Source organism: Macrosteles quadrilineatus, unplaced genomic scaffold (assembly GCF_028750875.1).
Source record: "Macrosteles quadrilineatus isolate MER2022 unplaced genomic scaffold, UCM_ALF_1.0 Scaffold_1__1_contigs__length_201487025, whole genome shotgun sequence".
NCBI lineage: Eukaryota > Metazoa > Arthropoda > Insecta > Hemiptera > Cicadellidae > Macrosteles > Macrosteles quadrilineatus.
Genome location: NW_026542594.1, coordinates 184,073,497 through 184,361,854, shown reverse-complemented (window position 1 = coordinate 184,361,854; position 288,358 = coordinate 184,073,497). Strand labels below are relative to the sequence as shown.

At 32.3% G+C, this 288,358-nt stretch overlaps 2 protein-coding genes and 1 long non-coding RNA gene across 10 annotated transcripts; 2 read left to right on the top strand and 1 right to left on the bottom strand.

Annotated features, from left to right (window-relative positions):
* The first annotated feature begins 51,231 nt into the window (after window positions 1-51,231).
* On the top strand, window positions 51,232-248,771 carry LOC128991514 (TOX high mobility group box family member 4). Of its 2 annotated transcripts, none has more exons than XR_008490659.1 (12): window positions 51,232-51,432; window positions 191,920-191,991; window positions 211,580-211,681; window positions 213,055-213,170; window positions 215,102-215,309; window positions 216,594-216,709; window positions 235,999-236,134; window positions 238,560-238,640; window positions 240,041-240,268; window positions 246,226-246,339; window positions 247,036-247,201; window positions 248,166-248,771. XR_008490659.1 is itself a non-coding variant. In XM_054414461.1 (12 exons), exons 1-12 carry the CDS (start codon window positions 51,364-51,366, stop codon window positions 248,224-248,226), a joined length of 1,452 nt encoding a protein of 483 aa, XP_054270436.1. In that variant the 5' UTR covers window positions 51,232-51,363; the 3' UTR covers window positions 248,227-248,771. The 2 variants fall into 2 exon arrangements, 1 of the variants encoding a protein (XP_054270436.1); XM_054414461.1 differs by having other exon boundaries at window positions 247,053-247,201.
* An 8,579-nt stretch (window positions 248,772-257,350) lies between these two features.
* LOC128991475 (uncharacterized) lies at window positions 257,351-284,495 on the top strand. Of its 7 annotated transcripts, none has more exons than XM_054414406.1 (4): window positions 257,351-257,429; window positions 272,595-272,666; window positions 281,543-281,614; window positions 282,634-284,495. In XM_054414406.1, the coding sequence occupies exons 3-4, from the start codon at window positions 281,603-281,605 to the stop codon at window positions 283,426-283,428; spliced, it is 807 nt and encodes a 268-aa protein (XP_054270381.1). In that variant the 5' UTR covers window positions 257,351-257,429; window positions 272,595-272,666; window positions 281,543-281,602; the 3' UTR covers window positions 283,429-284,495. The 7 variants fall into 7 exon arrangements, with proteins under 7 accessions (XP_054270381.1, XP_054270406.1, XP_054270365.1 ...); XM_054414390.1 differs by having other exon boundaries at window positions 257,355-257,532; XM_054414398.1 differs by having other exon boundaries at window positions 257,355-257,536.
* LOC128991510 (uncharacterized) lies at window positions 263,149-265,970 on the bottom strand. The gene is made up of 3 exons (XR_008490657.1): window positions 265,635-265,970; window positions 264,903-265,071; window positions 263,149-263,838 (listed from the first exon to the last, which is right to left on the bottom strand). It is a non-coding gene; the product is annotated as an uncharacterized LOC128991510 (long non-coding RNA).
* Window positions 284,496-288,358: the final 3,863 nt, after the last annotated feature.

The following is a 288,358-nucleotide window of genomic DNA, read 5'->3' as shown; positions in this document are numbered from 1 at the left end:
ATCTAAATCCCAAAGTACCCATGAATTTTTAGAAAACTACAAGTCACACCCTTACTTAAAATATTCGTCATGACGAGAAACCTTGCGCAAAACTATCCATAAATCATTATTTCATAAATGTTCCTTTAAGGTCGTAATTCCTTTCTAAAGGGAACTTTCCATATACCTAATGATAAAAATGCCTCAGCTGTTCTTATTTTTGTATGTTATTCTTTCAGGTGTGATCATTTGTTTGTATTACTGTATTCTGTTTTTCTTTATTTCACCTTAAACCAATCAATAGTTTTATTTGAAGTCAAACGGGGTGAAACCCTTGGGTAACAGCTAGTAAAAAAATTCTTAATGAGATTATATCATTATCTTCAGCAAACTGAGGTTAAATTTTGAAAGGATTTGAATAAATATTTAAAATCAAAGACTGTTAAATAAACGTTTTCCTGAAACAGTTAATACATTCATAAAATACTCAGAATGGTTTACCATGAAATATCTTGATATTTAAAGCACTAAATAAGTAAACAAGTAATGAAGTATATTTTAAGAAACATTTGCAACAACTATCCGTTTTTGATTCGTTTACAATATTGTCTGCATCAAATAAACAAATATCCCCCAACATCTCTTCCCTTCCCTTCTTACAATATCGATCGTTTTCCTTCAGCATGATATATTACCCAACTTTATTTACTGGCCTTAAATATATTTCTCTTCCAGCTTCCTCCAAGTTCTATTAGTTGGGAATGTTTCTGGTAATAATTCAAGATAACGTCCCTGATACTTTGTAATGACTTGTCAGAAGAAAATTGTTTTGTAATTATGGCGTGGTTACAACTTTCCAACTTCTTTTAAACATATTTCATTATGGAAACGTATAATCTTTTGATGCGTTGAACATGAAACGGGAAAGATGTCTTCGATACTAAAACGATATATTGTTGGAAATTATTTATTTTGAAACTTAAATATTTTAAGTTTCCAAGTTCTATTAGTTGGGAATGTTTCTGGTAATAATTCAAGATAACGTCCCTGATACTTTGTAATGACTTGTCAGAAGAAAATTGTTTTGTAATTATGGCATGGTTAAAACTTTCTAACTTCTTTTAAACATGTTTCATTATGAAAACGTATAATCTTTTGATGCGTTGAAAGGGAAAATAAACAAAATTAAAACGGGAAATTGTTTTTTGATATTAAAACGTTATATTGTTGGAAATAATTTCTTTTAACGCTTTAATACTAAAATACTTTATTCTGAAGTGGTGACCATAGTAATGTAGGTATTTTGCCAAGTATGAATGGAGATGAGTGTAGGATGAGTGGTGCAATCTTATAGGCTTGCTAGTGACTAAGGCTGACATGTTCTTTAGACACAGCTGTTAATTAATAGCCAATAATTAATATGCGAAATACATACACCAATTTCTAGTGATGTAGGCTTGTTTCATACACTGGTTCAGTTATTTTCTTTAAGCTGTTTTTTTCTTTTAGTCTGTACATAAATAATATTAACAACAGCTGATCTTTGTAAAAAACAATTATTATTATTTGAACAAATAAATATACATTTCTTCCTAGTTCTTCTTGTTTACATGGATTATTAATTTTTCTGTCATAATTTTTATTGATTGAACACTGTGCAACACTAGCAAAGGATTTTTTGTTTCAACTCTTTGTACACTTATTTGCAGATTTTAAAGATTGCGTCATATCATTAATTTTAAAATATATATTAAGTTACGATAGTTTATATATTAAGTTGTAGCAAGTTTGAATGAACGAGAAGAGAAGAAGAATCTACCCTTGAAAACTCTAAATATTTGTTATTTGAAAAAGAAAATCAAAAACAAATGTAACAGCATTTTGTTAATCATTTAAATTAACTGTTATCCTACTCCGTTCAAATCATTAGCTCAAAATTTAGTTCTACTGAAACCGAATACCTTTGCAGCAAAACAATTTAGGACCGACAATCTTTAGCTACATTTTGAATGGTGAGGTTAACAATGTATAATCTTGGATTGTCTGGATTCTTGGACGGATTACCAAACTGGAATGTTTACAAATTTCCCCTTCGGTCATTTTGGTTCCGCCGAAATTATCGACATAACTAGCATATCTACATTGTTCGTGTACAGAAATTATTAGGATAAAGTATGATCGAGGGGGTTCTCAAGTTAACTTTTTACCTTATTTTTCTTATAAGCCTTCATTACAGACTATTGATCTGCACAGAGATCTTCATCCAAGGACAGGTAGTAAATCGGTCCCGGGTCCAGGTCTTACGATGAGACCTACGGTAATAGCTTATTCCCTATATGGGAAATTTGCTAATATGAGATTAATGATTTAAACTGTGTTCAGTAGGTAATAAAGTATATTTTTTATGTCCAACCTTCGTATCGTAGGATTCAATGATCAAGCCTGGAACCGTTTACACTTCAGCCTGGGCCTAGAGCGTTACGGCATTATTACTTAATTACTTAGAACAAATCCATGATTGGCGGGATTAGAACCCGGGGCGTCAGTGTCCGAAGCCCCAAGCTCTACCAGACTCGCTTCCCGAGTAGATATTGGAGTAAACAGAATCAAATCAACAACAACATTCAAGCAATCAAACAATCTTTATAACATATCAAAACATACGAATCTCTTGTGGTTTGAAAAAATAAATTTTATAGGAAAATACTTTTATATACTTCGTTTAAAGATAACGTAGATCAATTTCTCAGGCAAACATATCTGAATCTGAATTTCTTTCCCTAATCTGGTCTTTAGTGTACAGATTCTGTAATTGGTTGAATACTAACTCTCTGCTTTTCCTTTTTTATTTAAATAATATATCGACAGACAGTTAGCATCTACTACGTTTAACCATTGACTATTATTTTTTTAGAAAGATCTGTATTGTTTCAGTATCATACAAATGTACTTATAGCTAACAAGGGTAATCAACCTGATTTGGTGGAATTAACCCAAAGAGTAACTTGTATTTCAGTGATAACATGTTAATTGAAGAGAAAAAGCAGATTAAGTTAAAAAGTATTAAGTATTCTTGTCTAAATATTACAATGTTACATCAATGTTATGGCATATTTATGAAAGTTGAACACGCACAACATACTTCGAACAGTGACAGCAAAAACTATGGAGTTGTCTCTTTGTATTTCTTCGCAAGTGAAAGCTACATGGCCATAAGTTGATGCATTGTTTATGACACTGGTTATGCTTACAATGACACTGTTGACAGAAATGTATACTACTATATTTCCTAACAAAATAGCTACTGCATATTCAATTGATCAAATTTGTATAAATCTTATCTTACTAATATTATAAATCTGAAAGTTTGGAGTGCGTGCGTTTGTGTGTGTGTTGCTCAATCAAGCTTTAACTACTGGACGGATTGGGCTGAAATTTGGCATAATGATAGCTCACCAAGATTAACATATAGGCATATTCTTATCTCAAAAATCCTTCCTGGCTCCACCCCAGTGGCTCTGTAGTTCCCCATGTTAACCTTATGAGTATTCTTATTTAAAGGGAATTGAAGAATTTAGTCAGCTGTTTCAACTAAGAAGTTTGTTCTAGGCCTATGATATGCAAATGCATTAAAAGTTATAAAACTTACCAACAGGGTGCAGCACTACTGTTTTTTTTTTCATTTATGAAATCAGCTAATTTAAACTAAGCAGCAACAAAAAACTGTGATACGCAAAGGGAACTGTCAAATTAGGATGGTTTGCAGTTATGTTTATGTTTTTAATTTAATCAATAATTTGTGATATTTTGCGAATTCAATAATTTATTTTTATCTATTGTTTAGGTGAAGTAGCAGAGCATTATTGCTATGGTAGTGTAAATTTAGATGTGTGCTATATACTGTAAATTTAAAGAAATTTGATCAAACGCAAAGCTTGAGTATAACTGCAATAAGCATTTATATTTATTTGCCAACCCCGTACGAAGAACGGGTACTCTGCTAGTAATATACATAAATTACAATATTATTGTAACACCATACGTATGGTAAACTTTAAAACTAAAACACTGATGCCAAACTAAATAACTTGGAACTACTTCAGAAATTATCCTATTACTTCAGAAACTATGTTACAAAATAATCATCTTACAATATTTCACAATAATAATATCAATATTCCCATCAGTCTCCCCCGTTCCAAGATGGCGGCGTGTCACATGATGAATTATTATGGAAGACAACACAATATTTCAGATATATCGCATCATCCACAATATCGAAAGGCATTGACAAACTGTACAATAACGTTGGAATTTCCACTGTCTCTTTGACTTATTGTGGCAACCTTTCAAATCTTTGTATTCAATACACTGTTTACCTTCGGAACAATACAGATTTCCTCGTTGTTTCTTTGTCTTAAGGAGTGTTAAGAAATATTTATAGTGAAATATTTTTGTTGTTGTTTTAAATATTGTTTTTGTGAATTGGTCGTCCAAAAATGTTGAATTTGTATTGTCGTCTGTAAGAATTATTAAAAAACTAATCATAGTTATGATGTATTTCGTCATGAAGAAAACAATTTAACCTATAAATATTTATAAAACGACACTGAACTGTGTGACAAAATTTTTATAAAATTAATTATTTTTTATAATAATTTTATATTTGTAATATAAATTTAAAATCAATTCACAACACCACAAACTTCGTGACATGTCTCCATCTTTGAAATAGAGAGACTGATTGAAAAATAAATATAATTGCGAAATATTGTTGGATTATTATTTTGTAATATAAACGATTTCTGATATAATGATAGGTTTATCTATGAAGTAGTTTCAAGACCATTTTTGTGTTATGGAACGTTTAGTTTTTTGTTCAAAAAACAAGATTTTACATAAGTAAGATTAAACTACATAACCCAACAAAAATTTCGTGTCTCCCACTACAACTTTTACGCACACATCACAGCAACACACAATTCCAACATTTGGGACTAGAAAAGTATTTTTAACATATTACACTAAATACCTGTTTGTAAAATTCCACACCAATTACATTATTTTTGACTTAAAACTTAAATTAAATTCTTTCAAACATATGACATCAATCCCATAACTTTTGACTTATCACACCTACATTATATTCAACATTAGACATATACATTCTTTAACATATGTCATCAATCCCATACTTTTGAAACGCTATCACACCAATTAAATCATTTACAAATACTGTAACACCAATCATCATCCTATTGACCAAAACACCAACTTTAGTCCAAAATCAACACCAAACTTTATTCGATTGTTTCCATTAAAGCACGATTCATTGAGCTGGCAAAAAGTTAAATGAAATCAACAAACTAAATGCTTCATCCAACAAAGCACACCAGCTGTCTGCACTTCCGGAATGCTTTACTACTTCCGGTGTGACTGAGCGCCAACTAATTAATGTTTAAACGGAATTCAACCAATGCATCGCGTTAACAAGCAAACAAGCAATATTACGTTGTTTGTTTAAACTGTTAATATATTTGTATCAGTGATATACATAAGGTTTTCTATCAAAGGCTTAACAGGTTTTTAATGGGTAATGCAGGCATTACATACGTTAATATTTTAATTTGGATTGCATTGTAAGAAATACTGCAGTGACCAGTGTCTGGACGTGGGGACCCCTTTCACAAATTACCTATGACATAAACGGTATCAGCTATCTGATACATACTTTCTCCCATTAGCTTGTCAACAACCTTTATCATAGGTAAACTATGGAAGTAATTATGATATTTTATAGGGAAAGATCACAAATTTGCAATAGCTTATAAACCGTAATTGTTACAGCAATGGGGGATTGTACTATTTTGTTTATTGCACTATTTTGTTTAGAGTTATAAGAACTATAACACATTAGTTTTAATCAAAACCGGTTTTTCCTCAAATAAATTTTTTTGTTATTTTATGGGATTTTTATAGGAAAATAACATAATTTACAATAACTTTTGAACTGTAATTTTTACGTAAATGGGAGTTATACCATTTTGTTCAGAATTTAAGGGGCTACAACATAGTTCGTGCCATTTTTGAGAAAATTCAATTTTTCCATTATTTTATGGGGTTTTATGGAAAAATAACCATTAAAAATATAAATTTAAAAAAATTAAAAACACCTGGAGGTACAATGGATTAGTACCTACATACCAAATTTCATCAAAATCGGACCACAGGTGTAGTATGTAGCTCTGCACACATCCACACATACAGTTCTAACTAACTAGTTTTGGTTAAATATTAGAGTAGTAATATTTAAAGGACTTGATGAACTGTAATGGACTTAGCATTACAGTTCTGATTATTGCAATAAATGAAGGAAGGTTACATTACATTCTAATTAAGGCATACAGAACAAATGCTCCATAAAAGAAACTTGACTTGTCCCTTCTTCCATGTCGGTCATTATTCGATAACCATTTATTCTCCTGAAACCTAAGCAATTTTATTTTTTTGAGTGGCTAGTGTCATCATAAGTTCTTGGTCTACAAGAAGCAGGCTGCATTAATAGTTTTGTGTGTGTTTGTGGGGAGGAGGGGGGGGGTCGCTTAGTTCGAATAAAGTAATGTCAAGAAACTACATATTTTTTGGTACTCTGTACTTTTAGTTTTACACACCCCCAAAATTAGATAAATAAACTGGACGAAGCTTGAGTAAACTTACTCAAGATTTTTACTTTATTAAACCAGTTAACACATTAATGTCTTTATTTGGGAGGGGTAGTTTTTCATTCAACACAAACACCAATAACATTCAAAAACTTCACTCCGATTTGTAAAAACAAACACAATAAGAAACAGCACTGTAAGTTGAATGAACCCACGCAAGAAGCTGGTGAATGGAACGTGTTTGTAAAGGGTGTGTAAGGTGGTTTAGTGACGACAGACGGTTATTTATAAAGTGTGTCCGGCCGCGGACCCTTGGGGCGGTTAGGGGGATCTGAGGGGTAGTCTGGGGGGGGTACCACCTGTTGACTGACCCTTTGTCACCCCCCCCCCCCCCCCGTGGCCTCGGGGTCACCCTTGTTATCTCAAGACCCACTTTGTTGAGAAAGGTTTTGGTTGCACTTTCTTTGATTTTCCAAACTTTCTTAGATCGTTTATTGCGGTGAAAATCGGTGAGTTTGTGTACACCAATTTGATATCACCTATTGTAAAATATGAAAAATACATGTAATAATTCTCATTATATTATAATTATTTAGAAACTTTCTGACACACAAAAATTGTACATATAGGTTACTTTTTTAATGAAATGATTTTTTCCCAGGCAAAGTTCTTACACTTAACCTTAACTTACAAATTACTAGCCTTTACATTTTTGATTCTCCGTATAAATGAAGTTCATCCAAATAAATAAGAATTAAAGCTAAATGGTTTATGTTACCTGGCTTCGTCAAGTGATCCTGCTTCAGTAGTACACTACTATAGTTTCGGACTTAAAAAGTCCATCTTCAAGTTGAACAACGTCAATAAGTCATCTAACCAATTTGGTTAGATTCGTCGTTACACTTATAATCTATTTATAATATTGTATTATTGTATTGTTGTATTAATTTTAGTGATCCAGAGGTTACCTCACCATGAAAAATTAAAAGAACGAAACAGTCATCAATCCCCAAAACGTGAAGTAAATACTTAATTTTTATGTACCGCCTTCACATCCTAGGACGCTAGGTTCTAGCTAGCCTGCGCTGTCTACAATACTTCAGGCTAGTCCAGAGTATTATCACAAGATGAAATCCATTGGTGATTGGCGGGACTTGAACCCGGGTTGGACTGAACGATTAACTCTAGTTTTATGGTGTTCGTAATTGATTATTTATTTTACAACTTATTTTAAATTAATTATTTTAACTTGATTAACTATAACACACAAACGAAACAATAGTTAGCTAATTCTGTCCCTGTGTTGGACCAAATTTAATGTTTAGGAACAATAATCGAGCAGTGAAAGGACCCGTTGAAGCGAAAACTCAATTCCAGTTTGTATTTTACTAAACAACATTCCCCACCGCTGTATCAGTTTGAACACCTTTACACAGTAAATACTTGTTTATCTTAGTTTTTAAATGTTTGGTTGTAGTATTTTTAGTTTTATTTTATCTTTTCACGAGTGTCGTTTAAGAGAAGGTGACACGATTTGAAGCTACGCCAGTCTAATGATGAAAAGAATATTTTATTCATACTCATATTCATATTTACTTATGGGGACCCCACTTATGTGCGTGTTTTAATCCAAATATGAGTGAAGCTGTAGAATGGAATGAGATGATCTGTGTAGCTTTGTTACTGACTAAGATCAGCTGTTTTATTAGTCAGGATCATTTATTTAAAGCCCATTGATCAGGAACAGCTGGGTCCAGTTTCGAACCATCGAAAAGCTACACACTTTTCTCAGGATCGAGCATGCGACCTTTTAAAAAGATTAAGTTGGCCCAATTTAAAAATTGTATAACCAAAACTACTGAGAAATGGCCAATTTTATGAAAATTTTCAAGAAGGAACTTTTATTTAGCCTTTAATATTTTCTATTAAACGACTCCAAGTTCTTAAAATGATCAAATAACAAATAGCTGAAATATCACGTTTCTTAGGTCTATGATATTACTACTAAATAATAATTTATGTAAACAGCTTTTTAATATTTTCTTACTAGAATTTAATTTTATCGTAAACGATAACATCTACTACGTACGATCCATGTACGATATTAGTATGAAAACACAAAAATAATGTTGTTTTATACAGTTTAAGTAGCGCAAACTATGGGTAGCATATTGAAACATGTTCTAACTAAGAAAACAACCGGCTTCATCTAGTTTATATGATGTACTGTAATATGTATATTGTAGATAAAACGTTAATCTATGATATTATACAGAAAGTTACTAAAATTAATGTTAAATGGAATTACCTTTGTGGTTGTTGTTAAGGAAATTGACAGGAAAGTAGGCTTAGCTTTAGATAAGTCCATAGAGACACATTTAAACAACACAAAAGTAATTTTCGTGGTCACTGACCACTTTTTCAACCGCTAGAAAAATGGCAATGACAGTTGCAATTTGAATCTAATACACTTCAATTGCAGTGTAATAGATTCAAATTGCAACTGTCTTTGCAATATCTCTAGTGATGTACAAATAACTTTTCTGTTGTTTATATGTGTCTCTATGGACTTATTTAAAGGTAAGCTTTATTTCCTGTCAATTACCTAGTACCTGGAAAAATCTTTAAATTGGTTAGTTTGACACTTAAACAAATCTTACATTGTCCAAAAGTTTATAATTTTAACAAGATTTATATAACAAGATTTAGTTTCACTGATAATAATATTGAATTAATAAAATGCATTAGAAATAGGATCAACGATATTAAATGAAATTTGTGTATCGTACTAAACTAAATTCAACAGACACAATTAAAGAAAACAGGACTTTATGGAACATATACCTAACATTTTTGACATTTTCACCGACACATGAGACATAAAAGTAAAACTGGGCTCAACATTAAAACCTAAAATATCGGATGTTCGTAAAAATGAAAACTGATATTCTATGTAAAATGAGGAGTGAGGTGAATGGAGTATCAAAATTCAGAACGCATTGGCTGAAAGGAAATAAACATGAAGGTTCAGAAGGTTCAAACTGCGTGCTTTTTGAGTTTTCTGTTAAAATTAAGGGTTAAAACTTTAATAAAATTCATTTCAAGCGTTTGTATTATGGTTGCGTTCTATAAAACATTGTTATGATGATGTCTTATCATTATTTTCGATGTAATATTATTCTAATGTAATGTTAGCCATCAACTTAGAATTTTTAAATAACTACCTAGAATTTACTGCAGTCATTTAATTGGTAAAAACCTGTAACAATTTTTTCTTTGAACGTAAAATAAACTAATGTTTAAAATGTTCATACTTCTCTTAACTATAATTATATTATATCCCAGTTTGTAGCATTATTTAAACTAAATAACATTATTAAAAAAAAAACATTTTTCATTGAGCTTTTTCGTTTTCAAATGACCTTTTACCATTTTAACCATTAATTGGCTAGTAAAAAGTTCATACTATTACTATGGAGAATCCTTATTGTTGGAACTCAAAAATTTACTGTACAGCTTGTAAAATGACACAATGTTAAAACTCAACCAACAGAATAGATGGTGTTTCTGTAATTCGGTTGTTAAAAGTAGAAAGTTGTAACTTTACGTATAGGTTTGGTTTTCAAATACAGAATTAGTGCCTTTCACTTGGAGTGATGCAGAATAATAGGGAAAAAAGAAGTTCCCTCCAACAATTAAGGAACCTAAGAAAAATAATAACCCTGATTAACTAGATGTTTAAATACACAAGTTTACAAACTTCACAGAAAACCTTTATTATAAAAACTGTATAGTAAGGATTTTGGTGCAAAAGTGCTACAATATAAAATTTTAAATGATTTTTAAATCTAGCTTTGGGGCTGAGTGTTGGAAATAAAGTAAACGGTTATGCTTTAATAGCACCACCAAGTTAGTAGTTAGCTCTAATCTTGAAGAGTGGATGTACCATCTATATCTATATACCAAATGAAGTGTTTACTTAAGTTCGAAAGATTTATTTGAATTATGCTAATAGAATCGATGTTTAAAAAAGTTTTATTTTGACACATCAATAATTTCATCGTATACATATTATGGATTTTACTCAGATGTTGTCCATACATATATAATGAGTTTTTTCTACAATAGGTCCTCAAAGTTATTAGATGTGACTTTTGGAATTAATTTTGACTTGTGTCTTCTATATATAATGATAAGTTGTAGATGATTAGTAATCAATACTTTTACCTAACTAGTATTGTTGAAAAACAACTCTTCTAGTACCTATGTACTAGAAGAGTATAACTGTTCTTACTATAGAAGTGTGCACATCTTCATTTTTGTTTTATGGTATAAAATAAAGAGTCCTTTAAAGGTCTCTCACTATTCCATCCATGGGGGAGCGAGCTGGTCTATTTATAGGTTAGAGCGCGGGACTTCAGTCTCTGAGGTCCCGGGTTCAAATTCCGCCAAATCACCAATGGATTTTATCTAAGTGATATTACCGCAACCCCTAGGTCTAGCCTGAAGTAATGTGAAAAACAATCCCGGGCTCCTGCCTAGCGTCCTAGAAAAAATCCCATCCAGACACATTCACCTTATCTTAGAATATAAAAATCTACTGAATGACACATTTCGTAATAACAATCACCAAAAGAAGAACATTATTTCAAAAACAAAACTTTACATCGTCCACTTTGTCCCCGGCAATATTTGAGAAAAGGAGGTAGACTTTTCAAAACACATTATCTCAAAAAGCAAGAATCGCTGGCAAGTCATAGAAAGAGAAAACATTTGTCGAATGAGGGAGAGATATGAAAGGGAGAGTATAACAACGGGTTTAAAAGTGGGGGGAGGGAAATGGATTGTTAGGGGGAGGGGGGTATAATACAGACACTTACTACGATTGGGAGGGATGACGATCGTTATGAATCCAACTTCTATTGAATTTCATTCCAAGTTTTCTATAACAGTATAATTCATTAATCTAAATAATAAACTAAATATTTCAGTTTTGCTTCCAATGTATTTGTACCATTGATTTTGGGACAAGTAGATTTCCAACCCCATTGTAATCTTTGGGGGTGGTTTAGTGTAGGGCCTATACGATGAGGTTTATGGGGAAACGGACAGAGGAGCGCAAGTCGTAAAACTGTCAACCCCTTGGCTGAAGAATTCGTCGGGGGTAGGACCAAGGAGCGCAGAGGTGCTCGCGCTCCTTGGTCCTACCCGGGCAAGAAACTAATCCCCTACTTACGAGGATTGAACAAGACAATGCTTAGGTCGACCCTGTGAGTAAATCCCATTAGTCACGCCTCACTGACTACGCCATTGATTCCAGAATATTTTTACAGTGCAACTTATTACCAAACTAATGTTGTATCAACAAATTACCAGGCCACTTTCGAATTTAAATTGCAATATAAAACCTGATCCTTCAGTTGAATATTGAACCACATTTAGATTTTGTTTATAAAGCAGTTAATAAAAATAAGGTAGGTGACTTTAGTCTTCATGGTGTGGATCTAAAATAAATCAATGGAATTGATTGAAAATTAGTAGGTGTATTCACTTTTAATGACTGCTTTAAACAAACATAATATTTAAAAATAAAGGGGTATTGCATCGTTAGTTTTACCAAAGATTACATGTTTTACCTTCGAAAATGTGTTGAACCCTATTAAAATGTGCAAGTTTGCAATGGGCCCCCTGGTTATTAAATACACATTTTTATAATATATATCCATTTGAATACAATTAACTGCTTTCAACATTTACCCATCATTGATAGAAAACAAACCTGAATTTTACATCTTAGTTTTATAGGTAATTTAAACGGGCAGAAACCATATCTTCTTTATGATACAAATCCTATCTTATCCATTGAAAGTATACTTTTAATATACATTGAAAGTATATTAAATGGCAATGGGATAACCTTAAGGAAAACAATTTTTAGAGGAAGGGGTAGGAGGGGGATGAATCATAGATATATTCTCAGAGTTTTGGCTAGTTCGGTTACGTGACCCCCCCCCACCCTTTCCATGCGCCCTTGTACGCGCTTTTCATGCCAATACCTGTACCATAACAATACAATTATAAATAGATTACAAAAAAGCAAGTAGTAACTTGATATTTCATAAATATCATATTGACTAGCATAAACAAACTATACCCGTGCAGCGCCTATTTTATCCTAATTAACAATATAAGTTACTTTGTAGTTTTTCAGACACGACGGCAAGAGTCGAATTTGACTATGTTTATTGTATTTGTGTCAAAATGGTGTTTTTATGAGGAAAATTGTGTACTATTTGGAATCATATATATCTTTTTACAAAAATACAAAATGGACCATTCTCAATTCAATTCATATTTCTTAGGAGGTAAACTTTACTTTTGTTATGCCAACAGTGATAAAATCAAATCACAAAAGGGAAAATTTTAAATATTTACACAGCCAACACTTTATATGGTAGCATATATCATATTCCATATAATTTTAAGGGTATTCCAACTCGAATCAACCCCCTAATTTAAACTCAATTTGTATTACTTTCTTTTAGTTTTCGAATCATCATTGGTGTTTTTCACCATGTAAAACACGTTTGTTGAATTGCTAAACATTGTCCGCCACAATGTCTAAATAGGAACATGTCACAACGTCAAACAACTTAATTCATTGTTACTAATGTTTGTAGGGCTAAAAAATGTCTAAACTTTAGGCCTACGGTTCGATGTTTTTTTCAAAAATAACTTTTTTCTGGCTGGATATATAAGTTTGATAATTTTACCCCGAAATCATCTGTTCGCATTATTTAGATTAAACAGTGATTGTTACTTTGCCGAAAAAAATCGCAATAGCCAATATTACATTGTTGAGGCTGATTAATAGTGCACTCTGATTCGGATTTCTTGGCCACAATTAATTATTTTTACCCTTGAGTCTGTGACATGAGCTAGTTAATGTACCAATTAATTGTACTGTTACCATTAACAGACAATAGCACTTTCTTTAGGAACCTCCACTGGTAACGAATTTGTAAAGTCCATCGCCACTGATTGTAAGTTACTTATAACGTAAAGATGTAAGTGAAAGTTTGCTTGAAGAACATTTCACTAATTCGATCAGAATTTGTTTTCATACGACGTATTATTTCGTCACATTATTGGTACCTAGTGACGTTTGCCAAAGACGGTATAAGCTTTGAAGAAAACTTGTCCAATATCATTTCAAAACGTGCAGAGGTAGAAAACATGTGAAAAAATCTAAACGAACTATCTCTTTTCGATTGCACCAGAAGTTATGCATTTTACTCGTCCAACATATTTTTATTTGTAAGGTTTTGAGATAGATCTTTAACCGGAGCGTAAACAGAGAAAGTGTAATTCCTAATTATCCTTACAGTGCATGAAGCTTTGAAGATAAATAATATATCAAATCACCCAAAGTAAATAGGTACACAATCTTTTCGTCATTTATATCAATACTTGGGTCCTAAACTTTACAACCAACTTCCGCTTCAAATTGAAAATACAAGAAATTTAAAATATTTTTGTTAAAGAACAGCTGGCAGATACAATATTTGTTATTTGATTCTAGAATCATCAGTGTATTAGCGAATTTCCCTATAGGGAAGTAGCTATTACCGTAGGTCTCATGGTAAGACCTAGGCCCGGGACCGATTTACTTTTTCATTTTGATGTCCCCAGAGGCCAAAAACACCATTCGTTCAAATTTTTATATATCTATATATAGAGATATATATATATATATATGTGTGTCCATCCGCACGATAACTTGAGTAATTTTTGTCCGATTTTGATAAAATTTGGTTTGAAGGTGTAAGGCGGGATAAACTCGAACGAGTTCGCGAACCAGCATGATCGGACTATGGGAACGGGGGTTTACGGGGGGTTTTATGGGGTAAAAATAGGTTTTTCCCATTTTTGACCCAAAAAAAATAAAATTTTGCAAAATCTTTTCAAACCATTTTGTAGAGCTTAAAAAAACAAATAATTTAGTATATTGAAGTGTTACTATGCGCCTAATGGTTACGGAGAAAATTCCAAAAAAATGTAAATTTTAAATTCCCATGTTATTCTTATGGAGAATGAGTAAACTGTTGTAGTTTGCTTGTTTATGAACATATTTTGATCAAATTTGGAAAATGTTTTTATTTCTTACTAACTATTAACATTTTACAAAAAAAGTTTTACCCTCCCTGATGCAGCAAACCTAAGTACCTGTTAAAATAATTATATTTAAATAGGAAATAAATGTTAAATTTTTAAGTAGACATTTTAGTGTAAATCCAATCAGACATATGGAAATTCGCTTAGTCTGCAGGTTTGCTGCGGCGGGGGTATTTTTTATTATAAATCAATTTACTTTGCAACTAGTAACAGTACTTGAATAAAGACCAGTTTTAATGTTTCAACAAATATTATAATTGTAGGCCTATACAGTGTTCTGTAATATAGGAAATAAATTAATTGATTTAATATTTTTTAATTTGTTAAAACTAATCAACACGTTTAGTATTATGATTGTCTTGTATAAAAATATTTCATACGCCTAAGTCTAAAGCGACGACTAACTAAGTGAAATAAATTAAAACCACTTTTGTGATTTCGGAAAAATAGTCTAATCATTAGTAGTACCCTAGTTTTATGTGTGTTAAAGAATTTCTATTTTGCGATTGCCACATAAAATAAAAGCAAAATTTAAGTTGAAATTGAAGGTCAATTACTCGGGTGAACTGACCCGAGTGACCCGACACCCCAAAAACTGGAATGGGCTGTCGTGAAAGGGAAATCTAAGAAATTGCAAATGAAATCCATTCGGAGTAACGTAGGGGATTAACGGGACCTCCATGTACGCTGTTCACTCATAATTCCTTTACATTTCCAAGTATTGACTGTTTATGTTTTGGACCAAACAATAGGTCGAATAGTTTGTACCAGATGCCTACGACTACAATTTACAACAGGTAGTACGTTCACCTTTCCTAGTAATAAATTCATAGTTTGTTCCTCAATTAACAATGAGACATATTGTGTTATTGTTCTAATACAAGTGAGAAAAAATCACCAATTTGTACTGTCGAAACGACAATTTAAATATCAACCCATGAGTGATCAATACACAGTCTAAAGCCGCGTTTACGCGAGGCAAGTAGAGCAGGCAGGTTACTTACCTCTAATGTATTTCAACCTACAGCACAGAAAAAACTACGATAATTTAAGATTTATAATTCTCTTATTTGATTCTAGTCTCAAAAGTATTATTATAATTATTTTCTTCATAAATTATTCAATTATATCTTTCATTAATAATTTACTTCGTAACTGGTAACACTACTTGAATTAAAACCAGTCTTAATTTGTATTATAGTTTACTCTTTTTTATCCGTCCAGAGTACGTGCTGGTTATTGTTATTTGAATTTATCATTAAAATATATGTAGTAATTATGAGTCTATAACATCTACCTAAAGTATTCTTAAACCATTACTTTGGAAATAGCCTAGTAAATTCTGATTATTTGTGCTTGACTAATAAGTTAGGAATAAATCATTATAGGAACTTAAGGGTAAAGGTTTTCATTAGATAACATTTTATGTCGGCAATATTACGGTTAAAAACTAATCGAAACAAAACAATCGATTTACTTTCAGATATTTCCAATAATATACTACTACGACAATATACTTTCAGAAAAACCTAAGTTATTCTTATACAAAAAGTATTTTTAAATTTAAACAAAGCCTATGTAAAAATACACTACTTTTTGAAGTAAATTTAGCCCAGGCACATTGTCATTTGGCAAAAATATCACTTTCAGCAATAAGCTCCTCACCCATCTAAGCCGGAAATGCACAACATAATATGTTGTTCTTAAGAATAAGTTTCAAGAATGGTATGCATTGCTCCTAAATAGTACGAACGTCCGGTACTGGAATTGAGTCATTCAATATCATAACTCAACCACGAGAGAAAATTCCACGTGTTTCCGTAGGACGAAGGGTGAATCACCGGTAGAGAGAGGATCAAGACAAATTACGTAGAACCATGCATGTTTTAAGCAATAGTCGTCATGCCTTCAAAGCTATTTTAAAATTATACAAACTATACCTGCAAAACAAAATACTGTACATCATTTGATAATAATTCTCAGAGAGCAAGTTTAACCGTCTCACATAATCTAATATGATTTTAATCATAATAAAATAATGCATATTTAGTTCCGCACTACTTAGTACTAAACATTTAATTTGTATTAAACTGCACTTAAAATATGCAGTGTGTCTGTATTTAAAATGGGCTGATTAACGTCGGACAAAAACAAATTGTTTTTAAGATAACTACTTTGAATACTTAATACAGTATCTTAATGTTAATGTTTCAAAATTACTCATTACACTTTAATTTTTAAGTGGTGTATTCAGTGAGGCGTGACTAATGGGATTTACTCGCAGGGTCGACCAGCCATTGTCTCTTTTAATCCGTATAAGTAGGGGATTAGTTCTTTGCTCGCGTAGGACCGAGGAGCGCAAGGTACCTCTGCGCTCCTCGGTCCTACCCCTACGGTTTTTATTTATGACCTCCCATTAGAGGAGGTATTGTGCGCTCCTTGGTCCGCGAATCGAGGTTTATGTGATTAACTAGATGTTTCTATTTGTTAAGAGTATTTTATTTTATTTTTTTATTTTTTAAAGAGGTTGGCGGCCTCTTTCAACCTTGCATTTGCCCGTCCACATAGACTACAGATCTGTCCGTGGAACGTATCTAGCAAAGCAAGGGGTGAGCCGGTACAGTACAAAGGTGAACTGTACTGATAAAAGTTAGTGGCAGTGACCAGGATCCGAACCCACGACACTACTGCCTTGGGCCCGAAGTCCGCGACACTACCGACTGAGCCACCGACCAAACCTACTCACAGCTCATTATTAACTTCAAACTATTCCGATCATCAAGTAAGCCATATCGTAAACCCTTGATTGTCTCCCGGTATCAAAACCAAGAAAACAACGGAAAGATTTCTTTAAAATGAGAGATTGGGTACAAGGAAGAAATTTGAAGAAACATGAAATGCCAAACTCATATATTGTTGAAACCGCCGATTATGTTAATAATAATAATATTAAAAAGTAGTGGGTTCAAAGTAGTTTTTTGAGTAGTTTCTTCTCTTAACCTTTCATTTTGTCAACTTCACATTCTTAGTTGGTGACGGTCTCATTATTTTTATTCTCCTATACTTTGTTGGCCAAAATCTTGTATGAACCACACAATATTGAAGCTTTTGCTAAAATCATTCGGAGAAACTCAGTAAAAAATACACCAAGAATCAATGGATCGATCGAAAGACAAGGATCGCCAAGAGCAAACAGCTGTTCAACAGCTGATCGTAAGGAATCACCTTGTAACAAGACGTAGTGACACGGCCAGTGAGGTTGTAAGGGTGTTAAGGTTGGGGGGGGGGAGAACCCTGACCTACCCCACAGCTGACCCTTATACAGGACACTTCCCTCACACCTTACCCTACATAACAGATCCTTTCTATATTGAGGGTGAACGATCTATTGTTGACATCAATAGCTCTGAAAATAGTTAGAATTTTAGCAAAACGAATGTGAGTGATTATCAACGTCTTGAATTGTGATAGATTGTTACTGCATTTTAAAATAAATAAAACTAGGATTACTAAAACAATAACGTATTTTAATGTTGACTATGACCACAACCCCCAAACGTTTTACAGTTGTATATCGGATTTTTAAATGTGTCTTACCTTCGATGTAACTTGGTCTGCAATAAAATTTGGCCATGTTTATATTATTCTGGTAAAATCAAAAGTTGGTCAGTACCAAAGATTTTTAAAAACTAAAATCTAATTCGTTTGGCATAACATTTTCACGGGGCACAACAAATTCCTCTTATGTAAATTAAAAATGTACACAAAACCAATGCAAATATATTAATTTAAATTTGAATACTCAGTTTTATTCCTAAAAAATCTAGAAAATGTAGAAATATTTCAGAATTACTCATAAATTCAGAGCGTTTACATAAAGGCGCATATGAGAAGCTATTACTGAAAGAAAACAGACATATAAAGAGCTAGAGCGAGAGGGTAGAGGGGTGGGAGAGAGAAAGAGAGAGAGGGCTAAAATCAATATCTTGAATCTAAATCACTCTTATCCCCCAAGTTTTACGTTTTACATTGCTTTGCTTGCGGAATTTATGGATTAATATTTCATATTTATGTTTTTGTTGTTTAGAGTTTGTGATTGGAATTTATTATATTTGTTCATTTTTCAACATTAACAGTTAAAATTCGGAGTGCATATAAATGACTAACCATAAATTCAGTTGGTTTGTATACTTGAATCAGTAAGGTGGGTTTTCGAGGGTGATGTTTACGTAATTGTAAAAGTTCTTGGGAAAGATTGTTTACGTGAATGAAATGAATTTCATAATATATATTAGTACTACCACTAATTAATTATTCCCGTGGTGCTACAGACCTTAAAACAGAAGAAGCTATAAAGCGGTGCATTCCCAATTTAGCTCTCTGTTTGCATTAAGTAATTTTAAACTGAATTAATTTAATTTATGTTAATTGAATGTTAATTGAAATGGAAATTTGTTTACTTTGTTAAGTTTTACACTTTATTTTTCTGAGATAAAAGATAAATTATAGCATTGATTATAGGAAGCAAAAAGCTTATTCACGCAGCTATTTACATAAGATTCGTAATAGTAAATGTTGATTCCTACTACCATTTTTTTATATAGTTGTTTCACAACCAATTTAACCGTTTTACACGGAACTTCATATTGAATTAAGCATAAATTGGGTAAGAAATACACTAAAGGCCATAATAGGCCTACTCTCTATACAGTATATCTAAAACGAATTACATTTGTTTCTAAATATTTAACTATATATTTAAATTGGCCAAAGTAAATTTTTGGAAAGGTGAGTTTGGAAAACGAGTACTATACATATTATTCTAGCAACTTTAATGTTTTATTTGCAATTGACATATAAAGACAAAAATAAACTTCGTAAATTAATTTGGTTAACCAATATATTTTTCAGAAGTCTGGCATTTAATTCATTGGGGAGCGAGCTAGTCTAGTGGTTAGAGCGCAAGACTTCGGACTTTGAGGTCCCGGGTTCGAATCCTGCCAAATCACATATGGGGCTTATCTAAGTGATAATGCCTCATTCCTAGGTCTAGCCATGTATAGCCTGAAGTAATGTATAAACAAACCCCTGGCTCGTGCCTAGCGTCTTGGGACAAAAACAATTCTAGTATTTAATTCAACGTGTAGTAGCATTTACATTTATTGACAAAACATTTACTTTATAGTAAATTTTTATGAGAAGAGGAACCACTTAAGTTGTACATACACGATGTGTAATATTACACTCTCAAAGTTGCACTAAGTGCTGTCAAGTGTGCAAGAATTTAATATCCCACTTTCAGTTCAATATAAGTACCTGCCATGCATACTTTGTCAATATACATTCTTCGCGAGCTATTCTTTCAGTCATTTTAGCTTGTTTCAACTTTTATATTGAAACATTTATTATAAAAACTTCGGAGGTATTAACTTGATGTACGTATTAAATGTTTAATTGAAATTTTTAGTTCATTGGTGATCAGTTTCATTTTAATGAAATTAAACATAGGTATAACAAGTGTTTTTCAATGTTCATAGGATTGAAAATATAGTAAAAATAGTCAGTAGCCACATAAGGAAATCATACCTACATTAGTAATAAAAAGTCACGTTCAAAACTCCTCATTTAAGTAGCTACAAATACGTATATAACAGATTACAAATACAATTTATAAGCCCTAAATCCATATAAAATTGCCGAAGATCCACTCTCTGGTCTGAAGTAAATTTAGATAAAAATATTATTTCTATTCACCATCTTAAAGTAAGTAGTTGTTAAATAAATTTTACTTTTCTTTTTCAATTTGGGGTAATCCATGTAAACATTTTTAGATACCTTAAAATGCATAGAATGTCAAGTAATTTAATCAAGGAACAACTTGCTTCAAACATTGTGGGCAATGTTGTTTCTTACTCTCTTTTTATACTTAAATATGTAAGGTTGTTCTCCTTTTTTGTCCTTGGACGCTAGGCATGAGCCCGGAATTGTTTTTCACATTTCGGGCTAGACCTAGGGGTTACGGCATTATAACTTAGATAAAATCCATTAGTGATATGGCGGGATTTGAACCCGGGACCCCAGGTCCATTTACGCAAAAACGACAACTATGTAAAAATAGAGCACAAAATTCCTTTGTGAATTTTCGAGAAACTCTAAAAATTTGTCTACCCAATTGGGAAGACAGTTATTTATTAGTTTTGATAACATACGCAAATCCTTCAATAAAAGCCTTCGATGTTTATCATTATAAACGAAACTTTCTAAAACATAAGTCTTTAAGTAATTGTTATTTTGACTCTAAGTTGAACGTAGAACCTGCTCAAGCATTTGAATTCCAGGTTAACATATTGCTTTGGCTCTTTCGTCATGGAGAAAGCTCTCCCGCCCATTTAAACATCGGTAATTTAGTAAGCGGGAACAGATAGTTAATGAATAATACCTATGATAGTTTTACGAAATATAGAAACTCTAATTATGTAATATTTTGCATCATTCTAATGCAATAATCTTGATGTCTAATAAGAAATCCCAGTTTAAGTCTGTGTCTAATTAAAATGAAAAGATGAAACGGATTTAGACTCATCCTGACGTTTGTGTAATCTATAGCTTGTATGCAGTATAATTATATGGATTAAGTAACAGCAGTTTTATTGATCTAATAGAAATCAAAGGACTTTAACATAACGACAGCCTGTTCAGGCCACGATTTTTTAACTTGATGTAGGTATAAGTACACATTAAACTCAAGAATTTGATTGGATTAATAACTAAAAATTGAATACAACAGTTCCATATTTTCTCCTTTTTACTTCTATGACTTTGACAAAACATCCTAAAGAGTGTTTTAATAGGACCTGTTGTCTTTGTGGCACCGAGGTATAATAAGAAATTGGCACTTTAGTCATATTTGTATTTTTTTAATTCCATTTAATAACTGTAATATGCTTGATTTAAACCTATTTGATATTTTACGATTTAACCTATACTTTGAAATCCAAAACCTTAACTAATATTGATAATAGCACATTAAATAAATTTATCGATACGTTACCCTATATTATTTTTTGCAATGAATTGTAGAGGTGAATACATTGAATACATTTCTAATATGAAAACTGAAAGCATATACCATACAGTTAAATATCTATTGGTTTATAAAAAAGTAACCTAGACTTAAAATTTATTAAAGCGAACGAGTTAAAACAGTTAAATATCAATGTTGTGGTTATTTTTAAAAACGTTACTGTGCAGTTAGAAAGAAAATACTAAATTACTTAGGCAAATACATACAACGTAAAGATAACCTTATTATCCACTAATACAATATTAATATAATATTATGCTACAATACAACTACAATAATCTTCGAGTACTAAGCTGTTCCGATTTACAAGGTTTTCCTATTAGTCGTAGGTGTTGTTTGTGTAATATTTTATTTAATAAATTACTAAAGGGGCCTTCATGATATGATTTCTTCTCAATTTTGTTTTTGAAACCAAATAACTAAGTAAATAACCAATAAACGCAAGTAAAAAACTTTTAAGTAAAGTTATTAAGGAGTAAAATGTGTAAAGACATCACATAAACGTTAATACAGAGCCGTAACACATTCATATTTGGGGGGGGGGGGAGGGGGAGGGGGGCTTTGGAGCCTACATTTGAATATAAATGGAATATTTAAAGTTTCTATTTGACCGACAAAACTTAGTCTTATGGCAGTTTGGTGACTATTAAATTTATGCTCGAGTAAATTTATCAATTATCATAACAGCCTACAATACTTTTAAAAGTTTTATGTTTATCAAAGTGTTTATTTTTATGTTTAGGAACAAATTCTTGTGATGATATACAAAGAAATGTTGGTGCTCGTCTTCAAGATAAACAAAATCAAAATCTCAGGATACAAAACCACAATATGTTGGTGTTTTGGAATGTATATTTAAGTAAAAAAATTAGTATAAATACTTCACAGAACTTTTAATAAGAATGATATATATATATAATCTCAAAATTTATATAAACTGTCATCAAACATGTCACCTACCCCATTCACCATAGTTGCTTCCTATCTCTGAAATGGGATTTAAGCTATTCTATTAGCATAGTCAGTGATTCGTTGACTATTGCAAGATAAATATGGCCAGGCTGTAGTTTATTGCAACATGATTGCTATTAAAATTGGAAAATACATTATGGTCAAATTAATATGTGTCAAAATTATATGTGGCGAGTCGGTTGCTCAGTCGGTAGCGCGCGGACTTCTGGTCCTTGGGTTCGGATCCTGGTCACTGCCACAAACATTTTATCAGTACAGTTCACCTTTGCACTGTACAGGCTCACTCCTTGCTTTGATGGATACGTTTCACGCACAGATCTGTAGTTTATGTGGACGGGCAAATGCAAGGTTAAAAGAGGCCGACAACCTCTTAAAAACATATATTTGGGTAAAATCTTATGTCCACTACTTTTTATCAGTACAATTCACCCTTGTACCGTCTCACCTCTTGCGCTGGATGCATTTCTCGCACAGGCCCGAAATCTATGTGAACCGGATAGTGCAAGGTTAAAAGATGCCTCTAACTTCCTAAAAAATATATACATAACAAATAAACACCAACTTTTAACCCATGAGAATTTGTTCTGTGGCGCGTCGCCATAGCTACCAATATATTTTTCAATTACGAAGTTGGCACACCCTGTACACTAATCAATGTGTGTGTCCAATTAAACAGAGCAACTTGCCGTGAATCTGTGGATAAAAACGTACTCATTAATGAGGTAAATATGACGTCTTGAGACAAGAATGTACACAACTCCGAATGGAGGGATATTTCGTCTGAAGGGCCCTTTATCGTCACAGTTGGTAGACCTGATTAATTACAAGTCCCCCACTAATTGGTCGAGACTGTCCTGTATTTTTCCATGTGGGGTTGGGAATATGTTATTCGGTTTGATTTTTATATCGTCGTGGAAAACAGTGATCACTATTTTACGCTAAAGTAATTGTGTAAAAGTTTGTTTAGGCTACTTGATATTTTCTAAAGTAACTTTATTGATGACACAGATGTAACTAATATTTTAAGCAATTTTAAATATATATACCCATACATTCATTTCAGTAAACACATTTACCTTTACTGTACCCTAACATAAACTTTCATATTTGACGAAAATCCTTTATGCCATACAACTCTAGAACACTGAAAAGATTACAATTTAACTTTTTTATGTTAATTATTGCAACGTGGACACGTTTTTTTTATACAGTTGTCATATTAAATTTGTGGTTGCGTTTACTGTTAGAGATTTAGGTAAAACTGAACTTATACTACTTATGTTATATTGAACTTTTTTTGCCTTATCTACCTAAATTAGACTATTTTAAGCACTTTTTACAATTGGCACTTTTGGGGGAAACGCCTATTTCACCCTGAAAATCACATTTGAAAGTCAAGAGAAATGCTAGAAATCAATGATTTTTGGGGCTTGATAATTTTCTTTTTAACTTAGAGTGGGTTTTTTTTATGAAGTTATTAGTCCATTTTAAACACTTTTTTGCAAACGCCGTTTTTACCCAGGAAACCAGGTTTGAAAAATCGTAAAAAATAGTAAAGTACCAAAAATTTCCCAATTTTTGGGTAAACCAAATTAAATATATAATAAACTAACTTAACCTAACCTAACCTAACCCAACCCAACCTAACCCATGCTTAGGTTAACAATGTGCCAAAATGACCGATTTTTGGTAAACCCTGGTTATGCTAGGTTAGGTTAGTATTAAGTTATTGACACGTAGTAAAAAGAAGTTGGGTACCTATCTACAGTTTCTTAACTTAGCTAAGTATGATAATACCGATTATTAGTAAACCTTCATTCGATGTTTTCACTATCAGCAAGTTTGGTTGGTTAGGTTAGGTTATGATAGTTTAATTTTATAACTGATCCTAGCTGGTAAATATAGGCTATCGATTAATTAACAATAACTTATTTTAAATTTGATAGTTTCAATAGATATTAGCATAAGTTAGTCCAGTTAAGAAATTGTACCCAAAAAGTTTTACATGCGTCTAAAATCATTGATTTCTAACATTTTTCTTGATTTTCAAACACGATTTTCAGGGTGAAATAGGCGTTTCCCCCAAAAGTGCCAATGGTAAAAAGTGCTTAAAATAGTCTAATTTAGGCAGATAAGGCAAAAAAGTTCAATATAACATAAGTAGTATAAGTTCAGTTTTACCAAGATTTATCATAATTAAGTTATGCCATTAATGATTTAGAAGAAGGTAATCTAGTATAACTGTTCCGCGAACAAGGAATAATTCCATCATTTTGTTTATTATCTATCTTATACGATTTGCCCACTTCCAACACCATTTGACAAGAAATAAACAAATTTGAGGGACATTTTTCTTATACCTGCAAAATTTTTTTGCTCCTTTTTGTTGCTGTTTTTACAATATAGACATTTTACAGCTTACGAACACGTAACGTTGTTTTGTTAAGAAGTAATTTCTCAAATAAAAAGCCTGCATTTTACGAGCTGGCAAGCAAGTTAACTTCAGCATATATTGAATCCTTTGTCAAGGCAAAGTTGTGTAAAGCTTAGCTTATTACTTTTTAAAAGCCGGTGAAGGAAAGGGGAATTTGAGAGAACCGGAATGAGATTAGAGGGAGAAACAAGAAAGTTGTATTTGTTTTCGCTCAAAATATTCTGGAAATAGCTTCACTTCGTTTTAAAGCCTATAAAATATAAATTACTTATTAAATATCGTATATATTTGGCAAATGGTAATGGCTGTCCACTACATAGATATATTTTAAAATACCCTCACCGCATGAAACCTGCAGATTAAATGAATTTCCATTTATCTGGTTGAATTTTCACTAAAATATTACCTTATTGCCAGATTTATTTACTACATAAGAGCAATTTTAATGAGTATTTAAGTTTGCTGCTACTGGGAAGGGAATAAAGTTTTTTTCTAGAAATGGTAATTGCTTGGTGTGTAAGAAAGAAATTTGCGAAATCTTATCCAAATTTATTCCTAAACAAGAAAACTACGTTTGATTTATTCTTCGTAAGAACAACATGTGAATTTCAAATTTACATTTCATTGGAAATGTCTTCATAGCCATTAGCCGTACAACAACGCTTTAAAATACAAAGTTATTTGCCTTTAAAAGCTCTACAAAATAATTAAGTTAGAAACTGCAAAATTTAGTTTTTAGGATCAAAAATAAAAAAAACCGAATATTTTACCATTCCCATATTAAACATAGTTTGCATAGTCCGATCATGCTGGTTCATGAACTCCTTCGAATAAATATAAGTCTACACGTTTTTTACCAAATTTAATCAAAATTGGAACATTTTTACTCGAGTCATCGTGCTAACCGATACATACATGATTCTGAGCGGAATGTGTTTTTGATCTCTTGGAACATCAAAACGAGAAAGTAAATCGGTCCCGGGTTTAGGTCTTACCTTGAGTCATAGCTAACCCTATATGAGAAATTCTTCAATAAACATTCAAAGTGTGAAACAGTTATTGAAAATAAAAAATATTTGCAAAAACAGAATTAAAGCAAAATGTAGCTTCCAAATAATTCAATAGCACTGCATCTTTTATATTATTTGAGTTATAAAATGAATTGAACATTGTATTATACAATAAAATGAATATTAAACTACTGTAAAATATACAAATTCAAAAGTACAGTTGTATATCAGCTACGAATATTACACAAACATTACCGATAAGAATGATCGAGAATTGAATCGAATATCACACTACATTAAATGTGACGAAGCTACATAGAGCTTCTACGAAAATGGCGGCCATCACGATGGTAATATTATTTACATTGACTTAAGAGAAAGAGTATACATTTCTCTTATCCTTTTTCAAGTAGACACCGAATATTGTGTTTTTGAAAAAAAAAATGATGAATGCAAAAGTGGTAGAGAGTCATCAAAGAATCAAAGAAATAACTGTTGAAAACAGTTCGATATAAATTAATCTAGATTTTTAATGTGTGTAACTTTTTAAAATTTGTTGCATCTGTTATAACAAAATACCTAAATGTTTAAAAACGCATCATTGCTAGGCATGTAACAAATCTTGAAACATTTGTTTCCAAGACAACACCGAACTGAATCTCTGGAATTTAATATCAGTTTAAATTGAAGAATTTACTTAGTTGGTTGCAACAAACATTTCTAACTATGTGAATCATATGTACAGTACCTTAGGAATAAAACCTGATGTGTTTTATAATTTGTATGGTTGTGCTAAATAATTGTTATATAATTTATCGGTTTTCAAGCAAATTAGTTCAAAGGTAGTTTTGCAGTATTGCATTTTATAGTACTGTAGTTGTATTGCTATGGACTAATTTATATTTTGATACTAGTTGCCATCCCTATAGCAGCAATCGTTCATAGACAGTAAATTTATTGGTTTAAGTGGTTCCAGAGATTCAAAAACCAAATACTTGTTTTTACTCACATTGGAACTTGTATGCTTAATGCATTCAAATATATATTAATTAAATATAGGAAATATAGGTGAGTCGGTGGCTCAGTCGGTAGCGCCACGCACTTGGGCCCAAGACAGCGATGTCGTGAGTTCGGATCCTGGTCACTGCCACTAACATTTTATCAGTACAGTTCACCTTAGTACTGTACCGGCTCACCCCTTGCTTATACGTTCCACGCACGGGCAGTTGATCTATGTGGACGGGCAATTGCAAGGTTAAAAGAGGCAGCCAACCTCTTAAAAATACATAATGCATAAGCAAGTAAAAAAATCTAAGAATATGCACATACAAACTAATTAAATACCGTTCTAACTATTTTACAAGCATACTTAGGTCTTCATCATCTTTGATAAAGAACGACCTAAATTACTTGAATGAAGAAGACAGCTTCACAGTCTTAAATGTTTTTACTGAATGTCAAAGGGTTAAAAGTGAAAACATCTTTTGCAGAGGTGTTAGGCATTGAATTTCAGGTTATTTACAGGCTGAAAGCGATAAATTAAATAGCTGCCCTTAAGTAAATATTAGAACAAAAGGTTTGACACCTTTTAAGAACTTCTAAAAACACTTTGACGTTTGAGAATGAATCCACACCTTGAATAATTAGTGAATGAAACCAAGCTGTGTTTTAATTTCATTGCAGTAATGTTTAGCAGAACCAATTCTTTTTGGAAAGTTTAATAAAATCTCATTCCGATGTTAAAGAATTTGAGACAGTCAAAAGATTTCATTTTGTAAATTTCCCATAGACAAATATACGCTATTGTCGTAGGTATCGTGGCAAGACATTGATCCAAGACTTACATTTTCGTTTTGATATTCTCACAGGTTAAAATACTATCTGTTCAAATTAACAATCCACATATTTATAGGTTACCAAATTTATTTAAATCTGGTCGTGATCTAGCATAATCGGACTATAGAAAGTTTTTTAAAGGGCTTTTATGGGTTAAAAATTAGTTTTCCCATTTTTGACCTCCAAAAGTTTTTTATTTATTTATTAACTATTTTTTAGATCTTAATAAATAAATTATTTAGTATATTAAAGCGTTTTTGAATGCCTAATAGTTAAGGGGGGACTGTATATTTAAACTTCTTGTGTTGTTGTTTATGGATAATAAATGAACACCTGTTGTTTGCTTATTTAGGTTAGGTTAGGTAAGGTTAGGCTAGGTTAGGTTAGGTTAACACACTTCATTACCTCTCCTGTAGCAGCGTGTGTCATTAAGTTCAACAACAATAATGTTTAAAATAGACAAAAATCTATCAATTTTAAGGGAAAATTGGAATGAAAATCCAACTAGATAACTTTGCTTAGTCTGAAGGTTTGGTGTGGGTGTATTTTAAATTTAAATTGTTTCATTTAACGGATCATGTAAAATGTCATAATCCTTAAGGTTGCTTAGAGAGATCTCACTTCCGCTTTCCTAAACTAGCCTAACTATTACGCATTTGGGTCATCAAACAAATTGTATTTATAGGAAGAAGAAAACTACAGAGTACAGTAATTTCCTTGAATACTGGTTAACGAATAATTTAATCTGTAAAAGTTAAGTTTGACACGAAAACAAACTTCAAGACCGATTCTCACATCCAAACAGAAGTTATTGTGAGTAAGAATGCGTGACAACAATGTATTGTAATTGGAAACAACGGTTGAAAAACGGTAACTAAATATTCATTTTGTGAGTTTAAACAGCTGCTATTTCATGATTATAAAGTAAAACACCAGTATGGATCATCGTGTTCAATTATTACAAGAGTCGAAAGAAGAGTCACACACGCAAAGAGCTATTCGGTTTGTTACAATCAATTTTTTCAATTCGTTGTAATTTTAAAACCTTAAATTTAAAATTTTATTTCCGATTTGTAATAGATTGAATTCTTCTTAATCAAAATAAAATTATTCTTTTTCGTGAAACAATGTAATTGGTGAGCTGTTGGCTCAGTCGGTAACGTCACGGACTTCGGGTCCAAGGCAGTGATGTCGTGGTTTCGAATCCTGGTCACTGTCACTTTTTTATAAGTACAGTTCACCCTTGTACTCCATTTCCATTTCCATTTCCATTTTGTTTTGTCATGAGAGCATGAAGCTCCCTGACTGCAAGCCCGGTACCTATAATTAAACATACCCGGGCCCCATGATGTAGGCCGAAGCTAATGCACCAACCTTTGGCACATCATGGGAGGATGACTTAAGGTCATCAGGCTCACCGGCTGCCGAAGCAACCCTTCGGAGAGAGGGTTTCCCCTCAATCCTAACCAGGGATACCGGCTACTTGTTTAAGCGTCACTCCACCTGGGTTCCCCCAGGTACAAAAACCCAGAAGGACCATAATGGAATGCCCTGACGCATTTAGGGCAAGCAACAATCGGGACCTATCCAATCCCTGACAGGCAGAGCCCGCCATCAAAGCCAGGAGGAAGGGGACCACCAGCAAGCTGATGGGGGGAACCCCAACCACCAATTTACACCACTACCCGATCGAGGCCTTACCCAGTTGCTGGGAAACCAGAAACACCCTTGTACTGTACCTGCTCACCCATTGCTTTGTTGGATACGCTGCATGGACAGGCACAAAACCTATATGAACGAGATGCAAGGCAAAAGTGGCCACCAACTTAAAATAAGTATGCCAAATCGTTTTTATGTCCTGTAAAATATGTATTAGATAAAATTGAGTACTGAAATTTGTAAAAAGGAAAGAGTGACACCTTATATACGAGACGAAAGAGTGATGACGATTATTTTTTTGTCTACACATTTATTTATGACCTTTAAACAGAAGTTAAATCATTCATCAATTGAAATTGGGGTTTAAACTGTAAAAGAAAAATAAACTTTACAATATTGAATTTTCACCGCCTTAAAATTGTTAGCATAGCCTATACTAATACTTCTCAAAAAAAAAAAATATAAATTAAAAATAATACAAATAAAGTTGTATTTATTTTACATAAAATGTTAAACAAATATGAAATAAACGGCCAAATCTACTGTTTTTTGTTAACATATCTATTGTTTGAATAACGACGACTGATCAAGAAGAACTTTTAAATGTTGGATGCAGATGATACAATGAATAGAATGCCAATGGAATGCAACGATTACAATTTATCTAAAAATCAATTTAAAACACCTTGTTAAAAAACATTCTTTTTATATTTTTAAAATCTGTGACATAGTCTATGGTTAACATTTTCATTCTGAAATTCAACTTAAGGTTGACATTTATAGCAACTTAGAGGCGTTTTAAGGGGGATGCAAGAGAATTCAATTTCAGGTAGTGTTTTATTCAACAATGTGTTCTAGTAAAAGACCTTCTGAGAGGCTTGGTCTTCAATGTATCGCACCTCTACACAACAATAAAGTTGTTCATTAAAATATACAATAAGCTCATTAAAGTTCAATGAGAAGAAGAAAGTTCATTAAAACTAGTCATAGATTGATTTATCTTGAATCTGCGCATTTAAGTTATCGATATTCTCACAACGTTACTTTGAAATAAACTATTACAACTAAGATTAAATTTAAGAATTATTCAAAACTTTGTACTTTTTTAAAACGGTGATATCTTGATAGATTTTTCGGTATAATGCTTAATTATAATTAATTGGTCACACTCATTCACATTACAGCGTGCATTTGTTCTGTCAACATTATTACTTTTTTTATTGGTTGGTTTTTTACGAGGTTGGTGGCCTCTTTTAACCTTGCATTTGCCCGTCCACGTAGACCACAGATCTGTGCGTGGGACGTATCCAGCAAAGCAAGGGGTGAGCCGGTACAGTACGAAGATGAACTGTACTGATAAAATGTGTGTGACAGCGACCAGAATCCGAACCCACGACATCGCTCCCTTGGGCCCGAAGTCCGCGACGCTACCCACTTAGCCACCGACTCACCAAAAAAACTTAAATGATTCCTCATATTATGTTTCAATTTTTTGTCGTCTTGGATGAAATTAAATTATTCTTAATAAAAAGTAGAAAATTTAATTAATTTACTTTAGCCATAAGTTTGATCCCATTTGATGGATGCTTCTGTAAGAAAAAAATTTTTTTTATAGTTTTATTTATTACAAAATTTAATCAACATTCAACAATTATGATTGTCAAATATACGATAATTATTATATTGCATTAAACTTACAGCAGGAGTGGTACGCCCAAATTCACCTTTATGTTAGATTATTTTTAAAGGAGAATTTGCATTGTAAAGAAGGATTAAAAATCTATATTAAAAGGTAATAATCCCATGTTTTATATACACGACACATACAAGTATTTACAACCATATAGAAGAATTTTTACACAAGGTAAGTTTAGCATTTTGAAATACATTACAATTTTCGTTATTCCAAAAATATTTAGGAAGTTTGGAAATATTCCAAAAATATGATCATCAAAACATTTTAGAAAGTAAAATTCTTGTAACAAGTTTAAAGTAAAAATGTTACCATATTTATCGAAAAACTAAATGGAACTGGAGAAAAGTAATACAGAATTGTAGGACAGCAGTGAAGTATATTGTTGAATAAATTATTAAACGGAATTGGGTTTCCACTTGAATCGCCTCTCGGTTTGTCATTACTGATTCCGTTTATTCATTTCTATTTCGGTGAGAAAATTAATCATCCTGGCATGAAAATAGTAAAAAACCTTGTGAACACAGCTTAAACATAACAACTCGTTTGATTTATACCTACATTTATTAATAAAAAAATTACTGTTCAATATATTAAAAGATGTTATCTTTTAGTCGGTCAGTTTCTTAAACATTTTGTTAGTAAATACTAAGAATTATTAACCGTAGATATAAAGGTTACAAATTTATAAAATGCATCTGTTAGGACGTACAATAATGATTTTAGTGTGTGAAAAATTATAAATTTTCCTACTAAGTTTGTAAAGTATTGAAAAATTAAAATAGCTTTAAATACTTTAACATGATTTATTTCCATGATTTATTTATAAAACCATAAATCTACATGGCAGGCCTTTAACCTTATTTTTAATTTCCATTACCCTTATTAATTGTTTTTCTAACCTAACATAATATAACTTAAACATATTTTTTATGTATTATAGTTATGGCATTAACAATGTTCAAAGGTTATGGTTTTGAGAATCATGGATCTTCACAACAAAATATTATTTTATTTCAGAGGTTATAGCCATGGTTTTAAGTTTATAAGTGTGATTTATTTTTTTGGAAATATTTCGTATAAGAAAAGATGTATAAAAATATTATTGTGATCCCAATTCTTTAATTAAACAACAAAATAAAGTAAGTTAAAGCACTTACTTTCCACACGCAAATTAGAATCCTCAAAATTAAGGTGGTACACAAAACGAGGTATACGGCTAAATAAAAATTAATTTAAATACAAATTTTTCTAAAAGACCTTTATTACTTCTATTATGTCAGCATTAATTAGGAACCCGTTGCTTCTTTTATCTACCTGTAACGAGTAGAAGGACCTTTGACAAATCAAACCGCGGTTTTTAATTAATAATTTCCACCAAGATGATTATTTTGAGACCTCTTAAAAGGTGTTTTTTTACATCAAGGATTTTCTCCTTTGTAAGAATAAGACGGTGTTGTTATGAATACTTTCTTGCTTTTCTTGATGAAAGGGAAGATTCGAATCACCTCGCACCCTTGAGAGAAATTTAAAAATGAAACCTTAGAAATCTTTATGATGGAAAATACATTGAAAGTATTTTCTTAATTGCTGTAATTAAATATTTGGGTTATAATTTTTTAAAGATATTACTAGACTGCGAAAGATTGTTCATAAAAATATTGCTACATGATTCAAATAAGTAACTTAAACCGTTCCTATTTATGAGCTTCCTTTTATTATACAAATTTCCACAAAGTTATATAATTTATTACTAAAACCAAATCTAGGACATATTTTCTGAAAAATAACAACACCAACACAAATTAAAATTTAACAAATTTAAAATTAGGGGTGTATGTGTTTTTTAATTTACAATAAATATATGCATTAAATATTAAAATATCTTGATGCCACTTTTCAAAGATGTTTTGCAAGAGGATTGAAATACCAAGATTATTATTCAACAGTTTATGTATTTTTTAGGTGTATTAACAGTAATTTTGAGCATTTTCACGTATTGAACCGGCAAACACTTTAATTGTAAAACCCATTCTTTAAGGTAGTGTATTTTTGTGCCTAATTCAATATTACTAAAAAATATACTGTTAAATTGTATAAATTCACGAAATAAAATTTATATAATTGATAATGAATAAAAATTGTTTTTTCGAAAATAGACAAAAAATGTACTGAAATTACTTAAATTTCCAGGATGATTTTCAAAGGTCACTAAACCCAGGAACGCAGCTTATCTGGTAGCCTAGGTGCGTAAGTCTAGGATTCAAATCCAGCCAAATAACAATTCCATAAATAACAATAGTTATGTGAAATGACATCGACCAGTGGATTGGAGACCATATAAATCAAAAGCTGTAAAAACACATATAAACAATAGCATTTCGGTAGAGGAGATATGTTATTGAATTCTAAAACACGTTAAACAATTAATTTTTACTTTAAAATTCACAATTAATATTATTTACAATTTTTAAAGTATTATATTGCAGTACTTACAACTTAAAAATTTAAATATTTATGTCTTAAACTTACTGAAAACTATAATAATAAATAAACTAAACTATGCTACAATTTATTACCAAATACTTTTATATGCATATTCAATCATCTTAAATATATAAGTTTTAAGGTAAAATTTACTGTTACAATTTAACAGTTTACACTCGGCTATAAGACTGAATTCTGTCGGTCAAATACAAACTCTAAATATTCCATTTATATTCAAATTGAAGCTCCACCCCTACTGTATATGAATGTGTAACGGCAGTTTGGATTAGCTTGTATGTGTCGTCTTTAACATTAGCTTCCTTTATCAAATACTTTATAATTAAATCACATTTGAAATATATTAGATGCAAATCATGATGTGAGATTAATTTTTTGTTATTACTGCATGAACACTCTCAATATATTATTCCACAATCCATGATGCCTAGTTTAAATCGCAATATAAATTTAATGTTAGCTATTTGTATCTTATTTATTACACTATTAGGCCTACATAATTTAATGCAATAACCTCCTGAACATATGAATGAATGAATGTTTTTTTTATTTCTGAAAAATTACAGTTACAACAATACATAGCACAGTTTTCAATACACTATCATCAACGTAAAGTATAATATATTACGCTATTATAAGTAATCTTACAAAGGTTTTTACATTAATAACTTTTTAGTAATAATAGCTAAATATACAGGTTATGAAAGTCACTATTATATAAACTTAGAATACAAACCATAATTTATACTATAAGCCTCAATGTAAATAAGGGATCCTGTTCATAAGTTGAAAGTGATACTTTACTCTAATAACATAAATTATATTTAATATTTTAAACATCAGGAAAAAGCTTAAAACCTAATTTTAGCTTTTAAGAATAGCTTTATTGCATAATTGGTAGAATAGTAAACGTATAATAAAATCACACTGTGATTGGGGTACTGAACATATTTTTCATTAAACTTTATATTAAAATTCACATCAAATTTTATTTTTTTAGTCTCTAAGACAAGCTTAGGAAAAATTAAACAACAAAATTTAATATGGCCTCTATTTGTGTTGATTGATTAGGATAGTCTCAATTTTTTCTGTGAGCACTAAAGATAGTGATTTTTATTTATTTTATTTTTTAGAATGCCACTGCACCTGGTAGGCTGTTATATAATGGTTAACCCAATAAATATCTCTTTAGTGATTAGTACATAAAGTCCCTGTAATTTCTGTAAATATAGCACGGGGGATGCCTGAGATGTACAATTATATTGTACAGTGAATTTACTATATTTGGTATTAATGAATAAAAGCTTAAGTTTAATTATAATGCTACGTTCTAAGCATATTTATAATATTTTAATCTGAATAAAACTTAATGTTAGTTTTTGTAAAATGTATACAAATTACATGTTGTAAGTTTATGACGATTTAATCGTAAGATATTAAGTGGTACAATTATAAATTTGGAATTAGATATTAAATAAAAATAAACAAATGAGTTTAAATCATAACAGATTTTACAAGTGTAAAGTGTTAAAATGTAATAATAATCATATTCTAATTGTTGATAACTCAGTGCTCTACTACATAGAAGCATATTGTTAAACACTTCAAAAATCCTATACATAACTGTTGAATGTTTAAACATCTCATATCTATTTTTTTTCTATCAATACATATTTAAATACGTTTAAATCATGCAGACATTCTAGATCTTTGAACTTCAGTCTTCTAACAAAATAAAACTGACAGATTCACTGTGCAAACCATTAAATTCATACACATCACTGCAGTGTGCCCTACGTTAATTTGTCTTTGATGACAAACATCAGGTTCAGAAAAAAAGTTCCATCTAAAATATAAAGTCCCTTACGTCCTCCGTTACATTTGTCTATATCATCACGTTCATCGTTTACTTATTGAATTTTAAGCTATCATTGTATATTACAACAGTATACAGTTAAGCAAAAAATACAGGTTAAAATAAATAGTAGGATATTTATATTGAGTAGGAAGCTAACAGGTTGGTGTACGTACCTAAAAGGTTCAACCCTAAAAAGAATCTACAGTTAATTATTCAAAATTGGATTTAGCTGTCTTTACTAATAGGTTTTTAGTAAATGACTCGAAAAAAATAAATTACCGGTCTTACTGACAAAACTATTTAGGTTGTAATAGTCTTACACTATCAAAATAAGCATTGATTTAATCCAAAAAATTTACAAAAAAACAAGTTTTAATCTTGTGTAGTTTGTCAAAAAGTCACAAATACATCAATTTATATGCAAGTCATATTTTTTCTGCGTTAAAAAGTTTATTTTGTAAATATTACCTCATTTGTAAACATAATAAAATAAGTCAAATTAACCTAACTTAATCGATTCTTTAAATTGTTGATTCTAACCACCATAAAAGAGTAACGACTCTTCTTAAATATACCTGATAATAAGTATGGGTCAATTGTTTGGCATTTTCATTTAAATATCCGCGGACCACCCAGATTATTGAACCCTACTGACGAAAAGAAAACATTCTTCTTCCCATAAAATCATCTTAATTTCGAAAGACCAATTATACTATCCAAAACACAAATTTCAACATCCAAAAGTCCAACTTTCCTATCCTAAAGAACAATTGTACTACTCAAAAGACAAACTCTACTACCCAAAGGACTGTCTTATCCAAAAGAACAATTTTACTACTCAACAGACAAATACTACTACCCAAATACCAACTATCTTATCCCAAAGAACAATTGTACTACTGAAAAGATAAACTCTACTACCCAAAAGACCAACTTTCCTACCCCAAATAACAATTGTACTACTCAAAAGACAAACTCTACTACCCAAAAGGACAACTTTTCTATCCCAAAGAACAATTGTACTACTCAAAAGAGGTCCAAATATACTAATACTTAACTTAGTTTGTCATTATCTTAATTTAAACTATAATAGACCCAGCCTAACCGCAGCAGCATGTTGAGCTCCCGTTATATATATTTTGTATTTCAAAATCAAAAACAACATCCACTGGTATCTTAAAAAAATATTAAACCAACACCTTAAACATAATCCTAATCCAGCCTTTTACAAAGTAGCCTGTTAAAACCTCTAAAATGAGGCTTATGAATAAACACGTTGTGTAAAAACCTCAACACCAGTTCTACCAACATTCCAACACCAGATCACAGGACAGTCTTTACCAATTAGCGAGTAACTTGTAATTAATCAGGTCTACCAACTGTGATGAGGAGTCTCCTTCAGCCACGAAATATCCCTCACTTCTCATATTTGTTTACATTTCTTTATTCAAGATGTAAAGTTTATCTCATTAATTATTTTTAGTGAGCCGTGGTAAAAGATTTGAGTGTACTTTGAAATTATTAATTGAAAGTGTAGTAATTTAAGCATTGCTATGTAATATACAGGGTGAATTTTAAATGAGTTCCCCCCCTACTTTTTTCTACATTTCTTAAGATATCAACTCCGGACCACGTCAGATCATTGTAGAGTAGTAAGTACTTCATTTTGACTGGGTATACATTTTTGGCCGCCATCTTGGACCCGCCATATTGGATACAAAGTTTTTTTTTCAAATGTAAAGGTAGGGTTGTGACCCATTATTCCAAACTAGAATTTTACGCTGATTACAATGCCGCAAATAGTTTTTTAAAATCTTTATTCGTTCTTAAGTTATAAGGACTTTTTATAACTTTATTTTTAGCCCATTTTAACATTGTGCATTTACAAACTAAGACCATAATGTCAAAATAGTGCTAGATAAAGATAAGTATACACCACCATTCATTGTCGACCTATTTTCACTTGGTTATGACGGATGTATTTTTTTCAGCCGCCATCTTGGATCCGCCATTTTGAAATGTGACAAATTAATTTAAATGTGAAGGTGGTGTTGTGACCCATAATTTTCAACTACTTTTTTATGCTGAACTCAATGCCGCAATCCGTTTTTGGTTATCAAGCTTTCTTGATGAAATATTAAAATTATCTTATTTAAAATTTTAATAATTCAAAAACAAAACATGCAAATGAAAGACTGATTGCGGCATTGAACTCAGCATAAAAAAGTAGTTGAAAATGATGGGTCACAACACCACCTTCATATTTAAATTAATTTGTCTTATTTCAAAATGGCGGATCCAAGATGGCGGCCGAAAAAATACATTCGTCATAACCAAGTGAAAATAGGTCGACAATGAATGGTGGTGTATACTTATCTTTATCTAGCACTATTTTGACATTATGGTCTTAGTTTGTAAATGCACAATGTTAAAATGGGCTAAAAATAAAGTTATAAAAAGTCCTTATAACTTTAGAACGGATAAAGATTTTTAAAAACTATTTGCGGCATTGTAATCAGCGTAAAATTCTAGTTTGGAATAATGGGTCACAACCCTACCTTTACATTTGAAAAAAAACTTTGTATCCAATATGGCGGATCCAATATGGCGGCCAAAAATGTATACCCAGTCAAAATGAAGTACTTACTACTCTGCAATGATCTGACGTGGTCCGGAGTTGATATCTTAAGAAATGTAGAAAAAAGTAGGGGGGGAACTCATTTAAAATTCACCCTGTATAAATTTAAGATTTAGTCAAAGTAAAACTAATTTCTATGTATTTATATTTGTTCACTATACCCTTAACAACAATTTGTAGGTAACATGGTACGTAGTTAATTTTGCATTATTATGTTGTTAGTCTCAGAATTTTTTTTGTCCTAGGACACTAGGCACGAGCCTGGGATTGTTTTTCACATTACTTCAGGCTAGACCTAGGGGTTGCGGCATTATCACTTAGATAAAATCCATTGGTGATTTGGCGGGATTTGAACCCAGGACCTCTTGGGCCGAAGTCCCGCGCTCTAACCACTATACCAGCTCGCCCACCCAGTCTCCCAATAACTGTAAGTAATGGTCTCCCGGATGTAGAGGTATTTCAACCCCTAAACAATATTTATATATATTTTTTTGTTTTAGATTATTTTTATAATCTAAATCAATGATATAAAGAAAACGTTTAATTAATTAATCAGGTTAATTATGACAAAATATTTCCATTAACCACGAACTATCTCTCTCCCACAACTTATATCATACTACTACATAAAAACTCCAAACATTTTTTAAATATTTTTTTAATAATTAAATAAAGACACCAAAGGAAACTGTAACTACTAATACATGATTAAATGAATAGTAATACTGTGCTTAATATGTACAATATTCCCAATTTTCTTTTCAATTTCAGATATTGTATCTTTAAAAATAAAAGCAGCCGTAAAAACAAAAACCGGGCGAGAAAATATTGGCCTCAATGTTTTATACATTCAGAGTGACATAACAGAGGGTTAAAAAGAGAAACAGGGAGAAATGGAGAGATATGAAGTGATCCGGGGGTTGAAAATGTAAACCGATATTTTGACTAAGAGCAGGGGGATGTAAAAGTCCATAAAAATAACGGAAACATTGACAAGAGGGGATGAAAATATGCAATCGATCAAATAAATGTATAAAAGCAATTAGTTGGGACGAAAGGATTATTTTTTAGTTACGTAGAACCTTGATAACAAGGGATTATAAAATAAGACTAGTTATCAAGGTTGTCTTCTTATCGAGGTTTTCAATAGCAGGTGATTAGGGGTATACTAATTTCAAGGTGATTTGAAAATGACCCTTATTATCTAGGGTGACTTGTTATCGAGGGTCTACTGTACAACCTAATCAGGAAAATGAAGAGTGTACAGTGTGAATGCAATGATAGTACTAAGCTTACCGAAAGATGAGTACTAGTTATTTTGAGAACGTTGGATTAACTACTGAGCTAGAAATACAATTAGAGTTAGCACTGACGAGGCAATTCTGCTTGAAAATCGATACTATTTTTTTTTACCAACTAGGGGAATAAGCGATTTTTTTTTACTTGTCTCATGGATTTATGTATGTACAATCCCACAGCCACCTATTCACCTAGTTAAAATTCACTACAATGTGGGGATCGAGCTGGTTCAGTGGTAGAGCTAAGGGCTTCGGTGCCCGAGGTCCTGGGTTCAATTCCTGCCAATCACCAATTCAGTTTATCAATGTGATAATGCAGCTACCCTCTAGGACTAGCCTGAAGTAATGTGTAAATCAGATCCAGGCTGGAACCTGGCATCCTGGAATGTGAAGGAGGGACAATAAATATATATAATAATTAAAAAATAAGTAGTTTACAATATAATTTAATTTAACTCCCTAGCCAATGTCTCACAATTCTCTTGGTGAAAAATCATAATGATTACTTAAATTTACAGCAGTGTTGTAACTACTGATAATTTATATTATTAATTTCAATTTTTTTTTTAAGTTAGTGGTTACAGTAATATATTAATCAGCTGTTGGGGATAAACAGATTTTATCACAGTTCAAGAAACAAATTTGCCAACCTGTTACTGTTTATTAATCCATGCTGTATAAAAATACTTGAGTGATAGTATTGTGGTGAAGAGATAGAAACTTTACTTAGATATTTGAGTTCATATCATTTTCCAAACTCGTTACGTAAGAGATCAAAACATCACCCTAATAGTTTATGGAAGAATGGTATAAGAAAAAAAATAAATGTTTATTTAAAAAAAAATGTACGTTAACATCATTATCATCACAATAAGCATAATCGATCTCTATCTATTTACTTAATACAATAAGGACATTCTCTGTTACATCCCATTTTTTAACCATACTACGTTAGAGATTATAGTTTTAGAGTTGTAAGGTTTCGACATTTTATTCATATACAAAACATTTACCAAGAAATGGTGGAATTTATATAGCATGTTTTTACTATCCTATTTCGGGGTTTTATTATGATTTATTTTTTAGAAAAAAATGAGTGTACCTACTCTAAATCTTTGTAAAAGTAAATCTTTCTTCATTTTAACAAAAGAAAAAAAAGAAAAATTATTCCACACATATATTGTATACATCTTTCAGCATATTTTTCGTAAGTTGACAACAATGTTCCAGAACTCAGCTGATTGTAGTTTATCCACCAGCTGATTTACAGATTACAGCTGTTGTCGGGGCGGAGTACTTTCTCGACATGTCGGAACATATCAACCCGTCATTAAACTGGGCTGTGACTAAACTGAAATTGTTGCGAGTATATCAATTTGTCAAATTGTCGGTGAAATGGTAATATACGGGTTTGGAACATTTAATCGCATGAAATTAACGTTTTGTTATGTTGTTTAAATCGTGGTTTGACTGCTCTTGGCAACATGTTGCTCGAGAGTGAATAAGAGTAGGATTATGTCTCGCAGTTTTTGAAACAATCTTAAAATTAACCTTTGAAAAATAGATTTCATCTCTGAGGCTTAAAGTGATCTTTTTCAACACGTGCTCAAAGTTAAAGATCCAGGAGAAACGATGGCTGGTTGAAAAAAACACTTTTTTGTTCGTGTTAGGTCTATAATTATAATGTACGTCAAACGGTACCATTCTTAAAGCTTACTAATTCCTAAGGCCGGGGCCACACGACGCGGATCATCCGCGCGGACGGACCACGCGGATGATCCGCGTGGTCCGACAACACATTGAATCAAATGAGAGTGGCCACACGGGGCGATCCTAAGCCGCCTGGGCGGATTGTCCGCGCCATGTCGCGGATTGTCCGCGCGATCATAAGCCGCGTTGGAGGGGATGACACACGTAGTCTTATGAGAGTGGCCACACGATGCGGATTGTCCGCGCGGTTGGAGCTCATTTTCAAGCATTTGTAGTTGTTTTTTTTTTTTTTTTTTTTTTTAGTTTGTGCTTGTGCGTTTCGGTTTATAGGTGACAAATGTTCGATACAGACAAATCAATAGAACTTGTTTTAAACAATGTGGGATTTCTCATTTTGTACATTTCTCATGAGGAAATCTTCCTTAGTTAATATGCGGTCAAAGCAATTGAAGTAGCTCGTCAAACGATGCTATCTACATGCGATAGTAACAATAAAAGACTCCGAATTATGGTTTCGCACGTGCTCGTAAAAGGTTCGGAACACAAATGGTTTATCGGTTATGAAATGATGGACCCAATTTTCGGTTTGCCTTAGGCTCTAGCTCACCACACGCTTCTAATGCACAAACTAACTACGTGTTTTTTCCATGACTTCAACGAGAACGAGTGAATTAAACCATAGAACCTCATTACGTAAGCTGGGAAACCTCAACCGGAAGCGGTTCATCCGCTCCGTGTGGCCGGGACATCGTCGCGCGGCTTATGATCGTACGATCATAAGCCGCGCGGACGATCCGCCACGTGTGGCCCCGGCCTAAAACGGAAATGTTGTATGATCGTTTGGCTCGTAACAATGCTGTAGTTACTCGTATATCCTAAAGTTTTTTAAAGCAAGCAGTTTTTACTATTGTTCTCAACCAATTGGCCTGTTTTAGTCTTTTGGTAAAAACGATTTTTTTATATATACATATACCAACGTAATAAGAACCCGCAAGTTAAATTTACTGAAATATTTTTGAATTGAAATAATCCTAATAATCAACAATGGAGGAGGATTATTTCCGGAACAAAAAAAAAAAACAATTTAACGAGATGATAACCAGAAATAATTTCGAAAAAAGTTTATGGTAATTATTAAAAATGTTTTGATGATACCTGTAAATTTATTTTCGACAGAGTTGGTTTAAAATAATGCACCTGATGTTAACAAAAACTAAAGTATACGTTACTTAAGGGATCTTAGCAATTTATGGATGATTATAACATCCAAATAGGCACATTAAGTTAAATTCAAAGTTAGAAGTAGCGCAATATCACAATATAGATCTTGTACAAAAATTGAGTTACATTTCAATTGTTTTCCTGAAATTTAACTAGTATTACCATAGACTAACCAACACAAGGGAGTATGTTTTATCTATGGTATTACCGTTTCAGTTGCTTGAAAGTTAACATAAACAACAGTGTAACGTTATATATTTACCGTCTTGCTAAAACAGTTTAAGTATACATATATGTTTCAATTACTGTAATTATTGGAAGTTTTTATTTACTTTCCATAAAATTAATATTAAGTAATATGCTGATAAGAAGTTAATTAGAAACTTAACTTCAGAACTAGTTTCAAAACTTACAGCATTACATTTTACGAAGATAAGTTTTAGTAAAAATAAAAAAATGTACAAACTTAAATTAGTTCCGCCAACTAGTTTCGGTCCAAAACAATGCTACCAACATTACAAAACAAAACTTCAGGACAACATTCGTCAATTAATGAGTCACTTGTAATTAATCATGTCTACCAACTGTGGCGATAAGTGCCCTTCAGCCACGAAATATCCCTTACCTCTTCGAATTGTTTACGTTTTCATCCCAAGGCGTCACACTTTCCTCATTAATTTAACGAGACTGTATTCTTTATTTGCAAATTATATTATACAATGTAAATAGATAATCTATCTATATTTTAATAGGCAAGCATGTTTCTTTAAAACCTTTTTTCTCAGCTCGTGTGCATCGTAGGGAAAATCTACGCATACCGTTAGAAAGCTATTTTCCTGTAGGTGTGCAGAATCCCTTTATAAATTTAAATAGGCTCAAAGATAAGCGCAAAAAAATAGTTTAAACATTTGAAAAAATTTACATGGATCTTATGCGTTGCCATGCTGGTGACGAAATAACAACGAAATATAAACAGAAAATCAAAACAAATGGAAGAAACTCCAATCACATGTTTTATTTACAGTGTGGGGTGAAACATTAACATAAGTGAGTAGGCTACATTACATATTTTTGGTCGAGTTTCGACCACTGGACATTACTCGTATAAATTAATGCGTGGTTTCTTTATAGCTTTAGTCCTTGACGAAACTCGTCTTAAGTTCAATAAGTTTTAATTCAAATTTTTAAGTGGAGAAGCAACATTTTGAACCATGAACGGTTTATACAGCTTATTTACATAATATACAGGGTGGGTTTTAAATGAGTTTCCCCCCTGCTTTTTTCTACATTTCTTTAAGAGATCAAACTCCGGACCACATCAGATCATTGCAGAGTAGTACGTACTTCATTTGGTGTGGGTATTCATTTTTGGCCGCCATATTGGATACAAAGTTTTTTTTTCAAATGTAAAGGTTGTGTAAGGGTTGTGACCCATTATTTCAAACAAGAATTTTACGCTGATTACAATGCCGCAATTCGTTTTTAAAAATCTTGATCCATTCTAAAGTTATGAGGACTTTTTATAACTTTATTTTTAGCCCATTTTAACATTGTGCATTTACAAACTAAGGCCATAATCTCAAAATAGTATTAGATAAAGATAAGTATACACCACCATTCATTGTCCGTTTAACCTAATAGTTAGTGATTCTTCATTAAATGTTTTTGTTTATCACAATTCATTGTGACATTTCAATCTATTTTTGATCAGTTTGCCCTTAAATTAGTTTTTCAAAATGTTTTTACTCAGCACCTGGACCTGATTTAAGCGAATTTAAAAGTGTTATATGTTAATAATGCTTGATTTTAATACAGCTCTAATAAAAAAAAAAGGTCAATATAATTGAACACAATGGGTGTTTTGTCTATTGAATGCTATGGGAGCTTCATCAGTTATAGTCTTCGGTCCCCGTCACATAATCGTCAAACCTATCAATGATGAAGTTTTGTCAATATTTACCCTGATAGAATTATATTTACACCGTTGTCGCAGCAAACCTGCAGACTAAGCGAATATCAATTAGTATGATTGGATTTTTATTAAAGACGTGGATTTAATTATTGTTGATAGTATAGGGTAAAATTGATACATTTGCCAAATTTGAACTAATATCCATAAGCAAGTAAACTATGACAGTTTTCTTTTCTCCTGAAGATTAATATAGATAAATCGTAGACGTAATTTTTTTTATTCGTTGGTAACCTTTAATTGTACAGCAATGTTTCAATATTTAACTAAGTTTTTAAGCTATACATGATGGACGTGTGCAAAATTTAGTGTTTTCACGTTTTAAGGAGACAAAAGATTGAAAACCCCATAACACACCATTACCCAATCTTGCCGGGTTGTATTATAACTGTCGTACATTCAGTTTCCAGAAGTATTTCTCAATTACATTTGATTTCATTTTAGTTCCTAAATTTTTTTAAGAGGTAGGTTTCACTTATGCTTTTTAGGAACTATTGAACATAACCGGAATCCATTTTTTCAATAATTTATGAAGGAAAGTGAACACATGTTTTGCAGGACCTACTAATTATACAGGACGGTTTAACTCCTCACGTATGTAATTACAGCTGTCGTTCTCTACAATTAAAATGGTTTATTTAAACGTAACTAACGGTTGTTAGGGCACGGTTTACTTAAAAAATATATAAATTGTCAAGGATATTTTTTAAGGCCTCGAATGAAAGACGTTTTCACATATTTTCCTTAATATAAGTTGGTTTTAGGTGTATTAAGAACATGGATGCTTCACAAAATTCGTATTAATCTTTATTTATTTTATATCCACGGCTATTGTATGCTGGTATCTGCGTAAATAATAAACTAATGCTTGAGAAAATACTTTGAGAAAATAAGGAATTAAATTAATTGGGGAATTTTTAATTGATCTGCAAATCATTTGTGCGTTTAAACATGACTAGCAATTAATAAATTACGTACATTAGAAATATATATTGATTTATAGTTGCATAGATTATGAGTATATTTAAGATTTCTCTCCCAAAGGAAATGTTAAAATAAAAGCCACGTTTTTAAGTATTATGTCATAAGCAGGCACTACCGAATCAATAAACCTTCTTAGTTGTTCATTATGTAAACTTAAGGAATTACTACTGTTTAGGTTAAAACCAAAAAAGTAAATCTATAAAAAACATATATTTGAAATAAAAATTTGCATTTTACTAGTATTTACAAGCACAATGTCCTAGTATTTTCCAATTTTGTTTGCTTGTGTTTTTGACAGTGATGGAAAAAAAACTTTCAGGAAAATCCGAACGAACCTGTAAACGTTTTTAAAGTTTCTGGAATCGGACCCACGTAACGAATTGAAATCCATGACGCTATTCACTAATACTTGTTCTGCTATTCCGAATCTTCACAGGCTTTTAGGGGTGATCTACAGGTAAACACTATTATTTTTGGATTCAGAAAGTAAAATCCTACAATATTTGGAGTGTAAAAAAAAACAGTTGTAATTCGTTAGTAGTTCTTTAGTTCCATGTCAAATGTTATTTAAGTGTCTACCAGGTATACCATTTCACATTATGCTCATGCACAATTCAGAATGTATTATATTTCCGGCTGACAACACTGTAACTATAACAGTAACTATAAAGTCCATGAATTAAATACAGTTACGAGTTTATGAAGTTAATGTTCCGAAAGAAATGATCAGCTGATATTATAATGGCAGACAATAAAGATAGACTTCCAATCGGATATGTTGGAAACTTGCCATTGATATTTATGTTACTGAGTGTACTTTGATTATGAACGATAATTTTCATATTCTTGTTAGGTTTTTGTAGAATGATATTTTTCCTGCATAGGAGTAGCCATTCATATAAATTTGTAATACTAATTACCTTAGAAAAACTATAAATTATAAAATACGTTTTGGAAAAGTTACAAAATTTTAAAAATTTTCTTTCAAGGGAGTTTTGTAATGTTATGATCTGAATTTTAATAATTTTCAGAGGCTTATTTAATATTACTCCGTATGAATACAATAAGTACAATGAATACTCATGAATGCAATAAAAGTGTAATTTTAAAAATTAATCATTATTATTTGTGTGTTGGTAAAGATATCTTTTTAATAATAGATGGAAATTTAAGTAATTACAATTAAATTGTGATTAAATAATTACCTATTCTCATACTTCCTAGATATTGACGATTCTCTGATATTCTCATACATCTTTCTAAAATTATCAACCAATTTCTCATCCACCAATATTAAGCTTTAAGGTAAGGTGCATATATTCACTACATATTTTATTTCTTTGCATTCTTACATGAAGATCATTGTATATATATAACCACACATTTATAACTTTTGTGTGTGTATGGTGTTCAGAAACAGTAATTTAGGATTTTAAATTCTTTAACTAATATTATGAAAAGCTACTTAAAAACTGGGACTGTGAGTCATTTTATCTAAAAAATTTATTCAATTTATATTTACATTTAAATTTTATGTGTCTATTACCTAAATACTAAAACTTTTCTATGAAAACCAATATTTAAAAAACCAAGGCGTGAAATTCCAACACATAAAAATTATTATGGTGAACATAAAACTATTCAAGTTTTATAACACATGTAGACAATCCATTATGGTATTCGATATTGCAGTTAAATTGGGTTTCTAACAAGAAAATATGTTGTTCTGAGCTACTTGCTACATATAATTTGTATTATGCAATAAATCACGTTTAAAGCAATAACCCGCTATAAAATCCGCCATATTGGTAATAAATCAACCTCCCCTTCCAACTTCCGCTAAACAAATCTTTTAGCTTCACTTCCTTTCTGGAAATTTCTCAGTTTGTATTTCCATTTAAGATTTTTGTTAACATTATTGATTTCATTTCGTTATAAAATAACTTGTTTTCACATAACTGTGAAACTTCTCTCGTATGGAATTAGGGTAATTGATGATAAAGTCATTTGATAAAATAAAATAAAACAATAAAAACTGTAAATATGTTTGAGGGTTCAGTGGCTTTAGTTACATTTTGTTACATTTAAAATATCACTATCCATTTTGTATAGTATTTATTGCGCTTTTTTTTTAACTATTCAGGTTTTGAACATCTTAAACTTAATTTCTTTCGTTTCATGACTTAAATTCAACCAAACTATTTAATCTAGCATAAACATAAGTTATATATAGTCATTACGTTACTAGTAAAATATTTTGTTTCAATTTTACTAACAAGTCATTGACGATTGTTATAGTAAAATATTAAGTATATTGGGTTCATGCACCTAACTTGAAAAAATAGTTTAAGTCAAAAGTCATTTATATACAATTTTTTACTCCTAAATGCGTCATTTATTTGTATGACGCAATGTTTTCTAAAAATCTCCAACGCTTCCTAAATTTGACCGCGGTCAATATAGCTTTGGAATCGACGTAAAGAATTAACATCGGCCCACTATAAAAACAGTGCAATATAAACAGAATATTGAAAAACATTCATATTTGTTGACTTTTTATTTGTTTTATGCAATACCTGGTCCACAGTATAAAAACATGCACCGATAACCCAATATGTGTATTGATAAAAAATGTATTTTTACCAGAGCTTCAATGTAAGCCCAAATAAGCCTAAGGCTAAATAATAAATTTTTATATCAGCGTTCTATGAATATTTACACTGTACTGTAGTTATTTTTCTTTTTCGTAATTTTCGAGCATACAATATAGTCTATAATAAAAATTTCTATGTAACTTGTTTTAAGTTTTTCCTCTATATGGAAAAGCAAATTTCTATCAAGAGGCCTATATTTTATTTTGACGAACAACTATTGTTCTAAACTCGTCATTTAATATAATTTAATCAGTCTATATAATTACTTTGAATTATACTTCTGTAAATTACTTTGAACATGGATAATGTAGGTCTTGACAAATCATTTAGAAATTAAATTTGCTGTTTAGTAAAAGGGCTATAAAATAAATAGCAATCCAACGTTCAAACTTCTTAATAGGAACAAATATTTTGTGCTCGGGTGAACTAGAATGTGCATGTCTGTGCGTGAGAGGTCATCACTTAATTGTAAGTTAAATGTATTAAGTTAAAATACATTTTAACCAATTAAGTCACCTGGTTCGATTACGTCAACACCTATATTTTGACAGGACTGTTTGTACCATATTTTATATTAAATTCTCATTTTAGGGGGATGGCCAAAGGGCTTTGAATGCCCTTTTAGTCTACGATGAAACATGACTTTTGATCCTAAGGTTAATTTTTAGATCCGGGCTAATCCTGTAGACGAAGAGTCAGGAGACAGGTTCCATCATACAGACTATAGTCTTATAATCCACTGATGTGTCTATCAAATCGTTGAGATGGGGACTAGGTGCGTATTTTAACCCAAATATGAGTGACGGTGAGTGTAGAATGGTGTGAGATGATCTGTGTAGCATTGTTACGGACTAAGATCGGATGTTTCTTTAGTCAGGGCCATTTTAAAAGCCCAATGATAAGGAACAGCTGGGTCAAGTTTTGAACATCAAAAAGCTGCAGGCTTTTCTCGGGATCGAATTGGAAACCTTTTGATGTTTAGGTGAGTACTTAACCACCCAGCTACCCAGTCCTGATCAGTAAACAAATTGATATAACATCGAAGATATCATATAGAGATTAGAAATCGAATGTTTTAAAATGTTCATATTGCTTACTAGCTATTATTGCAGATTTTTTACTTATGTACCAAAAAGAACTATTGATAAGAAGTTATGGTTGACTAAATTAGACTAGGCCTACTGTTTTTATTACGTCACTTGTAAAAATAACTGGATCTTGTTTGGTTTTATCATTGGTTTTATATAATGTTATGAGCTTGACAAAGGCCTACAAATCGGAACGTGGGTCGTAGGCTACATGCACTGGTGCATCAGAGCGTTTAAGTTCAAGCTATATACTCAACCCGTGTATTACATGTAAAATTATTTAATATGGTACAATATTTAAAGCCTGTTTTTGAATAAAATTATTCATACTAGTTGTTCTGCAAATGCCTCTCATCAGTAAAAGAATACTTAGGAGAATAATGTAGGTTTCTAAATCTATTGTAAAACTAGCTACAAACACTTACCATGCAAATTATATGGGCTAATCTCAATCATATTTATTGCTTAATTTAATGAAAATATCTTGTGTATTTGGATTTAACTGTGTGGCAGAATCAAAACAAATAACTTTATCGTAATGTAAACATCTATGATGAGAATCAAAACTTAACTCGTGGAAAAATTAAACAAAAATAACTATTAAGAGCTGGTGTATTTTCAGTATTTGAATGTGATTAGATATAGCCCTTTAATTGAGGTTCGTACCTTAGGAGAGGGTTTATTGAAAAACTTACTTTACTGAAAGATTTTACACTGGTCCAGAATACCAGCATCTTAAATACTACTGTTGATTCGAGTCTGGAAAGCCAAACTGTTTATTAGAGCTTGTAAAAATGCAGTAAAGTAACCTCAACGTTCTAATGTTGGTTTGTCACAGAAAAGTATAAAGTTCCATAAATATATATTTAACATAACTACAGTTCTTTTCTACGTACAATTCTCTAGTTTCAAATTGCCTTTGGTTATTGTTTAGTTTAAAATATGACCTTCAATTTGTAATATTTTTTTACTGCACTGGTTGGGAAGTTTTACATCAAGACCTTTCATTCCAGTATGCGATTCATAGGTTTGCAGTTTAAGTTGTCTCTAAAGTTCGTGGTCCTTTTTAGCTTTATATAGAGAGTTTGTTGTGTGTGTATTCATTTTATTGCATTTACAATCGGAGTGAATTTTTAAGAAACCTTTTCAAGTAATATAAATATTGTTATACAATTTTTAATTGTAATTTTAGTTTTGGGTAAAGAGTTGTCTGAATAAATTTATTTTGTTATATCCCATTATACCATCTTAGACTTTGCACACCACATTCCTGTATCGGCTAGTAATGAATCAAAATACTTATCTACCTTTACATATTTAATATTATTGTTTAACTCATAACATAATTAATTATCAACTTAAAATCCACTGTCCTTATCACACCCCATACACTAATAGTTTCCAAAGTCTGGAGAACAAATTAGAATCAAAGACCTCACGAAATTTAATTAAAATCATTAATTTCACTGAGGAAACAACGTTTTAATTAATATAAACAAACTGGAACAGTCTCTGCTTCAGGCAGGAGTTTAAAGTTTTAATAATAACTAGATTTAATTTTAAACATCAAATTAATCGTCGCGAAGAGTGAAGAGAGAGGGCTGTAAAACGATTTTCATTCCGTTAAAACAATGTCGGGGTAATTATAATAATAGTGATGTAATGCAAGGAGTTTAATCGACTCGGCGGGAACGAGTTGAGCATTGTTGTGCGCAGATAGCGGGTGGTGGGGGTAAAGGCGCGTGGAGGGGGAAGGAGGCGGAGCTTATTGGCCGCGCGCTTCATTCGCTCGCCAGTCGTCGTAGAGTACACATCAGCCGCGTGCTCCTCGCCGCGACTCTCACACGCGCGTGTTATGAACTGAAAAACAGTGTTTTCGCGTGTGTAAGTGACTCACTACTGTGGAATTGACGATTGGAGGCTTTACGGACGAGATGGAGGCTACTTATTGCATGGGAACTGACGTCGACGTCTGCAGGATGTTCGACCAGTATTTATACAAGGTAAACAATGTTTACATAATTATATTTGTATAATAATTATATAGATTAATGATTAGATGATAAAAAGTAAATTTAATTGTAAATAAGTATTCCTCTTTATACAAAATATCGGGTTAACTCTAAAACAAGGGATTTCAACAACAACATCACAATGTTGAACAATTAATTGGTTCAACATTTTTATAGCGATAGGTAATGGTTATCAAAGTGTTTCCACATATTAACTCAATAAGCGTGTTATGTAAGACCACTTAACCACGTGGAATATATAACTAGGTATACTTAGGCAATAAAATGAACCATGATGCATTGCTGCTGTATGGAATAATTATTTGCTACGAAATATGACTAATGTAATGGTTCCTTAAACTTTATAGTAAGAAATACAATTTTGTGATCACAGAAACGTCAAACACCAATGTAATACTAGATAATTGATTTTCATCTAATATTCTAATAAAAAATAATACACATAGGATTTTAGAGATGGATATTTGTAATTTAGGTACCGGTATGTAAAATTTTAAATCATTCATGCAAAAATTATGTAAATACATTTACCAACAGTAATAATGGTACATAACTATTTTCCATCAATATATAGTAGGCTACTATTTTATACAGAATAAGGTATAATAAAGCATATACAGTATACACACACATATGTATTCATTTTTTTAAATTCCCTCGCAATTTAACAGCCAATGTTACCTAATATTGGCGGGAACAAGAGGTCAAGCGCCTCGAATTTGAGTCTGATATCCCTAGAGGCGTTTATACTGAAAACAACAATCACAAACCAGATTTAACTATTGTGCAATCTAGACTAAATAGCACTGCACGAAATAAGCTAGGATTATGCAGGGCTATTACAGCGTGGTCTAGCTGAACGTATATGCAATTGAGAGTTTCAAATCAAATAATTACTTCTACTTATGTAGCAATGCTATACGACGAGTGTTTATGGTAAATAATGATTAGATATTCTAGTGGCTAAAGATTATTTGAATAAAACAATATTTAGCAGAAAAATTACTAGACTGTTATTTATGGTTATTTGTTTGAGTGGAGGTTACAAAAGTACGTTGTCATGTCAAAATAGAATTATTTGAAACAATTTAAAACAATATCCAGTTAAATAAACCTTTTGATTATTCAGACTGACTTACTTATTGACCGGTACACAGTGTGAGATGGGAGTTCATGTTTACAAACATTGTTTCATTAGCATGTTTCATTTTGTAAGCCTGCATAGTAAAAGAAAACTTCATGACTGGTAGATATGCCTGTGTGCAATAGAATCAAAGCGAGGATAACATCTGGAGGTAAGTATATCAATAAAAAACACTTCTCCAAAATAAGGAAATGACGTAAATGTATTTGGAATGACATTTCAAAACAACAGAAGCATAATTTGTTTAGCAATAAAAATTGAGTGCTTTAAAAGCAAAACATTTTATTAAATTGATAAAATGCATATAACAAAATACAATGTTCAGCTATTGTATTTACATATTTACGGGATTGGGTAATTTCGGACTCTACTAACAACAAAATCAAGTGTAAGCTAAAAACTATTTGAAAACAATCATAATTTGTTATACAAAAAAGTAGAGACTTTAAATAAACCACTTCAACATTGCTTTAAAACAGATTTCCTTACCGTGAGTAAAACTCTAGAAAGACAGAGAGGAGCTCAAAAACGATTCCGACCGTCTTTTGATTTATTGAACACCCTATAAATATTTTGAGTTCTCAATTCTAGTTTTGTATTCGAATTGTTTTACAAACCTGATCGCCATGAATATGGATGAAATTTGTTTAGGAACATGTCAACAATTAGAGAGAACTTCGTGTGTTGCGCAATCGGGGTGTCTAGCAATAAAATGTTTATTGTGTATTTGAATATGTGTTTCATTCGTCAAATAAATACTTATTCCGCAGCGTAATTTCTGCTGTTATAAAATGTACGTAATGAATTCCAATTTGGAATGAGACTGCCGTAGTAACTAGATCCAATGGGCTATAAATCCATTCTAAGTTGTAGGATTAGATAGAAGAGCTATTTCACTTCTAATAAACCGAATGAACAATTCCATACCACAACTCGAATTCATATTGTTGTTAATTAGAACGATTTATAAAGGAATAAATCTTACATATTCCTGATCAATAACAATACCGTTATAATTGTTATCACATAAAGTGACTCAAAAGAGTAGGTAGTAAAGAATTTCAGTAAATTCCATAAAATAAATTTAACAAAGTAGTAGTAGAGTTTCCAATCTCTTAAATTTTAAAGTAGGTACATTTGTATTTTTAATCTTTCTCAAATTCAACTTTATGTTTAAGATGTTTATGAGTTCAAATCCGTTAGATTCCATATAAATTAATAATTCAATAAAAATCGATTTTAATCCAAAATTCAAATTACCAGTACGGTTTTTTAATTTTTCTAAGTATGATTCATAAAAAAAAATTTTACTAACTACGTTTTTCTCAACAGATTTTAAACCGGCATATTTTCTGGTCAATATTCCAGAATAAGTACCATATAAGGTATATTTTCCTCACCAAATGAGTAAAGAAACAAGAGAAATTATATATAATTATTAGTGTCATGTAAATTAAACAAGTTAACTATCATAAATAACTTTATTTTCTACATATTTATTTTCCGAGTCACACACCGACGCAAATTAAATGTTTCCTCAGATTTCCTCGGTAAATAAAATACGAAGAATTCAAGCAAGCTGTGTACCTCATTAAAGTGAAAACTTGAGCAAGAAAAATATTGAGTAAAGTTCTCCGAAGCATGACGAATTGAGTAACGAACCAAAAACAGCCTTCGCCATATAATGAGGCTCACATGTAGTCAAATTTGAAAGAAAATTTCATAATGACGCTGTTTTATGACATTTTATAATTGCCCTAAATTTTTTAAGAGTTTCAATTCTTTGAAAGTTGAAAATAATGTTTCAGTTATAATTTTGTAAGACAGCACTAAGGGGAAATAGGACTATGTGTATGGTAGAGGAGTAAATGTAGACTTTTAAATGTAATAGTTATGAAGAAAATGTTGCATTTTTTTACATGTTTATCAACTACATACTCCCGCATTTACTATTAAATAAATCCTGATATAAGATAAATATCATTGTAAACTGGTGATTAGTCATATACACATTGTATGTGAGATTTAAGTATATTGGTGTTTGATAAGATGTCACCTCCGTGATATCCTCACATAGTGTTTTACAATTGCAAACCATTTAACACTTCACAAGGGTGAATTTAAAAGACTTTCATTATCAAAAACATTATTAAAGCTTAACAAACATGACTCAAATTTAAAATTATTTTGTTTTATCCACATCAAAAGTTGACAAGCCTTGCATTAGCGATAACAATTGAACTATTCTTGATAAATTTATATGTACGTGATCTATCACTTTAGTTTTTTCGGTGTAGCTTACATTTAAGACGAGAAATTATTGAACAAACTTACAAGTATAATGGTTTGAAATTGTTGAAATTAGTTTTCACAAGTGGTTTCACAAATTGCTAATTTCCTAACAGATGAGCCCACCTTCTGGACCCGCCAATAAAGATAAGCACTAACACTAAACTCTGTAGATAATCGACGAAGAACCAAACAGGTTTCTGGGGGCTGACGCGGCAAAAAACGGATCCGAAACCGCCGTCGGGCGCTGCGCTACTGCCCTGACTTTTCATTGTGATACTTAGTTTTGTTTGAAACATTTCGCTTAGGATTAAGCGTTCGGGGGGGTCTTTTTAAGATATTTTAAGGGATAAAGGTGATATTTCGTTTTACAGGCAAGTTTCCTTCTTAGATTCCTTTACAAACAGTTTTTAAATGAGTGATTCTTATTCTTTGTATATTAAACTAAAAGAAATTACATATTGAATAATTAACAATTAAAACTGTTTTTTTTTTCAACGGAAGCTTCTGCAGCCTTATTTTAAAATTGTATCAAATTTTTTTTACCGTATTAAACTATGTACAAAATTAAATGTACATAATAATCTAACTATAAAATAAGGTTGCGTAACAAAGGTCGATTTTATACGCGTAATCTTGTCAAACTAGGAAACTTGTTTGATTTGGATTTTCAACCTCTTCTAACATTAAAATATTGATTTCACTTTTTTTAGCAAAATTTCAAAGAGTGGCTTTAATTAGGGAATTTCTAAGTTCTTTTTGATGGCCTTTGAATCGCTTATTGACTTGATTAGGACATTTATGATTTTTTGGAAACCTTTGAATAGATAAAAATTACTTGATCACACTCTCTCACGTCTTTATGGCAAATTGTCAACATGCGTATGCCATACTGTACTTTGTAATACACGAAGTAGGATCTGTGACCAGTGATTTACAATAGAGTCAACATTGATACCATCAGATAAAGGTTCAGTTCACATTGTATTGACACCAATTATTGCAGCTGATAGTGAAGAATCTTTATACTGTAGAAATATTTATCTATGTTGCATTATTTTCAGGCTGTAGAAATATTTTGTTTCGATGGCTGTCCGTGATATTAAACAGATTTTTAATGGCAGACCTCAGCACAATTGTCAAAAGCATCCCCACAAGCGGCAGGACCTTAATCTCGTCTTCGCCTTGTATCAGGAATCCCTTAGTAAAACCATTGACTATATACCATAGCTATAGTATATAGTCAATGGTAAAACTCGTTGTTATCTATTGTCAAACTTTAAAAGAACACCAAAATATTTACTGTCGTGATTTTTCAAATTTCTTTAAGTCTGGGTTTATCTATAGATTACAATTTAGTGCCGACAAAAATCTTGAAACCGCTCAGATACAAAAATACAAATCGTTTCTCTGTTGTAGTTAATTAATTCGACGAGGTTTAATATTAAACTCGGAATCTTGATTGGCAGTTCCAATCCAAGATGTCGCAATCACAGTAAAGTCTTAATTATAAGCTGACACCCGTCAGGGACGTAAGAATGGTTGCTACTGTAATTATTTGATTCTGTTGGTGCGGGTGGCACCCCTGTTTGAGTAATTAAACGAGATATTGTGATGTTGCCACCCCTGACTTTGGCAACCCCTTTAAGAAAACTCGGATTTCCCTCTTGGGTGTTTTCATTGTTTAAAAAAATTAATAATATTCTTTTATATTTTTATCTTTCTATATTTATGTTAAGGTCAATCAAGATTTCTCTTTGTTTTAATGACGAATCTCTAAATGTAAGGTCTACACTTACATATTCCAACGAAAAGTACAGCCTAACGGAAATACCTTATGAAGTATTTATTTTGTATCAATTGCAGTAATACAATCATTATCTTAAGACAATACAATCACTGAATATATAATAATACAGTTCACATCTTCTGCATTTCTAGGAATTTTCTTAGAATAATCTTTTAAAGAGATGCGTATCACCGAATACCGGCACAACCTACCATAGTACTGTTGCAAAGCTTGTTAAAAACAAGTGTCTATATCTATAAATAAGGCATTTTATCAGTTAACAAACCAATTTAAGTATCCAATTAATACCAATATTATTTAAAACGTGTACGGGAGAATGAGTTTTTCCATCGACTTCAAACGAAATAGCAAATATTGTTTCACACAATCAAATTTTAAAGTTTATCAACACTATCGTGAAAGTGTAATCCTAAACGATCATCACTCGTCAACTAAAAATCCATCACACATTCTAGCAACCATTATCAAACAAGCTCCCTGCACTCCAAACTACCTTAAGCATCAAGCAAAAACAAAACGCACTAAATTTAAACCGCTCTTAATTTAATGCACTGGTTTCATTTAGTGTAATGAGTGTGGAGGAAAAACGATCTGAAAAGTCGTTAAAATTTCAAATTAGCATGACGTGACGTGTGTGTTCAAAGAGGAGAAATCGTGCTGCGGCTGTTTATTAGAGAAAAAGAAGTGGGCCAGGCAGAGCATCTTGGGGCACACCGCACGTGTACTGCGCTTCACATGTACACGCACACACGTGTACACGACATTCCTCTCGTGTTAATCATATGTTTTGGATTTGAAAATTAAAATATGGTTAATTTGCACTGGTACAAAATTCTGAATGCATAGATAATTCCGTTTAAAATACCTTGGATTGGATGCAACTAATGGTGAATCTAAGATTGATAGTTGTTAGTAAAGCGAGTCTTCATAATAATTATCGCATGTTTCTTTGTGGAAGGTGATTTTAAATTTGGAGACGAATGCTGCTGTACTCTGAGGACTTATATTTTTTGTGTCAGTGGCCTTCAAAATGTGGGATTTTGGAATTGTTATATAACTAAAATCTGTTGATTGGTAGGGTGTTGAAGACCAATCCTCCAAAAAGAAGTCCTGCGCCCAAACTTTAAGATCAGCCGCGTTTATCGCTTATGAAGTAAGATGGTTGAAAAAATAAGCAAAAGAGCAACTCAAGAGTAAAAATTACAACCTGTCGGAGTAGTGTATTTGAATCACCCTTAATGTTCTCTTAGAATAGAAGGAATCTTTTGAAATTTCATTTGGAATGATTTTTGCTTAGGCTAAGGCATACGTCGAATTTTTTAATTGGTTTTTCTGGTTTTAAGTGGTAGTTTTGTCTCCTAATCTTATTAGACATACTTACTCCTAATCATATAAAACATACTTACGCATTCGATTTTACGTGTTCACGATTTTTGAAACGCTTTCTAAACCCCCTATGAAAATAAGATAAAAGTATATATCACACAATTTTACTGAGGCACATTCGTTGTTTAAAAGTGTTATTTGTCAGATAGGTTTTAGATATCGAATACCACTCTTTCTCTGTCTCCCTCTCTAGGTTGTAGTCAGAAAACTTATCTAAAGAAATTAATGGAGGTTGCCTTTTTCCCCCAAAATTTATCTAAAATGAATAACAAACGTTAAAAGACTGAAGATGAAATGTCTATGAATATAGTGATTGTTTTAAAATTCCCCTGCTTTAGTTGGGAATTCTGGATGCACTTGTAAAATCTTTAGTAATTAAACTAACTAATTAATGTCTGGAAAGATACAACTTCAAAGTTTCAACAGTTATTGCTTACGATGCTGAGAAAACTCTTTTCCAAAAGGAAACGAGACTACTTTTCAAATGCTGCAACAAGAGGCATTGGGTCAACAAAGACCACTATAAACACTCACAAAGAAATCACAGGTCTTAAAACATTAGGATAGATCCAGACTAAACGTAAACCAAGATTAAGTTTCATCTCTTCATACGGATAACCTAAAACTGGTGAAGATCGGATTGAAGAATGCAGTGGCAGCTCGAGAGCTTGTACCACCAAACTCTTCTCTTTATGCAGAGGAAACCGGTTTGTCCGCCGCGGGGCCTAGGAATACATCTTGTCGATTGGGATCTTTATGTAGCTAATACCATAAAGAAACTACATCATTGCCAGTATTGGAATCTATATCGTTATTCTACCGATATTTATATTCATTTCGCTCACAACGAGCTCGCGACCTTCAGTGTGTTTCAAGGTTGCCAAGTCGATGAACTGAGACAAAGCTCAGTCTTTATCATTACTTGTCATTACTGTCATTGTAGTAATAGTGTTGTTGGGTTAATCTCTTGCTTCTCTCGAGTTGTAAAATTAAACTGCGGTTTAGAGTTTTAGGTTTGTGATGTCTAGAAATTTAGAATTTCGTATATATGAGTATGTGTGTGTTAGTGTGTACAGTGCAGGGTTACCCTACATTAATGCTATAACAGGTTAAAGTTATCATTGCAAGTTTCACTGTTCTTCAAATAATTAGTTTGCAAAAGAGAAATAGATATTAATAATACGCTACATGCAACGTTTAAAACAATAAGGTTTTTTTATTTTAAGATTAAACCCCAAATATTATATACCAAAATGTTCGTTTAGGTGTGTGGCTTTGCAAACTGACCTTACTTTTTTGAAAAAGTCCCTTGGGCTCTGCCACAGTGGCTCTTGAAGTTCCCACCTAATCCTTATGAAGAACATATTTGTCTACATTATGATCAGCTGGATAATTTAATTGCTGGTAATATTTTAGTTGACATTTTTTGGAAACACGTGCGACAAATATTTACTGACTTGGTTGAATTATAATATTTACTATTTGAATTTGGGTTGGCGTAAATATTACAAGGGATAAAGTGAGAAAGCCTGGACAATTTCATATACAAAAAAGTAAACTGAATCAACACTGTGCTGCATTTCTTGAACAAACATTGAAAGAGCCGATTTGAAAACTATGGACACATAGGAAAGTGATAGAACACCATGTAGAAGAAATAGAAATAATGTATTTTTTAAATATATTACCGTTATTATGGACAACCTAATGTGCAGTAACTATGAGTGGGAAACATTTGTAGAAAATACTAAAAAAACAAGCTCAGTTTTAAAAAAACGCAATTTCCACTTTTCGATACTTCAAATTTTAAAAACTACATTTCTTCCTCAAAACGACTACCACCACAACAATAATCGCATTTAACTATAACATTCATACACATTCTAATTCTACTAAACAATTTTAACACGTAGTGTTTCAAACTGACAAAAATCCATTTTAAATTGTATAAACTATCAACAGCTAACCGACAAACACTCGTCTGTGTGAGTAAACGTTTGTGTGTGTGCGAGTTTGCGGTATGCCCTATCAACCATCAGCCCTAATTCCCATTACCCTGATATGGCGAATTCAATTACCCTCCGGTTGTGTTTTGACAGAAAAAACCCTCGCTTTCTCCCATTCCTATTACAACTGACATTATAAAAATGCATTCAAAGTGAAAAAACTAAATTGTTTTGCAGCTAGGCTGCAAACGCCAGCGAATTTCTGTTCGGGATTAGTGTTTTCCAATAAGTCCTGGAAATTAAAACTTTCTATTTTTGTTTTGGCAAAGGGTTCCAATCGACCGTATTCTATCGATGTTTCGTTTTTATGTTTGGTTTGTTTTTCAATTAGATAATACATTTTCATATTAACAAATTCATTTTTGTTTGTTTAAGCATTTATTAAAATATTTTAAACCTTTAGGTGCAAGTGTAAACCGATAATCTATGGTTAAAACATTTCGCGAACTTAAGTATTGAATTTTTTCATAGGACAAGTATTTTGTTATTTTACTGGATTTAATGGCAAGGCTGGAGTAGTGGCTTAACCGCATAAAAACGTAGACAACCATAACAATATTGGGTTTTAATTTCAAACCAGTGGTACAAAATACTAAAAAGAAATCGTTTAAAAACTTTAATGAAAGCCAGACAGTTAGTTGGTTCCACTTTCAAGACAATCCGAAAATAATCGTATATTGAACTTCTTAGGTGGACTATGTTTTAGGTTAGGTTAGGAAGATTTTGTTATTTAAATAATTAAAATCTAATTAAAAGTAGATTAATCGGTGTGGTCAGTATGATACGTACCTAATATTTTTGGGGAGCAAGCTGGTCTAGTGGTTAGAGTGCGGGACTTCGGTCCAAGAGGTCCCGGGTTCAATCCCGCAAAATCACCAATGAATTTTATCTAAGTGATAATGCCGCAACCCCTAGGCCTAGCCTGAAGTAGTGTGAAAAACAATCCTAGGCTCGTGCCTAGCGTCCTAGGACACACCTAATATTTTAAAACCTAAATCACTTTAATTCCGATCTACAATCTTTTACAAAACCGAATCCTCTTTTTCCTCGGCCAAAACGGTCTCCCCGTTTCGCTAAAACACATGACAATGTAGACATTATTTATTCAACATGCTACAAAGACCTTCCCAAGTTTTAATGGGCCCAACTCTTCAACTTCATCAGACCATGTAGAGTTACTCAACTCATAAGAGCAACTCGATAATAACTCTCGGATTTGCACATGTTTAAATGTGTAAGTTTATATGTTGAAATGAGTTCAACCGAGTTTGCAGAAACTCGTGTGCCTCATTACTTTGTGTAATGAATAATTATGGAAAAAGCTAATGGAAATAAAATGAAAGAATAGTTTTTGGTTGTTAAGTAATTTAAAGAATCACATGGTAAAGTGGGTTGTCTAATTTTGTGTGGATTTTTACAGTCAAATGCTACGTATTAGTAACTGCAATTTGGAAACCCAAAAAACTACATTTCAATCTTCCTACGTCCATAAACTAAAACAACATTGTAATCTTAGTAGTATAATTTTTTTCAAATACCCTTTTCACATAAAAATACTCTTGTGTATAATCACATTTTCAATAGACCCTTAATAGCCAGTTATTTTTAGTTACGATAAGCACTGAGTTTATAAAAATTGTTTTTACTTTAGCTTTAGTAAAAAAAACAATTTTTTTTATTTATTTATCTTGTGTGTTCTATTTAACATACGCGAGACGTGATCTGCTAACAAATATTATTTACTAGGATTTAAAATACAAGCAGCGAACTTATCATAACTTCAGCCAAGAAATGCCTCTTTAGTACAATAAATATTTATATATTTTGGAATTATAATCCCATAGTTAATTCTTTAAAACAGGAAACGTAATCTTCACAGATTAGTTACTGTGGTACTTAGGGTACACGAACATAAAATTATGTAAATATAAAACACCTAAAATAATTTTTAAGATTATAAATGGATTCGGACTGATTATTTATTTCGCTTCAAAATTTGTATAAAGACCCAGAATATTTACAAAAATAGTTTCGTCAATTAATCAAACAGTTTTACAAGTAACTGTTAATATCGATATAAACTGAACGTGGCAATGACATCATTGACTGTTTGGATCTTAGTTACGTGCGGTTGTCCTCTACACCGCAACCCCGCTTGTACCATATCACCCCCTCTGACATTTAACCCTTTTAACTCTCTCAAATATTAGAATTTACAATATTTTATGCATTATTATTTTAATAAGGCTTCCCATTGTAATAGTTTTTACAACTTGCTTGAACAATTAAACAGCTGTATTAAAATCCCTACATTGTGCTACAGTGGAACCTCAATAAAAATACCTTCGAAACAAGTGGACCTTGATAAGAAGTGCAATTTTCAAATGCCATTTATTTTGTAGACCCTTAAAGTATTGTAAGTCAGTAGTCTTTAACAAATAATATTTGTTAAACACTATTGACACATTTATTCGATTATACCACTTGTTATCAAGGTTCTACTATATCTGTACTTTAATTACTGATCTTTCCAACAGGTTTTGCACTAAGTACTAAATTTGTTAGTAATTTAATTAAAACGTCTTACGCTTACAGAAGACATACAAATTTGAATATTTTCAATTACTTCGCTTGTTAAAACCTATTTTAATATAACTACTACACAATATAGCAACATAGGAAGCAGTATGTTTTACATTATATACCTACAGTTATTGCACAGTAGATTATATGTTTGCATGTGGGAAGTATATATACTACTTAGGTATGTCTGTACAACAATATCACAATTACTAGTGTAATATCAAAGTATTATGTCAGTATACTATCAGTACTATAATACAATTTAATACTTGATCGGGATTCTGTCCTATTTAAAAAAATATATCTTTAATGGTCAGATAAAAGATAGGACTACCATACTGCTCTTTACAATAATAAACAATATAGAAGCCCTATTAAATTGCGTAGCCGAATGTAAAAGAAAACTGATAACTTGGTTGATTGTCATCCAATTTTGACAAACAAGTTCTCATTTGATTTAGATTGAAATTTTATATTCGAAAAACTTTTTTTATATTTACGGTTTTTATGAAATTTGGCATTAAAGATGTTTAATGGCCACCATATTGAAACTGTTTGAGATATTGAAACGAAACTTTTTAATATCCTTTTACCTACTAAAATACACATTTATACCAATTTTGAATTTTATATCTAGAAAAATGCCCAAGATATAAAATAATTCTTAAAAATCACAAACAGACCGACAAACAGAAATCTAGGCATTTTAGACCCAAACTTGTATGGCATCTTATGTTTGTCTTAGCCCAAGCAACAAGTTCACAAAATATTTCCAGTCAATTTGGAAACACCCTCTATACTAATGCGTAATGTAAATTTACAGTTTTTTTTTTCAAACTGTTTACTAAACTTATCCAATAATAACTGTGAAAATGTAAAACATTTTTGTTTCCTACACAAATCTAGTGTTTTATTTGAGAAAATCATACAAACTAACATTATAAACACATTATAAACATACGTGTTTTCTCAACATTAAGTAATATGAGATGTTCAAGACAAACAGTATAACTACACGAACGTGGGACGTAAATTTAATTAAATCTAACCCATTTATAATGTAAGCCTCTCACACATTCAAACGTATTTGCCTTTTGAATGTGACATAACTGAGAAGTAAGTTACAATGGCGCAAAGTTCCCAGTTTAGCTTAACTTCGCCATAACTTCTCGAAATAATCTGAACTGCTTGATTACGTTCGAACTTTCGCGACTTTAAAGTGCAATTGGATTTAATTATGTTGTTTCATTTTATGTTTATAATTCTAGATTTTTAATGAACTTGATGAGAAATGTTTATAGTTTATGAAACTTATGTTATGCAGTTTTGGTGTTTATATAATAATGTATGTATGTACTTGTAAATGCAGTTTATAAAATAGCATTAAGTTTTTTTTAAGTTTGGTATTGATATCACTTGACAGCTTCATTGTTTTAATGTTTTTGGCATAGTTAATGTTTGGCAAAAACTGTAATTTGTTGTTTAAAACAAAACCTTCTCTAGTACACTGTATCTATTACCTGTGTTTTAGTTATTTGTATCCACTGTAAAAAACAACTTGTAATATTATTTTTAGTTTGATGCCAAAATTATAATTCTGTTTTGGAAAAATGTAGGAATACATTAATTAATTTATGTAATAGTTAAGCCTACTACTTATTAGCAAGACTTCTTCAGTTTTTCCTAATATTCTTTTTGTCATATTTCATAATGTATAATCTTTGAGTGCATTAAATACAATTGAGGAACTTTTTTGTGTTAAGGAAACATTGAATAATTACAGGTTACAGCTATCAATTTAATAGTTTGCTGTGATAAACTGTAGCTGATATGTATTATAGTTACTTTAACTGTAACAAATTCTATTTTCGTTTTAACCTCAAAAAATATTGAACAATTATTGCAGTTTTTTTCATTACACATATTTGTCATTTACAAAATTTTCACAACAATTATCAATAAACTCACCTATAATATATACAATTAAAATTTAATTAGAATACAGTACACAGAACGAGTTGTATAAAAGCATTGTACAACGTTGTTATCTATATAAATAAAATTAGAGTTTTGTCTGTACATTGCTTAGAATAATGAACTTTTTGGTTATTTTTACATTTCATAGGTCAGAGAAACCGAATCAAACCTTATCTCAATTTCTGTCTGTCTGTCTGTCTGTCTGTCTGTCTGTCTATCTGTCATTCTCTTGGTAACGCTAAAATACGCACTTTATTACAACTACTCCTCAATAACTATAGCACTGTCCCGCCTGAAACTTATTTTCCAAATACTATACATATATGAGATGGTTTTAGACGTATTTCATCGAATATGAGACAGTTAGATATTTAACAGTAAACCCTTGAAAATCAAGTTTTTGTCGATTTTTGACGTGGAATTTCTGGAAGCCCATGTTAACCTTATGAGAAATGAAATTATTGAATCTTAACAGCTGTTTCAATTAAACAAGTTGGTTCTGTTCTGTGATGTTCAATAGCATTAAAGTTACAAGGATTACCAACAGGGTGCAGCACTAGCACTATTATTTCTTTTACATTTATGACAACAGCTAATTTGCAACCTGGAGGCGAGTGAGCGTAGCGAACGAGCTAACCTGAAGGCAAGTGAGCGTAGCGAACGAGCTAACCTGAAGGAAAGTGAGCGCAGCGAACGAGCTCCAACATACAGGTGAGTGAGCGTAGCGAACGAACTTCAACCAGGACGTGATTGAGCCATGCAAACGAGATCAGATAGTAAAAATAAAAGTAAGCCTACCGTTATAGGATCGACCGGCAGACACAGAGGTAATTTAACCTTTTATTGATTGTCATACCGATCCGGAACAACAAAAAACAACATAAAATGAAGCTATGTATAATAGTTTGGCCAGCATATCTTAAAATATGCAAACCAACTGCTGTTCTTTATATAAGAAGGTTTCAACTGAATATTATAAGATCCCCGTGCGTAGAACGGGTACACAGCTAGTTTAGTTTATAAAATTCATTGTCGTCGGTCTGCATCCAAGGGCAAAATATGGAAATAAGCGGAAATTGAAAAGTTAAAACAGAGGACAGGGGGTTGATGGGGGGGGGGTGATGGGGGGGGGTAACGCGATTTTGAAAGCTTTGTGCTGTAACATCTAGTTACAAGGAATGGGACTCAAATGAGTTGCAAATCAGACAATTGTGATAAGTCTGAAATATACAATTAAATTGAATTTGTTCTGAACTAAGTAAATATTTGATTAGTTTTGTATATAAGACAGGGTTATGGCATAGTGTTTTGTAATTGCAAAATTTATATGCTGCGAAAGTGAAATTTATTTTTCAACTCATTGATTGATGGAAAGGAATCGATGACAAAAAATTGAGGGTTTATGTAAAACGCAATTTATTATAACGCGAAAAACTTCCTTAAAATGTTGAATTATCTTAGTTGAATGCATCATCTTCATCTTATCCCTGTAACCACTCATATTGTTTCCGTCAGTACACAAAAAATGCAGAGTTTAGGTCACCGTAGATCAAAGTAGCACAATAAAATCGTTTTAAGACAAGTTTTTTAAGTATTCAAAGGACAAATGTGAAGATTTGTTCAAATCGTAAATACAAATTAAATGAAATTGGAAAAATATTGAATTTATTTGATGACACACTTGGAAAAAATTTTACAAATTTTATGCTCGTTAATGTCAATTTTAGTTGAAGAATCGATGAATTAACCTTTTTAATAACTAAATAAATAGATGTTGTCAATGAAATAAAAAATATATTCAAAAGGTAACTTAGGAAAACACATTGATTGAATTTTAAACGTCAATAAATTAAAGTACAAATCTTATCAGCTAATCGGTTAGTATAAGACCAACGGATATACGGTACTATAGGCCTATTCTACACAATATTAATGCATATACGATATGCAATATCCCACGAATGATAGACAAATACCGGCATGGATCATAAACATAAACAAATTACGTTTTTGGCCCGAATCCTATACTAATAGCATTAACATATGGTTTAAACAGTTCCATTTCAACAATGTTAAATAATGTTTACTTTCAGGCCAAAAACGTCATTTGTTTATGTTTATGATCCATACCAGGTCTTTTCGATGGTCTTTTCTAGTATTCGTGCATTATCCTAGACAAGACTAAGATCAATAGATAACCAAACTCTAAAGACGTGTTATTTTAATACTCTATCCAGACTATTGCCTTCACTATAATAATCTTTACTAACTCAGCATAACTTTTAACTCGTTTCCATTCAGTATCACACTACAAGTTTCAATTCTAATAGTTTTAGTTGAATATCAAAACAAAATGTTTTTGTGGTCCAGACAGAAAGTTTATAAAACATATTTCAATTTATTTAAATCAAAATTTGCTACGACCAGTGACAACTTGTTATATTTTTATTTACTGGCTGAATAAAGCGCCTTTATTGTAAAACTTTTAATGGCACCAAACTCTTCTTTTTAAACTTTGAAACTCCATGTAAACTTTATCAGAATATCTATTAGCGTTCTTTACAATATTTTCTTGCTAAACTTCTGCGAGCAATTGTAAAATGTTGCTCTCAACTTTGATAGCTCCAATATTTTGTAAAATTAAGTGAACAAACTTTTAAAAGCGAAGTGGTTGCTTTTAAATTTAGAATTACTAAGGGAAATATTTTTGCAAGTTGTGATGGTAATGCTCTCATTTTATTTTAGGGAAATCAATAATTCTCATTGAATAAATTTAGAGATTGTTTTAATCTTTGCAATGAAACATTTACACCTAAGTTAGATTGTTCAGTTAACTTAAGTATAGGTCTAAAGACAATTAATAATATTTCAACATTTACTTTTAACTATCTCAAATGAATAAAAAATCTAGATGTCTAATACCCACGAGGTCTACCCAGTATTTTCAATCAACCTTCCCAAAAACAGTATTATTTATTTTTCCCAAAGTAATACACCATTTTACAAAAATTACAAAGATCAAGATGACATTCCAAGTTAAACTCATGATAAAAAAACTTAATGTGACTTAATCCACAGTTAACCAATGGTAATAAATAATTCAAATTTCATAACAAACAATAAAATAATCATGAGATGATTTATGGTGGATGACTAAAATTATGGTAAGAAATGCTTGTAAGATGTTGTTCAAGTTTAAAAATCGTCTCTAATAAGCAGTTGCACAAGTATAAGGCAGCAAAACAGTCAAATAATACTAAGAAATCATAAAACCAGGTACACATAAGATTAAGAATAACAGAAATGTTAATACGTGTTTTGTGGACTTGAAGTATGTACCGGGTGTCCCAAAAAAAATGGATCAAAAATACCATGGCATGTTAAATTTATTGTTAAAGATAAAAAGTCAAGCGAGCCAAAGGCGAGTTGACTTTTCTACGACCCTTGGTAGAAAAAAGGATATTAAGCTGCAGATCCTTTTTATGGGAAACCATGTATGTTCTATTTAGCGAATTTCCCTATAGGGAAGTATTTAGCGAATTTCCCTATAGGGAAGTATTTAGCGAATTTCCCTATAGGGAAGTAGCTATTACCGTAGGTCTCATGGTAAGACTTAGGCCCGGGACCGATTTACTTTTTCATTTTGATGTCCCCAGAGGCCAAAAACACCACTCGTTCAAATTTTTATGTATGTGTCCGTGAACACGATAACTTGAGTAATTTTTATCCGATTTTGATGAAATTTGGTTTGAAGGTGTAAGGCGGGATAAACTTGAATGAGTTCGCGATCCAGCATGATCGGACCATGGGAACAGGGTTTTATGGGGGGTTTTATGGGGTAAAAATTGTTTTTTCTCACTTTTTAACCTCAAAACACAAAATTTCCCAATTTTTCTCTAAACCTTCTTAAAGAGCTTAAAAAAACAAACAATTCAGTATATCAAAGTGTTTTTGTACGGTTATTGGTTACGGAGAAAACTAAAAAAATGGTAAATTTAAAATTCCCATGTTATTCTTATGGAGAATATTGTAAAATGTTGTAGTTTGCTTGTTTGTGGATATCTTTTGATCAAACTTGGCAAATATATTCATTTAATACTAAGCAATAATTATTTTACTTAAAACACACACTTTATTAGTTCCCTTGTAGCAGCAAACCTAGGTACTCGTTAAACCTAATGTTATTTAAATAGATCAATTGAAAATCAATTCAGCCAAATGGAAATTCGCTTAGGCGTCAGGTTTGCTGCGGCGGGGGTATTTTTAAAATAACAATCGACGTTATAAATAATAGAAAATAAAGTCCACTCAATATTTTGCTATGAGCATTTTCTGTTTTAGTAGACAAAGTCCACTCAATATCTGAAAACCACCGTCATCAATTTGAGTTAACAAAGTCTAACCAAAACCTAGCCTTGGTAAACGTGTAATTTATTTAAGGAAACAATTCAATCCGAATTATCTGGACACGTGATCATTAGGAGAGATTTGGAGATTGAAAAGTAGAAAGCAGTTTCTTTCTGTTGATGTAAATCAAACATAGCGTGAGGCTGGTGGTTAACAACCACAAACGCGACAAAACATTCACACAAACACACAGACACCATTCACTAACACACACACATACTATACACACACAAACGTTCCAAGTGACCACACTTTTGACCGCAGACGCCCGCCGCATATAAAATCTGTTTCCCTTTTCTACCCTGTTTCTGGTTTAAAGTTGTGTAACAATGTACAATTATTTACAAATTTATTCTATTACAACGACGTTATGTAATTGGTGTTTCTGAAATTGAATGTGTACTTGCAATAAGTTTACAAGGATGCACATCCAAAAACCTCTCTCTGTAAATTACCAATATATATATATATATATTATTTTTAAGTCTTTAATTTTTTCAGGCAAATATAGGGCTACATGACCCTTTTTTAAATTCGACCTGACAAACATAAATACAAAGAAATAAAATTAAATAGATACCTTAATCTGATATATAATTATTTTTTTATAGGAATTATTTTCGTTTTCCTTAATTTCTCCAACTACCAAGCTTGTATACAGAAGAAATGTTATAAATGTTTCCCAGAAAGCAGGTACAATAATAAAATGACTAACCATTTAAATTAATTTAGTTGCAATAACATAGAGGAAGACAATTGTTCGCTTTGGAAAGGTACTGAAGTATGCTACTTAAAAACCATAATGGGTCATGAATTAATAATTATTAAGATTGCCCTTGACCCAATTTAAGAGTCCTTGGAGCCTAGCTGTGCTAGTTCACGAAACTACAAAAAACATTCATTTTCAGTTCCATAGTGCCCTAGATATTTAAATAACAACTAGCTGTGTACCCGTTCTACGCACGGGGATCTTATAATATTCAGTTGAAACCTTCTTATATAACGAACAGCAGTTGGTTTGCATATTTTAAGATATGCTGGCCAAACTATTATACATAGCTTCATTTTATGTTGTTTTTTGTTGTTCCGGATCGGTATGACAATCAATAAAAGGTTAAATTACCTCTGTGTCTGCCGGTCGATCCTATAACGGTAGGCTTACTTTTATTTTTACTATCTGATCTCGTTTGCATGGCTCAATCACGTCCTGGTTGAAGTTCGTTCGCTACGCTCACTCACCTGTATGTTGGAGCTCGTTCGCTGCGCTCACTTTCCTTCAGGTTAGCTCGTTCGCTACGCTCACTTGCCTTCAGGTTAGCTCGTTCGCTACGCTCACTCGCCTCCAGGTTGCAAATTAGCTGTTGTCATAAATGTAAAAGAAATAATAGTGCTAGTGCTGCACCCTGTTGGTAATCCTTGTAACTTTAATGCTATTGAACATCACAGAACAGAACCAACTTGTTTAATTGAAACAGCTGTTAAGATTCAATAATTTCATTTCTCATAAGGTTAACATGGGCTTCCAGAAATTCCACGTCAAAAATCGACAAAAACTTGATTTTCAAGGGTTTACTGTTAAATATCTAACTGTCTCATATTCGATGAAATACGTCTAAAACCATCTCATATATGTATAGTATTTGGAAAATAAGTTTCAGGCGGGACAGTGCTATAGTTATTGAGGAGTAGTTGTAATAAAGTGCGTATTTTAGCGTTACCAAGAGAATGACAGATAGACAGACAGACAGACAGACAGACAGACAGACAGAAATTGAGATAAGGTTTGATTCGGTTTCTCTGACCTATGAAATGTAAAAATAACCAAAAAGTTCATTATTCTAAGCAATGTACAGACAAAACTCTAATTTTATTTATATAGATTACTTTGGTATTTGAAAAATAGTAGTGGCTGTTTGAAATTAACATTGCTCTTATGGTGGGCAAACCAAGATGGCCGTTAGCCTCCAACCTCTCCCTTTGGCAAGAACACATAGTAAATATTTCTGATCACAGAGCGTCCTAGATATTTAAATTACAGTCAAATTAGTATTTTACAAAATATTTTTGGATGGTTAACTCTTCAGCTGTTTGAAATTAAACCAAGATGGCAGCTAGCCTTCAAGGACAACGAGGCCTCTACCGGGCTAAGCAATAATCTATAATAATATATATATAATATATATATATATATACATATATATCGATATAATTTCCACTGGGTAATCCAAAATGTTCATTTACCGCATTTTGTACGTATTGTAAGTATACATAAATATGTGTTTGGAAATAAATAATAATTTGGAATGTATGCAAATGCTTCAAACATCCCAAATGCCTAAAGAATTGGAAAAAAAACCAAACTGTATTTGAATAATTCCAACTCAATAGGAATCCTAAATTTTGCTTATCTTCATCAGGTTCATGAGCCTTCACCACTTTACAACACTAAAATCAGTTTCGCATAAGAGCACTTCCTAGTTAAAAGATTGTTTTGATCCGACCAAGCCAAGGTACAAGGGTGCTGCTGTGATCGCATCATTAGGGCTCCGCCCCGCCAGATGGTGACAGGTGCGCTTGATGATACCATTGTCCTAGAGCTGCAGACAGGAGTCTAGACTACCTGGAGTGCGAGGCTGTAGGAGTGTTGGGCTACTGGTTACTGTGGGGCTACAGCATTACTGGACTTCTGGGCTACTGGTTACTGTGGGGCTACATAATTACTGGGCTACTGGTTACTGCGAGGCTACAGGATTACTGGAATACTGGGCTACTGGTTACTGTGGGACTACAGAATTACTGGACCACTGGGCTATGGAGTACTGGACTACTAGGCTACTAAGCTTCGAGAGTGCAGTAGTCGCTGCGATACTAAGCTAGTTTAGGGTTACTGAGCTAGTCAGGGACTGCTACGCTATTGATGAAATTCTGGGCTATCTGACTTCGGGAATCGGGAGTACTGTGATATAGTGATGGGCGATACGGACGCGTATCGCGATACAGCGATACGATACGTATCGGAAAAAAATATCGTATCGCCGTATCGAATCGGGCGTCTGTATCGCGATACGCGAATCGTATCGTCAAAAATATCGAAAAACGATACGTATCGTATCGTTTCCCCCCTCCCCTACCTAACCTAGAAACGGCAAATTTATATAAGTACCTGGGGACCAAGCTTTGCTCGAGGAAAATCATTAGTTTACTCTGAAAACAGTCTTAGTATTGCAGATACATATTTCCATTTCCACACTCCACACTGCTCGCCTTTACTACTTCCTTCACAACTCCCTACGTCTTGGACCTGTTTCCCTATCCTTCCCATAGCATTTTAGGATTGCAGATACATTAATGTAATTGCCACAGCCACAGACAGTTCCCACATTCTGCAGTCTGCAGTCTGCACTGCTAGTGCCAGACTGCCAGATAGCCATAGCACGCTAGTGGAAATGGACTGGGATGGGATCACTGAGTTATCAATCTAACTGGAGGTAGCACTGAATGTCAAAGATGCGTGTCGCCAGCCGCCATGTTTGCGTGAGGCGGGTGTCATGTCATAAGAAGCCATGTTATTGCTATGACAAGAAAACTCACTGCTATACCAACCTAGTTATAAGAAGCCATGTTATTGCTATGATAAGAAAACCCACTGCTATACCAACCTAACAAAATCAGCGACACGCTTTTGACAGACTTCTGCCTTGGCTGTGCTACCTCCAGTTATAATTTTAGCTCAGTGGATGGGACTGGTACATTATCAAGTAAAAACCAAAAATACAGACATCAAAAACTCCTATTTCAGACTACACATCCACAGAGTACAGATTTTGCAGTTTGCTCGGCCTGCGCAAAAAAGCTTAAAAATATCGTTTTGACATGAATCGTATCGCTCTATGTGCCGATATAAATACAAATATCGTTTTAGGCGATACGATACGTATCGTTTTTCAAATATCGTATCGAAATATCGTATCGTCCCTCGCGTATCGTGATATTCCGATACGATACGATACGTATCGCACATCACTACTGTGATGTGATACTACAGTTTTCGTAATATATTTTACAAAAAAGTATTGGATTACTATATATGAAATCAGTACCGGATAACTTGTTTTACTTGAAGATAACATAGATGCTAATCTAATTGGCCAATGAACTACTGGTGTGTAGATATACTAAAATATTTGGTTGAATGAGTTCTGGACTATGGAGCTACAGGAGGAAGAAAAACTCGGCTACAGCTAAACTACCGTCCTGGTTCACTAGGACTAGTGAATTGCTGAGTAACCGAATTGCATGAATACCCAACTACTGGAGTACTGGACTTAAGGACTGAATTTGAATTGGAAAACATAACTTATATTTCTAAAAAACATGGGCTACTTGGCTTCTGGTGAGATACTCCGAAAGATCCATACTGACTGGAAAGGGCTTAGACTTGGACATTATCCTTGTGGGGCCCAAGGGGGCAAAACCTTTGGTTTTTACCCACCAACCAAATCGATATGAATATAAATATAATTGTTTAAGTTAGTAATTTATACAGTAATTTTATTTAATCCGTTGGTTGCCTACGTAAAGAAATAATTTATTTCATATACGATAAGTATGAAAGTCAAGATTTTAGAACTTGAAAAGATGATATAGAACATCATCAACGTAACATTTACGAGCATAAAATATAAAATTCATCTCCCATTCCACAATACTCAAACTGCTCTCTCAAACACCCACAATTAATAACGACAACTTGGATATTACTGAAGATGTATTCCGGAATGGAGGAAATATAAACATAGGTCCATAAACTTGGGGAATGGCTGTCGTATGGAAATTGCGTCAAAGGAGGAAATGGATTCCATTTGGAGAAACTTTTCTCCGGGACCAATTAAAATTTATTGCAAGTTTATGTTGAGATGGTTAACAAGTTTGTATAAATGTTAACTGTATCGTATTGCGAAATATTTTAAAGATTACGCAAACTATGCAAGTTAAACAAACTTAACTTACAATCACCATTTATGTAATGCACATTTGAGTTTGATTTAAATTTTGTACTAACCTACATGTTTTTAATTAAAATTCAACCTCCAGTACACTATTTGTACAATAAAGTTGATATGATTATACTGTTATAAATAAAACCAATTTTCCATTGCAGTATTTTTTTTATTATTTTGTATTTGAATTTAAAATGAGAATTATTCGTTCTCATACTGCAAATAAAATAGATTATTCAACAAACTCAATTGAAAGTTATATTGCAATAGCTAAGCCAAATGTAGTGCAGTAGACAGTTTTAATGGATGCAAAATGATGATCATATCTATATTTAACAGTCGTTTGAATTCAATGATTGGTTGGAATACATTTTAGAGATTTTCAATCCTCAGTCAGAATCTTTGTTGTGGAGGAGTTAAGATTGAACATAAAGTGGTAAATACATATTATCTTTACGTTTTCCATATTATATGTGTTTTGCCATCGAAATTCTCTTCAAATAATACTTTTGATAAACATTTTATAATTTTCTAAGACCTAAGTTGGCCGTTAATATTTTTTTAGGATCTTTTTGGGTTTTTACATTCGACTTATATAAAAAACTACGGTTTTGTATTTATTTATTGTTTACTTCTAGTGGTAACCCAATGTGCCATTTATTCTGATATGCCAATCACTAAGTGGTAATTCTCAAATGCCATTATTGACTACAATAAATTGTATAGATAAATATTTGTTATGAACTGGCACACAAAATCGATGAAACTATTACAATAAATAGTACAACACATGTAAGAGGTTTACACTGACGACCTTAAAAATTGATTACTGTAACTAAATAATTGTTACAAGCATAAATAGATTAATTATTGACAAGTAAAAGTCGACACTATTAGAAAGTAAGTAAAAAAGAAAGAATCACAACAAAAGGAAGATTCTGTCAAAAAGCACAAGAAATATAAGATGAAACAAAATAATGGAAACACATATCTTTAAAAAATCTTATTAAAAATTCCTGTTTAAAAGCAAAAATATATTAAGTTAGACTAGATAACAATAATTTCATTAAATAATCTTAAACATAAACATTAGATAAGATTGAAATTAGGAAAATAAACACACAATATACATTTATTCTCAACAAAAACAAAATAAAACACGACAAATTCCATTACGTGAACAAAATAACAAACAAGAAAACACTGCAAAGTGGAACACTAATCGTATTTTAAATCAACCGAATGTCACAGAACTAATTCCATATTCATGACAAGCAAAGGAAAGTACAACAAAACAGATGTAACAATACCATGAGAGACTACAATAAAGAGTTGTTTAGGTTAGGAAAATGGCGACGGTTAAAATAAATTGCCCCATTATTGTCACGCAAAAGCTATAAACTCATATAGAGCAGCGTATGCGACTTAAGCTCAGCAAACTTTTTATAAACCATTAGTACAAGTTGTTTGTAATTACTTCCAGAATAAAACACTTAAAAAGTTTGACTTGAAAATTGGGGAAAAAGTTTGGAAGTCGGGTTACACAGTAGATTGTGTTTTGTAAGAAGTCGATGTTAATTTTTTTTTTTTTTTTGTGTTGTGACTGATAAGGATTTTGATATTCTGGTAAATTTGTTGATAAAATACTAGCTGTTATATATGGGCTTTATCCCGTTTGAGTTCATAAGTATCAATAAAATTATTGATTGGTTAAGTTAAGCTGAAAAAAAAACATATTACGGTAATACAAACAAATAATAATCACATCTGATTTGAATAAGGTAAGGAATTGAAAGAATAACATACAAATAAGTACAACTGGGGTATTTTTAACATTAATTAATGTAAAGTTCCCTAAAAAGGAATAACGACCTTAAAGAGCAATCTATGAAATAATAGATAGTTTTTGCGCAAGGTTTCTCGTCTTGACGAACATTTTAAGTATATGGTTTATGGGGGTGTGACTTGTAGTTATCTAAAAAGTTCATGGGTACTTTGGGATTTACATAATGGATTCGGTAAACAAAGCGGGCTTTTTGTACAGTTTTTAGTAGCAAAGAAGGTAATTGCTGCATTCACCTACTTTTGTCACACTCATTTTACTTTTGCCGCACTTATTTTCTTTTTGCCGCACTCCAGTATTCCAACCAAACAACACAAAACGGTGTGCTTTTATTAGGCACCTAATACGTGTACGCTTGAAAATTGGTAGCACCATTGACTTTGGATACTGTCAAAGGTATCACTTAAAGATTCTACGACTACGATCAGCTGGTACAGTGTTTTCCATTTCGTCCAACGCTTGGATTTAACCTATTTAACCTATTTTATTGGATTTAACCTTTTCGTGGTTCCTTAAAACGCATTAAAAGATAAATATTCAATTTTTGGGAGATATTTTTATGGTTTTGAGGGCCGTCATAATGATATCTTGAAAGCAATCGAATGACAAATGTGTTTGATAAAAATATATATTGAAGAGATAATTATTTTTTTATTTTTTTTACAATATAATTTATGTCAAGTTTTAGAGGTTAATTTATACATATAACCAAAATTTTAGGTCAGTAGACGAAATCATTTTCGCGTGAACCACGACAGAAAAACGCGGTCTTTAGTCACTAAAAACCTTGATATCTCGAAAAATATTTGTTTTAAAATTATGCAAAAAATTTTGTAGACATACTCTTAGGTAAAATAATACAAAAAAAATTAAGAAGGGAAAGAAACAAATTTTGACCGCACCACCTTAAACTATAACGTGTTGTTTAGTGTTTGAAAGGCCTTATTATTTCTACGATTTATAACAACCGTAGGAAAAGTAAGTGCCACTTAGCACACTAGTTACACAAATAGCTATTTTCAATAGAAATATTGAAATATTTTTGTAATTTTACTTTAAATAAATAAAGAATTATCTTTAAAACTACCACCGTAGACTAAAGCAATCCTAGATTATCTAATAACAAAACTCCACCGACAACTGTTTCGTGAAAAAAGTCAAATCAAAATAAAATCACCCCTGGGAAAGGTAGACAAAAACGTTTCTGCGAGTCGGAAACGTCCTGTTAAAAGAAAATCAAGTCACAAATTCAATTTCTACAGTGTAAACTGATGATAACCGCCATAAAAAGTGGAATTACCCGCGTGGGGCGGCGGCTTAAGTCAATAAATGTGAGGAAACCATGTTAGCCAAAATACAAGCAATCTCTGTACTGATTTTGCTTTAGGTATTGTTGTTGGTCATTCGATTAAGTTTTGGAAGAATAAAATCCTGAATTCAGCACAATTTCTAGTTTTGTTTGACAAAAAAAAATCCTTTTTTGCCTATAATAAAAAAATAAAAGTAGATATAGTAGTAAAGTTTAAATAATCTATGTATACATTAAAGCTTAAATTGGTAAGGACAATGTGAAAAAACCATAATTTGCTTTAAAATTTGCCTCCTTACATCTTCGACACTTAATGCGGGTTTTAGTTTTATTTCAATATTAAACGTTTTTATTTACTTAACAATTGGCTTGTAATTTGTTAGCAGTATTGGAAACCAAACAAATGCGTTATATTATTCAGATATTATTAAGTCCTTTTGCATATAATTATTTAAAAATTGATCCAAACTTTTTTCATTTTGTAAATAGCGAATGGAAATTCTATATACATCAATTAGTTTTAAGCATACATTTTACAATATCCAAATATAAATCCTGCATAAATCCGCAAGGTTTCTCGTCTTGACGAACATTTTAAGTATATGGTTTATGGGGGTGTGACTTGTAGTTATCTAAAAAGTTCATGGGTACTTTGGGATTTACATAATGGATTCGGTAAACAAAGCGGGCTTTTTGTACAGTTTTTAGTAGCAAAGAAGGTAATTGCTGCATTCACCTACTTTTGTCACACTCATTTTACTTTTGCCGCACTTATTTTCTTTTTGCCGCACTCCAGTATTCCAACCAAACAACACAAAACGGTGTGCTTTTATTAGGCACCTAATACGTGTACGCTTGAAAATTGGTAGCACCATTGACTTTGGATACTGTCAAAGGTATCACTTAAAGATTCTACGACTACGATCAGCTGGTACAGTGTTTTCCATTTCGTCCAACGCTTGGATTTAACCTATTTAACCTATTTTATTGGATTTAACCTTTTCGTGGTTCCTTAAAACGCATTAAAAGATAAATATTCAATTTTTGGGAGATATTTTTATGGTTTTGAGGGCCGTCATAATGATATCTTGAAAGCAATCGAATGACAAATGTGTTTGATAAAAATATATATTGAAGAGATAATTATTTTTTTATTTTTTTTACAATATAATTTATGTCAAGTTTTAGAGGTTAATTTATACATATAACCAAAATTTTAGGTCAGTAGACGAAATCATTTTCGCGTGTTTTAGTTTTATTTCAATATTAAACGTTTTTATTTACTTAACAATTGGCTTGTAATTTGTTAGCAGTATTGGAAACCAAACAAATGCGTTATATTATTCAGATATTATTAAGTCCTTTTGCATATAATTATTTAAAAATTGATCCAAACTTTTTTCATTTTGTAAATAGCGAATGGAAATTCTATATACATCAATTAGTTTTAAGCATACATTTTACAATATCCAAATATAAATCCTGCATATCATTGTTTCAAAGATAAGGTGTATTCCATTGAATACCTAAGTAGCGTAATATATAAAAATCTGTAGGCAATGTGCAGAAATAGTTGGTCATTTTATAGAATGTCTGCATCAACCCTTGGCTACTAAGTTAATAGTTTGTTTAGATTAGAACATATAAAGGGTTCATCAACTAATACTACATTAGCAATATATTGAGTCATAGCATGCATAGCCAATCCTTTAAGTTGTCACAACTAAAATAAACAAAATCTAGCCCAAAAAACCATTTCCCTTCCACGATCAACAACCTGAATCTGAACTTTACTGAAACCCCTAAAACCATTTTCCGTGTAGAATTAAATAAGCTGCTTTAACCTACATAACATACCTTCCTAACCAAATGTCAACCTGTAAATAACCTCAACCAAAACACTTTCAAAACCGATAAAAGAAATTCCTAATCTTTCCAGCGATCGAAATTTCTTCTCCGGCAACCGTTTACTTTCACTTGCATACATCAACATGACATTCTGGTTTATAACTCTACAAGGTTATAAACTATTTCATCTTAACTTATAACCTTTCATCGGAAAAGTAAGCCATTCCACACGACGTTCATAAACAACGACTGTAAACGGTTAAACAGCTACCATCAAACGGTAGTAAAGTTTAATTAAATCATGCAATAAAAATTAACAACTATATAACAAGAAGCGGAGCACAGTAAATACTAGGCAGTCACGAACAGGTGATGTTAATGTGGATGTTAATGACTTGAATATTTTATTAACAATAAATTCACCATGTCATCTAGTTCTTTTATAGCGTAAGTTATAAAAGAATGTTGTTGATTTATTTTATTCGTGTTTTAATTTATGGTGGTTATTTTGTACTGTTTTTTCTTGTAATTACTCCTAAACTATGTAAAGTGTTTTTTTTTTTTTTTTTTTTTTACTGAGGTTTTTGCTATAATTTACTCTTACATACAACAGTCCTTCATTTTTTCAATATGTTTTCGATGATTTTAAGTTAAATTTTTTGACAATTTTAAGTTTGTGTGATTATTAGGAAACACTTAGATAACCAATTTACAAATAAAATGTTAAATATTTTTATTAAAATTTTCATTATAAAATCGTCTTTAATTATTTTTTAAACAAATGAATAATTTAATATTTATAAAAATCCACAATTGTGTCAACCTTTTTCGTGAATTCACATTAACGATCATTTTAATGAATATTCCAACCGGGAACTAACAATAACAACCATCATTTCCCCAGATATTAGGTCTGGAAACATTGCGTTAGGGGTAGTTTAAAGTTAAGTATACATTAAGAAATACGTTCCTTCCTGTTGTAAAGTTTAATTTTAATTTTCAATAGGCCTTGACATTTTAAATATTTCATTTCAGTTACTTTTGGCAGGTCTTAACACACTTTGTAAAGAAAAAAATTATCATACTTTTTGTAATTTAGTATAAACAAATAATAAACAGCTAAGAAAGCGTTCCTAAACATAGGAACTTTTGAAATTTATTTCCTAACAAATGGTAAATTTATTTTAACGAAAACAAGTTGATTAAAAGAAAAATAATATAAATACTAAAAACACCACTGACAAATTAAAATAGTAGCCTAAATTAATTTTAAAATATATAAAATTACGTTATGGATCAAATAATTCTGTAACACTATAACAATATTCTACCCGGTTGGCTCATAAATTGAATTCATGTATATACATTTTATCGTGGAATTCTAATATTCCAGCGGAAAACATAAACATTCATCGTAAATTTCGATATTAACTGGAATATACGACAAGGGTGGAATACTGTTTGAGGGGGTGGGCGGGGCGGGCAAGGAAATGGATTTCATTTTCTCACCATCGACAGAGTGTCTGTAATGACCCAATTAAAATTCATTGCCGCCTCGTACATAATAAATTTCGTAACCTTAGATGGGAAAGGTTAGATTGTTTTCGTTTGTAAACCCAAGTACAATTTGGGTTAATTGATGAAAAAAGTCATTATTGTGTAAGTTTTTTAATGTGTTTAGTTAAATATTATGTTTTGACTCATACATACAGTTTAAATGGGTTAGAAACACGAGGTTAGATCAATGCAGTTTAAAGGTTAAGTTAAGCATTTATCGTTATAGTACTTGTATGTATATGCCGAAACTGTATATGACGTAATATCTGGTTGTGCTACCGTGTTTGGCATACTAAGCCTGATATTTTAAATTTACTATTAATTTAGAGACAGGCCGTCATACTTAGATCCGCCTAATAGTCTATCAATATGTATACTGTAGTAGGTTTTGAACCTCCAAGTTGTGTTTTTAAAAATACCGGTCATTTTAAAACCTTAACTTCATATAACATTGGTTTAAATACCCTTTACTGCGGGAGTGCTTCTTGTTGTTTCTAGGCTACCGGTTTCGACTCTCAAAGGGAGTCTTTATCGGGCTACAAAAATCTTTATATGGGCCAAATGTCTGTGTTTGTCTATTTCCATATTGTGTTATAGTTTGACAAAAAACAGATGTTTTCTAAATGAACAAAAAATGACACTTTTGTGGCTTGATTAAGACTCTCTTTGAGAGTCGAATACGAAAGTCAGACTAGAAGAATCACTCTGGCCGTAAACGGCATTTATATACAATTATATTTATTACAAGTGATTCAAATGCTCAAAAAAAACAAGGACCCATTTTATTAAATTCCGAACTGAACTATTTAAGATTATTTTGACTTGTGTGTAAAGTAAGAACGTAAACAATTATTGACACGTTTGGCAATTTTGCGGACGGCAACATGCCCTTAGGCACGTGTTGGGGACTCCCAGGTACGGTAGAGCACAGGGAGTCGTGTGGGGCCAGGGTGCCAGGGGGGCAGGTGCCTGGGACCACCAGGGCACGGGTCCAGAGCGCACGCGAGGAAATTTGAGAAGCTCCCATCTGGCTTTCAGGGGCTTCGGAATGGGCTTTCCACAAATTTGTAAAGGGGTTGACACTAGTGTTGCCAAAACATCATCTTTTAGAAAGAGCGGTTATAATTTGAATCTATTTATATGGGATTTGCCTTACAAATTTAATACAAAACAGTATATTTTTCAGGGTGTAGATAGGATTTCCAGACTTGAGGTTATGTTTAAAAAAATTGCCGTTTAGTGCGCACAAAAATGTTGTGTGTGTGTTTAGTCAAGTGCTAAAATATTTATAAAAAACGTTAACTCACATTTTTGCATGACCTACCTTGACATTCTGATACGCTTGGCATAAACAGACGGTTATGAAATTAGCTATTGGTAGTTGGCCCGAGGTTCTAGGTTCAAATCCCGCCAATCACAAAAAATATTATGTATGTGATAATGCCACGACACTCAAGGACTAGACTGAAGTAAAACAGTTCCGGGTAATGACAAATTTGGTGATTGGTATGATTTGAGCTCCGAAACCGAACCCTCGTGCTCTACTTCCAAACCAGGTCGCTTCCTATTAAAGCACTAACAATATTTTGAGTACAATTTTAACTCATGGATAGGAGCACTGAATGTAGGATTAAAATACTCAAATTAGCTCTTTCTATTCATCTATACAAGTTTATATCGTTACACCAAAATATAGTTAAACATGAAAACTGTATTTGGTTTTCAATGTCAGGGGTTTAAAAAAAAAAAACAAAAAAAACTACATATTCTTGAAAACTTCTGACAATAGTGTAAAGATCCTTCTAAACTCAAATTTTTCATAAAGTTCAGCCGAAAGGATTTATAAACAAAAGTTGTATATCTACAGTAGTTGTGCTAGAAAAAGTCCTTTTTATGTATAATATAAGCTAGTCTAAACACTATTGGGTTTTATTGCAACAAACTATGTTTATCTTTTTGTCAAATAGGATGACAAACAATGGAATACTACTAATGTTCTAAAAACGTTATGTTAAGATTTCTACGGATGAAATCTGCAATTCTAAGAGGTTTTCCTCACAATTGTGCAAGTCTGTTTGCGACATTTGCCTACGAAGCCACGAACTATTCACCTTACCGTTAACCTTTCTTACATAACAGTTATCAGTAGCTGTAGTAACTTTATTCAATTACTACATGTATTTGCAGTGACCTATTGTTGCTATTAGAGTAGAGAGTTCTCAAATACGTAAAGGTGAGATTTTCCAACCTCAGAAATCTATAATGTTTTGTTTTTAGCTAAGAAATACAGTTAAGTCTCCAAAGCACAGTTTCGATATTGTTATATATTCAAATTTCAGTGGTTGTTGTCTGGATTTGATCCTGGGTACTCCTGTACATACGTACCACGTTCCAACTACAAGACTATTCGCAAAATTAATCTATGATTAATGATCAGATTTGAAACTAAAGTTTGCCCAATAGTAGTTAAGTTATCTAAAAACCCCTAGTAAGCGTTATTAATTATTGTAACACTGTTTTTGTCTTTACTCAATGTTGTTAAATAACATGGTGAATGGTAGATAAAAATTATGTTTCGAACTCTTATGATTACTACAAGTGTGATAGCTGCTGGTTATGTTAAGTCAACTCACAAAAATATTATGAAAGAGTAGGGTCCTTTTCCCAACAAAGCACTAACTAAATACAATACGAAACTATGAATTACATAGATCAGAACATGTTTAGCCTCTGGATCACGTGTAAACAAAAAACATATGTTAAATACCTTTTGTTCTGTCAGTGATCAGTTTTTTACCCTGGCAACCAAAGTTTTGAACCTATAGGTTTCATTTTAAAGCTGTCTACCAAGTAGTTGAAAAAATCCTGGGCTTCTAAATCGGATTTTTAAACTACTTAGAGAGCTTGAAAATTGACCTCTGAATTCGAAACCTTTGTCGTTACACTAAAAAACTATAGTTCTCAGTACAACAGGCTTGTAACTTTTAAATTTAAAAATAACTATCATTGCCAACAATTTTGAAACTTCAGACAACTGTGACAAACTAGACATTAACCAACATCAGCACGTTTGAGACTGTTGCACAGTATTTTAAAAGCTCTACAAACTATTAACGAGCCATCCAGACACGGAACGACAGTAGTATCAAGATGTTGGAATCTGACTAGTGTAAGATCTTTCAGTAAACACCTTATAGGAGCTGGAGGCTATAGAGGCTATTAAACATCAAGTCTCTCCCCCTTCTCTCTCTCCCCCTCTCCTCTCTAGTCTTTTCCCATTACTTTTTAATAACTCCCCTCGAAATCCATTCCCTCTCTTCCCACATTCCAACAACCCTATCTTTTTAGTTTATTTTTCAATTTGTTTGGCCTGTAATATGACGGAACGTGTTATGGGTTTGTAATTCCTTCTTCTTTCCTCTCCTTATTTGAATACGCAAATTGAATGTCTGATGCTCCAACGGTGTTGTGCCCTTTCTTGCATTTACTTCACATTAGTTTTCTAGTTTTACGTGTTTTTGTTAATTTCGTGTTGTTTTATTGTTGTGTTAATGTTTGTGTAGTTTAAATGTTGATAGTTTTAGTTTGTGAGATTTTAAGTGGAAGTGGTTCTATATCTTACACTGTTAATTATTGAAGAGCGGTGATTTAGTGTCTTCCTAGTTTGTAGTATTATGATTGCGTTTATGTTTGCGTGGTTAAAATGACCTTGATTGTTTTATTTTGTGTATTAGATTAAGTGTAAGTGTGATGTTTATTTCGTTAAAACTCTGTTGAATAAAGGTGACTCAAATTTAATGTCTTCCATGCTTACTATTTACAATTTGTATGCAATTTATGATTTCTTCTCTAAGCTATAAGAGTAGGTGTTCCTTGACATAAAATGTAGTGTTTTATTTAGTAGTTAGTATTTCATGCATGTAATTATGTAAAGATCTTATACGTTTTCATCAAAGAGTGAATAAAATAAGTATTTTGATATGTAAATATCAAAATAAATTACTTTGATTGTCTGAGTTTTCGTAGGAGATTTTATGGTGCTCTCTCAAGAACACAGGAATACTAAATTATTTGCCAAAAGACTTTTGAGATAAGAATATGTCTATATGTTAATCGGGAATGTTAGCTATCATCATACCAAATTTCAACCCAATCCGACCAGTAGTTCGTGATTGAACTTCAAATAAACAAACATACTAACTTTCACATTCGTAATATTATTGTCTTTGTTTCTGGTTTGTATTGGCCTGTTTTCAAAACTATGTTTAGTAATGTGTATAATATGCATTGTTACAAAGAACATGGACTATTGTTTACTGAATAAATATTTCGATGGTATACTTTCGGGGAGCGAGCGTGTCTAGTGGTAAAGTGCTGGACTTCAGTCCCCAAGATCCCGGGTTCAAACCCCGCCGATTACCAATGGATTTAATATAAGTGATGGCCTCTTTAGACCTAGCCTGAAGTATGGAAAACAATTATGTTAAGGAACCTGGAGAAAAATAAAAATATGGTATAATTTGTTCCACGGTACATCTCCAGCCAAGGCTTTACTCATTAGAGTATCAGGTTTACCCAAAGCCTATTCAGTGGTCTGTGATTGGGTCTGTGTTTTGACGGATCTTTTTAACAATCACGTTTACGATAAAGTGGTACACGTGCACACAGTGGTCAAAATCCGCTTATCAGTGAGCAATCTTGTTAAAACTCACGTCACTCTTTGACAAATGGCTTCTCTCCCTCGGACTTAGTGAAATCAACATGTAAAACGCTAGTCTTCGCTGCCCCCGTCGCTGCAAACCTGTGGAGTTTGTGTTTGTGAACGATGATTGGTTTCTGTTGGTTGATAGTCGTTTTTGATCATTTCAATGAAGATTTTCAAGGATTTTAGAACAGAAACAGTATAAATTTTATTTTAATCTTAACACTTGGTTTGAATATTATTTTAAAGTTTAAATTTAAATTATAATACATGCAGGTTCACTTTTGGGTCCGTGACGACATTTGTTCATGTTTGTGATCCAGTTTCTGTTCTAGTATCCGTAAAGATTTTTGATATTCACATTCTAGTGAACAAATTTTACTTTTAGTTTCTCTGTGGCATTCGTAATTTTCTAATAAATAAATCATTGTGTTTGTCTTAAACAAAAGCACAGGCAGAAAGTATGCAAATGCAAAAAAATCGAATGTAACAAATGTAACTAAATAATGAATGCCTTCCTAATTCACAATTCAAGGTAATGTATTAGCAAAGATTTAATGGCCTTAAAAATTAAAATACTTCAACAAATACGAAATACGTTTATATTCTTGGCAATATGGGAGTGTCCCTGAACATTTCATGTATTTAACAGGGTCACACCCATAGGGTATAGTGATATTTACAGTTTTTCAATGTTATATGTTGAACTACTCACAATTACCTAAAGATTCAGCATACTTGTTTAAAACCAAGTAAGCCATGAAATACGAGTTTATACTATTCTACAGTTTTATAACACTTTAGAACGATTGAAAACTTTTAAAAGACGATAATATTTTATGACATGCGTTTAAATTGGTGTAAATTACGTGTTTTCAAGAATTATCATACGAAATAAATAAATTCAATTCTTTTTGTAAGCTAGTAATTTTTAAGTGAATCACAATAAACACAGCTAAAAATAAATAAACCATTACTTCTGTCAGACAATTTTTAATGTATGTAGACTTTCTCAACTACATTATAGGTATATTTTATCAACATTACATCCCCATCCGAAGTTTTACTCATTAGAGTAATAGGTTTTCGTTTACAAACGTTACTACAAAACACGTTACGCTTTTTGTATTCCTCCATAGAAACAAACTTATTAAATAAACGTTACATCATTTACCAAATTAACTGCATGATCTGTATCACCTAATTAACTGCAACCCTCTATAAAAGTAACGCTTAAGGACAATATCTCCTGTAAGGACCTGGCGCCGCCGGGGCGAAGACTAGACGAAGGGCGAAGTCCTGACAGGTCTCACCCATCTGGTGTGGTCACGTGACCAGGTATAACAGGTGAGCCGGGGTACAGGGTGTGCCGTTAGTTTGTGTTTGGAGTTTCTCTCTTGCGGACCAACTTTTGGAGGGAACCGTCCTAGTGTATTTGGATTTTATTATGGCTTCTTTAGTTGATAAGGTAATTAGTGATTGGATGATTTAAAATTTATATGAATAGATTTAATTAGTATTTTTTTCTCTTGAGTAGGAGTATTGGGTTTTAGGAAATTTCCCATAGCCTATAGGGGACAAGGTATACTCGAAGTTTTTTCATAATGAGACCAACCCGGGACCTGATTTTCTTTTCGTTTTCTTTAGCATGTATATGCCAAAACACATTTCCGAATTCCTATTCAGATTTGCTGCGTTGGGGGTATTTAATTGATATAGGGGTATTTATTTGTATACATTTTCGTGATATCAGTATATTCTATTAAATTATGGGAATACAAAGCAAAGTTTCAACTGTCCATTGTGAATTCAGTTGACCCTTTTTGCACAACGTTAATAGGAAGATTAGTTGTGGCGATTGCGTAAACATTCACATTGAACTAAGGAATTGCTGTTTAACTCACTGTTAAAACTCTCTAGGGCTTTTGTTTTCCCACCTTTAACTTATTTATCAATTCCGTGATATTACATCATTATATTATCATTATATACAACATAATACATCATTATATTATCATATTACATCAAGTAAAACAATGTCTTTCATGAAACAAGGAAAATGTCTTGAAGTACGATTATAATTAACTATGGTTGATAATTATTAACATTTTACACTATTCTATCAAAAGTTATTGAACAGCTGCTATATTAGAAGAAAAAAAATGCAATTCTCTTCAATTTCAGTTACTCACTCTTTTTCTTTGTTATCTAAATAAATGCATCTTTATTATGCATATTGTACTCATAATTAAGAATTTTAAAATTTTATTGGAAAATTCTGCTGTCAAAATGTTTATGTTTGGGTCTTTTTGGAAAAAAACATTGAAATATGCTTCGTGCAACTTATAATTTTACTCCATTCCTATAATAAATTTTTATTAAGTCTAGGACTAGGATCAAACCCTGATGTGATCTTTCTTTGGATGAGATTACAGTCGCTGTAGCTGTAGCTATGCAGTCAGTTAACAATTTTTAGTATACTTCAAATTACACCCCCAATACAGTAACAAGTAAACTATGAAATAATGTTATCCCATAGACAAAAAGAATTAAATATAGACCTTAAGCTGTGCTGCGATAATCATAGGTTCTGGTGCACACCGCTGGGAGCGACATGTAGTTAGGGCATACACAGGTAACTACACGGTGCTCCCAGCGGTGTACGCCAGAACCTATGGTAACCACAGCACGGCTGACAGTCTATATTTAATTATTTTTGTCTATGGTACCTACAATACTTACTACTACCTAATCAAATACAATGTATAAACCATGAAAAACGACAAATTCTCAATTAGCATTACTTTATCATATTTACAACACAACTAAATCGCCCTGTACACGCTAAAGTGTTGTTTAGATGTTATCGAAACAAACGCACGCACAAGCGCCGACTCGCCCGTTATTCTTGTTTTGATTTCTCGATAACCTTTACATTTCTATCCTTGACTTAAGCCTGATTTATCACCTTATTTATGATTTTTCAAGCCATGATAAATGCTCGCGTTGAAAGTATTTTATCGGAGAAATCTTTCTGATTAATGATTCCAGTGGGTAATTTGTTGTAGTTTTATTACCTAGTGAAATTGTAAATTATCGGATTAATTTGAAAGATATTGTAGTAATTAAACTGTTTGTGGTTGTAAACTATAGAATGTTGAGCTAATATTGATATGACTTTATGTATACTAGATACTGGTTTTAGTGGATTGTCAATTAAAACTACAACGAATCTCTTCCCGTTAAATCGTATGTTGTCAAAATTGTTTCTCACACTTAGAGATGAAAGAATTTTGGTCTATTATTTTGGCAACAGTTGATTGACAGGAGGCTCTTGAAGCCGGTGTCCTTACAGTGTATAGGAGTTATATAAACAAAATTATTTTTCTGAAAACATAATAAATTATCAAAACTATATATTCAGTATATTCTTTGTTCGGCTTAAGTCCTGATCATTTGGTGTTTTTTGGACTTTTAAACAAAATGTTATTGCTATATTAACTACAATCTTGGAAATATAATCCAATTTATAATGTGTATCAACCAATAATAAATTATCTATTTATTTTTTTCCTTTTCGATACGTAAATTTACATGAAAGTTAATTTATTTTGTATTTGAACATCAGAAAATGAAATTTTTATATAGCTACAACTCAAAAACCTATTTTTGGTTAATCGTTTTAGTAAAATATTATATAGAAATTAGGTCATCATAAATGTTTAGAAAAGGTTGTAATTTTGTAATTTGTTTTTAGGTAAGAAGAAGTGAGCTTCATATACTTAACAGTATGACGTAAGTGTTTTACTGTAAGACAACAGATAAGTTTTAATTTTGTAAATAATATTAATAGGTTTATTTAATACCTTCATTCAAATCGAAATAGTATGGATTAATAATTGTAAATTAACGTATTTATGAGCTGCAAACAAGACATAAACTCCTTAAACTGGTTGCACTGCAGTTTCATGACTTTGTCATAAGGGAAATGAAAGAACTATACATTATCCATTACTGTACATAAACAAAAGCAATTTTTAATGTGTGATTTATAATAATTGGCATACAAACATGGAATGCAATTTTGGTGTCCAGTACTTTTTCTATAGTTTCTCAATTTAATACTTTTTAAACAAACTATAACCTTTAATTATTGATACACTAGACTACCCTTATGTCAAAGTTGTTGCAGTTTTTTTTTACAAAACGGACGTAGTTGAAGAGTGCCACCGACAGATTGCGCTGATGTAAGTTACTGATTTGTGTCAAATATGCGGACAGTTAGCCAAGTCAAAATGATAGAACGACTAACTGTAAGCTATAGCATCTTTAATATCAGGTCAGCTCAGAAACAAATTTAAGGTAGGAAATATAATTTTAGAGTGACTAACTAAGGCTAACAGAACATTTGATTTATACTTCATTATCCAAAAACCAATGCTATAACCTTTTAAAATACTTTGAGCAAATTATTTCCTGTTCAACAAGTTTAATCAGCTGTTCATCAGATGACAATGTTTACATAATTAACTGCTGTCATTTCCTTTCTTGTTAATTAGGCTTTTAAATCAGGTATTTAAATCTTAAACAACCCATTGAAGTAGTGTTACATAATCAGAAAATTAACAGAATTGAAATCGTATGTAAATTGCTTTGCGGAAACCATTTAATTAACGTGATATGAAATAAATTATCATAAATTAAAATAATAGCATGATGGACATTGGACAAGTAAACATGTTGTAATAATAGTTATTTGATGTTAAACATTGGAATTGGTTGTGATTTCCTGCAAAAACCATAATTTATTGTTTTCATTGTGTTTACGGATATGCGTCAAAATAATAGGCATAGGTATAACTTAATTTTAGTATACTAATGTATCTTTGTATATTATAGCTAAGTAGTGTCTACATATTGTCCTATTTGTACCGAAAAACAACAAAGGATGACGGAATTACACAGTATATTTATGTACTGTAGAACCTTGATAACAAGACTCACGGGGATTATCAAATAAGGTTGGTTATCAATGTTTGCTTCTTATCGAGGTCTGTGATAACGTGTTATTAAAAGTGTATTATAAATTCAAGTCTATTTTAAAAAGCCCCTTTTGATCAAGGGCCACTTGTTATCAAGGTTCTTGTTATCGAGGTTCCTCTGTACTTACTTTGATTGTTGTTGACTGTAACATGTTTTCACTGTACAAGAGAGTGTGGTTGATTTTAGTAGTTAGAGCGGGATACTCTTTCCTAAGGATTCCGGGTTCAAATCACCCCAATCACCAACATAATTTAGGAATTAATAATATCGTTATTCGAAAGCCACCTAAAGCTGAAAATCTGCCTTTCTAGCAAAATAGAACATGCATAGGTAGTTTAGACCGGAATAAATTTATCAATGTTTTGAACATCCTCCACTGAAAGTTACACAATATTATTTCTTTTACTTTTTGTGCATCAACAAAACATAAAATGGTACAAATTTTTTGAAAAACTAAACAAGGACCTCAACAACTTAAATGTACAGTGTTTTTTGGTCTAATGGTATTTGAGTTCCAAAACATTTTAAGGGTTTCTTTTGTCATTCAGTGGTTCGGTTGAATATAATCTAAGTACCCCTTATATTTCACCTTGTAATTATTTTTAATTTTAGCTTTTACTCTTCATACCCCTTTGCACTATAATTGTTAACCCCTTTGTCAGAGAAAAGGAAATCTCATAGTACATTTTCTTAGATTCTGTGTCAGTCAATGTATTCCTATTTAACATCACGATAATGCCGCAACCCCTAGGTCTAGCCTGAAGTAATGTGAAAAACAATCCCAGGCTCGTGCCTAGCGTCTTAGTACAAAAAATAATTAACATCACTACTTAAAATAGAAAGCTATTAAGTATTTTTTATAAACAAAGCACATTTCACCGCACCGCACTGTAATAAGTAGATCATTACTTGTATTTTGGAAGAGTCTAGAATTAGTCACGACTATGGAGTAAGAGCTGGACACAAATAACCGATTAGTTTCGCTCGACATTCTCTCAAGAGGTTTTTTAGTAAAGAAAAAGTCATAACGTACAGCAAGATTCTTACGAAGTTAGATTCATAATGGCCTGTATTTTCGACCCAAGTAAATAATATTATGTAACGTATAACATTAAATTTATTTAGCACACCTATGAATCAGCCAAGATATTTAAACATACTGAAGTGCCTATTCGCAGTAAGGTCCAGTAATTTCACAGCCCCTGTCATACATGATGTACAGAGAGTTAAAAAACAAATACTTGAAAAAAATCACAGGACCAAAAATACTGCCTTGTGAACCCCTATCACAAAAAAATAGGCTAAAACACATTAAATTATTCTTATTTAATTCCTGGCACTTTGTATGGTTTTGTTGACGACAAACACATATAAAAGACCGATTCTAGTGTCAAGAAGTTTGAGGAAAATTAAGTTGCTAGGTGTAATAAAGTGGCGGGCATTGACATGCCGAATCTAATGCGAAGATTTTCCTGTTCCCTGGACCTTGAATCCTTGTAGGCATTCTGTCTTCACCGTTACTGAAACAATATTAGTCCAAGATGCGTAACTGAGAAAATTATGTTATTAAGATTTTTTTGGTCCAGGTACATAAATAATTTGAGCAGAAAATTAAGAAATAAATGATGATCTGTTAGAGGAAATAAGGTGTTGAAATTAAAAAATTCTGCTATAGTAATATTACCAAGACCAATGTAAAAGGTTTGGCCAAATTTTTGATTTGGATCGTGTATGGCCAGTTGTTCGTTAGCTGGAATCTTAGTGGTTTCATTGACTTAAGAATTCAGATAAACACTTTATTTGGTTGTATAATTGATTCTGGATACTGTAAGTAGTATTCTAATTTCATTGTAAAATCTGAATTTGTTGTTTAATGTTCGGTTAGGGAAACGCTGTTGTTGACGTTGTTGTTTTTGTTGTTGACGTTATTGTTGAGTTTTTTTCTAATTTTATTACCGTATTCTGAATTTTACTCTTTTAATAAAATAGGGCAAGCAGTAGCTTGGAAACATATTGTTCTATCCGTCCATGTTAATATTTAAGATAGTAAAATTTTTAGAACGCATTAACACCAGTGCAGTTTTTCCCCAAAGCATCTTAAAGAAACCTTAAAATTATTCTTACCTGAACAAAAAAAAAATTATTTATCAAGGAGTTTTATTGATTTACAAAGGGGTTTATTCTATTGTTATATGAAATAGTGGTCAAAGGAAAATAATATGCGATCAAGGATTGAGCTCATGTGTTTTTGTGTCTGCTCCTGACCATAAGGCCCAAGGAATAATCACTATTGAAATGCACAGCTTATTTTATTTCAGTCACATATCCACGTAACAGCCATAGCTGAACGATAAAAAATATTACAATAGTCAAATGACCTCTTTCAGTTCTGGTCCACACAAAACCTTTTAAACACATTACAACTACAAAAATTTTACTATTACTTAGTATAAAGTAATTTCTTAACCAAACAATTATTTTAACGACGACGCGACGCCGTGTATTCGTTGCAGAACCCGTCAGGAAAAAGTGAAAGAATCAAACTGGTAGCACACGAAGACGTTTTGGTACAGACTGTACCTCAGTCATTCACCCGAGATAAACTTAATATAATGAGTTTTTTAGCCGAACCATGTATAATTTGTATATAGTACACAATGACCCAGCATTCCACTGTACGGTATAACTTACAAATTATAGGTTAGGATAGTTCCCCTTCTCACCACCACTGGCCGCAGCAGCACCGTCGAACAATGGCTACTACTCTTTTTTATTAGATCGTTATCCACAAATTGACTGGCCTTAATTTGTTTCTAACTGTACCTACATTATAGGGAACCACTAAATTATTTGTCGTGCACTGATTTATCGAGCCATGTGTTGATAATTTGGCTGTTGGAAAATTATAAATCGGTGGAATTATAACGTCAGGATGCCAACAGATGTTTGACGGGTTGTTGGTTTGGTCGTTGATTTTTGTCTCAGACGTATTTTGAGTAACCTCAATGATTTTTTCACCCCTTCGGTCTCCGCTACTGTAATGGAATTATGTGCCTTTGCATGCTTTAGCATAGACTAACTAACACAAGCAGACTTCTCATCCCATCGTAAATTATTAAGCTCGTTTCTTCGTGTCTAGTTCATGTCCGGTGACACTGATCGCTAGTGTCGACGAAATTTAGTTTATATTATTTTAGGGTTGATTGCATGATCTGTGCTTTACTGTTTGGTTGTATAACTTGGAGACGTGTTATTGTTTAAATTAGATTGTTTTATTTGGTTAAACAAGGTTTTAAATGACCAAAATATCAAGAAAAGTTGTAAACAAAACACGACCTCTACAGTGCACCGGACAGAACTAACAATAAAATTGGTTTCAGCTGTTCCATAAGGATGACAAATCTACTGAGGGAGTATGTTTTATCCATGGTTTTAGTGACAAACATAGCTCTGTTTCTGTTTAATATGTGTACTGTTGATCCTAACTGTTGATATAATTCTTCAACGTAGTTAAACCATAAATCATCAAAATCTAATTAATCTCATGACGTTATTTTGTATATCAAAATGCTATAGATAAGTATACTTAACTAATTTAGTACTAACTTATATACATGGAAACAAACATGTTACATCACTTCTGTTGAAGTGTTAAAATAGTCATGTGTATTCAATAATTAATTAATACACTAATAATTTGGGTACTAGGGTGTCAATAGCTACCAACCTATCAGCATATAAACTCAATCAAATAGAAATTAATAACCATAGAATATTTAAAAAGTAGACACCATATACAATATTCTAACAATCTGAAACACATCTAACACATCTGAAACAATGTAACCTTTAGCATTTTAAAATCCATCAGAAACAGCAACAAAATGTTTCAGAAGACAAACGGCCCTGTTGTTCTGTAAGTACCACAAAAAGCCAAGATTACATCTGAAAACAATGGGTCTGACCATAAAATCGGTAGAAAAAGTAGAGAGTTAAAAGTGGAGGGGTCAAAAGGGGGGGGGGTGAGGGGGGAACAACGTTGTCCATGACGGAATCCAGTTTCGGATTGAGATGAAACTGGTCCATAGAGATTTCATCTTGTATATTTAATACTCTATTTAATGTGTAATAAAAAGTCCGGTCGTTTCTATCAGGTTTGTTAAACACCTTCTAATTTATTCGAGGAAATTCGTTTTCTGTTTCATAATATGTTTATAGTACGGGATGTTTCTTAAAAGTTGATTGGGTGATAAATAATGTTTGCGTCGAACGGGAATCTTGTTAAGTGACAATTTGTTAATTATTAGATGTTATTTAGTTGCTCTGTTATTTCCTCGATCAATATTCAAGTGCTTGTGAATAAGGTTTGGTTGATGTTTAGTTGCTAAGTTTCCAACATTTATATATTTTCTATGTATGTTTCACTCATGGTAAAAATAGGAGGGAGAGCGAGCTGGTCTACTGATAGAGTGTATGACTTCGGTCCCTGAGATCACAAGTTCAAATCCCGCCCAATCCCAAACGTTATCTAAGTGATAATGTTTTAACCCATAGGTATAGCTTGAAATAATAAAAAAAAAAAATCCGGGCTCGTGCCAAGTGTATTATGACAAAAAAGTGGGGGAAATAGGGACAGTTTTCCTTGTGTCTACGAAGTCCTGTACGATTAACCCAAACTGTATCCATATCCATACAGTTTTTTTTTTACTGTTTTCTGACTCAGTTATTGATTCTGCAAAAAAATAGATGAATAGTTCATTAAACACAATTTAATTTTATGTGAACAATGACAAAGATGTCACAAAATCATCAACCTTAGTGTTCAACATCAAGGGATAAAGATAATAGTTAATAGTTAAAGAAAACTGCCGGATACCTAATTTTGCGAAATATAAACTGAACCTTTAAGCACTAAGGACTAAGGAGGAACCCCCCAATGATAAGGAAATTAATTTGTTGCCATGTGGATGTAGAAAATTGGGTGCTTTTTGAGGGTACAAGGCTTATCATCTAAAAGAGAGTAAATGGGAAACGAGCTGGTCTAGTGGTTAGAGCGCGGGAATTAAGATCAAGAGGTTCCGGGCTCAAATCCCGCCAAAAAACCAAAGGACTTTTTCTAAGTGACAATGCCACAACCCCTATAGGTCCTGAAGTAATGTGAAAAAACAATCCCGGGCTCGTGCCTAGCGTGCTATAACATAAAAAGGGAGTAAATTTATATATAAGTCTCAGACTTTTATAATCTTTGCCTAAAATTTCGTGATCTTTGATATATACTATGACATATCTGGGAAACAGCCAGTCCAACGCATCATTTTAAAAACAACCTCACAAAAAATTGGGCATTTTAGACTGATTTCTCCCTCTTACAAGATTGCAATGATTTGACGCAGCTCTAGTCATCGACTGTGTCAACACAGCTGATATTGTCCACAGTTTTTCACCAGGAAACGTCGCCAAATTCGCGCAGAAGACGGAAACCGAACGTAACGGAGCGTTTCAGCTCGTTGGCCGCGTTAGGCAATGTATTTACATAACGGAAGTCAAACACGGGTTATCATACGTATTTACATTGCAGGGTAGACACACACACACACACTACCTCTCCACGTGTGCCGACGTGTGATTTAACTAGTGTGGAAATTGTTGCTGTCATGTAAGCTATTTTTTCCTTGTGCGCAAAAACAGATCCTTGAACCCTATAGACTTTATCCTCCTAGAACCGATAGAGTAGACCACCTAGGCCTACGTTTTGTGTACTTCGAACGCATTAGTTACTAGATCATGAAGGCCTACATTCTAACTTCGTTATTTATCAATCTTTAAAAATTTGAAAATATCATCGGTGCGAGAGTACTGCCTTGAAGAACTCCGTTCGATAATCGTGATTTTACTAGCAGCTAGATTTATGTAGAATAATTTGATTGTGCCAATTTTACGGTAAAGGGGCCATTTTTGTATCGATATCTTTTAGAAGAGTAGCACTCTTAAAACATTGTTGATAAAAACCTTGCATGGATTTTAGTATCTCCTAAACAAAGCCAGTCTGGCCTGAGTGTCATGTCCCATTTATTTTGAAAACCGGTGTAAAATGGTATCTACAACAAAGATGGACTAAGTAAGGATTACAAGGGATTGAAGCAAGTCAAGGAATAATCCCATGGTTGATCAAGGGGATTTCTATGGCCACCGCAGACAGAAGTCCCGCGTTGAACTAGACTATATAGGTTTACTCTTTCTGGTTAAAACAAACCCTACAAACTAAATAGAATACAATAAATAGGTTTGATTGTAAGAATATTGTCTTCTAGTGTCCATCTAGATTGTCAACTGACATTTATTGATAAATGTCAAGTATAAGCTTTTAGGTATTGTAATAATATGTCTGAAAACTCAGGTGGTCTAGGTCAGAATCAATTTTACCAAATCATCCATAATCTCCATACTCATATAGGTTATATTTTTGTAAAAATGCCCATTAGTTGCGTCCTCATTCTACAAAATTTATCATATAAAAGTTTTTGTGTGTGATTGGTTTGGTGTAATTAAGTGCTTGTGATACTCCTGAATTTGCATAGCCAAAAAATTAGAAAGATTTGGTATGAGTGGACAAATCATACAAGAACACTATAGAATAGCAATGTAATATCCTTTCCAACCAAGTTTTCCTCAACGCAAGTCGCGGAAACCATTCCAAGCGACATTTGACGTAACAGTAACGTATTTTAAATGACAATAAATTGTGTACAGAGTATAATGACGGTTTCCCAATTTGGGAGATTACTAAAAATCTTGCTCAACTGAAGCACGATCTTGCTCGTTGCCTTGCACAGCTGTTCTGGTCGCTTCTGGCATTTCAGGTTGTTCCGCAATATTGGGAAATCAATCGTTTGAAACAATTTGAATTGTTTCTCTTTGCAAAAATAACTCTCTGTTCTTGATCGTGATGTACAGTTTATATTGTATTTGTAAAATTATTACAGTTCAAAATCATTAAAAATGTCAAATACGTTGACCAACTACTCGTTTAGCTCAATCTCTTTACCTATTTACGTCCTGTGCACGCCGTGTGTTAGAAACCACTAAAATATAAGTTTAATTAGGCCCATTTTTCTTTTGGAGATAAAGATTACGAGTGATTATTGGATTATTGGATAATTATTGGAGAGTAGGTATACGGATATGTATGTGCTATATTAAAAATAAAACCTGATCAAACTCATCATGATATTTCCCTTCATATTTCTCCCGACAAGATGTTCCTACTTTAATGTTGGAACTTTTTACCTACATTACCCAAAACCAGAAAACCTAATGATTTTTCACAAAAACCTCCACAATATCTTGAAAACACAATAAACTTTCTTCTTTGTCCAAAAACCAAAACACCTTTAGCATCACTACTTACTCAAATAAACCCAACACTTGTTGTCACTACGGTCTAAAATTACCTTAACTCACCTTTATCCCTGTGTTACTACTTTATGCTGGTACGTTTTATCTACAGGACCCAAACCTAACGATTCTCTACAAAATTCTTACAATATCTTGGCAACACAATCAGTTAAAAACTTTCTTCGTCCAACACCTCAGAATCACCATTTACTCTAACAAATCTAACCCGCTTTGTCTTCTGGGTCCAAAATTACCCTTAGTGGGATTTCCAGGTGCTACTACTTTTATTCCGGAATGTTTTATCTACAGGACCCAAAACCCAACGATTCTCCACAAAAACCTTACAATATCTTGACAACACAATCAGTTTGTGCTAACCAAACTCCAGCATCTTCCAGCATTTACTTTCTTCGTCCAACACCCCAAAATACCTTAGAATCACCCCTTTACCAAATCCAACTTGCATTGTCTCCAACGTCCAAAATTACCCTCAACTCCCCTTTATCCCGGTGTTACTACTTAAACGTTTTTTCTAAAGTACCGAAAAACTAACGATTCTCCATCAACACGATCAGTTGAACACTTTCTTCTTCCAACACCCCAAACACCCCAGAATCACCCCTTTGCCAAATCCAACCATCTTTGTCTCCATCGTCCAAAATTACCCTTATCTCCCAGTTTTCCCCTATGCCCCCGAAACTCCCCAGACCATGACCACACACGGGCTGACCTTTCCCCCACTTACGCCGCATAAATCCCCTGACACGGGAATATCGTGTGGCCCGGGAAATTATCAACATTACATAGTTATAAACGTCTGCCGTGCTGATTTAGTAGTGTTAATGCATAACGTATGCCAGCCGGTACGAGACAACGACGTATAAATCCAGTTCCAGACTCGGTTTTTCCACGATTATTTACGCATTTGCCGTCGTATATTACGACTGAGGATCGTATTTGCGGGTATACGTTATCCGACGTCTGGTGTTATGTGTAATCGCCTGTGCATCTGGGATCTGGCTTTGTCCTAGGTTGGGGTGTCTGCGGAGAAGAAGTAAAACAAACGTCAAGGTTTCAAAAACACAAAGAACATAAACGTAGGTTCGGTTGTTTGTGAGTAGATGAAAGAAAAAACTGCAAGGTCGTGCTAAACACAAAGTTATTACTCAATTTTCACAATCAATTTGCATTGCAATGTTTTGTGGTCTTGGAGAAAGAAACGAGAATATCAGCGTTTTCTGAAACGTACAGAGCAATTATTTAGAAAGTTCAGTTTTCAGAGAGGAATGGAAAAAAGAAACCAATCAAGGTTTTGCAAACATTTAGATGATAAAATATTTTGTTCTTAGATTTTGTAGACTGCATAGAGGAGGAAGGAAAACTTAAGGAATTGCAAAAAAAAGAGTTAACATTGGCTATGGCATTCGTATTGAGAAAAATGCATATCAGAATAATCAGTATGGCCTCATCATAATATAAAATTCGTGAAATCATGGAGCAATCCATCTGGTGACTTTGGGGTTTTGTAACGGGCATTTAGAATGTAGAGCACTTCGAAATCTGTTAGCTAAACTTGCTCATGTATATAAAAAAATGTAAAAACAAAACAAAAACACTGTAGTGGGAATCACTAGCCTTACGTTGGAAGACAGTAGCTTTCCATAAGGAATGGCGAATCTGGTTAAGAATTTATGACACAATAATGTATAGTTACTGGGTAAATGTGTGATGTAAGTTAAGCTAATTCTTCCAAAGAAAATTACCATAAAATGTTACTAGACGTGGCTTTCCATTTAAAATTTTGAGCTGCACCAATATACACCATGTGTTAGTACAAAGGACAAAGTTGCTATTTTTATTGATTTCTTAGAAAGCTGTATCAAGTTGGGTTTACCAATTGTGGCCTGTTCAGACTATACCTAAAGCTAAGACCATGAACTAGTTTGCATACTCCTGCAAATTTGATTACCTTAATTACCCGAGTTTTCCCTACCAACTTCTTATTTTTCATAGATCTCCTTACCATTTAGTTTCTGGGCTATTGGATTTTAAGAAGACAATTATGATTAATTTTGATGGAAAGATAATAAAATATTTACTAATTAAGTTCACCATAATTAGGGTACTTCAGGAACTTCAGCGCATAAAAACTCCTGGCGCTGTCTTCATGTTTGCATTTTCAAACCTAAACGTGCAGCAGGATCACCTAAGGGAAAGTAAGACAACATTTTCCTTTTGGACAAAAATGACACCAATGATGCATAATCCGTGCAAACATTATACATTGGACGATTTATGGTAACAAAACATAATTTTCCGGACAACCTGTTCCAGATAAGAGGCCGGCACGAATCTTCCAGAGTCTATTGAACCGTTCCATACTCTAATGGCGTTCCGCCTCATATCTTTGTTCTATGATTGCTGACCACCAGGTGACCATCCTCCGCAGAACACACTGTAGAGGCAGACATTGATGTCGGGTTGTTCTGTTTTTATACGGGGAGATTAGAGGTTATGTTTGTTTTGTCATTAAAATGAAATCTAGTCTCACTTTTGTTGCATAGCTGGCTGCGTTTAGATGCTCATTTGATATAGTTGAATCATCTGTAGAGAAACGGATGCCAATTAACTCTTGAAAATGTGTAATTTATTGAGTGAGATGGTAATTACTTGAATGTGTAATTTTTGGAGTACCTCAGGGGTCTATCATTGGACACCTCATATTTTCCCTGCCAAATGAAAGGTTCTTGAATGCAACGAACCTTCTTAAGAAAGTATGCTAGCCTCAACCAGTCTGTGCAGAACACAATGTTGAAGGATTCAAAATATTATAGCTGTATGTTTCTATGTATTTTTGCGAAACGCAAACAAGCATTTTATATTGCTTCCTAATGCATTTGTTTGTCTTTGCTACGGTCTAGCCCGGGATCGTTTTTGACACTGCTTCTTGCTAGACCTATGGGTAGCGGAATTATCACTTTTATAATTTATATTGGTGATTTAGTGGGATTTGAACCCGGAAACTCAGAGACCAAGGGCAATCTACCACTACACCAACTCGCTCCCTCCCTAATTTATCATACGAGTGCATTACTTCAATTTATAAGTAACATAAAAATAAAAGAGTAATGTTCGATCAATAACTCTAGTTTTTAATCCCTTCCTTAGATATATTCCAGCATTTTTATATTTATCAAATGGACTTGACCATGGACAAAACAATTTAATTAAAAGCGGACGCTATAGCACTATAGCTATTAAAAAAATTAGCTTTCAGTCACATTTTCTATTCCACAATCATTTCAATCACCTACCAAAGAACACGAAACCCATTATTACACCAACATGTTCTAATGCCTATCAAGGAAAAAGGAAAACGTTGAATTATTTTAATAGCCTTAAAATACTCAAGAATGTTGTTAACTCAGACGACCTGAAGAGTCCCTGACCTTTACTGGTCCAATAAAAACTATTGGTTCGGAACCCGACGGCCTTCAGCAGCTGCGTTAAGTATTTGCTTTATGGCCAATAAAATCACTTTTTGCATGTCTCAACGACATAGTTGTGTTGTAGGTTCACTTGCCCAGCGTTTGTTCTTAGGCTGTTGCGCGAAATCGATCAGCTTAGTGTACAATTAAGTATTGTTGTCTCTTGGATACATTAACCACTTTACTATTCTCTTGATATATTAGAATGTATCCCAAAAATATTTAAAACCGTTTATTACTTATAGAGGAAACGTAGTGTAAATTTTATGTATGATTGTTTGTTGAAGCCCTTCGCAAAAAATTGAAGGTATAAAAACACTCTATTTTAAATTCAAACGTTTGGCCGATTTATAGACACACATGCACAACTATTGATTATTGACGGTTGTTGGTTAGTACGGTAATTAACCATATCAGAAATAATCAAAATTTTTAATTTGCTCTCACTAGTGTAAAAAACTTGAAGAAATTATTGTTCAAAGAAAAATATATTTGAAACATTGCCTGTACCTTGTTTCAATAATTAGTAAGATCAGGCAGTAACTGCAGATATAAAAACGTAAAAGAGATTTACAATGCTTTTTTGAAATGTAGGGGCAAAATTTTCAAAAATGCTAGGAAAGATTACAAACGTTAATAAGGAAAAGAAAATAAGGAAATCAAGCAGGCAAAAGGAAATGTAAAGCATAAAGGAACTAAAAAACAAGGAAAAGATAAAGTAAATAATTTATTATATATATAGAAATAAGTAAAGGTAAATAGTACATTTTCAAACCTTTTGATTCTCACTTGAGTCACGTTAGAAAGTCTCTCCTTATCATTAATAATTTTCCATCCAATTGACCACAGACATACAATACAGATACTGGTAGGTAACTCGAATGGTGAGTGGTCTACTTACTTCCTTGACTATCTACAGACCGATAGGGAAACTGGGTGACTGAGAATGGTTTAATTAGTTTTACTAACTGGTCCTTTCTCTCGAGGAAGTTGAGGACTCTTGTCTTTACTTCTGAACTGTGTGAGTGTGAGTTATGTAAATTATGTGTATTGTCTGTTTTAAATATTTAACATAAAAAATAACCAGAATCAGCAATATTACCCAAACAATTAGCATGTCAACAACCCTTATCATTGGGTGGGAGTGATTATGATATTTTTACGGGGAAATAACAAAAGTTGTTATTTGGAACCGAAATTTTTCCAGCAATAAGGATCGTACCATTTTGTTTAGAGGTTAAAGGGCATACTACTATAGCATACTATCAATCAAAATCGTTTAGGAAGTTTCTTTTTCGGGTTTACTATAATTTTTTTTAAATTTAATAGAAAAATAACATTTAAAAATAAAATTTAAAATAAAATAGAAAAAACTCCTAGATATCATGGATGAGTATCCAAATATCAAATCTCTTCAAAATATGACCAAAGGTATTATCTCTAGTTATGTACACATCCACACACAGACTTTTTTCGAAAACCATTTTTTTTTTGTTTTCAATGCCTATTTTGTGTTTGATATTGAATCTTCAGATCCACCCAAAACTCAAATTCGAAAATTTTGACGAGAAAATACTCTCTCAGTGCTATGATTATGGGCATAGATTAAGTTCAATCTATGGTGGTAAGAAAGGTATTGAAGAAAAAATTCTGAGATATTTTACAGTTTTTACGTATATTCCCGACGTTCCTTTCTTGTAATAGAACAACGGATTTGAAAAACTTACATTGTTGTTATGTTAAACAATGCTAAACGGTAATTTAACAACTATAGGTAAATAAATTCAATTTAATTTGAATTTTCAAACAATGGTTTTACTTCTTGATCACCTTACCAACCTTGCTATGAGCCCTATTAAAACCTAAGGATTAAGTCGTTATCTACTGCGATTTAAACTGATTTAATTCCAAACAAGAGTCCTTCACAAGCAGAGTTATTACATGTATGTACCAATCGTATAAAACTTCCGATTTATAATCAGGTTAGCCAACTGTATTAACAAAGTTCCAAAACCGCAACCTCAACTCGCAGACCGCAGATGTTGTTGTAAACAATATCTTGATTGACATCATTGTTGCTGTTGTAACCACATTATACTCATTCTACAGTCGTGCGATTGCTTTCTTGCAGTAAAATAGTTTACACAAAGATCGCGTAAAATCTTAAAGGACCAACAATCATTACTCCTAACATCTAAAGGTTATGTTTTCGTTTATAACATCTAATTGTCACTGATTGTGATGCAACGACTCATTGTCTTACTCATTGTATAATTAATTAAATTGGCCTAAACAGCTGATAAGTTGATGTTAGAAGCATAATAATTTTACTTTTTGTCTCTCAATCAATGAACCTTATTGATCCAAAATTGTACAGTAAGGTAAAAAAATGCTGTTAATTAAGTAAACAATACTGTTAAGTGAATCTTTTCAATTCTAAGAATTATATTGAAAAGGCTTATTAAAAAAAACTTTCGTAGGTAAAATATTTTTATTGGCAATATCATTTTTGCAACTACACATATCAGTATTAAAATCAGATCTTCTCAACAGTTAAAGGATAAATAAAAACCAATTGCACATAAAACAATACAATACAGAATTATTTTATCTATTAAAAATTTCAAAACGCAAATTAACTTAAAAAAAGTGTTGTTAACTCAAACTGTTGAAATTAGTTGAAGCATTCAGTTTATAACACGATAAACACAGTTTGACAAACAAGGTACATCAAAGGGCATATTTTATAAGCTCTACGGGATCCATTCTATTGTAACTTTGTACCGTCAATAACCTCCATACATTGTCAAGGTATTTATAATATCCCAAACACTATTTATGCCCCGTAACCTTTAAACTCAATTTATATTCTAATGATGTCTAAAGTTATTGACCCTAAACCTTAGTGGTTGTAACAAAGAGTTCATAAATTGTGTTAATGCATTGTAAGCTTTATTGGTCCTGAGGAATATTATTCATGACAAATTCTTTGTTGCAACTGTTATTATTGTGTTAAATTATGTGCAATTTTAGGGGCAAACTGTTAATTTGGCACTGCAACTAACTACACCTGACGTACAAGTTGGTATGGATCGTTATCATAAAAAATGACGTCACTGACCCGAAATTAACATGTGTTTATTCACATTTAAATGAAACGTAATTACTTGCAATTAGTGGAAACCAAGCTAGCTCAAAGTAAAGAAATTATGCAGGTTTTAGGCGATTAGAACTGTATGTATAATGAACATCCCAGTCAAAAAAATATTATTTTTTTACAATGATGACGTCAATTATGATGATGATGATGATGTGATGTTGACAATGGCGATTATGTTGACGAAGCAGAGTAAGCTTAGTGTTAGCTTACCGTGGCAAGTAGAACAACAACGGTACCTGGCAAGCGATGACAGCTGTTTTACTCTTCTTCATCCAACAGCTGATTAAGAGATCAGCTGTGTAAAGAGATCAGCTGAGTTTCTATAACTTAAAAAAATAGAGTGTTTCGTAATAGTTTATTGCTGAGGATGTTAAAGATTGTGCATAGATACAGACCCCATTTAAATTTATCCTGATGAATTAAGTGAAGACAATTACACGTTATATTTCGGTCCAATATATTTCTGATATACTTTGACGTTCACTAATTGTAAGCTAAATTTCGAAATTAGTATATAGTCCGGCAGCCAAATGAGGATTTTGTCCCTAACCTGGTTTTGTTCTATTAAGTTTTTTTTATTGTTGTTTTGAGTTATATAGGGTATGTAGACCATAAAACCACCGGGTACTTTTTTGGTACCCTTGGGCAATAGCCGCCATCTTGGAAAATGGTGGAAAACGTAATTTAAAGTGTAAGCTTTTACTTAAAACTCTGTTATCAAAATAACATGCTATCTACAGCAGTGCAAATGCTTTTACAATACTCACACTGAAATTCCATGCAGGAAAATATCATATTTTAATTATATATTGTGTGTTTTAAGGCCAGTATTTATTTTTAAAGTTAATAATTTTGATAAAAAATATGTTCTATCCCTACTATTTTCATCTTTGTGCTAAAATCTTTGAAAAAAGGCCATGATACATGTGACAAAAGTTGTAGACCTTAAAATTGTGCATCCAATGCACCTATAGGGATCTTTGTTGGATCAATGATAACTTCACAACAATGTGTAAAAAATAACTTTTATTTATATTTTCTATGACAAATAGGGGTACCTATCTAATAAATGAACATAATTTATATAATCCTTCCTAAGAATTTTTGTAGTTCTTTTCTACTGTTTTTGGTATCAAAATGCTCAATAAACCAACGGCTTTCATTTACGCTAATTAAAATTCAAATCATAGGATGTAGCTAGTTATGGACCCCCCACCAAAAAAAAAAGAGTAATTTTAATTATAAAAAAGTCTCATCAAAGCCCTATATCTTTGGTGATTATTATGATATATTTTATGTATTTATATGAACACAGTCGGTAACGTACTAGCTTTAATGGAAAATATTAATTATTGGGTTTCAAAAAATTTTAGGTATAGATCATTCATCAATAAATCAATAATTTTTCTTGTAATTTGTTGATTTGTAAATTGGGAATAGTCCGGTAACCAAACAGGGAATTTTCCTTGAACCCTGTTTTGTTCTATTACGTTTTTTTACTGATGATATTTTATTTTGGTAGTATATAGATGCAGAAAATAGCGGGTACTTACAACGTACCTTTGGGTAACTTCTAGAATTTGAGATAATAATTGTCCATATTAATAAATAAATCAGTTAATTTAAAACATGGTAATTAAGCTATAAACTATGCGTTTTTAGTTCGAATATCATGAAATTTAGTATGAAACCTCGTTATAATGTTACTCATAAATTTACCAGATATTAGCCATATCAAAGCTGTTTCAAACTGGCGGCGGAAAACGCGGTTTTTATCTTTAGGAATTGAATTTTTTGCCCAATTAAAAAAAACTTGTTATACGACCTTGTTTTTGTGTTACCGGTACCTATAAGCGAACAAAATATAAGTTTTGCCAATTTAAACCTGAGCTTCTATAAGTTACTAGCAAGACACATTCTTTACATCATTATTATGGCATGTAATAATAATACTCGATTATGAAGTTAACTGAATTCCCGTAGCACTTGTGGCTATGCTTTATAGTATTTGCGTTACGTTTAAAAAAGACAATAAGTTAACAAAATTAATAAAATCGATTTCAACATAATTGAGTTTTATTATTTTGTATTGTAACATAAATATTTTATTCATGTAATATTGTAACTTACATAATAGGCCTACATGTAGAAATAACTTGTAAATAACGTTTCGGTAACCTTAGTGACTATTAGCGATTTCTCTATAGGGAAGTAGCAATTACCGTAGGTCTCATGGTAAGACCTAAGCCCGGGACCGATTTACATCATTTTGATGTCCCCAGAGGCCAAACACACTCTTTCGCTCAAATATATATATATATAAAATTTAAAAAATAGTTAACTTAAAATCCCATGTTATTCTTATGGAGGATATTGTAAAATGTTTTAGTTGGCTTGTTTTTGGATATATTTTTAATCAAACTTGGCAGATTTTTTAATTCTATACTAAGCTATAAAAATTAATAAAAATAAAGAAATATTTTAATAAAAAATAGACTTTTTTAGTTTCCCTTTAGCAGCAAACCAGGTAGTCGTTAAACATAAATGTGAATTTAATAGATTAATTGAAAATCAATCCAGGCAAATGGTAATTTGCTCATTCGTCAGGTTTGCTGCAGCGGGGGTATTAACTCATTATTCTACACTGTCATAGTCTTCACCGACGTCTTGAGTTTGTATTTTTCTATTTAAACAGGTATTATATCCACATTGACAAAATACTGTGCAAGGTAAGCCTGAGTTCACGCAACTACATATTTTTCAATTCTGTTCACTGGTGCATATCAAAAGCAACAAAAAAAAACTTGATAGGAATAAACCAGGTTAGGTTCATATCTGAGTTTACCCATAGCTTACTGAGGTTTTCTTCGCCAAAATGAATAACACAGCTCATTTAGATCTTGAGATATAGATCTTTAATAAAAGACAGTCCTTAAAAATTGAAAACCTAACGTTAGTTAGAGGTCTACAACTCACCTAAGACTCTACATATTTAAATGAAAATTGTCTCAAATGAAAGTTCTAAGTTGACCTAGTGTTTTTAGATCAGAACGAATAACATAGTATACATAGCAGCTGAGAAATATGTCTTTAAATACAGAAGAAAGTTAAGAAACAACAACTTTTATTCTACTTTTAAGCTTATAACTCGCCCCAAACACTCCAGATTGCAATAAATAATAGCCGAAAAGAACCGCATTAACTCACTGAGTATTCCTATACCACAACATACAATATCACGTACAAATAACATGAGACACAATCATTAACTAAAGATAAATTGTAAAAAAATATCAAATATTTATTGTTTGAGGTCCGCAACTCATGTTCAACTCAGCCGATTTTAATAGTCAATGGCTTGGATTAAAGCCTGTAACTCACTGAGTATTCATAGTATATAAAATTTCATATAACGTAATTACAACCTGAGATAATATCTCAAAAAACAATCTTAACAAACAACAACAACCAAACAAACAATCTAAAGACAAATCTTGGAAAAACTAAAATGTTATTTGGTTAAAGTTCTATAAATCCCCTCAAACCCGATAGATTTGAATGACCAATGCCCCAAATGAAAGCCAGTAGTTTGCTGAGTATTTTATTATAAAAAAAACATAACATCGCATAATCAGTACGAGAGTAACAATCTTTTTTTCAAAGAAAATTATACAACCATTAAAATCTTTGTTGGTTGAAGTCTTGTAATTCACCTCTGACTCGTTCGTTTTCAGTGATCTACATGTCAAATGGATGCCAATTGTTTACTGAGTGTTTTTATTGCACTACATACAACATCTAATAATAAAAACTCAATGGGTCGGTCAAAACTTAAACTTTTCTTTTTGAAAAAATATTGTTTCTTTGGTGTGAAAATGAATAGATCGGCCTTAAAGTCCTTAAATATAAACAGTTAATAGTTCAAATTAAATTTGGTAATTTTACAAACATTTTAATACCAAAAACAGCCAGAGAGAAGTGGCGGATGGTCTCAGGAAATATGTAACAATTTTATTGAACGTATAAAATATCCTTATTTTACATTGAAAATCAATAAAAAAAATATTTTCTAACGCTTTGTTCTGGTGTTACCCTTGATCCAACAAATATCCAATAGATGTATTCGATGCCAAATTTAAAGCTCTACAAACTTTATAATGTATATTATAGTCATATTTTGAGTAATTAAGGCGCAAGATTGAAATAAAAATAAATATGACATTATTTTTTTATAAATTATAAACTTTGAAAAGTAATACTGACCTTAAAACAAATTATATATATTTAATATATGGTATTTCTGAGTAGGGAATTTAACCATGAACATTTTAAAATAACATGCATTGTTCCATCTTAAATAGTTTTTTAATTACATTGGTTTAAGTAAAAGCTTACACTGTAATTTACGTTTCCCGCCATTTTCCAAGATGGCGGCTGTTGCCCAAGGGTACCAAAAAAGTACCCGGTGGTTTTAGGGTCTACTTACCCTAGATATCACATATCAACAACAAAAAAAACTTAATAGGACAAAACCAGGTTCGGGTCAATTCTGCCGGACTAATATTTTACATAATTAATACGATAAGTCTATGGACAATTTTTTGTGTTAAGATTAGTGACTAAATAGCATACTGTAAATTTAGTACTGAAATTTACACTTAGATTCACGAACAATGTAAAGGAACGTTACATAACCTACCTACATATGCTAATAAAAGAAACACTAAAGTTTGTATTCCTTAAAATTCTCGAGACATAATAACTACTTATAACCAAACAAATTCTTAAACATACAAATTAAGTATTATTATTATTTTTCGAAGCATAATATCCCATTAAGAATCACCTATACTACTAATCAAGCTCAGAACAAGCAACTAGGAATTTTGCTATTTTTGAACATTAAAACTTAGATAATTGACATTTACTTCTGGTTTTAGTTCACTAAAGGTATAAAATATTCTAAGACATTACGGATGTTTAAAGGTTGAAGCCTTAAAATTATCTAATTTTTATCTAAATTTAGTGTCTGAAACATTCCACCTAACCTTAAAAGATGAAGAAAAATAAATTAACCATACAAACTACAAAAAGTAGTACAACAAATTGACAAGAATCACACACCAAACAATTAATAAATTTAAACATAAGGAAAACTTACACAGATAACTGTTTTCTTGTTCACTCGTTCATGAAAATTAGTTTCTACTCTTGATTATAATCATTATACCACTGAACGGTCATAGCTTGATTATGGCCTGCTACCATAGCATTAACATTATCGCTGTCCATAGCCAATTGAACAGCTGTTATCCCATTTGATGGTTTGACATTTAAACTCCATTGCGATGGAATTGTTTCATAATTTCTCCCGGAGTTTCTATATATTAATCAGCTGGGAGAAAGTGAATTGCAACGCAACAGTTGTTTATTTTCCAGTTTAGAAAACAAGGTTGTAAATTCAGTTACTTTTGATCTGTTGTTGCTATTAAGCACAAGTGTGTGGTTTCACATTTGTTTTTGACAAAAATTAAGATTTGCTAAGCTAAGAAAAAGTTTTATTGAAGTGTTTGCGAATTATTTTAACATTGTAAATTTTTCGACGAAAAAACACAAAATACTTGATTTAAAATTTCTTGATTTATGAGCATGGGTAAAATATACTCACGTTGATTTTCCTCATCCTTATGGAACAGCTGAAACAAATTTTATTCTCAATTTTGTTCTATCCGGTTTACTGTAGAGGTAGTTTTGTTTACAATTTATTTCTTGTTATTTCAGTCATTTAAAACCTTGTTTAACCAAACTAAAACGATCTAATCTTCAACAATGATTCGTCCCTATATTTATATAAACAGTAAATCACAAATCATGAAATTAACCCTAAAATAATAGAAACTAAATTTCGTCAACACTAGTGATCATTGTCACCAACAAGAACTTGTCACGAAAAACGAGCTTCAAAATTTACAATGGGATGAGAAGTCTACTTGTGTTGGTTATTCTATGGCCAAACATAAGGCATAGACTAAGTAATTTCAACTGTCAATTACTTAATTTACTGTTACTAATTACTTATTTAAACTCAAAAGACGTAGAATGTACTAACAAATAACGTTTAGATTCCTTTCATAGACACAATTATACATATTGTCCTCGCTTATTCAAAATTTTATGTTAAAATGGTAATGGTGAATGTATATTTTTGCGGAAACACAACAAACTTAAATGAATCAATAAAACGGTATGTTTATTTTAGAGTTGTCTAACATAGTTGTCTAACAAAGTCTCTAACATAGGCGCAACTAGGATGATCCCAAGGGGGGTTACACCTGGGGGGTTTGGAGGGTATGGAATACCCCCTCCCCCGAGGTGTCAAGGGGCACTCTCCTGGAAATTTGGAAAAATTAGACCTGTTAATTCGCGTTTTTAGGCTATTTAGAGACATATAATAGAGATTTTTAACAGCAAAAAAAATTGTGTTGTCAAAAATCACGTTTCAAGGTCAAGGGGGTTCAAACCCCCCTCCATGGATACACTTCTGCTTTCCAAATCAGCATAAATGCTTTTATTTGCCTACAAGAGAAACTACTAAGAAATTGCAATGAACCTTTAGTTTTAACGTTTTAGTTACGTTAGTCATCAAGTGTCTTAAAAAATACCAAATCCATTGGTATTTTAGTTTGTTTTCTGAAACCAATCAGCTAGAAGCTGTAAAAATAACAACCCCACGTTTAAATAGGGCGGATTAATTTTAGTCTCCTCATTTCTCCCCTCGATTCCGCGATTTTACAATTCTGTTCCAGCCATTTAACAGGAGATCGCTCTAAATCACTCAGTCCGCTATCGCGATTCTGCTCCGTTGAAAACTCTTTTAGACTAATCTCGAAAACATTTCACTTTATTATGTCATTTTCACTTTAAAATATTTTTGACTTTTCCACCCATAGTTAAAAAGTGTACTTCAAAGCGCAGAGAAAAAGTAAGTACAGATAAGTATACGGTTACGGATAAGTATAAACGCCTACTTTGAGGCAATAGGTCAGCATGGTTTTATCACATTTTTTCTTGAGGAGAATGATGATTTGATAGTTTAAGTCTGAATTTAAGACTTTTACAGGAGGAAGTCCTACATACAGCATCCTCAAAGTAAATTTTATTACATTATTACAATTCAAAACAAAAATACATTGGTACCTCGATAACAAGTCGTCTTGATATACAAGTTTCATTTTCAAATCCTCTAAAATTCATTTTACCCCTAATCATATGATATTTGCAAACCTCGATAACAATTTAATCTAAGTCTTATTTAGTACCACGAAAGTGTTGTTATCGAGGTTCTACTGTAGTAAGAAAATAGGCTGTGGAAATGATCACAGCAAAGGAAATCAATAACGTATTATGTTTAAGGGTCACGTTTTTTGCTCATCTTGATTGGTTGCGGCAACCTCTTCTATACATTGTAATGATAAATCATGACTTGATTCTCCGACATGCTATACAACATGCGATCATAAACTGTTTAAAATCCTTCAGCGTAGCTATAAACATTCGTAGAGGACAATAATCATTATGATTTACATTGTAATGATCATTAACCCACTAAATGATAAGGAACGAGCTGCTCTAGTTAGAGCGCGAGACTTCGGTTCCTAGGTCCCGGGTTCAAATCCCGACAAATCACGAATGGATTTTATCTAAGTGATAATGCCGCAACCACTAGGTCTAGCCTGAAGTAATGTGAAAAACAATCGCAGTGCCTAACGTCCTAGGACAAAAAACACCCAAAATGATGTTAATTAAAGTATACTATAATTGTTTCCACCTTTAAAACTTCCTTTTAGCTTGGTAAAACTGAATGAACTTATCAAAGTAATAACAAGTACGTGGTTTCCTGATTACTTTAGGTTGCATTGGTTTAGCAATCTCAAAGGTTTCCGTTTGAAGAGTTTTTCCCCGGAGTTTGGGGTAGGTTGAGGGATGAAAAGGGGAATATGTGCCCCAAGTTTGTTCGCTATTATATTAAAGGAAACTTTATAATGGGAAATAATGTTTGTCGAAAACTTGGGTTACGTTTGCAAAGGCCTGAGAAGTCAATGTTTGTGAGGGGTGGAGGGGGGGGGGAATTCCAACTTAGAAGTTAGTTTCATTGCAGGATTACGCGTTTTAATATAACAGTCTCAACTTTCTCGTGTTAAACGGAAAAAAGTGGCAAACGAAATTGAATACGAAACATATTTTATTGTATCTAGACACCAAGATTAAACCAAAGTTTAATTTTGGAACAAACCGAGAATTTCTGATTTCCCACTCGCGTTTGGAAATAAAAAGTTACTCGCCGAGTCTATATCCTGAGGAACTCAAATAACTCTAATTAAATTGTTAATTTTAAAGTTTGCCGAGTTTGTTTTACGAAAGAATAAGAGCAAACAGTTGCTGTTCAGTAATACAGATTGGGAGGGGAAGTTTGTAAGAAGTGCAACTTGTTTTTACATTTTGAGAATATTGGATGTAAAAATAGTTGAGAATATTACAGTATTGTTTGCCTCAAGTTATCTTTGTTTTTGTCTCAAATGTTACTTTTTCATTTTATGTGATGACACTAACAGAATTTTTGATATAAAATATACATTTAACAATAACAATACTGTGATTGTTTTGACAACCTAAGTATTTGTTTTGAAAAGTTCAATTATAATACGAATAACTACCAATTCTTGCTTATATTTGCAATTTTTTATCTATTGACCACACAGACAAAATTTTATCAGCAATTTAAGTAGCTCAAATATCTGTTTGAAGGCAGTTATAGTATGTAATCGAAATTGTTACATTTTTACCACAATTTTGTTTAATCTCTTCTGTATGATCAATCCTAAAATAATATCATACTGAAATATCACTTCGAAAATATGACAAAAACACTATGCAGTCAGCTGATTCAAATGACATCTATCTTAACTAGCTGTTACCCATGGGCTTCACCCCGTTAGACTTCATAAATATTAATGAAACTATTGATTGGTTAAGTTAAGCTGAAATAAACAAGAAAAGAATACAGTAACAGTAATGCAAACAAATAATCACACCTGATTTCAATCAGGTTATAAATTGAAAAAACATACAAATAAGTACAACTGAGGTATGTTTAACATTCGGTATATGGAAAGGCCCCAAAGGAATTACGATCTTAAAGGGCAATTCATGACTGATGGATAGTTTTACGCAAGGTTTCTCGTCATGGCAAACATTTTAAGTATACAGGGTGATTGATATAAGTGTGCCAGCCGTTTTATTCGAAAACTATAAGAGATATCAAAAAAAGTTAAATGGTAAGTGCCTTGGATTTTTTATTTCAAAAATTGTAGTCAAGTCAAAAAAATTATTTTAGCCGCCATTTTCCAATACGGCCGCCAACTTTGATTTTTCTTACGGAACACCCTGTATTTTATGATGTATTCTGGTAGAAAAAGTAATTTTAAGACGATTTTATTCTTGTAATTTTTTTCATAAACCTAACCGTTTTAAAGATAATAATGGTTAAAGTTTTGAAATTTCTGCATGAGAAAGAGTTTTGATAAAGGCCTAAGCAAGCATGCCAGCTGTTTTGCTTGAAAACCATTCAAAATTTCACAACTTAAACCATTATTATCTTTGAAAAGGTTAGGTTTATGAAAAAAAATTACAAGAATAAAATCGTCTTAAAATTACTTTTTCTACCAGAATACATCATAAAATACAGGGTGTTCCATAAGAAAAATCAAAGTTGGCGGCCATATTGGAAAAATGGCAGCTAAAATAATTTTTTTGACTTGACAATAATTTTTTTTATAAAAAATCCAAGGCACTTACCATTTCACTTTCTTTGATATCTTTTTATATATTTTTTGAAGTCTTGCAATGATATAAAAAGATTCCATTTTTTAATCATTGTAACAGTAATTTTTCAAATTTTGACATTTTTCATTGGTTTGTTCTTGTTGGTAAGCTAGAAAACCCAAAGATAACTTGCATTTATTATTTTCCATTACTATATAAACTAACTAACCATACATATATATATTTATATTAATGTTCCTACCATTTTCCCCATGTACGTATTCAAATCCACAAGTTGTTATGCAGAAACCCCATGAATGACGAAGGGATATTAAAGCTAAATCATTTAAAGATTTCTACACATAATTTAAAACCAACTAAACAAAATTAATTTTACGTTCAATTCATTTGTTTTTATGGCTAGAATTATTTTGGATTACTATCGACATTTTTTTAAATGAGAACTGTTTCTTAAAAGCAGCAATAATCTGTCGACTTTAATTTAAAAGTTTTAAGCTTAGAGAAACGATTCAATATGAACGAGTTTGTAAAAGACTTGGATTGTTTTTCTTCTAAACTCAATTTATGAAATTCTTGTTTTATACATTTCAGTGTTTTCTTCTCTGAGATTTTTTTATTAAATATTTCTGGATATTAAATGTTTATCCAAATTTAGCTTAGTGCATTAAATACAACTGAAGTATTTATGTAAAGTTGCTTTTATTATTGAAAGTTTTTGAATTCATTTTTTCGCTGATTATGTTTCAGTTGTTTGAGTCCCAGGCAATAAAATTTCCATATTTCTTAGAGTAATATAATAACTATACTGGTCATTATTACTAAATCTGATTTTAATGTACCACAGTGACTGTAATAGGTTTAATAAAATAATTCTTAAATATTTTTTATGCATAAAAACAGGATTTGTTAGGGATTTACTAGTTCGTATCCTAACCAAAGAAATCTACCCACAATGCATTTCTTTACAATACCCCACTTTGTGATAACAATAAGGTTTATTTATTTTGTAAATTCATAAATCCATTAGCTAAACATGTTATAAATAATATAACAACACACATTCGTAAACAATCAACGCATTTAACAATCTTTATAAACATTCTAAAGTACTTTATAATCCAAGAAGAACAAATGACGAAGTAAATCTACTAAACCCAAATAAACTTATACTATTAATTACCCACCATTCTTCGAGAGTTATATAATACCTTGATCAAACAATGGTCAAGTTCCAGCGAACAAATCTCAGTTCGGTCTAATGGTTGTCGGACAAAGCGGAACATTCCTATTATTTATACGTCTGGAACAATCGGTCCAATAAGTTATCTCGACAACTGTCACAGAAACACTATGTAAATGTATTGATTTTATGCGATATTTCCTTATTTGGGGCCCCATCCGACAGGTTGCATTCATTAGAATCCACAAAGACCGCTGAAATGATTCACCGCTCGGCGGTCTTTGGAGCATCCAGTTTGAGGTTATGTTCGAAAGGTTTTTGAGGTTATGTTATGGTGTTAGTACGGTTGTTGCTTGTGAATTATAATTGTAGTAAAGGTATTTGGATTAATGAAGACTTTGCACTGTCTTCAGCCTTTTCAATTGGAACAGCAATATAGGAACGTCGGATTTGAATGAGATTCCATACTACAGTACTTGATTGAAACCATTTTTCTACTTCAATTCTTTGATTTGATCACATTCTACACCCCTGCAGCAGCCTAAAAAGTGGCCCAAATCAGCTGATCAACAATTACCGTTCCACTTCCGGTTCGAATTCCGTGTCACAGATGCGGAAGTGGGCCAGTTTTCCGAAACTGTTATCAAATAGTGTTTGTAACGGGGACCGTGATGACATGGAAATGTATCATGGCGGAGCAGTGTTGGCAACGTAACAACCGAAGATCCGAATAGCGGATCAGTATGGCTACCTGACAACCTTATATCCGTATAGCGGTATGAGTAAGTTTAGACCAGTAGGCTAATCAATCCTAAAAGTTAAAAATTTAATGACATGTTAAACGTAAACAGTTGAATCTTTGTTTGTAATGTACATCTTTGAGTGAGGACGTTTTGATGTAATGGTAGTTTTTTTTAGTTTAGATATAAAACTAACGTTTCAAACAGGTAAATTAAATCGATAATTTGCAATATTATAAGCATATAAGAAATTTGTAAACAAATTGTTGTGTATTCGGTTGAATTTAAATTCAAGATCAGTGTAGAATATTGTTAAATGTTTGTAGTTTTCTGAAAACGATTAGTTCTATTGTTTAGCGAGGAACATTTATTTATTAAAATCCAATGATCACGAACAAACAATTATGTTTAGAAGCTTCAAAAAGCTCAGACCTTTTGTACCAAACTAAAGACCTAATAATTATTAGTCTAGCACACACTCAGTTTTATGTTTTAATGCTAAACATTAATGACCTATTTGAGAGTGTAAAAAATGTTGAAAACCTTAAAAATAAGTTGACAACCTAAACTGTGTTTCCAAGATATATGTAAAGTTTCACGTATCTCCTCTTGATATATATTAATCCGATGTTAAACACTCTTTTTGGCATACAGCAAAACAAATATCCCTATAAAATATAAATTACTGGAAGTAAACGATTTGAAATTCAATGTAAGAAAACACTTTCAGAATCTCAAATAATATTGTCCCACCATTTTTCAAACTTTTAATTTAAAGTTGACAGAGCATCGGCGCTTTAAACATTCTTCATTAAACACAAATATTGGGTAAACTTTGGGAAAGAATCCGTCAACTTAGAGAGAAAATGAGAGAATTTCTTTTGGCAACAATAATGGTTGTAATGTAGCTTAAATGACCAAGTTTCTGGGCCATATTGTTGTCGCCCATGCATATTTATAAGACAAACTTAATTGAATTTGTTTATTTATTCGGGATTTTACTTCCGCTTAACTTTTTATCCACGTTCTTTTAATAAATTTTGATGGAATTTGTATTTTTGCATCAAATGTTATGTGTTTTGTATGTAAATGTTGTTGTATTTTTTGTGTTTTTGTATGATACTAGTTTATGAGTAGTTAACAATTTTATATTTATTGACAATAGTTTTACTGTAAGTATGATTAATTGAGGTTTAGCTAAACAAAAAGTATTTTATATTGAAACTACCACCTTAATATTGTTTTATTTAAGTATAAGACATAAAATTGTGTGCTTCTCTAACTGTTTGAACTACGCAATATCTATGGAAGCTATGTAAATATAGTATTTATTTAAAAATTTTAAATTCGTAAGATTCAAACTTGTAAAACAGTTTTCTTGGAGTTTATACAAAAACAATACAACTGCATAATGTTTATTGGTAGAAACCAAATAGTATTTTTGAATAAACTTTAATATTGCAACATTTCTACTGTAAAATTTGAATTTTAAAATGATACTAACAATCAACAAAAGGCCAAATTATTATAATACGTAAACCTAATGGTTCAGAGAAATCTCAAAAAATTTCAAACTTGTATTCAGACAAAAAATAAATAAATAAAAACTGGATATTTTCATTGAAAAGTAAAATCATTGAGTATAAACCTATAGACTTTAAGTGTGTTAGCCACAATTCGAAAGCCGTTAGATTCTTTACGACCTATTTCTTACCTTGTAAACCCAATCCAGGCATTAACTAGAATGAGAGCCTTTAAATCTTCTGCCTCAAAAGTCATTCGTTGTCCCCTTCAAAATAAAAGGTGCTAGGGAAACAATATAAACTAAATCTTAAATCATTTGTGCAGAAAACATCTGTTAAGATACAAATATGATCTATTACGATCTGGATCATTGATTTTGCACTCACAAGATTGTAGAACAGCACTGATGGATCCAAACAAAATTAAAACGGCGTCAAGTGAAAAAACATAACAACAATACAAATTGTTTCTTGTTGTGTTATGTTATCGAAGTTATAAGAAAACCTTGTGATAAGAGTTAAATTGTGGTTTACGAATTTCATAACACAAAAAAAGACTGAGATACCGGGCTTATTTAAAATAATGTAGTAATCTGTTGAAATATACTCGTATTTTGACAGTTATAAGTTGTTATGTGAAATTAACAAAATATATAATGGTGTTTACATTTATTCTCACACACCTATTTTCTTAGATGATAATGTCTAATTATTTTACTTATTTTTGGAAACCCTCTATCCCCCCCCCCAAATTTAGAAATAACAGCAAGTGACTACAAAACTCTCCTGAAATATCCTTGTGAAAATATAAAAATGCCATAAGATCATTTTTACTTGCAGTTTCTTCGCAACTCTTGCCCATTATTTTACACCCATACACTATACAAAGATGAAATTTTGTTTACAACATTGGTAACAGTGTTTGGCGGGAAACGATAGCCAATCATACTCCATATACCTGTTTGACGTGTTTACTACTCTATGTCAAATTTATACTTCGCGCCGACACCACATTTCGTCTTATTTATTGTTAGGCTATTTATGTTTTATGAAATTTTAACGCGAGACGGTGCAAATTTATGTGTCAGAAACTATTAAAGTCAATTCTTATTACTGCTTTGGACGCACCATTGGGTCTACATTCTGATGAAATATGGCAAAAATCCTCCCCCTTATGCCACACCCCTCTAGGGTAGTATTGGGCGCTCACTGCCGTTTTTGAGCCGAAGAAATATTCTTGTTTTTCGATAATAAATTATTTTCGGAGACTTGGAGATTCATTTCATATTTATAAACCTTTTGACGAAAGACACTCACTAATTATAATCGTTTACATTGATTGGATCTTTAAAGTTAGATATATCTTAAAATAGTTTTTGGTGTATCTTGGTTATCTAAAGTGCTGATCAAATGCAGGAAGATGCTGATCAAGTAGTTATTTATCTAAAGTCACATTCTTTCAGTAGACCTGTGTTAGGCCTAATGTAAAACATCTAACTTCAAAAGAATACTTTCAAAGATTCTGTCACTGTACTGTCATATTTCTGATTGTATTAGTACCAGTCATAATTCAAAATATAGTAAAAGACACGGCACTTACGCACAAGCATTCACTTAATAGTCAAAGGTACAACAAACTCTTGAAAAATGCAATCTTAATTAAATGGGTTCGTTACATAGATATCAAAGAAAATGGAGTGACGAATATGGGACGGGGATTTTCTTCCTTTTTCCGTAAAACTAGTTGTTAATGTTCCTTTGTAGATATCTTGAACAATAAATTTATTTTTTGTTTTTCGTAACAACCCTGTTACGTATAAACAACGTACACCACAACGTTACGTTTCAAGAGCTGTACACAACACATCATCATGCCTCAAATCAAGACGAAGTATACAACAATCCAAGACAAAACAAAAATTGACAATAAACCAAACCTAAACAAGGCATTCTCGTTCCCACACTAGACTACCCCAGGCTCACAGATGACTTCTTTATTGACGAGATACAATAAATTACAGAGCAATTCCGGTGACGTCACGAAATGTAAGTGCTGAGAGTAATGTACCCTTGTTTGTTGGGGGGGGGGAGAGAGAGAAAATATCTCAAGATATCCACCAGCCTCGTAAAGATGGCGGCACAAGTACAGCTGACAGTAAAACAGCCCTGAATTATATATGCAGCTGTAAAAATGGCCACAAAGAAAACTCACCATTGATTAGCGCACTCTGAGAAATTACGGGATACAAAATGCATTCGTGGCTACTCCGGCTTTTTGTGGGGGATTTCTTAGTCAGGTAACGGCGGGAATCCCGGTGGGCTTGAATTGATTAGGAAATTGGGTGGGAAATGTAGGGGGATAATAGGTTTTTTGGACTGTAATTAATGGAGTTAGTTGTGTAACCTTTTATATAGTTTTTCTCATCATTGAATGTTTCTGAATGCGATGCCACCATGTAAGTCTATGAATAAGGTTTTAACCTCAAAGACAACATCTTCAGCAAGATAATTTACCCTTATGATTTAACTAACTAATTTTTCATATGCATCTAAATATATAAAAGGCAAAGCCCCCACTGATTCACTCACTCACTCACTCACTCATCACTAATTATCCCACTACCCATTTACCTAGGAGGCTGAAATTCGGTACACCGATTCTTTGGGCATTAAATGGGAAAACTAAGTAGTTTTTATTCTGATCGGGCTTTCGGGATCCGCCCCAGTGGCTCTGGAGTTTTCCATGTTAATCTTATGATTTTTCATATTTAAAAGGAATTAATGAATCTTAACAGCTGTTTCAATTAAACAAGTTGGTTCTGTTCTATGATGTTCAATAGCATTAAAGTTACAAGGATTACCAACAGGGTGCAGCACTATTATTTTTTTTAATTTATGACAACAGCTAATTTGCAACCAAAAGGTGAGTGAGCGTAGCGAACGAACTTCAACCAGGACGTGATTGAGCCATGCGAATACTTTTGAAGTTAAACGGATCAAAGCCCGCGGGTACAGCTAGTTTACCAATATTTTAAAAAAGTAATATGTCAAAGAGAATCTAAACTAATTTAGACTAATTAATGTATCTAAATTCTAAATCGACCCAGAGCGTATGTAGCAAATACAAATTTACTTGAGAATATCATTACTCTATGATACAACAACAAACGCCAGAGGAATCCAAAGACTAAAAGCATAAATGCTTCCTAATAAATTAAATCCGACAATCCATCAACGGAATGACACAGACAAACAGACCAAATGTTAATCTTGGTAGCAGTGGCAGGGAAGGGGGAAACTATCAAGGAGGCTTTGACTATATCAACAATGCACGTAATGATCAAATCCATCAGTCATAGAGTTATGAAAACATTGCTTTTAACAGTCCATTAATTATAGGCACTGACATCAGATGACCACGTCAAGGTCGTTGATCTCTCTCAAGGTCATTTATGATCACGTGGTAGGAATTTGTACTTAGTTTAGTTTTGGAAACAGATGTTGGAAGTCAATTCGTGATTGGTAGAAGATTGTCTTTAACATTTTGTGCATTTTTAATTGTTATAATTTTCCAGATGATGATCAATTAGGTTCATCTTTTATGAGAAGAATATGGAAATAAACGTAGATTTATTTCATATAATTTATACATGTTTTCGAGTGGTTGTCGATGATCCTTGATGGTTTAATCCCATTTTTTTTTTTTTAAATAGCCTATGTCAAATGCTGAAAATCGTACATTTTTGAAGTGCAAAATCTATGAAACGATACACATTCTCTTGGATTCGATTGCTTAACCAATTTTATGTACTCTGACTGTTTATGTCCTTACATATTTTTGTGATACATGTAACTTCTTTAGAAAATAGCATGTGGTTGCATCTACAAATTACAGTTATAACTCACAAACCTTTCAGAATCTATTATACTTTCTTAGTCGTCGATACTAGAACCTATTCCGTCCGTTTAATAAATTATTAACCATGTTGTCGATTAATTAAGTATATGTAATCATGTACAGGTTTGTATGGTAGACCGGTTACAGTGGTTATAAATCGCATCATGAGATACAGTACAAGTCTTTAAATAGGCCGTTAATTATCAAATGTTTTCCATAAACAAATTCAAGCAAATTCATTGAACCATCACTTGTTAATATGCCATTTTAAATCTAGATTCATAGCTATCAATTATTGAACCAAACATCATTAATGTACTTCTTGAATATTCTTGATCAAATTAGTATTAAACGATGTATTCCATCTACTTCTATTTTTCAAATGGTTTGATAACGGATTCTGAAGTAGGTAACTCTTCCATATAGTATGGACTTGCTGTACCCAGTATTTTACTGAGAAAAAACTTTGTTGTACAAGCCTTTCAGAGCGTGTGCTACCCTTACATTTTTAATTTCTCCCCCTATACTTAATATGTGTGGAAAGTATTGTTTACGTGAAAATTTGGTATTTCAAGTTTTATGTGTTGGGTGAAATATACGTTTTAGGTCCCCCTGAACCTAAATAGGGGGTTTCGACTTAATGTGTGTGTGCACTAATCCATTGTGTCTCCAAGCGGTAAAAATTTTTTGTTGTTGTTGAATCCTCATAAAAAGTCATAAAATTACAGAAATATCAGATTTTCAGCAGAAACAGCTCAAACAAGAGACTAAAATTTAGTATGTAATGGCCCTTTTTACCTTGAAACCAAATTATACAAGCTCCAATTCTGTAAATCAATGGTTCAAAGGTTATTGCATTTTCCATGATTTTACCCATAGAATACCATAGTAGTCCTACCGATTACCCATTCATTATAAGGGTTGTTGACAAGCTTATGGCACATAGTATAAATTTGCTGATACCGGTTATTTAAGCTTTCCAATCTACGATTATGGTTAAAAATGCAAACAAGATTTTGTAGTGTAAGGTATATAAGTTGTCCTTTTATTTTGGATTAATCACAAAGCTGGCGTGCCAGAAATAAAACTACCTTTTACAGCTAAAACCTGTGTCAACGGATCTACTAAACTAACTTATTATTTACATTTGAAAACCTTAACATGGAAATCGATGTCTCAGCATTTTTTATTTGTAGTTTGAGGCTAAATTTAACATAACATCTTTGAAAATTTACCTATAGGAAAATTCTAAACCCTTTAACTATCTCCCTTGACAAATCCACAGCAAAACAGTTCCAAAGTAAACCAGCAAACAGACTAATTATACGGATAATGTCGAGAATCTACGATTGAATAAATAACAGCCGTTTTGCGATATTTCTTAATTTCAAAACTTTCCACATTTCAAAGTTAAATCATCAAAGCCCAAATACTTACAGTTAAAAACAATCCGATCTCAGCCCCCGACCACAGTGAAACTTTTAATTGACTTTTTAATGACTTAAGGAAAGTCTAACTCTTCGTTATAACTTGTCTGTTGTATTTTGATAAAGTTTATTGTTTTCATAATTAATGATTAGGTGCAGTTTTCGTCGAGTTTAAGTGGTTTGTTTTGTTCTAGGTGAGGTGTGCGTCAGTCCCTGGGGGTAAGAGGATTTTATATTTTTAAAAATGAGAGGTTTATTTTTAGAAGGAGTATTAGTGTGATAATTTAGTCAAAAGGTATTTAATTAAAATTTACCTTTCAAAAGGTTGAATTTGTGACTGTATGAGGTTGAGGTTTCTTTTGCAACACAAAAAAATAAGTGCACCAGTTTGTAGGTGTTACATCGCACTTATTTACCAATAAAATCTGTTTTGAAACTCACCGTGTCCCTTGCAGAGTTTCATCACATTTCCTTAAACTTTAAAAGCTGTAATTGTGTCAAAATTTGTCAAATGTAACAATAGTACGACTATGTTTGGTTATTAACTGAATTATCGTAACAAAATAAAATTATACGTTGAATACCAGTAGTTCAGAATTTGTTAGTTAACTGTATTATTTGCCGTTTTAAGATAATTTCGATTCCAGTTAGATGTAGCTTCGTTAAGGTTTGGTATGTTAAAATATGCTTTGAAATGGCTATTGTATCTCATCAACTTCATTGGACAAAAATTTTGCCAGTCTCTGACATAGTAAAAAGTAAAATAAATGCGGAAAAGGCTGAAAAATTCAAGTTTTCCAACAAATCGCTGCACTTAAACTGACTTAAAACCAACCAACTAACGGTTTGAAATATATTTACCTAAAACATGAGTTATACCATTTAAAATGAAATATTAAAATGCAAATTATACACACATCCGTCCGGTTAAATATTTTTATTTATTTTTTTTTAGACTGAACCATTAAACTAACCAAAACACCTTTTTAGATTAAATATACTCTACGTAACTACGTAATTACTTGTACCTTTACAAAAAAAAAAAAAAAAAAAAAACAATCAAGAAACACTCAAACTAGTACAATAAGTAAAGTTTTAAATTTTATCAGTACAGTTCACCTTTGTACTGTACCGGCTCACCCCTTGCGTTGCTGTAAACTATCCACGCACGGGCGCTTAGTCTATGTGGACGGGCAAATGCAAGGTTAAAAGAGGCCGCCAACCTCTTAAAAAAAAGTAGATACGATTATAGTATAGTACCTAGATATTGTAGTAGTAGTAGTATAGCGATTGTAGTAGTAGTAGTCGAGTATTAGTAGATGCGATTTCTACCGGCAATCGCAACACTAATTTGATTACTACCAAAAGCTGAACGTGAATTAAAAGTCGAGACAAACAATTTTGTACAATCTGACTTGTAATTCCAATAATTACAACTTTGCTGTCCTCACCTCTCCAACAGTTGAGATCAGTGACGTTGATTCCCTGCGATTCTTCAATCCCAAATTTGGGGTTTTTTGTTTCAAGGGGAGGCGCAACAGTCCGTTATTTACACCTAACTACCGGATGTCAAGAGATCAATTCCCGCCAAGGCCACCGGAAGTACTTCTTACGGTGTATAATCAAAAACCTTGCGCCTTACCTGAGTCGAGTTAGGTTAGGTGTGAACGAACAGTTAGGCTTAGGTTAAACATATATGTGGGATTAGATATGTGGTGAATTTTGGGTTGGAACAGTTTTTGTCAAGATGAACTGTTGAATTAGTGGGATTAATACTTGAACAGTATATATTTGAGTAGCCAAATACGAATACCTTTTATTTTTCTCAAAACATGAAGTAGGTACTGTAATGAAATGTAAAAATAAACAAAAGACATAGGTTAAAAAACACACAGAGATTTGTACCATGATATTTTCAGTTTTAAGAAATATCTTTTAAAATATTTTGGATACAGTTTACTTTTTTATGTCCCACCTTCACATCCTAGGACGCTAGTTCTAGCCCGGGACCGTTTTACACATTACTTCAGACTAGTCCTAGCGGGGTGTGGCATTATCATATAGATGAAATCCATCGGTGATTGGCTGGATTTGAACCCGGGACCTTGAGCTAAGAAGCCCCATGTTTTAACACTAGATCAGCTCGCCTCCTGGCTACAGTATATACTTTGCAAGAATTACAGCTTATCTGTAGTATATTGTTGGTGATTCTTTCCCCCTAAGACAATAGGTTCTAGTCCGGGGCCGGTTTTCACATTAGTTCCTAGGGGGTTGCGACATTATAAGTAAGATGCATAGATTAGATGTATCGTTCATGTTTGGCGTGATTTGAACCCGGAACCTCAGGAACCAAAGTACCACTCTAACGCTACACCAGCGCGCTCCATCGATTATTTATGAAGTTAAAATCGCGTAATGTTCACAAACATTTGTATTTATTTGTTGATTTACCTTTATGAAACAAAATTTATATTTTGTATATATAGTTTTATTTTATTTTATATTTCGCACGGGGAATGTTATACAATTGATCAGATTATATGCTTAAATCAAAAGTTTCTGTTTATTTTTTTATATATCCAGAGTCTGTATATTGGTTAAACGGTTACTTGTTTCAAAATCCATACAACTTCTACTATATTTTAGGAATAATAAGGGGAGCGAGCTGGTGTAGTGGTTAGAGCTTGGAACTTCTGCCTTCTGTCCCTGAGGTACCGGGTTCAAATCCTGCCATATCATCAATGGATTTTATCTAAGTTATAACGCCGCAACCCCTAGGTCTAGCCTGAAGTAATGTGAAAAAACTATTCCAGGCTCGTGCCTAGCGTCTTACGAAAAAAAACTAAATTTTAGGAAATATGTAGTAAGTAATATGCTTGCCTAACATAAACTATTTACACTACTTTACTCTTTACTACTTCAAAACCATTTTAAAAATCCCACTCACCCACACGATCCAAATCAATCCAAAGAGAAAGGACTGTGGAGCAAGAACAAGTGCAATGCGCTGCAAGTTTCTACTTTCTACCTTGCATTTTTACCAACCGGTCACGACCGAGTATTTACACGGCGAATTGCGCAACCCGAACCTATTTACGTTATATACAACGGACATACGTTACGTACTAACTTACAGACTTATCAACGCTAAATGGAGGCATTTCGTAAACCACTTGGGTCACCGTAGTTTCGAAAGTCTTGCATTTCTGAGTTATAGTGTTTGTTAAGTAAACGGTGTTGCGAAGTAGTGGGGAGTTATAAGGTGTTTTGTTAATTTTATGCAAACGTTTGTATTGTAATCAAATGTCATATGTTAGGTTTGAAAGTTATAACTTTGAATTGTGTTTCTTAGGTAAAACTAGTTGATGTAGATAATGTTATCGATTTAGGGTGGCTGGTGTATTAGGAACGCTAGAATCCTTTCCTAGAGGCTTGTACAGCTTGCAGCCAATCACTGATAAGCCCCAATTAATTTCGTAATTTGCTAATACCCTAATCCAATGTATCGGTGGCATCTTACATCTTACATCTTACAACGTTTGACCATCAACTAAGGAAATCAAAATTATTTATGGGTTTCGTACATGAGAAAGGATGTAGTTGAATTGTGGACCATAAAAACACACAATTACCAATACTTGAAGTTGTAATCATACTTACATTTTAAGACAATAAAAAATAATATACTTTTTAACCACATACAAGCTTAAAACTTTAATATTATTCTTGGCTTATATTTAGTTTTCGGTCAACCATCTGACTGTGGTTTTTATCTAATGATTTTGCTATTGAAACGTAAGCCCTCTACAAATCTTAAAACATGCAAGTATCATTTAACTATTTTTACTTAGGTTTTAACTAGTGAAATGTTAACATAATAACATATACAGTGGGACCTCGATAAGAAGAACCTAAAAAATTGGCCCTTGATAGAGAGAAGTGTAGTTTTCAAATACATTCGATTTTATGTTGCCCTTGATCAAATGTTACTGCAATCATCTATAATGAGTAAACCTTGATATTAAGTCATATTTTATCATTTCTAAAAGAGACTTGTTATCAAGGTACGACCTTAAATCATAGGGATGCCATACCAGATACCTTGATAGCAAGTCTCTCATTTAATTATCAAATAAGTCTTAATATCAAGGTTGATTCTCTTATCAAGGTTTGCAATAACATTTAATTAAGGTAAATTCAGAGGTATTTAAAATGGACATTTCTTATCAAGGGCTACTTGTTATCGATGTTCCACATTACTAGCATACTATTTGTTAAACATTTTTAAAACTTCACTTTTACCAAAAGTGTAAAGAGTTTTATAATCCATAAAAATTAAATGTCAACGTAGATCCCGAGGTATTTTTAAATTACACTTTTTATCAATAACCACTTGTTATCGAGGTTCCACCATTGACTATGGTTCCAATTAACTACATTTGTGAACAATATAAAAAAATACACTTCTACCAAAAGTGTTCAGAGTTTATAATCACAATTCATAAAAAATAAAATGTCAATTAATATTACGCCAAGTTTGAAGTAGATTGGGAAAACGAATTAGGGCTGCTAATACATTTGAGAGGGTAGTTAACTCTTGAGCAGGGGTGGGTATGGAGGGGGCGAAGACGATGAGAAATCTCCATAATTGGAATAAACATGAAGATGTAAGTGATGTGCAGATGAAGTCAAATCGAATATAATTAGAAATCCTGCCAGATCGGATTACTTGTACAGTCCCGGACCGAGCTGACTGTACTGTACTGTTGTATTACACATTCTGGGGTAGAAACATGGATTGTAAATTGTATCAAGAGTGTTAATGATTTATTTGCATATTTTTGTAAATCAATCAAAATTAAATACTTTACTTAGGATTTAGATTCTACTCTTAATTTTAAACAGTAAGTTATTATTTTAATTTTAACAGACTCCCTCTTATCCGGACTCCTCGCAACCGAGACCAGTACGGATAAACGGGGTTAATGGTTAAACCTACGTCCTCTAAAACTCAAATTAGGATCGTCCAATGCGTTCTGTATAAGCCATTAATGATTATTACGTTAAAATAGTAAAACTACAATCTTTGGGGTAGTTAACACAAAACACCAGATATAGTTTCAGTACCGCCCACTTCCTGCTGATCCAGTCCGGTTAAATCGATGTGCTGATAAAATAGTCCAGTGAAAGATATGTCACTTTTGCCGAGTGTAGTCCGGTTAAACCAATGCTCGGCTGAAGGGTGTTTGGATAAGAGGGATTCTACTGTATACCACTATTATTTATTTCTTGATATACACTGTAACAGCATTCAAACCATTAAAACTATTCAGTAATGCCTTTTTTCCCTGAGGATAACTGTTTATGTGATCGTGTGCGTCTTATTGACTTATTTTTCAACAAATAACTACATCCCTTAGGCACATTTTGCTAACCAACACATTATGATATAGTTGAGTTTAATTTAGCACAGGAAGATGAAACAGATCGTAAATGTAAACACAAATAATCCCTCTTCGTTTTCAACAGTAATAGGAGGTTTTAGTACTCACATTTAAACAGTTTGTCTTTTAAATAAATAATAAAGTTTGTAAACAGAAGTTATAAGACATATGAGCCTGTTATAGCAGATGTAAATTTTATCTACATTAATTTCCAGAAACAATCCAAAAGATTTCACTACCTTAAACAGATCAAAAACTGAACTCCCATCAAGAAAGAAAGTCCCTGATTCACTTCAAAGGATAATTTGACTGATTGAAGAGTTTGATAATTATATTCTTCTTGAGGATAGTTTCTGTGAACTCTATAGTTTCTGATGGTCTACTCAAATTGCGTTCTGTTGAAATTGAACCCAAAACTTGTGTTCAAATATAACGTTATTTTCTCAAGCAGTGTCAAAATCTTGTTAGAAAAATTTATTTTATCCAAGAAATGCCTTTCATTCAGTATTGTTTCAGTCCTAGAAGTTTTATCTAAAAATACTATCTAGATCATAGTCATTGTCACCGTAAGCCTTTGTATCTTTTCACATAGGAAAATGATCTTGATCGATTCCACGGTATCATCAACGATTACCATGTCTCCCTTCCCGCCAATCCACTCCTAGTTCCCTCCAAATCCAATCAGCTGATGCAGTCCACCGAAGCGGTGACGTAACCAAATCAGGCTAATTACCAGAGAAAGCAGATCATGTAATTTAGAAAGCCTCTCGATTTATTTCCAGTAGATCGTGAGCACCTAATCGCTAGTAGGGAGAACATCTCCCAAGGAAAACCTGATAGACCAAAACTTGATATATGTTGAGAAGAAATATGTCAAGTCATCGTTCAGATAAATTGTGATTGCTTCAATTATTGACTTAAGATTACGAATTTTGTATATTCTAATCACATTTCGAATATATATATTTCCACCACACGTAAGACGGGAAGTTAAAAAAACGTAACATAAGGATTTATGTTAATTTCTGCAAAAAAGGAACAATCGAGTCAAGTGAATAGTTTCAATATGGAAAAGCTATGCAAATCCATCTAGAATTTATAACCAATTATTCATTCTTATTTCATTTAGAATTTTAATTCACGTTATGAAAAAAAAATACTGAAATTATTTTGAAATTCAAGACTTTTCTCCTTTCTGATGTTACACAAGGAAAATGCTATCTTAATGAAACACACATCGAGGAAAACGGGAGATATTATTTGTAAGATAGAACATAGAACCATAATCAAAGTTGTATGCTTTATGCTAGCGGAAATATTCAGAATTTCTCAAACACGAATTATTCAAAATATTCAGAATTATTCAAAATAGTTTCGTGTGTTCCTATGAAAGTGGAATCTTATGTAGGAAATTTCCAAATAATGGCATTGTTTTTAAGTAACGTTAACTTGGTTTTTAAAATTAAAGCAGTTTAATATTTTATAATATTTTAATGACTAATGACAACTTGGTTCACAAGCAAACCTGTAATCTTAGGTTTTAGGGCGAGAATTGTAAAATGTATACACAGTCATACAATTCTCAATACTTATCAATAAATATAAATGAATCAAGTGAATATGTATATGAAGTGAATCAAAATCAATCAATTTAAGTTATCGTAGCTAAATATACGTTTTGTACTGAAAAGTTCACAATTTGGGTGATCGGCTACACAAATAAAAGGAAAACATAACCATTGACTTCCACAAATTAATAAACCGATTTTTAACTACGTAATTTTTTGGAATACTGAAATCCCAAATATTTTAACAAGAAACAGTTGCTGTACAAACGAACACTCGACTGACGTGACTTAAGCAACTAAGTTTCAAAGTTGTATTAATTACGTGTCCTAATTATGCCTTCATTCCTCCTTTTGCTCGTTGGTTAAAACAAACTTCTAACTACGTACTTAGAAAGTATCATAAATGAGTAAATATTAAGTAAGTTATGTTGTTATAAGTTTTCAAAACGTGTATTGTTTTTTTGGAAAGTTTTACAATATTTTTCTGATAACACCCAAAAAAATAAGAATAGAGAATTCATTATGAATATATCTTTCTCGTATAGTTTGAAAATGAATATATATACAAAGTCTGTTTTTTAAAAAAATACATTGTCCCTGAGACTTTTTTAAAAACGTTTATAACTCAGTTGTTCTTAGAATAAAATATTCTCAGGCACAATCCAATCAAATTTATTGTTTTCAATAGGTCAAAAAAGTAATAACTTAAATCAATATTTTATTTATTGGTTTAATTTTTGTTTTGAGAGTTTTTTTTGTTTTGACCATTTTTGAACAAACTATTTTTTAAGATCTTTTGCAGAGAAGGAAAATTAACTATGGTCCAAGTTTTGCAGCCACTAAACACGTTAACGTGTTCAATAACTTTATCATTGCTATAAATTAAACACCCAAACGAATTTTGGTAATATTAATGCAGATATTTCAAGATTGAATCACTTGATAGATGTTTGTGCAAAACTGGATTGTGTAATAAAATAAAAACGATAAAATACTCTTGGCATGGGTTTGGATCTGAGTTTATCGACATTTTATGTTTTATTTTATGACGCAAAACTTCTCTACTTTGATTCTAATTTCCTGTCGCTATCAATACGATGCCGAAGCTCTTGAGTTTATAAACTTTATATTCATCGAGTGTCGTGTTTATTATCTACTCACATTCAAGTATAAATTGACTTGTTTAAGTAGGGCAAACTGTTGAATTTCTGAACCAACTTAAACTTGTTTATTTAACAAAGAAATTGTTGATCAGCATCGTACCTGTCATTAAATTAACTCAAAGTACAAGAATATGTCAAATAACACTTATCGAACATACTCCTTTAGGACCCTTACTCCCTTACCCCCTATGGGAGTATGTTCAATCTATGATAATACATTTATACTGTTTACTCACAATATAAATACATATAAAAGATGGTAAGACGCCTATTGGGTCTGATGATGATTGGAGTGTCAAATTGAAATTGATCACCACTTTAATAGAACAATACTTGTCTCTCTTTATTTTTTTACACTATTAAAAGAGTTTCTATAAGTGGTATTGAAGTATTTTAGAGACTAAAAGCTAAACAAAGTACCTATTTGCGCCTAATAAGCAAAAATTAGACGTAACCTAACCCAATAAGAGTACCTTTATATGAGTACCTTATAATTTTGATCATTTAACTATTAAGCCGTACTCCCGTGACTATTGTTTAAATAGTGTTAAGGATTTTCAGGTAATTTCCTCATGATCTTTTTATATGGAAGATGTTGGCCTCTTTTAACATTTTCATTTACCCGTCCACATAGACTGACTGCCCGTGCGTGGAACGTATCCAGCAAAGCAAGGGGTGAGCCGGTACAGTACGAAGGTGAACTGTACTCTGTACTGATAAAATCTTTGTGGCAGTGACCAGGATCTGAACCCAAGATATCGCTGCCTTGGGCCCGAAGTCCATGACGCTACCGACTGAGCCACCGACTCACCCAAAATTAATATTTGTGAAGAATTCATTTAAATTGATCAAATCTCTGTGTCAATAAAAATTACATGATTTCACAAACAAGTTGTAGTTTTACATTATTTTGATTAAAAGTGACTTAAAGGCAAAATAATGGTTTAATTACAGCAGGAAAATTAATCTATTGGCGGTAGTGTCAAGAAAAAACTTATATTAAATGTATTAACAAAGAAGTATGTATGTGGTACTAAATACAAAACCCCTAGTTTTCTATTAATTATCCATGATTTAAAAGCAATATTAAAGCTAAGTACTGCATTAATCAACATTAAAACAAATAGCTCACAATCAGCTGATAGTCTGCAATAATCAGCTGATTCCAGTACCATTAAACCACCTGGTTGACTTGGTCAGTCCTTTTCCACATTCCGGTTCTATCCCCACTCCATTCCTCTGTCTCATCTGAATAATTTATTTAACCGGAGTCCCATTTACTTTATCACCTCTGTAACTTAAAATACACTTTGCTCTTCTGCATAAATACAGCTAAGTGCTTATGCATAATCTTCATGTAATACCTGCACGTGTGTTAAGGAATTTCTTTAGTTCCTTGTGTTAGTTATGAGTACCGTGTAGTTTGTTAAGGTTTTTAAATTTGTAATGAAATTAGTTTAATTCAACTAAAAGCACTATAAGTATATTTTCTACGAAAAATAGATCTAAGGTAATTTGTGTAAGCTATCTTAACTGTTTTTGTTATAGAGCGCTATATACTTAATTGTAAATACTAAGTTTGATCACTATTATTTGTATATATATTGAATTTCATTCAAATCTTATTTAGAAATACGAAAGTAAACTTTAAAGTAGGTTTTTTTTATTAGGAGAATGATTATTCCTAATGCAAATTTACAATTAACCAGAATGCACTGCTTCTTACAATTTGTTTCAATTATTTTATTTACGAAACCAAATTGTTACATTAAATTGTTAAAAGTTAGTAATTTTTCACAACGTTTAACCTAGTAAAACTGCAGTTTTCTAGATATGGAACGATGGATTAACTAATGTAATTAACTATATTAGTTAAATTATATTGAATCATATCAATTTGATTGAACTATTATGAATAATATTAGGTTATCTGTAGTCAACCATAGTCTTGGCAAAAACAAAACAAAGTGGACAGAAACAATAAATAACAAGTTTAACAATTCACATTGTTACCAACTGTACGTGGCGGTTTTTCCCTCTGAAATAAATAAAATAGTTGACATTTCAGCCAGCGGAATGTCGCGAAAAGGAATACATTTTTATTTCTGTCATTGTCGCCTTGGAATCCGCAGTTATTAATAAACTTTGAGTCAAAACTTTTATTATTTTTGCCCTCGGATTCCACAGTGTTTAATTTACATTGCGGCAATAGAAGCGTAAAAATTGTTGTAGATATTGGGAGTTTTATGTTTACGAAAAATTGGGTACCGTACAATTTGTTTAACCAGAAAATTATATATTTATAATAAATAAAATGTTTAAATTTGTGATTCGGCAGGTGAGGTATATAAAAAGTGTATAACAATAAGGATTGAAAAGTTTGTATCTTAAAACATAGTATTTTTTACATTAAATGTATTTTTTACTACAATTCCTTCATAAATTATCCATTACAGTATAAAATTTAATATTAAATCAGTGTCAATACTGATATTGTAGCTCACCAGATAAAAAGCAGTTAAAAACTTTGTAAATAACAGTGTAATCTGATGGTTATTTGTTATTGGATTGTCTTGTTTCTGGTTTTGTTATTGTTTCTGTTTGATAGTTTAATTATTGTCAATTATTAAGACGAAAGTTATTCTGGTAAGCAGTGTGTACCGAGAAATCCTTAATCACTACTTGCAGTGTTATTTATTTATTTAATTTTTAAAAACAAATTATAACATAAGAAAAACTAAGAAAAGTACACCAATATTAACTTTCCCCTAAGGTAAAATTCCTCAACTATATAATAAATACCACAAACCCTAAAAAAGAATATTACAAACTAAACAACTAAAAGTGCATTTAAAAATTTGCATTAAAAAGTAAAACAATTTGTAAAAAGAAAAGATTGCACATTACACAAATATGCAAAACAATACAATGTATCTGAATTCCCGAGGTTGAATTTCTAGTAATAAACAAAGAACAACAAAACTTGTTTAATTTATTGTGCGACAAAGTTTCTAGTAATGTCGTGTACGAAAAGAATTTCGCAGTTTTATGATTTATTGTGCCCGAGTTGGGAGTTTTAAATTAGTAAAACATTTCAGTGTTTTCAAAGTTAAGGAATTGTTTCGTTGTTTCGTAGGCTATGGAATAGATTTTAATAACTAGGTTTTATGAAGACATTGTGATTTTTTTGTTTCCTACAACCACGTAAAGTGATTTTATTTTTGTTTGAATTCTTATAATTTCTAAATTATATATCCTTGAATATACAAAAGTCTTAAAGAAAATTATATTGATTGAAAGTATATTTTTCCTTATTTCTGATGATTTTTTTATTACTAATATTTATGGCGTTTTGGGTCTGATACTCATGAAATCTACAAGCAAGAAAAATATGCTCAATACATACTATTACTCTGTATTTTTAGTAAATTGCTTGGACTTAAATATATATTTATCTTTGTCACCATTGGATTAACATCTAACCCTACATTTTTTTACATTTACAACTACCAGCTGTAATCTTACGATTATCTTTAACACATTAAACTCAAATCAACAAATTATCACCACCGAAACCAACTTAACAGTAACCCTTCTTTACATTTTCTCCCATTTCTTTGTCCCATATACTTTAAACGCCATACCATTGACGGTAACGGTAATATGCAAATACCGTTTTTACCATAGTTAGTAGAGCATATAAAATGCATGCAGTGGTTATCTATGCATAAATCGTACTCGAGATTGAGTTATTTCTAGGACGTATTATAGATCATGTGGATGCAGATATGCAGAATTTAAATATGAAAATGTAGAAGTCCCCTTTGGCTGTCTTCCAAAGCAATATGTCTTGGTTGGTGTAATAGGCTACCATTAGCAAGATAGGTCATGACTTAGTTGCAGTTGGCCTGTTTATTTGAGGAAAGATAAAGTTTAATGGGTTTTGCTAAATTAGTGTATCATGTAAACGAATTGAGGCGTTAACCTTTAAATTTAAATGATATGTTAACCTATAAACTTATGTCAGTAGTATATTACTTGATAACTTGTTTGACAGATGACTCTAAAACTTCTGCGGTGTAATTACCGTAATATAATATTAATAATAACATAATAATATTACCGTACTGATTATAAAGCAATCGACAACAATTAGGACGAAATCCTACACAATGAAAATAATATACTGGATTGATTGTACCATTCAAACAAATTAAGGTAATTTTGTCAACCTCTGCAAAATTTTACATAAAATCGACTAAATTGTAATATATTTTGCTGATTATATTTATTTAATGATACATTTTTAAAGGACATGTTACATTTTCGTCAAAAGAATGTTTTTCCACGATTTGTTACCAAATCGGCCCTAAACTTATTTTGACCAATTCCGAATCGCTGCTTGAACTTAACTTAGAGTGCTAAAATATGATATACTAGTTTTGGGATGTAGTATACTCCCTACATATTCCACTCGGAGGAGGACTCAAAATCCGTACTGATCAGAAACTTACTGTTCCTCAATGATTCCACCAGACGATCTATTGAACGATTTAACGGTTTAAATCACTCACTCCCAAACATTATGAAATTTTTAAAAAAGTTATCTTATGTGGTTATTCACTGATAATCTGTTTAGGTCACCGATTAATCAATTATCACCATTACTCATCATGCGTTTACTAATATTTTAATCATAACTCAACCACTAAATGCTGTGATATGAGAAGTTTCAGTTTTTTTTTATTTGTGTATTTGCTCAATGATCTGTGGTTGATTGATAATAAACTGACTACCTTACCCTGAAATGTTCTTTATGCAACGTTTCCATTATACATTTCTTATTGGTAATTTTTAATCAATTGTTTGATTACGGCTGAGGTATTACTTACTCGCCGATTCAGCATATGAAAAATTCTTCAGTTATTTTCTAATTTATACAAAAGCAGGTACTTAGGTATTATACCTACCACGCCGATAAGTCAACTTCCAAATAAGATTTCAACCAGTTTAAATAACAAAATCTTCCTAACCTAACCACCCTTAGGTTATGTTAGGTTAGGTTAGGTTATAATTATTAGGTTCGGTCGTTAGGTTGAGTCGGTATAATACCAAAACACCTAAAAGCATTATTTTCTCACTGCTGTTCTACTCTTGGATCAGTTTTCACACCGCTATTATTTTAAGAACTTATGAGAGACAAACTGCTTAATCATTAACTTTAAATTCAAAGCTGTTAGTCGTTACTTCTTCTTCTCTTTGACGTTCACCTCCTCACTGTTTAACGACTCACTCCCATTTCAAACGATTAATTTCTCCTCGTTCGCTCACTAAACTCTCCTCCAAGATCAGCTCACTGATCAGTTCCTCGACTCCGCATCTAATGCTCGCAGTCACTAACCCCCCAAGGTCGACAGGTCTGCCGTGGGAACGGCAACATTTAAATGTATTGTTGGTGCTCATGTAATGCCATTGATTTATTTAAACCACTCGTTACTTCTGACACTTTGTTTTTCTTGCATAACAAACATTCAATTAATGTTCTCCTCGTGTTGTTCACTAAAGAAATTAATTACTGTGACCTGGAGGACAGATGTGTAAACCAGGAAATTCACTATAAAGAATTCAAAATTATATCCAGTAGGATTTTCCAGTAGAATCTTCGAGTTCCGGACTCATCGACACCTATACCAGTCCGGATACGTGGTTTTCGGATACAGACACCCACTGAATTACTCGAAAACTAATCCAATATGTGTAATTTGTCATAATATTTTATTTGGACACGTAAACAATGGTCATAAATCCTTCCTACGAGAATAGTTGTTGACTATTCTTCAGGCCGTCGTCAGGTGATCCTTGTTTTTAATAGCACACTACTACATAGTTTTGGACTACTTTGAGTTCATCATCTGGTGACAAAAACATCTAGTTATCTATCCAAATTTGGCCCGTCGACATTGAGAACACACATGACACAAGCAGACGACAAAAATACAAAAAACGATCCAGAGGCTACACTAGGAAATTAGAAGCTTGTTTTGGTGGCACCCACTTCATACCGATCCAGTCCGGTTAAACCAAGGTGCTGATAAAAATTGTCTGGTTAAAGATATGTTACTTTACCAAGTGTAGTCCGGATAAACCGCCGATGTCCGATTAAAGGTATCCGGATGAGTCCACTATGGTTAGTAATAAGGATTTGGAGGGTGGCGTCCTTGACGAAGTCGTCCTGTAATCCAGCTACTAGAAGGTCACGAATTGTGGTTATTTATGGGCATGCACTGTGGATGCCATACTCCCTGGTGTGGATTAACGTCCGTACTAGTTAGTACTACGACTATCCACAGTACTATCCTGATAATTAGATCAATTCGTTAATACCAAGGCAAACATGTGGTTCGGATTCCACTATAAATTGAAGGTCCCTTAGTTGCCCTAAATTTTATGGGCTATTAATTTACAGCTGTGTCTAAGGAACATGTCGGCCTTAGTCACTAACAAGACAAGATCGCGCCACTCATCCTACACTCATCTCCATACATACTTGGCTTAAAGTACCTACTTTGTATGGTCACCATTTCAATGAAAAAGTATTTAACAAAAAGTTATATTTTGTGGACTGTAACTAACTTTAAAAATACAACCACGCTAAAATTATATGAGTACGACAACTTTTGAATATAATACCTGAAGCATTTATTTACAGACTCGTCATTACATCGACGTTTTTCCACACCGCCAACTTTTCCCATATTTTTCAACGTCGGTTTTATGAAAAATGAAATAAAGTATTGACCTATCCACCGACCAGTTGTCCACTTCCTGATCGGATATGACGATGTTTTTGCTCAATAATACCTGCTCGTTTATTCGTACGAAGCTATATGGAATAGCAAATATATCGTACGTAAAATCCCTCAATTTTGATTCGGACTTTATTGGTCCTGTGTATTAAAATAAAATAAACCTTTATGTAGAGTTTGAAATGTTTCTGTGTTTATGCTGTCGTTTTGGATAGATTTTTTCTTCCTAGGACGTTAGGCATGAGCCTGGGATCTTTATCACATTACTATGGTGATTTGGCGGGATTTGAACCCGGGACCTTGGGTACCGAAGTTCCGCACTTTGTCAGTAGGCCAGCTCGCTCCCAACCACAAAAAATGTCTTTTTGGATGGTACATGCTGTAACCGTTTTAATTTTAGTTCTTGTGATACTTTATAATAGTCAATACTCCCGCCGCAGCAAACCTGCCGTCTAAGCGAATTTCCATTTGGCCGAATTGATTTTCAATTGATCTATTTAAATAACATTAGGTTTAACGAGTACCTAGGTTTGCTGCTACAAGGAAACTAATAAAGTAGTGTCTTTTTAGTAAAATATTGATAGCTTACTATAAAATAAATAATTTTTTCCAAGTTTGATCAAAATATATCCATAAACAAGCAAACTACAACATTTTACAATATTCTCCATAAGAATAACATGGGAATTTTAAATTTTCCATTTTTTAGTTTTCTCCGTAACCAATAACCGTACAAAAACACTTTGATATACTGAATTGTTTGTTTTTTTAAGCTCTTTAAGAAGGTTTAGAGAAAAATTGGGAAATTTTGTGTTTTGAGGGTAAAAAGTGAGAAAAACCAATTTTTACCCCATAAAACCCCACATAAAACCCTGTTCCCATGGTCCGATCATGCTGGATCGCGAACTCATTCAAGTTTATCCCGCCTTACACCTTCAAACCAAATTTCATCAAAATCAGATAAAAATTACTCAAGTTATCGTGTTCACGGACACACATATATATATATATATATATATATATATCTATATATATATATATACATATATATAAATTTGAACGAATGGTGTTTTTGGCCTCTGGGGACATTGAAATGAAAAAGTAAATCGGTCCCGGGCCTAAGTCTTACCATGAGACCTACGGTAATAGCTACTTCCCTATAGGGAAATTCGCTAAAAGGTTTGAGTTGGTGTAGTATTAGGGCATTGCGGGTCTTTGTCCTCGAGGTCCCGAGTTCAAATCCCTCGAATCACCAACGTGGTAACGCTTCAACCCTTTAAGTAAGGCATTGCCTAAAGTATTTGGGAAATAATACCCTGGATGGAGCCTAGAAAAAACCATTAGAGCCTTAGGGTACAAAGGGTGGCCTTTAAAAACCCTGAACTTTATTTGATAGTCTAGGTATCCGAGTGGTGCTAGAATCCGCATTCAAGTCCGGGAAGGTTATTGCTGATTCCTAACGAGGTATATTTTGAAATTAGATGCAATTTATCATTGCTATCGGATATCAATGTTGATAACTGAATGTACTTTTGAACTAAAACATTAGGAAGACTAAGGTATGTTCCCTTACTAAAGCTAAAAAGTGTCAATACCGCAAAAATTCACAAAATAAAACCTATAACACAAACATAAAACCAAATGCACACCAAATATCTATCTGAATAGATTTGTGTACTTTTGAAACTCTTACTAAGTGTGGAATTAATCTTTTACAATGCATTGTGCATAAATTAAAATAATTTAGTTACGTTATGCTAGAGATATTGAACTGAATATTCTATCAGAATCGCAGCCGCTTTTAAAGGAAGATATTCAGATGAATACTCGGCAGCGTTGGCAAATCAATTTAATATTCATATTCTGATCAAATCGCAACATACATTTGCTCCTCAAATATACTCCCAGCTCTATTTTACATTCTTATAATGGAATATGTTGAATAAAACCTTTCAAATATTTCTTAATAACGGATTAGTCGTGAAAACCTGGTTTTCCAAGAAAACTACGCCATTATTAGTAATATCCTTTAGATTTTATTTTGAAGGGAGGTCGTTATGTATTTAATAAATGTTTGTTTAGTATGAATTTAGGTGTTTAATCCAAAAATGATTATTATTAAAAGCTTATTAAATATATTTCGTGAAGAAAGGTATTTAGGTAATGTAGTTTTTAAATACATTTGCTAAAATTGCAAAATTCAACCATTTAATCTATATTTAGTTATTCTAATTGCACTTGAATAGTACTATTCTTGTGTAGCACTTTTAATACTCTGTAACTTGTAAATTTTCAATATATTATACATTTTGTCATGGTTGTTGTAGTTATTAAGATATTCTTACCACATAATGTTGCTCACTAAATATATATCTGTGTATGGTTTTCGACATATTTCCGTTTAACATTTATTTTAACTCAGATATATTTAATTCATAGCCTGTGTCGCGTTTGATGGTTCATAAAAGAAAGACAAGGCTTATCAATGTAAATACATTGTTTGCTTAATTTAAAACTTCATTAAGTATAGAAAGATGGTAATCATCCAAGTTAAGGTGGGTTCCAAACCATAATGGTCACAAAGTATTGTATAGTCTATGTTGACTGGTAGAATTTGAAAAATCGCCTCGTCCTTTAATATTTTTTAAGTTTGTGCAATTTTTACCCTCAATATGTTTACTTTTTAACATTAAAATTAAATAATTGTTTCCTATTGAAACTGTAAAAATAAGTTGCATGTATAAAATCATGCTCAATAACACAACAATACTATTTCTACCCAGAATGCACCACTATTTCACTATTTGGTTTATCGCAAAGAAGTAAAAGAAAACACGAAAACGCTAAATGCAAAGCAGGGGGGGAAACATTAAGGAATGTATATCTATTGATCATAAGCTAAGGGGGTGGGGGGTTTAATATGCCACCCTCCTCCCCCCCGTGATATTTGTTGAATTCCCTCCCCCCGTAATGAGACCTACATTATTTACTAGCAAGAAAAGCCATATTACATTGCAGCATTTGGTTTTATTTTTGTATAATATTACAGAATGCAAATTTTCGTTTCATTGAAACTGTTTGAGTTTTATTGTTTGTGTAAGTATCCTGAATACTGTAATTTCGAGATAACATGGTGTTTCCTATACCAAGGATAAATTTGTTCGCAAACGTTTGCTGTTTAAGATTGTACTACGATTTACCTGTGTTAATCGTGAATAGTTACTAACATTAGTAACCAACATAAGTTACTTTTTTCTACAGTAAGTTTATGTTTTGTATTCTTTTAGTTTCTGCAACTGTAGTTACATTATTTGAACTTAAAGCCTTGTTAACTCACGCATATATATTTGTAGAGAGGAAAATGCTTTTTTTCAAGTCTCCACTGAAAAAGTGCGTGTAATTAAATTATATATCTAGAGATCCACTTATACTAAGATGGTTCTAAGGTTATACATGTACACTATGACTTGACTAAAGACCTAAAAGGTGCAATACTAAACACTTCAATAAAATGAAAAAATGTTAATTTATTTTATTTTACAGGCTGTACAAAACTCACATCTAATTTCACTTTAAACCAGCTGCAGGTATTTTCTTTCTAGTCCCTTCTCCCATAATAGTTTTCTGTTTGCTTTAAGACAAACAGAAGAACATTAATTTGATTTAAATTGCCAAATTATTACGTAAATTGAATTGCATAAATGGATTTTTTTCAAGTCCCCTTCACATCCTAGGACGCTAGATTATAGCCCGGAACTGTTTTACACATTACTTCAGCCTAGTCTTTGAGGGGTGCGACCCTATCACATAGATAAAATCCATTGGTGATTGGCGGGATTTGAACCCGGTACATGGGATTCGAAGCCCCACACTACCACTAGACAAACTCATGGATGGATTCGTAAATTGCGATTACCTAGGAATAAATTACTTCCTAAATATATAACCTTTTAACTAAGTTACAAATTCTTTATTTGAAAGACATTTCCATTTTCATCATTGTTTGAGTTCGACACGAAAAACAGAGTTACACGATAAACAACAATATCGGCAAAGGACATGGTATAACGTTAGGCTTTATGGATGTAAAACATTTACCTCCGTAAAATGGCGCCAACGACTCTCCCCCCCCCTCATCGTTTTCAACATTTTAAACCCTTCCTTTTAAACAACTCCCCATTTCCAGGAAAATGTTTGAAACCCGTTGTTTGATAAATATACACAAAAATTTAATTTCCTTAATTTATTTATATCCTATTGTGAAATTGTATAATATTTTGCGAAGATAATAATTACTAATTTATATTGATAATAGGAGGAGATGATCTAACTCCAGAATTGTTGTGAAGTTTTAAACGCAAGAAGCGTTGGAAAAGTCCAAATTGTAAAATTCCAGAACCACCAACATAACAAATTTCAAAAGAGTTTAACGTAAAATCGGCTGTATAAAACAGGAAATATTCCATATAAAATTTCCAATGGGTAGATTCTTAATTTAAGGTTTTTAAAATTTATTTTATTTAATTCAGGAACAGATGATTGTAGTTTCCATTAGTTTTCGATTTTTATTTGAGAGACTATGCCATAGAACTCCAGAGAGATTAAATTGACCTAGATTCGTTCTTCAGGGCTACATTAGGATTTATTCCACAAATTAATTCAAAATTTTATCCATGGAAATTTGATTTGAATACATTTCAAACCCCTTAAAATCCCATATAAGTTTAAACGCTTTTAACCCAGAATGATAAAACTAAATTTATAACATAAATTGAAACTATTCAGAATACATCTACTTTATTTTTTACAAACGTAATAAAATGAACGTACATAATACATAATATATTGTATACTTATAAATCAAACATAACATTTATACCTGTACTGAAACAATGTACATGGTACCCCCCTCCACACCCCTCAATGATATAGATGGGGGTGGAAGCGCTATATCACTCTTTATGTATATCCCTTTTGATTTATGTCCTTATACATTCAAAAATATTCATTTATGTTTGGTAGTGAATTACCCAGGTAAAATATCTATCCAATATTAGGCGTTCACGTCACTTGTATTTATGTCTCCAGTAATATATTTGTTTGTTTCATTCTGCGAAAAACATCGCTTCTCCAGATTTATCGTTTATTCAGATTTTGATCGAATTCACGTTTTGTGAAACTTTTGATTAACGCGGGGAATAATGCATGTGTCTTTTTGACAGGTTTAAATTTTGGTGTCATTTTGTTTTGGAAGAAAGTTGGGACGTTTGCATCTTCTATAGATTTATTTACTGTTCGGTATGAGTATTTTGAATCTGTGGCATTTCTTAGGGATGATGTTACGAAGGACTGGTCAAGATAGAAGTTATAGGTTTTACATTCACATTTTAATGTTTACCTAATTTTTTCCTTATAATCGAGCACAATTCTAAAAAATATATCACAATGTCAATTTTTGGCAGTCAGGTTAGGTAAGGTTAGGTTAGGTCAGGTTAGGTTAGGTCATGTTAGGTTAGGTTAGGTTAGCTTAGGTTAAATTAAATTAGGTTAGGTTAGGTAAAATTAAATTAGGTTAGGTTGGCTAGAACCAAGCCTTACTGTGAGTGTTTAAGTGCGATTATGGAAACGGCAAGTGCAAGAAGATAATAAGATAATTTGACAACTGATGAGAAAGATTTGAAAATGGGGTTTTAGTCCCGAAACTATAGTCATCACGACAAACATATGACTGTTTGATGACAGGTTCGTAACCTTTTTTATGTCAACTAATCAATCCTGGAGGCAAATTATGCATTAAGTCAATTTAAAATTGAAATATCAAAAGTCTGTGGTAGAGCCAACCAAACTCTCTGATCAAAACCCGATAATAAATCTACATAAACGACATTAAAATAATAAAATCTATGTTCCGCTCAACAATCGATGTTTTTTCACACATTTTGCTCAGCAATGCTAACGGCTATGTATTGTCCAACTATTTAGCGTTTTGGACTGCATATTCCTAAATTCCGCCAACATTGTCTTGTCGGGATGCAGTGTTGCCACTATAACCTGTTTCTCTGTCGCCAAGATCACTTCTGCCAACCCAACACACTAATTAATGTCTCATTGTCTGGTTTCTTTTTCTTGACCATTTCTGCGAACTCTTCTTCTGTTTTGTCTTGTCTCTTTATTTATGTGTTTTGTTGCGATGTAAATGGTCCTTTTTTGCGCACATTAAACCTTTTTACAAGCGTTTGGTGGTTTTCCTGTTCTTTTGTCGTTTTAGCATTGTGTTCTTTTTGGATTGTCATATTTCTGGTTATGGTTTTGGAATCGAACAAACATTGTATTGACATATTTATTGCATATAGTAAACATGTGAATAACGTTAGCGAGACTGGATTTTTTTGTCCTAAGACGTTAGGCACGAGCCTGGGATTGTTTTTCACATTACTTCAGGCTAGACCTAAGGGTTGCGGCATTTTCACTTAGATAAAATCCATTGGTGATTTGTCGGGATTTGAACCCGGAACCCCTTGGCCGAAGTCTCGCCCTCTAACCACTATACCAGCTCGCAACCCCTAGAAACAGGATGTAGATAAGACCAGAATTATAGCTTTTGTATTGGGTCAATCTCAATGAATAAAGAATAGTGGACATGTATACATAATTTTAAAGGCAATAAACAGATTAAAATGGCTTATTTGGTAATCTTAAGTCTAAGATAATAAGTTCATTTTCTTCCCTGCTAAAAATATAAATTACAAAAATAAATACGAGTAAAATTTTTTAAGAGAAGACAATTTATTTTCAAAATTAAATAAACCCCTTATTACAACACACAAAAGAAAATATTACACTCTTTCAGCAGGAATCAATCAGCATAAATACACACAATCCCTTTGGAATGAAAACTAAAATAAACATGGAACGGTGAAACATCCCCTTCCCCTTCAACGGCCAAATCTTCATTATCTTCTGTTTGTATTGACTAGGGCATACTTGCTTGGTATAAAATATAAAATAGGTACTAAGATTAACTTGAATCTGTATTTGCGATCAATTTATGGTAATTGAAGGTTAAAATTACAATTTATCTGACAATGGTTAAGTGAAAATAAAAAAAGTTAAATTCTGTGTATTCCATTGTATAACTTATCTGTGAGGAGCGAGCTGGTCTAGTGGTTAGAGTGCGGGACTCCGGTTCCTGGGGTCCCGGGTTCAAATCCCGCCAACCAATGGATTTTATCTACTGTAAGTGATAATGCCGCAACCCCTAGGTCTAGTCTGAAGTAATGTGAAAACCAATTCCGGGCTCCTGCCTAGCGTCCTAGGAAAAAAATTGTACGTATTTGTAAATATATTGAGGTGATATATTCATCTATTGTCGGGACCACGTAAGTTTGCAGTTGGTGGCAGCCAATCACAAGACAAGGCTAGTGCGACGTTGCCACATCGCCCGTTGACAACACCAATTAAAATATACTAAGCAATATTTTCAAATCAGCTGGTATTATTAGATTTGGCAACACCGCACGGTTGTCATTGGGTCATTCAAAACCATATGGTAATTAGGCTCCTCCCTCAACCGCAAACTTACGTGGTCCCGACAATAGTAGCCTGCATGAAAACAATATTATGACCCATTAGCTGGAATATAACGACATAGGTATGTAATTAATAACTGCAAAAAGCTATTTCGTCATTGTATTGGTTAATTTAACACCTTGGGCAAATTTAAAGATAGGAAACACAATTTCAAGGGAAAGCGGTTCAATTTTTTTTTTTTTTATTTTTTTTTTTTTTTTGCTACAGTAGGGATTGAACTCATTTACTCTCGCACCGAAGAGGGGTGCATCTTAAAGAACCACCAATAGGTTAAGGTCCAGTTTTAAACAATATTTCAAAATCAAACCTAAAGACAAAAGGTTTTTTGTAAGAAAAAACATTAAAATCTATTAAAATATAACATAAGAAGAAATGTAATTTATCATATACATGGGTTACTTTTCCAAATTTGTCAATTAATTTTCAAATCGAAACTTAAACTCGCATATTTCATACCAGTTTCTACGCAAAGACAATTCATCTTAAAATAATATTAAAGTGCGTTCAATTCTCGTCATAAATTCAACTCACGACAAAACTTTGGTCTTTTGAACTTCTAATCATTTTTTATGTTACTGACATTGTATTCAAAAGTTCAAACTGAACTTTTAGTCTTCTGAAAACAATTTTGTAAACTGAAAAACATTGAATATTTATCTACGCAAAGAAAATTGTTTTACACGCAGAAAACACGTCGAAATATACTTTTTTACATAGATTTTTGTTTATATTTATACTTCAGGTGAAGTTTTTTGAAAGTTAAAGAGCAATGACTGAGATCAAGTTCAATCCTAACCCTACCATATTTTTAAATTCGTATAATATTCTAAGGTGTTTTTGCTCTCCTCCTGGCCATTTTGAAGTTTTTAGAAAGATATTTTTATTTTTTGCCCCTTATGCCCTTAAAATGTCACCTTATCTAATATTAAATGTTCACCCTACATTAACTAACGATGAATGAATATTATATTTTTTATATTAGTAAATAAATATTCAAAATGCAGATTTTTGCGTTTGCACTTTTCAGTAAGAACAAGTTATTGCATGGGCCTTGTATGATACGTTATATACTTGTATGTACAAGTATGAAAAGTATGTTATGTAGGTACAACTTCGTCTTACCCAATGTAAATTTTATTTGTACATTTATTCGTTCAAATTTCAAAAAGGCATTGGCATTTATTCGATTGGCAGGAATATTTTTTTTTTAATTTGAAAAGCTTTCAATCAAGAATATATACCTGAGCAGACAAGTCCCCTCTATACTATATAAATCATAACCAACATTTCTGTACGCCAAGGTTTAACTCGATTCCAAACAGCATACAAACACTTTCAAACCCGAAAGCTAATGTGAAAAACTGAAAATAAACGTTTAACAATCAGAAACAATCACTTAAGTTCGGACTGAAGTTGTAGCTTAGAATCAATAGGGATGGAAAGCTTAGAGTATTGTTAGACGATTCCATTGTGATATTTGTTGAAATCCTTACATCCCCTACCGTGTGTATTTGTGCTGATGAGTTGAATATGGAATAGCTCTTAGACTTTCTGTTAATTATTATAGCTTTGTTTGGTAAAGCCTTCGTTTGAGTTGTGCTTTGTTTTGAAGTGATTTGCTTATCTAATCACTGTTACTAATTGCATAGTTTTTTTTTTCACTCCTAAAGTTGTGTGTTAATTTTATTTTTGAAACAGTTATCTTTTACTCAATTATTAAGAATTTTGTTACAAAAATATTTTGTTTTATAAACTACTAATGAGTTTTTAAAAGTAATTATTAGTTTTGTCAACCATGTAATTGTATAATATTTAAATCTTAAATAAACATCATTACCTTTTTAAAAAAATATTTCTGTAAAAATATAAAAAAATTTAATTTGTTTTACAGTATTAAAATTTTTTCAAACATTTTATGAAACACTTTTTTTTAATGTTTGTAACTTGAATTGTTCTAAACTTTTGTCAGAATAGCAATACTTACTTCTTTTACTAATGTACCTAACGAAGCTATAACTACAAAAAGGGTAACAAGCATAATGTAACAACAAAAGAGAAGAAAAGGAAAAATATTTAACGAAAAAAGGTAAAATGTTAAAAAAACTAAACTTTAATAGCAAAAAGATTTACGAGTATGTTTTTAAATGGGAACACTTCTTATTACGTAAATACAGATGTTAATGTAGATGAAAACTATATTTCCAAATGTAAAACAAATACCAAAGGCCCCAAAATTATTGTAATGTTATTTGCATCGACTCCATAAACAGAACTATCAAATTGAACTGTGAAACTCCGAGATGTAGAATTGTTATTATAGAAGTTCGACAAAGTCTGTCGATAAGAGAACTGTAAATTGTGCAAAATGGCGGGTGAGGGGCGGAAAAGGAGGGGGAAGCAGAGACATCGGTGGAATTGAAAAGTATTCACGAATGTGGGAAACATTTTAAATTTAAGTCGATACAGTGTCATCAAGTTTGGTGTGTACTTCTGGAATTTTATATTAAATTTTTGTTACAAAAATAGTTTTTTTGAAAAAAGTTGTTTGATGATTTGTTTTTTACAGTCAAGCTGATTGCAATTGTATAAATTTTTTTTACTTCGTAAACCCACTAAAATGCTAAATAGAACACTACTCGATAAGACCTGATTGGGTGGTTTTTAAAAAGTCTTTCAAGCACATATTGGCTTACAAATTACATTTAAATATTAAGAATCTTATTTTGTCTTTTTGTATCATGATTAGACTGCTAAAGAGATATACTTAACTTATACACTCTGTAGTTTATTCCAACTTAATTTTAGGGGTTTGTGTGTTGTAGTGTGTTAGCTAAGATTGTTCACCTGAGGACGGGGTCAGATTTCAGATCCCGAAACGTTGTATTGTTTCCATTATGATGGAACATTTTCGCAATAAACCTTTAAACAACATCTCAATAAGTTTTGAAATTGTGTTCGGCTTCTGAAATCCGCAACAATGTACAAGGGTTTTATAAGAGATCCCATGACATGATGACTCCGAAGATAAAAAGAGAAAGCCCCGCCAAAATAATGCATGCGTACAAGTAAAATCCGCCTTCAAGTACCTTAGTTTTATGAGTCAAACAATTACAGCAAAAAATGTTATTTATCATTTGCATTTATTTGGACGTATAACTTCACATATGGTATTATATAATTAAAACAATGAAGATTTTAGTCCTTCTACAAAGAAATACTTAGAATAAACAAAATATAACCAAGCCTTAAAATTGTTATAAGAAAATACCATTTGAATAATTCTAAATCCGACTTTCTTAAGAAAGTCAAATATTAGAATAAACTTTCTTTCGAAACGAAAATACTCTATTGAGCAGTTTGTGTTATACTTGTACTTTGCGATCAATGACTAAACAAAGGAAGATATTGAGTTTTAGAGTGGTTCGCGTTGTTTTAATGGAAAGGGAACTTAAAAACGCTTTAAGCTCCAAATGTATTTGTAACATTACATGATTAAAGGTAAATATGGTTCGATAGTTTGGTAAAAAATACCCTCATTGTGAACAAAGTTTTTTTTTAATTTTGGTTAGGAGTTTGAGCATTTATCATGTTGACTTTAAAGATTTAAATAGTTTATCTTTTGGTGGTGTCTTTTTTATGGATATTAAAATTATTGATAGATTTTCTTGTACTTACGTAACATGATTTGCTTTGTATTATGTTGTTTCATCTCCTCTAATCAATCTATCCATGTTCTAAAAAACGAGAATAGTTATTCTATCAAAGCAAACAAATGAGGATTATTGGGGATTGTTTTAACGTGTAATGATTACAAATAATAACGAATCATCCTTTAAAACTTCTTATAATAGGTGCGTCCCTTACTTGTATTCGCTAAACCGAAAACGATGTCCTTTACTAATAGGCTGCATACAGTTGTAAAATAGTCTTTAAAATCAAGCTCATACTACAAATTCTATCTAGGAAACAAGAAATTGCAATCTTATTTAGCACCAGCATCGTTTTTGGTGTAGGCTATTACGATTGAAAAGTCAAATTTCGACTCATATAGATTTCTTAATTCTTAAATCAGATTAAATGGATTTAAAACTTCTATCACACCATTTCCTGGTTCCGAACCTTACAAAATTTAAGAACGGTCTTTGAACCGCGGATTACTATTTTTGTACATTTTCACCTCCTTTAACTAATATGTAATTTATTATTTTCCTTATATAGGGTAGTGCAATGTTAGCATAATATTGGGGTAGCGAGCTGTTCTAGTGGTATTGCGCAGACCTTCTGTCCCAACGGCCCCGGGTTCAAATCCCGCAAATCACCAATAAATTTCCTAAATACACGACCCCCTCTAGAACTAGCCTGAAGTGTGTGGAAACAATTCTAGACAAGAATAATAAGAAAAAGTAGCACATCACTAAGATGACATTAAGACTTTAGTTTGCAGACAACAAACTAAATACATAATCCGAGTGATGTTGGGGCGTGCGCGTCCGAGAGAGTTGTGCTGACAGTTCGCATTAAATGTTATTTATGGGCGCGCTTTGTCCTTAAATCAAATATCACCCTGGTATAAACTCGTTCTTCCATTTACCAGTTAGTTGGCATTCTTCTTTTCTCTAACTAATTTTACACTCTTTGTTGTTTTGTTGAAATTATACAAAAGCAAACATAAAATAAGTTCTATAAAATTTAAGGCTACGAGAAATACATATGTTATTAATAATATTCGAACATGTTTTTGGTAATTTATGTTTTCGTACATACGTTTTTGATGTGTATTAAGTTACTGATATTAATAATGATGTAAAATGATTCCATTACGTGATTAATTGTTGCTTATGGTTTAATCAAACTACGTTCAGTTTTACCAAATAATAGTATGGTTTTTATAGGGTAAATTGTTTAATGTAGAGACAATTTTTTTGCCTGAAAGGTGAATTTTATCTTTTACTTGAGTGGTTACTTAAACTATAGCTTAAATTTAAATCTACACCAAACCGAGTTTCGGTAATATCGCTTGGCTAAAAGTTAAATTTTAATTGGCGGGATTTCAACCCAGTACGCATGAACAGAATTTTAACACACTCTATGACTATTTCGCCAACATCATTTCCCCAAACATGCCCTATTTTAAACGAGGATACTTTTACATACAATGTGAAACAATATCCTCAAACATCTGTAACTTTTACACATTCCATGTTTTCTCCCTTATTTTGTTTTTTTTATCTCATGGTTCAGTTTAAGAATAGTTGTGCATTGTGATGTAAGTATATGTGTATATGTAAGTACTTATGTACTAAATGTAAGTCGGCGGCTCCGTCGGTAGTGCCACAGGCGTCAGGCCCAAGGAAGTGATGTCCTGGGTTTGGTCCTGGTACCTGTCACTACTTTTTATAAGTACAGTTCACCCTTATACTGTACCGCTTTGCTGGATACGTTCCAACCACAGGTCCTTGGCCTTTGTAAACAGGCAAATTCAAGGTTAAAATGGCCACAAAACCCTAAAACATATATTTAGACATTTTTAAACCGATTAACACTTTTTACTTACTTAATAAACTCCGGCTACCAGGAAAAAAAATCCCTTGTCTTACACTAAAATCTAACCACTCAAAAAATTGCATATTGACAAAATTATAATACAACTCTTACAATTAAAATCCTTCTGTAAATAAAAAAATATACATTTTTAAACACGAAATCACAAAACACTAACAAACCTTTACAAAACATTTCCACTAACGCCTTTTAACATCGTATTTCTATGCAATCCATTTACAAACTCAAAAGACCAAATTGAGTTTGGAATTTCTTTAATGTAAACTATTAAGTGAAGTAGTTCCGACATAATTATGTCGCCATGAATAAAAGATGAGTCGCCCTATTTATTCATGTATTCCAGGGAGGTGTGAAGGGAAATGTCTTCACAATATCAGAGCCTACCTTGTAACTTCGTTAAGGAGATTATTATAATTCATAGCAAAATAGGACGATTGAAATAGAATCATGTACTATTAATTACATTTTTACCATAAATTAGATAAATGTGTATTGACATTCTAAAACTATATAGGTAGATGGCTGTAATAAACTAGTAAATAAAAACAAAAAAAATTAGTAAAGTTGTTTACGTTATTTTTAAGGTTTTTTATGTTAAAATGGTGGGAAGTTTGGTAAAAAAATGTTGTTTAGGCACCTAATGCTGGATATACCTACTATTATTATAGTTGTCGACAAATATCATTTGGGATTATTGTCCTTGAAACAATTTATTTACTTAGGTACTTAGTAATGCCTCAAATTAGTTATTGTTACTTTAAACGTGTAACATAATATACATGTCTTGCTGGTTGAAATACACACACAAAAAATTGTATTATTACCATAGAATAGATAAACACCATCTTGTAGGAAACTGAAAACGTCCTACTCTTTTCTGGCGTTAATTTATTTTAAGTTTTATTACAATGAGGAATTGGAGTATTGTTTATCTTTTAAGCTAAGTGTTATTCATGCCTATAAATGTTTAAATAACTTTCTGTACAACTAGATAATCTTCTTACTTACTATATAAGATTTAATCTTACAATGTTCAATTTCTTACAATTTTGATTAATACAATTTTTAATTGTTTTTTACAAGAGGGATTTTTACGGTACTTTCCTGTTAAAGGGAACATTAATTATTATCATTGGTTTATTTTTCGATATATCGATTTACATTACAAATTGACAACTGATCTTGTTTAGGCTAAAAGTCTATTATATGGATTTAATGTTACAGCAAGTTTGGTTAGTTATGTTAGGTTATTTTTTTAGAACAGTTTCATCGTATTATTGTTTGTTGATACTGGACAAAATTTATCGTAGTTGTCAGCTGATATGTTTCAATTTGTTAATATAGGTACATCGAAAAAAATCATCGATAATAATTAATGTTCCCTTCAACAGGAAAATACCATTTTTACTGTTCATTTGAACATGATTAAATAAAAATAAACATTTTATAAAAAAGAAGACAGTAATAAATTTGAAATACCTTTTTGTTTATTTTATTAGAAAACAACTAGCACAAAAACTTGCGGTAGAACATAATGAAAGCTAGAAAGAGGACATGAATAACATGGAATGGTTTCCTCATAAAAGTACATTAAACATACTTTGCAAAATGACGTGAATTACGTTCATGCACATTACAAACATGTAACATTGTAAGGGGGAGAGAGAGAGAGAGAGAGAGAGAAGGAGAGAGATAGGAGAATTGTTAGGGGGTGAGTAACTAGGTACAAAATTACATTCACACAGCATCATAAATTACATTTATGATCAAAACTTGGCTTATAAAACTTTCCTACAATATCTTTAAGGAAAAAGTTTCCACGCTATAAATAATATAGCCATAAATTTTGACTTGTATTAAAATGCGGTCGGGCCCTGTGAGAGTAAAGTTTAAATTAATTCGCACAATTTACGATAATCTGTTGTTTTATGGTCGGGTTTATTTAGTTAAGACACTAGTTATATTACTTTTATAAACAGGAGTTATGTGTTTGTTATGATTTCACAGTGTTTATAAGTTTAATTTGAATCATGATAAGAATATCATACACGAGCGTGTTTCATGAAGTTAACACTTTAATTTTACAAGAAAATTTGTTGGTTCTTTTTTACTTAAGTTTATTTTTTTTAGTTTCAGATTTACAAAATTATTATTAATATTAACTGCTGATGCTCACGATACATTTTTGCCATGTAAATACATTTGATATCTTTTTAAAGTATGTGTTAATCTATTATTAAGAAAAAATATATAGTAGTATCTCTTTACAATCAAATTTTGAGTAGTGTGAAAGTTGTTTAATTAAATTGTAATTAAAATTGTAAATAAAAATAATCACTCTTATAAGCTGTACCTATATCATTTCTTTGGATACATTATTGTGAATAGAACACACCTTCCATATGCAGGTGGAAGTTAATTTAAAAATAAATAAATAAATTCAAAAGATCCCCTGTAGTGCTATTTTTTTATATTATCTTTGACTATCAATGATATTATTTATTTCATTTACACCAATTTATTAACCATTGCTAATTTAAAGACGGTTTTCTACCATGTTGAATATCCTTGTAACGAACAAATTATGAAATATTACAATATAAATTACAAAACTATATAAATACTAAAATGAAACAATGAGTTTTTTTATGAAGATATGGCAATAGCTAGTGATTATATAAGACCTATACAGGATCCTTACTCTGAAATTGAAAGTCGATGTCCAAAGATATAAAAATGCATTTAAAAAAAAATACATTATGGTACTTAAACTTTTTTTATTTTGATGAAATGATCATACAGAAATTTAATATATTTATTCTTTTAAGGTACAAAAAGTATTTTTGATACAATACCAAACAAAAACAAAACATTTTCATTTCATCCAGACACTAATTTAAAATAAGTATAGACAACAGTCAGGCCTTACACAATAAACTTAATTATTTCGTCACAAGAAATGTTTCGCTGTACATCGCATGATCGTAAATCTTAGAATTAATTTAAACTTTCTCTCTCTACTTTGCTTCATTGTTTTAATAAGACTTGTGTCAAGCCATGTGGTTATACTTTATAACAATACCATCTTTGTGTGATATACAATGCCGCTCTTTAAACATTGTTATAATTACTACTTCAGTCATGTATAATAATAGTTTTAATATTTATAATAAAATAGTTTTACAATGCCGAAAAAATATTTCCTAGGCATTATGAGGGAGTATTATTTGAAAAAGAAATTAGAATAAATATGTTCATTTTTAATTGTATTAAAATTTAGAAAAAAGTATTAATGGATCATTTTATTTCTTATTTCTATTGGAAATAGTCAATTAAATTTTGAATATTCCTATTTGTTTTTTTTCTTACAGGTTTTGTTGATATAATAATTACAATGTTAAACTCGGAGCCAGAATTGTTTGGCAAAAAAATTATAATATAAAATGATAAATTTGTTTGCAAAATCATAAAATGGATTTGTAATATTTATTCATTTAATTAGGTAGAATTTATTCCATCGGCATACTCACTACAATCCGTCCCCCACTTCTGACTACAACAATATTTCGTTCTTCACAACAATACAACAACAACAGCTCAATAGTTCATAGTTCAATAGTACAACAATAGTTCATAGTTCAATAGTACAACAATAGTTTGTTCTGCACAACAATACAACAACAACAGCGCAATAGTGTATAGTTCAATAGTACAACAATAGTTCTTTCTACACAACAATACAACAACAGCTCAATAGTGCAAAGTTTAATAGTACAACAATAGTTCGTTCTGTGTAAATATTTTAGTTTTATAAAATATAAAATATTAAAGTTATTGACACATCATACAAAGTACAAGTTGATGCATTAAAACACGTTCGGCAAGCATAATACACGGTGCATTAAAGCCTTTAGATAAATAAATAGCCTTTTACAAATGTATGGTTAAAGAGATTGAATATAAAAAAAAACTCCCATAAGAAAAAGAATAAAACAGTCTAAGGCTAAGAATACACCGAAGATCGGTTTACAAGGCATTGATTATTTTAGGTCTACTGAAATGTCATGACAAAAACTATATATAAGTCTCAAGGTTGTTTCCCAGTTTTCTTGCCTTATTTTATCGAGATATTCCAACTTGGAAAGTTCAGCAGTTGCAGCTCTATGGATTCTATTAAACTTAACTTCTTGTTTATCACTATTGCTTTCAACATTTCCTTAACTTTCGCTCTCTTTTACTTTATATTACAAACTAAGAAGGATTTCGCTGTAATATAAATTAGGCTTAACGTTGAGTTACGTTTTAAAGTTATATTTTAAACTTATATTGGTAGGCTTTCTTTTTTTTCTTTTGGATACAAAGTGTTATAACACATATATGAGCACTTATTAAGTTATTTAAGTAAGTCGAATTTAAAATTCACAACGTAATCTGATGTAGCAAAACAGTTATCAATTAATGCAAGGAGGTAAGATAGTTGCAAAAGTAAAATTATTTCAAGCTAATATCAATAAGAGCAATGTATGTTATAACACATTTGTTTGGATCTGTTAATTTAGGTAATTATATAAATGAAAGCATTAAAAAGGATTTGGAATTATAATGCATGTTTAGTTTTAGTTATATTTTTAATAAAAGTTTTGTTTATGAAACTAATAAATTATTTTTTTCAGGTGAGAATACGGCTACTGAAATCGTCCTTGGACATATTCGAGTACTGTAAGTTTGAAAAAAATACGGAAAAGCATATTCTACACTTAACATTTTCTATTGTCTTATGCACATTTAACTGATAATGGTTTATAACTTGGTCCTCAATACTGGAACTAAAACATTATGAAACACGTCCATTTATTGATATAAATTTGCTATAAACCAACTCAACACTTTGTTAAACACGCAAATCCATCTATTGCATGTATTGCATCCATCTATTGCATCCATATTGCATGTAGGTTAGCGAATCACACTTGTCACTCACACAAACAGCTGATTGAGGAATCATCCCGGGTCTGGCGGGAATATCAAGCAATTTCGGCGGGAATCTGCATACCCCTCCATAACCTGCACACAGGAAAGGCAGATAACTTAATTATAACTTCCCAAACTCCAGATTTATAAGAAATACTTTTTCGCAATTTCCATCAGACAAGTTTTCACATTTGGAATTGAACAAGTTCTAAACACATCTCGTTGTTTCTCGGATTTAATTTTATAACCGGCTCCAGATATTTCTTTTCTTGCGCCAACTTAAATTGTTTAGACCCGCCATGTTTTCGTCTGATAGGAGAAAATATTATTTTGTTTGCGAACATTTTTCTTCGTTTTCACTCATTGTGTTTACCGTTATCTTTTGTTTCTTTTGTCTTTCCCTTCTCCCTGTTCTGAACACTTTGGATGAATAGGTAGGGATTTTACATTATTGCATTGTCTTTGCACGATCATTATTGTAATTTATAGTCGACATTAAGTAGATTGCTTTATTATTTGGGGTGTTTTATCTTACTTACCCCCAATAATAAATTATACTTAGCTTTAACAAAATAATATATTTGACCTGATATTTCAATGCATTTACTTATTTCTTATGATATAATGGTACTTATTTAGCGTTGTTGGAGATGATTATTGGTGTTCACTTTTTAGGGTCAACGAGCTTCGATAACAAACAAATTTCAAAGGTCAAAAGAGTTTAGCTTCAATTTTGCGTGAACGAAAATTTCTCTCACTGTGTTTATGAATCATCAATGTGGTTCAGCTAATTTATTTTAATATAAAATGCTTAAAACAGATGCATGCTGAATGAAAAAAACACTGCATTAATGCATATGGAAATTAAACCGTTAGTTTAAAATAAATACGGGGACATTCCGAAATCAAAATTAATTACGTTTGCTATTTAACTAATCAACAATTAAAAACTATAATGGACCTATTTCAAATAACGCTTAAACAAACTAAAATATACTGTTTGAACAACTACGGAACAAGCAACCTATTAATAGTTAAACAATGTAAATATGAGGTAAATAACATTTGATAAAACATTGGTCTCCCAAAACAAAACTATTCCTCTCTGTCAAACGATTTATTCGTAAAATATTCAATTTATTCCAACGTTTTGTCAGCGTTTGTTTGTTCTCTCTGAAACAATATCAACACTATTGAAACTAGAAATTATTATTTCTATTAATACGTTTGATGGAGATAGCCTCACACTCGAATTAGAGGTGTTTGAAAACACAAAGCGAGTGTGGTTTTTAAACAATAACTACATTGATGGTCTATGCATAATTGACACCCGTGACACTAGCGCTAATATCGTCCTGTGGAGACTACATCAACTAACTTATAGTTTTTACTGTTTAGGTAACACTGGTTTACAATTATCTTGTACTTATTACCAGTGTATACAACATTGCCTGATAATGTAGTTTTCTTATTTTACAAACATCCGCTTCCAAAATGTTAAACATTCAATACCAACACCCTAAACTGTGAAGTTTTGAAAGTGACGGTTAGCTAATATTTCCTAAATGTGATTCATTTTACTAGTAGTGTATCTATAAATTTATGTAACTAAAGGAATGCGAATGAAATTTCTCACGGATTTTAAACGTGTTTGCATACTTTTTCTTGTCATACAGTTGATTTTCATTCTCGAAATAAAGAAAAAAACAAGAAAGGATAACTCTAGGATAAATTCTGTGGTGCCGTTTAACTCCCCAATTCAATAAATGTAACTTTACAAACCGTGTTGTAACTTGCAGTATTTTTATTATATCGGTGGGATTATAGGTGGCTACGTAACCTCTATCAGATTTAATATGATTAACTCAGTAGCCCATAATTTTTCAAATATTTTTTACAAACTTTATAGAAAGTACATAGTAGAAATGAATTGTACAATTTCAAGAATGGAAATAAACCCAAAAGCAAGTTGTAAATTGTAAAACAAGAATAAGTAGCCTATATCTTTAGTGTACAATAACAACATATACTGAAGATTCATTTAATCGTGTTGGTACATTGTGTTAGACGCACTTTCAGTTGTTATTTGCTGCAGTGGCTATGTATAAATTTGATGCAATATAGTGTACTTGGAATACGTTAAGAGTCAAATGTACCAGAATATTTGAGCACTTGTTAATAGTGTGGCGTACCACAAGGCAGCACTCTAGGACCGATATTCTTTTTTCACAAAAGTTGATTTCTCCATGGTGACAACAGGAACTAGAATCACCTGTTAAACGTAGCGCTGTTTGGTAACGCGGCGGGAAACTAAGCTTTTCTGGGTTTAAGTTAATTAACACTGTAAGTGGTCCTTGGCGCGCCTGAGTGCGCTCCGGACAAAAGTATCGCTGCCAACTTTTCTTTAAAATCTCTTTAATTAGGGCCGAGAAAACATTACCCACTTGAACCATCTTGAGTCTTCAGTTACATCTGTTCAGTGTATCTGTTCGGTTAACGAGCAAATTATGTTTTCGCTTCGGTTAATTTTTCGTGCGGTTAAAGTTAGTTGTTTTCGTTGGGATTTTTCACTGATTACCATTTGATACTTGTTATGACTATTTACCCCTGTTTGTATACCTTATTTAATAGTTTATTCACGTCATGAGAGGTGTGTATTAAATGTTATATGGTTAAGAGGTGTTGTAATCTATGATGTTAGAACCATAAGTTTTTAAGCAGTTTTTTTCCTTTCTCGCCCATAAAATTCTTAAGACAGTTAATGCATTTAGATATTTAGACATTTTTGAAGACTTTTCCCCCTCAAAAATATATTGGAAGAATATCCCTTCATTCGAACATGAGATAATAATTAAACTTATGTTAGATGCTCTCTCATTTTCTTTACAACACTTATATTATGTTTATTTGTCATTGTATTTGTTTCTTATAACAGTGTATATATACATATATACATTTAATACCTATGCATTATAAGTTATATAACTGACATACTTTACTACATCAATAACCAATATTGCCAATTGTATTTTGCACCCGCCCGATACCAACTGTGAAGACAAAGTCAGTTGTAAATGATAAGTTAATTCTGCAACTTTCAACTTTAATGATCTGGAAACACGATTCTCGCTTATCTTGGTGAGTTTAGTGATTCACGAGTTAACTGAGCGTTTACTTAACTCGATACAGTGATATCGCGAGTTTGGGTTTGCGATATATCGATTGTTGTGCGAAACCATACTTTGTTTTAATAGGCTACAAGAAATAAATTACATTACTACAGTATATTCAAAGATGAAAGTGTGTGTGGGTATAGCTTAAGTTCCGTTTCCTTGGTTAGTAAAATATATTTGTATCTGTCAATTGATTTTAATGAAATTGTGGACTGCAATAATATTCCGCAAGTCACCAATCGATTTAATTACTTTATAGTACCGTGAATCAATCGATAGCTTAAAGTCTCTCATAATCAACAGGGTTACCAATGTGAAACGCAAAATAGATTGTTTTTGAGGCGAAAAGAACTTTCTCTGTACTTAAGAACCTAATCTATTAAACCTCATAAAAAATTATACATTTTAAATCCAACAGGTAAATCGCTTACAGGGAATATCAGCAAGACGTATACCTATTCCACATTTTAATAAGTTTGTTACTGTATGTATACCGTGCAAAAATACGTTGTTTAGTACAATAACAGTTTATATCACGAATGCTAGAAGAGAAACGGTATGGATCATAAACATAAACAAACTATGTGACTAGCTCGAAAGTATAAATTATTTTTTAAATATTTAAAGGATCTGCCAAACCTGCTGTTACAGCTATTTGTTTAGGAATTCGGGCCTGTGACGTCATTTTATCTTTATGATCCAATCTGTTTCAGTAATCTTCGTGGATATGATTATTTTTTTCGACATGCTTATCCTTGCACTAAAACCGCAAATTATATTCAAGGTTTCGATTCATATTAAAATTAAAATTTTCAAAAAATTCACATAACACCGATTAGCCTATCACCCATTACTTCAACTCAAAACTTAATAGGTTAATAGGCCTACTTACTGAGCAGCATAAAGGTTACAGGCAAAACAATATGCAGGTACAACATGTTTTTAATTAATGAAACAAACATTGCTATCTCATGCACAGACCAGTAGAGTGATATTTGGAGCCCCATCCAACCCCCCCCCCCCCCAGGGGCAGCCCTTTGATCCTTACCCCAAAGCGAAAATTACGTAATGAGTAAGTAAATCTAACGTGGGCTTTGAGTTTCAGCGTTTGTCGAAAAAATATCATGTGCATTTGTTTAAAGAACGCACATTTATTTTGATCTGGTTTTTAATCTGGTTGAAGAACCAAAGGTGTTTAAGTTTCAGGTTCTTTTCGTAAAATTGTTACAGATTGTTTCCCAGATCGTTTGTGTACTATATTTGTTGTTGGTACTAACCAACCTTTGGTTTACACTGAGGTTTATAATCCGTATTACACTGAAAACAATAATAAAACAAATACATCAAACAGAAAAAAAACAATAGTTTTGGGCTGGAGTGAAGAATTTACCAATATTACCTCCAGTTGAGACATATAGTAGTAGTGTTACGTAAAAAGTGTACAAATTTGAACTACAACCGTTATTACACTTACCACCCTACAACCGACATCTTCATATTTTCTTTCTCAAAATCGACATCTAAGAATTACATTTCAAAATCTCAAATAAAACCGAAGTGAACCTGGTGACCGAAATACTGAGTCTAGACCGCGGCCATTAAAAAATCGAGCAGAGTACATTGTTAAAGTCGATAAATAAAAAACAAAGAGGGGTAGCGGGTTTCCAATTACTGTAGAAATATAAGCTGAGTATAAAGTAGGGCGGGTAAGAGGGAGGGTGTGTGCATTCCATTCCGCAAATCTAATTAAATACCACGGTGAATCACGAGTGAACCTGTGTGCTTCATCTTTTATGGCGAAATTTATGACACACGGAGAGAGAAAAAAGCTATATAAAAAGATTTATTTTCCGTTTCTATGCAAAAGGGATATTATGCATATTTATTATCTGGAGCAACTGGCTGCAGTAACGTGATTTTAATTCAATTCCGAAATGAGTTCAGAACTTTGTGTATCTTAATTAATGTTTTTATTAGTTTTATTTCCCCGTCGTTTCGTTTTTATGAATGTTTATGGAAATGGATTCAATCAGCAATGTTTTAGCATTTAGCATATGAATATATTTTTGTAGATTAAAATCATTTATATTCTTATATTTTATAGCACTGAATGTCACTGGGTAGTAGGTTCTCTTTAATCCATTGATTTAATAGATTTTCTACAGACATACCTGATTCATTATAAACAGTATCTCACCTACCTAGGGCACAAGTGAATTTTCTTTTGAACTTTTTTGTGATCAAATCACATTATGAATCCGTGCAATAATCCGACATTTAAAAGCATTTACTTGAATCAACGTGCAAGGTATGTAAATAATCATGATTCAGACATATTTAAATCAATGTTACCCCACTATTTAAGTATTTTACATTTATTTTGTTCATTTAAAATTATAATTCATAAAACATGCTGAAATCATCGAAAATAGTTAAATTAAAGTGGTGTTATATTTTTAACTTAGAGTGTGACAAAACGCTGTAACCTAGCAATCCAGAATCCATCAAAATATTGTGGATTGACCCCTTTTATCCGTCGGAGGTATTATTTTTTTTATAATTTTCATGTCCGTCGCAGTAGTGATATCGGTCGGTAGTTGAATAGATCAGTACCACCGCCGTCGCCCGAGGCATGCTCGAGTGAAAGCCACAATGGGTGGGGTCCGGCTACCAGGGCTTATTCTTGAGCAAGGTTCCGAGTTATGTCAGCGACTACTTGGCTATTTACATGTATCTACTTTATTGCTATGTTTAGCCGTATGTAGCCAAAGGAGAAAGCGCATGCTGTTAACACATATCTTTCCATTTTTTATTGATAATTAGCTCCCTTTCCCCGCTCTTTCCTTATAAGGAATAGAGGTTATGGGAATTTATAAACAGAAGTTGAAGGTTTAAGCGTGTTAGGGTAAGGGTCGGGTAATTCATTGTAAGTTTGTGTAATGAGCCTAGTGTGGTTGACTGGGGGAACGTGTAGTAAATAAGGAACTAACTATGTTATAAATATAATGTTTATACTGAACATTAAGTCGCAAGTAGTAGTATCCCTAACTACTTTAGAATTTACCCATTACGTTTAAATATTTTACTATTGACAACATATCCTACAGATTACTGACAAACATATTAGTAGTTCATCCTTTCATTCATTCTCAAACAAATTGAAAAAATAAAACTGTTAGTGTTCACGTGAATTATGTACCTTGATCGTAGTAAATTTCAACACAATTTTCCATAAACACCTTAAAATTAACAATGGTGTGATCATCCATAACTAAAAAAAACCACCAAAAAGAATATGCAAATTTAGGAAGCTGTAGATTCTTATATACTCATACATAAATACACATATCTTCATACCTTTTATCATTAGATATCATTGTGAAGAGCTACACGAATAATTGTGTTAGTATTGCTATATGGGAATATCTTAAACTATACTTAACACTTTTGATAACCATTATATAATAAGAAATGGGCAGGTCGATGGATTAAGTAACAAAAACATGATAAAACTGTTACTGCAACAGTATTAAACAGATTAAAGTTGAAACAAATACTAAGTAGTCACTAACGGATTGTTTAGTAAAGCTTGGATATTACAAAATCGATGAACAAAGCATCAACAATTTAAAAAAATATCAATCAGTAAGCTGGAAACAAACTCTTACCACACGTTAATAACCGATATCACAAACAAGAATACATTTTATAACTTTATATTCAACCAAGAACTCGTATAAAATACTAAGGTAGAAATTTAATTTTAATCCCTAAAACTAATGGTGGTAAAGGTCGATGAAAACAGTTTTGAATTCAAAGTTGAATGAGAAAACTGTTGACTCTACTTGAACAGTAGAATCTTGTTCGTTCTGCATTAAAAAACGAATCAATGAAATAAATCCCCCTTCCTCCCTTTTTACATTATCCCCTTTTGTTCCCCCCTCCTACCCTTCTACTCATTTCTCTTTCTCTCTCGTTCCATTCGACAACGTTTCCAACATTTCAACACACTATTTGATACCTCTTCTACATTAGCTTTTCATTCCAATCTAAATTCAACTCCTCGTTTGGTATTCAATTAAATTTTTCTTGGAAATGAAACATGTATTGTTTCGAGATAATACTTTAGTAAGTGTGTGTTAAACGTATGTTCAATAATACATATAATTAAATTATAATCTTATAACTTTATTTAAGGTCTCAAGTATTGGCAAAAGTTATCTTCCACGTTTAATTGAATTTCAATTGTTTCTAGAAAGAAAATTATCCCTGTTAAATTTTCAATTGAAAATAAATAGCTAACATACACAAATTAACATTTAATTTAGCACGTTACAATTACTCTCTTTTAGTCTATATTGTTCGTTCAAATGAAAAAAGAATCATTTTAAATGTATAGAAACGCACAATGTACTTGAACAAACAAACAATGTTGTGTACAAATTTTATCTTTAGTAATATCAGTTTTCAATCCTTCTCGGAGCCTATAGGAAAACTCAACGCGAACATTAAGTAATCATGTAAAAATAAATTGGCAAACCTGGCTTGGAGGGGAGGGTTGGCGAAACTGGTTTGGGAAAGACGTTTGAATAATGTATCAGCTGATAATACGAATATGTTTACACCTGATACTATCGCAACTGGCTATGCTTCTTCTTATTCTCTCCAACAAACGTCTGGTAGTTTCAGTAGTCCACATCAATCCATTTTGAAAATCTTTACAATTTTCTTTAGTACACTGTTGTACACAAAACTAACAATTCACACAATATAAATAAAAATTTTTGGGGAGTCTTAAAAAAATGAATTTTTAAGAAGTCTTGTAATAATCTCTTTGACAACATTAAGAACTAGTTTTAAAAGCTGTTATTCAAATATCACCTTTCGATTGCTGTAAACTAAACAATGCAATATCCTAAAATACCTAACATACAAAATATTTTTTTAATGATCCATCACTTGAACATTATATTTTGAAGTATCTTAAAGTAAGTTAGGTCTTTGATAAAATACGTGTTAAAAATCAATAATGATTTAATGATGATTTAATAATGATACGGTTTAAGCTAGTAACTAACTAAACTGTTTAACATAAATATACGATATTTTATCGCTGAACGTTTTTAAATCGATATTGTAAATTCAACGAGACCAGACCAAAGTGGTTCCCAAGCATTATAAAGGCAAAAGTGAAACAACTGTTTTTCCTAACAAAAAGTCAATTGCAGCAAGAAAATGAACCGTGGCACGACTAATGCAGAAGAAACTGAAATTATCCCGAGCGCAGCGAAACACCCCTGGTATAAGTCATTCGGTGTTGGCGGAAAGTCGATTCGATTCATCGATATACCTAAGTAAGGCTGTCTGTATTTAAACAAATGTTAGGGTGGAGGGTGGAGGGGGATGTTTGATGTTGGGGATGCATTTTGACTCAAATTGGCATCAATAGTACATTGACCCTCATGTTGAGGGGTTGGAATTGAATTGAAATATCGACGTTATGCATACGATCTTGCAATGGATTCCCTCTTGGCATGAGTGTGGGGGAGATCTGATTTGATTCAGTGTAAAGTAGTGGAATTAATGGTAATGAGTATAGTGGAATTTTTAAAAGGTTAAACTTTACTTCATTTATTGGTTATGAAGTAAAGTTAGAAATCAGCATTCAGAAAAGAAAACTTTCTCCTATTATCTTGTCAACAACACTTTTATCATGTGTTGGCGGTGGGAGTAACTATGATATTTTATAGGGAAATCACAAATGTTACATTATTGAAACCGTAATTTTACTGTATATACAGCATCGGGGGTTATACCATCCTGTTTTGCATTAAAATGACTACGAAAGTTTTATCTAAAGTGTGTAAGCCGTTTTGGTAAAAATCCAATTTGTCATTAACGAACTTAGGGGCTTTTATAGGAAAATCGCCGTTATAGTTATGAAGAAAATTTTTGGGGAGTAGGTACCCACATAACAAAATGTCATCAAAATCAATCCATAGACGTGGTCTATAGCTCTGTTCACATCCACACACAGACATAACTTTGAAAAACTCTTTTTGGTTTTAGGGGGAACCAAAATGGATATATCCACACAAAACTCAAACTTAAAAGTTCTGACGAAAACAATTTTTTATACAATATGAATGAAAACAAATGAAAAAAACTAAAATGAAAACAAAACAAATGAACAAAACGATATGAAAACAAAATACTATGTAAACACAATGTATAGGGTCAAATACTATGTATAGGGTGAGAATGTAAAAACGTACCACTGAAAATCTATTATTTCTTCTTACATTTAACATGTTGTAGCTGCGTTCAGCTTGATGTTACAATAAAACTTTTTGAACCATCACAATCTTCTAAACCTATAAAGACATCGTATAAGAAAATTTGAAAAACGGGAATGAACAATACATTGGAAAATTTCGCTAAAGACTGGAAAACACGAAGTTAATTCTTCCAGCTGTGGACGGCAACATTAATTACTCCAAGATTACACCCGATTACAAACCGAGCATACTAATTACGTAAAAATGATCAGTAAATAACAATAGCCTTAAAGAGTTTTATTGTGCCTCAGCACAGTAATCGGTAACTGTAACCTCTTATTCTTGCTTCTCAATTGCTCTAATCTCGCTGGCTAACTATTGCTCACCACGTTAAAGGAATCTAAATAATAGCTCTCTGATTTTTACAACTATCATTATTTTTGTTCAAATTAAAGTAATTGCAGGTGTTTCTTGGGGGGGGGGGGATAAGAGGAGGAGGGGCTGGTCCAAATCGTGACTTGTTCTGTACAGTCTGGTCAAATGTTGGTCTCCAGACTCAAAACCACCCATTGATGTTTGAGAATCTTGTACAGGCGTTGACTTGGATGGTTACCTTTGAAAATCATGGTGTAAAGGTTTTGATTTGGAAAGTTACCTTTATAAATCTTGGTGGGTAGGCATTGACTTGGAAAGTTACCTTTGAAAATCTTGGTGCGTAGGCTTTGACTTGGAAAGTTACCTTTGAAAATATCTGTGTGTAGGTTTTGACCTGGAAAGTTACCTTTGAAATCTTGGTGTACAGGCTTTGACTTGGAAAGTAAGCTTTGAAAATCTTGGTGTGTAGGTTTTGACTTGGAAAGTTATCTTTGAAAATCTTGGTGTGTATGCTTGACTTGGAAAGTTACCTTTGAAAATCTTGTTGTGTCGGCTTTGACTTGGAAAGTTACCTTTTAAATCTTAGTGTACAGGCATTGACTTGCACAGTTAGCTTCTTACACAACCTAAATATTGTATTATAGTCAGTTAACAAAATTAGGCTGTTTGAGGCGAAGTTACCCCACTTTTTTGTTCAATGCATATATGCATATGCAGCTGATTGACAATTTCACAAATCTCAGCTGTTGAATTGTATTACATGTAGGATCAAGTGGAGCTAGAGGGAATCGATTTCCCCCTAAAACTGCCTAACAGAGTATAGTGATACAGGGTCTGTTATATTTTTGTCTCACATGGGATTATCTCTCACAAGACGTTTAAATACTTTATGAGATGATCAATTATAAATATTACTTTTCAATCAAACATATTCGAAATTCCAACAATTCAACGTAACATTTCTGAATTTATTGACTACTCGTGCACCCTAAAAGCCATGAAACCTCCAAAACTATTTCAAATTGGTTGTTGCACATCTAATGACGTATACATACTTACAACTACAATATAAAACTCATACTATTCCCAATGACAAACTAAACACAATGTAGGCACCAAAAGGCAAAGGCGACACTAGCGCTGCAAGATTGTAGCGGCCGCTTGACGAACCACAGCTACTGCAGAGCGCGGACTGTACCGAAACTATGACTGGATACTCTGTTATTATAATAGCCAATAATAATTACCCAAGACGTGACGCCGTCAGCTGGGCTTCATTTCCAATAATCACACCTCCCCCCCTCCCACCCCCCCCCCCCCCCCCCCCTAAACTGTTGAAAACAGAGGCTGTTCACCTGGGAGAAACTGATTTACCATTATGGAAGTGTGTTTCGTCTTGGGTTTGGAACGGTGCCAACCGGTTGGGGTTTGTTATGACGGATAAAAAAATGCCTTTAGTTGTAAGAGTATTTTATTTAACAAGGGGTATGACTTGTTGACAGAGATTGACGTAGGTATGTAAAATGAAAGTTTTAATAATTTTAAATAATGCTATTACTGAATCGCAAAAAATAAGCATTTGTTCTAATGATGTATGTGTACGTACGTTTTTTTGATACTTCTGAGCCAAGACTGGGTCGACTTCAATTTTTTTTCATACTACAGTTGATTGTTATGTTGGTTAGTAGTAACAGGAAAATGCAAGAGTTTTTGTCAGAAAGCAAGTATGCGGAGGTTAGGGACTCAAACTAAGAAATGTACTGACATAGACGACTATTAAAGGTTAGTTTGGTCAGGTTAGGTAAGTTAGGTTAGATAAACACATATAGCAGTATTTAAAACACAAAATATTTTGCCGGAAAATAACATAACTGACTAAACTAACCTAACCTTACCTCCGTATACTTGCTTTTTGGCAAAAGAATCTTGAATTTTCCTTAATAGAACAACATCTGTAATATGGGAAAAATTTAAGTTGACCCAGTCTTCATAATTACTCGTTTAATGGTATATTCCCTTGTCTATGATGACACAACTGTTTACGGTTAAAATTTTAAAGATTTTCGTATGATAAGGATGTTTGAGTTAACTCAAATGCTTCAATGGAACCCCCTATAACTCATCGTAAAATAATATGTATTGTTTGTAGTTTATGTTAAACAACTTTACAACGTTAAATACTTTATATTCATGATCATGTTATGTAACAAGGTAGTTTGTGCTTTTTTCGGTTTCTTTAACTTGAAACCATAGAATTTGTATCTATTATTGAAGAAGTCTCTACGTAACACTCAGGTTTATCTGATATCATAAATTTGCAAAGTATACTTATTTTGAGAATTGCAACAAATTACCAAAACAATGTTACTCCTTTAAACATGACCTAAAAACAACATTTTCAAACAGTTTTCTACTAAAATACCTGATACGGATGTTGTATTTGGCTCTGGTTGGTTAAAAGACTATTGAATTACCAAGAAATATTCTTCCCCCAAGAAAACTCCCCCTTCCAGCTTTAAAATTAAATTCGCCTTCTCATCAGTTTTGCTCCGCCAATTTATTTAATTCCCATCAAACATTTTCTCTTCATTTTCAATTTCAGGTTTATTGAATATAAAATTCTTTATGTATATTCATGAATTTAAGATCTACTGGGAATATAAAATATCAATCAGTTTGTGCAATTAAATCTGGGTTCGAATAAAGTTTTATTGTCTAGGCACTCGTTTAAAGAAACTGCTGTATTATTATTGAAATGTCATCATATTTGATATCAATACATTTATATGATTACAGTAATAAATACCGTACCATAATGTAAAGCGTATATTAGAGACTCAACAAAAAACTGTTGTACAGAAGGATGTACAATATTCTTGACATAAAATGTTATAAAGTAGGACAAGGAAACTACAAATAAGTACAAAAAAAATTGGGCTGTACAACAGAAAATACAATATGCCTTATATGACTAAAAGTATATTAAAATTTCATAACATAAGACGTGATAGCTCTAATATTAATAGTCAAGTACTTCAAACCTAATACAAACAGTATTAAGTTGTGCTGGTCCGAAAAATATTCAATTTGGCGGTTTTTAATGGAAATCCTACAAAAAAGATATAAATAAATAATGTTAATATGAGCCTAATAATTCAAAATTAGGTACTTATAATTTTTAAGTAATGTATTTTGTAAGTATCAAACTAATATGGTTTCCGATTGGGCCTGACAATTATTATAGATCAATTTCGTCTGACTGTTCAAAATCGACCACCATCCCAACAGCTTTTACACATCTTCACCATTTTGTCAATGTTTATAATCTAAGTGTAGATATTCCATAAAGTTTTTTTTACACCATATATATTTGTACACCTAAAACTGCACTAGCAAGCTTAAAAGCACTGCTACCGAAATAAGTAGCGAACAGTAGTTTGGACATGCGCAAAGTACTCCATGCTCGAACAGCTGTTTATTATGTAAATCATCAATCTGTACAGTAAACGATACATGGTAAACAAACCACCTCATCAATAGTTAGTCCCACTCCGCGCATGCCTTATCAACATTGATGGCTGATGATCTTTCGTTTAGGGAAATTAATTGGTAACCTGTCTTAATTTTTGAGATAATATCGGTTGTAAATTGTTCTATTTGGAATAATCTTAGAGGTAATCTAGCCAGCGTGAGACAAGTTTGGGTTACTATGTGGAAAGAATAGTTTTACGTGTTATTTATGTAAATAATGTGTTTTTTTATATATCTGTGGGGATTTATTATAGTTGTACGTAAAATTTGTAACAAACCATTAATTTTGAGTTCTTAAATTTAAGCTTAAATTGTTTTAATCGATTTTTAAATATAAAATTAAATGTCAAATGTGTTAAATATTCGTTAATGACTCAGAATAATCTTAAATAGTTTTAACAGGTTATAAGGCAATACACTGCTTCAATATTTGTCCAAAACACTATAAAGTTTGGTTTTCAAACCCTACTAATAAAACTCTTATGACAGAAACGTACATTTCCAAATGAATTTCTAATATAGGTTCCTTACGCTGAATATTTGATTCTATAATCTGGCCAGATCAATGACTAAGGTAAGCCTAATGGGTTCGTCGAAAATGTAGTCCTATTTTCCTTAATCGCAATATGCAATATTATGTGATCAAAGGGTTTATAATTATTTCAACCTTACCCCTCCCCACCCCTCCCTTCCTCTTCAAACTCCTCTTCAAACTCCTCTTCAACTCCCTAATCCCTTTAATCTCTATTCCCTTCAATAACCAAACGTACTTCTCTATACCCCTTTTTAATAATTTTGATCACCTTATTTATAGGCCCATCAAATAAATTTCAGGAGTTACAAAATTCAAAATTTTGTACGGTATATATTTTATAATATCCGTTTAGTTTGCAGAAAAGTTTAAATTTTGTTTGGAATTTGTAGTTTTTTAACGGTTTTACAAAAGTAGTTTGATTAGAAGGAAAATTTATTCTGAGTCTGTTTTAAGTCCTAAATGGTGGCAATGTACAAGCGTGTAATTGATAGACCTATCTTTAATAGTTTTTGTGTTTTGTGTAAAATGTGTTAATTCTACACTAAATATTGAATACAAAATTAATTAAGATTTAAACTCAACATATTAGGGGATTAAAATATTAGAGTTTTTATAATTAATGAAGTAATGATAGGGAAGTAAGCAATTAATAATTTTGAGTTTTTGTTTTTTGTGCCATTTAAAGAAAATATAAAATAGGTTGGACTGATTAAAATAGGTTGAATTGAACCCGCATCCCCAGTACAGGAGTCCCCGATCCAAAAACTATACGAGCAGCAATCTATCCAATACATACACCTTATACTGAAAGAGTGATTATTTTATTTGACAATAAAAGTAAATTTAATCCTCGAAGCGTTTTAATAACCATATTAATTAAGTAAACAATTTCCTGGCTCTCGCGCTAGTAAATTAAGTTCTTAGGATAAATCAACTCTTCTTGTTTATTTATGTTGGCCATTTCCATAAACCACCGGATCAAATATTATTTAAATTAATTCCTCCCAAAGTTTTGATGAAGATTTATTATTTTTTTCTTTTGCCACTTCCTCATAAAACTTGTTATTGGTTGTCAGATATGTTTCTATAACGATAAAGAATTAAACAGAAACATATTAAATTTTATAAAATAATGTGAAAGGTTTAAAATATTGTGTTATTAATAATTTTGAAAATGATTATAAAACTGCCGAAAGTGATGTTAAATAAATTTTTAAATATGTTATAAGGACAAAGGACAAGCAAAAATTGAACTAATAAAATTACAATATTATTGGATAATACATGATACTTAAAATAATAATATTTAAACGTTTATCTTAGTACCACTATTGCACATATTGACATTAAATTGTTCATTATAAATAATAATACATTTTTACATGACTGAAAGAAAATTATTTTTCCACCAGTTCACCTAGTAAACTCTGATTTCAGTTAAATCTATAATGTGAAAACGAACTAATAGCAAAATATGACTAGGCGTGTATAATCAGTACATAATATATTGAAGCTTTATAATTCGTTGACATCTTTCTCAGTAGGTCAACTACTACTTTCGAGAAAACATTTAAATCTCTTTTTAGATCATAAAAATACAAACTGTATTCCTTTGAATCCAATCTTATGTAGGAATGAATTCTAATGAAGTCTTCACGCTATTATATATCTGAGTGAACATTTGCTTGTGATCAAAGAAAATCAACCAAAACAAAACCTAACTCTCAATCCTTTACTTCAAAAGACTATAATTTATAAAGGAGATATTCATCAGGATTTTATATTATAAACTCCTAACATGTGTGTAAGGAAAATAAATAAATTTGTATCGAATATTTCCATTGTAATTTGTTAGTAAAATTTTAGTATTTTTATTTTCTGTAGTATGAGGGTTGACATTATAAAATCTTTAAGTTCTTAGATTTAGATATACGCTACTCATAAACTAATTAATAACGTATTGTCTCAACACACTGAAGTAAAAGAAGTGAATGAAATATTTATTTTATTAAAAATAAATGTAAAATCAGTGGAATTTGCAGAGCATCGGTACCATAGCAAACATATGCAGATCTGGCTATGTTTATGTATGCCCGTTATTACCATAGAGCTGCGCTCCACAAATATTTTATATTAATACTTCTTAAAGGGTTTTATGTAAATTTTACTTGCTTCGTTTGCTAAACAACGATGATCATAACCATTTTCGAGGTGGATTTAAAAATCCGTTTATTGTTTTTTAGTGTTTGTTGCAGAGAGTTACAAAACATTCTCTACGAAGTGGTCTATAGTAATATATGTTTGTATACTGTAGTTTTAATGATTTACCTCACAGAGATTGTTTCAAATTACTTTACCCAAGAAAAAAATACATACAAGAGATACATATCAGACTAAAGACTATATTCCTCCGAATGGGCTTCGAGCCCATGCTCGGGATTTCATCAAGATAGTCAAGCTTTATTAATAAAATTTAAAAAAGAATCATTTATTTACGAAATAAAGGTTTAAAATCTCGTTGGGTGATTTTTACACTAACACCGCCATTTCGATTAAGCTAGACTGAATTTTAATTAGGCCTACTCTCCCATTATATAGTAGTGTTGGAAGTACCTACTTTTAAAAACAAGCAGATAAAAACCTTTAAATTCAATCAATCTTTATTCAATGAATCCTTAAACAAGCAAACTACAACAGTTTATTTATTCTCCATAAGAATTACATGGTAATTTTAAATTTACAGCTTTTTTAATTATCTCCGTAACCGTTGGGCATACAACAACGCTTCAATATACAAAATTATATTTTTTAAGCTCTACAAAATGGTGTGGAGTGCAATAATGAATTTTTGTGTTTTTAAGGTAAAAATCTGAAAAATCAATTATTCTCCATAAAATACCCCATAGACCCCCGTTCTCATAGTCCGATTATGCTGGTTTGCGAACTCGTTGGAATAAACTTAGGTTTACAATTTTGTACAATATTTCATCAAATCGGATCATTTTTGCTTGTGTTTTCACGCTATATATAAATTTGAACGGATGGATGTTTTTTTCTGGGGACCTCAAAACGAAAAAGTAAATCGGTTCCGGGTTCAAGTCTTACCATGAGACCTACGGTAATAGCTTATTCCTTACATGGGAAATTCGCTAAAAAAACACAATTTACTGTTTTTTGTATTTTCTTATAGCGATCAACTTTTGTCCCACACACTGTGTATAGTTTGACGGGTTTCATATCAATAAAAGTGTTAGAGTAGTTGACAATCACACCAATCGTGCATCAACATTGACGTCCAGCAGATTTATTTCACCGATATGTTTTTGTCACTCCAACAATCGACTGGCTCTGGGATTATGGAAACAATTAACAGATTAAACACAATTGCGATAACAGGCTTTTGATAAATGATATTGAGAGGTTAAAGTGCCCCTGTATAAATCGTTGAATTAATCTGTGTATTTTGTATGTATCAAATGTAGGAAGCCATTTGACACTGACAAAACAATTGTTTTTTTTTTCATTTCAAATTTGTAATTATTGTTGTGTGAATGGATTAGCAGTTAAATTTATGATTTAAACTTTGAATTTAATTTGTCAATTTTGATTTGATTTATTGTAAAATAAATGGGGAATGTAAATAATTGAAAATTGGTGTTCTTATGTATCTTTTAAATGGGTCACATTTTTTTCAGGTGCCTATGTTGTATATAATAGACTATAGCAAAAGCCATATTCTTATATTTCATTTTTGTTTCATTTCTCTTGGTTTTATTTTGGTTGTATATGTGAAAGTTGTTTTTTAAGGTTTATATTGTTGTTCCGTTATTTATATTTATAACAACATCTTGAGTTGTTTGCAAAAATAGCTTATTACCTATTTGGGAAATTCTCTAAAACAATATCACTAAGTAGTATATTTTTGTATGTATACAGTACTATTTTTTTATTTCCCATGGATTAATTTGACTATAAATACTTATATTACAAATAGGATCAACTTCAATAAAGTATCAATAGAAAAAACACCCAAGATACTAGCTGTTGGATCATTGTTTTTTCAATAAATTAACATAAAGTGCAATGTTAAGTCCCTTTGATAGGATAATTGCAGGCATCTTTGAAGCACCTTACAGAAATAAAATATTTTAATAATCTTGTCTGTGCTGCCATATATCAACTTCAGTATATTTAGAATCATCTTGCCTACAAAAACATGACATCATAAAGATTAAGTTCAAAAATAATGTCTTGCACGAATAAAATGTTATTAATAAATTTAAAAAATACTTGTTCATAATTTAGAATCTCATTCAATAATATTGCCTATAAAAATAATAAAATTTATCAAACATTTCCTGGAGAATTCCATTTATTTTTCGTTTTGAATTAAATTATTCCGAAGGAAACACATCAACTTTATAACAGCATTTAAAGAGATTGTTTCTGCTGAAATATTCGTGGACGAAACATCCAATTTAATTTTCCTTTTGAATACAACGTATTACACATCTAGTTTATATTTCAAACTAAACTGCTTACAAAAATTGTTTCACTAAACTTGTTTCAAAAACGAATTAGGAAGACAAGATATTAACATTTATTTGGTTGTACAGTATTTTTTTACATAAAGGGTTTTCATTTATGTTTGAAATTTTATTTCGTTAAGGTTAGGTTATTGAATTAGATTATTTTAACCAAAATCGGCGTAAGATTTATATAAGGCTGTCACATACTTGTGGAATAATAGTTATGTATATTCATAAATAATTTCTAGTGATGAGTTTTTCCTCGGTTTTGGTAAATAATACAAATGCATATATACCACTTACGATATTTTATATACATATAGGCCTATGGTAAAATGTTTGTACTATTACTCTGAGAATATTATTTTTTTACTTCAATTTACTGTTGGCAAAATCAAAACTTCATAAAACCAACAATCGAAGTAACTTGGTTAAAATATTTTACAACAATTTGCTGTTACAAAACTTTTATTTAGGTACAGTACCGATTTTTCTTGGGGAATATGAACTGGCAATCAAAAGAAGTTAAATATAGAAAAAAACGAATTATGTGACTATATTGTCCATTAACCATTCATATTTTTTTACTTCGTTTTATGTTAAAACTTCGATTGTTTTATCAATTTTCTTTTCAAATGTATGTAAATTTTTTAAATACTATCATATAAAAACCAATTCTTTACTGGAAACCAAAGTTAACCAATCGTCATTACAATATCAATAGCTTTAGATTCCCTGATTTCCATAACTTTCGTAAATGCAGATATTTTAAAGGGATTATTCATTTAACAAAAGAATAATGTTGGTGAATTAAAAGTCTGAAGTAATATTTTAAGAAGATCCATTGAAAGGAACTTCTCCCCGCTTAGAAACAATGTATGTAAATTAGTCATGTTTATTTATGCCCTCATTTACATAAATTTCTTGGATTAAGAAAGCATTTTACAATATTATTTGCTTTGAAGAGGGCAATGTTTATGTAAATAAAAGATAGGATTGGTTCTAAAAAGGAATTTATGTTTATTAAATTTGTTTATACAAATCAATTGCTAAGATTATACTTCGTAAAGTGCTTCTTGTTTCCAAAGTTTATATTTATATTTGAATACAAATAATGTTTATTCAAAATATTTCTACACAAAATAACCTGATTTCAAATATTTAAACCGTACGTTACTTTTACAAGTTACATTATAAGTACATTTTATACAAAACTCAAGCTATAAAACATTTAAAAAAACTATCAAACAATTTTCTAACGTGATAAAAACCAAGAAAAGTTATCATCTTAGCCGAAATATAACTTTGGATTCTGTACCATTTACGATACTTACAGGTATACAAATTATTCTATTATGCATAATACGTTGATATAGTAACATATTTAGTGAACGTAGTTAAAACAACTAAAAATCAACATATTTAACGATTCAAATATTAAGTAGTTCAGGGAGTGCAATACTCGACATTAATAACCAAGATTTTTACGATAAAAATTTCATTTAGTTATACACCAAAATTGGTATAACATCATGTAAAACAATCCAATATGAATTAAATATTATTATGAACCAGCTGAAGACGATTCCACAACTCTGTTCAGTAAGATATTTAGTTTAATATATATATTACCAAATTTAAATATATTTAAACTGAAATTCTATGTACGATTTCTTAAAGCCAACGAGCGCACCCCGCAAATCTTAACCCAAAAATAATACACATTAAAATTTCTAGTATATAAATTCACCGAAACTCTACTCTATCCAATCTCGCTCCTCCCAATCAGTCTACAAACATCAAATTCTGAAGGCAGAAAAACAAGGACACAAAACTATAAAGATCGACCACCACCCTAACTGACCCCCGCCCACCTAAAGACTGCCTCAGTCTTTTTGTTTTGAGTTTTTCCTCAGCTGAGACAACAATGGAGATGAGTTAGTGACCATGAACTCGAAATGACCTTCCTACAACCTGTTCTCCCATCTACAACATGCTATTTTACCTCATCTCATACGTGTGTGTGAGAGTGTGTATGCACGTGTGTGAGTATCGTATTATGGGGCCGTCACAAATTACGGTGCGTGTGTTTACGTTATTCCTATGATTGTCGGGACAAGTCAATCTATCTGATGATCCGCCATAGATTGCTCCATTAAATGCTGTAATGGGTTTTATTACTGGCAAGCCTGATGACATTTGAGTCTTAGATGTTGGATGTTTGTCTTGGTAGTTTTGTTAACTATGTTGTAGTTTAATTGTCGAAATTAGAAGTTAATTAATTTTACCAGAATCTGAGATTTCCTGATGTTTTGCCCAATGATTCGATTGTGAATTTCAATAATCATACAAAACCAATATACAAAGTTGAACTTTTATTTCCTCTAGTGATTCAACATTTACAACCACATATGAATTCTTAATCAAAAGATTTGCATGAAAATCATTACATGTGTTTTATTTTTGAAAGTTTGTATTTTTCCCTTAAATGGTTACAAATGGTTAAATGTTAAATGGTTAAATGGTTACGTATTTTTGATGCAAAGATTAATCAAGTTGACAAATCAAGGTCAACAAGGTGATACTTTCAAAAATAACGAATCAAAAAATAAATTAAACCATTTATATTAGTTGACATTATTATAGAAGACTCACAAACACCTGTTACGAACACTTTTAAAAACTGCTTAAAACCTTAGGGCAGTTTAACTTGAACAATATTGAGTCATAACGAAGTTGTAAAAGTTGTATTTTTTATCTAGATTTTTCTTTTACACCACTTAATTATTAAACTTGTAAGAAATCAGGTGATCTATAAGCTACACAAATAAGAAAACATTAGACAAAATCAAATTGCTACCCACCAACTGAAATTCCAAAACAACTTATGAAAATCCCCCAAAACAAATACTGCATCAAAATACGGAAACGTCCCAAAAGTAACTTCTGAACAAACAATAATTAAATCCGAAATACAAACAATATCCAGGCGAGATCTTACGAAGATAATTTATTCTATTTACTTAAAATTAAATGCAAATATACTGATGTTTATTCATGAAGATCAATTAGCATCAAGTAGTGGAGAAGTCGTTTATGTTTAGATTTATGTTCTTTGCAATCAGAACCAGTCAGATCGATTATTTTCACTTCATTAACCGATTTTCTTGTTGCTCTTTACTTTGGTAAGTCATTTATCATATACTTGTTTTTTCTTTAATATCTGTTCTTTTATTTAATAAACGTTCCTGTATACATTTGGTGGTGGGGTGAATTTTAATTTTTTGGGGGGAAATTTTACAAAAGTTTTTCTTAAGAGGTTGGCAGCCTATTTTAATTTTGTATTTGGCAGTCCACATAGGCTATAGGCCTGTGCGTGGAATGTATTTAGCAAACCAAAGGGTGAGCTTGATGCAGTACAGGGGTGAACTGTACTGATAAAAAAATAGTGACAGGTACCAAGATCTGAACCCACGACATCACTGCCTTGAACCCGAAATCTTTGACGCTACCAACTGAGCCACTGCCTCCCAAATGAGTTGTTTCAAAAACATATTTTAATGTAAGTTTTGTTAGGTTAGGACACATTTAGTTTTAATTTAGTTATTACAAATAACTCAAATAACAAGAAATGGAAAACACTGGGAATTGTTTACAAACATGTTGGGTACGCCGTAATTACACCATGATTGATGCTTATTATTCATACTGTTAGTAAGCAAACTATACAACAACATTTCAGTTGCAAACTATAATTATATTGTGTTGCTATATTACTTTGCCATAACTATCGTAAAGCCTGATATTGTTTAACAGTTAGTTAAACTATATATTAGGTCCTAGAACTACTTTCATATTCTTTTAACCTTACCTGGCCTAATCCCTTAATACCCGATCTTCAAAGATATAACTTACATAATGATTTAATTGATTTCCCTAAAGCATGTCATGTTTTGAAGTGATAAGTACTATTTTACAAACTCTAAATTAATCTTTTCGTTGTTTTCAAAATACAAGCCCAAATTCTTGTGTACTTTGGTTATTTTTTTAGGGTTATTATAAGAAAACAATATAAAAAGCAATCCAAAAATGGCTGTACATTTTCAATAGTTGGACAATGGATGAAAACTGACAATTTACTGAAAATTGCAATTGGATTAAAACACCAAACTTAAATTGTTATATTGTTAATGGTATCACAATTATGTAATAGTAATTAATCTGAAGTCATTTCCCATCCCTTCAAAAATTGGTGCTAAGTTCACAAACTATAAAAACAAGTCCCTTTTGAGAGGTTATTGTATGTTTTCCTTCAAAGAATAGTGTACCTAATAAATATTTATTTAAGGACTTATTTTATAATGTAGTGAATTCATGTAAAATTATATGAAAGTCTTTTGCAAATTTGTGACAAAAACAGCGTCACGCACGCTTCATTGAGTAATTCATACACGAAATTGCTTCGCTAAATATCTTCGTCAAAAAGATCGCTTATTGGTGTGTCTATGTTTTCAGCTCGATGGTTCCCAAAGGAGTACAGAGAGAGAGCATTGTTTTATACATTACATGCCCCGATTATGAGACAAGTAAAGCAGTGAACATTTCTTTGATCATTCATCGTAATTTCAATAATCCCTTCAGCGTTTAAAATAATTTTGTTATTGCCCACTGAGGTCCAATGGTGGAGGTTAATTTTAGTGGTGGATAAGTAAGTAAAAAATATTTTTTAATATTTGAATAATTTTGTGAATTCTTAGTCTGTTTGTAATCATAACACCAAAATCATAGCCATTCAATGATAGTAATAATAACGATTTTCTTCCATGTATTGAGACTCCACGTTTCTTACTAATCTGCAAAAATAGTTTATACAGACCTAAAACCAATTAACTGGGCAGCTTCAAGATAAAATACCCCCACCGCAGCAAACCTGCCGACTAAGCGAATTTCCATTTCTCTGAATTTATTTTCAAATAAATATATTTAAATAACATTAGGTTTAACGAGTACCTAGGTTTGCTGCTACAAGGAAACTTATAATGTATGTTTTTAGTAAAATATTAATAATAGCTTGGCATAAAGCTTAGCACGAGGATGAGGTCCAGGGTTAGGGGGTGGATCAGTCGTTCGGTAGCCATCGATGAAAATTAGGCCCAAAGCAGTGATGTTGTGGGTTCGAATCCTGATACCTGCCATTACACTGATCAGTACATTTCACCCTTGTACTGGACCAAGTCACTCCTTGTTTTGCTGAATACCTGGACGAGCAAATGCAAGTTAAAAAAGGCACCAACATATTAAACAAAAAAAAACAGTAATATGCTAGGTGCCTGGATACGATGGTGCTTATTTGTACAAGAATTAGCACAATTACATAGAATTAGTTTTTCTTTATTATTAAAGGATTCTTGAGCTCAAGGTTAGAGATCTCTTAATGGGCTATCAACATGACAACTAACAAATGACTGACGTTATTTTATAGTGATAAAACTAGAGATTAAATCTATTTTTTCAAAAAACATAAACAATGCTATTGACCTTAAAGCCGACCAGGTTTATTTATTATCTTATGTATAAGGTTATTCATGAAGAACCATCCTACAATATTTCTTTTAGAAATATTTTAAGATTTAAATAAATTATTACATAAACTAGCACAACATCAAATTATATTTTCTAATACACAGACGCAACATGAGTTTAAACCAGATAAACAGGGTTGGGTAGTGGGAGGGAATGGATTTTGATTATCAAAGATGGCGGAACGGTGTAATGTAAATTTGATGAGTTGTTATAGAAACGGAATATTAACTTAAATTGGGCAAAAGAGGAATAATATTACAATTTAAGTTCAAAGTTGGACGAACCGAAGACCTCTGAAATGAGTCCTTTGATGTCTAATACGAGATATTACACAAGTTATATGGATTCGTTATTGCTTGGTTACTAAAGGGTTATTAATCCATGGATTCTTCGATAGTAGAACCTTGATAACAAGTCTCTATTGTGGAAATATGACTTGTTATCAAGGTTTTACACCTTTAGAGGTTTGTAATACTATTTCTAATAGTACAAAATCAAGTGTATTTGAAAATGACACTTTTGTTAACAAGAGTGACTTGTTATTGAGGTTCTTCTTATCGAGGTCCTACTGTAGTTGATGTTTTCAACTACAAGGGGGAACAAGCTGGTCTAGTGGTTAGAGCGCGGGACTTTGGTTTCAGAGGTCTTGGGTTCAAATCCTGCCAAATCACCAATGGATTTTATCTAAGTGATAATGCCGCAACCCCTAGGTCTAGCTTGATGTAATGTGATAAACAATCCCAGGCTCGTGCCTAGCATCCTAGGAAAAAAACTGTAGTTGATGTACAGTAAAATCCTATTAAGTAAATACGCCATTTATTTTAAGCATCACTATTTTGGCAAGTGCACTCGATCGATCTGTCTAATATGTTAAAAGAATTAAGAAGAGAGTACTTCAAAGGTGTTAAATAATTATTTGTGTAATCGACTATACGTTTTCTCCGCGCTTTACACATGAGTCGCTTAAAACATTTACTCTTTGGGCCGCGGCTTTGAGCCCAACTTTGATATTTTAAATCCAAAATTCTCTTTAGGAAAATGTTTTTCTTTTTTCAAATTTTAATGCTATTACAAATTATTATTAAGTAACTACGGCCACCTTTTCCAATTGCGATAAGTATAATAAAAATTCAATTTTAGGAATATAATGCTTACCATAGGTGAAACTTGTTTGAAAAAATAAATGGATTTCTTTTATTTTAAACAAACTGAACGTTTTAACATAGACAAAAATAATTATAGATTGACAGTCGTGCTGTGGTTACCATAGATTCTGGCGCACACCGCTGGGAGCGCCATGTAGTTACGGCGTACGCGCTACGTAACTACACGGCACTCCCAGCGGTGTGTGCCAGAACCTATGGTAACCATGGTAACCGCAGTATGGCTGTTAGTCTATAATTCTATAAACACCAAAATCTTTTACTACGTAGTGTTTCTTGTATAGTCTATCATAACTAAAAAAATATCTTTTCGAGTATTAACGTCTGGTTTACTGCATTAAGTAGAGAAAGCAACTTAAACTGAATTAATATAAACAAGTAAATTAGTGTAAGTGAAGTCATTAGACAAATATAATTATCTACACTACCTAGTATATTTAATTATGTGGTTTTATTAATGTGATGTGTCTTTTAGCACCTGAATACGGACTCAGATAATATACACCGAAACGTTACTTAAACTGCCTTACTATAGTATACTCGTCAAGTATTAAATAAATTACACTTTCCGCTATATAAATATTATATTTTTACACTCAAAAAGTAAATTTAATTTACAAACAGGTTAAAAACCTATCGGAGTGAAATTAAGTGCAATGATAATAAATTATGAATCGAAATAAGTGCAGAGTTGGATGTTTTTATACTCAGAGTTGAGATTGGGTTTGAAGTTCCTAACTGAATCTGCGAGTTTCTAATTTAGATATAATTGATGAAACTGTAATATTCCGTATTACTCGATCAAAGGACTTCTAATTTCTCCCCCCCCCCATCTCTCTCCCCCTTCTGCTCTGTTTTCAAAGTGGGGGAGGAAGGGAAACAAACGAAATTGATTATGATAAATTATTATTGTTGCTAATTAAGTTTGAATAAGCTTATTGTTTCGAAGAACGGAATGTTTTAAGATCCTTAATGGAAAATGATTGTTTTAGTAAAATTATTTTTCTTTGGTGGAAATTTTCGTAGCTTTTGTAGGAAATCTTAGTGTTATTTGAATGTTTATATGTTTCATACGAGGATGTTTTAAATTTAATATCACATTGTTATTTAATTATACATTGCATTTACATACTTTAGATATAAAAACATGTAATAGTGTAATATTATTTTGAAAACCGAAATCCTATTCTTCACTACGAATCTAAAGAGAAGAAAATTATTTAATGATGACACAATTTAGAGTTAAAGTAATAAACTCAATGACAAATTTACATTAATATTGGTTTCCCCTCAATTTATTTTAATAATCTTGTGTTATTTTATTTCCATGAGCTAGCTGTGTACTTTATGTTCATCTTTTAGTCTAGATAGTTCATTCTTTCCTCAGTAGCCTAATATGATGGTACTCTATTGAATTAAATGTTAACGTTATTATACTTTTATCATCAACAGTAGTAATATTTGGGGCCCAAATAGTATTTTAATATTTAAAAAAATGATAGACAAAATAAAAATGAAACCTGTACAACTATTTAAAAGAACACTATACAGGAGTTAAAAGTTAGTCGATATAACTTTTAACCTTTTGATCGTAAGTTAATTTGTGAAAACAAAAATTGTAATTTTTTTTATATTCTTAGAGATTTATAAAAACCGTTTCACAAAATTAAAACTTTGTATTTTATTAAATTTGTAAAACAACATTCCATGCGTTTAAAACCCAGAAAACACAAAGAGAAACGAAAACTCTGAATCCGTTTTGCAAAACAATATCAACGGTTTAAAAATAATAAACAGAAAATGAGAAAACAATAAAACATGGAATATTCTTGGGTGTAATTTTACAAAGGATAAACTACATGTTAAAGGGAAATCTGACTTCAAAGGCTTTGGAAATGAAGGGCGCTCGCTACGAGTTAGTCTTTGATCCTTTTATTGCGCGAATATTGTTATTGAAAACACCATTTTCAGAGTAACATGTATTATTTGCTCAGTCAAAATATATTGCTGCTATGTAGCCTAACACAGCTGTTTCGAGTTTGGTTGTAAAAATATCAACCAATTCATGTAATTGTAAAATGTTTCTGGATTTCGATAACTGAACAGTTTGGTTGTTGTTCATTTTTTTTTATTTTTTATCAATTGGTTATTTGTTGGTAGTTTTTTTTTTTTTTTTTTAAGGTTGGCGGACTCTTTTAACCTTGCATTTGCCCGTCCACATAGACTCAGATCTGTACGTGGAACGTATCCAGCAAAGCAAGTGGTGAGCCGGTACAGTACAAAGGTGAAATGTACTGATAAAAGTTTGTGGCAGTGAACAGGATCCGAACCCCCGACACTGCCTTGGGCCCGAAGTCCGCAACGCTACCAACTGAGCCACCGACTCACTAGTTAAAAACATTAATGAGTTGGAGTGATTCATATGTTGAAATGGCACAACTGTGATTCAATCCCAAGGCTTTAAAATTTCGGATACAAGGTGAAATCCTTATAAATCCCAATGTACCCATGAACTTTTGAGAAAACTAAAAGCCACACCCCCATAAACTATATACTTGAAATGTTCGACATGACGAGATACCTTGCACAAAACTATCCATTATTTCATAAATTTCCCTTTAGGGTCGTAATTTATTTTTAAAGGGAACTTTTCATATACCTTATTTTTAAAATACCTCAGCTGTACTTAATTGTTTGTTATTCTTTCAATTTATTTCCTTATTAAAATCAAGTATGATTTTTTGTTTGTATTAACTTACTGTATTCTGTTTTGTTTATATCAGATTAACTTAACCAATCAATAGTTTTATTAATACTTATAAAGTCAATTAGGGTGAAGGCCGTGGGTAACAGCTAGTTAACTTATACAGTTTTTAAATACATATATTTACTACAAACATTCATCATTAAATGCGTGTAGAAACACTTCAAATTCCATCAAACCAAATAACCTTTGCTAGGATTATTCCAAAACAATTCGTACCCATTACACTTGTTAATTGGAATTTTCCAATTTCGTTTACGAAGATATCTGAATTTCCGTTCGCGAATACTTTCATCCCGCTGGAAATACAGCGGAAATAATCATCAGGCTTTGATGCAAGCCAAATACTTTTTGTTGGGTTGAATGTTTCTATTTTCTGCACATGGTTTAAATTTCTTTCGTTAAAACATCAATAGCAAGGGATCGGTTCGGCGAAACACTTATAAAAGTACGATTGGGGAACTATTTTGATCCAGTTTCAATAATTTCTCGATAAGTGGCGATATTTTTATATTTTGCATACTTTTAGTACTGACTAATTGAATACATGGTAAAGATAAAGTAATAATTAGTTATGGGGCCGAAACTTCCAGTTTTCAACAATTTTCTTACATATAAAAAGAAATCAAACTTTCGGCCGTATCCCAATTAATATTGAGTCTACAAAATTGTTTTACCAACCAAATTTAGCAATTTTATGATCTACAACTTTGTAATGCACAATGGTACACAAAATATGCTTAATTTACAACATATACACAAAAAACTAAAAAATACTAATTTTTTAAAGTTTCTGGCCCCACTAAAGTTAGCACAAGTTGCTAAAGGTTAAAAACTCAGGATATACATCCCAGAGTACCCCTAGACAACATGTAAAAATTCAATCAAGTTCGGAATACCTTCCAGCTACCCCCACTATTTTTCATTACCTCTACTGGACTATAATAGTTCACTTACCATATCTCCTTACACTTCAATAAACGGTATTATTTCCTTTAAAATATAAATCTCAGTCAATGATGTTATGAAATATTTGTTACTTATTTTCTCAATTTTGGTAACCAGAATTACAAAATTTTTAACAAGAACGTTATTTCTTATGACTGACTTTATGCGCAATGCAATGATTTCAAATAAACAGTCTTTTTTGGGTTAGCTAAAACCTAATTTTCCGATTCCTAATTCCCAATATAACCCTTGCTTTAAAGTAAAACTCAAAAGAATTAAAACGACGTTCTTTGAAGACACATGTTTACATTTGAGTGTGTTGCAAATTCAAAACTCAATTAATTCAAAAACGTCGCTCTGGATTAAAATAATGAGACTGAAATGTCAAGTGGGGCAGAATTAAATATTAAACAAATTAAGGTGTCAAAGGAAATACAGAAAAAGCTGCGTTAAATTAGGTTAGACCGGGCTTGAACTCGCAATCCTTTAATCATCTCGTTGGTTTTATTCTTCGAAAACAAATCTTGGTTGTTTCGCGTTCTAACGCTTCGTTGAATGTCAAAAACTGAAACGAGTCTCTGGTTTGTTCTCACAAGTTTTGTCGCTCAAAATGTTTTTGGTTCTGTGCTAATTACTGAAGTCATTGTTGGATTTAGAGTGTTGCACTCATGTAGATGTTTTGTACGTGTGTTATGAGGGGTTAAGCTATTTTGTGGTATTTCCCGTTGTTTTCGAATGTCTAAAAAGGTGTTTACAATTTCAGCTGTGCATTTGTGAGGTTTTAATATTGAAACTTGCAAAAACAAATATCTTTTGCTTGAATGTTATTTTTCACCACACTATGATGTTTTTAGCTGTTTTACATACGTCAATTGGTGGCTGAAAGTTACATTTTGCTCCATCCCAGCTGTCATCGTCATTTGGGGACCGAGCAGGTTTTTAAATCCCTAGGGCCGCAAAATCAGCTGTCCGCTTTCTTTCTTAAAACATGAATGCATATAAATTGCAATTCAATTGTGTATTTCATATACACAATTGAATTGTTTTACTGTCACCGCTGCCTAGCAACCATTTATTATTATTTTTGCTGATTCCTCAAATTATTTCTTCACATAACCTTAAAGTTGTAATTCTGTTGACTATCAATGTACATTATTATTGTAGTGGATACTGGTAATAGGGTATAGTGTGGTGAAAAATAGCGTTCGTACCACGGACCGAAATGGTTTTGCAGCTCTCGATCGTTTTAAGTTCTCGGCTTCGTCTCGAATTTGTAAACTATCTCGAGCCGGCAAAACCTCATTTTCGGCCCTAGGTACGAAATATACTATTTCGTTATAGTTTTGTTGATGTTATCCTAAAAGGGTGCACATTATTTCTTTGACACCATAAATAATTTATTGTTCGTTCTTAAAATATTTTAACAAAGGTAAACATTTACTTTCAGCGTTCGACTCACCTTCGAAAAATTATATGAATCATGCATAGGCCCTACAACTGTGAACAAAAACTATTACCTCTTTATTTCGATATTTCAGGTAACTAAAAATTTCAAATTATAAAGTAGTTTAGTATATGTTTAGGTTAGTTTCATATAAAACTAATACAATTTAATTAACAAACTCTTCATTATCTCTTATGTCTGTTAAAATGGCATATCAATATGCAGCTTCTCTGAAGTCAAATTAATTGTATGTCTAGTTAAACATTTCTGAGTAATTGATTTTACTCTGCTAAATAATTAGAAATGCTTATTAATCAACATAGAACGTCGAGAAGGTTAAGTACAGTCTGCTGAGAAATTAATGCTTCTAGACTGTACCAGAAAATGTCAACATTTGCCCTTATATAAGGTCAAACCTGATCGGAGATAGAATGTTGGCGTTATTACTACTTAAACTACTGTTATTTTTATTGTCGTTATTGACTGCCTTTAGTGGTTCAGTGACTAATTGCAGTGAAGGAGAATTTATCTTTAAAGGTGATTAAGTTTATATAGAACTCAACCTGATTTGAATATAATTTGGAATTAAGTAGAATTTCAGAGAAATTTTATTTTGAATTTTTAACGGAGATCCATAAAGAAACAGTGTTGCCAAACTAATCTAAAACTTAATTATAGACCTTTTTTGCTTTGACTTATAGGCCTACTTTCCACAGGACCAGCTTAATTAAAATCTACAGATTAATTCAAATCTACGTTTATTTAATAACCTGGTTATTACACCTATTTTCGGTAAATTCAACAGGTATTCAACGGATTTTTCTAATCACAAAACATATTTATAAATCGAAACTTATTTTTCGCTACACTTCTGTGAAATAACCTGTTTTCGTTACATGTTTCACACCTACTAAAACCAAAGTAAATATTAACTTTAAATAGAAGACATAACCTAAAATATGTTATGAGTTTGAATTAATTAAGAAAATAATTAGGCTTTGTAGTGTATCGAAAAGTAACGTTCAAAACACGAGTGAAAGTGGGTCTATACATATTCTCGACCATTTTAAGTGCTCGATAAATCTCGCACTTCAAACATGGTCTCAAATATGTAATGAATAACTTTTTACTCTTCTTATGAAATATATGTTCTATTTTGCAATTAAACTACAATAATGTTAGAAAAAACATTTTCTATTTTTCGCTTAAGTAACTATGATTAGCTAAATCTTACCTCAACCTTGCTTTTAAAGTCAAATCATGGAAAATACGCTTTATTTAACCAATCGTTCTATACAATTTTAGGCTAGTATTTGGACAACGGATTTCTAAATGTGTATAGACCTACAGATATGTATTTCTAAAATAATAAACTGAAAAATTACACTAAATACACCTCTGTAACAAACACATTACTCGTAAAAGATCCTTAAATCAATTATTAGAAAATAATAAAAATATTTTAAAATAATCACGAAAATCGGCCTTTTCCAAACGACAAAATTATGGACAGACCAAACGATTGACAAACTACCCCAACTAAAGGCTCAATTGCCGGCCAATCAGGGGGGATCAAGGGGAGGTTTTGGGGGGAAAATGAGGGGAAAAGGGAGGGAAGTGCCAATGGTCCGGAACTATCGTGTTATCCACTAATGTTATTTATCAGTCCACTGGTTTTGTTTTATCTCTACATGTTAAATGGTCGGCAAAAATCAACTATCGAATAAATTGGTTATCGCGACTATTATCATGTTGGAGCTGTTTATCAGATCCCTCAGTTAGTTAATTGAATCGTTGCAATTGCTGTAATAGCTTTTCGATGTGTAGTGTTTAATAGTGGGCGAATTGGTTATTAACTTTTTGGTTATCTTGACTTATTGTAAGTGTTTTATTGCTAGGAACAGCTGATTAAATGTTAAGGTTGTAGTGAGGTGTGAAAAACTACTCCCAAATCTTAAAATCAATGATAATTTGAAAAAGTGTTGGGTTCAAGATTTTATGAGCAAGTTTGCAATAAAGAAACTTTAAAGTGCCTTTTCTGTTATTGTTAGTGTTTAAACAAAAATCACTCCATGAATGTTTTAAAATCTGAAGGTCACAAGCCTATAAAACTTGTGTCATTGTTTTTCTGCATTTACTTGTAAAATGTTAGATATAAACACCATTTATTTCACTAATTTTCTCTCCTGAATATGTCTTAATATCCCTAATCCCACTGAAACCAATTTAAATTGCTTATCAATCACGAACTATATTGAAAATAAAATCACTGTCCATTGAATACGCTAATTTTTAGGTACACGAACATATAAATCAAAACTGAATAGTTACTTAAATCTAACAACTTATTTAATAAATTCACTTATAATACTACCACAGAGAATACACCATTTATTCTCTATTGTCTATGGGATGGTCTACTGTGATACTACCAACCTAAATGCTAAAAAAGAGTTCAGCCCTTTTAACGCTCATAATCTCAAAAGCAATAAACCCCATTGGGTTACCTTAAACCACTAAATGAAGGAAACCAGGGCTGACAACATTTTAAATAATATTTACCCTCCCGGGGACATTCCAATACCGTTGCTATGACAACGGGACGACGAGGAAAGAGTATTAGACGTTAAGTGCTTTGTCATTAAAGTTTATACAAAGTTTAATTCGTACTCCTGCCAGTGGCATGTGTCCTAAACATTACCTCTAATATTAATTTTCTTTAATAGTAGAATTAGTTAAGTTATTAAATATTGTGTTTTGAATCATTATGTCTTTGATGCAATAATGGCAAGTATTTAATTTATAAATGATTCATTTAAGAACTTAATAAATACTAATGGCAATTCCCTAAATAGTTCAAAGGTAAAACAATTTATTTATAGTTTAACTCTGTTAAAGGCAGCAAACATGTTTGTGAATGGATGTTAGTTTAGTCAATGTGGTTATTTCATGTTGAACTTTCCTTAAACACAACAATAACCTTCGAATTATGGGAAAAAACGTAATAATTTTTCAGCCATTAAATTATGTTAAATAGGATGTTGATATTCAATTCGGCTAAGTTCAATTCCATTGATTTTAGCCACCTTCTATGATTTTACTACTTATCATACGCTTAACTAATTTACTTAAAAATACATAAATTTCTGGCTCAATGATAAATCACGATCAGTCGATTGAAGTAAACAAAAATCAGCAATAAATGGCTCCTAATGCTATTCTTATGGAGAACATTTTACGTTTTATCTAAGTTACAATTTTGAGAATTTCGTTATTTTTCCAGCCATCACGGGGTCGAGACCTTTAATTTGAGCCCTCTCCCGTCGTTCTACGACTTCCCAGTCGGTCACAATTTTGATGCAAAGAATCGGCTAACGTAATTAATATATAGATTCTTGATTTTCATAACGTACATAATGTACATAACGGAATTAAGAGTATATATAGTGGACATTATTGTTTAAATAAATATGTGTAAAATCCAACCAATTTAACATACAAGTGTTTACTATGGCATATTTTGCCACATAACAAAAATGTGTGTGTGTGTGTGTGTTATGTTGTTGGCATGTTTTGTTAACATTTACAAGAGTAGAGTATTAAATTAAACAGAGTTCACAAATACAATAATGTATTAATTAAATTATCAATTAAGTAGATTAGTTATCTATTGGTTTGGATTAACTCGACTTTAATTTAATTATAATTCTTGGAAAATAATAAATTTAACAACATGATTAAATTTTAGTGCAAATTGGACGAAAAAGTGTATTATGTGTTTTAAATTGTACATAATTATGTTTGGATTCATTTTCTATTTTATAAGTACTGTTCTTTGTTTAGGAATTACGCATTCCATGTAGTTTTATGATAATATGATAGGTACATAAAGCATATTCCCTTAGTAGATATCTAATCCTTCTATTCAGCTGAAGAAATGTTATTTTTAGTTCCGTCCGGTGCACTGTATAGAAGTTGTGTTTTGATTACAATTTTTGTTTCTTGTTATTTCAGTCATACCTCGTTTAACCTAATAACGATCTAATCATAACCAATTACTCGTTCCCTAGCTATATAACCAAACGGTAAAGCACAAATCATTAAATTAACCGTAAAATAATATAAAGAAATTTTGTTGACACTAGCGATCAGTGTCACCAACATGAACTGAAGATAAAAAAAAACGAGCTTCAAAATTTACAATGGGATGAGAAGTCTACTTGAGTTGCTTATGCCATGATAGTACTGTGACTTGGTCGATTATGAGTCGAAATTAGGTGCCTTATGTAGGTGACAAACATATAGGTCTTGGGTGATGAAAAGTGTATATTACTCCCGAAACACAATACAATAATGGACTAAATCTTAAAACTACCTGCAATGTAGTTCAATCTACATTCCACTAATTATGAAACATGTTTGAACACCACCGGAACAAACTCTTGAGAATGTTTGTATAGTCGAAAACTACAAACATCCAAACAAACAAACATCTTGGTGCTTCTCTGTTTGTTCTACCTCTTATCAGCTGTGCTTAGGCGTTGGTATTTCCATATGGGATAACACCAATCTGGATTTGATTATATTTGGGGTGTGACGCAATTAAATTTACAACAACCAGTTTACATTTGGGTTAATTACAGAAAGATTGTTTTCTGAAATTAATGTACGCAGTATAAGGCCGTTGAATTAGTTTTTGTATGTGTATTTTTTTCTATTTGCTTTTTCCTTTTATTTTTTATTTAGAATGTTTAAAGGATTGACCAACCCGGATCCTAATAACCAATCTAAACTGTTTTAAGCTGTCTTCTTTGCGTCTTTCTACTGTTGATGCTTAGTATTTTGAATGTACTTACAGTATTATGAGGAAAAATAATATACTTTTAAAATAAAAAAAGAAATATACGTACTACTGTGAAAAAAACAATATCACAAAGAAAAAGCTACACGTGATAGCCTTTGTAAATAAATGTAAAAGATTTTCAATTGGAAGTATATTTTAAAATTGTAAACCGAAACCACTAATTTTGTTTATATCTGTTTAGGTGCATGTTCATATGTCATTTGATTTCGTTCATAATTTTCTCCACTTTATGATATATAAATAACTCTTTACCCCCGTTGCAACATAACTATTCTAGAAGTTCTCCTAGTATAATAAAATTAAATAACGTACTGATAATTTTATGTAAAATAAAACGAAGAGGACAATCCTTTTATCACTAATAAATAAATATAGTCTTTCAGTAGGAGAAATATCTGGTATAATTTTACGTCATGTTTTCATAATAATAAGCATAATTGTGTTTGCCAACCCTCTCAAATATTCAAACATAAGTAAGATTATTAAAGAGTAAGACTGTGTATGCATAAAGTTACGTACTTTCAATAATCTTTCAGTATGTTATTGTTAAATTTATTAGTTTTAATAAATGGAAAATATTTAGTATTTATATATTGTTTTGTTTTCAGAGGAATGACAATTTGGACCTGTCGTGTTCTGTGTCACAGGGAATTCACAACAGTTACGGGATGACCGATCAGGTAAAATAAAATTTTCAGATTTGAAAAAAAATATACTAAACTTTTACAACTGTTATGTTCACAATTTCATTCAACTAACTTAATAATTTCGTGTGAAGACACAGTATTTCGTTTGGTTAAGAGATTCATAAGTGATTTTATGTACTAAATACATATTTTAGTTTCTAAACACTTACACTATTTCCAAGGGAGCAAGCTGGTTTAGTGTCGGAATGCGAGATTTTAGTCCCTGAGGTCCCGGGTTCAAATCCCGCCAAATCACCAAAGGATATCATCAAAGTGATAATTCAGTAAACCCTAGGTATAGCCTGAAGTAGTGTGAAAAACAATCCCAGGCTCGTTCCTAAAAAAAACACTTACACTATTGCTTGAAGATTTGAAAATTCCTTCTGATATTATTTTTGCATTAAGGTCCTCTCCCTAGATTGGCAAAAATGTATAATCTGTACAATTGTTATATACTTATTAATATTTGAAGCTAATAAACTTTTTTAGCAAAATAACTTTAAACGAGTTATTTATAGAAAAATAACTTTATACTTTATAGGAAATAAACAGGGTTTGCTGCAAGACAACGTAGATTAGTTTTTTTATATATAAAAAATTGTATAGAGTAAGGAAATTGAATTATAATTTGCATAGTTATTTAATATTAATATGATAAAAGTATTTTTTTATGTTGCACCTTCACATGATTGGATGCTAGGTTCTAGCATGGACAAACATAATTAAAAATAGACTGTCAGCCATGCCGTGGTTACGCTGGGAGCGCCGTGTAGTTATGTAGCACGTACGCCGTCACAATACGGAGCTCCCAGCGGTGTGCGCCAGAACCTATGGTACCGCAGCACGGATGACACGGTCTATATTTAATTCTTTTGGTATATGGCTCTAGCCATGTTCTAGTATTAAAATTACTTCATCCTAGTCCTAGAGGGGCATTATCACACAAATAAAATCCATTGTTGATTTGCAGGATTTGAACCCAAGACCTCGGGCTCTAAAGTTTGACTTGCTCACTAAAAAATGCTAGAAATACCTTTGCTAGGCTAAATGAGGAAACATCGTCAGCTATGTTCATATGATAATTACATACAAATAATTTACGCTTGATACGAAATTTGTCTGGAATAATTCGATAAAGTTTCAAACGTTAACAATTAAATAGCGGTACTTATATGTTGAGATTTGTGAATTAATCTATTCAATTTTTATTTTCAGTGAAATCACTAAGTTGAATTTTTGCGAGTAATACCGTACAGAGATTTAATTTGCTTTTACAATAACTCGGGAATATTTACAATGATATAAACAAACAGATTTTATGTCGTTTTGATGTCAGCCATAAACTGTCGAACTGTCATTTTATTTGTGACGGCAACGAACAAAATAACTGAAAATAAAATATGTCTCGGTAACCGTGTTAAACCCCCGTTAACCCTTGTTATATTTCTGCGGAAATAGTAAATTCGTTCGTTTTCCTCGTTCCATTATCTATGTTTATTGTTTGTGAGTCATAAACCTTGCAAACATGTTTTACAAAATTATGGAATTATTTTTATTTGATGGTGGTTGAAAAAAACAAGATAAACTTAATTACTATACAATTTTTTCATTACCAGAAGTATATTTGTGTAGATGCTTAAATTCTATTGATGAAAGCTAAACAATCATAATTCCCAAAATTACTTATTGTTTAATCTTACAGAACCTGTCTTCATACAGTTCAATCCCTCCAATAGATCGATTCTAATCATGTTTTTTATATCCTTTTGGTGCCATGGTTTGTCATCTTCTAATTAATTAAGAACAATTAGCTCTATTTCGTTTCCAGTTCATTTAGCAACTGAAGTGAATTAAATTAAAAGATTTTTCGTGTAACGCAAACAATATAGCGTATACCTTAATAAACCAGATTTACCATTTTAATCTACTATTGCTTTCACAACGAATGCTTACCTATGCATAGAAATTGATAAAGGGATTTTAACACGATTTACATATCAATTTAATTTTGTTTTATTAGACAACACAAGATTATATATTAAATTCTGACAGAAAATATAACAAAATATGTTTTAAATTATTCAAGGTTGAATTTATAGTCAGGTAGTTTTTTTTTTTTTTTTTTTTAAGACAAATACATTTCAAACTTAGTCGATACAACACCACCAATAAATAAAAAGCTAGTATAATCAACGTGTAAGCTATTTACTCAAATATTTTGTTACAAACGTTTTGACGAAACACTCCAATTATTCTTTGAAACATTGCATTCATATGTTCAAAAGTAGTTAACAACTAACAACTAACATTTACCAATAAGGCTTACGGCGTATGAAGATATTTATCTACAGATAGATACACTGTTTAAACATTAAATCACCTAAAGTACCAAATGTACACGTAATACAGAGATACCAGCCGGCTGTGTATTCAGAATATGAATATTACATTGATTTACCGTGCCGATATATTCATACAAATATTCATTTCTGTAGCAGCCCTCGCACAGGTAAAATATTAAACTCCCCCCTCCCCCCAACTTCCCAGCGCCATTTTGGTTGTTTATCACTTGTTCTGTAAAAGATTTGTACGTTTCTTCTGAAATGTGTTTCTGAAAAGACTTTAACTGTGTAGTAGTTAGTTTTAAAAGTTGAGATATTTTCCTAACACTATTGATATAAATACGAATTAATTGTACCTGGGGTTATATGATTCGAAATTGTTTATTATTTATTAGTTTGTGTGTATTAGGTATTTTAATTTTTTCGCAAACTACCTATGCTATATTAGAAAACTCAAAGATGTGAAAAATCTAGAAAAAAAATATAGTACATGATTTGGAAGTAGAATTAGGTAAATGATTAAATTATTTTCTAAATAGAAGAACTTATACACACATAATTGTTCTATTTGTACCGCATTGTATATAAGTTTTTAAGTGTTTTCCACAAATTAGAATTTAACAGGTAGAAATTACACTGATAACACAAATTCATCTGCAAATATGCACTACCATCCTTTGAAGCTTCATCTTTGATCCGTAAAATTGAAAAAGGCTTGGATTGTGTCCCCTTTTAATTTACCTTTTATTTATCTGCTAGTGATGTTCAAGACGAAAAATGCGTTTACAAAATTTATACTTTAGTAATTCCACACAAATGCCACAAAAAAATCAAAATTGTAATATCCTTGGATTTTTTAAATCCCCAAAATTTCCCTTTTCCCACTGAATTGCCCATTTACGACCCCATATCAAGATGATACAAATGATTTTAATTCAAGTACAGTTTGGTAATTTTACACTATAAATACCACCTTAAAAATTATGAAACTGTAATGTCATTTGGATTTTTTAAATCCCCTAAAATTACTCCTTTTACCCAACAAATTACCCATTTACCACCTCATAGGCTAGTACAAGTGGGATAAAGATTACACAAATGTGTTTGATTTAAGTTCAGTTTAGTAATTTCACACGATAAATTCCACCAAACAAAATTCAAACTTAAAAAAACTTGGATTTAAAATCCCCAAAAATTACCCTTTTATCTAACGAATTACCCATTCAGCTCCCCATAGGCTATTACAAGTAGCATCATGTGACACAAATTCTTTTACTAAAAGTCCACTTAAGTAATTCCACACCATGAATGCCACTACAAAAAGTTTTCATTATTGTAATGTAGTTTGAATTTTTAAAATCCCTCCAAAAATACCCCTTTCACCCCCCGAATTACCCATTTCCCTCCCCACCCGAGGCCAGTACAAGTGTGAGAGGTATTCCACTACACTGTAGCGAGCCAAGCCGTAAACCAGTTTAATGTCGTTATTTACGGCATAAATTCATCACAGCCTCACATTTAATGCACTTTTATGAGTCGGCCGTTAACGTGAAATCTCTCGAATAACGACTTGCAAATAATGATGTTGATTAAAGTTTCGCATCAAGTATTATAACACCGGTGCCTACTGGTAAGGATTGTTTCTTTGTAATTTTTTTATCTATTTGATTTTTGGTTGATTGATAATTGAGAATTATAATTGAGTACTATTTGGGTTAAATACAAAATATCCTTTCCCGAAGGACTTTTTTTTAGATAAATGGGTTCTGCACCAATGGGCTATGATATTTAAAAAGCTAAATACTCTTGGTGATTGGCACTATTTTAACAGAGAGGCAGAAGGGCAGCTTTTTGATCTAGTCACTGAGCTAACTGTTACAAAAATTAAATAATATTTTTAAAAAAACTTTATAAATACTATAAATGTATTTAATGGCTCAAAACCAAGAGTCCAATCGAAATTCTAAACAGTGCATTTTTGTTGCCTATAACTGTGGAATAAGTAAATGATATTTCTATCTGTTTTATATCACTTACTCGTGCAATGGTAAGATTACTATTTATCATATTATATTTCAAACCGGATCATAAGTCCGGTCTAAACGTGAAAATTACTTTTAACCGAAATCTTCCTTATATGCAGCTCCTTTTATTATTTATCAATTATTTCCTAACTAAACAGTAGCAAACTAGCAGCAGTTAGATTTAAGCCAAACAGTCTTATTTCGTGTTTCTCAACCGTAAGAATTTTCTTAAATAATTAACAGATTTTTCGTGTTACGCATACAATAAAGCGTATGTCTTAATAAACCAGATTTACCATTTTAATCTATTATTAATTGCTCTCACAACGAATGCTTAATACATATACATATACGTTTACATATGCTTATACGTAGAAATTGATAAAGGGGATTTAAAACGATCCCCTTATTTTTATGAATTATTTTTGTTATTTCCTCAGCCTATTTTACATTCACATTTGTAATCGATGAACTTCTCTCTCTACCCAAACAACATTTTTTTTATCAAACCATTCCCATTGTCTAATTTTATATGTCTTAGCCAAGGTATGACTTAAACAATTTTAAACCTGCATTATTCTGAACCTAATGCGTCAGATGATACGCAGACATAATTCCAGTCATAATTTCAAAACACAATTTCACATTACAAAATTTTGTATTGGAAACCATGGGGAACCCCGAAAATGAAATAAGCAATTAAACAATCGTCAGCAAGATTAACCCCCCCCCCCCCTCCTCATCGATTGTAATCGTCCTTTGATCTGCAGATTCATTATTTAATGTATTATTGCAGCCCGTATAGAGTCGTTTAATTTGGGAATTGATGCTTGAAAAAATATTCTACATCAAAGCGTGCATTAAACATAAAAGCTAGCGCTTATTGTTTGTTTGGTGAAATATTTTAATTTACATTTTTTGCTTTGCGGTTTATTTTTATCAATTTGTAAATGAAAACATTCTGATGTAAATATTAAAGCTTCTAAAAATGAGACGGTTTACATTTATACTAAAGTATTTATAGTGTTTTGACGTAGAGGTGAATAATTTTATGCTGTTTATTGTGTGAAAATAAATAAATATGTACCCTAATTTTAATAGAATATTTTATTATATGACTTAATATGTAGCCGAAATTCGCAACGTGTTGTGAAGTGGCACAACAACTATTAACAATTGTACACGAATTTAGATCATTAGTTACTCAAACAACTGTGAAGAACAATATTTCACTAAGCTTTAAGCCTAGGATCTAATTATGAATACAATTAAATTATTTACTTCATAAAAATGTGTCTTAAATATTGTGGCAGTATGTAACCCCTTACCTACAGAATGAGTAAACTATTATTCAGCTATATATATATTTTAATGCATAACTATAAGACAATAATGTGACACAAGTACACAAGTAATTAACCCAAATATATAATTATCTTACCTAGAAAATTATCAAGTACCAATTTAGCAATATTTTATTACAAGAATAATATCAAAATATCACTATCACTACCAAGAAAAAGATTTATGTAGACTCATGTTAAATATCGATAAACATGAGTACAACTTAAATTATAAAAACATTTCTTCCCCATCATCGTAATGCATTCTAGTTTGTCTTTTATAAATAAAGTCATGTGCTATTTTTGGGTGTAAATGTCATTGGGTCCAGTAGGAGTAATTTAAGTAATAATTTTTTTCCAAATAGGTCTTAGTACCTCGGATTTTGATAATGTGTCATTTTTGTAAAACATATACATAACAAATGAAAGAACCAAAAATTATTCAATTAAAAAAAATAAATTTAATTAGCAATAATATATCACCAAATATGTAACTATCAAGATCTTAAGCAGAGGTATGTTTTTTGGAAGTTGTTTTGTTTATTATTAACTAGCTGGCCCGACAGACATCGTCCTGTCCTATTGTGGTTTTATGTCAATGTTCGTTCAGTTTCATGATGAGCTCGTTCGAATGGCTCAATCACGTCCTGGATGAAGTTCGTTCGCTACGCTCACTCACCTTTAGATCGGAGCTCGTTCGCTGCGCTCCCTTGCCTTCAGGTTAGCTCGTTCGCTACGCTAACTCGCCTCCAGGTTAAAGTTCGTTCGCTACGCTCACTCACCTTTTGGTTGCAAATTAGCTGTTGTCACAAATTAAGAAAAATATAGTGCTGCACCCTGTTGGTAAACCTATTACCTTTTTAATGCTATTGAACATCACAGAATCAAATTGTTTAGTTGAACCAGCTGTTAAGATTCTTTAATTCCATTTAAAGTACTCATAAGGTTAACATGGGAAACTTCAGAGCCACTGGGGTGGAGCCCTTTTGACGGATCTGCACTAAACTTCACACAAACCATCCTTGAATAATGCTTAATAATACCTGAAAGTTTTATTACAATCTGTCGAGTGGTTTCAGAGTCCATAAAGGACAAACAAACAAACATACATACATACAAACAAACATACATTGGATTTTATATATATATAGATTAGCAATTAATGTAAGTTTTTTGTAATTACCAATACTGCTATTACAAAACTCTGTTAGTATTCGCATTACAATCGTGCTAGGTTTGATCCCCTTCAAACGTCGAACAATCAAACAAACACGGTTTAAACGAATTCTCCATGTTTCATGAGATATGCCGCTGGGGACGGAAACGAACAATTAATACCGAGCAGAATTTAACTTTAATATTCCTCCCTAGACAATTCTACCCTTACTTCAAAGGGGTTGAAATTGAATTGTACTAAATTAAATGTAATCTATAATTTAATCGAAATACTTGTGAAAATTAGCATGAATAGAAGAGTATTGATTTGTGATCTACTTTATTGTAAAACTATTGTTGATGAGCAATAGTTATAAAATACCAATAACAATATAATTAAAGATTTAAGTGGCTAAGAGAGCAGTACTAATTCCTAAAATGCTGCTGAGCAATATATTTAACAATGGTTGGCGAACAACAAAATTACAAACATAAAGAAAATTTTTACTTTATAAACTTTTGTAGCCCACAAATTTTGTAGTCACATAAGTTTATAAAGTCAAAATTCTTATCAAATTTACAAGAGTTTCACTTTTTTAGCTCTTGAGTTAAAATGTTTACTTTATCATTATAAACTGTTTTAACAAGAATATGTTAATCGAAAACATGTAATTCACAGGGTAACCAACCGTTAAAAACATTAAAAACAAAATGTTACGATATTAATGTGAATAAGAAAACAAGCAATGCTGGATCTTTCCTTCTAATTAGTCATACATTAAACCTGTGTTAGTTATTATTACAATAAATCTAATTCATATCCCAACGAATTTCATACTTAAAACAACTACACCAATTAAAAGCAAACAAGTTCAGACGTGTCCAAATATAACCATTTGTTTCAACTACGTAATTACAAAAATAAAAATTGTTTACATTTTTTTTAAACATAAACAACGCATATTTTTGTGTTTTATAATTTAGCGAATTCACTTTATAAAAATGAAACATTAATTAAATAAACTTTCCACTGATGGAATGTTTTCATGATTGCAAATGTTTTTACGTTGTTTTGTTTTTACGCAAAAAGCTTCGTAACATCCTAATTAATTAAAAGCCTTTTTAAAAGCCAGTGATGATTTATAATTAAAGTGGAAATTTGTTGGAAACTTTTATTAGTCGGTGTATTATTATTTACGAATAATAAATAAAGTTTATTTTTTAAACTTCTTGATATGTCTTATAATTATTTTTTTTTATTTATTCCTTAAAGCTATTTTTTAAATTTTTTTAAGATTGCTAGTTTACCGTATTGCAAGGAGGAAGAGTATACTTCCAATGTTTAGAATAAAACATAAAAAACACGAAGTTAAATTTAAGATTTTGTACTGTCTTTTTTAAGAAGTTTTGTTTTTAAATTTATTTATTTAAATATTTTGTAAAGCACAGTTATTCCTGATTATGTATCTCTTTTTATATACAGGAAAACCAATAGAAAGACAATGTCAGAAAATGATTGCTAAACTTGAGAAGGAGTAACTATGTTTTATTGTTCTTTAGTATTAATGTTAAGAAAAATATTTAAGTAAACATAGACAAATAAAAGAGAGAAAAAATAAATATATATACTATATATAAATAATGGTTTTACCTACTGCTCAGATCAAAAATTATATGTAAGTCGATGAGAGTCTTGCAATTTTTTCTTTTTTTTTGCAAAGAAAACTTTAAAATATGAACCAACTTTCTTTTATTTGTCTATCAACTATTTTACCACCCCCTTTTCTTTATTTACTTTGAAACATTGTTACGCTTCTTAATTTATACAATGATTCTTCCTCCCAATAATTTTTAGTGTAAAATCTAGGATATTCTGTGTTTAAAACCACCAACTCCTTGGCGAAAAACTATCCAAACCACTCAAATTTTTAGATGTCGGGAATCGAACCCGCCAATCTCTAGCATGAGACGCAAGTCACTACACATTGTCATCACACCAAAACCCCGTTTTACGAAACTGCTGTTACTAGCAATCATATAAAATATTCTCTAGTTTGAATTGTAAATCACACATTTCTTCAATACACTGGTATAACAAACACGTTTTAAATGTCAAACCCGGACAGCAATAAGTTTAACAGAACTGACAGCTGGGAAGGGGCTGTCATTCCCTGTCAACCTTATGACAGCTGTGACTGATATTTGTAGCTTTGAAACCGAAAATCACGAAACCTTTAAAGGTACATTCAAATAATAACAGTATTTCAATTTATTCTCTTCAATATGTTCACTTTTTAATTGTAACCTTTTGACAAAAGTATATAGAATGAAAGATTTAATTATTACTTTTTCAACTATAAACCTCAATTTTTAAACAATACCGTATCAATACATTTATGATGGTTAAAAATGTTCGAAAACTTTAATTTACATTCTAGAACATTAATCATTTAACTTAAAACTCGAACAAGATTTTATACACGTGCAAAGTCGCATCGATGATCGGGTGGAAAGTTTGTAATTTACTGAATATTTTATGGATTCAGACATTATCTAACTGAATAATTTATTCAGTCTGCTCTCTTATGTGATAAACTTTCGAAAATCCGTCTACACTCGCGCTGTTCCAACTTTAACAACAAGTCTTACATCTAACTGGAAAGGTCTTACAGTATACTGTGTTACCAGAAGAACTGTAAATGATAAAATTATTATAATTGTAACAAAGTAAATATCTCGTCCATCATGAAATAGTCAGTGTTAAAAATGACACACTTATGAAAAATTACAGCTATGTTATGCCATATAATAGATTTGTTATAAAATAATGTTTTTAACTAATTATTTTGTATCTTATCTTTATAGAATTTCTGTAGCAGTTATTGGCATGCTCTTTGTGCTGAAAAGTTTATTTTTCTAAAACAAACTTTTAAATTCACTGAATTGTCATGTCAGATATTATATTTTTATAGCAGTTACTTTGGTTGAATTAATGAAAATTATAATGTAAGACACGTCCAACATTTTCCATTAAACAAATCTTAAGACAAAGGTGAAATTGACATTTAAGCACAATATATTTTATAACTGTTAGATTTAAGTCAAAATGACGCAAGGTAGTTCAAAATTAAAGCATTTAAACTAGGTAATTGGCTATTAAAATTATTGTACGAAAATCAGACAAAACTATTATGATGAGTTTTATTTTTCATGTTTTACAAAATTGTCACTTGGGACCAAGAGTTATTATTTTTCTGGTCAGTTCAATTGACAGTAAATAAACTTAAAAAATGTAAATTGTGTATCTTAGCCACATAGCTATATAAATATATCCATTGTAAACTCTTCGTTAAGATTTCCTCTAACATTGTTGTATCATGATTGCGTGATTTTATTTCTAGAGAATTTAATGTTTTGCATTGCATTTTATTGCATATTGCACGAACAGATCTATTGAATTGAGTGTATTTAATGATCAAAAAGAATCTGAATCTATTTTACATATTTTGACAGACATGGTAGACACATAGCGTGCACATAGCGATACACTTCGACAGAAAAGTTACAAACCTGACAGACGAATTACAGAACATAAATATATATTCTTATTTTCTGTCGCAAGTCATATTTGGGTCGGTTACCTATTTCGGTTCCATGAATATTAGGCTATGTAAAATTTTGTTAGTCAAATATTCTTATAGTTTTATCAATACAAGTGTTGCTCTTCGGATGAAAAAGTAGATAAAAGAATATTCGCAATTTTTTGTAAAAAAAAACACAAAAAACAAACAATGATAATGCTTACCGGTATATAAAAAAGTAATGCTAAGTTGTACAACTTTTTAAATTACGATTTTGTTGTAGTTTTAACCAAACAATATGCTTCATTGTTTTTTAAGCTTTTTAAAAACATTTTTAGTTTAATATATATCAAATCTTAATCAAAATACACGTTATGTATTCAATATTTTATTATCTGAATGTGTAGGGTAAATTAATTTGTGTTTTTACTTTGTGAACATAATTTAACAAATAAAGCAACATTTTCAAAACACAAAACAATGCTGTTGTACACGAGGAAATTTGGCAACACTGTTTAAGCCAGAGGGGAAGGGCTAAACATGCGTTCTGATTTGTTGTTGGGGGAAGGAAAATAAAACAGAAATCATAAATTGCCCGAAGCCGATGGAAGGGAGTATAAGCAGCCGGGGAGACAACGTTACAAATAAACAAAACCATCTAAAAATATTGACCTTGGTTTAAACTCGATTTCATATTTTGTGAACGTTTAACGTAAATTCTTTATTAAATTCAAATGTCTGTCTCTTTGGATATTAGTTGTTATTTGAGTTCATTTGGTCTTATTATGGGTACACTTCCATATCTGTTGGCACAAACAACCGAATGAAAATATCGATCGATATATCGATTATTTGTTATATCGTTTGGTTAGTTAGGTAAGGTTAACCTAACCTAACTAACCAAACGATATATCGAATTAAACAATCGAATAATCAATATTACTCATTCGGTTGTTTGTGCCAACAGATATGGAAGTGCACCCCTTATTATTAGTTCTAAGGAGTTGTTCAATGTTTTATTTTGACTTTGATGATATCACCTTTGACTATAATAGGGCCAAAGCCATTTCAATTGAATTTTCAAAGCTACAACCAGTTTTAGAAGATGTGCGTTCAGCCTTCAACGATGTGAGATTATATAAAATTAATAATTTCTGACCAACTTTAACGATAGAAAACTAACATTTTATTTTTTATTAATTTTTTGCATATTTTACATAAATTATCCTACAAAGTATCGACATATAAGGCAGTGAAAATTTTGACAACAATTAAAGGGTTTTTGAGTTATCTGATAAGAGTAGCTTTGTTTAGTTTTTAGTTTAATTGTTTTTGTATGGTTTTGTTTGTCGTTTTAGGTAATTTAATATTAATAACATGTTAAATATGTGGGGTAAAAACTAGGAGGTTAGGTTTCATAGAGTATTTAGGTAAATGAAGATAATTTGGTCCCTTGAATACGGGAGGAGTTCCGTCACCACTGAAAACGTAGTCAAAACACTTGGTGTAAGAAAAGTACCCAAAATGAAAATAGCGACTTTTTGACATTATAAAACTCTAATTATTTATTTAATTATTTCTAATTTAAATTATATTAGTAGAAATAGCATAGCACAAAAACAAGACGGTCAATTTTTACAAATATTTCAATTAAACCACTGAATAAATTTAATTAATTTCGAAATACACCTTCCTTATAAAGCATGTTTACTTAGAAACGTTTGGACGTTCCGCGAACTTTCATGTCAACAACTTTTTCTTATTGACAGGAAATTTATTATCATCTGGTAAAACACATGTTTCAGGATAAACTAAAAATAAGTTTTATGAATTGATGTTGTACTAACAAATTAGTAAAGAAGTTCCATTTCAGATTATTTCAATAGCTTTACACTAAAGGCACACCGAGTAATAATAGATAGATAGTATAATACAATATTTGCTAGAAGAATGAAAGCAATTTGTTAAGTTGGCTATTCTGAATACGTATTTATCACTCCCTAGCCGTCCTGTAAAACTTGCATTATCCTTGTTCCACTCAGAATCCTCTTTAAATTCAAATTTATGAGGACTAACTTAATTTGTTTGTACAAAGATCCATCTTTTGTTATGTAATTATTAAGAACATTTGTATAAAGAATTAATGCTGTAAATTTCTCTACAAAACAACACATTTTTTGTCATACTGCAGCAAAAGCAGTAGTTTTTAATGCATGCGTTGCGGGTCAAAAGTAGAATTTTTACTCTCTAGGGAGTAAAAATCATTTTTAGTCTCTAGGAAATATAAATCAGCTGTTGTAAACAGTTGTAAATTGTACATTATGGGTATGCATATCAGGTAAAATGAAACCTTTTCAATTTGTAAACCTCTAAGTAACCATCAGTAATGTAACATCGTATTTGTAACTCCATGGAACAATATGAGGAGAGAACGTAAAATGAATCACGAACCCTTTTTAATTTGTGAATCACTCTGTACCTAATATTGAATGCAAACCAAACCGACTTGGCGAAGTGTGTAACTAAGAAATCAAACACCATTTGACGAACACAAGCAATCATAATCCATGAAATCAGAAATGCGTGGAAGGGTGAGAGGGGAGTAAAAAGGGGGGAAGGGGGGGCAAAAACCGAGAGAGGTCGTTATTTGAGCCCTTTACATTAGCTGCACAAATTATTTACAATAACATCTCTTGAATTTCATAACATCATGAGTGTTTTACTTTCTGTAACTTTTTATTTTGTAATACGAGCTGTTTGCTTTTCATTTCGTAAATTTCAACAGTGGATTACATCAAATGGAACGTTTTTGATGTTCGGTCGTTTATAAAAAAAAAGTAAAGAGCTTTATGTATTTAAAGTGTTCACAATAAAACGATATAGTACCTTTATTTATATTGGAGATACTGGTAAAATAATTTAATGCAATTCTAGCTTTTAAAATACTAAAGGTCAATATGTAAAATATGTTATTTTAAATTTATAATAGTATTTCTTTAGTAGGCCTACTATATTTTTATTTTCAATTTTAAAATATATAATATTCTATTGCAATTCCTTCTAACATTTAAATACGAACAAAACTTAATAGCTTATGTTCCAGTTTTTTTTTTTTTTTTACCTTGACATGATTTGAAAAGATTTAAGCAAAATTAAGACTTACAGATATTTTACAACTAAATTACACATATTTTTTTTACAAGTTTAGTGCAACATTTATTCGTAAATATTAATCGCTGGATGTGATTAGTTTTCAAAACATTGACTACGTAATTAAATCTGCTTATTGCATGGTTAGTTGCATGTTGACGTTTTTTTTTCAATATAATTTGCTCAGTTAGGCTCTCATTCCAGAATGACTTATGGGGAACTGAAAAAATACAAAGGTAAAATAATAACCGTGGAATAATAATACCAGTTCAAACCTGAAGACATCATAAGCTTTCTAAACTGGGCCTAGCAGTCCTAAATTATTCCTTATAAAATAAACTGAATTTTTTAATCAGTAACGAAACTTCGAAGCTATTGGACAGTGTCATTATTTTTTCATAGTAATTCACATTTGGCCAAAATACGCTTACTTTCACTCCCATCAACAGATGATTTGGGTATATAGTGATGGAACTAGAAATAAACTGGATAAAATAAGTAGCTTCATGTTTGGTAGACGTTTTATCATGAAGACAAAGGGTAAAATCCTGTCCGTCTACTAGTGTTGGAGCGCGGGACTTCGGTCCATGAGGTTCTAGGCTCAAATCCCACGAAATCAACAATGGATTTTATCCACGTGATAATGCTACAACGTGTGTGCAAAACGACCTGTTCTAGGACAAAAAATTATTTCTCCATAAACTCTACACCTAACCAATAGACGCGGCGACGCGGACTCAAGTATGACGTAATCAACTAGCGGCCAATCAGCTGTGCAATTTACGAACGTAAATAAATAAAACCTACGGGCCAATAAAACATGTAGTACCGTCGAGGGAAAAGTGTTTGGGAAATGGAAGGATTTCAGTGGAACTCAGCGAAGCATGAATTTCAATCATTACTCCAGCAAATGAAATAATCCGTACATAGCGTTTTTAATTTCACCCCGGCTGAATCCCCAATTAAACTTATAAAAATGAATATTTTATACTGAAGATATTACTTTTTGCGGATTTGCACCCCGTTTCTGCATTCACTATGGCCGCAATTTAGGATTATCTTATCATATGGAATTATTTTATTAATCGTTTTAAAAATTGAATTTTCGTTTTTTTGCGGATTAGGTTAAAAATTATTCGGGTTTGGTGGATTCGAATGCAGAATGCACGTGTTTCTTTTATCTGTCATTTGGCGATTTTATGGACATTTCCTACTTGATTAATTAAAACCAAATAATAATCTAATATACATAAAAACTCTGTACGATTTTTAAATATCTCATTTAAATATCACATTGGAAATTTGGAAAAAACAATCACCGGTAAACATTTAACAGATATTTATTTTATTACTTTTGTATTTAAATAATTTGTTTACATAATTACTTAGCGCATCGGGACCATAAATATTCCAAAAATTGCAAAAATAATAGTTTTTTTTTATCATTTGTAACCGTTTCATCTCTCTTTACCGAATAGTCTTAGAATTCTTAAGCATACGATAAGTTTAAATACTGTAAAATAATCAACCAAATTACAATTTTAAATATTTTGAATACATGAACCATAACTACCTACAGCAACACAAAAGTAAAATATCTTAAAATGTCCAAAAATTCACACAATTGTTCATGTTTCCGCACCAAAATATCCATATGTTTAGAAACTATTTAAATACGTTTTCCTCAAAATTGATGTTTACCTAGCAACGAACCCCTACATAGTGGCTAGAGAGAACCAAAATATCCGCAAGGGTTTGTAAATACAAACGTTGTTAAAAGGAACCTATTTGTACTTAGGGAAGCAGAGGGTACACACACTGTGCATGTATCAGACAAACAATATTACGATTAGACCAAGGAGGCAAACAGTGTTCGGGAATTAAATTAAATTGGAATATGTTATCGGATGTTTTGAATACTGAATTAGAGTATTTAGTTATGTATACAATTAGCATAAATATATCACTTGATAAAATATGTGTTCTTTAGTGATCATGTTTTTTTTTTTCTTTTCAAAATTCCATGAATTTTTAAATCAGTAATTTGATGTAATTCGTAATCATTTGTAAAGACCGCATAAGTCATGGTATCAAAGCTGAAACGCCTCAGACAGGGACATTCAAAGTCTATATATAGTATATTGGTAATAAGTATTAAAAATAAACGCGTAATGTACAATATAGTAGTTAAACAGGTCATACACTTTAACTATTATAAGTTATAAGTAAATGCACATTAAATTTGTCTATTATTTTAAAGTTCTATTTATTGTAAATTTCATCAAGGTCTCCTTGGGTGTATGGTTAATGGTTAATTGCACTTTTTTTGTGGTTTAAGTCTTTAAAATTAAATCTCAAACATAGTCATCCATACATTTAAAATTAAAAACTATTTTTTACCAAACAAAATTGTATTAATACTCTTTATAAGTATTATCACTAATTACATTTTCATTACATTGTAAAATAATGTTTTCCAACAATCCAGTGTACAAGCGAAACCAATTTAATTATAAGCACACTCTGGAATATATTTAACACTGATGAAACAACATTAAATATTTCCATTAGTTAATTGATAATTATATTGAAAGTTGAAGCAGGGAAATCAAAGCGACGAGGAGCATACGACTAACGCAATCAAGCAAGGGACTCATTACAAATCTCATTAACTAACTCTGTACATGAGACAACTATCTCATTTTGTGTCGTGTACGACTAGTAAAACTAGGTGTACATTAAAAAATATCTAGATGAGTCAACTATCTCACTTTTGTCTTATGTGACTACAACAACTATGTTTATCATTCAATAACTTTGTTCATGAGACATCTATCTCTTTTTTTCGTTCATGACTATTACAGCTAGTCCCATTGACAAACTGTGTACATGAGACAACTATCTCATTTTGTGTCGTATACGACTACCAAAAATAGGTGACTCATTAAAAACTATCTACATGAGACAACTATCTCTTTTTGCGACGTGTGCGACTAAACCAAAATTTGTTCTCATTAAATAACTTCGCACATGAGACAACTATCTCATTTTGTATCGCGTGCGACTACTACAACTATGTGTCTAATTAAATAACTGTGTTCGTGAGACATCTATCTCATTGTGTGTCTTATTTGACTACTAAAACTAGGTGTCTGATAAACTGTGTTCATGAGACGACTAAAAACTTATCTCAATTTGTGTCGTATACGTCTACAACAACTATGATTCTCATAACTGCGTACATGAGACAACTATATAATTCTGTGTCGTAAACGACTACTAAAACGTAATTATATTTTGTAGCATCAGTAATAACTTGTTTTAAAACTAGTTCAAATTTTCAGAGAAGTATGGTAGTCACATAGAACATTTCTAAAACTTAAAGGCATAACATATGAAATATTTTAACGGAAACGTTTTTTTACGTTTCCGATTCCACATGACTCATTGCATCATCACTGTTTGAGGTTAAGTTAGAGCCAATTATTAATATAAACCCCTAGTATTCAATCAGAAATACACCAAGAGCACCTAAAAAAACTACAAAATTGAATTGTCTTTCCCTGTTATAGCAGTCAAATATTTTTTTACTAAATACACACGCTTTATGAAATATTCTAAACGCTGTTTAAACAAAATTGTCAGCCAACATCAGCTTTTGTTGCTCGAATAATTTAATCTGACTAAGAACACAAACTTAAGTGTTGTCGTTGAAGGGGAAAATAATGTTTGCAAAGCCAAGTATATGCGTTTGCTCGTCTGTGTTTGTTTGTGTATCCGATGAGTTGGCGCAAAGATGGCGACTGACAATTTAATAAAACAAACTCACACTTACCTGCATAAAATTACATTGCTAGTTTGTTGTTTTGGTTTGCATTTTTGTGCTGTTATCAAATTGAAAAAGTGCTTATTTGTTCTTCTAAAGTGATCGTAATTAAGTTAACTATATAGTTTTTAGTATTCAAATAATTCTATTTCATAATCTAGTGTATTCGGTAAGTGGCTTTGAAGAAGTAAACTATTTTTATCCCTAAAAATCATATGGAGTTAAAGAAATCAGCTGTTTTGGTTATTCTACTGATGTGAAAGGAAATCAGCTGTTTAGTGTTTAGGGGTTTCTTCTGACGTTTAAATTTGGATTGTTACATCCAGAATAGTTGTCGATGTAGTTCATTATTACATCGATTTTGATTGGATACGTTATTAAAGGACTTCACTCAACTATAAAATTAAATTGTATAGATAAATACAACAGTTTGTTCTGTAAAATCAGTTAGTTTATACATAAATGGTAAAACAAAGTACATGGCCCATTTAAAAGCTTACTTGTATAGTTTGGTAGTGAAAAAATCTTCGTGTAAATTAATAAGGTTAATTACGAATACTAGAATAGAATCAAGATGGGTCATAAACGAAATAACTTGATGGGTTTGAAGTAAACTTGTCTGCATTATTAAAATGGAACTGTCAAAAAACGTCCAAACCATGTGTTAATGTTATTAGTATAAGATCTGGACTAGTGACGTCATTTGTTTGTGTTTATACTACATACCTTTCCTGTTCTTATGTCCTTGAGGGCAATGATATTGCAGTACAATGAAAAATATAGTTCGTCACTAAATGTGTGAGTTTAACACCACCTTCCCTGGTTAAAACAGAGCATAGAGTCAAAAGGAGTAATTGGAAAAAAATACTTATTTCTTATTTTAATGCTGTGCTTGAACTAGTGCTCTTTGAGTTTGTAGTTATTCAACAAAATAAACCAAAATGTAATTTTGTCACGCCAATGCAAATATTTGCTCTCTAGCTTAATTTAATGCATAAATACTTTGGTGAATCTAAGTACCTTTACTTTATACGTCAAGTTATGTATTATTCAACCAACCCCTATAAAATATCATCTGGAATAATTCAAACACTGGTCCGCACATAACCTTTTAAAATTCCATGTTTTCGTCGACGCTGATTGAATTTTCCAGAGCTTTTTAAATAAACATGAACGTGGGACATTTTATTCATTGGAATATATGAAATATCTCCACGTATTCTAACACAGCCGGTTTTTAGCAGAAATGCTACTTCTAACGCGTTTTGCAATATTGTTTTTATTACTCGAAAAAGAATAAATTTACTCTGCCGAGCTCGCATATGAAGATGATTCTACGCTTGACACTGCTAAAAGCTTTTATAATTTATCAGAAATAATTAACGTAACGTTTTCCCGTTTGCATTTAAAATTGCTTTGTGCGTTTGATAAAACATATTTTCTCTTTTAGTAAAACATTTGTTCTGTGTTATGTTTTTATAAATTCAAAAGGTTGTTTTTCAGTTATCTTAATAAAGGAAATTAAAAACCCTACATTAAATTATTCCAAAAACTAATAAATCATATTTAATGTTCACTTAGAGTAATTAATTAATATGATTGGCTTTCTGACAATGTTCAAAGTTGATAAATATTTTTTTCCCAATATGAGTACTGTATTGTTCTCGTACTGAAAATTCTAAGATGAAACTACACCCGTTAGTATAATTAGAGTAGTTCAATTGCTTAATACTGGACTCCCGTAATTACTTTATTTCTGAATTTAAATCTGTATAAGGCATACGTGCTTCTTAAATTTAATAAGAGAAAAACTCTCAATTTTAAAATGATTTTTACATATTTACGTATCACTACCACAAAAATAGTTTGACAACTCTATTTAAACCAAACTGATTGATAAACTATACATTTTTTGTCTTCCAATCAATAATAATTTTTTCTCAATTGATTGTGAAATATAGGTATACAACATGTGCTTAACTAAATTAATTGTTAACTCTGCTTGCAAATATTTTCCCTGATACGGTAAAAAACTACACATTTTTTTTAAGTTTATAGCAAATTTTTGATAGTCTTCAACAGGATTCACATTTTCAATAATATTATCCACACATGAAAGCCACTGGATCACAATAAACGTCATATGATTCCTCTGTTTCAGACATTTCACACTCCAAGTTTTGGAGACGAGGATTTTGACATCCCCCCGATCAACCCCCACCAAAACCACCCCCAAGCCAACATGGGTTACCACCAACCCCCAGTGAGTACACAAACTAACCCCTAATTGCCGCCACTAGTAAACGCTTACTTTTTAACCTAAATATTCATTAGTTGTTTTCATTACTAGAAAAACCAAAACCTGACAGTGCAGTTTTCTGTTTTGTTTCAGCAGGTTTACATTGTGAAAAGAAATGTTTATTTAGTAAATATTCTCGTTAATCAGATGAGGGTTTGTTGGATTTGGTTTGTAGAAAATGTTGATATGTAAAAACAAATAAATTAGTAATTTTTATTTTACATTTTTACTTTTTAAGATGTTTGGAACTATACACAATTTTCAAGAAATCCAATAACGTTATATGCTTTGATAATCCTACTATTATAAATTATTCTATGATGAAGAATGACACGTCATTGAATAAAGAAGCTTTGTATAGCAAACAAACAAATCTTCAGTTTCTTTGGTAAATTTTCAAAGTGATGATAAATCATATATTTGCTGAAACAAGTTATAGTGTTCATAACTTTGGCTTAGAGTGGGTTCTTTTTTTGTTTCAATTTACATAGCAATGGGTTACATGTATATGTTAAGATTAACTCAGGAAATTTACCAAAATTAATAAACATATGTCCGATTAAAAATGAATTTTCAGCTGGGAATTTATGGCAGCAAATGTCGTTGGTTCGTCTCCCGATACAGTTTTTCAGTATCGTTGTAGCCTCCTCTAATACAAGGCCGTTGGTGTGTGGCAACATCGCACCGGCCTATTGTAATGATAATAACAGTAAAACACGATTACTAGAAAAATACCGGTATGGATCGTAAATATAAACAAATGACGTTGTTGGCCCGAATCCTATACTAATATCATTGAACATATGTTTTGGCAGTTCCATTTAAGCAATGTTAAATAATGTTTATTTTCGGGCCAAAAACGTCATTTGTTTATGTTTATGATCCATACCGGTATTTTTCTAGTAATCGTGCAGTAAAACCAAACGTGTAAACATAAACATTGTTTAGAAGCTCCAATAAGCGCAACAGCTGTTTCTGTCGGCCTGGAATGCGGTGTTGCCACTTTTGTCAGCGGCCTTGTATTAGAGTAGGCAATGGTATCGTTTTTACTACATAAATCCACTCAGCAATCATCAGGAACATTGTTGAGCAACGTATTGGTTTGGGTAGTGAAGTAGGTGTAGTTCTCGCCTTCAAATCGGACGGTTGTTAGTTCAATTCCAAGCAAAAGCGATCCTGGACAAAGATGCCATTTGACATTTTGCTATCAAATTAAATCATCCAACAAAAGGCTAGCTGTTTCTCGAGGTTAAGCCGTTCCCTTACGAAAAACCCTAAAGATTAAAATACGATAGGTAAATTTAAAAAAAATTATGATAATCTCTTGTTTGTTACAGATGTCCATGAACATGAGCCAGACCACAGATAGCATCAGTATGAGTGACCCTAGTAACGGTTATCATCAACAGAATCATCAGATGTACCAGGACCATAATATGGGCATTAGTGTCAGGTAATGAAATTTACTCATTTAACTGCCACTACCAGTGTAAACCTTGCCCATTCACATTGTTTCCTACCAATATCGAATCATATTATGTTCAATCAGGTTACCCATTAAAAGAGTTTGAAAATTTTATGGAAATTGTAAAACAAAAACATTTTCTTTGTCCAGCCGGAATAAACCTGGTTATGCAAGTCTTTTCCGGGCCGTACAATATTTGGTTTTTTGAGATCCAAAAGAAGTTTTATGTTTTAAAAGTTTTGGCCTAATTTAAGAAAATATTTTTTTGCACACCAACTCAAATAGCTCTTTTATTATACATAACATATTTACATTTAATTTGTTTCAATAAATTGACTCTTCAAACTTATTATAGCTTTAATTCTGTTAACAGTTTGAAAGGGATTTCTCATATACATAGTTTTCAAATTCCTAATGTTTCTCATAAGAAATTGTAAAGACATTTCGTCATTGCAGTCAATAGTGTTTCAAAACGGCCAAGATATAAATTACTGTTACAACTTTGCCTCCAGCAATGTACAGTTCATTTCAAAACTATCTCAGCCCCAACAAACTGGTTTCTACATCTGGTTTCTATCCACGATTTCAATCTTGTCAGCTGTCAAAGCAACAATAGAAACAGCTGATTTGTTGTTGATCCACATGTTTTTATAGTGGATCAGATAATATCTTGACATGCACCTTATTATTCATTGCCAAATGAATAACCTCACTTTAATTTGTCTTTGAGCACTTTATGATTTCACATTTACAGTTGACAGCTATTATGTTTGAAATGAAATGTATTAAGCACAGCCTTACCAGTATATTTTTTACGTTTATCATTGTTAAAAATTTATTTAAGTTTTATTTATGTAAAAATAAACTGTCAGGAGGATTACAATTATGGTAGAGTTTAGCCTTACTTTTTATTGAAGTGATAACTATTGTTAATCTCATTTTTAACTGAGGTTAGTTCATATTTATTTGTTTTACTTGTTGTATAAGATCATCCTTGACCCAACAAATTAGTTAGTTCAATTTAGTTAAAACCAAGTTTAAACAAGCGAAATAGAGGAATGTTATTTGATTAACAGCTGTAAAACATTGGGTGATGCTATCATGTGTATTTGTGCACTGCAATTCTTTGTGTAATATCCTTAATACGTTTATGTAAACTTAAAACGTTTAGGATTTGTAAAATATGCATACAGTATATCATGTAGTATTCATACATTTACATATACATGTATATACATGTATATTATACAGGTTGTCCCGTAAGTAAACACGATAAGTCAAGAAAACGGTTGTTGGGTCAAATAAAGAGAAAATCACTAATATTCTTTTCCTAAATCGTTCTGTTATCTTTTAATTGTTCCACTCGATATTTATGAAACTTTGTAATCTCGAATAACCAATAGTTGAAATTTAAAATGTTAAGTTGGAAAACAAGATGCACCCTGACCATCTGTACCTCGTTTGAGTTTCAGTACCTCAAATATTTTTCAACTTGTATGTGTCGTTGTACCTAAACACTATCAACACTGGGGTGTGTGTTGCTAGCTTAGTAGCGGCATCACAGACATCGGCATGAAACCGACTAATTTGATCCTTGACACACTTTGAGTAGTTTAAACCACTTTAAAAGCTTTTTTAAATCTCCTAAAAACCAAGTCTAAATGGTTTAGACCATATCCTCCTCTAATACAAGGTTGGTGTGGCAACGTCGCACCGGCCGGCCTCTATGGCAATAACAATGATAACAAATTTGAAAGCATAACTACTGCGCAGACTCTCCATTAATTAGTGCAACAGCTGTTTTGGTAGGCCGGAGCTGCGACGTTGCCACTTTTGTCTCGCCGCGGCCCTGTATTGTACTCGTGCGTAACTATTTACAGTTTTTAAAGGAAAACTTTACAAATTATGCTCGTTTGCAGTGCCAGCTACAGCAGTCCCCCCGCCAACGGTCAACCCCAATACAGCCACTCCCAATCCCAGATGCAGATGGCCCCGCCGCACTACACCATGGGGCCCCCGTACGGCAGGTCTCCCCAGGGACATTCCCCGCCAGGCGCCCCACACCCCCACCATGAGACTACCACCACCAGCGACGACAGTGATGACAGCACACCACACACACAACTGGTCAGTAAAATGCATAGGGACTTTGGGGAAACTCTTACTCTCTGTCAAAAATGTCTCGGAAAAAATATGGACTATTTTTTGACACAATTGGCACTAAATGAGTTGATTCACAGGCTTTCTACCGATCACAGAAATCACTGATTTGACTTGGGGGGGGTGTCATGGAAGTCACTGAAAAGAACCGGATTTCATTTTAAGGTCCCAAAAGTCACGGAAAAACTTGGGCATAGCTAAAATAAGGTTTTTCAAGCCTCAAACCTTCAAAGAGGGGACACATTTTGGGGGCAGGCAACCAGCTCAATTCGTTAAGGCGCAAAATATGGTCCTGTCCAACCATCTCATGTTTAGTCACTGAAAAGTATTGTACTCTACCAAAGTCGGTGCGTGTTGACATCATCTCCCCCCCCCCCCAAAAAAAGTCATTGAAATTTAGTTTAATCAACTTGTAGACACCCTTCTTTACGAGCCAAGAACTGTTTGATACCCCTTCATCAAGCATACCATGATATGATATGAACAAACGATATGCTTTTCAAAACACGGGGTAGGAGCGTCATCGGATTTTTACTAGAAGAATCGATTCTAAACTAAGAACATAAAATTTCAAATGTTCAAAATCTAAAACTAATGACATTTTGTTCAGACTTTATCATTATCTCAAAAGGAGGATATATAGTTTAACAGTTATTCCAATGATTTTGTTACTGTATGCTCCAATTAAAATGTTATACTTTATTTGGATCTTAAACTTACTTCAATAACAAGACGAATATAGAATATCATCCTCAAATGCCCTTATCAAGAAACTTGTACCTGCTGCAAGAGTTTAGTAATCTTCTTCATGTTTCTTCTGCTTCAACTCCTAAGCTTATCGCTAAGTGACAAGTTCATTAAAGTTTTCATGCTTGCATCAATAAAGCTTTAAAAGGCCATAAAATGGATTAGTTTCATAATCTAATTTTAGTTTATATTAAATATAATTATAAACTAACTTTAAAAGACTGAAAATGCAAAATATCGTACTATATAGAGTTTAATAATTTTGTGAACATAAATGCTGCATACAGAAGGGAGATCATATACTTAAAATTACTTGCAAATGCCAAACTTAGCTTTTATGTAGTGGCAAGACTTTTGAAAGTAGACTTAACTTTCCTAACGTTGTATGCACGTTATCCCTTCATTTTGAAATATCATAATTTGTGAAGTATCGCACTTTCAGTTTTATATCGCATGGCTGCATCTTTTATGATAGATATAATTGAGACTTTTTATTTTCAACAGTTGGCTGGAATGAAGCGGCCGTCACCGGAGCCTGCTGACACCAGCCTCGCCAAAATACAGAAGAAACCAAAAGCTCAAAAAAAGAAAAAGAAGAGGGACCCGAATGAGCCACAAAAGTAAGTTTCTATTCCACATATTTTAGATTAAGAAGTGAATCAGCGCCGCTTTAAATTTGTTCAGTATCTTTTATCAATGTCAAATCCTGGATGAGTAACCGACTAAAATAAATCCCTGAAAATAGTTTTTAGCACTATAAGGTTGTATGAAAATTTTGAAAGGTCTGTAGGAAATTTTTTTTTTAATTCAAACGCAGCCTGCGTAATATACCTGAATGTATGTTACGTAAAAAACTTGTATGTTCACATTACAACTAATCATATTCAGGCAAGTGAATGAGACATACCAAATAAACTGTATCAGCAATCTGACACATACTTTCTCCCATTAGCTTGTCAACTATTATAATGGGCAAGCAACGGGAGTAACTATGATATTTTATGGGAAAATCACAAAAGTTGCAATAACTTTTGAACCGTAACTTTAACAGCATTGGTAGCTGTCCATTTTGTTTAGAGTTAAAACTACCTCAAAGTACTATGTTCTAGTAGACATTGTTTAAGCTATTTTGTGAAAATCTGCTTTTCCAATTAATTAAAGGGTTTTTATGGCAAACACATACAGACACACACAGTCTTTTCGAAACCACCTTTATGGGTACAGGTAACTCAAAACTGATATTCCCACCCAAACCTCAAACAATCTTACAAAATTTTTTTTTAATAGTTGAAGGTTATGTTTTTATTGGAGTTTACAAGGGTTATGGGAAATTTGGGAGGATTATGGGTAATTCAACTATTTGGGCCACTTTAGTCTCTTGCTACATCGACATAATATTTATGAAACATAGTTCCATTTTGCCTTATTCGATTGTTCAAACATTACTGAACTTAATTTATTTTCTCTATAATCCATTTCATTAATCTACAACCACACATAGAGCAAACACATGTGCGAACCTACACATAACCTTGGTGAATATGAATAAAATACAATTTACAATTCAATGAATATTCGTTCAGTCGGATTTTCAAATGTGATTCTGACATTAAACCTCACTAGCTGCCAGTTAAAAGGATCAACTCGAGATGAATGCGTGCATTTGATGTAGAGAAGAAAACATTTCACTGTAAAATGTAATCAAACAGGAGCAAAGCAGATTTCCAGACTTATTTGAAAGCTCTTTGAAGGATATATAAAAGAACATCTATGTAAAAACATATTCAGTATTCTGACATAGATGTTCACAACGTTATCGTTTCTTGCATTGTAATATTCATATATTGTTTTCTTTCAATTTCATTACACTTTTTTGTTCTCGGTGAACTATTTTTTACTGAGAATTTTATTTAAAATGGTTTTGTTTGTGTTTAGAATGAGCATGTGTTATTTGTGTACTTTTTGTAAGAGTTTTCTGTATTTTAATTGTTTTACATTTTACATAATTTACACAATATTAGAACAGAAACTGTATGGATCATAGACATAAAAATTACGTCACTGACCCGAATCTTATGTTATTAACCCAACATCTGGTTTCAACATTTTTGACAGTTGTTTACTTTCGGGCCTGTGACGTCATTTGTTTATATTTATGAGCCATGTGGTTTCTGTTCTAATATCCATTGGTTTACCCGATTGGTTTAGGCTACACTGGTTGTTTCAATGGGAAGGACTCTTATATTCCTAACTATTGGTTTGCTAATCTTTAGTGAGCAAATAAGAGTACTCCTGCCTTAATAAGATGAAAGTACATATTAATTATTGACAAACACATCGGGGCCTTGATTAATTAAACCTCTAGTAAAAAAAGTTTTTTGATTAATACATTTCAAATGTAATAGATCACAAATAATGTGACTGTGGAATCCACTATGTGCTATCAAAAAGCAATCATTAACCATAGTGATCCATTGTATGAAATTTAATTTCCCAAAAATCTATATGATGTATCATTATTCACGTAACCTCCTCAACCCTCCTTTTTATAAAACTACATATTTAGGTTAAACGAGCAATTGAAATAATTCATATTAATATGAATATAGCCCTTTATATTAAATTTCGAACAGAAACTACCCTATTCAAACATTTAATCTGGAATTTTTAATTATTACTGAACGGATTTTTGTTAAAACTAATTACAATAACCAAAGTCCACCCTTGATAAAACTCAATTAAATAAACATCAGACATTTGCAGAAATCTACCAGTTCAAACAGAGTTCTTAATATAACTTGGTTTATGAGTTTATCCGTACAAAATGAAAAGAGATTCGTATTCAGTAGAAGTTATGGAATACTCTTTCAGACCTCAGACCTTTGTCAATCCGAAACGATTGAATCTCGAATGAGTTTGCATTGCTTAATGTAAAATGTATGTTTTGATAAACAGGGAAATGTAAGGGGAATAATGAAATGAAATGTTTGCTCTTATGAAGGGTTTAATTAAAAGAAAGTGGCCCTTGTAAATGGTTCAAAAAGTGTAATTTATCCGAAAAATACTTTCTCTGCACTAAATTTCTGATTGCTTATTTGCTTCACTCTTTTTATTTAGGTTTTTACACTTTAACATTTTATTCTGTTAGTTGGTTAACCTTTGATAATGTTAAAGTTTGTAGAAATGTTTTTTTTCTTAATCTTTTTATCTAAAACTTGTTACATCTTAAAAATACATGTAATAATTTGTGTGTGGAATCATTCCTTGATTTTGGATTTTTAACTGAGAGGATGGGTTCTTGTTGTCGTGGACATTTTGCTTACAATATCTAAAAGAAATATTTTGAATCGAATGGCAAGCAGCTAAATACAATTAATACAAAAACGCAATTATTATAACTCAGTGAATTATCTAAACATATTGTTTCCAATAATTTTACCAAAGATCTTATAGCTGAGTAGCTAAAAGGCTAAAAGTCAGTATTTGTAGTATTTGTAGTTTGTATTTGTAGTTTTAACAGCTTGATACCAGATCCACCTGATCTTGATTGTTCAGCTTTTAATAAATGCTCCTGTACAAACAGCTGATCTTAGTCAGTAACAAAGCTACACGGATCATCTAACCCCATTCTACACTTGTATTCATGCTCAGCTTAAAATACACACCCAATTGTAACTCTTAAATTATTGATTGAGTAAAAAAATGACCACATTTAGGCATTCATGTATTACACTTGATGCATTCTCTAATACATTCATGTATTAGAGTCATTCTACACTCATCCTTCACTCATATTTGGGTTAAAATACGCACCTAAGTGGCGTCCCCATCTTAATGATTGATAATTGATAGTTGATAAATTTAATGAAAATTTGAGATGAAACTTGTAAAACACACTTATTAAAAACTAGAAACTCTTTCACCTCTCAACTTTTGCTTTTGTAATTTACCTTTTGCATTCAACTTTTGCAAAACCATAACTCCTGATTCTATTGAAAGTTAATTCATGTCAAACAGTTGCAAAATGTTTGGAGAAATGCTCACAAGTTATATTAATACAAGTAGAATAACATAATATCTGAAGTAGGAATGTATCCCCAGTGGTGTATAAATGTTATTATAGACCTCCCCCTCCCCCAGTTGTATTGTTTTGTTTCGTATTCACTGATTTCAATCTACTTGTGTGCCCAGAAATTTAGATTTGTTGCCAAAATGTGATATAGTTCGAAATTGATTCAAATAATTTGTTTTTTCATTCTATTGTAATATTTATTCATCTATTAAATCGACATACAGTTTAATTTGAAAGTATAAGTAGCATTTTCATATCTAACTAATCATACTATTCTACTTGTAAACCGTGGGTAAATCTATACCTAATGTTAAGATTAAATATACTACTTATACAATTAATTTTCATACTTATGGATCAACCGAAAATAATTTTGTGGTATACTATTCAGAATTATTGGATATTGTAGCATGTTGTGATCTTACTATATTTTTGAAATCGCCAAAAGTAAAACTAATGTTCCCAATGAAAACAGTATATTTGTAACCTACCCAACTTATGTTATTTTTAACCATAGGCAGAAGTAAAATCAAATAAATACTAAAATAATTAAATAAATTAAAGAGAAATATTTAATCAAACACAAAGTTTTTGTAGTCCCAATATATATATTACCTTATAGCCTAAATATATGTAAACACGTTAAAACATAAAAACAAAGATCCAAATCATAAATAATGATTTTTTTACATGACAAATTATAATATTTTTCAATATGAAGCAAAAGCAGCCATAATGCATGTTCAGTAATTCAATTCTGAACATCAAATTAAGGGTTTTCCAAGTACACTCCAACTTCATTGATTTGTTTCTAACAGTCTCTCTGGAGTTTATACTCCAGTAAATTATTGTTGGTTCATTCTCGTTCGAGTTATTGAACTCGCAAACTCAAATTTGTTTACATGTATAGTTATTATAGTGCTTTAACTCACAGTAAAACAAGTTTTGACTTATATGATGAAATATTGGAATACTTTGAGTAATTCAGAATGAAACTGTTTAAGCAATTATAAATCTCAAAATTAAAGTTTTATACTTGGAATATATTTAAAGTGTAGTTAGCATTGCAGGCCAAATTAGTTTTTTCAGAATCACAATAGTGAATTTGCTGATTGCATTATAAATTCTTAGGTCATCACAACAATGCTGGTGAAGTTTTATGAGTCGATTTCCAAAAAATATGATTGGATTTTGAATTGGTTCCTACAGCAAAAAGGTCTTGTGGATGTATTTTTGTAGTTTAAATAATCATATACATTTTTTATAAATACTATTACTAACCAAACCACTCCGTTTTAAGTATATAAATAAAAAGTCAAATGGAACTTCTGAATTTTAAATTTTTTAATTGATTTGTATTTTTTATTAAAGTAACGACAGTGTTTATATTAAATTTAACTTTGTTGTTGTTGTCTGAGCTCTTGTAGGTAAATGTTTTGAGCACCCTACGTATTTCACCACCTTGTGTGGCATCTTCAGTGTCCTTCTTGTGATTCATCAATGAGTAATACCACTGAAAATGTCACACAATGATAAATGCATACAGTAACACAAACATTTTACCTACAAGAGCTCAGACAACAAAACAAAGGTAAATCCAATACAATTCAAGTTCTTGAAAATGGCACATAATACAATACAGCTGCAAAAAATACCTAAAAAGTGTTTCTTTTTGAGTTTTCAATATTTTAACTTGCATTACAAATTCATTAAAGTGATCCTGTTTTTAATCATTTTTCAATTTATAAATTCTGAGTGATTAGTCTATTCTAGAATTTTCTTACACATACTTTACTCAATAGAACATTTTAACATTTTTATTTTAAAAGATACAACCTTGGTCGTGTTTTGTATGTGTCGTGTGTTTTAAAATCTTTCTTCATTCATATTTGTGCCACTTTTCCTGTATTAAACAGCCAGATGTGTTATACAACGTTGCGTTCTGTTATTCACTCTTTGTAGTACGTAATACAATATGAGACTTGCAAATTTTCGTTACTCAACAAAAGTCACCTTTTCTGCCTTGTGAGAAAGTAGTATTTGGATTCATAAATTCTTTTGAAATTTACATTATTTTCTTCTGTTTGATCTTTTCGGGTTAAATTAATATTTTATAATATTCATGTTTAAATGTCAGTTATTATTTGTAAATTTCGTTAATAGTGTGTTCTGTAATCTGAACTTGCAAGAGGTCAACTTATGCCTGCATTGGTAATTCTTTCTCATGTCTGAATAGTTGGCTGCATTGTAGCAGGCTTAGCTAATTTCATATAGCCTGTAATAAATATTCTTTTGCTTTATTACTACAAAGTTTTTTTCTTTGGAAAGGTTGGCTTAGTGACTATAGAGTGGATTAATTAATCTTGCTTTGATTTTATGTTCTTTGTTCAAAATCTCTTGAGATAAAAAATCCAAAATATTTAACATAACAGGTTTTTTTTAATTTTTTGAATTTATATTTTTACTTTTGATCCGCCAAATTAGTATTTAAAATCTGACCAAATTTGCTGCGATGAAGAGCACTTAGAATATACAAAAAATATTCAAAATTTTTCCCCTAACATTTTATTTCCTCATATTTATAGGTGAGAAATGTAGGATACTGCAGTATAAATGTGTCCCCAGTGGGGTATAAATATTATTATATTGTTCTTTTCCATAAATGTTCTAGTTCCTAATATGTTGATTCAAATCCACTTTCTGACCTAATTAAGATTTAACTATTCGTAAATTTTACTTGGCTTCCTGTATGCCAAATATGTTTTGAAATATTATAATCCATTAAAATATTATAATATTATAATGTTTTAAAATTATTATGAATATAACAGAGAAATATTCATGGAAAGGAAAAAAATCATAAAGAAATAGAAACATCTATTTATCTTAAAGTTTTGACATTATTTATTATAAATTAAAGATCAAGAACAAGATTGAAATAGGATTACATGATGTTTAAAAAATTTACCTTTTCATCACTAGTAAAAAAAATTAGTTAATCACATTTCGTACTAAATTTATTTTGCCATAACGTAAATCTATTGCACCACTTATTTTACTAGCCAAAAAGAATTTGCTTCGAAGTTGTGTGTGCAAAACAAGACCTGAACAAAGACTTGTGTCTATTCTAGTAAAACTGAACCTAAAACCTGTTATAATTTGAACTATTTCAAAAATAATAGTGTATACCTTAAGTTTATAGCTGCTTTTCTCTCTTAATAAAATATCAGTTAAATGAGAACAGTAACTTTCCTGTGGTGGATATAAGTACTTTCCCATTTTCATAGTAGTGAAGATACATAAATTAAACAAAATTACTGAACTACTGGTCTAGCTTTTCAACAAAGTATTAAGGTAAAAATGTCCCATAACTTAAAGTAATCTGTGTACTTTACTTCACATGATTTTAATCAAACATCAAAATATGACACTCCACACTAAGCACTGTTGGATTTTATTACAAATACAACACGCAATTATCAAACATTTCCCATCTGAATTCTTGTGTTTACGGTTATGTTCCTACATCTCTTTGTACTTGTTTAAACTTTTCACGAAGCTTTACACACTAATTAGAAGGTAATTATAATTGCCTCAAACAGAAAACATTCTGAAAAACATTTACTGGTTTTTATTTAATGCGTGTTTTAGTAATAATTGCTTGCACATTTAGTTGATAATGTTGTTGTGGGTACCAAACAGAATGTGAACGTATCTTACAATCTCTAAAATAATGCATATAATTGTGTAGCTAATATTCAGTAAGGTTTTATTTTACTTTTAATGTATTTAATTGTTTATTTTTCGAACCTTCCCGGGATTACTCGGGATTTTAATGGACTGTAGATAATTGAAAGAGCAATTAAAAAACTATTTACATATTCTAATTCCAATCTAAAAAATTATTACAATATTTCTGTTTGTAAAAAATGTACTCTTACTGTTTTTGTTCATGATTTTGTTTTGCCATCTTTTCAACCAACCTTTGGTATAATCTTACATTATTATTTTATGCTAACCAAAGGTGAAAACCTCACAACATCCAATCCAGAAAAGAACCCAGAGAATTTTTGGATATTTTAAAACGAGTTTGCAACCAAGATTCTGTTCTCATAGAAGACCAAATTTAGTTTATATACTTTAATACTTTAAACTGAAATGGTGACCATACAAAGGTAGGTGTTTTAAGCCAAGTGTGAATGGAGATGAGTGTAGGATGAGTGGCGCGATCTTGTAGTCTTGTTACTGGCCGAGGCCAGCCTGTGCCTTAGACACAGCTGTTAACCAATGGCAACTAAGGGACCTACAGATAGTGGAATCCGAACCACTTTTACCTTGTAATTTACGAATTGGTCTAATTATCAGGATAGCACTGCGGATAGTCGTGCTTCCTGATAATCTTCCTGATAATGAAGATAACATGAAAAACAGATCAATCATACAGTAATTTCTCAAATTTTTTATATATATGTTTCTAAACACGGTATTTTCTGACAACCAAAAGGTTTAATTTTTTTTTAATCATTATCAAACAAAAATATGACCAGCAAACATTTTTCAAAGTTGATAAAAATATTAAATACATATGATCACATCAATCTGTATTAAATTTATACATACAAAACTTGCATAATCATGATATTTAAACCTAAACTTTAAAACTTGTACCTCACATAACTCATCAAAATCTACGACAGAATGAATTGCAGAAATATATCACAATAATCTGATTCCATAGAGCATTTATCTTCCAGAATAATTTATTCCTTGTAATTTATCAGAGTAAATGTATTTTGTAACATGGAGATAAATCCCAGTGTCTGGGCTAGCAAGTGGATTGAAATCAGTGAATAGGAAACAAAACAATACAACTGGGGGAGGGGGAGGTCTATAATAACATTTATACACCACTGGGGATACATTCCTACTTCAGATATTCCTCTCTGCTTCCATATGTTTGTAACTTTCACAATAATTTATTCCTCTATTCAAAGTTGTGTAAGTAAATTGTGTGATTTAGTTGTGACTCAATGAAACTGAATGTACTCAATTTTGTTAATAATAAAAATATTTTAAGTGGTTTTCTATTTATTCAGAAAATATTAAGGGTTACAAACTTGCTAAACTGTTCCGGATTTGTTGTGATTGTTTTTATTACTCGAATTTTATGGTAGTTGTCTATGGTATCTGCAAGCTTTTTCAAAGAAAAGAAAAAAGAATCGGAGTGATGAAAAAATGGCTCGACCGAAGTTTATTAAATTTACTATTTTATAGTCCTTGTTACTCTACACAAAATAGTATGACTCTCAATACTACAAAAATTACGATAAAATAATTATTACAGCTTTTGTGATTTTCTGCATAAAATGTCATATTTACTCCCACCGCTTACCCATTAGACTATACGAGTTTTTGACCAGCTAATGGAAGAGGTATGTGTCAGTTTGTTGATACCATTTATTTTATCTGTGTAAGCATAATTTTTGGTTCACCAAGTGCGTTGGGTGCATTTTGAAGTTCAAATGTGTGACATTAAATAAGATGAGGATGAGACAAGAAATTATCTGCGTTTGAGTTTGAGACCGATTATTCTTTAACCACAATTATTATTCACATCCTACCCACAACTGTATCCACAATTCAACAAACAAATTATATTTGAATTCATTTCCCTCAAAACAGCATATTTTCCAAAGAAAATATGATTATAAATGTGTGATCACAAAATATATTCAAAACTCAATTCTTCAAAGTTATGATATCAAATTGAATAAATATTGTCAAACATTGTATTGGAATCTGAAGAATCCTCATATTGCACTTGTGATTGGTATAAAAAGCAATATAACACACAATAGATTCATATTCGACGGAGAGATTATATAAGACGCCATACAAGAGAGACAATGCTTTCTATTTGTCGAGAATATTGAAATATTTCCATATGACATTGTATTGTGGGGCTTCATTTGTCTAACCTCAATGTTTTTAGATCAGTTCCAGTTTCGATAAAATGTTTTAATAATACTCTTTGCCTTTATACTGTGTTTTGTGGGATTCAGGGAATTTTTGGAATTATATAACTTTTTACCTGTCTCCTGTCTATCTAGAAGTAGTTTTTAATTTTTATCCTTGATTTTAGGATATAATAGTTCAGTTGTTAAACATAATAAGTCAATAGAAAATGTTCAAATTTAAATCTATCTTACATAATGCGTAAATGCATTAAAATTAAATTAACTATGATTTTTAAGGAACTAACTAGATGATAATAGTTCATCACAAACTGCAAGCTACATTAATTCTGGATCCAAAAACAATACCAAATCTTGTAGTACGAAATATATTGTTTTAATAATTAAATTATATTTCACTCCCAAAATCCTAAACGTACATTGACAGAACATCTGTTCATACACTGGCATTCTCTAGTTTGATGAATAATGGTCATTTGATACAACAATAAAGTTATGTGTTAAAAAATCAATTGTTAACATTGCTAGGATGTTCCATTCAAGATTAGCGTTACTATATTTTTGATGAATAAAATTTGTATGGGAAATTAATTTAATAAGTTAAGACCTAATACATCAGATTTAATTTCCATTAGCTTAGCTGAACAATAGATTAAATTTTTTATATGTATGTATATCATTTTCTTCATTACATTATATAGCTTAAAGTTCAGAGGGACTTTAAAGTAGTTTAGTACTTTTTTGGGGGGGGGGGCATTCCAAACATACAGTCCTAACAGGCCTACAGCATACTGGATCACGTTGGAACATTGTGTATCAATCTTTTTGGAAAACCGGGACCTAAAGCAACCTTTGGTATAAGGTTCATATTGATTTATGAATAGTCAGTTTCTGTTTGCATACCTTATTTAATTTATTTTGACCACATAAAATCTATTTGATATTTTAAGCATGTTTTTATACAAAAACAGTAACCTAGACGAACTAAACTATTTCCACTAGACACAAACATTTTAAGTGTTTACAGGTACATAACAATATTTGCAAAGCACTCATCTGTTTTGGAATTACAATTGAATCTGCAACATAGAAAGAGAAGAAGAAGACATATAAATGTTAATACATGTCAGAACAGGCGTGTTTACCCTTGTTCAGAATTGTTTGCCCCCCTCTTAGCTCTCCTAACAAGATGGCAGAAAACAAATCAATAAAACATGCAGATCTGCACCCCCTGCCCTCGACATTCCTTTCAATTGCAAAACAACTTGCTAAACATATATGAAAATTTTAATTGTTGTATGCACATTTTTATTTATTAACTTGTTTTGAAAACCCCCTCCTGAAGTTGATGGCGGATGTACCCAATGATATATAATATGATGGGCAATTTTTTCTTGTTAACTTAAGTTTTTTTCAACATGGGTCAGTTCAAAGTCACAAGGTATACTTTATTTAGTGGTCTCAACAATTGCCTGGGTAGCCGAGTGGTTATAGTCTACTCCTTCAAATCTGAAGGTCGCTGGTTCGATCCTAACCGACATCATTATTTAAATTATACGACATTAATTTGTCAGTGAGATGTAAAATAATTATCATATCTAACAAAAGTAACATGACCGGGATTTGGACCTAAAAATGTCAAAAAATGTCATTGGCTTCGATAGCCACAAAATAAAATTAAATAAATGTGATTTTTTTTACCTAGTAAAATTATGGTTAAATAAATAAAAAAAGTCTTAATTTAATATCAAATAGAGTTAAACAATGATTTTCTAACAAAATTAATCATTTGTCATGTTATTTGAACATGGACTAATATAGTAATAAGATTTTTGTTTAGTTGTGTTTACAGTTATTAAACCTTCTAATATAGGGTTTTTTCAGAGGAAACATAATGTATAATTAAACTTTTAACACTATTTAGGATATTAAATTGTAATGTCCTTTAAAAAATGTATATCTCAATAGACCTATAGTTTCATAATAACAAATCATATATTTGTCATGGTTTTGATTGTGTCTTTTTAAATATAATAAACGGTATCAGCATTCTGACACATACTTTCTCCCATAAGTTTGTCAACAACCTTTATCATGTGTAAGCGGTGAGAGTAAATACGGAAATGGAATTTGTACAATTTTCTTCAGAATTTAAAGGACTATAAGATACTAAATTTTTATAAAAAAACGTTCGAGCCAATTTTGGGAAAATGTGATTTTCCGTTAGTTTATGGGGTTTTTATGGGAAAATAACATAATTTACAATAACTTTTGAACCGTTATTTTTACAGAGATGGGATTTGTACCATTTTGTTCAGAATATAAAGGACTATAACATACTAAATTTTTATCAAAATCGTTCGGGCCATTTTTGGGAAAATCTTATTTTTCCGTTATTTTATGGGGTTTTATGGGAAAATACCCATTAAAAATAAAAACTTCTAAAAAATGAAAAAAACTATCAAAATTGTAAGGACCATAACATACTATGTCAAATAAAAACCGGATTTTTGTCTAAAATCCTATTTTTCGTTATTTTATGGGGTTTTATAGGAAAATAACATAATTTACAATAACTTTTGAACCGTAATTTTTACAGAAATGGGATTTGTACCATTTTGTTCAGAATTTAAAGGGCTACAACATACTAAATTTTTATCAAAATCGTTCGGGCCATTTTTGAGAAAATCCGATTTTCCCGGTTTTTTATGGGGTTTTATGGGAAAACCCCCATTAAAAATCAAAATTTCAAAAAAATGAAAAAAACGCCTGGAGATACCATGGATTAGAACCTACATACCAAATTTCATCGAAATCGGACCACAGGTGTAGTCTCTAGCTCTGTACACATCCAGACACACAGACACACAGACACACAGACACACAGACACACACACACACACACACACAGACATCACTTCGAAAACCACTTTTTTGGGTCCAGGGGGGCCCAAAACGAATATATCCACTCAAAACTCAAACTCGAAAATTTTGACGAAAACAATACTTTCTCCATATACTATGGTATAGGGGGAGAAAGTAAAAATTACATCCTAAATTTAGCTATTATAATCATAAAGTACGTAATGTATTTTCTAACATGTTTTTAACATATTTCAGTAAGAAATAGTTTAACAGCATGATACAATATTCGTATAGTTACCTATTTCAACTAAACACATAAATAGTTGTTGGCGACAAGATTAAATTTCTTATTAAAGGTTGTTCTAAATTATTGCATGTAATATTACTAACAAGATTTCACAAGGGAATGTTATTGTTGTGTTTGCTCTGTAAACATTCTAACAACGTACAAACTCCGTACTTTATCCTTTGTTTAATTTAGTTTGTTACTTATCAAAAACAACACTCATATAAGCTAGTAATAACTGCAATTAAGTTTAATCAGTTGTTTTTTTTCATTCTTTTATACATTGTATTCTACATTTTGTAATTTGTAAAATGCCTAAACTGTTTATTATGATTACATTTTTTTACAAACCTATTTCAAAAATAAAAAATATGATATTTTATTGTATGTTTTTACTGTTTGGTTAAACTAAACATACTTTTATAGGTTTTTTTTATAAATTTTTAATGTTCAATTAAGTAATTTAATATGTTTCTATTCGCACACATTTTGTTTAGCCATGACAATAATACAATGTTACAGTCATGAATCCTAACTTATGAATGCCTTTTGTGAAATAATCACTTAAAAATAAAAACACTCAAAGGCTTTCAGCCTTAACTACATTTTGATTATGATAAACCTGAATAGGTTTTTTATGTATCATACACTTTTATTGTAGTTTGGTACACTCCATGTATCAAATTAACTGGACATCATTAATTTAAAACAAATGTAACTATGAAGAAGCAAACAAAGAGAAAATAAATTAATCCAACAATAAACTATTTTATAATATTGGATTTAACTACATTTATGCATATATTTGCTGATATTTCATATATAATATGTTTCGGTTTCAAATTTCAGCGGTTAATCAATAAATCTAAGCGGTGCATTTTACATTAATTTATAATATTTAATGTTTACTTCTGGGCTTCTTTAGGCATTTTACTGTATATTTAAAGGGATCACTGTTGTATTGCTTTTTATTTAATGATACTGTGGTTTTCAAAATTGTTTGCACTAAGGCCAGATTTGGTAAATACATTTTCAAGCAACTTTTTGTTTATATATAATACAGTTTTAAATATTAATAGAAAAAAAACCATAGAACCCCTTTTTAAATTTTTTTTTTAATCATGTCTTTAAATAAAAAATTTATAAATATAAGTAAATATAAAAAACATATATAAATATAAAATATAAAACTGATATATACAGATTTATATCAGCTACTAAAGGATAATTTTACTGCACATCATATAGATGTATAATCAACTAACTGGTTTAGCAAAATCGATAGAGATTTCTTTATGGGAATGCAGAAAAGTAATTTCAAGGGTTCCATGTCATCACATAAATTTGTTTGTTCATAATATTGTAATAAATGAAAGGGAATAATTTTATAAAATTTAACCTTACCTCAAGATGTTTGTTTATTAATAACTCATACTTTTATCAGCAAGTGTTGCCACTAAAACTGGGTAAATCCATAGCTCAACATTTCAACTTACAAGATTATTTTGCTAAATAAAAAAAACGCTAAAACATTTTGTAGACACAGTCCTAAGATAATGAAGTCTTTCATTTATTTAAAAATATGCAAATATAAGGAAAACAGTACAGTTCATGTTTTATTGAATGCTTGTTCAAGATTCAAATCACAGGCGAAGCAAATATGTAAATGCGCTTGACATAAGAAACCATAAATGGTCAATGTGTCAATAGTTACTGTTGTTTTCTTTTTTGATTTAACTGTAAAAATTTAAATTTTTACTTTTACAAGTTTTATATCTGCAGTATAATTAATTACAGTAAGTATATAATTTAAATTTATATATCCTCGGGAGAGTTATATCTAAAACCATTACTCCTTATAAAAGAATGCATTGGGAATTTTATATTTTAAAACAAAAACTTGCATAGTAGGCCTAAGTAGTCTTGTTTTACTTTGACACTTGTATCCATCAAAATGCTAAATACACTACTTCTAAAAGTTAAATAACAACTTCTCAAATCATTTTAATCTCTTCTTTAGGAAAACCTTAGTAAACCCTCCGGATGATATTATTATGATAGTTATAGTTATTGTTACAAGAACTAAAGTACAAATAAACTCAAATTATTAGCTATTTCAATAGTATTAATGTAATTTTATCACATTTACTTTTAGTTGTCAACAGGGAGACACAGAAAATCAAAAACAAAACATTTGCCAAGATTAAGATATTCTTAAATAAATTTTACTATTTTATTCGTATTATTAACTATTTTTACAATGAGCTGCTATTTTTTTCTAAATATTGTTGCGTAATTTAATAAAAATGTGTGATTAAGCAAATTTCATACTTTATATAAATAGCGAAATTTAAACTTGTATAATATTTTTTCTTCTATAATTGAATAAAATGTTATCAATTAATTTTCACATATTTTATAATAGATATATTTTTAATTTACCAACATTAAAACTAGTTTGGTTTTTATAAAAACTTGTTAGGTTTTTTTAAAAACTAGTTTGGTTTTTATAAGCCCTTATAACAGTTTTTATAAAAGCATATCTCAGATTGAAAGATACATTTCTGATCCGGAGAAGAATGCTAATACTCTCTTTTTGATGCTCTTTACAAGGATCCAATCTTCATGCGATGATCAAAAGAGTATTCAAAAAGATATCAATCCTCCAACTCTGCATTTTATCCAAATTGTTCCATTTAAATAAGAGAATACATTATTGTAAATTGCATACAGCCTAGAGCATATTTTAGTTTACAATCTTTTTATTGAATAGGTATTTATTGTATTTGTAATATGTTTGTAATACAAGTGTTCAACAGATTTGTCAATATATTCTAGTAGTTGTGGAATACAGTTCCTTGGATATGGATTTTACTAGAATCTTATTAATCCTATATGTCTAATATTGTTTTTAGAAAAAATACACTCTACTTATAACAAATTATTTTACTGTTATAAATCAATTTAATGAGATTATCTTCAAACAGTTGAAAATATGTTTTATGTTGGCTAAATAAATATTTTTTGAAGCCATGTTTCAAATTCTAAATATCCATGTAATAAAAAACATCCGTTTATTTATAAGTAGGCCGACTATTTGTAAATTTTTTTACAAATCCATATTTTTCCCTGGTCAAATACAGAATATACAAGCAGTACTACAATCTTGTGAAAATATTGAATATAATTTTTTTTTATAATGATAATTGTTATATAAACTATAACAAATAGGGACGTTTTTTTTTTATTTACATACAGTAACACGAGAATATTAAATTCAGAAAATTGTCACAAGTGCACTCACCAAGTTGAAACTTTTGGTAAATAAATACTAATTTTATTGTATTGTTTATGGCTAAAATAAAGAAAAAATGTTTTCGTCATAGTGGAAATGCCCTAAAATAATTCAAAATGTTAACTCCAAGATATTCTAACCCAAAACGTTGTTCCCAATACTGAAAAACATAATTTATTACAAAAGTATGATTGGTGATTGGCAAGAACATATGGCCTGAACTGGCTGCCTTTACGGCTCATTTCCCTCCGATAACTTTGCAATTTTCTGTGCAGGAACTAATGTCCGATCCCGTTTGCCCATTTCCTATCCAATACAATCCCCGAAGAAACATTAAACGGATTAATCTGTTAGAGAGAAAAAACTGCTGATGAGAAGGTAATAAAATGTTATTAAGACTTCTAGCCTTGCGATGTGAGTGTGGATTTTCTAAATTTGAAGAATGGAATTAATTTGAGTAAAGTGATATAAAAACTGGGTCAATGTGTTGTTAAGCGTTTGTATGACAATTAAAACAAGTTAAATATTATTACAATCGCTTTTCATCCTTAGTATACACTGGTCATAATTTTCAGTCATCTATCACATTAACGTTCATTTTTTTAGGTTGTTGCTTTAATAAAATAAATACTTTTACTACGAAACAAAAAACCAACCAACTACTTAATCATTTTTATATTTACCTAATTTTTTTTATTTTTGTATCAATGTATTTTGTAAAGCAAAGTATCCTTTCATGAGTTCGAGTACATATTGAAATAGTTTCTCTTATGATGTAGCCTATAGCCTATCATATGCATTTAAAGTAGTTAGTTAAACAGTAGAATTAAGTAAAAACAGATAGAGTAACCACTAGTCACTTGAAATATTCAGTATAGGCCTAAATAAAACAAAATGTTTAAAAATCAATGTTCAAACCACGTTTTTAGCGAATTTCCCTATAGGGAAGTAGCTATTACCGTAGGTCTCATGGTAAGACCTAGGCCCGGGACCGATTTACTTTTTCATTTTGATGTCCCCAGAGGCCAAAAACACCATTCGTTCAAATTTTTATATATCTATATATAGATATATATATATATAGATATATATATATATATATATTTTCATATTTATATATATATATATATATGTGTGTGTCCATCCGCACGATAACTTGAGTAATTTTTGTCCGATTTTGATAAAATTTGGTTTGAAGGTGTAAGGCGGGATAAACTTGAACGAGTTCGCGAACCAGCATGATCGGACTATGGGAACGGGGGTTTACGGGGGGTTCTATGGGGTAAAAATAGGTTTTTCCCATTTTTGACCCAAAAAACATAAAATTTTGCAAAATCTTTTCAATCCATTTTGTAGTGCTTAAAAAAACAAATAATTTAGTATATTGAAGTGTTACTATGCGCCTAATGGTTACGGAGAAAATTCCAAAAAAATGTAAATTTTAAATTCCCATGTTATTCTTATGGAGAATAAGTAAACTGTTGTAGTTTGCTTGTTTATGAACATACTTTGATCAAATTTGGAAAATGTTTTTATTTCTTACTAACTATTAACATTTTACAAAAAAAAACAGTTTTACCCTCCCTGATGCAGCAAACCTAAGTACCTGTTAAACTAATTTTATTTAAATAGGAAATAAATGTTAAATTTTTAAGTAGACATTTTAGTGTAAATCCAATCAGACATATGGAAATTCGCTTAGTCTGCAGGTTTGCTGAGGCGAGGGTATTTATTAAATAATCCTAAAATGAATAAATGTGTGGACAAAAACGCGATCTTTGAAATTAAAATTTGAAATCGGTTATTGTAATAACAATTAATTGTACAGACAAAAATATAAACTTACTTCATTAATTGAATTTAGCTTAAATCTGTGTTACATTAGTGAAACTCGACAAATGAAAATTTTAATAGCACTAACTTTTAGTTGAAGGTGAACACAAATGAAAAAGTCCATTTCATAGATCACTTTTTCTAAAAACCCGTTTGAATGCAAAAGTAAACAAAAGTTTTCGAGAGAGAATATTTTAATATTCAGTAATTTTTCAACCACGAATGAAAACAGTAAAGGTATTCACACCAGCGCAATGTTTCATTCAAATACTTTACAACAAACACCTTATTTGAAAGAGCTTTCAAGATAATGAGTATTTATATCAAAAATCTTTATACCTTTAGCTTTAGCAAGTATTTGTTCATGATTTCATCATCTTAATGTTATTTTTCAAATCAAATCAAATTTGGTCATTCAATACAGAAAATGTACGAGTATTTAATTGTCTAGGTCTAGGTCAAGTCATAATATCTTAAAATGTAAATTTGTAGTTTTTTTATGTGTTCGTTATTCTTTTCCTCCGTTTCATTATCGAACAATAGGAAAATAGGAGTAATTGAACAATAGAAATAGAAGAAGTTTGATTCTGATAGAGGCTGACTATCGCTTACTTGACAATGACTCAAATGATGTATTCAAAATCCAATTGTGTGGGGTTTTACATGATTATTTCTTACACATTATCACAGATTGTTATGAATAATGTAACTTCATCCCTCGTTCTGAGCTCTTTCTTTGCTGTATAACGATTTTGCAAACTTTTTAGTGCACAACAATACAACAACTTTAACATTTAAACACTTCAATCTTTTGAACTGCCACAGACAGAATGACTGCAATGGTATGAGTGGAATCTATGAACTAGGATATATATTTGAGAAAAACCAACTGGGAAGGAAGTAAATTATTGTTTTTTTCCTTAACTGTCCTCATTCACTTTCTGCACCATCCACTCCTATAAACATCACAAGAAATTCACTAGATACAAGATATTTTATCATAATTCACAAGTTCTTTGGAAAGTATGATGTGTCTGTAATTTAGGTTGTTGAAATGTGTGCCTTTTATTTCTTAAGGTCTAAGTGTGCGTACCAATACCATTTATTTCTAAATTAAGTTTCTGTGCTTTATCCTGGAAGTTTTCTTTTAGTCCGTAGATTATCTCATTTTTAAATTCTTCGGGATGATGACTGAAGAAGAATGCTCCTTCCTAGAATATTTTTTTAAAAGTTCAAGTGATGTATTTCAAAAGGGAAATTGATTTGCTTTTATTCCAGTGTTGTGTTGGTGAAGACGTTTTTTTTTTTTTTTTGCTGAGAGACTGCATAGGCCATACAGGATTGCTTCAGTGGATATTTATAGCTCTTTGAAAGCTTCTCTAATTGCTTGCCTGGTGATTGAGGCTTACTAAATGCATTAACGTCCTTTTTTGATGGATCAGCCTCTAAGTTAGATTTAGAAGTACCTTTCACGCTACAATTTTATTGATGAGATCACATCGTTGACAGGGGAGTTTACCAACAAGTATTGTTTTTCTTGTTTGAAATGTGTTTATAACTTATAATTTTGTATCTTGTTTCAGACCAGTGTCTGCTTACGCACTGTTTTTCCGAGACACCCAAGCAGCAATTAAAGGCCAGAATCCCAACGCCAGCTTCGGCGAAGTATCCAAAATAGTCGCATCCATGTGGGACGCACTAGACACAGATCACAAAAATGTAAGTGTTTCATCAGTTATATTCTTTTTTGTAATTTTAACATCTTGTTACTATTATTTGAACTTTTCTAAAGTTTCTTCTGCTTAAAACTACAATAAGTTTCTGGAAATTAACGAAACCCAAGTGAACATGTGACTATTGTATTTTTGTATTAAAACTGGAGCCAGTTTTTTTTTTTTAGAAGAAGAAGAATAAAGTGATTAGAGGAAAGCTGGCCTTAAAATATTCCTTTAAATCCATTCTACACTCATTCAAATAACTTCATCTAAAAAATTAGAGTTGGTTGAGGTTTTTTGGCGATAAACAAACTACTGGTTAGGGGGATCAAAATAGGCTACAGAACTAGAGCTGTAAATTCATGTGTGTGTGTGTATTTTTTTATGAAAAAAAGTCTACAGTATATGTTTTGTCTCAATATTTTGTCATAAATACATCAGTACAACAACTATAATGTACTGTATTTCTCTACTCCGTTTATTCAAAGTCTTTGTATCTTAAATGCCTAATGCATTTTTTATTTTTATGTCTCAAAGATTAAATGGACTCTAAAAAAACTCAAAAATAATACCAACTTGGCTCATTATAACAATATTTATTTTATAATTTACCTTTCATAAAGACAGTATAACTTACTGCCAAATATGATCACAGGGAAGTACATACAGTACTTTGGCAATTCAATTTGTATAAATTCATTCTCACAAAACAAAAATATTGCAATGCCTTTTTTAAAAAATATTTTGTTGCCATTTCATACTCATTAGTCAACAGAATTATCACCACAGAGATTTATATTTGTGTAACTGGAATGATACTGTTTATTTTGTCGTAATGATGGCAGTTTTAATACGACTCTTAATCATCACTTGCTCTCGTAATTACCGACTTAACACCAAGATTTTCTCCTCCCTCCTTAATGGGGTTGTAATTCCTAGAATTAGCAAGCTTTAATTACAATTTTCATGAATATATTTGAAAGTAGTTAAGAAAATCCTTATAATGGACTGCAATTATGGTTTTATCTTTAGATATGTTGCTAAATATAGTTAATAGTTTTTTTGTAAAACAAGGAGTAGTGTTTCACCTTTATACAATTGAAATTTGGACGATGTTAAACATTTTGTTCTTCTAGGATGTTATCGGATGATTATAAATTAGGGTGTAGAATAAAAGAGAGGATGCTCAACTATCGTGCATAGGACGCTAGGTTATAGCTAAACATTACTTCAGACTTCAGGGTAGTCATAGAGGGTGAGGGCATTATCACATGGATAAAATCCATTGGTGATTGGCTGGATTTGAACTCGGGGCCTTGAGCTCCAGCGCCCCGAGCTCTACCACTAGACCAGCTTGCTCCCCCCCCCCACTCCTAACTGACGAGAGTAAACCCACTTGAATCTTTATTCAGAATTTATTAACTTTCCAAAATTGTTAAGGATGACAGCTTGAAGCTATTTAATACTCATATAGAGTAGACAGATTAAAATTTTGTTTAAATGATCTAGTGTACTTAAGAAAATATAAAGAGCGAATGTGAGAGCGATCAAAAGGTCAGAAGAATTTGACTTTTTGAGGAGGATCCTGATTGGCTATTAAACGCTTCACTTAATTAAAACATTGCTCAGTGTGTGTTTAAAGACAAAGATCAACTGAAAATGTTGCTCAAGGAATGCACAAAGGATGCTGTAAGAGGGAAAAGGAAATTGAGAAATGTAAAACAGGAAGGGAGGACTGAATGCACCTTTTGAAGAAATTTCAATGTAAGATATAATCAAAGATTCAGAAGGATGTTTTGAGTCTATGTGTGTGTGAAGGGGTGTATGTGTGTGTAAGGGGGTTTAAAGGGGGAGAAGAGAGAAAGATGAAATAAGCAACAGATAGGAGGCTTCCCCCCTCTTTTAGGAATGGTAATCTATTTGAACTCATTCTTTATTCACATGCTAATAAAAGAACTGCAGACTTTTCTAAAGCTTTTCGCTTGAGGGAAAGAAATGTGTTCCCGTTATAAAAGAATTTGTGAGGAGTTTGTAAATAATGTAAACATACATAAGTGTTTGAGATGGATCTTCCACACCATTTATAATATTTCCGGATTTCACAACCATTCAAAATATTGAAAGGGCCAAAAGTGAATGCTAATCGTAAAGCTTTTAATTTCAAATGCCTTACCTGCACAGAAATATGCGGGTAGAGATTTTTTTTATATTTTAACATAATTGAATGCACACATATTGTGAACAATTTGTTTGCTATAAACTTTGCAAAGAGTTTAGTTAACTATTGAACTAACATAGAGAATACACATGTAAATCTGATATATTTCACCAGCCATTTTATTGACAGTAATTTATTTTCTTACTTTAATTCCTAATTTCTGTAGTCAGCATAATATAACATTAAGCTTATTTATTACATTTGTCCTCAGGTATATAAGAAGAAGACTGAAGCAGCCAAAAAGGATTACTTAAAAGCTTTAGCAGCTTACCGGGCCAGCTTAGTTTCAAAAGTAAGTATTTTATTACAGAATATAAGCTCTGTTGTTTTCAAAAACAATTTTTTACTATAGGATCAAAGCAATTTCAAACCCTTAAATTGTATGAACTCTTATGAAACTATATAAATTTCATTTATTTACTAGCTGTGTACCCGTTCTACGCACGGGGATCTTATAATATTCAGTTGAAACCTTCTTATATAAAGAACAGCAGTTGGTTTGCATATTTTAAGATATGCTGGCCAAACTATTATACATAGCTTCATTTTATGTTGTTTTTTGTTGTTCCGGATCGGTATGACAATCAATAAAAGGTTAAATTACCTCTGTGTCTGCCGGTCGATCCTATAACGGTAGGCTTACTTTTATTTTTACTATCTGATCTCGTTTGCATGGCTCAATCACGTCCTGGTTGAAGTTCGTTCGCTACGCTCACTCACCTGTATGTTGGAGCTCGTTCGCTGCGCTCACTTTCCTTCAGGTTAGCTCGTTCGCTACGCTCACTTGCCTTCAGGTTAGCTCGTTCGCTACGCTCACTCGCCTCCAGGTTGCAAATTAGCTGTTGTCATAAATGTAAAAGAAATAATAGTGCTAGTGCTGCACCCTGTTGGTAATCCTTGTAACTTTAATGCTATTGAACATCACAGAACAGAACCAACTTGTTTAATTGAAACAGCTGTTAAGATTCAATAATTTCATTTCTCATAAGGTTAACATGGGCTTCCAGAAATTCCACGTCAAAAATCGACAAAAACTTGATTTTCAAGGGTTTACTGTTAAATATCTAACTGTCTCATATTCGATGAAATACGTCTAAAACCATCTCATATATGTATAGTATTTGGAAAATAAGTTTCAGGCGGGACAGTGCTATAGTTATTGAGGAGTAGTTGTAATAAAGTGCGTATTTTAGCGTTACCAAGAGAATGACAGATAGACAGACAGACAGACAGACAGACAGACAGACAGAAATTGAGATAAGGTTTGATTCGGTTTCTCTGACCTATGAAATGTAAAAATAACCAAAAAGTTCATTATTCTAAGCAATGTACAGACAAAACTCTAATTTTATTTATATAGATAGAAGGTTTGAGCAGGACAGTAGAAACTCCCATCAAACTGAGAGCTGACATTTTCTAGCAGGTCTATTCAGTGACATTGTCAAAAAATTATCGTTTTAAAAATTATCGGATAAGCGATCAGCTGATCAATTTTTACTTTTCTCTTATTTTCCCTTGCTTGCAACTTTTCACATTTCCTCAATTGCCACGCTAATTCTTTTTAATGTAGGTTTTAATTCTTTAAAAAAAAAACTTAGCTGAAAAATGCTACTTACGGTAACTTTTAATGAAATACAGTTTATTATGCTTCAAGACCCAATTACAGTTGTTTTTTAACACTAACTTTTTTAGGGGGCTGGAGAACAGGAAACAATGTATGGGGCATATGGAGGATATGGAGGGGGATACAGTGGTTACTCTCCACCTACAGGACTTCCCTCCCCTCCCATGCCTGCCCCCTCCCCGCAACAACACATGAGCAATATGAGCAACATGAACAACAACATGAGTATGAACAAGAAGCCTCACATGATGCCCGACAACAGGGCACCCAACCAACAACAGCAGCATAATCAACAGGTGAGATTTTAACCACTTCTTAAACATATGTTGAATAATGAATGACTAGCCAATTTTTTTTTCTTTCTCTGGTAATGTACTAGTACATTAAAAACTATCTGATCATTAGTTGAATAAGGGCAGATGTCTGTTTGCCTGTTTGACATCACACATTATTGATTATACATTATTACACATATTTGTTTTCCGAAAAGTTGAGTTAACCAATAATCTTACTACCATAAATTAAATTAACAGATGTAGTGGTTGATGTGTGTATGTGAAACCTGTTTAAGGTTCTAAAATGTTTTGCTGATATTACCCGTCTGATTATTCCCCTTAAAATGGCAGAGTCTTAAACAATAACAATAAAATGTATAAATTATTTATATAGTATAACTCTTGGTTAAACGTTAGAACGCTCTAAAGGCGTAGTAGTGGCACTACTGGTTATCCTTCCAGTTTCAGCGTTCCACCGGTGCGAGTGTGACGTTCCGTTGTTCCGTTCCAGTCAGCTTTCCGGCAACCGAACACAGTTTGTTCACGACTGACTGCTACTTATAGAAATGACACACAGACCCGCACATGCGCACTAGCGTTTTTAAGTAGCTGTTTCGTCCTGCTTGTCACAGTTGCTGTTCCACTGGTTCCAGTTACAAAACTAAATGTATTAATTTTATTGGTTTCAAATGGTTTCATTCATGGCTCGTGATGCCGTTGTTGCCTCTGTTCATTCTCTGTGCCGCTATGTAATAATAAGGCCTACTTATATTTATATTTCTTAATAACGTTGATTATAATATTTAGCTTTTGGTCATACTCAAAACGTAAAGCCTGATTGAAAAAAATATATATTTAAACAACTAGAACCTTCGAATAATAAGCGTGATGTCAACCTATCAACGGGTTCGTTTCTTTTTCGTGCTATGTGACGAAATGAGAATGAGAATAATATATTTCCTAAAAACATACGAAATGTACAAGGAAAATTCAATGCATACAAAATCTTACTAGCCTAAGCCTGCAACACACCATGCAGAGAAGAAAAACAAAAATTAATAACCATCAATGAGCACACATTGACTAAAAGAACTTAATTACTTGGCCAGGCGAAATAAAAAAAGTATAAAAAACTCTTTGAAATAAGTAAATTTAATCGGATTACCTAAAAGATATTCAACCCCCTTTTTGAATTCGGCATCCGGAAAAGAGGAAAGAGATAGGCTACCTGCTAATTATCGTGACATCTGGTGGAACGGCTACATGGCAGCAGTTACTCCTCGGAATTTCTTCAAACAGACAGTTGTGTTCTGATTTTGATTTAGCTTCGGCTAGCTTGAGCTTCAGCAGCAGCCATTTTGATTTGAGTGTACGTTACGTTACTTACGTTTCTTCGTTTGTTGTTAGCGGTTGAGGAGGATTGAGGTTGTTGTTAGTGTTTGTGGTTTGTGGTGTTTTGTAAATTTTGACCGGTTCGCGAATTCTTTTAAGGCGTTGGTTGTGTTTTGAGGTTTAATCAAAATTTAAGTCTACATTTACTATTCGTAAGTTTATTTGCAATGTATATTATGCTCGTGATAGGATAAGAATTAGAGATATTTTATCATGTGGTCAAATGAGCCTCGTTTACATGAAAGGATTGTTGTCATAACCTTATCTACCTAGGCCTATATCCAATTTTGGTATCCTGAGTGGTTTGTTTGTCGCAATAGAACTATACGCTTCAGATTATCACAGTATAAGTTTACATTTAAGTTACTTAAGATTTTGTTCTAAAACTAGACCAGGGTTTATAAGACACCAGTATCACTTAAGTTATTAAATTTGTAGTAGGCCTAGGCTAGACTAAGTTATCATGTTTTAAGTTAGGCCCTACCTTGTTTACATGTTAACATGATAGCCCTCCAAGTGTCCATAGTTTAGGCCTTAATGTCCACCTATTTTTGGCGCATTTGCAAGGTTTTATTAAAACGGATCTGAGAAGCTTAAAACAATGTTAATTCTAATGTTCTATATACCATTTTGTTTGGAAAATCATGGGCTTCAATATTATATATAAAACATAAGGAACATTTTTTCAAAAAAAAAATTTTTTAGGTAAAAAAAATATAATTTCGAAAATTTTCAAAAAAAAAATAAGTTTGCGCCTAATGAAATTGTATAAATTATAGGCCTATAAATATTTGAAAATAGCCACTTTGTTCTAAATTTTATGAGGATTACAAATATATAATAATATAAGGAAGTAGGCCTATATTTGCAAATAAATAAGTTATGGGCAAAAAACTGATTTCAGTACATAGCGTTTAGCTAAGAATGCATAGCCTAACCATAGCTAGGAATCTGGCTGATAATTTACATCAATATCACTACCTACTTCTTCAGGATCATCAACCAGCACTTCAAAACCACTTAAATCTTCTTATAATGCACCACGTATATCACTACTTTTGATTTTTAACACTAAAACAATGATAAACGTAATAAAACACATCAGTCATCGGTCCGGGGGAACCTAGCTGTTTACAAATACACGCACGTCAGCTGTCTGCTACAATATTTTCAGAACTAAAATGAATAGCGCTTAGAGACAGACATCTGGAGACAGCTTAGAATGTAACGGAAAGAACGATACCTAACTCGATCCAGTTCAATCCGATTCAGTCAGTTATAGAGCCTTCGCCGTAAACGATGTCTGCTTGTCGAAAAATCGGCAAGTAACACTATACAAAGTGTGGTGCACTTTGAGGTGCACTGGGAGGGTTAAGGTACCTACATGTTGACCGTTTTGAAATTATTCTGTGGAATGTTGTTTTTGACTGGTTGAGTGTAGGCCTAGCTTATTGCTGAAAACATTGCACAGTCCATTGTGTAAAGTGAAATTGAATTGAATTGTAAAATAAAAGATAGAAAATATCTAGTACCGTACATGTTAAATGAAAGTAGCAGTGGACTGTAATAATTATAAGTTTGTTTTTAAAATATGTATAAACAAACAAAACATAGGCTATGATTTGAATCACACATTGATAAATATAGTCTTTTTGAGAAATAATTGTATATAGGCTATGTAAATTATGTGTTTTTACACACCATTGCATAGCCTAGAGTGAAAAACCAAAACAGGCTTTTTAACACTTTCACAGCGGCATGGGAGTGATCGCTCCCATACGGAACCCTAATGCCATCCTGGTGGGTGCGATCGCTCCCAAGCTGCAATGCAGTACGAAATGATTTATTTTTAAGCCAGGATTAGAGCTAGAAACTTGAATCCTCGCACAGCACTGCTCAATAGTATGCTGTATTTGTTGTGGTGTAGGCCTAGGTTGGTAGTAAATTTCCCCGTAAAATCCCCGTCTGGCAATCTCAAAATTCTACTTTTTGTCCCCTCTTTTTCCCTCCATTTGGCAATACAATTCCAATGGGACCGGCTACGTTACAAGCAGCGCTGCTATCTGTGGGTGTTGAGCGAACTATGTCGACTCTCGCTGTAAAGCAGGACATCCTCGCACGTTATTTGCTATTTGTCAAACCGAAATTGGAAAGCCAATCACACGCGGCAATCGGGTTTGTTCGATGCTGAGGGCTGCGCCGCACCTGGGATACGCCCGCCATTTGACGTGCCGCCGCGAACGTGTTAAACAGAAAAGCCAAAGTTAACTGTCGGGCCCAATTTGGTGGTACATTTTTCTAGGCCCTAAGTTATTGCCAGTGAAGAATCAATATCCAGGCCCGGACTCTGCTCTAGGAAAAAGAGCTCACTACTCAGTTTATGGAGTGCCTATAAATATATCTTACTGTATGCCTAGGCTAAGTAACTTTCTTCATCTGCAAAACTTTAAAAGTTGAGTTATACGACTCCAACGTAATTATTGATTGTTAACTTACAATCAATTTAGAAGTTTGATGTTTTGGCTAAAGGCCTTTTTAAGTTAGTTATCGATCAATTCGGTAGGTATTTTGGTATTATCCGGAGGCCACCCTTATACAGTAAGCTGCGGCGATTATGTTAGGTTGGGTTTTCATATATGTTTGTAGGACTTTTCTCGTTTCATTATGAATCGAACAATTCCAGATGAGTCGTAAGTTACTTTTGTACTAATTTACAGTATGAATGATTCCATTGTAGGCTATAAATTTATGTTTCTAAAAGTCCTTAACTGAGTATAACTTAGAACGCATTTGCTACAAGCCAGTTATGAATTTTGGATTTGAAAAGAGGAAGAGAAAGGCTGTCTGCCTGAAGAGGCTCAGGCAGCTTAGGGCCTATTATAAAATATCCATAATCCATGGTAACTTACCTCTAGGCATTTTTTTGAAATTTTGATTTTTAATGGTGATTTCCCCTTAAAAAACCCCATAAGATAACGGACAAATAGGATTTTCTTGGAAATGGCCCGAACGATTTTGATATAAATTAAGTATAGCCTACTATAACTTAGTCCTTTAAACTCTAGTACAAACACCTTTTTCCTCAAAATTACGGTTCCAAAGTTATTAAGGCTGCACTTTACTTTAGGTCCTACACTCATTCGAATGAAAATATCGATCGGTATATCGATTATTCGATAAGTTATATCATTTGGTTAGTTAGGTAAGGTTAACCTAATCTAACCAACCAAAAGATATATCGAATGAAACAATTGAATAATCTATATTTTCATTCGAATGAGTGTAGGACCTAAAGTAAAGCGTAGCCTATTGTAATAACTTAGGCCTATGTTATTTTCCCATAAAACCCATAAAATAATATAGGCTATGTTGGATTTTAGGAAAAAACTGGTTTTGATTCAAATTGGTGTGTTATTTTTATACGTCCTAATAATTAAAAAAAAATAAAGCAACCCCCCATTGCTGTAACAATTAGCCTACGATTCAAAAGTTATTTCAACTTTTGTGATATTTCCCTATAAAATATCATAGTATCGTCCACCGCTACCCATGATAAAGGTTGTTGACAAACTTATGGGAGAAAGTATGTGTCATACCTTTATACCATGTATCCATCGATGACCAGTAGTGACTGGAAAGTTAATTAATACCCCTAGATTTCGTCAAAGAAAAAACATTTTAGTTTTAATACTTTAACTTATATATTTATGCGGTTAACATGGCTGTAGATTACGAGGTCCATTCACCATTTTCCTCTGTGAAATATTCCTTCATGGAGTACAGGGGCCGCGCCTTGAGTAGCTCCTCTACTCTCTTTTTAAAGCTCTTAAGAGGGAGTGACTTTATGTCCTGGTGCAGGTGGTTATAAAGTCTGATGCCAAGGGCCGGATGACAGTCTTTTTGTTTACTAAGCCTGCAGAAAGGAACGTTTAAAAAATCGTCTCCTTTTCTTGTATTATAACGATGTAGGTGGTTTCTGCAGCTGAGGTTACGGGTATCTATATTTTCCTTGGTCTGCACCAGACGGTTATAAATGAATTGGCTGTAGATAGGCCTAGTCATTACTCCTAGGGCTCGGAAAAGTGGCCTACAGTGTTCGTGTCTTTCGCTGGACGTTATGGCTCTTATGGCAGCCTTTTGAACAATCAGAATGTTCTTAGTCTCTGAAGCGTGTCCCCAGACAATGACACCATAGCTCATCAAGCTGTGGAAGAGGCCATAATAGGCCAGCTTTAAGTATGCATCTGTGACCAGATTTTTTAATTTTCTTAAGAGGAAAACAGTTCTGGAAAGTCAGATTGCTGATACCGTATATTTTACAAACTATTGCACTTGATTTGGTCCTTTAATTATCACTTTTATAACATCTCCGCAAATGAGTTATCACAATAATAAACTTGGTTTGGGAATCAATTCCAGTTACTGTAGGTATTTCACACAACTAAGATTGTCTTTAAAGTTTATTTCTGGAAGTTGAACGACATTTTGGAAACGACATAAGTTAGTACCTGCACTAAATTGTTTATTTTATAAATATTCATTTAGGCCTTGCTAACTAACTTAACTTAAATTGATTATATTTTCAGGGGATGATTGGTGGACATATGGGCCAACAACAACAATTACCACAGCAACAACAGCAAAATTCACAACAACAACAGACAAACAACATTGGCTCAAACTACATGCAACAGCAGCAGGTATTAGCCAAAGTCTGAGTTGTTTGTTTTAGATTTTAAAAGTGGTTTAAAAGTTAAGTGTTTTTAAAAAACTTGGATGGTTTGTTGTAGGCCTGTACATAAAAATAATAATGTATGGTGTTAACTAGGGGTTTGAAAGCAGTGCTATTTTGGCCTTTGAGCTAAAAGTAAATCTTTAGGTTAACTTATTGAATCAAAGTAAGTTTAGCTTGCTTTGGCCCATGATTTTGTTGAAAAATTCTGGTCATAAACTTAAGTTGCCTTAGATTAATTATAACTTAAAACATTTTTTTATCAAACACAACAACACCCATCAGTTTTTGTTTGTTGTTAGAGAATTTTCCTTTGAAGGGCAGTAGTTATTTTAATAATGCCTGTCATCTTGAAATCCTCAATTCTATAAAAAAAACACTACCTAGCCTATTTCTAAAAATAATTGACCAGTAATTTTTGAACTTTTATCTTCTCAGTGGTTGCTAACTATCCAAACCAAGGTGGACAATTCCCGTTTCCTTATGTATTTTCCATTTGAATTGATGTCTTATTTCTCTTTTGGTTAACTTAACACACATTTTGGTTTAAGGTGGGGGTGTTAAAAGGGGGTTTGATGTGATAGTTTCTCAAATATATAGGCTTATTAGTATTAACTTAGTGCAAGTGCAAATTTGGTAGAAGCTCCGATAATTGAGCTGGTAGTGGGGCTGGTGTTACAGGGGGGCAACAACGGGGGTGACCCCCTCCAGTCAGTGAGCCCCGCAGCCCCACAACAGTGTATCCGTCACGGCTGCCCCAACCCCGCCACCACCAACCCGGAGTGGGAAGACGAGTATTGCAGCAATGAGTGTGTCGTCACCCACTGCAAGTAAGTACATGGCAATATAGAATTTATTTTAGGTCAAGTAATTGAGTTTGGTGGTTTTCCGATTATTCTCAACCACTTCAACCATTTCAAATAGCCTATCAGTAGGTACAGTATTAGCAAAAGGACATGTTCTGCATACTTTAAATTAAATGCATATTTACTTGGCTTTTATCACTTGCAATTGTTGTTTACTGTTTTATTGTTTATTTTATTTATTAGTAATGAGATAGGCTAGTGTGGTTTTCCACTTTCTGTGCAATAATCAGGTTTTAATAGATTTCCTGATAGGAATCTAGTTAGAAAAATTATTTTGTCTAATCTGAGATATATCAATAAACACTTAAACAAAACTTTCTCCATCTGACACTATTTAGAATTATTTATGAAAAAAATCAACATTTTCTGATGGTAAACAAGTCCCTGTTGAAAATTCCTCACCCATACGTTTGGATTTACTTGCCCTGATTCTTATATTTATTACCAATACGTCAATAATTTACAAATTGGCACCCTATACCCACCTTGTCCTTACCTAACATAACCTATTCCAGACCTAACTTCTTATCTTAACTGGTTGTGAATTAACTGAATTCAAGAAAATGGATTAGCGATAGTGTACTTAAGAGAAATAACAAATAATAATACTGTGCTTGTCACTCTTGAGTCAATCACACCAGAGCCAATATATACCACCAACAGATTTACAACTCACCATCTACCTAATGTGAGTCCTTAACTTGGTATGTTCTGCTATTTCATCAGTAACACTGTAAAGAGTACTAATGTTATTTTTGTGTAACCTCATCGATGATTGAAATAACTAATTCTACTGAATTACATTTGTATTGGAACCTAAGACAGTTGTTCTTGCAGAGTACCCATCAAATCTCTACGTTTGGTCTGACACATACTGTTGATTAGTGATTAGAAGATGTAAGCTCACACGAGTGTTGTCTTGTTTCAGGGACGTTTTCAACTCGTGGGTAGCAGCCAATCAGCTCCCTGACGCGTCCGAGTCCTCGTAAGGTGGTGTCGTTCCTTGTACATACCGTAAAAGACTGTCCCGGCCGGCAGCCGATGCTGTTGCATGTTTCGCCCTTTTTCAAGTGAATGCATATTTACATATTGTAGGTAGAATAGTTGTTAGATATTTCTCATCAGTATATAAATATATATATATAAGGCAAGGTAAAAAATGTTTATATTTTAAAGAGAAGTGATAAGTTAGTATTTATGTTTTACGCTCACGTTGTTAATTTAATTTTTCGAGTCTATGTAAAAACATTTTGTAATGATAGAGATTTATTGAGTATTTTAACGATGCAGTTTTAGCGATGTACAAATCGATCGTTTTAATACCGGTTTAGATTACCTGATGTTGTTTGTTTCGTTTTATAGAGACAGTTAGTTTGTATTGACGAACGGACGTTCGTTTAGGGAAAGCTACAGTTCCGAATAAGTTCTGGTGTTATATTTTTAAAGTGTAAAGTGATTAGTAGGTTGTTTTTCCAAACAAATGTACTTGTTGATATTTTGAGAAACCCATAAACGTTAAAATTACAAAAACAGGCATGATGTGTTTTTCTAAACCTTGTATTATTTCTCACATTCCAGGAATTGTGTGTTCTTAGGTAGCTTTGGTAAGTAGTGTTACCTACATTAATATTTTGAACTATTTGAATTCATGTTTACCATATGAATAAAAAAATAATAACTTAGCTGTTAAGAAATAAGTCATTAATAATTTTAAAAATGCATGAGCAATCTCACTAAGCTTTCCTAAGGATATTGCACTTGAATGTTAATACCGTAGTGATATTTCTGACTTGCTTATCGGATGATTCTATTTTTGTAAATCAAAATACTAAAGATCGTTCTCTACTGGGTATTAGTAATGTGCTTTGAAGAACAAGGTGCTACTGCCAGTTTAGTGTTTAATCTTTGACTTCTGCAAAAATGACATCTTGAAGCGGGTTTGGTTCCAATTCTCTTAGCATGTTAAGTGCTGATGATGAGAATTCCCGCTATCGCCTAACATTGAAATAAATGCAACGTTCATGTTTAAATATGTCCACCTCACTATTGTAATTTTAAAGCCTTTGAATCAATCTTTACTCTTGAATATACCTTTAACCTAAAAAAAAAGAAACCAGCATCGTATGAAATAGGTTATTTTGGTTCTGAATAAACCACTGTTAGTGGTTCCGAAACCATAATCATTGATAAAGTTGTTGTCACCGGTTTCGAGGTTGAAACCAATTAATTTTATACCATTTTAGCGAATTTCCCATATAGGGAATAAGCTATTACCGTAGTACTCATGGTAAGACCTGGACCCAAGACCGATCTAATTTTTCATTTTGAGGTCCCTAGAGGCCAAAAACACCATCCGTTCAAATTCATATATACAGTAGAATCCCGCAAACTCGGCACTCGATAACTCGGCCATCACCTGGCTCAGAAAATTTGTGATTTTTAGTTAAATATGTATGTACAGTATACATTTTTTTATTTTCTAAGGCACCAAGGACTTGTTTCACTATATCTGATGACTTAATACTGACTTGTAATATAAATATAAATAAAAAAGGCGGTTGAAAAGCTTCAAAACTGTATTGTTAAGCCTAGTTCCCAATAACTCGGCATTTCACAAACTCGGCACCCTTTCAGTCCACATTACGCCGAGTTTGCGGGACTCTACTGTATATGTGTCCGTTAGCGCTATAACTTGAGCAAAAATGATCCGATTTTGATGAAATTTGGTACAAACGTGTAAACCTACGTTTATTCGAACGAGTTCGCGATCCAGCATAATCGGACCATGGGAACGGGGGATTATGGGGGGTTTTATGGGGTAAAAATGGGTTTTTCCTATTTTTGAACTTAAAAACAAAAAATTGTGATTTCTTTATAAAACGTTTTGTAGAGCTTAAAAAAAGAAATAATTTAGTATATTGAAGCGCTGTTGTATGCCTAACGGTCACGGAGAAAATTCAAAAATAGTGTAATTAAAAATACCCATGTTACTCTTATGGAGAAAATGAAAATTCTTGTAGTTTACTTGTTTATGGGTATATATTGATAAAATTTGGCAAATTTATTTATTTCATCCTATATTGATGTATGGTCAAAAAACACTTTTTACCTTCCCCGTAGCAGCAAACCTAAGCACTTGTTAAATCTAATGTTATTTAAATAGGGAATAATATGTCTTATTTATGGAAATATTTTAGTAAAAATGTAATCAGACAAGTTGAAATTCGCTTAGTCTGCAGGTTTGCTGCGGCGGGGGTATTAATATTCAAGAAGTGATCCTGGGCCAAAAACCATCAATATGAATTTATTTTTTTTATATGAAAAATACAAATTACTGTGCAAAATGTTTACTTTCCAGGTGACTCGGCAATAGTCAATGCTTCTCTGCATTTTCAGTTGCGGACGTCACAATTCGGATGGATTACCACGCCTTCTAGAACTTATTGGTTGTCTAATGTTAAATTTATCTGCAATTAACAAACACTTCATTTAGGAAACAATTTTTCTATTGATTTCCTTAATTTCAAGGCATAATGTAAATAGTTGTGATGTTAAGTCTTTGTATAACTATTAAGTTCACAAAATCTTCCAATTTAATCAGCATTTAAAATCAATCCTTAATATCAGAACAACAATTATCTATTAAAAATTGAAAATTTGTTATGTTAGTTTCAAATAGTGATGGGCGATACGGACGCGTATCGCGATACAGCGATACGATACGTATCGGAAAAAAATATCGTATCGCCGTATCGAATCGGGCGTCTGTATCGCGATACGCGAATCGTATCGTCAAAAATATCGAAAAACGATACGTATCGTATCGTTTCCCCCCTCCCCTACCTAACCTAGAAACGGCTAACTTATATAAGTACCTGGGGACCAAGCTTTGCTCGGGGAAAATCATTAGTTTACTCAGAAAACAGTCTTAGTATTGCAGATACATTAATCCATTTCCACACTCCACGCTGCTCGCCTTTACTACTTCCTTTACAACTCCCTAGGTCTTGGACCTGTTTCCCTATCCTTCCGATAGCATTTTAGGATTGCAGATAAATTAATGTAGTAATTGCCACAGACAGTTCCACGGCCACCTTTAATTATACAGGCCGCGGCCTGGTAGAATTGGCAACGTCGCAAGTGGTGTTGTTTAGTGACAGACGTCCCATAAGATAACATAGCAGACAGGTAACATCAGCTCATTAATTCACACTTTATTTATTTAAATTTATGAACATAAATGTATTAAAATATTGAAAATAAAACATACATAATTGAAAACCGAAACAATACGAATTAAATCTGTACATTTTAAGCGGGAGTCAATATTGTCATAGTCCAGTAACAAATCTTTCATAAATACGAAAATAGCATTAGCTTCTTCCAGACGAAACAGCTGTTACAACACTACTTGCGACGTTGCCACTTCGAAGGCCGCGGCCTGGAGTTAAAGGCGGCCGTGACAGTTCCCACACTCTGCACTACTAGTGCTAGATAGCACGTTAGTGGAAATGGACTGGACTGGGATGGGACTGGTACATTATCAAGTAAAAACAAAAAATACAGACGTCTAAAACTCCTATTTCAAACTACACATCCACAGAGTAAAGATTTTGCAGTTTGCTAGGCCTGCGGGAGCCTGCGCAAAAAAAGCTTAAAAATATCGTTTTGGCATGAATCGTATCGCTCTATGTGCCGATATAAATACAAATATCGTTTTAGGCGATACGATGCGTATCGTTTTTCAAATATCGTATCGTCCCTCGCGTATCGCGATATTCCGATACGATACGATACGTATCGCACATCACTAGTTTCAAAACGGTAGGCTTTATAAAATTGAATAATTTGTTTCTTTAATAAAATGCTCACTGTTCATCTAAATAGCCCAATTATTTTTGGCTTCAATGTGTTCAGCCGTTATTGCATGATTGAATTACACAGTTTGCATAAGGCCTGATCTCAAGGAGCTTCGATCGCTCCGCTCAATTAATCTAGGCTCTACATCCAAGTTTTCAAAATTGAAATCAAGCGAATTATTTCATTGATATGGTTTTTGTTTACAATTTGAATTTAAATGTACTTACATTATTTGTATCAATTAGTCCCTAAAATCATAGACGAGTGGAATAAAATATAGACCGTCAGCTGTACTACAGTTAGCATAAGTCCTGGCATCCACTGCTAGGATTGCCGTGTACTTACGGCACACATCGCAGAACCTTCCTTTGGCAGTCTATACAGGGTTATTATAAAAGAATGCCAGGATTTTAAACAGTCGTTGCTCGGGGACTATTCAAGATAATTAAATTTTTTATGGGTCAAATTGAAGAAAAAAGAACAAAGTTTTTTCTTATACTATTATACACTTAGGAATAATTTAATAAAATTAATATTTTCATCAATCGTATATGACTGTAAAACTGGCCAAGTCTGTATGCTTAGGGCGATCGGCAAGTTTATCTGATGTCTTGACTGAATCTCTTGTAGGCACAAAGACTATCTTTTACAGATAACATCATAAAGTGACCAATTTAGGTTTGTTCAACTGAAGACTTCATCGGTCAATTGATTTTTTGGGGCTTCTGAAGCAGAATTGTCGAATTTCTTCGACTATGCCATCACTTGTTTTTAGCCGGCCAGGTGAATGTCTTCAAAACACTACAGTGCCTCGAAACTCATTAAACCAGTGTCAAATTTATTAATCAGGGCCGTCCCTAGGTTTGGCAGCGCCCGGAGCAAATGTGGTCGTAGCGCCCCCTCCTCCCCCCAGTAATAATAGTCACATTCGCATATTTTAATACCATGTTAATACAAATAGCCGCCGCGCGGCGCCCCCTCAGCCACGGCGCCCGGCACAGCTTGCCCCGGTTGCCCCCTTCGGACGGCCCTGGTATTAATCAACAAGTAGATTTAAATTTAGTTAAATTTAGCTATCAATATAAACTCTGTAACCCACAGAACACTCTGTGCCTTCTATTGCGCCTTAAACATTGCACTGGCGTCAGGCGTGGGAGTCGCAATAGCAGCCTAACACCCCGCACCTGTTTTGCGCATGCCAAGGTCAAAATTTCCTCCCTTGCTACTCGGGGAACAAAACTTAGTTATTTCAGCTTTAATTTGACATATAAAACGTTTAGTTGGAATAGTATCCAAGCAATTGCCATTTAAAATCCCAGCATTCTTTGAAAAACACCCTGCATTTATTCTGTTTATGCTAAAATATAGATTTTTAGCGAATTTCCCTACAGGGAAATGTGAATATTTTCCTGTTCCCTGGACCTTGAATCCTTGTAGGCATTATGCATTCAGTCTTCATCGTTAACTAAAAAATATTAGTCCAAGATGCGCAACTGAGAATATTATGTTATTAAATATTTTGTTTGTCAGGGTATAAATAACTAAACCAAGTGATAGAAAATTATGTGTTAAAATGAGAAAAAATCTGCTATAGTAATATTACAAAGATTTAATGTAAGAGGTATGGCCAAATTGTTGATTTGGATGGTGCCCAGCCAGTTGTTCAATGCTGGACACTTTTTATACACTTTAACACCTTATTAGGTTGTAAGGTATATATAGTCAATGGTTGTATCATTACTCTATGGATACTGTAAGTAGTCTTCTCATTCTATTGTAAATTATGAAGTATGTTTTGAGATATGTTCGGTTAGGGAAAGCGTTATTAACTGCAAGTTTATATCCTATTTTTATTCTTGTAATAAAACAGGGCAAACAGTAGTGTGAAAACATGGTATTCTATTCAGTAACTCTTAAGATAGGAGTCCATGAAATGACAGGAGAAAATTAATAACATTAGAACAATATTAGCGAATTTCCTTAGAGGGAAGTAGCTATATACCATAAGACTTAGGCCCGGGACCGATTTACTTTTTCATTTTTATGTCTCCAGGGGCCAAAATACTATTTGTTCTACTTGTTTTATAGATTTATACAGGGTGAATAAAAAGTCAAGACCCCCCCTTTAATATTTTCCCCATTAAATATACAAATATATCCTTTTGGTGGTCATGCAATCTTAGCAGGAAGTTACATTTTATGATTTTGAAATTTTTCAGTGTCCCCCCAAAAGGGGGGATTTGGGGGTTAACTCAAATAGTTTAAATGTAAACCCCCTTCAAGTGACACCTCATTTTGAAGTGTTTACAAAACCTTAAAGAATGGTGAAAACTAGAGGTCACTATCTCTTCTCTATCCAAAATGGTAGCCCATCAAATGTTGTATAAAATCAATGGTAAAATTGGTTCGTAATGTTAATATTGGCTACCATTTTGGTTAGAGAAGAGATAGCGACCTATAGTTTTCACCATTCTTTAAGTTTTTGTAAACACTTCAAAATAAGGTATCACTTGATAGGGGTTTACATTAAAAAATTTTTAGTTGCCCCCCAAATCCCCCCTTTTGAGGGGACACTCAAAAACTTTAAACCCCCATTTTTTGATACTTTTTATTTAATTTAAATTAGTCATGTTATTCTTGTGGAGAATAAGTAAACAGTTGTAGCAGTGCCGGATTTGCCACTATGCCGTGGCCTAGGGCCGCAATGGGTTGATAATCATATTCCTTTTTTTTTTAAAGACCAATATTTTTTTAGTTATCAATTTGCCGCGATTGTGGGTGACATGGATGATTGCGGCCCAAGGGGATATTCACGATTTCGCCACAGTCGAAGGTGACGCTGATAAAGTAGCCGTGATTGTGGCCTATACGGGAGATAATAAAGATTTGGACGCAGTGGCGGGTGACGATGATGCTATCGCCGTGATTTCGGCTCACGGGACGTGTTCATAATTTTGCTATTAATTGCCACGTGTCGTTCGGATGTCCCAATGATTGCAGCCTATGGTAGATATTCACGATTTTGACATGGTCGCTGAAGATGTGGTGGTGATTTCGGCCCATGGGAGATATTCACTATTTTACCAAGGCCGCGGGTGACGCTGATGATGTCGTCATGATTGCAACCCGACTGAAGAAGTCGTTATGATTGCGGCCCACGGGTACTGTTCACGATTTATTTTCTGCAATCGCCAGGAATTTCCCCCATTGGTGTATGCGCCGCTCAAGTAATTTGGCCTAGGGACTCAGGTAACCTAAATCCGGCACTGAGTTGTAGTTTGCTTGTTTATGAACATATTTAGATCAAATTTGGAAAATGCATTTTTCTTATTATAAACTATTAAAGTTTTACAAAAGTAAAACGTTTAAACAGTGCCCACCCAGTTGCAGAAAACCTAAGTACTCGTTAAACTAATTCTAGGGAATAAATTAAATGTGATATTTTTAAGGAGACATTTGTAAATCCAATCAGTCAATAATGGAAATTCGCTTAGTCTGCAGGTTTGCTGCGGCGGGAGTATTTTAGTATTACTGTTTCCCGCGGTCTTGAAGACATTCGGCTTCTAGCTGCGATTGTGAAAAAGTTCTTGCCAACCCTCGCGGCCGTGTGTAGACATATATTATCGTCTCCCGCGGTTACGGATAGACCACTTTTGTCATGCGCGATTGTGGTAAATTGAAAGTTCCAGGTTTAAAAAACTTACGCATAATTCCTGGTCGTTGGACAATATGTAAAAGTCATATTGTATGTATATTGCAAAGGGGTGGTACTATTAGTTTTGTCTAGGGCGCTGACAGGATAAATACCCCCGCCACAGCAAACCTAAGCCCTTCCTAAGCGAATTTCCACTTGTCTGAATTAATTTTCAATTAAATCTATTTAAATAACATTAGGTTTAATGAGTACCTAGGTTTGCTGCTATAAGGAAACTAATAAAGTGTATTTTTTGGAAAAATATTAATAGCTTAGTATAAAATAAATAAATTTGCCAAGTTTGACCAAAATATATCCATAAACAAGAAAACTACAACATTTTAAAAAATTCTCCATAAAAATAACATGGTAATTTTAAATTTACAATTTTTTGAATTTTCTCTGTTACCAATAACCGTACAAAAACACTTTGATATAATAAATTATTTGTTTTAAGCTCTTAAAATAGAGAGAAATTGTAAAATTTTATGTTTTGAGGGTAAAAAATGAGAAAATCCATTTTTTTACTTCATAAAACCCCCTGTAAAACCCCGTTCCCATGGTCCGATAATGCTGGTTCGCGAACTCATTTAAGTTTATCCCGCCTTACACCTTTGAACCAAATTTCATCAAAAACAGACAAAAATTACTCAAGTTATCACGTTCACGGACGTGTATATATCTATATATATATTTATATATAGATATATACAAATTTGAACTAATGGTGTATATGGCCTCTGGGGACATCAAAATGAAAAAGTAAATCGGTCCCGGTCCTAGGTCTTACCGTGCCACCTACGGTAATAGCTACTTCCACGAATACTAGAAAGGGAAATTCGCTAAAATCGGGCCTGAGTATGAACTTCTCATCCAATTGACAATTGTAAATTTGTAAGCTAGTATTGGGTCCTAGGTCATGTCTGGTGACACTGATCTCTGGTGCCGATAGAATTTATAACATATTTCGAGTCTAGAGCATCCATGCATTAAAAACTCTCATGCCGCCATTTGGGTATCTTGCTAAGTGGCTAAGTAGATATATTAAAATAATAAATATTTAACAATATAAGTGTTGCAAATTATACACGTGCACAATTAAATAGCACTAATTATAAATAAATAACAATAATTATAGGTGATAAATAATAAACCACAATAATTGTGAAAATTTAAGGAAAGGTAGAAAACTCTTGCCTGCCCTCTGATATTATTATCAATAAAAGAGGCAAAGTCAAAATCCACAAATATACAGTTATCTCATTCAAAAAGTAAATATTAAGTCAAAGTTAACCTATATTTTCCTGTATAGTAGTATCGTCTATAATATACAATAATTACAAAGGTCAACACTTTGAAATACATATAAAATACTGTAAGAATATGATGTTTAATCAACGCTCCCGGTCTGCCTAGTTTTCCCCTCCACAAAGAGATTTGATTTCCGGCCGACACTGGCGCTGCATCCCCTCCTGTCCTGACTTGACTTGACTGATGCGAATGATGCGATGCCTCCCTCCACTCTCCCTCCACTCCTCACTCTTCCTCCTCCAGCAGATCCAGTCCAGACCAGAACTTAGATGCCTGCCCCTTTGTATAACGTGCTCCTACCTTCGTTTTGTTATCTTCTTATCAAAAGTTAGTGTTAGATTAGTTATATTACTGTCATAACTGATTACTTTGGACAGATCTCGTGTCTCATCTTCATCATAGTTACTGAAGACGTAGATAGTGAAGCATAGTAAGTTAGTTCATTCTTGATGAGAATTCTTAAAATATGCTTGCCAGTCCCCGGTACTTTTTAGTTACATTAGGTCCTAGTAGTAATCTATCATGTTAATATATCATAATAACATGTTAATTATAGTTATAAGCCAATATATTACAAATTGTATGTTTATTTTTTATTTATTAGGCATATGTTAAAAATGACACTGTCCGTCCATCATGCATGCTATGTTATGCATGTATGTGCATGTATGTGAGTTGCATGTATGTTATGTTGAAGGACAATAAATGAGGATTCTGATTCTTATCAGTTGAGCTCATGGGTTTTATCAACATTTGCCCGATTAGCAGGGCCCTGTTTCATAAAACTACTAGTCTAGTATTTACTAGTCCATGGACTAGTAATACTAGTGTATTTTACAAGTCTACGTTTCAAAAACCTACTAGTGTAAAATACTAGTTACTAGTGTAGGGACTAGTATTACTAGTGGTTTTTACTAGTGTGGACAGCAATGTGTTTCATAAAGTTTTACTCTTGTAAATTACACTGGTAAATACTTGCCATTTTCTAACAACCTCTCTACACCCGTATTATTTGAAGTAGACTAGTATTTTTGGAAAGAGAGTTATTTCATTAATCACATCATGAAAAAATACCCCCGCCGCAGCAAACCTGCCGACTAAGCGAATTTCCATTTGTCTGAATTGATTTTCAGTTAAATATATTTTAAAAACATTAGTTTTAACAAGTACCTAGGTTTGCTGCTACAAGGAAACTAATAAAGTAGGTTTTTGAGTAAAATATTGATACTTTAGTACAAAATAAATAAATTTGCCAAGTTTGATCAAAATATATCCATAAACAAGCAAACTACAACATTTGACAATATTCTCCATAAGAATAACATGGGAATTTTAAATTTACAATTTTTTTAATTTTCTCCGTTACTAATAATCGAACAAAAATACTTTTATATACTAAATTATTTGTTTTTTTAAGCTCTTTAAAAAGGTCTAAAGAGAAATCGGGAAATTTTGTGTTTTGAGGGTCAAAAGTGAGAAAAACCAATTTTTACCCCATAAAACCCCTCGTAAAGCCCCGTTCCCATGGTCCGATCGTGCTGGTTCGCGAACTCATTTAAGTTTATCCCGCTTTACACCTTTAAACCAAATTTCATCAAAATTGGACAAAAATTACTCAAGTTATCGCGTTCACAGACGTATATATATATATATATATATATATATATAAGTCTATATATATATATATATAAGTCTATATATATATATATAAGTCTATATATATATATACACATATATAAAAATTTGAACGAATGGTGTTTTTGGCCTCTGGGGACATCAAAATGAAAAAGTAAATCGGTCCCGGGTCTAGGTCTTACCGTGCCACCTACGGTAATAGCTACTTCCCTATAGGGAAATTCGCTAAAAATGAATTATTAAGTTCTTTTTGCAAGTGCGAATTGGCTCACGTTTGCAATATAAAATAAAAATAGATCTGTGAGTGCTAAAATGATAATTATTAGATATAAATTACAATCAATAAATGTGGCGTAGTAAAAAATGAGAGAAATAGAATTTTATAATGTATGTACAATCGCCCTATTAGAATTAATTATAATTATAAGTTATCAATTTCTGTGAAATTTTAGTCTAATTTTACTTGAGTTAAATTTCATGGTTATCAACTATTTAGCTATCACAGAGAAAAGATTTTTAAGCTTTGAGAGAAACCAAATTAAAACCGCATACCATATTGCATACAAAGATGTAACAAATGTATCCAACATTACAACATTAATCAGATTATTTTACACCCAAGGCTCTCGGTTATATTTAAAGACATTTTAATAGGAAATAATAGTAAGACAATTTTAAAGAGGAGTTGCATTGTATTTTTTGAGGTGCTTATTATTTGCTTCCCTAAATAGCTAAAACCCTGTGATGTACTAACAATTTTGTTGGCCTATATTTGATTTTTTGGCGTTGAACTGAACTGCTTATCATAAAAACATTACTTTTAATCCATTTTGGTATTCTGAATTTGTTATTCAAAGTAATAAAAAAATTTGATGTTGATTAGAGCTACTATTTTAATGTAAAACATGTAAAAGTTAAATTAATGGAATAAAAAGTATAGTGAGTGGCGCGGATTTGAATCTGGGACCCGCCAAATGACTAGCGAGAACTCTACCTTTTGAGCTACGCCCTGCCGTAGCGATTATGTTTTACTATAGTTGAAAACCTACTTCTCCATTGCTTGTAACGGCGTTGCAATTATTTGTTACATCAATAAACGTTTAGGCTTATTATTCATGGTTTGTAGACTCAAAATTAGAATATAACCAAATTGTTTTTAACTCAAATATCCTTATGCATTCGAATATTTGAAAACATAGGTAAGGGTACTTGAAACCGTTCCAATAAACAAAATGTCCTTAGACGATTTAATTACATTCAAAATTTGAGCCTTCTTTTCTTTACTCATAGCAAGCTTAATTTTATATGTCAGAATAAAACAAAAACTATAAAAATCACAGCGAATGCGGCAGCAACAGTTCAACTTCCACCCAACCGTTGAGCTCCGCAACTAGGCCTACAACCGGCTACTACAATCACCGTGTTGATTGCAGCAATGCAGCGACGCGACGCCGCGCCGCGCCGGCGGGCTCATTGATCTCATTGATGACCATAAATAATAGCGGTTTGATAAATAATGTGTGATTGTATTACTTATGTGTCTATATAGTTATTAATTAAAAGAAAACACTGCGTTTCTACAACTATTTACTTTTTGTATTAAATGAAAACCAAATTAAAATCCTTTATAAAGGGTTTGAACACCCGTGATTGAGGTTAGAAATTTGTTTTGAAAGTTTACCTTGTAAAGTTGGTCACGTGACTAGTAGTTTTGGTCACGTGACTAGTAAAATACACTAGTATTTACTAGCGATATAAAAACGTTTATGAAACACAAATTAGTAGGACAGGTAAATACGGGACTAGTATTTACTAGACTAGTAATTACTAGACTAGTATTTTTATGAAACAGGGCCCAGGCGGGGGCCATTACTTCCTCTTTGATAAGCTGGTAATGTGAGTGGTATACTGTACTAAGCTGTCTTTAACTTAATGGAATTTTTTTTAACTCCTGGGGGTAGGCCACTTCAATCTGACTATCTTTGATTTTGATGATTTTTTTAGCCTAAGGTAAGTTAATATTATTTTGCATGGCTGCACTTTGGTTTACGCCCCACATTTATATGATAAAACTATCGATAGGCTCTATAACTTATCGATTACCTATTTAATTTGATTGTTCAATCCATTATTTTATCAATTATATAACTTACCCAATGTACTTTTTTTCATTGTTTCCTTTTTGATAGATAAGTTATTGTTTGTATTAAAGTATTTTTGAAGAAAGTTATATTGAAATTAAACTGTTTCAAACTAAACTAAAATAACTAACCAAACTTGCTGTAAGTTAACATTTCAAAATTCTGTCTGATAACTTATTCCCCACATGCTTGTGCTTCTTCTGTTATCAAATGCCTGGCTGCACTTAAATATCTGTCCTACACTCATATGAATGAATATATATAAGTCATCTATAGCCTAGATATATAGTTATATATATAGATTATTTCATTCTATTTATCAAGTTTGGTTAGTTAGGTTTACCTAACCTAACTAACCGAATGAAATAATCGATACATTCAATAATAAATAAGTTCATCGATATTTTTCATTCGAATGAGGATAGGAAGGATACTAAAGTGCAGCCCAAACGGGATTTTTAAATGGTAAGTTACAGCTAAGTTACAGGTAAGTTTGGTTTGGTTTGGGGTACCGGTAAGCTTAACTTACAGCAACTCCATTTCTTAATCCAAGTTATAAGTTACTGTACCGTAACTTATTTTGTTTTTGCTTAAACAAGATCAGTTGTCAATTTTTTAATTTAACCCTTAAATACCGAAACCCCGGTCTGACAGACCCACGGGAATTTTCACAAACGCATGTTGGTAACACTGTTTACTTGGGGGATTCCATTCCCCTAATACCTTCCCCACTTTTCCTCCCATGGTACCTTTTGATATATCGTTTGTTCATTTTGCATGGGTGTCGTGACCTTGACCGCGGTTGTATGTTCATAACATGCCCGTCTCAGCAGGGCCGTATTGAGAATCTATGAGGCCCCCGGTGGCTCTCACCAGAGAGGCCCCTCTCTATATTCTGATTCTTCAAAGGTAGGAACTTAAGGGTTTAGAAATACACGTGGTATTGCTTCAAGTTGATGAATTGACCTTTTGTTTCCAACAATCTGATCGAAAAAAGACATAGAAGACTAGCTAATAAAAGGGTCTATTGTTTTCTTGTGTGAGCGCTGAGACGTAATCTCTGTCTCCTCTGATCGCAACGGAATCATGAACGACTCATGTGGCCACAGAGAATTGGTCAACATCTTGCGCGGCTGTGTAGACATCACCATCATCCCCGTTGTCACAAAAACGTGATCATCGTCTTTTGCGATAGCGGCAAAATCATTAACATCTCCCGTGGCCGTGTAAACGTCATCATCGTCTCCCGCGGTCTCGAAAACGTGATCGTCGTCTTTTGCTATCGCGGCCAAATCAAGTACATTTCCTGTGGCCGTGTGGACATCATCATTGTCTCCCGTGGTCGCAATACAATCTTGTTCTTCTTCGGCGAAGACAGGCGAATAGTGACAAATCTTACGCTAACGGTGAAATAGTGAAGATCTTTTGCGGTCACTCAGATTTTATCAACAGCTCCTGCTATAGCGGCAAAAAAGATTATTGGTGAAATAAATTTATCAAGAAAAAATATTTGAGGTTCCCTTCCAGGCCAAGGCCACCGGCAACCACCGTGTCCGCCGTTAGGGAAATATGGCCCTGCGTCTCAGAAGCCCAGCGTTAGTGTATTTTAAAGCGGCGTCTCACAGGCCCAGGGTTTCGGTTTGTGTGTTTCTAAGCGGGTTCCATTATTTTCAAATGGAGTCTCACAGACCGCGGGTTTCGGTTAGTGTCAGCCTGGGTAGGGTGTCGGTATTAGTGTTAAAAACGTTTGAAGATATTAAACCAGAAGGAATATGGCTCGAATATTTAGGCCTGCAATCAAATTAAATTATCGATATCGTATATAAGCTAGTATATAACCTTTGACTATTAATACAACAACAACTTAATAGTTTTAAGCGAATTAATGTAAACTAAAGTGCAGCCTTTTGCCTAGGCCTAGTAAGTTAAGTAACTTGTGTGAACCTGCCAACAACTCAACAACAAGTTAGTTTTGTGAAAAAATAAGGCCGTACACAGTAACAGGGCTGGGGATAGTAGCTAGTAAGGGCTACCCTAGTGAAAAAAACATTAGAGAATCATTAAAAAAATACGTAGTGATACGTAGTTGTAATTGGGCCAACTAGACATCACTACGTACGTAGTGATATCATTAGGTAACGTAGTGATGTCTAGTTGGCCCAATTACAACTACGTATCACTAGGTAATGTATGATCATTAGGTAACGTAGTGATGTCTAGTTGGCCCAATTACAACTACATATCACTAGGTAATGTTGAGTGATCTTTTGCGTAGTGATGTCTAATGATTTTGGCATGGTGGTGACAAATGATGCAGTCAAATCTCGTCAGACATCACTTACTTATTGTATTACCCACCCTAAGATAGTCAAGAAGATAAGATGTTGCTCTTAAGTAACACTTACCACGATCGGTGTCATGTAGGATAACATGTTGACCCTTACACAGACATAAACTTGTGATGATATAGGCAGAAAAAAATTCTAGAGACAAATTTCTAAACTTTTATCAGTAAAATAGTAACAAATGTAGCAAAAAGATAAATATGTGACCAAGATTGCACTGTTAGGGCCTATAGTAACTACGTACTTTGATTCATAAAACAAACAAATGGGTTTCAATAACAAAAAACACCAAACCCTGACTATTCGAAAGATTAGTTACAGACACGGTATGTGACAGTTCTATCCCCATAATTTCAGTTTAGCAGGAATTTGCTCAATATAAAAATTATATCTTTAAAATGAAACCAAGCTAAATAAAATATGTTGATTTAAAAATCAGAATAAAGTTTACTTTTGTTTTTAATAATTAGTGTTTAACTAGGCCTATTAGGGTTGGGATTTTTTTGTGATTGCGACATTTTTTGAGAGATATAACTTTTTACTGCAGCACAACGCAGGACCACCTCGTTTTCTGTTGGTGGAGGACCTCCTCTCGAAAACGTTCACAGAAAAGTCCTGAAAAGGCATACAGCGATAAAATAAAAAATGACCAATCAAAAATATTTTGAAATCTATATATTGTCAACTCACCAGAACAAAAATTCGGTTAAACCATTTATTACGGAGTGAATAAGAAATCCACGCTATTAAATACTAAACGGGTTTTGGGCAGCAATTTATAGCAAAATCTTAACTCAAAAGTTGAAAGTTTGCCTAGTGGTCATTCATTTACTACTACTGGAATGTCAAATAAAAATAAAAATTAATTGTATAGGCTACCTAGGCCTACCTTCTGACAATCCCATTCACTGCTGATTTGCGATGCGTTTTTGTCAACACATCAGATATCTTCAGGCATCCACAATAGCTTTGTCATAAAAATAAAACTGTCACTAGACACAATTTACCCAAAAATACATTTAACAAATAACAGGTAGTTGTGTAGCGGTGGCCCATTCCATGTACGGACACAAATTAATTTTGGTCCAGAACTAAAATACGTGGCCAACGGGTCTAATACAGTTTATTCGTTAGCCTAAATGTATTTTTAGTAATCAGAGTTATTTAGGCCTACATTAATATCTACTAGTGGTGCAGGTAATTCTTGGCCTACACCGTTCTGATTTTTGGTCAACAATCAAACGTAGCATAGCCTTTTAAGCCCTTTTATTTTGAATTTTAATTTTAATCGATATGGTACAATAGGCCTAAATCTAGTTTTAATTTTACTTTACCATCTTGACTAAAAACTTATAATCGCTATAACAACCCGTTCCCATAACCTGACCTTTCTGGTTCACAAACTCATTCAAGTCTATTGTCATCTTTGGACACTCATATCAAATTTCATCAAAATTGGATCAAAACTACTCGAGTTACGGACAAACACACATAACTTACATAGCAAAAAATATGCATTCTTATACTGCCATGGATAGCCTAGGTTGTATAAAAATTAAAAGAACAATAGGCTATGGCAACTGGAGACAACACAATGAAAAAGTAAATTGATCCCTAGGCCTTTCCGTGTCTACGGTAATAACTTATTCCTTATGGAGAAATTTGCTAAAGTAACTTACGCAAGTTAGCTGACTTCATGCAGATTGCAAAAGATAAAAAAACTTATTCTTCCTCCAGCCAACTTATATAGGCCTACTGGACAGAAATTTTGTCAGGAGTCAGGAGGATTCTTAGTCGTCTTCACTGCACCCAAATCGTTACTTCCACCAAAACTGCACAGCATCTTGTCTAAAACAATAAGGAGGTTTTGTAAATGCATTTATTTTGCCTCTTAAAAACGCCTAATTCATGAGCAGAATAATTCTTTATCTAAGTTATTTAGATTAAAGCAGTTTTGCAGTTTAATTATTCACCCCAAAATGGGCCTACAACATACAATTGATATAGGCTGCACTTTACTTTACGTCCTACACTCATTCGAATGAAAATATCGATCGATATATCAATTATTCGATTAGTTATATCGTTTGGTTGTTAGTTAAGTAAGGTTAACCTAACTTAACTAACCAAACGATATATCGAATGAAACAATCGAATAACCGATATTTTCATTAGAATGAGTGTAGGTCGTAAAGTAAAGTGCAGCCTTGATATAGACTAAGTAAGTTAAGCCTATAATTGTAGATTGTATACAACATTAGGCCTATACATTTGGTCAGGTGTACATAAGTAAAAACTGTAACTAGCCTATCCTTAAAACCTGTTTTGAGGTTTGGTATTTAATTATTTGCAAGGTCTAGGCCTAATGTCCTAAAATACTAACTTATAATCACACTTTTATACTTACTTACATGCTCTAAGGATTAAAACGTGAAAAGATGTAGGCTATGTCAATACTCAGTCACGAAATAACAACTCATAACATAATTGAAACTGACACAGAACACAGAACTTTAATAATTTGAGGTTATCTTTCTTGTAGTCTTGATGTTTAAGTAGCTTCCATAGTTGTTTCACTAGCGTACTCAACTATAACTATAGGTAGTTGTCAAACATAGATCATTGTATTTGAATCTGATTGCAAATAAATAGAAAATACCGAAATAAATAAACTCGCCGAGGACGGCTACGGTTGCCTTGGATCCTTTCCAGTCCTGATTCCACCCGGCGTTGACTTGACAGTTGAATTTGAATGTTGTCGTCTGACGGTCTGACTCCAGTTTGTGGCGCATGTAGCGTGCCAAGTCAAGTCCAAGTTAGAGACTTAACATATCTTCAGTGTTATATTACTCTTGAAATAAATTAAATTTACGTTGTATTTGTATTTACTAGTAATAGTAAATTATTTGCCAACCCTCAGGGTTTTACTTTTAAAATAAACTCAACTTTAAAATGCATATGTCCCCTGCTTGAAATGTGTAGTATAGCCTACATTCAGAAAAATACAAAATGCTACAACTACAACTACAACCTACACTTTGCACTGCCTCCCAGACTAAAATTATGATGTTAAATTACAATTTCCAAGCAGAGATTACTTTTCAATTTTAAAAGTTAAATATTTAAAAAAATATGTAGTAAATAAAAACTTACAGAACCAGTATTATTGAAAAAATCCAAAGAAAATCTTGAATTTTCATAGTAATCTTACTTTTTTCATAGCTCATTAAATAAATAAAAATTAACTGAGTTCTTAATTTTAGGTAAAACTATTAGTAAAACAATTTTTTTAATGTTTGGAAAAATTAAGTAGCAGATGATCACTAGACACTGATTTGAACTAATATCATTACACCCTCAATTGTATCATTAAGTAACCAAATGATATCATTAAGTAACCAAATGATATCATTGAATCACCTAATGATATCAATACTAAAGTCACTAGATGAACAGAGATCACTAGACATCACTTCAAGTTCACTGATGTCTAGTGATTAATGTCACTAGATTCTATAATGATACCACTTGATATCATTAGACATCTATTGACATCACTATGTATCTAATGATATCAATACAATATGTAGTGATATCATTTCAATGTCTAATGATTTTCTATTGTTTTTTTCACTAGGGTAGACCACTCTGCCGGTGTACCTGCATCCCGCTTGTTTCACCCTGTGACGTCACGTGGTTGTCAGCCGCGCCTGTACTGTACTATGAAAAGCAATGCTCGGCAGCGTGCGCGCGCTATTTTGAATTAAATTCACGCTAAAAATTTAATGGCCCATTTTATTCACCGATGACATTCTTAAAGGAAATTAAATTTTCTATCAAATAGTGTAATTTCATTCCATAAATATTATTATTTACTATTTGTTATTGAAGATCAAAGTAGGAAGAATTGTCCTGGACTTTGAAAATGCGAATTATGTTTTTGAAAAAAAAAAAGAATATATATTTAACCCAATAAAATTTTTTTTGTGTTCCCTAAGATTTTTGCGAATTAAAAAAACATTTATTTAATCTCTTTTAATAGAAATATTTCTATACAAAATATATTAAAGTTTATTTTTACAATTGTTAAGACGAGCTTACTAAAATTAGGTTAGAATACAAAAACTAATTTGAATGGCAATATAAATATTTAATTAGAATTTTGTATTATGTTCTCGAACTTTAAATACCATTTTTTACTAGTTTTAAGGCATTTATGTGTTTGGCAGACAATTTTAAGTACAAAAAATTTTAAGTAAACTCACGGTCATTTTAGTTTTTAGTTAAATTAAAATATACAAATTAAAGGGTTTTCAAATCCATTATATGCTGCTTTTGTTTTATGTTAAAATACAAAAAAACTTAGAGCGATTTGTAAACACTTACAATTTCACAGTGCCTATCAACACTTAAATGGCACTGACATAACATTTCAAAAAACCTATGCTCTAGTAGTTGAACTCCAAGTTTGTGGTCAAGGAAAAATAAATCCATGCAAAATATAGTTATTATAGAACATGTTTATTACCAATACATTAATATTAATACATCCTAATAATTTCAAAAATGTACAACCTCTTTTCTTATTTGTTGGACTTTGTCCATTTTATAGCTTTTTTAGTTTGTTTTCTCTTATTGTTGCTGTGCTGTCTGTTCACCTCTCTAACTCTAATAAATGTCCTGATTCTGGAATAGACGTGAATAGCTTCCTTACATATATAAGGGAATTGTACACTCAGTCTCTCTTTTAAAACCTTAACAACTCCAAATTCACTGCTAAACTTAAACAGGGGACCATGCATCTCTATAAATACCTTTTTGAACTCTTTTACTAAAGAAAACCACTGTTCACTTGGTTCTGTAAGGGAGCCGTGAGCTGGAGTTCTAATCCAAGACGGCTGCTCCTCCTCAGAAATACTAACATTTTCCACAATTTTCCCAAGACTAGGGTCTACATTCCGCACTCGGAAAGCAACATAGCCAGCTATGTATTTTACTGCCTCCCTCTGCCCACGTAGTGGCTTCCTCGCTTTCGTCGTCGTGGTTGTCTGAAATAAAAACAAAGTATCAAAAAAGAGAATTGACTTGTGGGTAATGTAAAATTTATAAATAACTTATCCATAATCTAAATTTGTTTGTTAGATTCTAATTTTTAATTTTTTGTAACACCATTTATGAAGTAAATTCTAAGAAAATTCACCTCTTAAAGAAGTTAAAAGTTCTTTTTTCATTGCTAAATCCGTGAAAAATGCATAAGAGTGCACAATCAAACCATTCAATCGAATAAGATTTCATATATAAATACTATTATTCTTTTATCTTTGTAACACCTTTGGCTATAGAAATTAGTTTTAACCACCTCTTCTTTATAATAGTATAGATCAATTTTAAAATGTATGTATACAATTTTCGAAATGATTTTAATTTATTTAGATAAAACAGCTGTAATATTTAGAACTATCTTATGAAGATTACAGATTACCTGAAAATGTTGTGTTCTCCTGCAGCATGTCGACTTCTGAACAACTGGACTGCAAGGATCCCATTTCTTCTGTTGTAAATGCCATTTGCAACAAATCCGATGTCAAGTAAGCTGGGATTTCAGGACATTTCTCTTCAGCCGATACTATGTTAGTCTTCCTCGATGGAATAGGCATTTTGTTGGAAACCATCAGTGTTCTTAGGCGTGTTATTACATCTGAAGGGCTAGGATAATCGTGGAAGCGCCCCAAAACCCACGAAGGTGACCAAACAAACTTTCAAGAGCGGTAGTAAGAATGTATTTAATGCCATACTGCGCCTGCGAAAACATGTCCCTCAAAGATGCGATTGATACTAAAATGCCTTTCTGAAAGGGAAGCAATTTAGGTTTGCCTTTAACTCTCATTTGTTTCACTACATACTCGACTTGATTAAGTATAAGATACTGCTCTTCTGCGTGTTCAGTCAAACCTAAAGCAATCTTAAGCGGGTGCGCAGAGTCAAATTGTGGACGAATTGAGTTCATTATGTCATAAAAATCATCCATTAACTCAACAAAATTTGCAGCTTAGGTCTAACTTTCTGTCTGTCATTGCCTTTCAATGAAAAGATGTTGAGAACTGGCACACTCTTCAGTGAAGTTATCTCTTCCAAAAGTCTTTTCAGCCAAACGATTTCACGACAGGCTTCACTGGCCGCAACAATTTCGGCCTCAGTGCTTGAGATTGCCACACTCGATTGTTTCTGACTTAGCCAGGCGATTACTCCTCCTCCAAAACTGCAGACTACTCCTGTTGTAGAATGTCCGGTCGATGAGTCTCCAGCATGGTCAGCATCGCTGAAGCACTCTAAAACATGGTTGTTTTCTTTGGACTGGTATTCTATTCCGTAGTCAATCGTTCCTTTCAGGTATCGCAGTATCCTCTTCACCCTTATGAAGTCTTCGTGAGACGGGTTTTCAAGAGTACGCGATGCTTTACTCACAGCATAGGCTATGTCTGGCCTAGTTGCTGTCATCAGGTACATCAGAGCACCTACAGCTTCTCTGTATGAAAACTTGTCTCTTGAGCTCTCTGCTTTCCCTGCTGGTTCTGTTTCGTTCTCTTTCACGATAGGTGTTGGAGCTGGTTTACAGTCACTCATCTGAAAACTTTCAAGAATTTTCTTTGTATACGCTTTCTGCGATATTCTAACATTTCCGTCACTTTTCTGTTCTATTTCTAGGCCTAAATAGAAAGATGCTGGTTTGGATGTGATTTTGAACTCCTTCGTCAGATGATCCATGAAGTTCTTAAGCATTCCCGTGTTGTTTGTCGCTATAAGCCCGTCATCTACGTACAGCGCTACAATCAGTTTACTTTTTCCATCTTCTTTCATGAACAGACACGGATCAGCATCACTTTTCTTGAATCCTTGAAGTTCCATGAATTTGTTGAATCTGGTACTCCAACAGCGAGGCGCCTGTTTCAAACCGTAGAGACTCTTGTTCAGCCTGCACACACGATCTGTACCATCCTTGTATCCTTCAGGCTGCGTCATGTAAATAACTTCATCGACTTGGCCGTATAAGAATGCGGTTGATACATCGAATTGTGTTAAACTCAAATGTTCCACTGCTGCTACACTCAGTAGGGATCTGATTGTGCTGAGTCTTGCTACTGGGCTGAAAGTCTGGTTGAAGTCCACTCCTTTCTTCTGCGAGAAACCTCTAACCACCAACCTTGCTTTAAACCTGTCAACTGAGCCGTCAGGATTAGTTTTTACTTTGTATAACCACTTGCATGTTATACATTTCTTTCCTGCAGGCAGTTTCTCCAGGGTCCAAGTTTGGTTTTCCTTGTGCGACTTCATTTCACTTTCCATAGCTTCTTTCCAGTAGGAAGCTTTTTCACTTCGTATTGCCTCCTTGTATGACTCAGGCTCATTCAGTTCTTGAACATTAGTAACTGCAGTCATGATGTAGTCGTCGAACCTCTTCGGAACATTGATTTCTGATCTGTTTCGTAGATTATAAATGTTCGATCTCTCAGGTGCCTTTAAACATGATTTGTAGTTTAAGTTTATGATGGGATCATAAGATACTATTAATTCGAATAATAGGCCTACACTTCCCTGGCGGAGCACAGGGCAAAATTATACCATGTACAAAACTCAAATAATCGTACCATAGGTACTTTATTATTATGAATAACTTTAGTAAAATAATGTTTAAGGAGTGCGAGGCTATACAATAAGTTATTATTAACTTAATTTAAATGTGGATATTTTATAAATTGTCATGTCTTAACCATAATCATGCCTTTAAATCTTAGCTAAATGAATAATGCAGGTGCGTTATTGAGGATGGTTTGGCTATGATCACGCCGCTATGGTGTGTCGCAGAGTTCAAAACCTCCCATATAACGCAATGCGCCTTGAGGCCGCAAGTTTCTGCTGCTCATAGACGCTTTGTCAAGCATTTAGCCAGCTGCATAGTATAGAAGCTCCCATTTAACTCAATGAAGGACAGAGGTTTTACAGAGCCAAAGGTCGCAGCGGCGTTCCCGTTTGGTGCGCCACAGAGTGTAAAAGGGACCGGATTTATGTAGAATATACCATCTTTTTAACCCAACAAACTGAAGGTCAATATACTTTTAACTAGCCTGTAGCATTTAATCTAAGATCATACAAAAAAATGCAGTGTACAAAAAACCCCTCACAAAATGGTGAAAAACCTCACAAATTACCTTTCAAAAAATGGTGATTGACGTTTCCCTTCCCTTGGCCTTGGCATCCTGACCCAATTTATGTTACTAGCGCTGAACCGAAGAGTTACCTACTTGTTTTTCTCGGCACTGTCCACAATCTTGGGATGGACTTCTCAGCGCAGATTTTCTGGGAAGAATTTGCTTCTGATATGTGGAGAGTTTTGGCGGATAAGTTTTTCGTAGCAAACGAAGGGAAGGCTTGTCGTAAATTTACGCGTTGCCTGGGTTTGCATTAAACTGCATGGCAAAATTTAAAAAATAAACCCAGGGAAAAAGTAAAAACTAACTATAAACCAACTGTAACAGCTGATGTATCATCAATATTATTTTACTTTCAAATGTTTTGTAAGTAAACAAATCTTTTTTTTGTTTTATCAAAATTTTATTTACAATCTGTTTAGGTTTCTGAACATTCAGCAAATAAAATAACAACTATTAATAAATCGTTAGTTACTCTCTGTCCATCGACAAATCTAGGCTAACTTAAAAATATTTCAATGAAAAAATAAAAAAATATTTTAAATAAAAGAGAGAAAATTAAATTGCTTAACAAAACGTGAGCTGAGGTCTAAAACATGAATCCTTTTCAGTCTGTATATAGGGGTACTGTTGTTCAAGAGGTTTAGAGCCAGGCGATTAGGGTGATTTTCAAGCTTCTTTAGATATTTTTCACTAAATTTGGTTATTTCCTCTTCAACCGTCAGAATTCCACTGTCCTTGTGAAGGATATTGTTATTAACATACCACGGGGCTTGCAGGACGAATCTTAAAACTTTTTACTGAAATCGTTGGACAATGTTTATGTTTGAAATACTTGATGTTCCCCACAGTTGGATTCCATAATCCCAAATCGGCTTCAGAATTACTTTGTACAACAAAATCCACTGTTATACTTGCCACAATAAGGTTGATTTGATTTTTAATGGGAAAACAGGCGTGGTCATATGCATATCACTCCCCCCCCCTCGAGCAATGAAGTTAGTCAGAGGTCCACCAAGAATGTTTTGAGTGGTTATAGCTAAGCATCGAGTTTTGGTTCATTCTGAAATGTTCTTTAAACTTGTGGGGCTGTAGATTTAGTTGTTCAGTCATCACTACTAACTGACTTGATATCTCCGCTATCAAACAATCTTCTGCTTTCAGGTGTTATTTGTAAAGAAAATGAGACACAACCCAGCTTAGTGACAGAAATACAACAACAAAATGGCAGAGTTGGTGAGTTTCTGATATGTTCAAACCATTCATGGGTGTTCAGCACTGTTTATTAATTATTTATGACCTTCAGACTTTATTGAGTTGTTATTGTCATAGACAAAAAGAATTAAATATAGACCGTCAGCCTTGGTGCGGTTACCATAGGTTCTGGCGCACACCGCTGGGAGCGTTATGTAGTTACGGCGTACACGCTACGTAACTACACGGCACTACCAGCGGTGTGCGCCAGAACCTATGGTAACCGCAGTACAGCTGAAGGTCTATATTTTAATTTTTGTCTATGGTATCGTCCTGTGATTGTTAGAAAATTGAAAAAAATAGTGCACCTTTACACCAAACAACAATGGCTGTTGTCCATTAAAAAGATTGAGTTGTAAAGTGGCTTTACACAATGCATTGGCAAGCCGACGAGTAAAAGATGTTTTCAGGGTGTCCACATTCTGGAAAGTCAGGGATAATCATGGAAAGTCATGGAAAAAAATTCTGGTCATTGAAAGTCATGGAAATAGGCAAAAAGTCATGGAAAGTCATGGAAATCCCCAATGATGGATGGATTTCAGGGGTCCTTTCAATGATCTAGTCGGCTGTAACCCCGACTATTGTAGCATTTTTCAGAATTTTCCATAAATGTACGACAATTCAATTTATACAGTTGTCTTAGTTTATAGGTTTTGAGTTTGTATTTAGTTCATTGTTGTACCTGTTGTACGCCATTGTTATCTGTCAATACATATTTCAGTATTTTCTGTCTAGGCAGTATTATTCAAGTGTTTACGGTATATTATAATTTTCGAGTAAAGTTCATGAGTCATGGAAATCAATGGTTAATGGTCATGGATAGTCATGGAAAGTCAGGGTAAATTAATGACAAAATTTCTGCGGACACCCTGTGTTTTAATGAGCTGCCTGGATCACGTTTTTATAAAATTATCAATTATTATTATTATCAATTATCAATTATTTAAGATGGGGACGCCACTATGTGCGTATTTTAACCCGAGTGAAGGATGAGTGTAGGATGAGGGGCGCGATCTTGTAGTCTTGTTAGTGACTAAGGCTGACATAAATAGGTCTATGACAACTACAATTTATACAACTACATACTTATACAACTACAGTACTTGCAGACCTCCTGACTAATTCAAACTGGGATCCTACTCATACTTGCGATAAAGACGTAGACTTTTGCTCAAGCCACTTTATCACAAGTATTTAGAGGCTGAGATTTGCTCAGATTGAACAAATATATTCAACAAGTTAATTAGCTTAATAAAAAAATATTTTTTCTTGTAATCGTATAAACTTTTCAACACAGCTTTATAAACACCTACAGTAATCCACATAATTTTTACTTTTCAACTTCCATGTCGATTGGGTTGTATGAAAGCATTGGAGGAGCATTATTAGAATGATATTTTGGTGAACTTCTTTCCATAGGTTATGAGTGTGAGTAGAGTTTTTTGGCGGTAAAACCACTTTCCTATTTTTTCTAAATATATTTGTATGTTACAATGTGATGTGGGATAAACAATTCTTAAATTTTCTTTTCAGGAAAATTTAAAAACTACATTGAAGAACATCTCGTCATCCCTACAAAAGATTGTCGAATGTCCAGTATGTTTGGATACAATCCAAATTCCATTTAAGACATGCAGCAGAGGCCATGGGGTTTGTAACTGCTGCTGCGAGAAGTTAAAGAATTGCCCAACATGCAAAGGTCCATTCACAACAGAGAATCCTGTGTGTTTAAAAAACCTTCTGGAAGCCCTTCCTCGTCAGTGCAAGTACCATGGAGATGGTTGCCTAGACATTCTGGAGCCTGGGAGTGACCATGAGGAATTTTGTGGCTTCAGACCTGCAGAGTGTAGAGTAAGCGATTGCAATACTGTGATTCCTTTGATAAAACTGGTAGATCACTATGAGAAAAAGCATGAAGACTCATTCTATAAGTATGAAGCAAATTCATCTTATCGTTGGATTCGGATACAGTTTGATCCTGAGGAATACAGTATTTGTCATTATCTCATCTCCGTTTTTGACAATATATTCTGGATTACCACAAATTTAAATCAGAAAAATTACGAAATTACCTTTGAAGCAACTCCAATTGGGAAGTTGAAGAATGAATATTTTGTAAGAGTAAAGTTTGAAAAAGATAAGTTTTTATATGCATATACATTAAAGGCTACTGTGGTGAAGTGTTCTGAGAAAGAGGAGGAATGTAATCCAGATGATAAAGATAATTGCATGAGGACTCCACAGAGTGCCTTACATAATTTTTTGCAAAAAGGAAATCTTAGATGTGAGTTGACGTTTTTTGAATGCCAAAAGTAAAACCTTCTTTGGTGCATTAAACTTAGGCCTACATAAAACTTCAAATTGTGTTGCAATAAGTTTTTTGTATGAAAATTTGATATTGTGTTTGTCCTCCTTCAACTGAGTAGATTACAAGCCAGTTCAATCACGATAAAACTTGAACAATCTATTTTATGTATTTTATAAGATTTTTAAGGGTGTGTGGTTGAAATTTTAATTCTGTGAACTTGTGATATGCTAAGTAGGGCCTATATCATGGTGAAATTAGCAAAAAATCTGCCCAAACTCAAATACCAATTGAAAGTTAACTTATGACACAAAATTTTTCAATAAAGTTCCCGTATTGTATAGTGAAAAGTTACACCATTTTGAGTGTAGGGTTTGGGGGGGGGGGGGTTAAAGTTAAATATAATAGTGTTTTTAATGAATTACCTCGATGACTATGGGGCTTAGCACAAGACCTTTATTAACAAATTAATCTCATTTAAATTCATTTTTGTTATCGATGAGAGTTAGATCAAAATATTTCATAGAAAACAAAAAACCAAGTTTTTTCAACTTTAACCTCCCTGCCATAAAAATCCGAAGCTTAAAATTTTGTAACTTTTTTACCATACAACGGGGACTATATTGAAAAGTTTGGAGTCAAAAGTTAGGTTTCACTTTAGATTTTTAGGTTTGATTTAATTGTGCTGTAGGTACTATAGACACGTTCACAAAATTTAGGCAGTCTAAGGGGAAGGATTACTGGGTTCCCCCTAGCTTAATGTATATATATTTGCTTTGGGTTGTTGTTTCAAAGTTATGGTATGTGGAGGGGATGGGATTGCTTCTCCCCAAAACTACCTTAATTTTGTGAGCTGTTTATATTATCAATGCTAAAGCAAATGGGTACTATAACTTTACTGTGAAAAATATAAAACAAAAGAAGTGTCCTTACTGTGCCTTAACTAAATGATTTTGTAGTTGTGAAGAGTAACATGATAGTGTTATATGATGGAGGAAATTGGACAATACTTACAGAGATTTTTTATATCTCCATCTAGGTTGTGATTTAAAATGTCAAATTTCTAGAGCTCTTGATACTATGATTGTTGAAAATCTGTAATTTGTATAGATAAATGAGAGATGAGCATAATGATAAATGTTTATTTTTTTGAAAGTAAGAAATATGAGAATTAAATATAGTTTCTACATATGGTCTTAATTAGGTGATTTTGTATTTTACTATGTAATGATGCAATGATGAGCAACATGTTAATTAGCCTTTCTGGATACGTTTTTATTAATTTTGTATTAAATTGTATTTTTAAGATCTTATGCTAGTTATGTTTGAAGTATTTTGATAAATTTATGTAATCAAACAAATTGAAAGTGAAATAAACTTGACTTTGTTGAGTATGAAATATTTTTACCTAAGTGATTACACCTAAAATATCTAAACACTATTTTATCAACACAATGAGGATTAGTGGTTGCATAGTGATACAGCTCGGCCAAAACTTCTGTGCGCGCAGACGGGTCGCTACTAGCCGAACCAAACAAAAACGTACGGGCACCGGTTATTGGCAATGCTGGGGGTAGGGTCGAGTGAATAGCAAGACACAAATGTTTTCACTAAAAAGTACCCTCGCCTAGACCCTACCAGATCTAGTTTCGCACACAGAAACTTTGGCCCAACTGTCCTGGCTAGGCTTTTTAATACCTATCCCTTGTTTTATTGTCCCCTTAAAGGTGTGTGGTAAGTTTTGGCGGATAAGTTTTTCGTAGCAAACGAAAGGAAGGCTTGCCGTAAATTTACGTTGTGCAAGTTTTATGAGAACTTGCCTGAGGTTTGTGGCAAGTTTTGAAAGATAAGTTTTTTGTAGCAAACGAAAAGCAAGACTTGCCGTAAGTTAACTTGTTGCCTGGGTTTGCATTAAACTGCACGGCAGAATCAAAAAATAAACTCAGGAAAAAGTAAAACAAAACTATAAACCAACTGTAACAGCTGATGTATCTTCAATATTATTTCAGGGGTGCCCACAAGGGGGGGCTGTGACGCAGACTGCGTCATTGAAATTCTTGGGGGGGGCTCAAAAAATTCAAATGGGGGGGGGTGGCTAAAGCTAATTGCAACAGTGTTCAACGTGACGACAATCCAAAATATATTACGAAGTCGTCAGATAGAAAGTGGATTAATTAATGACAATAGTAATATTATTGAATTCAATTAGTTAAAATAGGATTTTAGGATAGTTTACGATTCGTCTAGAAAGTTATTATTCAAGATTAGCAAGCCGTGAGATCTAAGAGGGAGGGCACGGAATGGCTCAACTGCTGTGATAGATAAAGATAACGCGTGGTACAGACACGTCCAGCTACGCCGCGACTCAGCAGAACGCTTTGTTGACATGAAGCTTGTTCAAGCAGCATAGGCTACAATACTTCACACTATTGTGTAGATACTCGATTACCGGAGTTAAAGGGAGAGGAATGGAAAATAAGTTTAATCCAATATAGTATAAAAACAGATGACAAACCCATTAAAACGCTGTAAACAGCCATTAACGTCACGATTTGCATTCTTAAACGAAATTCAATATTACCCAATCATTATTATTGTGCAATAACATTATTATTGTAAATTTCAAATCATTTATCTTGGTTCAGTTGTACAAACGGCAACGCTTAAAATTATAGCTAACTCAAACTCAACAAATAATTAGCCAAACACTGCATTGCTGTAAATAACGTAAATATTAAAGGAACCTTTAGAAAGTATTATAAGGTACTGTTCATGATATATACCGATAGGTGCTGTATCACAGCATAGGAATTGATAGATAAGTGATAAAAAAGTGTAAAATTATATATAGAGATAATTAAAACACTCTTAAAAAAGAATGTAACGAGAACAATCTTGTTATTCTTTTTCTTTGTTCTTCTGTTCTTTAATAGGTTTCTCTTCAATTCATACACAAATTCAACAAGTCGCCATATTTAGGCCTGCTCATTGCCCAATCACAGCCTTACTAAAGTTACCATGGTTACTAATCACTCAATCACAGTTTACTGAGCTATATTGTCTATGGCTATATCGTCATCATTCCCCAGCTGTTGTATCTGAAATCTGTTGTAACATAGTGCACAGCAGACAGAAGTGTAAAACGAAGCAGACGATTGTTGGCGCAAGCGTTGTTTCCATTTAATTTTCATCAAAGGAGCTGTGATGTTTCTAAAGGGAGGGAGAGGGGATCGTTCTATCAAGAGAAAGACGCTGACAATTCGTTAAGCAGAGGTTACGAACGCTATATGGATATTCTGGCAATAAAAAATTCCTTGATTGAGGTGACTTATAAAACTCTAATTTTATATACAGAAAGATATAGATTTTATATAATTTTATATAATTGTATATATAGAAAGATAAGTTTTCCAGTCCTGTACAACACTGATTCACGGTCTTTCCGATTCAAAATTCAAGTACAACTTGATACACACAGAATCTCCGGTTCCCGATCTGGATGATGGCTAGTTATTTAATTTAATTTCGAGTTACATATTAGTACCCGTGATAAATCAAACCCGTTATGTAAGCCAAAGCCACTCGGTTATTAATCTCACTTGGTTTTGGATTTGCTTACAAACGTGATCGGAAATGGTTACAAACGTGATCGGAAATGGTTAGGGCCTACACAGTATTCGTAAACAGCTTTTATGTAAACATATCAGTGACAGCTAGAAAAAGGAATCTTACAATTAAACCATTAGAATAATAATCGGTACTCTAGTTTTCTTTAGAGTAGAGGCTGCGTAAAATGCCTTCTGGGCCGTGACATACGGACATAAATTGAGATAAGCAATGTTTCAACTTCTTCAACTTTATTTATATAGATTAACTGGGTTTGAATTTTAAATATCTAAAAAAAATTATAAAACTTCTTTTATGGTTTTACAAATAGTGCTGGGCGGGGGAATAACGTTTCTCATTTGTTGTGTACATCCTTTATGGTGGGGGGGGGGGGACTGTTGCTCAATTTGGGGGGGGGGGGGTGCGTCATGAGTCTAGGGGGGGATGGGCACCCCTGATTATTTTACTTTCAAATGTTTTGTTAGTAAACAAATCTAACAAAATTCTTTCAAAGGGTGTCCACATTCTGAAAAGTCAGGGATAGTCATGGAAAAAAATTCTGGTCATTGAAAGTCATGGAAATATCAATCAATTATCAATTATTTAAGATGGGGACGCCACTATGTGCGTATTTTAACCCAAATATGAGTGAAGGATGAGTGTAGGATGAGTGGCGCGATCTTGTAGTCTTGTTAGTGACTAAGGCCGACATGTTCCTTAGACACAGCTGTTAATTAATAGCCCATACAGCTAATGGCAACTAAGGGACCTACAGTTTATTGTGGAATCCGAACCACATTTTTCCTCGTAATTAACGAATTGGTCTAATTATTTAGGATAGTACTGCGGATAGTCGTAGTACTCACTAGTGCGGACGTTAATCCACACCAGGTAGCATCGCATCCACAGTGCATACCTATAATTATCCACAATTCGTGACCTCCTAGTAGCTGGATTACAGGACGACGCCACCCGTCCCAGTCAAAACATAGGGGGGGGTGATATGCATATGCACCACGTATCAAAAATAGGGAAAAGGTCATGGAAAGTCATGAAAATCCCCAATGATGGATGGATTTCAGGGGACCTTTCAATGCTCTAGTCTGCCGTAACCCCGAGTATTGTAGCATTTTTTCTGAATTTTTCACAAATGTACGACAATTCAATTTAAACAGTTGTATTAGTTTATGGGTTTTGAGCTTGTATTTGTTCATTATTGTACCTATTGTACTCCATTGTTATCTTTTAATACTTATTTCAGTATTTTCTGTGAAATAACTTGTCTAGGCAGTATTGTTCGTGTGTGTACATTATATTATAATTTTCGAGTAAAGTTCATGAGTCATGGAAATCAATGGTTAATGGTCATGGAAATTAATGACAAAATTTCTGTTGACACCCTGTTTCAAAATCCCTGTCATGGGTACCTTTAAGACAGTCCCAGGACTTAGCCTTGAAAGTTATCAGGACATTGATGGTGTATAACTCCATGAAATTCTCCAGCGGTGTCTGAGTTTATCATCAAACAAATATACAAACAAACCAAAATCCTCTTTTATACTTATACAATAAAGTTGATTTGATTTTTAATGAGACACTTTGCCTGACAACAGGCGTGGTGCATATGCATATCACCCCCCCCCCCCCCCCCCCCTTGAGCAATGAAGTTAGTCAGAGGTCCACCAAGAATGTTTTGAGTGGTTATAGCTAAGCATAGAGTTTTTGGTTCATTCTGAAATGTTCTTTAAACTTGTGGGGCCAGGCCCACTTTTATAAACGGGCAGACTGGGCATATGCCCAGGGGCGCCGGTGGTTGGGGGGCGCCCGGAACCACACCCCTCACTAGGAAAAATAGGGTTTTATCAGTTGGGATTTCAAAAATAAAATGGGTGATTTCAACTTCTAGTTAAGTGATTTTCCTTTATTGCAAAAGTAAATTAATACAACAAAATTGAAAATACTCGACCTTCAGGTTATACCTCGTGTAGTCAAGGAAAGGCAGGCAGCAGTGTGAACCGGGCGCACTCACTATACTATCAGAGGCAGGGAGGGGGAGGCCTGCATGGTGGAAGGAAAATACATAGGTGTGCTTTTCCCATCATATGCTGACCTCACTCAGATTGCAAACACCATTTTACCATTTAGAAAAATTGTAAAACAATAACAATCAAATCAAAACAAATATATACTTATATGGCAATACATCAGCTGATTTTTTGTTTGCAATTTGGGTAACGTCAGCAAATTACGGGAATAGTATGTAGACCAGCTGTAGTCTACAGGCCTACGGTCTACGGTTGACGTGCCCCTTCTCTCCCTCCCAGTCCCACCCCCATCCCCACAAGTCACAACTAGTACCAACTACCGCGCGGCGCCAGTCCAGTACAGTACAGTAGTACTCCTCCCTCAGTAGTCAGTAGGTTGTGTTCGTGTTGTGCCTGCTGCCACAGAAAACGTACTACTATAACGGTTATAGTAGTACGTTTTCTGTGCTGCTGCACAGCGTCAAATCAGTCACAACACAACCTAAACAGTCACTAGTCAGTGTTGACACTCACACTCCGACTCCAGTTAGTGAACCAGTAATAAGTAAATAGAGAAGTGTTGATACAAGTAAGTAGGCCTATAAACAGTGAAAAATGCATAAAAAACCTAGTGCAGACGAGAGCCGTAAGCGGTTGGCTCAAAGAAAACAAACCCCAACCCACCTGCAGTGAATTTCGGCGAACTGATGAGTCAACCCCCCTTCCCTCCCCCTCCCTACACTGCTGTGGTCAAAACCTTTATAGTTTTATATATATAGGTACATAAGGGGGGCGCTGCTTTTGGGTTTGCCCAGGGCGCCACTGACCCTTAACGCGGCCCTGTGTGGGGCTGTAGATTTAGTTGTTCAGTCATCACTAAAAACTGACTTGATCTTTGCTATCAAACAATCTTCTGTTTTTAGGTGTTATTTGTAAATAAAATGAGACACAACCCAGCTTAGTGACAGAAATACAACTAAATAATGGCAGAGTTGGTGAGTTTCTGATATGTTCAAACCATTCATGGGTGTTCAGCACTGTTTATTAATGATTTTATGAACTTCAGTATTGAGTTGTTATTGTCATTGACAAAAAGAATATAGACCGTCAGCCTTGTTGCAGTTACCATAGGTTCTGGGCATTCTGGTGCACACCTTGGGGAGCTATGTAGTTATTGTGTACACGCTACGTAACTACACGGCACTCCCAGCGGTGTGCGCCAGAACTTTTGGTAACCGCAGTACGGCTGCCGGTCTATATTTTTATTTTTGTCTATGCTATCGTCCTGTGATTGTTACAAAGAAAATTGAAAAATATTAGTGCACGTTTACACCAATGTTGTCCATTAAAAAGATTGAGTTGGAAAGTGGTTTACACAATGCATTGACAAGCCGACGAGTAAAAGATGTTTCAGTGAGCTACCTGGATCACGTCTTTATAGAATAGGTCTATGACAATTGACAACATAAGTTATACAACTACAGTACTTACAAACCTCCTGACTAATTCAAACTTGGATCCTATACTCTCTCTTGTGATAAAGACGTAGACTTTGCTCCAGCCACTTTATCACAAGTATTCAGAGGCTAAGCTTTGCTTGGATTGAACACATTTATTCAATTTTTCTTTATTTTTTTTTTAATGGTAAGATAATTTAATATAGATAATTACAAGACAAATAAATCTAAATTTACAGATATTGCTAAAAATTTATTCAATTATTTAATTAGCTTAATATAAAATTGTTTTTTTCATGTAATCTTATAAACATTTTAACACAGCTTTATAAATATCTACAATAATCTATATAATTTTTACTTTTCAACTTCCATGTCAATTGGGTTGTATGAAAACATTGGAGGAGCATTAGAATGATATTTTGGTGAACTTCTTTCCATAGGTTGTGAGTGTGAGTAGAGTTTGTTGGCAGTAAAACCACTTTCCTCTTTTATCCAAATATATTTGTATGTTACAATTTGATGAGGGATAAACAATTCTTAAATTTTCTTTTCAGGAAAATTTCAAAACTACACTGAAGAACATCTCGTCATCTCTTCATACACTGCAAAAGATAGTAGAGTGTCCAGTATGTCTGGACACAATCCAAATTCCATTTAAGACATGCAGCAGAGGCCATGGAGTTTGTAACTGCTGCTGTGAGAAGTTAAAGAATTGCCCAACATGCGAAGGTCCATTTATAATAGAGAATCCTGTGTGTTTAAAAAACCTTCTGGAAGCCCTTCCTCGCCAGTGCAAGTACCAAGAAGATGGTTGCCTAGACATTCTGGAGCCCGGGAGTGACCATGAGGAATTCTGTGGTTTCAGGCCTGCAGAGTGTAGGAAAAGTGATTGCAACACTGTGATTCCTTTGATAAAACTGGTGGATCACTATGAGAAAGAGCATTGTGACTCAATCTTTAATTACAAAGCAAATTCATCTAATCCTTGGATTTGGCCACAGTTCGATCCTAAGGAATTCTATACTGATCATGTTCTTATCTCTGTGTTTGACAATATATTCTGGGTTACGGATAGTTTAAGTCAGAACAATTTTGAACTTACCTTTGAAGCAAATCCAATTGGAAAGTTGAAAAATGAATATTTTTTAAAAGTTAAGATTGAAAAAGATGAGTTTTTATATGTATCTACATTAAAGGCTTCTGTGGTGAAGTGTTCTGAAAAAGAAGGAAAAAGTAACTCAGATGTTGAGAATAATAGCATGAGTATTAAACAGAGCGCCCTATGTGATGTCATTAATGATGATGGAAATCTTTTATGTGAGGCTACGTTTTTTGAACGCCAAAAGTAAATCTCCTTACGTACTTGTTCAAATTGTGTTGCAATGTTTCAGTTTTGTGTATGAAGCTTTGACATATCAGGTTTTCCTCTCTCAGCTTGGTAAAATACCAGCCTCTTTAATCAGGATAAAACTTGAACAATGTGTTATGTTACCGTTCGTATTTTATTATATTTTTAAGGGTGGGATTAAATAAAACCTTTAATTGTGAAGAGATAATAGGGATGCTGTCATTGTGGAGCATCTATAATAGTAAGGTGCAATAAGCACAACAATTTTCTAAACTCTAATATTAAAGTGAAAGGTAACTTGTGACACAAAACTGTTCAATATAGTATTGTATGGTAGGTAAAAAATTACACCATTTGGAGGTCGGGTTTGAGGTGGGGGTGGTTTGTATTTGAAAAATATGTAGGTTTTTTGTTTTTATGGTATATTTTTACAACTATGCAGTTTAGCAATAAACACGCTGTTTAATCAATAATCTAGCTATATTTGCAAAATAATCTATGAATAAATTTATTGTTATAGATAATAATTATGGGGATATTTCATAAAAACAAACAAAAAAACTGCTCAAAATGGGGTAACTTTTTTAACATACAATACAGTAACTGTATTGCAATTTGGAGTCAAAAGTTAGCTTTCACATTGGATTTTGAGGTTAAGGTGTAATTCTACTATACTAATATCAAAGAGAAAAATTACTATTATGATATGACTCTACTGTGTAAAAATATATAATGGAAGAAGTGTCCTTTACAGTGCCTTAACTAAATGGATTTGTAGTTTTGTGAAGAGTCACCTGATAGTGGTATAGGCTATGACAGAGAAAACCTTTTAGGATAATATTTTAAAAGATTTGTAAGAGTGTGATTTAAAATGTCAACTATCTAAAGCTCATAAGGGACCATGATTCCTTTAGCATCTGTAATGTACAGATTGGTAGGAAGAGCTAATGATGTTCTTGACTACAAAACTTATAATTTTATATTAAAGCGTGTTTTTAAGAACTTATGATAGTTATATTTTAAGTATTTGTTAACATTATGTAATGTAAAAAAGAGAATTGAAATAAAATTGACTTTATTGAGTATTTTTTTTTTACCTAAGTGGTTACACCTAAAAATCAGATCACTTAGTTTATTTTAGCACTACTGTATTTTGTATTTATTTTTTTAGCACAATGAATGAGGAGTGGATGCATAGTAATAACTAGGCTCTGATACTCTCTCACTGATACTACTAGTGATATACTGTTTGATAACAATTTTAAAGCAAGGAAACATAAAAAAAATACACCATCAGTTAAAATTCATATATATTATATAGTACCTTGGGGGGGGGGGACTAAACTTTTCTTGGTTGTGGTTAAATAGTTATCGTAAACAGACATTTTATAATTAACAAAAACATTTTTATTACAAACCATAGATATTTGATCGCTATATTAAAACAACTCTTTAATGTAAAAGTATACAATTAAAAAAAATAAGATTCTGATACATTTTTATGATCTTGCTGAAGTTTAAATGCCTGAAATATGTCAAATAACACTTGTAATAAATATATTTACACCTAGGTCATACATCCTACTAATATTATAAATGAGAAAGTTCAGATGTATGTTTGTGACAAGTGAACGCGAAAAATACGGGTCGGATTGGGCTGAAATTTGGCATGATATGATAGCTCACATTCCCGATTAACATATAGGCATATTCTTATTTCAAAAATCCTTTCAGGCTCCGCCCCAGTGGCTCTGGAGTTTCCCATGTTAACCTTATGAGAAATGGAATTATTGAATCTTAGCAGCTGTTTCAATTAAACAAGTCGGTTCTGTTCTATGATGTTCAATAGCATTAAGTTACAAGAATTACCAACAGGATGCAGCCCTATTATTTCTTTTACAATTATGACAACAGCTAATTTGCAACCAAAAGGTGAGTGAGCGTACAACGAACTTCAACCTGGAGGTGAGTTAGCGTAGCGAACGGGCTAACCTGAAGGCAAGTGAGCACAGCGAACGAGCTCCAACCTAAAGGTGAGTGAGCGTAGCGAACAAACTTTAACCAGGACGTGATGAGCCATGCGAACGAGATAATCTTGAAAATTAAGAAGTTAAATGGGGCAAAGCCCGCGGGTTACAGCTAGTATAAAATATGGTAAGTGTTGATTAATTTCGATTGGACACTCCAATTATTATCAGACCCAATAGGCGAATGATTCTGATGGGTCTGGTGATGATTGGTATGTCCAATCGAAATCAATCACCACTTACCACTTTTATATGTATTTACTGTCTTGTAAGTAAACAGTGTAAGTGAGTATAAAATATATTTTTATTACAAAGTGTTATTTGACGTATTTGTAATAACACATACGATGCTGATCAAGTTATTAAGTTTAAGCGCTACTTGAGGGGTATGTTTTATCTATGGCGCGACTTTCTTATACAGCATTTTCTCCCCTCTAGTCCCGTGATTTTAAACCGTGGTTTGACTTTTACACTCACTAATGACAGCAGATAAAAATGTGACATAAACTAAATCACATTATAAGTTTAAAATGGCTTGTGACAACAATTTTTCACTATTACGCTACTACTTATGAAGAAATTGTGATTCTTTTTTTTTTCATTGGGATTTAAAATACGGTAATAGAGTTTATTTATACCAATACTTAAAAATCCCCAGGGCCCAGATGTACTTAGTTTACATGGAATGTCTCAGTACTTCAGGGATTAAGTTTTGGTGGGTGAGAGCCAAGTAAAATAATCAGTATTTAATCGGAACTATTTTTACCCCTGTATCAATTAAGTAATGTTCAGTGTATTCTTTGCTCTTAAATAGTTACAACTAACTGAAGGTTTTTTCTTTGTACTGTATTTTGTAATTTGCTGTACTGTGGGTGGCTTGTTATCAACACATATTATAGAAGTACTTTTTTTTTACTTTTTGTGAATTTTCCATATAGGGTATAAGCTAATACTGTAGGTCTCATAGTAAGACCTGGACCCGGGACCGATTTACTTTTTTGTTTTGAGGTCCCCAGAGACCAAAAACACCATCCGTTCAAATTCATTATACTAATTTTATAAATATGAAAGTTTGTGTACCGTAGGTATTTGTTTGTTTGTTTGAAGTTCAATCATGCATTAACTACTGGTGGATCCTGGTTGAAATTTGGCAAGATAATGGCTCAAGAAATAATATTTTATTCCAGTAGACATGTACATTTCACATTAACATATAGACATATTCATATCTACTATCTTTCTAATATTATAAATGTGAAAAAGTTTGTATGTTTGAAGTTCAATTGTTCAATCACGCAACTACTGGACGTATTGGGCTGAAATTTGGCATGATGATAGCTCACATTTCCGATTAACATATAGGAATATTCTTATCTCAAAAATCCTTTCGGGCTCCGCCCCAGTGGCTCTGTAGTTTCCCATGTTAACGTACCAGCAAACCTAAGTAGGTACTCATTGAAAAAAAATGTATTTAGGAAATAAATCTGACAATTTTAAGGGAATATATTGATAGAAATCCAGCCAGTAGTTGGAAATTCGCCTATTCTGCAGGTTTGCTGCAGTGGCTCTATACATAACCTATGTATAATTTATATCCATAGAAGGTTAAACACACATTATTATGATCATATAAGAAACCGAATTTCAATTTAATATAAAACGAGGTGTTGGCCCGTCCTACGTACGGGAATTCAGTAGTCAGTTAAAACCGTGTACAATTCAGATCAGCTAGTTTACACAAAGACAAAGTTTCTTGCAGTTTTAATGATAAAAATCATCTTGTAAACAAATGTTGTGTGACCAAATATGTTTTTATTCCATCATAGGCCTATACGATATGCATTTTAAATCCGATAATTTTACAATAGGTAAAACAGCAATTCTGCAATTTTACGATGTGAAAACTGTTGAAGTGAGATTTGCAGCCGTTTCGCACACTGATTATAAGTAAGCTACAGTAGAGAGAGTAATAGTCAATTGAGAAGTGTATAGACCTAGTCAACAATGCCATCTTCCATAGCATACCTGCCTCTTTCATAATTATTACCACCACAATACAACTACTATACACAATTTGCAGTAGGTCTGAATTGAAACTACCTAAAATAAAACGATAATATCCAATAAAATTCACAGTACACGTAATTTAACTTTGGTGTCCTAACATCAAAACTAATCGTCACACCTATCACTGCATTAATTGCTAAGCGTAAACAAAGAAAAGTAAAAACAATAACAGTTTGTTTTGAAACAGTTGTTTGGTTCAAATAACATTCAATTGAAAAAAGAACTGGTCACATGTAGTAGGAATATAAAAAGTAAACACGCTAGTAAAACTAATGACGAAATTGTCAATGATTATTATCCATACCGTTATCAGTTCTATCCTTGAAAATTACCCACCCTCATAGAATAAATGCACATTGTAATGTCCCATATTAGTTAATTTAAACTACAATATATTCATCGTTGAAATGAAAGTGATATTTTCACGTTTGGGGGCGCTGATATAGGTGCCCCCAAACGTAACCACAACTGAACATGATTTCATAAAAGGATGGTTTGTCTAATTGCAGTATCCTAGGTCAATGTTGACGTTGTGTTCAATCTATGTCATCCATCTGTTTATCTTTGTATAAAACCCGTCTGAGGTTGTGGTGGTAATTTAAAATCGTGATTCCTGATTATTCTTGATTTTCTTTTTATGACATCAATACTTACGCGCCTAATCCAAACAAAGTCCAGACAAACATTAATTTTAAACAAAAAGCTACCATGGAGAATTAAAACATGTTAACATTGTAATTTTTCTAATATTTCCTTGAAAAGTGTAGCACTAAAATAATTTGCATTTATCCTCTTTTATTAAGACTCGTGTGCAGAGCCTCGTTTTGTACTGTGGTT

Bases quoted from the DNA above. Each gene is read 5' to 3' on its own strand.
- LOC128991514 (XM_054414461.1), top strand. From the start codon at position 51,364: ATGGAGGCTACTTATTGCATGGGAACTGACGTCGACGTCTGCAGGATG. The intron at 238,641-240,040 runs GTAAGTATTTTA...TAACTTTTTTAG, and splicing joins GGGCCAGCTTAGTTTCAAAA to GGGGCTGGAGAACAGGAAAC. The intron at 246,340-247,052 runs GTATTAGCCAAA...CTGGTGTTACAG, and splicing joins ACTACATGCAACAGCAGCAG to GGGGGCAACAACGGGGGTGA.